Here is a 288,358-nt window from a genome sequence, read left to right on the forward strand (position 1 = left end):
ATTACTGCCATCATTTAGTAGCCCTTGTATAGTTAATGTAAACAACATATGAATTGTCTGATTCAACCTTACCTACGTACACGCCTACTTGAAGATGCCCCCTTTCCTGCAACAGCCTCAGATGTGAGGCTAGCAGTATCTTCAAGTAAATGAATAAATAAATAACTCAGGTAGGGTGTGGAGCAGACGATTTTGTGCGACGCTGTTCACACTCTGGAAGCCTGGATTCACGAGATGGTCTCGATGCTGCCTCAACAGAGCTGGCCAATCGCATCATGTGTTCTTTGGCTTCGATATGTTTACGCGCATGTGGAGGCTAGTGTAGGTGAAAACAAAATAAATATAAAAATCAACTACCCTTTTGCTACGGGTCCAACCAGTTTTGGTATTTCTGTAATTTACACGTAAAAATAAGAAGTGAATTGAATTGAAAAAAAAAGGTGAGGGGCTGGGTGGCTGTTTCGGTGGCTTGGATGTGTTGTCCACGTGACCCGTTCCGCAAGTATTCCATCTTTCGTGCATCAGAGAGGTCAAAGTGGCAATGCTCTATTATACTTAACTTGGCAAAAGCATACTGGTGCAATCTTTTGGATGTGGGCTTGGTTCTATTCATGATTTTTTTTCTTATGCTTTGATGAGGCAGACTTTTGAAGAAAATTGGTACTTCAGGGTCACACGCCCCTTGGTCTAACTGGTTTATTACTTACAGTTTAGCACGGTACATTTCAGCTTGCTACCCCGCAGGGGCGCCTGCGCAAGTAGGCGTTTGGTGTGTAGCGACACCACGGACCCGAGCTAACGGGGGAGTTTCTACTCCCTCCCACGCCTAGCCGTGCGTGGCTTTGCCATGTCCGGAGAAAAGGCGATCCTGGGGGTTGAGCCAAAGCTGGGTGATTGGACCTCGAAGGCCCCCCGGCAGAGGCAACACACCTCTTTGGCCCCGGCTTCACGTAGACGGCACCCCTGGGCTGACCCACCCAGGGGAAATCGGCAGTCGCCTTTTCCTATCTCTCTCTTCCTACATCTTAGTCTTTTCTCGTCTTTAAATCTGTCCTGTCTTCTTCTCTCTTCCATTTACTTCCGATTTTTCATGGCGGCAAGGGTTAACCTTGTGTAATTACTCAACCTTGAGTAGTTATATTTGGTTATAGTGGCAATGTACGGCTGGCGTCTGCAGCCTTATGCTATTAAGTGCTTCAGCGTCCCCTGGTTGGACTCCATGGTGGGTGGTCGCCATTGCTGCAGAACAAAAAGTACACTACTATGGGAACACCTGCATTTCCCCGTCTCCTAGATCGTCTCCCGCCTAAGAGGGGACGCACCGATGACATATCAATTTTCAGCCAACCCAGACAATGCTTTCCCAAATTCCATGTTGTGCACAGCGAAAACCCAACAAAACAAGCCAGAGCAATATCTCCATTTCTTGTTGCTAAATCCCTGACAGAGGTCTTGGGCCCAGGATACAAGGTTACAAAGATGGCTAGCGGAGACCTTGAGCTCCCTGAAAAACACCACTATGAAAAACTTGGCAGTCTCGTAGCATTTGGTAATATCCCAGTATCTATTTCACCTCATAGATCAACGAACACCTCACGCGGAGTTGTTTCAGAAGCAGACCTTCTTGAAATGTCTGAACAGGAACTGCTTGAAGGGTGGAAAGAGCAAAATGTCACAGATGTGAAACGAATCGTCATCAGACGAGACAACAAAGAAATACCTACCAAACATTTAATACTCACCTTCGCATCTAGCACACTGCCTTCATCTATAGACACAGGATACATCAAACTCTCTGTCCGTCCCTACATTCCCAATCCAAGACGGTGTTATAAATGTCAACGATTTGGTCATGGCTCGCAGAACTGCCGGGGTCAGGAAACTTGTGCAATATGTCGTAGCCACGGCCACCCATCTGATAACTGTGTTACTACGCCTCACTGCGTGAATTGTGACGGGGAACACGCCGCGTATTCGCGTTCATGTCCTAACTGGAAGAAAGAAAAAGAAATAATCACTCTTAAAGTCAAAGAAAACATCACATTTAAAGAAGCAAGACGAAGAGTGTCGCCATTTTACGGCGCAACATATGCTGATGTGGCGCGTCAGGGGGCAACGCCGCAGCAGCCCTCGCCACCCCTTCGGCCTGCGCAGAGCGAGCCGTCGGCTGTGGCACCTGCCCCCAAGGCGGCTGTAGCCCAGGCTACACCGCCTACTTCCAAACAGAGACCGGAGACTCCAGAGTCTTTGGGTCTCAAGGCCTCCCCTCACCAGGCGAGGCCCAAAATCCAAACTAACAGCCCGCACGTGCGGGCATCCAGTGCCTCCGAGGAGGCAATGGATACGTCGGCACCCTTGGTGCCGAAAGAGCGGCGTGGCTCCTTGGAGCGCGCCAAGAAAACAAAAAAGCAAATAACAGGGCCTGGTGACGGCCCTGTTAAGTGAACTCAAATTCCCCGTCTAAACAGACACTCGCTTTTTGTACACACAGCATTATTTTACATTCACCATGAACACTCAAATTATACAATGGAACGTCAGGGGCCTTCTCAGAAACCTTGACGACATCCAAGAACTCCTACACGAACACTCACCAAAAGTGCTGTGTGTAAAAGAAACACACCTTAATTCAAAACACACAAATTTTCTTCGCAAATACGTTATTTTTCGAAAGGACCGTGATGATGCCATGACATCATCCGGAGGTGTTGCCATCATAGTGAATCAAGGAATTGCATGCACACACTTACAACTCCAAACATCCTTTGAGGCAGTGGCTGTTTGAGCGGTTCTTTTTGATAAGCTAATCACAATCTGCACTATTTACATCCCTCCTAGCTATCAGCTGCAAAAACGTGATTTACACTCTTTAATTGATGAACTTCCGGAGCCTTATGTTCTCCTTGGAGACTTCAATGCGCATAGCAGGCTATGGGGAGACTCTCGTTGCGACGCGCGAGGTCGACTTATTGAACAATTCCTTCTCTCGTCGAACGCATGTCTCCTAAATAGAAAAGAACCAACCTATTATAATCTCGCACATAACACCTACTCCTCCATAGACCTAAGCATAGTGTCTCCATCTCTTGTGCCTCTACTCCAGTGGAAAGTCGTCAGTAATCTGTACGGAAGTGACCACTTTCCCGTAGTTTTGAGCACAACTACAGCAACTGAGTGTACACCCCGTGTTCCCAAATGGCTCATAAACAGAGCCGACTGGGAACGGTTTCTTACCCTCGCTCGTATAGATTGGAGTGACATATGTACTTTAAGCATTGATGTTGCTGTCGACTACTTCACAGCTTTTTTGATTGATGCTGCAACAAAATGCATCCCACAAACAAATGAGCACCAAGGAAAACGGCGTGTGCCATGGTGGAACTCTGAATGCCGAAACGCGCGCAAACAGCAAAACAGAGCTTGGAGGCTGCTTCGGAACTCACCGACAGCCGAAAATCTTGAAACCTTCAAGAAAATAAAGTCTCAAGGCAGAAGAACGCGTCGGCAGGCCAGAAGAGAAAGCTGGCAGAAGCTTTTGTCAGGGATCACTTCATACACACAGGAGGCTAAAGTCTGGAACATGGTCGGTAGGATGGAAGGAAAACAAGTACACACACTTCCACTCGTGGACACTCGGGGTGATACCTTGGAAGATCAGGCAAACTTCCTCGGTGCACACTTCGAACAGGTGTCCAGCTCATCCCACTATACTGACACTTTCCAAAAATACAGAACAAGAATAGAAAAGCAGAAACTTGAACACAAATGGACTAGATCCGAGGCATATAACCAAGCTTTCAGTCTAGCTGAGCTGCAAATGTCTCTAAACTCCTGCAGTACTTCTGCCCCAGGTTCTGACAGTGTTGTGTATGAAATGTTAAAAAACCTACCAATCGAAACACGAAAAGCCTTACTTTGTTTGTACAATGCTATCTGGTTTTCTGGCGCTATCCCTACCTCCTGGAAAGAGGCTATTATTATTCCCATTTTGAAAGAGGGCAAAGACCCTTCTTTACCCTCGAGTTATAGGCCTATAGCACTTACAAGCTGCTTGTGCAAAGTCTTCGAAAAAATGATAAACTGCCGACTTGTACATTTCCTTGAAACAAATAATTTGCTCGACCCATTTCAGTGCGGGTTTCGAGAAGGTAGATCCACCACAGACCACCTTGTTCGTATCTAGGCACAGATCAGAGACGCCTTCGTCCATAAACAATATTTTCTCTCTGTGTTCCTCGATATCGAAAAGGCTTATGATACAACATGGCGTTTCGGCATTCTAAGAGACCTTTCCCACCTTGGCGTGCGCGGAAGAATGTTTCACATAATAAAAAGTTACCTGTCAAACCGGACATTCCGTGTCCGAGTGGGCACGGTTCTTTCCCAAACATTTGTTCAGGAAACAGGCGTGCCACAAGGTGGTGTACTTAGCTGCACACTTTTTCTCATAAAAATGAATTCCTTGCGCTTGTCCATCCCTCGCAATATGTTTTATTGCACATATGTCGATGACGTCCAGCTTGGCTTTAGGTCTTGCAATCTGCCATTGTGTGAGCGGCAGGTTCAGTTAGGTTTAAACAAGCTCTCCAAATTGGCAGAGGAAAACGGATTCCGACTGAACCCTCAAAAAAGCACGTGTGTTTTGTTCTCTCGAAAGAGAGGCATGCACTCGGAACCTGACATTCGACTGAACGGGCAACGTCTGTCCGTCAAAGCCGAGCATAAATTCTTAGGCCTAATCTTGGACAACAAGTTGTCCTTCGTGCCGTACATCAAGTATCTAAAAACAAAATGTTTAAAAGCCATGAATGTTTTAAAAGTGTTGTCACGTACTACTTGGGGTAGTGATAGGCAATGCCTCATGAACCTCTATAGAAGCCTCATTCGCACCCGCTTAGATTATGGGGCCGTTGTCTATCAGTCTGCTACTCAAAGTGCCTTGAAGATGCTGGACCCCGTGCACCATTTGGGCATCCGCCTTTCTACGGGTGCTTTTCGCACCAGCCCCGTAGAAAGCCTTTACGTTGAGTCAAATGAGTGGTCGCTTCATCTGCAAAGAACCTACATGTCCTTTGTTTACTTCCTTAAGGTGAAAGCAGACAAGGAGCACCCCTCATACTCTACAATTAATGATTTGTCGAGCTCAACTCTGTTTCAAAACAGGCCTTCGATGAGGCAGCCCTTCTCAGTTCGCCTGAAGTGTGTAGCTCAAGAAACTGCAGTGTCACTTGAACACAGTTTAATGGCTCCTGTAGCATACCCGCCACCGTGGCAGTGGCAGAGTATAGACTGCGATGTGTCTTTCCTAGAAGTTACAAAACATGCACCTATTGCCCATATCCGAACATACTTTTTGGAACTTCAACACAAATACACATGTCCTGAGTTCTTCACAGATGCCTCCAAGACTAACTCCTCTGTGTCCTACGCTGCTGTCGGCCCATCCTTTTCGGATGCTGGCCCTCTACATCCACGCACAAGTATCTTCACAGCGGAAGCTTACGCGATACTTGTGGCAGCTAAACACATAAAACAATTACAAATACAAAAAGCAGTAATTTATACAGACTCCCTCAGTGTAGTAACGGCTCTGCACACTCTTAAAAAACACAAAAACCCAGTCCTTGTCTCACTTTACTCCATTTTATGCACACTCAAACAACATGTTGTAGTGTGCTGGGTGCCAGGGCACCATGAGATTCAAGGCAACGTGAGGGCGGATCAGCTCGCTGCATCCGTCCATGAGAGCACCGCCATTACATCCATATCAATCCCGGCCCTTGATCTTAAGCTGTCTCTCAAGCGAAACCTCCGGGACTACTGGCAGAGCAAGTGGGATACACACACACAAAACAAACTACACGTTATCAAGCCACACCTTGGCCATTGGCCACCAGTATCAAAATCACGTCTAACAGAGGTAACACTAACAAGACTCAGGATAGGACACATATACACGACACACACACATCTTTTGTCCGGTGGTGATCCACCATTGTGTGATAAATGTGGTGAGACATTAACGGTTCTTCACGTTTTAATTCAATGTAAACATTTAGACACTCTAAGAAGACAACACTTCCCACTATCCTACCGACAACATATACCTTTACACCCTTCAATGTTCGTCGGTAGGGAACCGCTTTTTAGTCACAAATCATTATTAGCGTTTTTAAAGGAAATTCATAATTTTCATATCATATACCCGGGCATACCGTAGCACGACCTCTCTAGAGAGGTTTTTGCTGCGGTGGCTACACAGCAAAGCACTTGCCTCACGGCGCTTGCACGCAAGGGTACTAACGTGTGAGGTACTTGTGCTAATGCCATACATATCCACCATCGTCTTATTATCACCAACTTTTGTCATCATTCACACCACACACATCTTTCACGGCATGGTCATCATTTTATTACTTGTATGTTTTTACCCGCCTTATCGCGAAGAATTTTATGGCCCTTATACAGCCGCTTATCACAATCATTGTCCATATTTTCAGTAAGATTAAATGGCGCTCTTTGGCCAACAAATGGCCCTTGCGCCAAAAACACCATACATCATCATCATCATTTCAGCTTGCTAGCGGTGATGAAACGCCTAGTGGCTCCATCCCACGAAGCAAGATGCTGCAATAATAGCTTTTGGCTTATAGCTGTTTTCATGTTCCAAAGGCCTCCGTTAAATCAGTGTTCCCTGGAAAGCATGCTGCACCAGCTCTTATATCTTCATCATTGAAGGCTGCCTTAGAAACACTCTTCTCTTTGCGCTTAGAGGTATGTTGTAGTAGCCAAGCTGTGACATGGTTGGCGGAGTTTGCACAGAGACGGCGTGATGACCACTCACTATCTCTGCAAGTAAGCCGTCCAAGCCTAGCCCACAAGGCAAAGGATGCTCTTCTTGTTAAAAATCAGCAGTCGTCTGCTTTACGGGGTTATGTTTCCTATTATCTGAGGAAGACATCAACCTGCCATTTAAGCAGTGTAAGCGAGATGTCATATGCAGGATGAAGGGTTTCTTGTCGGTCTTTTGCTGAATGAATTCATCAGTGTTTTTCTCACTACACGATAATACGCCGGCGTCAGTGTGCCCAAGCAGTCTCAAGGCTTTTGGCACATATTTCCATTAGCGATACTAAACTGTGGGGGTCCCGTAGACTTCATTCCAATAACAAGTGGATCGTCCAAAGCCCCATTTTGTAACTTCACAGAGGCATATGATATCTCGCCGGCTTACGATCGCTGTAGGGACACGATTTCGACTGAAGCATCTTCTGGGTCTTCATTGTACGTGTTCTCACTTCCCTCTGATTCTAATTTCATGATTTGCAAGTCCACATAATTCTCTGTATTCTTACGGTTTATCACTTCGGCTTTCACTACGATGACCTCGTTGCAGTGCATGGCGGTTGCGCAAGAGGTTGCTAGTTCATGTAGCGTCAAGCCTAAGAAAGTCTTCTCTGCTTTTAGTCCATTTTCTAAATCGTCGATGACATTAGTGACAGAAGACCAGTAATAGTCACTGCGGATTCAAACGTCAACAGCGTTTAGGCTCTCAGCTTAGTCTATGTCGGGGTAGTAAAGTCCTTGGTGTGCGAGCTTTTCGACGAAATCTCTTGTTGGTGTGGAATTGATTGGTGGCTGATATTCACCGTGACGGGAGCTTCTACCTGCTGTGACTTGCAACCACGCACTGAACTCAAGGTGAGTTACACGTGTGAAAAGAACTTCTCTTCATGTAGTTCTCCTAGATAGCCCACTCAAAGATTTTCATAACCGAGTAATCAACAAGCAATTTTTCAGCCAGTGGCTTCGTCCAAAAACTGCGCTGACTGCCTGCGCCGAATAAAACTTGAACGATCACTTTGCTTTCTTCGTCTGCTGCCCAAACTACAGCAGTTTGAAGGTACACGCTCGGTTTTGAGTTTTCCGTTTTAAATATTTTGCATTGGGCCGATTTTGATAACTTCTGGGTATCGGTAGGCGATTTCATCATCCGTATCCGCATGGCGCTGTATCCACATGGCATCGATAGCACTTTGCACATTTGACCTTTCCCCTACAATATTTTATCATATGGTTTTTCAAGGTGCAGCGGAAGCCGCCGTTGGCAGCTATTAGGCGCCTTTTTTTTCTTCTGCTGCTCAGTATACTGCGTAGCTGAATCATAGAAAAAGCCGGGGTTCTTTCGAGTAGCTGGTTTTACGGATGAGGTCAAACACTCCGTGCTGGATCGATGTCGTGACGATGACGTCGTGCTAGTGTGAAAATCTTTAGCTAGGTTTTTCGAAGTGTCCTCTCTCACAGAAAGGCGCAGGGCTGTTAGCCCTCGAGCTTCGATTTCTGTTTGAACAAAAATCAGTAAAGACTTAATACTCGCCCGTGGTTGGCATTGCAGGTCTGTGGGCTCTGTATGCTAACGCGTGATGGTCTTGTTGAAGTTCAGAACGATGTCGTGAGGAAGTGACTCGAGCAGGATGGAGTATAACATAGCAGAGTAACGGTCCTCGGATACCCCGAGAGTCTTGAGGACACACATCTGGGTTCGGACCGCGTCTTAAAGGCATAGAAGTGCTCAAACATCGGTGGAGGACTGCATGGGTTGCATGTCGATGAGTTGCTGCATGTGAGCCTGAATTATGAAGTTGGTCTTAGCGAAGCGTTGGTTTAAAATGTCCAGGGCTTCTGAATAGCACCTTGCCGTTGCTGGAAGTCCGGCGATTCTGCGTCACCGGACAAAGCGCAAGGTAGATAGGTGAGGCGGTCTACGTCGGTGAGCGCACCATTGTTGTAGATCTGTTGACTGAACTGTTCCCAAAAAGGCGTCCACGATGATGGTTGGCCATCGAACTTCTTAAGGTAAATATTTTCGGAAGTTGGATGGCGGGCTGGGGCGTGCGTGACACGGGTTAAGTAGGTGCTGCCGGTGGTAGAGCACGGTTCCGGAAATCTTGAAGTTGGCGTAGCCCACACTTCAGCTTAGCTGACTTAGTGCAGCCGTGGCCTCGTGGCAAAGTGTTCGCTTCGGCTGCGGGAGGTCGTGGGCTTGATTCCCGTGGCCTACGGATACCCACAGGTTTCTGCAAAATGGGCGCAAGCACTTCCCCGGCCTGGAACTTCGCTATTCAGTGGTTACGTCGCTTGGGAAAGGAGCCTGCGCCTTGAAAACTCGTCGAAACGCACGTGAGCACAAAACGTGAGACCTGCTCGAGTGGGGAAATCAAGTGGCTTTGAGTCGTATGTCTCTTGGCTTAGTCACAGGTTTCAGCCCCACTTGTAGAAAATCTAGGCCCCCTTTGAGAAGAAAGAAGGGGTTTATTTACAATAAACCGCAGCCCAACTCTGTGGGTTGCCGCTGTAGCGCATGATCCCAAGGCAAGCTTTCCTCGTTGTATTCTTCGTCAATCGTTTTCTAAAAAACCTGGCGATACCCGCGTCACTTTGCTGGCCTGCGACGCGTTGAGCCATGAACTGAGAATCTTCGGAAAAAAAGTGCAATATAGAGTTTCTGTAAAGTTATGCGTGGCAAGTTGCTTTCGTTCACAGAACAATCCCATGAAGACAGTAGATGTTCTATTTTCTCGTCACTATCACACGACTCGCATCTGGAGTTATCCTCCGTTTCTATGGGAAAAGATAACGCCTTCGTGAAAGCTACTTCTAACGGCAGGTGGCGCAGTAAAGTTGCATCCCGGCAATTGCGGATTGGGCAGTGTGGCTGCAGGGTGAGCGTGCTGCTGAAACAGCAGGGCAACACTCTGTAGTGTGACTGGGTCTACTGTCAAAGGCATACCAGTGGTCACGGCGCATGCATTCGTTCCTACAGAAGGATAGCGGGGTTGCTTTACCATGCTGCTGAATGTCGGCTTGTAGTCACTGAATGAGCTCATCTTTTAAACCTGCAGTGTTCAGCTTCTAGTTATCAAAACACCTCGCACATGATGGCAATTTCTTGGTGCCACTTTGGCACTGCGTGGAGATGCTCCCACACAGTTCCAGGCATGACGCTCTGGATAGCCAACTGTAGGTTGGCGTTCATGTACGGAACACTGTCTTGTCGAGCAAGTCCACGAGCAAGCACACCCAGTTGCGCACTCACCGGCAATTGACCCACTGGAAACGTTCCCATGAGAACGAAGAGAAAAACGACACACTGAATGCCTAAATGTGAAGGCTGGCTTGATTACCAAGTCCTGCTAAAACTGCTGAGTCATGACAGTAAACAAAAGAAGAAGAAAATTTATTAAGCCCAGAGGAATAACGAATGGCTCTACGTGCAAAATCACTGCGGAGTGAAATAACAAAAGATCCTCTTAGCAGAAATCATCGGAATGCAGCCAGAAACTTTCTCTGGTACTTCTTCATGAAGGAAAAAAACAAGGAAAAGGAAAGAGAAGTATAAATAAGCGTAAAATTAGAAAGCTACAGAGTCATTGCATTCCTCGTCGATGAAGGGACATGCAAAACAAGTGGCCAGAAAGGGCTTTAAAGAGGTCTTGTAGACAAAGTTTTGTAATATTTTTGTTCCTTTTCACATGTCCTATACAGGCAAAAAGAATGTAGTGATAAAAAGTGGCCCAAAAAAGCTAAAAAAATATTTACGGTGGCATGACGGTGAAGAAATTGTTTCTAAATAAAAAAGAGCGATTTGCGGAATAATTGGCGTGATAGGTACGAATGGTCATTGTGGCTTCGAAAAGAAAATAAACTACAGCTTCACTGAGAAATAGGCAGAAGAATCAAGCAGATGTGCTTGCTGTCTTGCTTATGACTGAAGCGCAAGACTGATAAGAGGAAAATTACCGGTGAAAGAAGCAAGACGATGATGCAGTATATATTTTTCTGTAGATGGCATAACCTGATTTTGTTGCCATTGTTCACTTTGAAACTATAGCTTTCGGAAGATATCTGTTCTCGCATGCAATACTGATATACCTGATGGTGCTAAGTGATGAAGCTTTCAAGCGCAATCCGGTCACACTTTTATAATTTTTCACAGCACACTGCTCACAAGAGTATTTTTTCCGATGGTCGAATGAAAAGCGTGATGGTTTTTCTAAAAAGTGTTTAATTTTTTTTCATTACTCACGAAAAACGTATTTCATTAAACACGAATAGTTTATTTGGTATATAGTAGCAGATCTCAATTATTAAACTGTCGCTTTATTCATGAAGCGGTGCGCCAATTTCATCCCAGGCTGAAATATTCAATTTTCTAGAACTTTTATGTGCCCTTCTCTTTTATTTCACTGCTTTGTTACAAAACATTCTATTGTTTTTCAGCAGGTGTCTTCAGCTAGTCTTCGCGAACGGCCCACCCTAGGTAGGAGGAAGTTACTTCGCAGGCTGCTCCGAATACCAACTTTCACATAGCGATCATGACAAATCATGACTTGTCACAACTCCAAATAACGTTGCAGGGATGAACTGAAGCTTCAATCCATGTACCTAGACATTTTATGAACAGGTACTTTTCTCTGTATTTCAATTGCAAGAAAACAAGTATTCATAGTAAGCATAAGCCGCCGAAAATCGATTATGAGCAATGTGTACGCCCTGCTTAGAGGATTCTTAGTATGAATAACAATGACCCGAGTCCCACGCCACTGGCTATTGTTTAGCGACACTATTTTTGGTCTTCATTCATAGCGAGCCTCGGACCCATTGCGACAGTCACGCGAAGTCTCGCTTTATCACACGGACGAAACAGAAAGCCATTACGGCGGGGTGCATTCAGCCGTGAACAGCATCCGCGAGACGACAATATCCATATGCATATGACTGGTTCCCAACTACTCTCCCAGTCGTCAGAGAGTTTCTTTTCTTTTTCTGTTGGTTTGTCCAGCGTGGTGAAGATTTTGGCTTACTATAAATAAAAAAAATCTGGATCAAAACAGTGTAACCTAACCTGCATGTAAGTTACTGGCTGCGTCTCAAACACTGATCTCGTGGTCTGTGGACGTAAAACACCAGATATTAGGTTATTGGCTTCCTTAACCTCATACCTGGGATTTAAATATGAGTAGCATGCATATTGAATTGAATTGAATTGAATTGAATTGGGTTTATTGGCCCCGCCGCGGTGGTCCAGTGGCTAAGGTACTCGGCTGCTGACCCGCAGATAGCGGGATCAAATCCCGGCTTCGGCGGCTGCATTTTCGATGGAGGCGAAAATGTTGTAGGCCCCTATGCTCAGATTTGGGGGCACTTTAAAGAACCCCAGGTGGTCGAAGTTTCCGGAGCCCTTCACTACGGCGTCTCTAATTATCATATGGTGGTTTTGGAACGTTAAACCCCACATATCATCAATTGGGTTTATTGCGCGACAACGTTGCGAGAAGACTAGGCGGAAAAGCTTGATTGAGCAGCTTACCTAGCCACCTCACACACTGACTTCTTACATTAATTGAAAGCATGTCATATACATAATGCATGAACAAAACAGCAAAAAGTGTAAACAAACATGGTAAAAAGAAATGAACAAGGGTATGGTGTGAACATTTAAAAAAACCAAGAGAAAAAAATGCCCGTAGTGATGAAAAAAGCACAAACAAAAAACAACAAATGAACCTGTTGGCGCAATTCATCACACGAATATGTTAGGTAGGCTTTTCAGCGACGGAGTGGATCATCGAGATCATTTTCTTTATGTAACCGATTCAAAATAGTCGGTAAACAAAACTGTAGCATTTTATTATCGTATACAGTTCTGGTTTTGTTGACAATCCAAGGACAATCCAATTCTAAATACGTAATTTAAAAAATACTTATCTTGCAGTGAGGATGCCATTGGTAATAAATAGTCGTCATTCTTAACTTTTCCCAGTCAATACATGCGACAAATTATATGTGTACAAAAATTTAATTTGTATGGTACTAAGCTATGTGAACAAAGCAGGAGTATGCCAAAGATACGGCACCCTGGAAATAAGGCGTATGGCTCTTTTTTTTGTAGTACCACGAGTCAGCAAATATTTCTCGGTGTAGTGGTCCCCCACTTAAGAATTTACCATCGAACCAGAAAAAAGATAAAGATACGTAACATATTCCTAATTGATGTAGGAAGATCAGTGCAATGGCGGCACATATTACCCATAGCTCTGAAAATTTTAAAAGTGATTCACTTAGTAAATTCATGACATAGTTTCAGAATACGCGCCATGTTATTTGAAAGGCGACAGTATTTGTACTTAATTATTGTTCAATTTATTTTGGTTTAGCTGAAATAGTTTATTGCGCGAACGAAACATTACTGCCTTTGTTTCTCCTACATTAATCCTAAGATTATTAGTAGTCACCCACATGTGTATGTTTGCAAGCGCCTTATTGGCTCGGTATGACATTTCAGAACCTAAGTCACCGTAAAAAAATATGGCTGTATTGTTTGCAGTAATTACGCATAACTGCAGTAAGCTAAGCATAGAAAGATACCATCGCTTATATTCCTGAAAAAAATTACGGCATATTCACGGGGTGAATGATGATGAATGGGCGAAGCTCCGGAGGGATTCATCGGTAAACTGTGAATCTTCCGTGTAATTCGCCCAGTCGATCATCATGTAAAGACGTGAGAAACGCTGTGTGTGTATATACACAAATCAACTTTTATTTGTTCTTAGACGACGGATGGCTTGCGATGTCCCTTCATTATGACGGCTTTATGGTCTGTGAAATGAAGGGAGAGCGGTTCCTGTATGGGTTGCAGTGGGAAATTTGCAAATACTAGGTCTATCCATGTTCCTCGGATCGTGGTAGGTTTCATATGGTCAAACGATATACGTCTGAGTGCATATCTAGAAGCCATATGTTGGATAAGCCAATTATTGTCTATGATAGCCACGTTAAAGTCTTCAAGTAGTACAAATGGTCCATTCTTGTATTTGTTCTCATAATTTCGTAACGCAGTGTCTATGAATGTCTTGATGTTCCCGGTCGACAGGTTGGGTGCGAGGTACATGGTCATGAGGACGATTCCAGAGTGAGAGAGTTTGATGGCTGTATATTCTCCGCACTAAATCGAACGATTGCCTTCAACCAATGACACGCGCCATATGTGACATCATTCCTATTTTATAAGATCTCGCGTCTTTCATCAACTACAAGTACCGCTTTCTAGTTTATAACATCTTGCATCTTTTCATCATCAGCTACAAGTACCACCATCTGGTAAACACTACAAGAACTAAACGAGAGGTGGCTACATACAGGAGACGGTACCGCCATCTAGTGAACACTGCAAGAACTAAACTAGAGGTGGCTACATACAGGGGACGGTACCGCCATCTAGTGAACACTGCAAGAACTAAACTAGAGGTGGCTACATACAGGCTACAGGGGACGCACAGCCCACGCCCTAAGGAGCTTCGCCCCTAAAAAGTAAAAATGAAAATATTTCTTACGAGAAACAAAGTATTGTAATCATCAAGACGATAAAGTCGTGCAATAATACATAAACATCCACAGTTTTGTAACAAACACGAAATAACTAATGTGGTAGCAAGACACTGGAATGTAATATTAATATGATCTGTGATTCAACGTCCCGACACTACTATATCATTATGAGAAATGCCATAGTGAAGGTATCCGGAAATTGTGACCACTTGGGGTTCTTCAACGTCCACCTGGATCTAATTCTCAAATCGTCGAACCTTTTCGCCTCAATCGAAAATGCAGGCGGCAAAGCTGGGATTCGAACTCGTAACCTTCGGGTTAGCAGTCGAGCGCCGTAATCGCTAGACCACCGTGGCGGGGCACACTGGATTGTAATACGATGAGAGACTAACGGGTCATTTTTTTAGCAAACACGTGAAACACGTGTGCTGCAGCGTAGAACGTGAACTTCCTGTGGTCAATGGTTTCAACGCAAGCATTTTGTTAAAAGAGTTACGCGTCGCAGCCAGCAACCACTTCGTTTGGGGCACGGATTTCAATTCACTTCAGCCAGAGGGCCACACTCACTCAGTCTGTCCGCCGCACGGGGTGTTTTAATGTAGAGCGTAAAAATGGTGTTTAAGGGGAGGGGGGTAGGTACAAATTTTGTGTAAACATCTTTTCTGTAGCTCATATACAGATCATATCTGCTGAAAAAAGATTTGTGCCACGATTCTAACAGCGTGTCGATTCCTATCTCCAAAACGACTTTCTCGATGCCCCTTCTGAATTGTAGTTTTGGTTTCACGGTTAACTTTCAGCACATAACCATGTGGGTTACATCAAGAAAACAATTCTTCAAACTAACAACGCCTGCAGTAGCTTACTAAAATACTTAAGCTACAGTAGAAAATTAGGGTAACTGGAACATTTTAATCGCGGTCAGTGCACAAAAATGACAAAAACACAAGAAAAAAGAGACACAAGAGACGCAGTACTTGTAACATGCACTTTATTGTGTTTTAGGGACGAAGCTTTCTTGAGGCGTGGGTTGTGCATCACCTGTTTGTACTAGTCATCTCTAGTTTGAGTCCTTGGAATGTCCGCTGGATGGCGGTATTTGTAATGATGAATATATGATGAAAATATGCCAGATGACGAGAACCTGAAGTGTGCACTGGATGCATGGACGCACGGGGTGAAAGACATACGGACATGCGTATAGACGGATCGACGGACGAATAGACGGGTGGGTGGGTGGGCGGGCGGGCAGACAGACAGACAGACAGACAGACAGACAGACAGACAGACAGACAGACAGACAGACAGACAGACAGACAGACAGACAGACAGACAGACAGATGGGCAGGCAGGCAGGCCGACAGACGGGCAGGCAGGCGGACAGATGAATGGACAGACGAATGAGCAGACAGATAAACAGACAAACATACATACATACAGACAGACAGATAGACAAACGGACTGACGGACGCAGCGAGCGGATGATATGCCGTGAATATGCTTTGATTTTTTTAATACCATACTATACCGTGATTCAGGTGTACTGATTTTCTAAATGTTCTCGTTTGCAATCTTCACCAGTCTGTTTCTTGAGATCTGTCTAGCTGTTTGTGTGGTGGCTTATATTGTTCTCGTTGTTGCTTATGATGTGCCTAGATTTTCGTGGAACATGACCAGTCAATTTATGTCACCTGGTATCATATATTCGTCAAAGTCGCCGCCTCCACCATCTCCATCGCCTCTGCCGGAGTTGTCCTCCCTTCCATGGTGGGTGCGAGGTGTCGGGCCGTCGCTGTCTGAGCCGTACTGGGTTAATTACTGTGCCTTTCAGTGGCCCTTTTCGCTGAAGTGGAAGGTACGCTCGTGTCGCGTATGTTGAGTTCATTTATATGCACCATCTTCAACAGATATTTCAGTATGATTTTGCCATTCCGAAAGTTCTCTACTGTGCGGTTCAAGACTTTGCCTGCTTCGGTAAAGACTCATTCCTACGTGAAATTCGTAACGGTCATCTTGGAGGAAGTGATAATTAATCTCAATAAAGCTGCAAACATTGTTGTGGGAGATTTGTTGTTGCTGCCGTTGTTACCACTCTTGCAGACGTCATACCAAATTCGATGAGGCCATCTGTCAGGACACTCCTATTAAAGGCAGCCATATACGAAGACAGTTTTCGAGCCTTGTCCTCGCACTGGGCTTTGTTACTAGCCAGAGAACGAATGTTGCTGATAACCGTGCCATAAATTTTATTTTTGCTCAGTCGAGCACAAGAATGGTTGCCCTAAATTGTATATGCTGGCAGAGCCTATATCTAGAATGCCACCACCTTCTAATGGTGTGAGCGAAGTTCCGTGCATTTCTTCGCCTTGCATATACAGCTGTACAAATGAAGGTTTGTGCAAACGATGAACACGGTTTATACCTATCATGATTATTAGCGATTTATTCTACCAAGCCATTCCTAAGATAGTCAGTCAAAAATTTTCGGGCTCACTGTTTCAGAGTTGAGTTGAGTTGGATAAACACTATTTGTCCAACGGTTGTTCCTGTGCCCGGGGCTAGGCTGCCAGGGACACATCGTTCGAGGAACATCTTGCGAGGTCCTCGGCGACGGCTCTGGCCCGCTGGATGGCCCACACCTGGTCTTCGAGCGCCTCGCTGAGAAGGGCGGCTTGTCATCGCTCAGCAAGGTGCCTCATTTTGGAGAGTCCCTCAGTTGACGTCATCCTTTCTCGTGACCCATCTTCATCTCTTGCGCATTGCCAAAGTATATGTGCAATATCGGCCCGTTCGTGCGCGCACCACGGGCAGCCAGGCGACGGTTGCAGTGTGGGCCATAGGCAGTGCAGATGGTAGGGGTTGGTGAACGTGCCCGCCTGCAGCCTGCGACCTGTGAAGGTGCACGTGGCGTTGCGGAAATTTCGCCCGGTCTTTCCTATAATGCTCAAGCACGTCGTGGTACGCAGCAGGAAATTCTTCTGCATAGCAGTCCGTGCACCTCTGCTGCCTTGCCTCTTCTGCACTAACTTCAGTTGCCGCAACAATGGAGGTAGTGGGGGTGGCAATTGCGGCAGTGCTGGTGCCTGTGGCCATCACCGTGCCTCGGTCGATGCTCCTCCCAATCATGGTGACGGCTGTCCCTTTGTGGCTGCGTCGCGGCCGGTAAGTTGTCTCGGGCAGAGGTGGGCGCGCTCATTTTATGGTTGGGCATGATGCCGGGAAGCCTTAGGCTGTTGTCTTTGCGGCTGCTAGTTTTACGGCTGCTAGTATTGATAGTTGAAATGTCCCCCATGTGTATTCTAGTGTAATGAAGAACCACTGTGAAGAAATACAGTAAAGTTTCAAACCTAGTTATCGCGAACGAAAGCAGGCGCGCTGTCACGCGTACGTTTCGGTTGTCACTCGGAGTAGTGGACCCTACTGTGGTTGTCACTCGAAGTAGTAGACCGACAAGCCGACGAGCGTAGCTCAGCGAAGAGAAGAGCCAAACTGACGAGGTTCGTGATTCGTTTATCGGATGCGTGTAACATCAATAACGTTCGCTCTAAACTCGCCTACAACTGCAATGCCACAACTTAATACTGACATCTGGGTGCTTCAAGGGCCATTTCATCCTACGTTTGGTTCAATGTCACCGCATAGGCGAGGTTAGACATCTCCGCGGCGGATCACGTGCGGTTAAGTTTTGCCTGCCACACTTGCGTGGCGGCACGTCACACTCCGGCGGCTCAAGGTAATTGAGACGGAATTGGTTACTTTGAGAGGCGTGGAGTAGTATGTCTCACCCTAAAAGCAGTTACCAGAACCATCATACTTAGTGTCCCCATCTTTCTTTCTACGCATGCAACAAACTTCGGAACGCCGGATGCAAAGTTCATTTTTTTTTCAGTTTTCTGACCTAATCAGCTTCGTTGCTACTTGACATAGCAAATTCAGGAAGTATTTCTGGAAGACCACGTAAACTGAGGCTCGGTATATACATAGCGTGCACGAAACGAACAATACGTACAAGCCCCGTCAGAATGCGTCTCCGTGGTCAACAGACAGATTCAGCTGTGCATCTGCAGCAGCCGTGCGGACGCAACCTGCCAATGGAAATGGCTAGCAGGCTGCGTCCGTACGGCTGCTGCGTTCACGTGGCTAATGGTGTCATCTATTGGCAAATTCGGAGCACTTCCGGTAATAGTTTATTCTGCTCCATGCAGAGCAAGTCTATTTCATTTGCAGATTGACAGTGCTCCCTGTATGTTCAATTGGCAGACCCGGACGAGCTCCCTCACCACGGTCACTTCTCGGAGCAACTTTTAAATCCGAAGCATTTCTTAGCAAACTTCGTGGAGACTGAGCGTATCTATCTATCTATCTATCTATCTATCTATCTATCTATCTATCTATCTATCTATCTAGCCGCCGACGACATTTAGCTCTCCTGGCCGTTTCGATAATGGTATCGACACCAAACTTAGTATGGCATAACATGACTGCAAGACTTGCATAAATGACTAGTCATAACATGAAAATCGTGCTGTGTATGCTAATATTTTCATAATTTACATTTCATGGTCTTGGTGCTCTTGTGGTTATTTCGTTCACGTGACATGTTGCAAAACTGGTATGGTTGACATGACCAAATGGCGAACACAAAGAACAAACTCAAACATGGAAATCATGACATACGGGTCATGTAACAACCTGACTATATGCTACGCTCATGATGCGCTCGTGGCAATTTCGCACACTTCATATATGCGAAATTTGGTATTAAGGGACGTGAATAGATGACGAAGGAATGTGACTGGTGCACACATAATAATCATAAGGTGTGTGTCATATGAAAACATGACTACATGCCACACTCAAGGCACGATACGCTTCGACGTGAACCGGTGCATGTGCGCGCCAGCGTTCGTTTTGTCGCGTCACACCGGCGCCTCTATGCCAGGCGCCGATTTGGTGCTGGGTCGCGTTCATGCATGCACGTTCGAGTGCACTCGGCGTCCCTCCGTCACGAAAAGATGCAGACGCAATGTTGTTTGGGTAACGTTATGTCACACCGGTTGCCGCTGGGCAGCGCCGACGAACGATGGTCGCGCCGGTCACGCCTGGCGTCAGACTATAGAGTGCTCGCGTTTTGCTAGGGTAGCGTCGCTGCGCCCAGCGTGCGCGCACGTCAACGTTACGTCAGAGTATATTGGGCCCTTCACGAGGCCCTCGTGGCCGTTTCGCTAGTTCCACATAAACCAAATTTGGTGTTACGTGACGTCAATGAATTACGACAGTATATGACTGGTGCAAACATGATAGTCCTGACATGCGTGTCATGTAAGAACACGACAACATACCATGCACGTGATGTGCTCACGGCCATCTCGCCAACTACACATATACTAAATTTGGTATCACGGGACTGAAAAAACGAAGACGATGAATGTCGAAACATGATAATCATAATTTCCTTCTCATGAAAAGCATGACTACATGCTACGCTGATAGCGTGCTCACTGTGGCTTTGCTAGCTCGACATACACTAAATTTGACATCACGTGATGTGAATAGATGGGGAAGGTAAACGACACGTTCAAGCGTGATAACCATGGAGTGGAAGGCATGTATGGCACGATTCACTTCCACCTTGTAACGTTGTGCTGATTTCAATGTGTAAATCAACCTTGCTGAATCGTGCTTCAACCTTGCTGAATCTGTCTAATGTTAATTGCAACACAGCAATATTTCAAGGTCTGGAGCTGCGCTCATGAGCACTAGATTATTCCTAAAGGAGGCTCATACAGATTGGCTCACTTGCACATACTAATACTATTATGTGGCCTAATCATTGAAATTATACCTCAGCATTGGTTCACACTAACTATTCGAATATTACCTGCATTTACAATTTAGAAAATATTGAGCTTTCTGCACTTCGGAGTGATCAGGGTGTTCCGAATCTTGATAAAACAGATAACTACCTAATAAAAGATATAGAATTCTAAAAAATGGTATGTTACCAATGCTTTGAGGTTTAAACCTTAAGTTGTATGCGATAAATATATGTATAACGAGTTAGTATTTAGTGTTTTTTATTGCATTTTCACTATGTCTTTTCCTTTTTTATCTAAATACTGACTTCTCTGCAAAATGTAAAACCTCTCACTTTTATTTCAACTTCTAAGCGAATGCACAGCTATGAGGGTACGCAATACTGGTTTGTATAGTCACCTCGCAGACATTGCGAGGTTATTAGTGTAAACTCAAACTGTATCGATGGACTCTATCAGTAAAGAACTATGTTTATTCTTTTCCGCACTTTCCTTTAGTGTGTAAACCTTACACGTTTTTAACTGGAATCCTCATTTGAAGATATTAGGGGCGAAGCTCCTTATAGCGTGGGTCTGTCGTCATCTATATGCATGCCTGTATGTAGAAACCACCTCACAGCATATCCACGGAGTGAATGTTGATGAGTGGGGTGAAGCGTCAGTCAGTCCATCAGTTGCTTTCGTCCGTCCATGCGTTCGTCCGTTCGCGCGCCCGTCTGTCCGTCTGTTCATGCGTCCACCTGTCTGTCCACTCATGCCTCCATTCATGCTTCCGTCTGTTCATCCGTCTTCGCGTCCATCTGTACGTCTATCCATGCGTCCATCCATGCGTCTGTTCGTGCTTCCATCCGTTCGTGTGTCGAATGAACGTACGGACGGACGGACGGACGGACAAACAAGCGGGCGGGCGGGCGGGCATACAGACAGACAGACAGTAAGACAGAGAGACAGATGATGGATGGACGCGGCCAGAGGAGGACTTATGGTTTGCCGATGAAACCCTCCGAAGCTCCATGTGTATGCTGTGAATTTTCGGTTCATTTTTGGCGTGCATCGGGATGAATTCCTAAGCTTGGCTAGCGCTTGTAAAGACGGTGCAAGGGACCCGCTTAGAGTATCCTGTTCAACTCTTGATCGCGAATTTGAAGAGTCTTTGAAGTTTTTTTGGCGAGAAAGTTGTGTGAGCTTACGCATTTGTTATATGTGATACTGGAAGGGTTCTTCAGTGATATTTCAGAGTGCTGTCTTGATGGCTTTTGTAACCGCGCATTCGCCTTAAAACTAAGCCATTCTCAATGTATTGTTGCGTATTGCAAATGCTTGTAATGATGGAAGTTGTAGAGGCAGAAATTAGCTGTACGTCGCTGTCTACTACTTTCAGCAGATATTGACATTCTGAGAGCCTCCCAATGCCTCTCAAAGTGTGCGTTAATAGTTTGTGTCGTATGATTGCGCACAGAATGCACAATAAGCGGTATCAAATTCATAATAAGCTTAAATAATCTTACCTACCGGGCCAAGTAAAAGAAGCTTAATAAATATTACAACATCTGAGGTTTCACGTCCTAAAACCACGATAAGATTATCGGAGGCACCGTAGTGGAGGGCTACATAAAGTTTGACCATCTGGTGTTCTTTATCCTGCACTGACACCGCGCAGTACACAGGCCCCTGCCATTTCGTCTCCATCAAGATGCGACTGCCGTGGCTGGGATCGAAAACGCGACCGACGGGCCAGCAGCCGATTACCATAACCACTGAATCATTACGATGGACAAGCAATGAAATCGATCTTGAACGGTTTTTGTTGTGCCCGCCTATAACTCCGCAATATCTTTCCAAGGAATCGCCGCAACAACCTTCCGCTACAACATTTGGGCAAGGGTGCGCTTTTTTTTTCACGTTCTTCGTGCATTTCCAAAATAAATCTTATAGTAGAATCCTTATAAGCGCGTATACCTACACACATGCACCATTCGCAACATGCGGCTCAGTCTTAGATTTCAAGCACAGTACACACACAATGTCAAAACTACGACCTCTAGACGGACGAGATAAAAGAGAATGCTTTGAAGTTCGCCGCAGCCACATGCAAACTTCACGAATGGTGAAATGATTGCGGTGGCCAAAAATTGGTACAGGAAGCATGGCTGGCAGTCACCTCTTTTATATACACCTTTGGGCAACTCTACAAAACGCTAGTGTTAGAGAACGCGGCGAAAAAAATGGCGCAGCGAAAGTGGTTTCTGGGAAAGGAATGCACAAGTTTGCTGCGTGCACTCCTTTGGTAGGCCGACGTGGGGCCCAAAGAATGCGGCAATTTCGTTTCTGCTTGCTTGGCTGCTTTGTCGAGTGACAATTCCGTTCTTCTTTCTTTTTAACACGCACATACGCAACCTCCAGAGATAGTTGTAGCTCGTACGTAGAAATGCCCTGAGATGGTTCTTGATATGAAAACAAAAAAAATGAATAAAGTGAGTGGAGCATGGAATCAGAATACCCGGACGACTATTCGTTCGAAGCAGCGGCAACGGTCGATGAGGAAGCGCTGAGCGAGTCACGGCGTCCATTGTTGCCTAGAGATCTAGTAGACACATTATCCAGGATACGCTGCGGGTGCATTAATTACTCTGAGCAGCGCCCGCACGTTCGTATATTGCCGAGCATTCAATTGAGGTGATGTGATGCGCTGATGCCGGGATTCTGCTTTCTGAAATGTGCAACAGCAAGATGTCAAAGATAGAGGAACAGTACAGCATTTATTTTGGTAGCAAATTAGTTTGTCATTGAACCACTGAATCTCTCAGCACCTGCAGTTTTTTTTCGCTTTATCCTGCGCAGGAGGTCCCTCTCTTCTGTGTGCATTTCTCACTGTTGAAGAGGCAGTAACTGCACCAACGGTTTCGACATGGTTCGGACACTATGGACACGTTGGTTTCGAAAGATGCTAAGTAGGAATTTCACTAAAGGTATGAAATTTGCGGATAACGTAGAAGTGGACGTGCGTGGCAAAATGGCCACTTACCTTCCTCTATAATTTAATGGCCGGTAGTTTTTCACTTCACTTTATTTTTCCTTAAAGACCCCGCACTGGAGGTATTACATAAGGGGTGGGGTTAACACACATTTTTTTACAAAATAGTGGCTACATACATTTATTGAAAAACAGCAGATTTTAGTTTTACCGAAAATGATGATGAGCAGGTGGTTTCGACGATATGGCGGGGCAGGCCGTTCCAGTCAACTGATGATCGACAAAAGAAAGATGCAGAAAATGTTGTAGTGCGGCTGCGTGGACGAGAAACTTGCAAGTGGTGCCCTGTGCGCAGCGATGTGCGCGGTGGCGGGGCCAAAATATAAGGGGCATGATGAAGTGAGCTGTAGAAAAACTTGTGAAAAAGGATTAATGAATCAATGCGGCGCCGGTATGATAGCGTGTTTAAACCAGACTGTGTTTTTAGTAATGATATGCTGATGTTATAGGAATATGACGATTGAATAAACCTTACTGCGCGATTCTGAATGGCTTCTAGGGTATTGATAAGACATGCTTGATGAGGTGACCATATGGGAGAAGCGTATTCTAGTTTCGGGAGTACGAGTGACTTATATGCTAGAAGTTTTACGTGGCGTGGTGCATGACGCAGGTGGCGTTTTAGAAATCCCAGGGTTTGGTTGGCCGAGGCGGTAATGCATGCTATATGAGGCGACCAGTTTAAGTCATGTGAGAGTGTGACACCAAGGTACTTGAATGTATCCACTGTTTCTAATGAAGTGTTAGCAATAGTGTAAGGTGTGTATAATGGCTGAAGACGGCGAGTGAAACATACTACCTTGCATTTGTTGGGGTTGAGGGTCATCAGCCATTCGTTGCACCAATCCTGAATATTGTTGAGATCTTCTTGCAGAATAGCGTGGTCAGCATTGTTAGTGATTGTACGGTAGATGACACAATCATCTGCGAACATTCGGATTTGAGAGGAAACATGTAGAGGGAGGTCATTTATATAAATAAGAAACAACAGAGGGCCTAAGACGCTGCCCTGTGGAACGCCAGATGTTACAGGGAGGGGGGCGGAAATGGAATTATTGATATGTACTGACTGTGATCGGCTAGCAAGAAATTCCTTAATCCAATGGAAAATATCGGGATGTAGATTCAACTGAGAGAGCTTAAGTAACAGCCGTTGGTGGGGTAACTTATCAAAAGCTTTTGCGTAATCAAGAAAAATGGCATCTACCTGTTTGTTAGTATCGAGGTTGATGTGCAAGTCGTGGATGAACATGGCAAGTTGCGTTTCGCATGAGAGGCCCTTCCGGAATCCATGTTGAGATGCGTGAAAAAAGTTGTGCCTGTCAAGAAACTGCATGATTTGCGTGTAGATGACGTGATCCATTATCTTGCAAGGTACACTAGTCAGGGAAATCGGTCGATAGTTGAGAGGAGAGCTTTTGTTGCCTGATTTGAAGATTGGAACGACCTGCCCTTCCTTCCAGGAGAGGGGGATGCTACCGGATGATAAGGACTGCTCGAAAATAATTCTGAAATAGGCTGCGCAGATGTTCTTGGTGTTTTTTAACAGTTTTGTATTGATATCATCTGCCCCTGAAGTTGATGAAAGTTTAAGATTTTCAATTATGGCTATTATTCCTTGTTCGCTGAATTGGATTGCTGGCATGACACCTTGGACAGGGGGTGGGGGCACTGGTAGAGGAGCATCAGGTTCAGTGGTAAATACAGATGAAAAAGCAAGGTTAAATACATCAGCACATTCTTGCTCAGGAATCGCAATGTCGTTATGGTCGGTAATGACAACAGCAGTAGGTGGCTTGGGGTTTAAAATTTGCCAGAATTTTTGGGGGTTGCTCTTGAGTACACAGGGTAAGATGTCATAAAAGAAGGAGTGCTTGTCATGACGTATAGCTGATAAGTAAACTTTCTCAGCTACGTAATATTTTTCCCAGGCCGTGGTACAATTTTGTTGCCTTGCGAATCGGTAAAGTCGTTTTTTCTTATTTTCTAGAGATTTTAATTTCCCATTGAACCAAGGTTTATTGCGGTTAGCTTGTACTGAAGTAACTGGAATGTGGTTGGTGGCGAGCTCAGTAAACTTTTGTTGGAAGATCGACCAGTTTGCATGAAGTGTGCGGCTGTGAAAATCGGTGCAAAAAGTCGAGTAAAAAGCGATAAGTTCGTTGTTTATGGCATCGTAGTTGCCTTTGCCGTATAAGCGTATTGTTTTTCTCCACGATTCTCGTTTCAGCAAGGTAAAGCTAAAGACTGCGTGGATTATTTTATGGTCGCTAATTTCGCGGAGGTAAGACATCGAAGATAGGCTATTTGGACTATTGGTTAGTATAAGATCTAAAACGCTGGCTGAGCCATGCGCAACGCGTGTTGGTTGTAACACAAGCTGACTTAAATTGAAGTTAAAACAGAGATCGAGGAAATCATTATCGGCTTTACTCAGTGATGAAGGCGGATTACTATTCCAATTTATGTGAGGGAAGTTAAAATCCCCAAAGAACAATATCTGAGCGTTAATGTATTTTGTCGTGAGTGTGTTCAAGACGCAGCTTAGCTTTTCAATGAAGTCCGTATCTGTTCGCGGCGGGCGGTAGCATACACCAAGTAAAATAGTATGAGGAGAGGAACGGAAAAGTAGCCATAGTATTTCAAGATCACTGGGTGTATGAACAATGGTGCAAGGCAAGGTATCACTGACGGCAATGAGCACACCACCACCTCTGGAGTTCTGACGATCTTTGCGGAAAACATGAAAGCCCGGTAGGTCATCCATAACCTCTGCGTCGGATACGTCGGCAGTAAGCCATGTTTCGGTAAGTATTAACAAATTACACCCAGACGATAGGGCAATATTACATACGACGTCGCGTTTAGGAAGAAAACTCCGTATGTTAGTAAAAATTGCTGAAATAGCAGTGCTTGGGCGTATTGTTATCGAGCGCTGTGATGGCTGTCGATGATGTGGCAATTGCTATCTGATTTCTTTAACACGCTTCGCTGCGTCATCGTACATATACTTCGCGGATCCTATGTACAGGGTTTTATAACGTAGAAAAAAGGCGACAGCTTTCGCCTTTGCAAAAGCAAGAAGGTGTTTCCGGGCGTTTTGTACTGCGCGGGAGTAGTCCTGACCAATTCTGCAGTTACTGCCTTTGAGCTTGGGTCCATTAGACAGGATTTTTTCTTTGGTTTTAAAGCGAGCAAATTTCGCAATTATGGGGCGGTTACGGCTAGTATTGTGGCGGCCGAGACGATGCGCACGCTCAATCTCGTCGGGATTCACAGTTAAGCCCAACTGATCTGAGCAAAGGCGAATGATTTTTTCTTCTATCTGAGAGGCAGATTCCGATGCGCCAGGGTCGGGAATACCGAAAAAGATTAGATTGTTGCGGCGGGCTCGATTTTCGGCGTCATCAATTCGTGCTTCTATGTCTGAGATTGCCTGGGTTGTCTCGGCAGTAGTAGACGTGATGGTTTTGACCTGTTGTTGCAGGGATTCGATGCGTTGACAGTGGCTCTCAACGATATTGATTCTTCTGCTAAGTTCACCTATTATGCTGCTATTTTCGGCGAGTTCGGTTTTTAAACCCTTCAGTTCGATTATTAGCTGTGATTGCCCTGCTGACAGTTTTTGCAATTCGGTTAGTATAGCGTTAGATTCCGGGCCGGGGTTAGTTTCAATGTCGCCTGACAGCAATAGCAAGGCACACAAGACATCAATACACTCTACAATAATGGATAACAAACACTGGGGGCTCGGCAGCAGTACCAGAAACAAGTCGCTCGATTTCTTAGCGTAAAGACTCAAAGGTCGACTAACCTGCATATTGAAAAGTAGCAGCTTAGGCAACTGTCCCGTGGCACAGCCGCCGAGCCCACAGTTGGGCGCGCGAGGGTGTCGCTCCTTTATAGCCGAAGAGGCGATTGATGTTGCTGACATAGGCGTATCCCAGGTGGCAATGGTGACGAAATCCGTGTCAGGGGCGGTTAGCTTATCATATGAGAAAGCAACCGATATACGGCCAATGCATGGTTCCACACAGGTTGAGGGTGCGTGCGGGATGGCCAGTATGGTAGCGGGCAGAGCTGCGCAGATCACTGCGATGGCGACGACCTGCATATTGAAAAGTAGCAGCTTAGGCAACTGTCCCGTGGCACAGCCGCCGAGCCCAGCAGTCAGCAGTCAGGACTTTTTCAAGACTTCGTCATTTTTATGTATAAGTCCGCATTGTTGTACGTTCGTTTTGCAGCACCATGCTAAAGAAACCGCAGTTCCTAACCATGGCGTGAGTGTTATTCTTAACGTTAAGGGCTTCCCAGAGAGGTAACTTTCGAGCGCGCTCTACAGACTGAGGACCGGTCTATAGGTGAAGGATACTCAACATTTGCTCAAGGGCGAAGGCGTAGCCGGCACCTTACTTGTGCACCGATATCTACTTGTATATCATGTCAGCAAAAAGTAATAATACGCGCATTATACAAAAAAGTTGGTATTGTAGAAAACTCATTCAAAACGAGACAAAATTGCATGAAAGCATCGCTTTTTTAATGTGGGACATGACAGCATGAAGTATTTTACGAAATTGTACATCCACGAATAACACTCAAGCGCAAATGCGTGATGTGACAGCTCCAAAAATTGCGCCCTAATAAATGGGGTGATGAACAAGCACACATACGGGACAAAGACACGCGAAAGTTTTATCCCAATAGGATATAAAAATAGGTGTACGAAACAGATTCAGTCATTCAACATTAGCAAAAATTATGATTTTTCCGGGTAGTCTCAACCGATACACGAAAACCACGCACAGCACGGTTACATCACTTCTAATCGACGTTATAAACACATCAGTTGGGATGATTGCGCGTCGGCAAGCATTAGTATTCATGAAATCCGTGAACACACACAAATAACGAGACGATTACACAGTGAGACAACTTCCTACAAAAAAATACTACCCTTGCTAGGCTCTGGTGAAGTAAGGCGATGCAAATACCGACTCCTGCAAGCTCATCCAGCAGTCAGGACTCCACTATGCAGCTAAGTGGAAGGAAGGCAACATAAACATTGTTGACACGATAAACACCTACCATGCGCCATTAACACCACGTTTTTGTTACGGCTACGTAAGGTGCTCGAAAGCCTCTTAAAGTTCTATATTCTCGGGCAGTCTGTGTACTTCCTACAAAGGGCACATACGCAAACTCTTGAGCCAATAAAATACCATGGGCAACAACTAGCACGCAATCGTACAAGGAATGTGATGACACTGCCTCCGGTGGCGACATACAGACATCATTAACTTTATTATAAACCTGAGAACCGACTGACCAATATTTGGTAGATTGACCTCTGGGGGGCTTTTCACTCCAACGTATCACAAGTATAAACTTGAGTAATGGTTTATTTTTTAATGTGGCGAAGCTAATGGTATACGCCTTGTGGCCAAACACACATATCCTTTTGCGATGCTTTGAGCGCCACGACGGTAAAAGAAATTCTGGACCATATCTACAAACTGAAACCTGATGGGATGCGAAGCAGCAGCGGTGCGCACGGCGCTGACCAGGTTGAAACGGGCGTTGACGCGGGCTCTGAAAGAACGGTTTGAAGCGAAACTCGGTGTAGCGTTTACTCGAGTGAACGCTCTTTTGAAACGCAAAGACACGGTAGATGGGTTTGGTATTGTGCAAGTTTTATTGCAGATAAACGAGCCGAGAGATTAGACAGACTAACCCCCGCGTTCAGAAACGCTGCTTGACTTCAACTTCACTTGCCACAGACTTCAATGCAGCACGAGCACGTTGCGAACGTGCTGTCCTTAGGCGGTGCCAAGGCAACACAAACGCGCTACATTAGGCGGTTTGAAGTCAACTTCAAGTCGAGGACCTTTTCTGATTGCGGGGGTTAGTCACGTGCCCACAGCACCCATACGGGCGCAGCCTGCTGGCCATTTACAATGGCCGGCCACGCCCGTACGGTAGCCGCAGACCCATAACTAAATAGGCCTAGAGTTTCAACTCGACGTGCGCTCGAGCATTGCGTGTGGTGGAAAAGGTGAAGTGAGGAGAAGTTTGTTGCAAGCCGGTGGAGGAGCTGAAAGCTACTGAAGGTGAGGAAGAGAGTAACGTCAACGCGCAGCTGCACCTTGACCAATTTGGCACCGCTCCAACACCTCTGGTGTGGGGGTTGTGCAGAAACACGGTCAGCGTTACGCAGGCTAGTCAAGGAGTGGCATCGCATCCAACAGCTATTGTCGCACTCTGCCACCACATGCTGCTGTTTACAAGCACACTTCTGAACTATTATGTGCTACTGTCAGTGCTTCTGATAGCGGCTAGACACCGTGGAGTATTACGAACAGTTTTTAGCGTTTGTGGCACCGCAGTCTTACGGAAAAAACCTAAGAAACTTGGTAAGATTAGGTCTAGCAACATCTTGGTGTGCTGTGCTGCTCCTGTGCCATGCAATTTTCATGGACCTGGAGATGTTAAAAACAACGAAAAAGAGTCAACTGCTAATTCGTAAAAACATCACAAATGATAAGAAAAATAATGCCAGGAAAACCCGTCACAGGGCAATAGTACAAGGGTAAAAAAAAGAACGCAGACACAAACAGACACAGACAAATAGAAGAAGACAGCAAGAACACGGCGTTTGTGTTGTCTTGACTCTTCTTTTGTGTGTCTACATGTGTACATTATTTATGACAAATCTGCATTAACTAGTTGAACTTCCTGCCGTTCTAAGCACGATGCTGCCACTCCTCTCGTTCTCTCCCAAGAAACAAATATTCCACTTTACATTCGCAGACATTGAGCAGCTCGAGACAACTGACTTCATTACGTCCTGTAAATCCGAACATACACAGGTTTTCCAGATACGTTGTAGGTCACGGAAACACGCTGAACGTTACGCGCACTGCGATGCGATGATTACGTCAGACATTTTTCGCGAGATCTCCTTGTATTGTTCCGGTGCTGCATTCCGACTTTACTTGATTCGTAAACATTTATAACACGACGCACACAACGACACAGTAACAGGAACCACATCTGAGCAAATCTGTCACACTTTGAGAGAGTTACATTGTGATAGATAACCCACAAAAAACTCTGACAATCAGAAATCTATAGGCACGTTGTTGCATAGACTTATGCCACTACTCGAAGAAGTGGTACTTTTCACTACAGCAAACCGCATAGATACTGACAAAGAGGGTGAAGACAAGTAGGTTGACACACATGCTACATTCAGTAATACATTCATTCAGTGTTGTCGTCTATTTTTTTTCATTTCTTCTCAATGGCGTAGAAAGAAAACTACATAAAAAGAGGATCGTAGTAGACATCCACTTTTTGTGTTGATATTAAAACTCCACGTGAACAATCTAAACGTTTTCGTGCATCAGAAATCTGGGCAAAAAATCCAGTGCATTACTATTTTTTTTCTTGAACCAAAAAACGAAATTCTCTGGAAGTATTTTTGAAGTCTTATATGTTAACAGGGGCAAATAGTTAACGTGCGAACATTGAACATTAACATTGTGAGACGAGTTCATAGTGTAGTATCACAATTATTCCATAAAAACTACTGTGCGACATCACGTACTTTCAACAGGCATATATAGGGCACAGGTTTTCGCCAATTGGAAAAAACAGAGTGTCCCGGTGTCTGAAAAATACCTATTCACAAGATATCAACCTTATTAATAAAAAACTAAAAGTTTCACAATTTCTTTTCGTTATCAGCACTGTGGAATAGGACGGGGTGTTTGAAGCATGAATGACGCAGTGCATACACCTATAACACGAACTGCTACTTAGGAGTCAAGATACGATCATTCTGCACTTCGAGCTAATTAAACGGAATGTGTGCCTGCTCACTGGTAAAGTTTAGGGAACACGTGAAGCCACTTGAAAAGGCATAGCGTGAATGTATATATGCCGATAGGTGGCGCGGTAATTGCACTCCGACGAAGCTCCAGCACTAAACGCAGTCGTAGAAGGGCAGTGGCCTAGTGATTCGTCGCCTCAACTTGGCCATGTTGTCTACGATGAGCTTGTTCTTTGGATCCAGAGAGAGGGCCACTTGGTAGTGTCGAAATGCAGCTGGGTAGTCACTCTGGAAAATAACATGTAGCATAAAATCTCTGATAGAATAACCTGCACAATGAGCTCTGCATTTATAAGCAGTCACTTAAGCCCAAGTGTGGCAACTAAGTATTACGTGTTTCGGTGAAGGCAATAAATATTAACGCATGATGAAACCAGTTATTGCAATGCGTTGCTATATCTCGCAACAACAAAGCTAACCTCCAAGTGCCTGATCACCGCAAGGTTCAGATGAGCGTGAGCAAGATCAGGATCCAGACGAATGGCAACTTCATAGCTCTGAAACAGAAAACGAAATGGCACATTAAATATTTTATGTATTTTATGCATGTTATTGACATAAAAAGCAGCAGATATTTGGTGCAGTAGAGTAGGCATTTCAAGCAGGGGTTTCTATAAGCATGCCTTATAAGTAGTGACTCAGCCACGGGAAAGACTTTATAAGCAATTTACAATCGTTTGCCAAATATTTCTGAATTTCTTTGAAAAATATCCTGAGAAAACTTTTTAATAGCATTTACATGCTTAACCACACAACATAAGTGCGTATAATAAACGGGGAGGGATATTGATCCTGCTGTTAAGGTGCGATACCAATAAATGTCTCCAATTAGGTAAGAAATTTATATTTACAAAAAGTAAGTACATAAATACTGATATATATATATATATATATATATATATATATATAGAAGAACTTGAAGGGAAGGCACGACAGGTCCGGGTATTTTCTATATTGAATTAACTTGCAGATAGCACATAAGAAAAGGATCGTGTTTACTAACGTTTCGGCCGTGGCACGGCCTTCGTCAGAGTAAGTAGGTATGATACAATGCAGCCGCTTTTATAGGCTCACGTGATGAACTCTCGGTATAACAGCTAGGACAATCAAAGTAAAAAATGGTAATCTGTCAGAACCTTGTGTTGACATGACTGACATGTGACGGGTGCATGAATATACAAGTCTCAAATTTCCTTGCGCATCGACACGCGGGGCACATTATGGTTGGCAGGACATGCAAAAGAGCTATGAAGTAGAGAAACCACGGTTGACTAATATACATTCTAATATACATTAAAATATTTTATTAATCTAAGAAGTCGTGTTGTTATAGTGCGAGGCAGGTGAGCTTTCCTACGTTTTCATTGATACCTGAACGAATGGTGTTAAATTTATGGATCAAGAAGGATGCCCTCACTTCCCTATCGTGATTTGTCTTGAAACCGGACTGAATAATAGTGGCCCTAATTTTGTCGAAACCATGGCCAGGCATACTGACGTGCTTCGACAGCGGTAGATTAGGGAGGCTTACGGTATGTGCACGGTGATTATTAAAACGAATTCTGAAACTTGTCTCTGTTTGACCTATGTACTGAGCTCCGCATGTTGAACACTCTAGAAGATAGATGACGTTTATACTATCACACGTGTAGTTCCCATTTATCTTTAAAGATGATTGATTGATTTGTGGGGTTTAACGTCCCAAAACCACCATATGATTATGAGAGACGCCGTAGTGGAGGCCTCCGGAAATTTTGACCACCTGGGGTTCTTTAACGTGCACCCAAATCTGAGCACACGGGCCTCGACATTTCCGCCTCCATCGGAAATGCAGCCGCCGCAGCCGGGATATGAACCCACGACCGGCGGGTCAGCAGCCGAGTACCTTAGCCACTAGACCACCGCGGCAGGGCTATCTTTAAAGAAAAACTCGACGATGTACTTAAAACTGTTTTAGATGTCGTCATGTGCGCGCACACTTTGCAACGTGGTTTGTTGCAGGGATGGCAGCCTTCATGATGTGAACACGTGGTTTTAGATGAGGTTAGTAAATCACGAAGGTTCCGCGACCGCCGGTAGACCACGCGTGGTTGTTCTGTAACGATTTCTTTGAGCCGCTCGCTCTGTATCAATATGTTAAAATGCTTCTTTAAGATATGGTTCACATTTGGAGCTGAGGCCGCATGTGTCAAAGTTAGATTAGTCCGCGAACAGTCTTTGGGTCTTTTGTTAGTACTCAGCAGTTCTGAACGGTCAAGCTCTTCGGCACGTTTGATGGCGTCTGTGATTATGCTGGCCGGATAGCTCTGTTTTTCGAGCGCACTCCGAAGTTGTTCGCAGTGGCGGGAAAATTCGCTGCTATCAGAGCATATTATTTTAAAACGGACTGCTTGGCTGTAGGGAATACTAGTTTTGTTGTGTTTCACGTGACTACTGCTAAAGTGAAGATATTGCTGCCTATCCGTGGGTTTTCTGTAAAGATTAGTTATCAGCTTCCCGTTACGTAGAGTGACCATGACATCAAGGAAGTTTATGTTCACAGGTGAATATGAGGGCGAAAAAGAAATCGCCGGATGGGCGTTGTTAAGATCTGCTATGAAAGAAAGAAGTTGCGATTCACTATGGTGCCAGATTAGGAAAATGTCGTCAATGAACCGCTTATAGTAAAATGGCTTATAAAATGGCGTGACTTACTGGATCTTGTGCCCCGCTCAGCATCCTGTCTTATTCTTCATGTTGGGACGGTCGATGTGGCTTCGAGTTCGGGACACGAGGCGTTTGCAAAATACCGCGATCTACTTGAAAGCATTGCAAAAGACCGCCCAGAAGTTCGGCGAATTTACGCCACGCTGATACTGCCTAGAAGTGGAAACCGTCGACAAAGGAACTGTAACCTGACATTCGTCCGGCGCTGCAACAGAGAAGCATCAGTGTTCAACAACATGCTTCGGAATTTTTGCCGCTATTCCCGGCTAGTTTGCTACCTCGATCATGAAATCGAATGGTTACCACCCACACGCGTCCTCGCAGCAGACGGCCTTCATATGAGCTTCGAGGGTGTGTTGTTGCTTGCAAGCCACATCCGCCACCTGTGCTTTAGGAGACCGGTGGATGCGACATCAGCTGCCTGGTGCGATTCATCAACGAATGACGACTCTCCGCATCGAGTGGATCGAGCTGGGCGACCTTCAGCACCCAGTCATCCTACAACACAGTCAAACTCAAGAAACAACACCGCGCCGACAGCAACCTTCACCCTGACGAACAAGCCTTCCGTAGCAGAGAACGTCACCTCGAAAGCATCGCGCGCCCACATGAACAAGTTGCAATCTACACAGCCTACGTCTTGCCTACCACCGCCTGCGGTCGTTGCATCACTTTCGCCGTCTCTACCACGCTACGGACTCCGGAACAGGGGCACAACCACGAGAGGAACGAACTGACCAACACAACGCCACCTGGGTGAGAGTACTTTATCTGTTGGCTCAATGAACTTTTTAAGGACCAGGAAGGTTATAGAAAAACGTACTCGTTGTGAATCGCACATTTCTATGCTTAGAATGTATGTCGCGGCAACAAGTGCTCCTAAAGGTTTACAACTAAAACTGCAGCCGGCCACATCAGAGATGTCAAAGAAAAACCTGTCAAGGTGGCACAACACCTTAAATCGGGCGTCTGTTGAACTAACCAGCATACTTATTAGCCATTATGAATCATCAGAAAAAGGTCTGCGGAATCAGGAAAAACAGCTTGTGCAATCCTCTCAGTTTACGACTGAAGAATTAAAAACTCTCGAATTATATCGGTCACAGAAGTTAGCCGAGCTGGATGCTAAAAGTCAAAAAAGGTCGCGCGTGATAACTTAGGAAAAAAGGAATGCTCCCGACGAGGAAACATTCCAACTACAGCTGAAATGCGCCAGCCCGAGCTGGAAAGTAAATCATCTGGACAGGATAACATTATAAATTTGTCATGTTACGATCTATCAATTGAGGAACGTAGTGTGTTATCTCGAGGACTTAATTTTTGCCCTGCAACAGGAGGCTATAGTGAATTTAAGTTGGTGAAGGATCTTCACAATTTCGAACGTAACATGCGCCTCCGTGAGTACTTTTATGATCGCTCCTCGGCTCACAATACCGATAGCCCATCATTGCCATCTTACAAGCATTGGACACCCCCCTCCCAAAGAGACAAATGTCTGGACCTTTATATCAGAGCTGTACAACGCGATGTCATGCAGGCATATAAAGAACGTACACCATTGCACCGCAACCTTACTGACAGAGAGCAACAAGCAATTGAATCCATCACTAGTCTTAATGACATAATTATAAAACCTGCAGATAAAGGAGGCGCCATTGTTGTAATGAACAGAAGCAAATATATCAGCGAAGGCCATAGGCAGCTCAGTGATGCATCATATTACAAGCGGCAAGATCATGACCCAACAAACGAGTTCAAAGATATTGTTCGTGATACTTTGACTACGCTCTTTAATAATAAAGAAATGAGCTATGGCACTCTGAAATCCCTAATACCGTTGAGCCCAGTAGCTGGCAGGTTTTACCTTCTTCCCAAAATTCATAAGAGAGATAATCCCGGTAGACCGATAATTTCTGGAATTTGAACAGTGACTGAGAACCTTTCCCGTTATGTAGACAGCCTCATCAACACCATTCCGTCCAGCTTTTCTTCTTACATTAAAGATACCAATCACTTTCTATCAGATATTGTTGACCTACAGGTTCCTCAAAATTCGTTTCTCGTTACGTTAGATGTCACGTCACTATATACTAATATCCCTCACTCAGATGGCATCGAGGCAGTTATCTGTGCGTACAACGATTGCGACGCCAACAAACCAGTTTCTGCATCTACGTTAGCTACGTTGCTTAAGCTCATTCTTGAACTTAACAATTTCGAATTTGATGGGACACATTATGTTCAAGTTAGTGGTACATCTATGGGCACAAGAATTGGACCAAACTACGCAAACATATTTATGGGACTCCTTGAAAACAAATTTCTTGCAAATTGTGAATATAAGCCATTTTACTATAAGCGGTTCATTGACGACATTTTTCTAATCTGGCACCATAGTGAATCGCAACTTCTTTCTTTCATAGCAGATCTTAACAACGCCCATCCGGCGATTTCTTTTTCGCACTCATATTCACCTGTGAACATAAACTTCCTTCATGTCATGGTCACTCTACGTAACGGGAAGCTGATAACTAATCTTTACAGAAAACCCACGGATAGGCAGCAATATCTTCACTTTAGCAGTAGTCACGTGAAACACAACAAAACTGGTATTCCCTACAGCCAAGCAGTCCGTTTTAAAAGAATATGCTCTGATAGCAGCGAATTTTCCCGCCACTGCGAACAACTTCGGAGCGCGCTCGAAAAACAGAGCTATCCGGCCAGCATAATCACAGACGCCATCAAACTTGCCGAAGAGCTTGACCGTTCAGAACTGCTGAGTACTAACAAAAGACCCAAAGACTGTTCGCGGACTAATCTAACTTTGACACATGCGGCCTCAGCTCCAAATGTGAACCATATCATAAAGAAGCATTTTAACATATTATTACAGAGCGAGCGGCTCAAAGGAATCTTTACAGAACAACCACGCATGGTCTACCGGCGGTCGCGGAACCTTCGTGATTTACTAACCTCATCTAAAACCACGTGTTCACATCATGAAGGCTGTCATCCCTGCAACAAACCACGTTGCAAAGTGTGCGCGCACATGACGACATCTAAAACAGTTTCAAGTACATCGTCCAGTTTTTCTTTAAAGATAAATGGGAACTACACGTGTGATAGTATAAACGTCATCTATCTTCTCGAGTGTTCAACATGCGGAGCTCAGTACATAGGTCAAACAGAGACAAGTTTCAGAATTCGTTTTAATAATCACCTTGCACATACCGTAAGCCTCCCTAATCTACCGCTGTCGAAGCACGTCAGTATGCCTGGCCATGGTTTCGACAAAATTAGGGCCACTATTATTCAGTCCGGTTTCAAGACAAATCACGATAGGGAAGTGAGGGAATCCTTCTTGATCCATAAATTTAACACCATTCGTTCAGGTATCAATGAAAACGTAGGAAAGCTCACCTGCCTCGCACTATAACAACACGACTTCTTAGATTAATAAAATATTTTAATGTATATTAGAATGTATATTAGTCAACCGTGGTTTCTCTACTTCATAGCTCTTTTGCATGTCCTGCCAACCATAATGTGCCCCGCGTGTCGATGCGCAAGGAAATTTGAGACTTGTATATTCATGCACCCGTCACATGTCAGTCATGTCAACACAAGGTTCTGACAGATTACCATTTTTTTACTTTGATTGTCCTAGCTGTTATACCGAGAGTTCATCACGTGAGCCTATAAAAGCGGCTGCATTGTATCATACCTACTTACTCTGACGAAGGCCGTGCCACGGCCGAAACGTTAGTAAATACGATCCTTTTCTTATGTGCTATCTGCAAGTTAATTCAATATATATATATATATATATATATATATATATATATATATATTTATATATAATTACTCTCAGATCGCGTGCTGTATAGAACAGCTATTTTTGTTTTTTACTTTAACTTATTCCGCATCATCATGCCAGAAAATTGATTAGCTCCGTGTAAAATTGAGGTAAAGTGTAAAATATCAAATTATTTTAATACATGCTCCTGGGACTATAACGTGCTTTTATATTACTTCAACTCAAAATGCTACTATCTAGGCACACCTAATCTACGGGAAATTATGTCCAAACAATTGCAATATTATGCGTGTTGGCATAATTTACAGACACAAAGTGAAGAACTAAAACAAAAGAGGGTGTTTATTTCGGCTTTCAGAACATCATTATTCTGCCCAAGCTATGTCATCGAGTTTTAAAAAATGGTTCATTACTCTGATAAAAGCGCGTGCCTTGTACGAACCTGTGCCGATGAGCTGAAGTCATTTAGGTCCTTCAGTATGTCACCGTGGTCGCTGTGTATTTTTGCACATAGGTGGTCGTCAACAGCGCACAACTTTAGAGCCTTTAATACGTATTCCAGTGCCTGAAAGATTAAGAAAGACTCACTAATCTATCGATCATATTTATAGTACAAGAACGCACAGCGGTTCATACAATCTTCAATTGTATTCAGGGCTACTGAGGGAACTCTCAGTGGGGACGCAGCAAGTGCCCCATAATTATGTAAATTCGTAACATCCCCTTGAGAGCTGAGGCAGTATAATGGCATGTAAAGCTTGTAGTCAGGAATATTAAAAAATAAATCACATTGATTCAAAGCAAAGTTCTGCAAGCGTGCTGTGAACAAGTAGCAGTAAAAATTACCAGATGAAGAAAATGCGCAGCATGTTCGCTAATTATAGAAATGAATTTCAGCACCATTCACAGTTAGCCTATTTTGTATGCATTTAAAATATGAACCCAGTTCTTGTAGTGAAACACGGTTAATACAGTAATATTCACAAGTTAAAGTAATTTGTAGTTCAGGCCCTTTATACGGTCTGTTCAACAGTACGGTAGCGGTAGAGCATCCCTACTGATTATATGATGTCATTCAATGTACCCAGTAGCCATCCACCCTTGTGTATTAGGCGGATCTGATAAACAATTATATCTTGAATATAAAGCTGGAAAAAATAAAAATTGGGAGCCATTCAGCTTCGCTTTCAACAGTTGAACGCAATAGCGATAATTTTTTATTAGTGCGCAATTCAAACCTTTAGTTTTGGAAATCTTTATAAGTTGTGTAGGAATCGAGACCGCCCTCCTACCTGGCGCCTCATTCCCCAGCTGCCGCACGCGCGCCACCAGCGTAGCCCGGGCGCGCATAAGCACCGGCATCCACTAAGATGGCTGCCAGGGCGCCTCTTGGTCTGGGCCAGTCAACCGTCGGCTTCTTCCCGCGCTGGCATGTCCGGGCACGCTACGCGGGCCTACGTCACAACGCAGTGCCATTTCCCATTGGGCGCGCGCGACATCCTCCTCTCCTGCGAGCTGTGTTGCGCCCAACGATTCGCTCGTCGCGGCAGATGCTCTCAGGCCTCCACGAGAGGTTTACGCGCTGCTTAGCAGGCGGCTTCTCGTTCGAGCGTTCGACTTCGGTCCTTGTGCGGGAGTCGTAGCGCCCTAGGCAAACGCACTTGCTCGGACTTGCGGAGTTTGCTATACGGCCTGCAAGCCAGTGAGTGTTGCACTGTGCTGCATCTTGGGTTAATAAACCCGTTGTTGTTGTTATCCTGCCTCGTACGAGGTTTCTGCGCCGTGCCGGAGAAAACGACGAACATCTTCGCACGCAGCGGCAGTGGAGGACGTCGCATCCCTACACGGTTGCGCATAGTAGGTAAGCCTTGTGCAAACCTATCTCCACAGTTGCTATGAACCCACAACATGGCCTTCAGAAAGCAGTAACATGAGTGCTTTTTGCAGTGGGTGACTGACTTCAAGCTATGAAGTCATTACGATAATATCATGTCCTGACGGCCAATGGTGCTTGTACCACGCAATATTCTTGCAATAATTCATGCTCTATTATGAAGCATGTATGTGTGTTTGGTGAAGCGTGAAACTTACTCTAACTGTATTTCCAAGAGGAGGAAGTTATTTCCACTGTATGCGCAAGCAGAAGCGTGGCTGTGTTTTTTTTTTTTAAAGAAGAAGCTTGGCTGTGTGGTAGAACACCCGCTTGCCACGTAAACAACCCAGTTTCGATCCCCACTCAGACCGAGAGTTTTTAGTTATTCATTTCTTTTGCGTCTTTCTCGATTCTTCGGTCACATAAAGATCACGATTTTTCACTCACAACCAACGACACTGACACCAATGCGGACGCCACAATTTCCACGAAATCAGCTCTTTTATCTCGTTGAAACATGGCTGCTCCATACTAAAAGCTACGATTTATAAGCCCTTATACTCCTTGCTTTCTGAAGCAGATGTGAAATTAAAAACAAATTGTTCTATGTGTGCGCAAAATACTCTTTTCAGACGTCTAAAGTACATTTGGGAACTGTTAAACTCTTGCGAGAAATTAAGTTACTTGAGTCATAAGCATTAAAGGTACGATTTACACAAGGACCGCAAGATTGCCCACACTATTATGTTATGCAATTCGTTAAACAGCTAAGGGGCAGTAATCAATCAGTCAAGCTAAAGGAGAAATAAATAACAGTAATTTTAAGTTGACGCAGCCAGCAAATAGAGCAACCAGCGACTCATTTTCTATGCAGAGTCAAATACATCGTTTGCACACAGAATAAGTGATTGATAGACTTGACGAAATGCAACAAGTACCTCGACTGTTTGGTTGATGTGGTGGTATAACAGGGCAGCCGTGTGCAAGGCACCTCTGTCAGTGCTGTTGTGGTCGATCACGTCGAGCAGAAGGTCCTCAGCAGCTCGAAAACTTCGAAGTTGAATTAGGAGCTGAGCCTGAAAATGGAGTTGAAACGAAACACTGTATGCTGCTTTCTACAATACCTTAAATCCAGAACAGTATTGATTGAATGCTTTCACCTAACAAAGCAGGAATACAACCCCGTTTACTTAGAGAAAAAAAGAAATTTTGCCTCTATAGATTCAGCAGTGCCTACACAGTATACAGCCACGCAACTTCTGCCCACATTTGACGTCTCTCAATATATCTTTAAAAATACGTTAGCGTCAACCCCAACACTCTGAAAATTGTGCCTCTTCTTTGACACTCTCTTGACTTTTCTTCTATATTAAAATGAATGTGCCATTCTTTTCTCGTAACATTATTCTTGCGAGTATGTCAGGTGATCGAAAAGCACGCAGGTGATTGAAAAGCAAGCAAGCACGTCTTGTACTCTTATAACTACTTAGCTGGTAATACGTAAGCAGCTTTCCGAGACGTACTTTTGCATAAATTTTGCGGTAATAACCTAATAATTTTATTTGTATGTATAATGCCGGAGTCATAAAAATTGAACGTTAAACCACTTCACACGAAAGACATTTATTATTGTAAAATACTATCCTTGTCTGGTTATATTAGGCTTTATTATACTATTTGTGTTTAGTTTGTCAACGAGGGGCGTACTCACGCGGTGGTACAGCAGGCCCGTGCCCCGTCTCCTACCAAAATTGTTTTTCGCCATGGCACAGAGAGCAAAAATGACCATTTCAAGGATGCGCCCACCCCAAAATCGAAGAAGTGCCCCACCCCCCCTCCGAAAAAAAATTTCTGCCTACGTGCCTGTTTTCAGCAAGTGCTTCATAGCTTCTTTTTAATGAGGGACAACCAAACTACAGTGCATATAAAAACCTCTGCTAAATTTTTTTATACCGTGCATTCTGCCTAATGGTAAATAGCATAAAATATGGACAAACAATTTTATCGAAGCCAAGAAGTAATAAAAAATATAGCGCGAATTGTCTCTCGTGATTAGTTCGAATTTTCTCTCACGTGAAAAGAAGCAGTCTACACTGTCCAAGAGTGCCAACAGACCAGCTATTACAAATTATTACTCCCTAACGAACATTTCTGTTCGTCATTTCCTACTCACATAGTGAACCTTGCTGTCACGGTGGTCCGGGAAACGCTTATCTATATCCTCGAACAGCTCTCTTGCTTCATCCAGTCGCCCAGCGCTGACGTAGAACACAGCGAGGTTGTCCATCACCAGTGGATCTGGCTCAGCAGCAAGGGCTCTGTCCGTCATAAACCAAACTTCATCATGGGCAGTGAATTTGAGAGAAATCAACTAGTATTTCTAATTCACGTGTTGCATAAACGGTGTTAGTTTAACAGCAACGTGTGTTTTTTCAGGCTGCTTCTGATGGATTCAGCTGCTTGTTGTTTGTTTTAAGAGCATCAGCCGCAAAATTGTCATGCACAGTCGTTCATTACACAGATTACAAACAACGCTAAGAAGGTGTGCCCCAAAATGATTTTGTAGGAAGTCTAGGCTAACAAGAAAAGTGTGTTAAAAAGGTTGGAAAATTCACTTTCTGATATCTGAGACGTCATATGATGTAGGATGTCTCTCCGCAAGATCTTACATTCAAATGCACACCTTGAACACACAATGGTGTTACTCCACTAAGTACAACTGAGGCGATCTTTCGAACGATAGCGCCACAGCTCTGCCTCACTAATGCGTCCACTGCTATCTGAAAGGCTTACACGAATTAGGGTGGCTGAAACGCATTTTAGGTTTATGCTCACTTCTTTTAAAGTCCTCCCTGTTGTGACTTCTCCTGTCGGATTGAACAGGTGAGAAAGTAATTATTTGAGGCATCGTACATGGTCTTGGCGGGTTTAGGATTACCTAATGTGGACATGCTGTAAAAGAAAGGGTGGGTAAATGGAATCAAATTGACATATTCTTTCTTTAGGTCGCCTCTTATGTCATCGCGGCGGAGCATTGTCACAACACCACGGAGGTTCGTTGGTTAACTTTGTTCTAAGAAGGGTGGTCGGCTGTAGGTATAACCTCGTAGCTAACCTCTTGTAGAGGCTTTCGGCCTGCATGTTTAGATTCATGCTCCGAAGGCTCTTAGCTGCGTTCAGAAGTGCCATGGTGTGGTTTTCTTGAATGTCGAGAGCATGATGATACTGTGCCATGGCCTCTTCAACGCGGCCTGTAAAGAAAAGAGCACATGCTTACCTGAATAAGATCATTGAAAAGCAGAAAATGCCAACAAGTAATCTAGGTTGAATTAGAGATGAAAATTGATGGAAGAGGGTTGTCATTGGAGTTGAACAACACCCATTGCCGTACTAGTGACATTCTTAGTTCAACCGTTTCACGCTTCGTCTTCTGCAGAATTTTCGCAGTATTCAAATTTTAAACTACCTGTTTTTTTGTGTAGACAATCATGCTAGGCAGCCACACCTCATAACGCTTAATTATTTACCCATCCTTGCAACATATCTTGTTTATATTGTTGATAACTTCAGAAGTCCTGCAAGATAACGATGTAATCTCTTAAAATTGTACAGCGAAACATATCCAGTCATTTCATTACGCTCGACATAATGTTTATACTTTGAGACCAGAGGTCGGGAAACTTAAAAGTTGCAGTAGCGATTTTTAGTGCTATAGCTGATTTGAATAACATATAGTTTATTAAACAGGTGACAAGTTACTTAGCTGCCGGAAAGTACATATCTTGTCACTACGTGGCACGACTTGAGCCTAATATAGAGGAGTAGAAGTTACTCTAAAGACGGCCTCACCCTGTGACTGAAGGAATGTGCCGTAGTTATTCCGGGCGTCGGCATTTCTGTCATCGCTCTTTAACGCCATCTCGTGCAGCCTCTCGGCTTCAGCTAGGTCACCTCTGTCAGCCGCGAGGACAGCAAGCGACGAGTAGGCCTCGCAGAAATCGGGGTCAAGCTCCACCGCACGCTTCAGCAGGGCTCTTGCGACATCTTTTTGGCCTTGCTTACTGTACGGGAAAAACAAAGGATATTTATTTTTGTTATTCATGGGCAAACTGTTTACTGCAGGATAGATTGATTTCTGGCAAACAATGAGCGAAAGATTACCCTGGAAGCATGTACAGAAGATGAGAGGTCGAGCATATGCTGAAGTGCGAGGCGTGGTCATGACAACAGACAAAATAACAAACGATAGGCACAGTTGGGTTGGTAAGGCTTTTATTACGACCCTACCAATGCATTACCAATATGCGTTGAAAGAGTCTGTTTTGTTTTTTCTCGGTTTTCTTTCTCGTTATTGTGGTTCACTGCAGCTTGGCTGTGCTAACTGTACTGCTTAACTGCCTCAAAAGTAGGGAAACCCTATGTACCTGTAGATATTGGCCAGGTTGAAATGAGCTCCTGGGTGGTTTGGGTTGACGTGCAAGGCGTATCGAAAGTGATGTTCAGATTCTTCCGCCGATGTAAGCACAGTGCCCAAGTTATTGTGAGCGCTGGCGTGATCTGGCCACAACCTGGGGTGCGAAAAGCAGAAGGAATAAATCAAATATCACCCTGTTTTACTACGCCCAATTTTCTGCTGCAATAAACACTTAACGCCATCACCAGCGCAAGCGATGGCCTCATCAATCATTATAAGAATAAATCTTTGCTTAAATTCTTTTCACCTCAACCTGCTTACGTAATGCGGTCCTGTCAAAGAATAGTGGCCAGACACCATTTTGTTAAAAGTAAAGTTTAAAAGACAAGGTTTAAGGGCTGTTTGGCCGGCGTATCACCTTAGAAATCCCGCGCTGTACCGTTTGAAAATCTCGATGCCTCGTTTAAGGACTCGAATGGTCTTATTTGAGTGCCCATGTAACGGTGGTAGCTTTTCGCTGAATGTCACTTTGTTCTGCTGACCAGCGTAGCTTAAAAATACTTCTAACTTGAATAACGAATAAATAATAAACAAAGCGTCAAGACAAGAATACCCCTAATTAGGAGCGTCGAATAAACATTGGCCCCGTATCTGCATGTTAATCTGCAAATGTTGTCGAAAGACGATAGTCTTGCGTCTGGAAAGATTGAACAAAACGTTTATTTGATGTTTTGCGCAAGAAAATCGGAGAATGGTATTCTGGAAGCGCTGCGCTAGAGTGCCTCGAGCAGGCAGCACAGGCGAACGAGCGCACGAAGACACGTCACACCTGAGACATAATCGCTATCTGGCAGTTATATTGGAAAACGAAATGCATGGCTCTTAGATGGGTGTGCACGCCCGTCTCAGAGGTGGTAAGGTGTAGAACGCAAGGTGACGGATAGGTGGCACTACCGTGTCGTCTTAGCAAGGCGTTATAAACACATCCCTTTTCATGCAAGCGTTGCATGGTCAGCGCCGCGTGATAAACGCTAGCGCTACAAGTATGAACGGTGAGCCTTGAGCAACATTGATGGGTGCTGCGGATGAGGTCGCGCATTTAGGGTATCCGCTGGTGCCGTGTCTGGTACCGTTAGGAATGGACGAACAGACAAATAGACAGACCAAAATTTTTGCATCGAAGGTCCCCAAGAAAGACTATCGTCTTTAAAACTACAACAACAAAGAACTCACTCGATTGCTAGCCTGTAGTGTTTGATGGCCAAGTCCGAGTTTCCTGTGTCCTTCTGCAAATTAGCGTAATTGTAATGCATCTTTGCGTTTCCCGGAAGGTCTCTTATACCAGATCTGGAATAAACAAAATGTCTTGTTCACATAATTTACACATATTGAACACAAACACAAAAAAGACAGTAAATAGACTCACATTCAGCATATGACTAACAGGGAATGTAGAAGTAACTTGAACTTCACGCGAAAACAGTATGAATTTCACCCACTCAAACAGGGCTTTCCTGGATGTCCAAACGCCGTTCCGGTTCCAGGTGCGTGCCACGAAGAGCACCACTAGAATGAAGCAGACGCTCGTGGGGCACCACCGGAGCACTCTAGAGCACCACGTGTGGAGGCGGGACATCCCTTCAGCCACCAGCAGAGTGACGCCTATGCTGCAATAGGAAGAAATCCACTGCAGCAAGGTTTGCAGCATCTTATATTTAGTTGGAAGATCAAACAAAAAACCTTGAATTTGCTACGGTGAAGAAATAAAGGCTGAAATTTTTGTCAGTGATGTGCATTTCACAAGATGAGAAACGCGTGTCTCTGAAAGGCTGTTGATTGATTGGCGGGCCAAGTGCGAAGTAAAAAGTTAAAGGATACACAGCGTTTTTCGCGAAGAAAGTAGTGTGGTTGAAGCCACGAACTAAAGGAATCGCTGCGATGCAAAGCAGTCAGTACAGATGCGCGTACATTACCTAGTTTGTATCTGAGGCAAATGAAGGTTATGAAGTCTGAACATTTATTTCGCTATATGTATCGCGTGCTTGACATACACGGATGTATGTACAATATAGTACATACTATACTCATGAAACTCGCATGGTATATTCAATACATGACCTGTCATTTACGTACATCATCCATTCCTGTCACGCTGTACCAATATTGGTATATATACAGCAAGTATAAAAGTAGAAAGCTCACCAAAGAAGAGTATTGTATATAATTTCATATATGACGCGCGTTTTATAACCTATATATGTTTGCCCTCGTCATTTATGTTCATCAGCCACGTCTATTGTTATCAATGTTTGTGCATATGAACCTAGTGAACCGGTCGTGAGAGCACCCTGAGCATGGCATTTTAATGATGCCGTACAAGACATGAATATCATTATTTTCTTGTGACCACCTGTCAGTTACGTTCGTTTCAACGTCACGTCTCGCAATACAAGTTTTGGTGTATCTCAGTGTAGCTTTTCGTTTGCCAGATAGTTTGCCACCCAAATCTACGCACACAGCCCCTCTGCACTTTCGCCTCCATCAAAAATGCAGCCGCCACATCCGGAATTACATCCTGCGACCTCACGTAACGGTGCTTAGTGACCTGACTACAATCAGAACATAAAGTAACCGATAGTAGCGTGACATGTCTGTCTGGCATGTTTAGGCATACTTAGTACTACCAGTGAAAATATAGGATCTCTGGCAAAATTTGGCATTACGAGCATAACTTAGCTAGTTCGAAAAGTAGCACCACTGATAGTTCTAGCCTTTCACCACTAGTTCAAGGTTGGAACGTTTTTTTTAGAAAGACGTAATTTGCACAGTTCAATCCATACTAAAAACTTGCTTTTCAGATATCATATTTGATCAAATCACTCCGTCTTAGGAACACCACTCGATTTCGGCTAACATAGGTACACATGCAACCACTGTAATTTGCACTGTTAATGGTATTACCTAGGAATGTAGAGGACTCTCTCAGCTACAACGAAGCCAACGGTCACGAATAAGTTGGATGCCGGAAGGAATGGCAGCACTGTCAGGAACAGGGGCACCAGTAGTCTTAATGAATGGCCGCGCAGCCGCTCATTATTGTTGTAGCAACACAGTTGTTCTCTTGATCCACCGGCAGGCTACATGCGTCACGTGGAATAACAATCACTTCAAACTCTCCACCTATCTTAGTATACAGCTATCAATAACAATTTCGTGCAGCGCATATGATTACAGAACGTTTCTCCCGAAGACACACATGCAAGCACACAAATACACTCATGCGCATGTGCACAAATGTTAAAGGTAATACATAAAGTGGCTGAAAGTCGAGCTTCTTTGTAAGGACTCATAATGAAGGAGGTAACGCATGCAGAATGGAACGCAACAGAAGGAACCCAGAGTGGGTTTGTGTTGTATTCATCCCTTTATTTGTGTTTGTGTTTGCACCCCCTGCCTTCATGATTACTTTCGCTTTTAAACTTTCCTTCTGTATCAGGTAGTAATTCTGTGGTGCTTGCGTCTATTTGATGATGTGTAAGCACGATATAAGTCTTCAATGATGAAGCTTTATTAGGTCATATCGAGAGTTGGGACTGTCACTACAAGAAAGCCCAATATATAATTTTTTGAACAAACGTATGAAGTTTGGCTAGTTGAATGTTGTTTATGGCAGAGGGAATAAAATAGTGGAGAACACAAGGACACGAATTTCGCACCAATATAAATGCGTGTCTATAGTCATTCGTGTTTATTAATTTATGTCTGTAAAGACAGAACAGTGAACCGCGTCTTAACGGGCTATTGAGACTACTCGTCCCGTTACAGAGGAACTCGTTCTCAGGTTTTGATAGATAATCCAGCTGATAGACATTATAACTCGCGTCCTTGTGAAAGGACAAGTATCGTATAGCCATCTGCAAATAAATATAGCAATGTCAAGCTTCCTTAGAATGCAACATACGAAAAAAGTTGCGCAAGTAGGTTTAGGCGTCATCGCCCTCAGATGTGAGGAGAATAAAAATACTGGTCCCCTCGACTTCTTACAAGTTGGCTACAAGACCAAACACAAGTTGACCTCGTGATGCTAATTAATTCTAAATTTCTCAGAAATTGACGCCATATAGTGCTTTCTAGACTCGAAATTTGATCGTCTTCGAAACCAACACAATATTTTTTGTGGCGGAAATATACCATTTTATGTCCATGCATGATCAACACAAACAATTGCATTTTAGTATCTCCCTCCCTCAAAAAAATGGCATAAATGAAATTAAAGTAAATGATCATTGTCCCAGTTTTAGGCAATGCGCGCAGGATGAGAATTACGAAACATTATGTGAACTCACGCTGCTTTTTATTTTTATTGTCGTCAAAGCCCGCCAGCCGAGAGTCAATAGCGAAGCGAGTAACGCCAGTGTAGCCAGATTCCTGCAGTCACTCGGTGACGTCACCAGAGGTATACTGCCCATCTGCCAATCGTATGACAGGGTGTGTGGACACAGCACTAGCCAGGCGTTGAAGGCACACAGGTAGCTGTAAGTCAGCAGCCTGTCATAAAGGAAAGATAGGAATCAGAATGGGCGACGTACAATGCGCATTTGTAAGGCTTATTTTAAAATCAACGTCGTCGTCCACAATTGTTTCCGCAGTGCTGCACACCTGCTCTGTCCTCGTTCTGAAGTGAAGAGAAGTTGTTAGCATGTGCTCAATTTTTTTTGTTTACGTGCCAATGATTGGGCAACAATTTGTGATGGAATATTGGTTCCCGCAGTTAGTAGTGACGAAACACTCTAGTATTTTTACAACTCAAAACACTATACACAGACATATACGTTAGATAAATAATAAAAGCTGCAGCATAATTAACATTGTTTTCTGAGGAGTTAGGATTTATTTGGAACTGTGTAGTTATTACATAAACATGCATAAATATTATGTACAGCATTTTCTTCGCGTTTTTCAATGTGTGGTTTCGTTTGTTCGCCCTTCTTGAGCAACTTTTTCTCACTGTTTTTTTATTGTGAAACTTCATGTTCGATATAGCGGAACGAACAATGAACCGGCAAAACATTATTCAACCTGTGCAGTAATTTAAAAGGCTGATCTCATTCTTATGTTGCTCTTCTCTGTAATTTCGAAATAGCCACTTATACCAAGTAGTTCAACACCTGCATTTCAATGTGACACGCCAGTTGTCAAGGTGTTCTCAGTGTTTGAGATAACTATACGGGACTTCAAAATGAATACGAAAGAAACATCTTAATAATTTAGTTTTCAACTATCTACAACATTGTAATCTTGTTCTATTCTAGGTTGTACAAGCAACCGCTTGCCCCTATAAAGACCACCTATCTCAATTATTCTGCTAAGCGAAGGGTCTTCGATACGCTGATTCAATGGACTTTTTAGGGGCGAAGCTCCTTATAGCGGCAACCGTTCGTCCCCCGTAGTATATAACAAGTATAACATATTGACCTCCAAGGTGGTGCCGGTGAGAGACTTCTTCTGTGCGTTGTTGCACAATGAAAAATAGTGCTCAATATACATGTCAATGGCTGCTAATGGGGAATGAGAGACAGGAGCATTCGGCTTTTAGTTACCACCCAGGCTTCGATCCCCATTAGCAGCCATTGGCATGTACATTGAGCACTATCTGACAAGAAAGGTTGCTACGTTATACTCGCTCGGTGTGACCTCCTTAGCTTTAGAAAGGTTTAGCGAGCGTTGAGCCACAGTGCCATGAATACAATGGACTTGTATATACCATGAATGAACTCGATGTGGTTAAAAATGGGAAGTAGATACGAAGCGCAAGCCGTAAGAATGTAAAAGCCAAATTCTCCGCCTCTCATTTCCCATTAGCAGCCATTGGCATGTACATTGAGCAATATCTGACTGAAAAAGTTTGCTACGTCATACTCGCTGGGCGTAACCTCCTTGGTTTTCGAAGGTTTAGCGAGCGTTCGGCCGCAGTGCCATGAATACAGTGAACTAGTATATACCATGACCTCGAAGTGGTTAAAGGTGGGAAGTGGACCCGAAGCGCAAGCCATAAGAAAGTGTGCGTGTGCCACCTCTCGTTTAGTCCTTGGAATGTCGGCTGGATGGCGGTGCTTCTATATGGGGAATATATGATGAAAAGATGCGAGACGGTGGTACTTGGAGTGTTGAATAGATGGACGAACGGACACATAGACAGATGCATGGATGGACGCATGGACGAACGCAGGGACGGACGCATGAACAGACGCGCGCACGGACGGGCTGATGGACGCATGGACGGTCACACAGACGGACGCATGGACGGACGGAAGCAAGAACGACGAATTCTTCGCCCCACTCTCCATCATTCACTCCGTGGATATGCTGCCATTTTTTTTTTCATAATTGTAAAGCAAGCCTTCCAGCTATGTAGCCAGTTAATGCTGATTAGGCAGTTACTACAAAGAGGTTGTTCTTGCGCAGTTTATTTGCACTATGACATGAGAAATGTAGGCTCTCCTCCCTTGACATAAACAGGCATAACAGACAAGCCGCAGTGCGTACAACTAGGAGCTTGTCTCGACTTGAAACTTAGCAGGTGCTGCCATTAGTTCAGGGAATGTAAATGCGGAGAAGCGCACTTACTGATTAATAAAGGGGGTATAATAGCTAGAAGCCATTACTGCATTTTCAATTAGCCTAATGATATAGAATAGTGTATAAATACCACTAGTGCTATTTGAAAGATATGGTCACCTGGTTGCACTCGCCGACGAGAAGGATGCAGGGTTGTCCATCTCTGAGAATTCGGGTAAACTTCCTTGCAAAATACATAGCCTGAAGCACAGAAGCAATATCGTCTGTACAGGGAAGCAAAACATAAGATATTAGCCCAATATAAGTTATATTAAAGTTTTTTTACTTTAGTTTCTGCCAGTGATTACATCGAGGACGTCAATAATTTTGCCGTTTCATGCAAGAAAACGATTGCCATCCACCGACTAAACAGTAGCACGAAGCAAAGGATTAAACAAATAGATGCTTCTCACATTGAAAGCTTAGGCAGTTGAAGATTACGGCATTTGAACGATTAATCGGAGGGGCGGCACGTTAGTGAGTTGAACACTATTCGCTCTGAAAACCTGAATTATAGGGCAGAAACTAAAGCTACGTTTATTTTGAGAAGCCTTCATGATTTCCTTTGAAATACAAAACAACACTCCTTTATTTTGTTTGCTGGCACTTCACTCGTATTTTTGTTGTGACAGCATTGCACTTTACGGCGCAGCACATGTATAGCAATCACTGTGATTGTCATTATTCTTGTCGCTTCGTTTATCTACATCTTTGTCAATTTTTCAGCATTAGCAAATTCTCATTTTTGTTTTTTGGAAACAATGTATTACACCGACACCGACACTGGAGTAAATGCGAAACGATTTCGTTCACACTGTGGCCTTATTAGAACGCGAGAAAGCACAGAAAAATATGGCGAGAGAAGATCGGAGGCGAGACCGTTGCTCCATGCTAGGATTGTGATATCGCCGTGCAATTCTTACTTTTCCGGAAGTGACTATGCCTCACTCGCACGTACTGGACATACAATAAAGCAAGATACAGAACAAGTAGTGTCATTCCACGCCAACTGTCCCCACCAGAGCACTCCATAAAAATTTATTTCTACGAAATAGTTTGACAAAATTACACACATATGGACAATAGTTTCAAAGTAATTTCTCGAGATATTTTGAGAGGCAAAAACTTTTCCCGCCCGTGACCACCCTTTACAATTCGCGAAATGATGGAAAACAGGTACGAAAGAAATTTACGTTATTTGATTGTTTCGCACAGTATTTCAATACTTGCTTTTTACGTTTCTACAGCAACATGCTGGTACTATTAAACAGTTCCTTATCATTGCTTAACAATTTGCACTCTTCAGAGTGTACCAAAAAATAAGCAAATTGTTGTGTTTCGAGAATTTTGCTGCGAAACACGACCCTTATTAGAATGCGTAAATTACTTTTTTTAGCTCCAGGTAAAATTTATTATATACATATACGTTTGTTTTGTCGGATTGTGACACGTAGACTCTATAATAAATCTCTAAACTTGGCGAAAACGCCACTTCAGTCTAATTTGTGACGTCTGTAGCACCCTAAGGTGGTAATCGTAGCTATTTTGTTCACAAAAGTATAATCTAAGCCATTTTTATTTAGTGAAAGAAACATTTTTGAAGTTTATTCAACCATCATTACCAGTGAGGTTATATTAAACAGAGGTAAGGATATAAAAATGCGAAGGAACTGCACGTCACTACGCTCCCAATGATGAATTGCGTTACTTACTCCATTAGCACAAATCACAGGCGGCGGCTGACGACTACGCCATATAAGAATCTGATATTATCTCATGATAGCTGTGAGTCAGTGCATGTTACCAGACTGACGATTCCTACTTTAATCAATATCTGTTGCCAGCAGCCACACGAACAAGCTGAGAAAAAGCAGCTTAGCATAATCTTTCGTGACATATGGACGCCATGCGGTAGGCGCGAATGCACAGGACGTCGTCACATCGTGCGCCGTTTGCGAAATACACAGGTGAATTTTGTGTGGATCAGCTTGTGCGATCGTGCGAAGGGGTCGTGAGCGCGGTTATTTACTACGATCATGCCCCTTCGCACGATCTATATGAACGTTGCGACATCTTTTTTTTTTACGTCAATGGAGTCTCATAGCCACATGCAATAAATGCAAAGCGTTTCATTATTTGGAGTGTAGTGACGTAAAATCATTTGCATTGTTATATCTTTACCACAATATGTGGTATACAAAATAGAGTACTAATAAGCTGAACATTAAAGCATGTTTTGCAAGTGCACTACCACTTAATTATGCGGCGAATTCAGTTGGTTTGTATTGCCCCCAAAACAATACAATGGAATAACAAGTATAAACTTCAAAAATGTATTTCTCTACTAATACAAAAAATGACTTCGAATAAACTTTTTGTGAACAAAGTTGCTATGATCATCAATCTTATTCATTTTTCACCAGACTTTTTTGTGGAGCACTTAAGAGTACTACAGACGTCTCAACTTAGACCAAACGGGCGTTTTTGCCAAGTTCAAAGTTTTATTTTTGGTGCTATGTGCCACACACTGGCAAAACAAAAATATTTCTACACAGTAAATATTACGCAGAGTTTTATGATAATGATTTATTCTTTCTATTGAAGGTTTTTATTGTAGCGAAGTTCTGCGAAAACACAGCAATTTGCTTAGTTTTGTGTGCGCTTTGAAGATTTTGAAGCTATGATGAGTAACTGTCTTATGTGATACGAGCACGTTGCTCAAAAAACGCCCAAAAGCAAGTATTGAAATAATGTGCGAAACAGTGAATTTATGGGAATTTTTTTTATTCCTAGTTTTCCGCCATTTCTTGAACTTCAAATGGCGGCCACGGACGCAAAAATGTTTTGACGCCGCAAATACCTTGGAAAAAGTTCTTAGGGTTAATGCATATATTTGTGTAATTTTCTCAAACTATTTGACATAAAGTTATTATTGGTGAGGGCACGGTTGGGATAGTTGGCATGGAATTACCCGATATAAGTAAGCGCGGAGGCGTACTCATTGAGAGAAGCCTGACGAAAACAGTATAAAGACTGTTAAGGTTTGTTCTATCACTCCTGCGCAGCGTGGCAACGCTATTGTTCTGGTCCAAGGCAGACTTATTGGCACCAAACTGCGCTGTTTATCAATCGCCGTTCTTTGCTTTATAAAAGCCTGTAGCCCGCCTACGCGATAAAAAATCCGCACGCACACTGTGACGGGCCCTATTTATTATGTACTTCACCGCTTAGTGGCATTTGTTGAGAAAATAGGCGACCAGTTAAGCGTCGACCTGTGTAGTACAGTGGCAACAGTTTTTCGCTCCTGAAACGAAAGGTCCGTGTCGGCCGAAGTGGTCACATTTCAATGCAGGTGAAATGCCAGGCGCCTGTGTAGGTAACTGTGTGATGTCAGTTACAAGGAAACGAACCCCACATGATAAAAACTTTAAGAGCTCAACGTGTCTCATATTCATGGCGCGGTTCCAGCTCGTAAACGTCCACATACTATACCCTTACTTGGCAGAGAGCTGTGAGAATGACAAGTCTAGATGTGCTAGAACAAATTGTCGGTTTTGTCATTATGTATGTGGATGTGGGAGAGTTTACAAGTTCTCAACACGCCGAAAAGATCTCCTGTTAAATACTAACCATAGCCCCAATGGTTGCTTCAAATAATTTTTTACTTTCATAATACCAACATTGCCAATGGAATAAGACGTGTAATGTAATAAGTTTTCTGCCTATACAGCACGACACTATCAGTGATTTTAAATGTGAAGCATTTCTTAGTGAACTTCGGTGACTTTGAGCGTATCTATCTATCTATCTATTTATCTATCTAACTAACTATCCGCCACAAATTTTGGTTCTCCTGGCTGTTCTGATAATGGTATCGATACCAAACTGGGTATGGCATAACATGGCTGCATGACGAGCATACTTGACTTGTCACAACATGAAAATCATGACTTACATTACGTGGTCCTTACTCTTGCAGTGATTTCGTTCCCATGACTTGTTGCAAAACTGTTATGGCATGACATGTTTGCATGGCAAACACAAGCGACAGACCCTAGCATGAAACTCATGGCATGCGTGTCATGTAACATCATGGCTACGTTCCACGCTCACGTTACGCTCACGGCTAATTCGCTAGCGTCACATATACCAAATTTCGTGTTACGGTATGTGTATAAATGACAAATGCATGTGACTGGTGCAAGCACGATAAACATGAGATGCGTGTGATGTAACAACATGACTACATAGCATGCTCATGATGCACTCGCGGCCGTTTCGCTAGCTTCACATCTACCAAACTCGGTATTACGCAACGCCAATCGATGACGAAAATATGTGACTGGTGCAAATATGATAACCTTGAGATGCGTGTCATGTGAGAACATTACTACACGTCATGTGAGAACATGACTACGCCACTACATTTTGACGTGACGCCGTGCGCGTGCTCGCCGGCGTTCATTTCGTCGCGTCACGCCAGCGTTGCGACGCCAGGCGCTGGTCCTGCCATACACTAGCAGGCGCCGCCGCGCTGCGTTGCTTTGACGCATGCTCATTTCAGTGCGTCTGGCGTCCCTCTGTCACAGAGAGAGGTAGACGCAGTGCAGTCTAGGTAAGCTTTGGCGCGAAATGCAGCACGCATTTCGCACTGGTTGCCGTTGGGCCGCGCCGACAGACGCTGGTCACGCCTGTCGCGCCTGGAGTCAGACTATAGACTGCTCGCGTTTTGCTAACGAAGCGTCGCTGTGCCCAGCGTGCGCATGCGCGTGCGTCAACGCTACATTGGAGTATATTGGGCCCTTCACGATGCGATGCGTTCGTGGCCATTTTGCTAGCTCCACATGTAGCAAATTTGGTTTTACGTGACGTCCACGTATGACGAAAATATACGACTGGTGCAAGCATGATAACCCTGAAACGAGTGTCGTCTAAGAACAAGACAACAAACCACGATTATAGCGTGCTCGCGTCCGTTTCTCTAGCTCCACATACACTAAATTTAGTATCACGTGATGTGAATAGATGACAAAAGTAAACAACACATCGAAACTTAATAATCAAGACACGGAAGTCATGTACGTCATATTTCCCTTCACCTTTTAACGTTGTGCTGATTTTAAAGTGACATATAACTGTATTTCATTCGTGCTTCACATATCATCGATTGCAACTGTGCGTGGGATCTGCTAAAATTTTTTCATTTCGAAACAATATGAAAGTTAGATAGGGCCAAATTTCCATAGGACTGAGTTGCCGCCAATAGACGTACCTCTTGGTGAGCTTCCTGTCGATTCAGCAATTGAACTGCACCTAAGTGCTTTCCTGCTTGAAGATTCGGCAAGGCCTTTTAATAAATTACAACCTTGGGGACCGCAATATGAACTTGTAAAGCAACATTGCCTCTTCATGCTCGTCATGCTTTTTCTCTTCTTCAAATATGCACTGTAGAGTGCGTGGTACAGTGATAGTCATTTTGCTTATGACCCATATTACGGCTCCAAGCACACCAGTCCTCGCACGAACTAGACATACGCCGAGGTATACGGGTATATATGCTTCTCTTGCCATATAAACCACAGCACTTCGTTGGATATGTCAGTGGCAAATATACATAAAACATTTCGAGTTTTCAAGTGTAAGAGAAGAAAGCACAATGCGCCTTGAGTAAACACTTCAATTTTTTAGCAAGTTTGAGCATTACTACATGAATACAGATGTCCAGATAACTATGTTTAGAAGTCTTATACAGCGCTTCCTTTACGCAGGCAAGTGTGAAGCAAGTGATCACTTACCAGTGCCGTGAGCTTCACAAGCTCACAATCCGTGATGCATCGGTAGGCAATGTCTCGTATACAGTATCTGCAGACTGGCCTGAAAGTTACAGACGCTAACTTTTTCATGTGTTTAAAGCTGTCATTGAAAATTTCGTGCGCAGATCTCTTGCACTTTTTCAAAGACATGCTCAATGACGCTCGTATATTGAAATTGAGCAACAATGTTTGAGATCACAAGATCTACTTTCGAGAGAGAACCATGGCTGGCATTGAAGCCGAGGGTATGACGGAAGCCCATCCGGTCAGCATGAAACATTAGGCTAATGTTTGTCAACCAGAAGTCCAGACGTAACCCACATGTTGTTGTGGCCCAGTAAAAGGGCTGCAACAACACAAGGGTTAACACTTGCTGCCCGAGAATATGGCTACCACGGCTCGAAAGCGGTGCTAAAAGCCTTCTTTAAACTTTCTGATAAATCAGAATCAAACGGCACATCTGTCAGGACCAGCTGGGATCGACCTCCTCACCTTGTTCCATCTTGTTCTGACGTTCAGAACGCTGTCTGATGCACTGTTTGATTTAATGCCGAACAGCAAGTTCACTGTGGCATGCCAATGCATTTATATGAAGGTTGATGCTAAACTCTTTTATTCCTGAACATTTGTTTGTTTGTTTTCTCGAAATGTAGAAGTGAGCTCACAAAGCTTTATTGAATGCACGAGTTTGTGAAGTAGCTGTGAACCATGCGTGGTGATTGTCGAGAAGGTTTGGAAACAATAATCAGGCACACATGTTTGTGCGTTCAAAATGTGCAAACAGGTTATCTCCATCTGGTACATCTCCACATGCTGAAAGGACGCAATAAAAGATATTTAAAGGGACCCTGAAACAGTTTTTACAATTTTTCGCAAACAAATTGGTCCGGTACACCAAGTTCCAAGGCTAACTTAGAGATCAATTTCAGCTCTTTGCGTAAACTGTGTAATTTATTACAACGCTTTAAAGCTGCGAATCGCTCCAGATCGCTGCGACTCCGCCAAACGGGTTTTCAACCACCCATACACCAAGCGACACGCTCTGCCTCAGTGACGTCATCATTTCCAGCTGGTCTGATTGGCTGTGGAACGTGCAGCACAGACTGCCGGTATCCAATCGGCTGCAAAATTTGCGCGTATGCGGTCTCATGCCACATCGTGACGTAGGCGCCGTCAAGGCGGAGCTTAGGCACGAGCGCTCGAAGAAAGAGTTGAGGGCAGTTGAGAGTGAAAGGCGGAGCGGAGGAGGAAGGTACTTTTTCAATACTCGTAGTTCCGTTAATATTGAGTGTTTTTTTTTTTTGAACTCTGGTGCCAATGATGCTTCAGTAGTGGTCTGATAAAAAAAGGAATGTTAAAAAACTGTTTTAGGGGACCCTTTATTTCAAGTGACGGTAAAAAGATATAGAGCTTACCACTTCCGGCACTGAGCTTTATGGCACCGAGTCTCTTGTTCCGCGTGCATATAATCACACACTAATGTGCACACTCTGAGAGCCATGCACAGCGGCAGTACTGTGATGCCTTGCTCTTTCGAGAGGAGCGCACACACGGAGAGCAGGCCACAAGCTGCGAGCCACTTTGACCTTTCATGGCCTCCTTGTACATCTCGAGAACGTTGGCAGCTGTTCCGAGAAAAAAGCGAATTAGAACGCGTATCTCAGGATTGTCTTAAACTCTGGACTCTCGTACCTGTTGAAAATAGGAGCGCGAGTATTTCAGAACGTTCTTTTTTAGAGTACGCAGTCTGCGTGCAAATTGTAACGAGATGCTCATGCGACAACAAAATTACTTCGCTTATGAGATATGCAATCTGTAATTCTCTCGCCATATTCGTACATTTGTGACAAAGCAGGAGCGCACTATTTGTGGAAAGGATGGCTGGGTAAGATGCAGTATCTGTAGTTTGACTGACCCAACATGCCGCACCGAAACGGTTTCAGTAATATTAAACCTAAAGTCACATAGCAAGGTTCATAAAAATAACCGAAAACTAAACCTCTCATATTTACATCAGATTGCAAAACCAACAGAGGCACTATATCCAAAAATAATTGTAAAAGATCACTCGTTTATGTAGTCTGTTGAAATACCTTGGTAAGGTTGGAAGGCAGAATTATGGTAGCTGTATTTACAATTTTTACGTGGCCTGGTAGTGTGCCAGTGAAGAACATTTTGTTGAACTTCTAGAGCCCATTTAGACGTAAGTTCTCTAAACTCAGTAATGATAAATTACGCAATAATAGATGTTTATTTGAAATATGTTGACAGCCAATGTTGAGTGCACTGAGTTACTCTTAATATCACACAGCCTCTCAATCTGCACTAATGTGCCGATCATGCTCATGGCCATCTTTGTTTCATGAGAACCCGAGACCCTTCACATTATTTCTATTTTGGGATATTCTGAGCGCTATCACATTTTCGGTGCAGAAGTATGTAGCAAAAATCTCCTCAGTGGCACAGAAGAGCGCGTTAATACTTATCCTACGCATTCCCGTGTCTTTATCACTACGCCTTCACGAAAAAAAAAGCGAATAACCAACTAACAACGTTCTTGCGAAACACTCATAACTCACAATTGACTGATTGGGCAGTCTTTTCATTCAAAATTGAAAGCACCTCTCCTAAATTAAGGCGGCGATCAGGATCCAATTATTACGCTATGTAAAGTTGCTAACAATCCCCGTGCTTTACCCACCGAACCTTCATATTGGTCATTTGTACTTGACATTAAAGGTCCGTGCTTAAGCGCGAAACTGCAGCGTCCGTTCCTAGAGTCAGGTATGCCTAACAAGACTGCTGAGACAAGGCATGCGTAGGCAGCTTGTATATGAGCGGGGGTGACCTTTTTCGGAAGAAAATTACGTGCGAATCGGCAACACTGCAGCAGGGCAATTGTGCCCCGAACATTCGGCGCACATCTGATGCAATGCCTGGTGAGAAGCACACTGCTATCGAAAACGCATAAATCAGGCAACAGCTGAAGGTGAACATTTCAAAGCGTTTTTACGTAAGACTTAATTGGAGCACTATCAGTATTCTTCTTTTTCGTACTTCTTTGTTGACTGAAAGCAGGAAAGAAACACAAATAAATGCAGTAACGCCAAGAGACTTTATTTGATTATCGCAGTTCATAGTTCATAGTTCTCCAACTGAACGCTATTAAACACACTTACTCTCCAATCTTAAATAGTTCGCAAATACAAGGACTGTAACCATGGTCATTGCTTCAGGTAAATCACGAGATTGTTTTTTGATACAAGGTCACAGCTTAATATTTCTTCTCTTTTATGAGATACAGGTGTTATTCATCTCATTACGCAAGGTAAGAAACTCTGTCGTCAACTTTCCGCACGGATCTTTGGCATTAGGATCTACATGGTAGAATTAGTAGAATAATATAAAGTATGCAAATAACATACTGTGGAAAAAAGAAAGAATATAGAAAAATATTAAAAAAACGAAATAAGTTAAAGTCTCCCACACGCACATATACGTCCCACGGGGACATTAGTGGCAAACCGCATATCTGCATCTTATCTCACCACGGTGCTCTAGTGGTTTCCAATTCCTGCCATGGCGGTCCATTTTCGATGGTGGTGAAAAACGTTTGATGCGCTGCGCTAAGATATAGGTGGATGTTAGATCACTCCAGGTGTTCGGTAATTCTAGAGCCCTGTACGGCCTTCCTGATATCTTGTAGTAACGTGGTGTACTGGTCGAGTGTGTAAACTCATGGTGACACGTAGCGCGAGGAAAACAAGACGCAGGGAAGAACACACGGCACAGGCGCTGTCTCGCGTGTTTTTCTCTTTGTCCTAATTTTCTCGTGCTAAGTCTGGCCATCAGTCCATCATTATTATATCGTGGTTCTGGAACGTTAGGCTATGATAATTTTTATTATTGCCAAACACTAAAATAGTCAAGCCGCCGCTGACAGTAATCGTGTCTGTGACGTGAGTTTTCAAATAAACCACATTGCGTCTATTTCAACACAGTTTGGTTCAGTTAGAAAACTTAAGCTTCCTACTCACAATGACACGTGAATTGACGACATTTGGCTGCAATAAAGTACCACGTTCTCATCAGGCGTCTGTGGTACACACATAAAATTGAACCTAGTGGTTGGACAACTTGACCGCGTGCTTTGTTTTCTCTTTATACTGCGAAGGAAGTCTGCTGCACCGCAACGCTATGCTTCAACAAAACTCATCGTGGCAAGTGAAGCGGAATGACTATCAACCAAAAATTATGTAAAGCAATGAGTATGAAAGCTTGTTCGGCAGGATATGAAAAAAAATTCTTTCGGAATCATACGCGCATCGATGAAGTAGCTGCATCTTTTACAGAAGTAATTGATTGTTTTTTTCCAAAGCGAGAATAGTTTATTCCGAATTTATCCTTATCTTCGTATATTCTAAAAAATGATTCATATGTGTATTTTGTGACGTAGCAAGATCAGACAGTGCGACAACTGCGGGGATCTGTAATGCCGAAATATTTATGCTGTTAATCAATCTATGCCACTCCTCGGTCTCTCATTTTTGGGCTTAAAGAATAATACCTAATGTCAAAAAATGTCCCACAATCACATAGAAAAAAAAACCTTTTATTGAAAGACCGGTTGTCTACTTGAAGAAGTTTGTGACGAAAGCCGATAGTAAAATTGACAACACAGAATTTTACTTTTGTCAATTTATTACTAAAAAGCCGCACATCAGTCTGTCACTGAGGCACGACCGGAAAGTAAAAGATCCCGCACTTTGCCGGACAAAATATCTCGAAAAATAAATGCGCGGTGATTTTTCTCCATGGCCGAGTAAGTAAATATATCCGTCATCTCTCCTTTCTTCTTAGTACAGCTGCAAGATAGACGCCCGCAAAGTTTGCCAAAGGTAAGTCAACCTTTCGCGGTCAGTAAAAGGGCCTCATACATAGAAATGTCATTTTTATTGCGGCAATACACCCGATAGGTATTTAGCAACTCATGTATTGCATGAGGCTATTAAAAGGCGATTTCAAAGTGATTTTGAAAATCTATGCCGAGAACTTGGAAGTGAAAGAGTTCAGATTCTTCGCTGGAGCAGAAGAAAGGCTAGAAACTCATATTTAAAAGCACTGTTTGAAGAACTCTGGGGAATCGCATCTCAACTATGTGTTTTAATTATGATAAAGTTACAACACAGCGTTTCATTTATGGCCATTGCAAGGCAAGTCTTTTAAGTGACGACCACGGTTAGAAAATATGTCTCATATCTCTGCAATCGAGAATATAAAGTCGAATAACTGAGACCACAAAACTTCACGATGATTACAAGGTTGATCACAGTATTTCATTCCAAGAAACATTTTACGAATTACTCTGTTGCGTAATTTGGGAGAAATACGGATGTTCCCCTAGACACAATCAACGAACCTACTTTCAAGATCGACTGTATTTTTTTTCGATTTTTATGTATTTTATTTTGGCTTATGCTAGTTGTACAAGAAGTTTTGAAGTGTTCTGTATCACCTTTGCGTTCAACTGTGGAGATTTTATATATAGATAACGTAATGTGACAATGAAATGAGCACGAATGTTTTAAAGCTTCTGAGTACAAGATTATCAATAGACTTCACAAATCTTACCGCGTGGGAAACTTAAGCGTGCAATCAGTGGAAATGCATTTGGTGCGAAAAATAATTATGTGTAACTAAATAAAATGAATTGTGCCCGAACAAAATCTTAGATATATAAATGGAGCTCTTTCTTTCTAAATCAAACCACTATCGATACCAGAAAAACAGACAGGTTTTGGAGACATCTCTGTGCTTGAGTGCAACACAATAATATCGTGGCATTTTCTGACGTCAGAGTAGCAGAATAATCACGTGCATTAATATTATTCGTGTAAGTGCACGACCAATGACCACTCATACGTATTCTTACCGGTGGTAGCAGAGGAGAGACAGCAAAAAGAAGAGGCAGCACAGCACCTCGGCGCGGCCCACTATACTCGATACCTGCGCCAGGGTGACAGATATGAATAAACAAGCACGTTCTATATAGCACACTACACGACGAAAATAATCATAAAGGGCTCAGTGTGGCATATTGCTGGAACTTATACAATGCAGAAATAGAAAACAAAACAAGGAAAGAAAAGAAATGAAAAATCGAGGGGCCGCAACAGTCTTAGAAGGTCTTGGCGAGACTGCACTCTTGCTTCTGCTGCACACCACAACGAGACACGTAGAAGATAAGAAAAAGAAAAAAAACTTGTCCAGAACACAACACCATTGGTTGAAGTATAGAAATAAGCAGTTGGAGTAATCGATATATAAAACCAATCAGAGCAGGCGCTCTAGTCTTGAGAAACAAGAGAGTACTCACGGCCTCGGTGTGCACTGGATGAGCAGCGAACAGCATAGCGGCCAGGCACGCATGGAGCGCAGCTATTCTCATCACACGGCGTCCGACGACAGCCACCAACACTGAGCATGCGCAGTGCAGGGTGACATTAACCACGTGGTAGCCACGCACCTGCCGCCCATTGACGTAGTAGTTGGCTCTGTGAGAGAATACAAGAAGACGTGCACATGAAGAGTTTCCAGCGTAACCCACCACTGTGAAAGTCTTTGACCAACCACCTGGCATAGACCAAATAAATCAATGTGATGCTGCAACTGCCTCTGCAATAAGCTCTCTATTCTGTCAAAGCGGAATTGCTGCGTAAAGTCTGATCAAGTGACGAGTGAATATCCTTTAGGTGGTTGTATGGCGTCGATGCAAATGCATGTCGTAGAGAATATAACGCAACTCCCTGAAAAATAACATTAGCTGTTCATTAGTGTTATAAGCGGCACGAGCAGAAAGTGACGCTCTCTTACCTTTTGTAAGCACTTCCGTCACAATACTCATTTTCGGTTTTCAGAATATTAAAAACAACCCTTTCTCAATATCTAGTATAGAATTACCAGTTCTGGTCAATATTAAAGGTTATTTCGAATTCATATATTATCAGACCATAGGTATACTTAAGTTAAAAATGCTTTGAATTTAAGGATAAATCATAGTTATAAACTGAAATAATTTTTTGAAAGGCAAGCTGTTTTCTTTAGAGCATTTGCGATCACTGCGGTAGCTGGCGGACAAGGTATTTTAACCAAGCGCTACTTTCTACGTCTTGAAAGAAAGACTTGCAAGAAAGACGAAGGCACCGCCACGGTGGTCTAGTGGCTAAGGTACTCGGCTGCTGACCCGAAGGTCGCGGGATCAAATCCCGGCTGTGGCGGCTGCATTTCCGATGGAGGCGGAAATGTTGTAGGCCCGTGTACTCAGATTTGGGTGCACGTTAAAGAACCTCAGGTAGTCGAAATTTCCGGAGCCCTCCACTACGGCGTCTCTCATAATCATACAGTGGTTTTGGGACGTTAAACCCCACAAATCGTCATCATCATCAAGAAAGACGAAGAGCAGGTCAGGCCAGAACGCGCGACGCTTCTCTGCCCTAACTTTTTAGCCAGTACAAAAAACTACAAAATTTTAATGCAGTATACCCTCTGCATAGCCTGTCACGTAAGAAAGGTCGTCTCATTAGTTTACGTAGTAATTTTTGAAGCGAACTGTAAGCCATTTCTGTCTCCTCCAGCGGTACAGTGGTTACAGTGTTCGGCTGCTGATCCAAGGTCCCGAGCCATGTCCCGAAAGCTTCAGTCACACTTCGATGGATGCTATGTCTCAGGTGGCTGTTTACTCGGCGGTACCAAGGCAGGTTAAATATCAACATATTGTAAAAATCCGTGGAACCCTCCGCACCGCTTGCCTCATAGATTACACAATGCTTTCAGCAGATAGAGCCTCAAATAATAAATTTTATTAAGACATGTAGCTCTGTATCTCTACACGTTGGATAGATACAGCAATACAAAACTGGAAATGAGAGTTCAGTGCACCGGCGATTAGTAAGTCAGCTGCTAAAAAAACACCACCCCAATAATCCTACATCAGATTTTTGTCGCCCCTTTTTCATTTTCATTCATACATATATATATATATATATATACATATATATATATATATATATATATATATATATATATATATATATATATCAGTAACACTTTTGTTTTCTAACGCACGTACTTAAAGAGCAAGCTTCATCAGGAGCAGCACCTTCTATGTTTTTTTTTAATATTATGATCCCTGCAGACGATGCATGTCGTATTCTTTGAGCGCGCTAGTTCTTTTTGAATAGCATGATTCATTCGCTATCAGCAGAGGACAGACTCCGCACATTACCGCTGCACTTCGCTGTTCTTTTTGTTGATTGCAAGTACACCCTCGAAAAGATTGAAGCAGCAGAGGATCTGCATGTGCTAAACCTTCTCTGCTCAAAAGGACGGACGTCGCAAGTAGAAGGGTTGACTCACCAAGAGCGTCATTAAGCAAAAAACTAAGATGGTTTTTGGTGATAAATTCGGTCGGTTTTACTGTTTCTTTCTTTTTTGGTTTTCTTTTCTTGTGTGTTGGCAGGAGCAGCACGGCCCGGTAAAAGAGACATGTGTAGATGCATATATAGAGACATAATTTAATACTCGATATGTTGAAAACTACACTCGCGACGTCTTTGAAGAGGAAGATCTATTTTTTCTTGTAACACCTACTTTTCTCAGTGATGCTGAATGAGTGAGCGTATTCTAGCTGCTTAGCATTAAAAAAAAAGAGGTGTGCAGACTTCGTTTCAAATACATATATCTCTCCTTGTTAAACAAGGTTTTAAGCCCTGCATGCCTATTTAGATTCCCAGCGCAGAGAATACAATACGGACAGCGGTGGACAAACACATCTTTCCACTCTCTCAAAAAAAAACACGAATCGTTCGGAGCTGCACGTATAAATATTATTTAGCCATTCTTAAACAGCGCCCCGGCACGAAATTACTCCTTTTTTTCATCTAAACGAACTTTGCAAATCCCTGCAGAACTCGTTGCAAGTGCTAGTGTGCCGGCATGAGCAGTTGTGTGTCAACTTTTTGTGCATTTTTTATTTAGGCCACATTACCTATCTGCCTGTCACATCAATGCGGAAAGATTATCTGTTATACGCACACGAGTTGTTTTCCGCGACACATCTCGGAATATTCATATCACGGGGGGCTACGACACTGTTATGAACAAAGTACATATCTTGAAACAAATGTTAGTTTATCTCGATGTCTTCTTTATTGAATAAACATTGTCTAATATTAGGAAAGAAACAGCTGTGTAAGGACACTTCTACCTGTTAGATGAAATGGCTGTTTCATTTTAAACCCTGACGTAAGCTTTCGTTTCTTCCTTGTGCAAAATGTTAGCGTCACTCAGGGAATATAGACACCTTGTTTTTTACACCAAAGCTACGTGCAAAAATTGAGCAGTTCCTGCCTATCTGATAACCTCATGACTTGGTCAGAAAACAGCGGCATGCTTAGCACGTTCGATGCTTCCCCCCCTCCTTTTTTTTTGCTTCAACGCAATTCATCATAGCAAAACAGCGCAAAAAAAAAACACGAGCACACAGGAAGAAGACAAAGCAAGTGTCTTCTTCCTGTGTCCACGTGCTTTTCGCGCTATTTTACAATGTAGTACCAACTAGCTCGACTTCCTGTATAATGTATCATTCTCACTGCTTTTTACATCTGCAATTATCTGAAATATCAAACCTGAAGCAGCATTTTCGTGTCATGCTGACATACATAACCTTTCGTGAGAGCCCGGACCCCTGACGCTTAAAAGCCCATATCGCCCTTCACCGAGCAGCGGGAGAGAAGTGCACCCTCCTGGGGTGGTGTAGATGTGAGCACCGCGGGTATCGATTAATCCCCGGCACTTGTTATAAAAGACGACGGGGTTCATATCGAAGGCTTAACCTCCAAGCGTTTCCTAGGGTGTCCTCTCTTCCCCCTGTCGACTTCTCCCTAGAGCTGCGGTACGAAATCAGATTCCCCTCATCACTCTCTTCGTTTACATTTTTTTCTTCCTTATCTCATACCGACACGCTAACGACCTGTTCGCTGCGATTTTGTTCATTACTTCCTATGTGATGGATAAACGAAGAAAAAAAGAAGCTCTTGTAGAAAACGGGGCCCGCAGGGGCACCCACAAAGCAAGCCGGTATGAAGAGGAGGAAACGGTCGATAATAATTCAGCTTATGGCTTTCTACTGACGAGTCAACAAAGTGCAAGGCGCTTGCTGCATAGCCGATTTCTCGTTTGTCTGTTACGGGAAATGCAGTTATGGTGTACGAAGGGCCCCATTAAAGACGTTGTTTTGCGTCAGTAATAACTGCTCTGCAAAGAATAAAGAGCATGGCTGCAATGAAAAAAAAAATCTTTCTCAGAAGGTACATGCAGCAAAATAGGACTTGAGAATCCATAATATTAAGTAGATATAAGATGTGTCAAGAGAAATACAACAGTCCTCAATAATCAGGCAAATGCGATATTTGTTCTATTCCTACACAATTACTACTTCGGCGGCTCCAGGCATCCTAATATTGCTGAAAATATCATTTCGAACTGTAGCTACGAGGTAAAGTTATTTTATAAAATAGTGGAGTCAAGCGATTATATCAAGTTGGAGAATTAAATTAATTCACTCGAAAAACCCTTTGCTGCTTTCAGATTTCAAAAAAAGCAGCTTGAAGAAATATTTACGAAGCAATTAAATTCGGTCGAGTTCATTGGGAAAACTCTAAGCAAAACGTGTTAGAACGCAAGTGACATATTCTGCTGCAAAGCTCAAAAAGAGTTATCTTCGTTATATCAAACATCCATCGACTTTTTTGCGTGAGTGTGCGAACTGCGCTAGCAATTATAGGATGCGTGACGCACATATGTTAACAAACGAGGAATAAATGCACATTTGTAATTGTTTTCGTCAACAGTGAAGTCATTCTAGTCGTATCCATGTTTTCGGGTATGCCAATTAGCATGAAAATCAATTTCGTTTGTGCCATTGAATTTTGTTGAATTTTAATGGGCACCATAAATACAACAGGAAGATTTGTCGACATAGACGAGAGCACGCCGATCTCGCAACCAGGCGCCTTTGGCGGTATACCCTCACTCGCATAGACGCCATAATTTGTTTGCAACTGCCAAGGCGCACCTCGCTAGCGTGGATTGCAGTGGCCCTGGGAGTTTAAAATGCGGAAAAGCGCCTGTTCACGCTGCCCCCGCTTATAACAATTCATCTGGATACCACTGCGCTGTCATCTGATGCGACAACAACCAGCGCAAGAGGAATAGATTGATAAGCACTGCCTTTGAAGTTCACAGCGCATCGCGGGAATCGTGCTGGTGCGGTGTTTTGCGATTGCACAAACTTCCATCCGCACCGAAAAACGCCGAGCTCCGCCACCGGTGGATATGATGTCAATCGGCAGGAAAAACTATGAGTCCAGTAAAGGTGTACGAGTAAATATAAATAATGCGTTTACTCAAGCGCAACGCCAGCTGTTCTGCTTCACAGCATTTTGCGTGCAGTATGACTGTATAGTATGCAGCACCGAATCATTATCGTACTCTTTCGCAGGCTGCATGCCAGTAATTGGATATATTACGACTCACGCGTGGATGCAAGCACCGCGCAGTTATACTTCTGTAACGGCGTACTATAGCAATGCAAAGCGACGTGAATGGCGTGAAAAGCATAGCTTTCAACTCAGTCGAACTGCGGCATGCCTTCACTCCCTAGGCGAATCTGTGCTTTCTGTCGGCGTCACCGTAGCATTTTAAAATCTTGTTCTGGTTGGCAGTTTTGCAACGCGTGTGTTCTGAGTGCCCGGAATGAGTGGCAAATGATCAACACAGTGAATGAGTGCAAGTTGGAGCGAGATTCTAGCACTACCCTACTGAAAAATGCCGTTTGAAATCTTACTGAAAACACTTGGACTCCATACAATTTTCTTATGAGCTATACGGAAAGTGTACGGATTTTTATGGAAACATACGGAAGTTGTATGGCGTATACGCAAATTTTTTTAAGGAAAATATGGAAGGATGTGGAAATTATATGGAACATACGGAAAATTTCTTAGGAAGATATGGAAAGATACAGAAGGCATGTGGTATATACGAAAAATTACTTAAGGAAAATGTGGAAAGGTGTGAAAATATGGAAAGCTTTATGGAGTATACGGAAACTTCCTTAAGGAAGTGCTACGGAGCATACGGAAATATGGAAGAATAAGGAGTGCGAGCAGACTAATAAGACCGGAGATAATCATGTCACTAGATTCAAATGGCAGTCTGAGATACGAATACCATTCGATCCATGGTGGCGCTACATCGCGTCCAGAAAAAGTAATGTCATTGCGATTGTACGTGATGTCAATGTCGACAATTCAGAAATAAATGGCCGCGAAAATTTAAGAAGGAAAATGTAGAGTGATAAAAAAGTGAATATATACAGAAATATTTAGTCCCGTGCCAAAATGACCAGCACATAAACGAAAAAAAAACTTCTACAGGACAAGGGCTCACTTGCAAAGTTTATTCCTTGAGTTATTCATCTTAAAAACATGCTAATTCGCTAAATAAATACGCATAGAAATTTTATATCGCAGAATAAATGGTGACCATGAGCCAAGACAACCCGCTGAACCAGTACACACACAGCCGATAAAATAACCACAAGCAACAAGGCGTGCGCGGCGTGACAAAAAAAAACTAAACGGTTGACGCCGACTTACAACACAAATTCTTCCTTGCCACAGCCAAGGCACGCTGCAGAGCAACTGAGTCGAAAGCAACGCTTTCCGCTAAGCGTGTTTTTTTTCAGTCGCAATAGTAAGCACTTGATGAAGTTGCTTACGAAGTCTGCCATGCACGTGCTGTAGACATTCCGGGCTGTCGAGGAAGGTCTCCTCGACGTTTTACACAAGTTCAGCAGAAAATTCCAGGAGAGCGAAACATTCTTGCAGGTGAAACGCGAAACATTCTTGCAGCCGAACTCGGGTTGTGCAGTTTCGCGTTTGGTTTGCGCAGCGTCTGCTCGCGTGGCAGTGCATGGGTGTTGCTTCACCACGCTTGAAACAGATGGCGCGACGTGCTTTTGAACATGTCAGCACTCTCGGAACTCGCTGTGTTCTGGTGTATATCTTTAGGCTGCAATTTGTTCTGCGCAAGCAAAACTTCAACCTCTCTATTTCAAATAAAGGTCCAACTCCCATATTCAAAAAGCTAATAAATTTAACATCTCGATGGCTTCCCCAAAAGATGCGTTTAATGGTCTTAATATGCCTAGTGCTAAAGAAAAGTGAGTTGTGATGACAGAAAGCAAATATCACATTTTCCTGATTGTTTCCTAATTTCTTGAATTACACAGTATACGTCCAAGTTAAGCCAACACTGTGCCTGCTTCAATCGATCAGCGGGAACAGACGTGTCAATTCAGCGCAAGAAGCTCAATTGGCCACTGTCCAAGGCCTGGCAATAAGCACCACTTCATTGCAAATAAATTTTAAAAAAAGACACACACCACTTGGTTCCACATTACGAAAGAAAAAGTTCTGCAAACAGCTAGGTGATGGTTATCAGCAAAAATATATACGGCGATGAAAAAATGTGATGCATGCGCATCAGAACAGTGAACGTTCATGAACGGTATCTTCGGAGACGCTGCTCGCTCTTTGACCTGGTTAGGTTGCGCTAGTAAAGCATGCTTGACCGAATACGTAAAGGCGTAGGTGACGCTGAACTGAGGAACGCCGCTACGCACGATCGCGTCCCGCAACGTCCAACGCAACCTCAATTTACCCCAATTACTCTCTTGCGGGTCACTCTCTCTGAATGCATTATGCGTTTGTATGCCCACGTATTATAGAAATAACCGGGGGCTTGTGCTTTCGGATTTGCCAAAAATACCATCACGTTCCCCTTGACGACCAATCTTGGTAGGAGCGCGGATTCGCTCAAGCCACAATTAAGGTAAGCATCAAATATCAGAATTGCTCAGCCAGAAATGCGGACGCATGAACTCTTACTATCTGCTTCAATAGCGTACTGCTGCGCATCATCTGAAAGAGTTTAGCCAAGTTTGGCCACACTCTGCGTACTCTGTTTGACATATGGGGCAGCTTTACATAAACCAGAAATAGAACAATAGAGCAAGCCTCAAATGCGAAACACTGGCAACGAAGCCTCCAGCACGCTGCACCTAACTACTTTATTATCCCCTGCAGTGCACTGCTCCTCAGTTTTGCGAGTGCCAGTTCACGCTTTCAGCGCTAGCTAGCTTGTTCATGCAACCGTAGGCGTCATAGACGTTCGTGACATGAAAGACAAGCGAACGGACGAAGCCCATTCTCTTCCTCTGTTGTGAAGATAGCCAGAAAACCGGACTCTCTTTTTTCCCTTTAGTTAAGTTGCTGCTCAAAGCAAAGACAGCAACAGTTGCGCACCGAAGGAGCACATGTGACATTTTAGGGGCGAAGCTTCTTAAAGGGGCACCCGTTCGTCCCTCGTCGTAGTACGTATCATGTCTTACGCTTTGAACTGCAAGGTGGTGCCGGTGGGAGATTTCTCCTGTGCGTTGTTGAACAATACAAAACACGCAACGTGCGTGTTAACTAAAAGCCGAATTCTCCTGTCTCTCATTCCCCATTAGTAGCCATTGGCGTGTACATAAAACACTATCTGACAAAAAACGGTTGCTACGTTATACTCGCCGGGCGTAATCTTCTTGGCTTTAGAAAGGTTTAGCGGGCGTTGGGCTGCAGTGTCATGAATCCAGTGAACAAGCATATACCATAAACTCAAAGTGGTTAAAGGTGGGAAGAAGGCACGAAGCGCAAGCAGTAAGAAAGTGTGCGTGTGCAAACTCTCCTTTAGTCCTTGGAATGTCCGCTGGATGGCGCTGCTTCGATATGTGGAATATATGATGAAAAGATGCGAGACGGTGGTACTTGGAGTGTTGAATATATGGACGAACGGATACCCAGACAGGTGCGTTGACGGACGCACGGGTGGCTGCACGGACGGATGGACGCATGGACGGACGTACAGATAGACGTGCGGATGCACGAACAGACGCACGCACGGACGGGCGGATGGACGCATAGGCGGCCACACAGACACAGGCATGGACGAACAGAAGCAAGAACTAATGGACGGACGGATGCTTCGCCCTACTCTCCATCATTCACTCCGTGGATATGCTGCTATTTTTTTTCTGTTGGCGAGGAGCAGTCGGTTCTATGGCTTCCAAACTTAAACAGGAAAAACTTGTTATCTTCCGCGGGTACTCGGGTATGTTCAGAGCACTTGCTGTCAGGCGAACGAACCGCGACGACTTCGACACCGATGCTCTACATCCGCTATGAACGGAAAGTACGCAGCCTATACAGCTATTCGAATGATGACAATATTTCCCCGGTAAACAACACAATTTAAGTTTTCTTTCTATCGTCGGTCAAAGTACCGTGGCACCGAGAGTTAAATATCACGATTTAAAAAAAGAATATAAAAAATTGGCAGATCCCACGTGAAATAGGAATCGATGATAAGTTAACAACGAATGAGAAATGTTGATGTCACTTTAAAATCAGCACAACGTTACGACGTGGAGGTGAATGTTTCCATACAAGATTTCCGTGTCATGATTATCACGTTTGAATGTGTCGTTTATCTTCGTCATTCACGTCGCGTGGTACCTGATTTAGTATATGTGGAGCCAGTGAAACGGCCGCAAGCATGCTATGAGCGTGTATGTTGTCATGTTCTTACATGACACGCGTGTCAGGATTGTCATGTTTGCACCAGGCATATATTTCGCCATCCATTGATGTCACGTAAAACCAAACTTGGTGTATGTAAAACTGGAAAACGGCCGCGAGCGCATTAAGAATGGCCCAATATACTCCAATAGCGTAGACGCGCGCGCACACTGCGCACAGCAATGCTACGTTGGCAAAACACGAGTACTCTATAGTCTGACGCCAGGCGCGACCATCGTCCCTCGGCGCGGCCAGACGGCAGCCAGCACGAAATGCGATATGCTGAATTTTGCGCCGATGCGTTACCCAGACAACACTGCGTCTCCCTCTTTTCGTGACGAAGGGACGCCGGGCGCAATGAAACGCGCATGCTTCAAGGCCACGCAGCGCGGCATGCGCCTGCGAGTATATGGCAGGACCGGCGCCTGGCGTGGCAACGTCGGCGCGACGAGCCGAAATGAACGCCGGCCACCTCGCCCACCGCGTCACGTCGAAATCTGTTGGAGCCTTGGCAGTGGCATGTAATCATACTCTCACATTGCATGCATCTCTTGATTATTATGTTTGCACCGGTCACACATATTTATCATCCATTGCCGTCACATAATACCGAATATGGAATATGTGAAGCTAGCGAAACGGCCGTGACCGCGTCAGAAGTGTGGCATGTAGTAATGTCGTTATACGACACGCATGTCGCGATTATCGTGTTTGGATGTGTCATTTACCTATTTCGTCCGTACGCGTCACATAATACCGAGTTTGGTAAATGTGAAGCTAGCGAAATGACCATCAGCCCAATTATGAGCGTAGCATGTAGTCATGTTGTTACATGACACGCCTCTCAAGTTTATCATGTTTGCATCAGTATCTTACCTTCGTCATCTATTCACGTCCCGTAATACCAAACTTAATATAAATGAAGCTAGCGTAATGGCCGCCAGCACATCATGAGCGTGGCATGTGGTCATGTTGTTAAAGAAAACGCATCTAATGATTATCATGTTTGCACCAGTCACATATCTTCGTCCTCCATTCAGGTACCGTAATATCAAATTTGGTATATGTGACGCTAGCGAAACGGCCACGAGCACGTCGTTAGCGTGGCATGTAGTCATGTTGTTACATGACACACATGTCATGATTTTCATGTTAGGGTTTGCCGCTTGTGTTCGCCATGCAATCTTGTCATACCATACCAGTTTTGCGACATGCCAAGTGAACGAACTCAACGCAAGAACAGCAAGATCATGAAATGTAAATCATGACATTGATGACAATCATGTCATGAGTTTTATGTTATGACTAGTCAAATACTATTTTCATCGAGTTTTGTTATGTCATGATAAGTTTGGTAACGATACCATTATCGAAACGACCAGGAGAGCTGAACGTCGTAAGCGAATAGATAGATAGATAGATAGATAGATAGATAGATAGATAGATAGATAGATAGATAGATAGATAGATAGATAGATAGATAGATAGATAGATAGATAGATAGATAGATAGATAGATAGATAGATAGATAGATAGATAGATACGCTCAAAGTCGCCAAATTTCGCTAAAAAATGCCTCGCATTTGAAAATGGGACGCGCAGCTACGTCACCTTCGTTCGATGTAAGAGTGGTATTGAAGTGGACACCTATAGAACCAATTGATTGATTGATTTGTGGGGTTTAACGTCCCAAAACCCCCATATGATTATGAGAGACGCCGTAGTGGAAGGCTCCGGAAATTTTGAGCACCTGGGGTTCTTTAACGTGCACCCAAATCTGAGCACACGGGCCTACAACATTTCCGCCTCCATCGGAAATGCAGCCGCCGCCGCCGGGATTTGATACCGCGACCTGCGGGTCAGCAGCCGAGTACCTTAGCCACTAGACCACTGCGGCAGGGCACCTGTAAAACCAAACCAGCGAGTAAGATATGTTGACTTCTCCCCAGTTGAGAAACAATCTGAACAACAGCTAGTGTGCAGTTGACAAGAACTGTCAGAGCAGCGAAATGAAGCCGAACCACTACACTTCAACACATGGCTTCATGCAAGAGCGGTAGCCGATGCCACGGCGTGGCGTAAAAAAATATTGTTGAAAAAGCAGACTACTACAGCTCAAGAAAGATAACCGTTGTGCTCGCGAAGTGCTGTTGCTCAAAATACTGCGCATTCTTCGAGCAGAAAGTTGGTGGACTGGACTCGTTCGCGGAACTGTATAATAAAACAATTGGCCCTTAACGACTTGAACCTTGTCAGAATGTCTCTAAGACTTCTTTTTTACAGAACCTGTGTCACTTCAGTTGAAATTCACCTGCTAAAAACTAGCGTGGAACGATAAAAATGCAGCCGATAATACTGCAGATGGGTTGCCAGACAAGAAAAAGGCCGCCCGTTAAAAAGATGGCGGAATATGTAACTGAAAATATGTAACTGAAGGAAAATATGTAACTGAAGAAATATGTTACTGAAGAAATAGTTTTGCGGTAAAGCACAAACAGTCACAACACGGATGTCCAAACTCCAGACACAGGAACTCATGCTGAAACCAAGAGTTCGCAGTTCTCACGGATCTACGGGCCTAGCGTCACTTCGGGCGTCTTTTCGCAGCCACCGTTGGCATGTCGTTAACTGTCTTTGTTCTTGATTTTGCCTCCTTTTTTTTTTCTTAACAGACCAGTGGGAAGCAACAAAACTCACCCAACATATATATCATACTGACAGCTTACGAGAATGACATTTCTCATACACCGCAAGATTTTCTATGACAAATACCTGTTTGTTGGGCTAAGTTTCGGCGTATTTATTTTTTCGGGACCAGCAGTTAGCATGCAAAGCGATTTACCCATGTTATTTGGCACATAAGTGATAGGTGGCGCAGTGCAGGCCACAAAGGGTAGGCCCCACAAATCACTGCTGCCTTAAGGTGGTAGTCCCACTCTGGACGCAACCACTCCACATGTTACGCAATGTTTGCGGATGCACTGGGCGTGCTGCGCTTCACAAAGAAAACTGAATTGGGCTTCTGCAGAAAGCTTATTATCCTCTTTTTTGAAAGACATCTGATTTTAATGCCTGGTTGAAAGCGATACCCTGTAGCAATGAAAATAGTGTGAGCCGCAAAAGCATTTTTGCTGTACAAGCCTCCATTGTACTGAGTACGGCAAAACGTCTTTCTTATTCACTACAAACTTAACAAAGCGAAATTTACTATGCGTTTAGACTGAGTGCTATTCAAGGTTTCTATGAAAAGATATTGGACGTAAAGTAATTAGTAATTTATTTACGTTCCAATGAATATGGGCAAAACAATGAAGGTTTGTGTAAGAATATCTTTTTTTCTTTACATAGCACAACCATTATATTGAGTGACTATGTAAACTACATTAGAATTATTTTTTATGTAAAATCGCTTAGTGCTCCGATGAAAACTTGATTAATTATAATTGTGCCAATGGGGCAGTATATGGCTGTACTTGGTCATGCATTACCAACTAAGCGACAAAACTTTACTAGCTGATCCTCTAAAATTCTATATAACGAAGCAGAAAGATCGCTGCTGTGATTTTATGAAGAAAAAAAATTCTTTATTTTTATGCCAGAACCTAAGAAACAGCATTGATTATAGCTAATTTTTCTGCTGGCCAGTTCCGTAGAGACTCGCTTTTTTCATTTTACACGCTAACTACCAACGAGTATTGCACATTTGCAGATGCATATTGCGTCTAGTATATATTTTTTTGCACTAACCTGACCACTCAGTGCTTCAAACAATGTATTTTCAATGAATCATAAATCTCACAGGCGTTTTTTGGTGGTAGCTCTATCTATCAAATGAAAAATCAAGTTGCATTATGTCACTTCAAATGTTTGCCAAAGGTGGTGCAATTAAACATAACGAAACAGGTGAAACAGGTATGGATTATATGTCCAAGCTTCATCGTTTGCCTCACAAGGTGAGTATAATCACCACTCGTAAGCAATACAACCCGTAAAAGGAGGAGGGCTGAGTAATGAATCATTTCCAGTGCCACCACGTCCGCAGGGTGGCGGCGTCGTCAAGTGGCAAATGGTTTCAGTACGCAGTATAATTGCGCGTTGGTCACGCGTTCGCCGAACCAGCGTTCCCCGCCGCGTCTTTAGTAATGTGCGTCTCTTCCTGGTACAGCTGCTCGTGTTTCGCACGTTCTTTTGAGCTTTTTATGCCTGTGAGCTTCGAATTATTGAAAGGATAGACGATGACATGCCGTGCGAATGATATGTATGTAGTGCCACTTCAAATGAGACAAGATGTTTTTTTTTCTTTTTTGCCTTGCATATGAAAACTGTGCAGATTTCACATACTCGACAAAATACAAAAGTACCACAAAATACGATGAAGAACCATTCGGTCTGAACAGACTATTGGTCAATACTTTGGCATTCGTACCAATGCATGATTCGATGTTCACAGTCCACTCTGCTACATCCTCTTCTACCTTCACTACTTCAAGAAACTGGCGCACTTATTCGCAGAAATACTGTCACACAGATCGCCCTTCTACATCCGCATTTTCTGTGGACCTTCTCAAATTTTGTAACTGCCGAGAGTTTCAGTGTAAGCATGTATGGTCATCGAAGAACAACCTGACTTCGACGCCCATGAGAATGGCCACATGAAAAAAAAATAGTGCTGTTACATGTACTGTAGCACCAACAGACATTTTTATTGCGAAGCATTTCTTTGCGTAGTGCAAGCACTTTTGGCGTGTATCAACGTATCTATCTATCTATCTATCTATCTATCTATCTCTCTATCTATCTATCTATCTATCTATCTATCTATCTATCTATCTATCTATCTATTTATCTGTCTATCTATCTATCTATCTCTTTGTCTATCTAGCCGCTTACGTCTAGGTGCTTGCGCGATCGCATGAACCAAAATTAGTGTAGGAAAATAAGAAAATTTTATGAATATGACGCGATAGTCAAGACATGAATACTTTCATAATCCCATCGCGAAGAGCTGGGCCCAGACGTGCAGTTTAATGACCCACTACTCACCTTCCATGAAATTACCTCCCACTACCGACACAACAGAAGCCGATACCCTTTACCCCATTCAAAACTCGAACGCGCGCAAGAAGTAGCCTTTAGAATGTTACAAACGAGATCGTACCCATCACGGGGCCGACTCAGCCATTATAATTCAGACATAAATTCACAGTGCCCAGATTGCACAGAAGTGTACTGTTCACTCGCGCACATGCTCTGGCAATGTCCCGCGTTACCTCAGGGACCTCTCACCAGTGAGTCCGACTGGGAGGAGGCACTCAGGAGCCCCAATCTCCGAAACCAACTTAAGGCAGTCCAGAGGGCCCAAGAACTGGCGGAACGCCACCACGTTCCCGCCCCGACTCGGGCGTCGCCTACGGTAGCGGCTGCTAGGATGTCCCACGTGGGCACCCTGGTGGCTTAAACTCCTCAGGACCATATATTAAAGTTCTTGACTGACTGAATGGTGTCAAACACCTCCCACTTCAGTGTGGCACGAACCTGCGGGCGGGTATGTGCCACAGCTGATCGACACTTGGAATCATGCAGCAACGACGAGAACACATAGGAACAGTTTTAACACGTGAGCATTAGGAAAAACTTGATATAGGCAAAGCTGATCCGATAAACACAAAGAATAAATGTCAATGTCGCAGCAGGAATTAAACCCAAGATTTGTACTTGGCAATCAAACAATCTACCACTAAGCCGCGCCAGGTTTAAGAACAACTTTTCATATAGACCGTAATGTTCGTGTAACGTTAATTGTGGTTATCGTGCTGGCTATCCAATTATATCACGATTACATAGGTGCACCTGCGATACAGTCGTCACGACGGGTTAACGTCAATTGCAGTTAGATGCCATGCACTGAAGTTAATTTATGTAAGAGCGTTCAGGGGTACCATCCTCGCGAGCACCAGTGCTTCATATCAGCTTATCGCTTTTGGTGTTACTAATACTCATGTTTCCGTTGAAATCATCGCGCAAGTGCGAAAAACTGATTATACAAACATCTGCAACCTGTTTCTGTGCGTGCAAAGATTTGTACATATATTTAGCGTCATTTCATGATGTGTCGCGATATAAAGATTGCGACATGGTAACTTTCCCTACACATGCTTAGCATAACGTCAATTAACAAGGTACGTAGAATATGCCGGTTTATTTTTTGAAAAACTGTTGCAGCAACCTAAATGGCAATCTTGTCGATGGTGCCTGTAAGTCAATATAAAGAAAAGCCACAACTTTCCAGAACAAACAGGTGTAAGATTTGTACATGGCAATCAAACATTCTACCACTAAGCCGCGCCAGGTTTCAGAACTACTTTTCATATAGACCGTAATTTTCGTGTAACGTTAATTGTGGTTATCGCCACTGAAGGAAGAAGAATGACAGAAACGTTGCAACACGTGATTTTAGGGGCGAAGCTTTATATAGCGGCACCCGTTCGTCCCTCATAGCCGTTTTACTATGTAACAAGTATAACATTTTGACCTCCATGTTGGTGCCTGTGAGAAATTTCTTCTCTGCATTGTTGAACAATAAAAAACCGTGCTCAATGTACATGCCAATGGCTGCGATGGAGCTTGCGTCTACAGGAATTTGATGTGACCATCGTATATAAGACTGGACGGAAGCATGAAGTCGCTGGTACGCTGTCGCGTGCACCTATAAATTTATTCAATCAAGAAGAAGAAGACGAGGATGGTTTCCTGGGCGCCCTTAGCTCATCTGACTTGAGCAGACGCCAGCGAGAGGATGAAGAGATTCGACCGCTCATCGACTATCTGGAGGGTCATAGCGCGGTTATACCTCGCCATCTATCTCACGTCGTGACGTCTTTCTGCCACCGAGATAATGTCCTGTACAAAAAAAGACGCCCGTTCTACGAGCCGCGCTTACCTCCTCGTCATTCCGAAGGACATGCGGGACGAAGTCCTCTCCGCGTGTCATGACGAGCCCACATCTGGTCATCTAGGTTACTCGAGAACGCTCGCCAGAGTAAGTGAGGCGTACTACTGGCCCGGACTTTCGGCAAGCGTGAAGCAGTACGTTAAAAGCTGTCATGTATTCCAGCGTCGAAAGTCGCCACCAAGCAAGCCGGCAGGATTACTTCAGCCAATCGATCCACCCCACAAGCCGTTTGACCAAGTCGGCTTGGACATTCTCGGCCCATTTCCTTCATCGTCCGACGGCAAAAAATGGGTCATTGTTGCAACTGACTATTTGACCCGCTATACTGAGACACAGGCGATACCACGAGCCACGTCTTCTGAGGTAGCACAGTTCTTCATGTGCCACATTGTTCTGCGCCACGGTGCTCCATCTACAGTGATAACCGACAGAGGAACAGCGTTCACTGCACAGCTTATTGATAAAGTTTTTCGACTAAGTAATACTAGGCATCGAACGACAACTGCTTACCATCCGCAGAGCAACGGCTTAACCGAGCGACTAAATAAGACAGTCACAAACATGATCTCCATGTACATCGACGTTCAAAACAATACATAGGATCGCATTTTGCCTTATGTGACGTTCGCTTATAACACCGGCATTCAAGAAACTACCCAATTTACACCGTTTCGCCTTCTATACGGCCGCGAAGTTCAAACCATGCTGGATGAGATGCTTCCCTGTGAAGACGCCATCAATTAACAACTGACGCAGAAGAATTCGCAGAGCGTGCCGAGGAAACTCGTCAGCTCACCCGGCTACACATTGGTCAGCAGCAACAGGTCGATGCACGACGTTACAATATGCGTCACAATGACGTATCTTACTGTCCTGGAGACCAAGTTTGGGTTCGGACCCCTGTTTGTCGCCGTGGCCTCTCCGAAAAGTTGCTCAGCAGATACTTCGGTTCGTATAAAGTATTACGCCGCGTGAGTGACGTAAACTACGAAGTGATTCTGGACGCTACGTCATCACGATGGGTACAACGAAGACAACCGACCTCTGACATAGTTCACGTGGTGCGCATGAAGCCGCATTTTGCGCGTTCCTAAAAGACCACTTTTCCTGTTGTTTTGTGCTCCGACGATTGCCTCATCATTGGTGAACTTATTGCGTCTAACATTTGATTATTGGTGCTCTTTTTCATTGTTTAAGCTACTTTGTTTTGCTTTTTTGCAGTAACTTTACAGCATCGGGACGATGCTTTTTCTTTATTTTTGTTGAGGAGGAATATTGCCACCTACTTCTAGTAGTGGGTCGTATGCCAAGGTGAAGGCTCCACCACATAGAAGAAAGAAGTGCGCGTGGGCCCCCACTCTGGCAAACAAGCCTAACTGACGCGCTTGGTTAGAGCCCTGTTGCTCAGACGTCAATAAACCTTGTCGACACCCCCTGGAGCGACGTGACCATTGGTGGAGGTGCTGAGTAGCCCCTCACGGATGTTTCAGACCCTCCCTGGAAGCGGCACCACAAGTCCAGTGCGAGTCAACACTCCCATTCATCGGACAAGCCGCAGGATCAGGGGATTACTACCCGAAGCTGACCCTACAGTTCACACCAGTATGACGAGCAAGTCCGTTCAAACTACTTTAACAGGTACAGATACCCCCCCCCCCCCCGGTGACACGGTACACTTTCAAAAGTCTACAGGTTCCGACACCATTTCAAGGCACCGAGCTCGAAGACGTCGAGGACTGGTTGGTCGACTTCGAGCGCGTGGCTGCTTTGAACGACTGGAACGACGCGGCCAAACTACGGCGTGTGTACTTCTATTTGGAGGATGGAGCACGTACCTGGTACATGAATTATGAGGAACAGATGACATCGTGGCCCGAATTCCGCCGCCGGCTGTTGAATACTTACAGAAGTGCTGATCGCCACGAACGAGCGGAGCGAGCGATCTAGGCCCGCATCCAGATGTCCGATGAAACTGTTATGACCAATGTGGAAGATATTGATACAAAAATGCGGCTAAACACGGCTGCAAGAAAGAAGAGGACGAAGTGGGTTTTTCCGTTGGATGCTGGTCTGACGCCATCTTGCTCGTCGGGTTCTCTGCGCTGTAAATAACTCATTAAACAAGTTACTCGTAACATTATTGGTGGAGGTGGACGACCCCCGTACCTCGATGGAGACGCGCAGCGGTCGCACCATTTGCGACCTTTCGACTGCTTCGACTGCTGGTACTTCCTCTACGCCGCCCTCATCAGTCCAAGCCACCACCTACGTCACAATACCGCACCTCCGGGATCCCGGCACTTTCTCCGGTGATGGTACGATCGATGTCGACACTTGGCTGAAGCGGTACGAGTGCGTCAGTGCTACTCACCGATGGGATCCTACGCTCATGCTCGCCAACGTGCTTTTCTACCTGGACGGCACTCCCCGAACATGGTTTGAAAGCCACGAAGCAGACATAACGAGCTGGGATCTCTTCAAAGAAAAGATACGTGACCTGTTTGGCGATTCATCTGGTCGTCAGCTCGCTGCGAAGAAGACTCTTGCCACACGGGCCCAGTCTTCTACCGAATCGTACGTATCTTACATTCTTGACGTCTTGGCCCTTTGTTCCAAGGCCGACCAGTCCATGTCGGAAGACGAAAAGGTTAACCACGTCTTGAAAGGCATTGCTGACGATGCTTTCAACCTGCTGGTTTTTAACAACATCTCGAGCATCGACACAATCCTTAAAGAATGCCGACGTCTCGAAAAAGGTAAAGCCCGCCACGTAGCCCAAAGCATCGTGCGCCTTCCGAACACAGCGGCCATTTCTTCGTGTGACGACGCCTTCCACCAGGCCCCTCGATGTGACAACCTTACACGCATCATCCGTCGAGAGGTCGAGGCAGCACAACCGGTAGCCACGACATTACCGACGCCTGCGCCTTCCCCGACCACGATCTCTTTAATACAAGCGGTCGTTCGTCAGGAGCTATCGAATGTCGGCCTACATCCTGTTCCTACCGTATACTCTGCTGAGCCTTCTTATCGTACCCCTTCTGCACCTCACATACAACGCAATCCGTCCGAATGGCGGACTCTTGATGACAGGCCAATATGTTTTAACTGTCGACGCGTTGGCCATATCGCTCGTCACTGCCGCAGCCGCTGGGCTCCACCGTCCCATTATGCACCTCAGTATCACACCACTTCTGCTCGCCAGGCGTCCCCACCGCTTTCTCCATCAACGCCGACCACATTTTCCGCTCCTACAGCACCTCTGAGCAGACCTCGTTACGACCGGTCATCATCCCCTGCTCGTCGTCAGTCCCGGTCGCCCCCACAACGCCGCGCTGCCTCCCCGACCTATTCGCAGCATCTCCGACCGGAAAACTAGGCCGTGCAGCTTCTGGAGGTGGAGCTGCGTTGACGACCTTCGTAAGAAATCTTCGATTAACATTAACAACGAACCGGAACCTTTTGGACGTTACTGTCGACAATGTTCGTGTCAGTGCATTGATAGATACTGGCGCGCATGTGTCCATTATGAGTGCTAACCTTCGCCGCCGACTTAGAAAAGTTGTCACGCCCGCCCTCAACCGAGCTGTACGAGTCGCCGATGGGGGAACTGCTGCAATTCTTGGCATGTGCTCTGCGCGAGTGTCTATTGGGGAGAGAAGCACTGTCGTTCTTTTCACCGTCATCGAACATTGCCCTCATGAACTCGTACTCGGTATGAATTTTCTAGCCACGCACTCTGCCCTCATAGACTGTTCAGCTGGTTCTCTCCATCTCGATTTACCCCTCTTTTCCGACCCGACCAGTCCTCCGCAAACCAGCCTCTGCTGCATTGATTTCACGCGCCTCCCTCCTAACTCTGTCAATCATGTCGACTTATCCTCCACGCCGCCAGTACCTGATGGTGATTACATGGTGGCCCCGATTCCTGCAGTGATGCTTACGCATGGGGTTGCTGTGCCGCATATGATTCTGACGATTAAGAGAAACCGCACCTTCCTTCCACTGGTGAACTTTTCACTCACCACCCAAGTTCTGCCACAGGGTATCTCCGTGGCAAAAATTACTGCTCTCCAAGATGACCATGTCGAACCCTTCAGAGTTGACAATTGCTGCAGCTCAGTCAGTGGTCTCACTCCATCACGTTCTTGGGGAGCCGAAATCGAGCGAATGGTGTCATCGGACCTTACGTCTGAGCAATCTGCGGCGCTTTGCCAAGTTCTTGAGGGCTATCGTAGCATTTTCGACTTTGCCAGCAACTCTTTGGGCCAAACGACCATTGTCACCCATCGCATAAATACTGGCCATGCAACCCCCATTCGCCGACGCCCCTACCGTGTGTCGGCGTCGGAGCGTGCAATATTACAACACGAAGTCGACAAAATGCTTGCGAAAAACTTTATCGAGTCTTCATGCAGCCCCTGGGCTTCTCCAGTCGTCCTTGTTAAAAAGAAAGATGGAACATGGCGCTTTTGTGTCGATTACCGTCACCTTAACAAAATTACAAAAAAGACGTTTATCCTTTACCTCGCATCGACGACGCCCTCGACTGCCTGTACGGTGCCATTTAATTTTCAACTATTGACCTTCGATCAGGGTACTGACAGATAGCCGTCGACGAGATGGACCGCGAGAAGACCGCATTCATCACTCCTGATGGTCTTTATCAGTTTAAGGTGATGCCCTTTGGACTCTGCAATGCACCAGCCACATTTGAAAGAATTATGGACTCATTGCTCCAAGGGCTGAAATGGTCCACCTGCTTGTGTTACCTTGACGATGTTATCATCTTTTCGCCCACATTCGACTCGCATCTTGATCGTTTGTCAGCTATTCTGGACGTTTTTCGTCGAGCCGGACTCAAGCTTAACGCCTCCAAGTGCCGCTTCGCTCGTCGTCAAATTTCCGTGCTCGGTCACCTTGTCGATGCCCAAGGCGTGCGTCCAGACCCAGAGAAAATTCACGCAGTCATGAACTTTCCCGTTCCGAAGACCACAAAGGATGTCCGCAGTTTTGTGGGGTTGTGCTCATATTTCAGACGCTGTGTTAAGAACTTTGCGACCATTGCACGCCAACTCACAGAGCTCTTGAAGAAAGACGTCTCGTTTACATGGGGCCATGACCAAGCGTCATCGTTTTCACAACTTACGACATTGCTTACAACGCCACCAATCTTGGCTCACTTTGATCCATTAGCTCCGACCGAGGTTCACACGGACGCCAGTGGACATGGCATAGGAGCTGTGCTATTGCAGGAACAACGCGGACACGACCGTGTTATAGCCTACGCAAGTCGACTGCTATCTCCAGCCGAGCGCAACTATTCTATCACGGAGCGTGAGTGCCTCGCCCTTGTATGGGCAGTCGCCAAGTTTCGCCCATACCTGTACGGGCGCTCATTCCGTGTTGTCACGGATCATCACGCGCTCTGCTGGCTAGCCTCCCTGAAGGACCCCACGGGACGTCTCACTCGTTGGGCTCTACGCCTTCAAGAGTACACGTTCTCTGTAATGTACAAACAGGGCGATTACATCAGGATGCGGATTGTTTATCCCGCTACCCTGTTGACGAAGCAACCGATACTGACGCTATCACGGACGTTTTTTTCGTGTCGCAGCTGTTAAACATTGGCGAAGAGCAACGTCGGGATGCTTCTTTACGGGCCATCATTGACAAACTGGAGTCAGCGCCACGTGACCCGTCCCTACGAATGTTTTTGGTGAAAGACGGGATCCTATATCGCCGCAACCTTGATTCCTTCGGATCAGACTTACTTTCTGTCATCCCAGCGCACCTGCGTTCCACTGTCCTGCATCAACTTCATGACGCTCCCATGACGGGCCATTTGGGCGTTTCTCGCACATACGATCGGGTACGACGTCGGTTTTTTTGGCCTGGACTTGCCCACTCGGTTCGACGCTATGTCGCCGCTTGTGAGCCCTGTCAGCGTCGCAAAACGCCGTCTGCCCTCCCAGCCGGCTACCTTCAGCCGATCGACGTTCCCAACGAGCCTTTTTTTCGAGTTGGTCTCGACCTGTTGGGCCCTTTCCCACTCTCCACAGCCGGAAATAAATGGATTGCTGTTGCCACGGACTACGCGACGCAGTACGCAATCACACGAGCACTCCTGACCAGCTGCGCTACCGACGTTGCGGACTTTCTGCTGTACGACATATTATTAGCGCATGGTGCTCCCCGACAACTTCTCACCGACCGTGGCCGCACGTTCTTATCAGCTGTCGTTCATGATATCCTGAGGTCTTGCCATACCAAGCACAAATTTACTACTTCGTACCATCCACAGTCAAATGGTCTCATGGAGCGCCTTAACAGGACCCTAACCGATATGCTTGCCAAATACGTTGCGCCAGACCACCATGATTGGGACATTCATTTGCCGTATGTGACGTTCGCCCACAACTCATCTCGTCACAACACTGCCGGATATTCACCCTTCTATCTACTATATGGCCGGGACCCAACTCTACCTTTAGACACATTACTACCTGCGGCCACTGAATATGCTGGTGAAGCCCGCGCTGACCACGCGCGCCAAGTCGCCCGTAACCGTCTACAGGCTTCACAGGCGCGCCAACAACAGCTCTACAATTCTCACCATAGGGACGTGCACTTTTCTCCGGGATCTCTCGTGCTCCTCTGGTCACCTACTTGGCGTGTGGGACTGTCGGAAAAACTGTTGTCGTCCTACACTGGACCATTCCGTATCGTTTGCCAAGTGACAGACGTCACGTACGAGATTGTTCCAACTGATCCAACAAGGTCATCGTCAGCTCCGAGCGACACCGTTCACGTGGCTCGGCTAAAGCCCTATTACCCCCCTTCGACATCATCTGCGTAAATTTAGCACCGGGACGGTGCTTCTACCGCCGGGGGTTATGATACAAAAATGCGGCTAAACACGGCTGCAAGAAAGAAGAGGACGAAGTGGGTTTTTTTCTTGGATGCTGGTCTGACGCCATCTTGCTCGTCGGGTTCTCTGCGCTGTAAATAGCTCATTAAACAAGTTACTCGTAACAATATGACGCGCCTGTTCCGACGGGCTGATCCGAGTATGACAGAGGAAAAGAAGTTGCGTCACCTGATGCGTGGAGTTAAGGGGCAACTTTTCGCTGGCCTTGTACGGAGCCCTCCGAACACGATGGCCGAGTTTTTGTCCGAAGCCGTCACGATGGAAAAGATGCTTCAGCACCGATCCACCCTGTATGAGCGGCAAGTGAACACGTCCACTGCTCAAGTTCTCATGGCTATTGGGGGCAACACTGAGTGTCTGCGCGACCTTATCCGCTCTATAGTACGCGAGGAGCTCCAAAAGGCTGCCAAACCACAACCACCTACAGTGTGTTCCATTGCAAGCATCGTCAAGGACGAGCTGCATCATGTCATTCGTGACCCTGTGAGTCTGGATAACGCCACACCCGCCCCGGCTGATTACCACCGTGCGACCTATGCGGAAGCCTTGAAGCGCCCAGCTTCCCCTTCCCCGCTGTTTGTTCAGGCACCTTCTACGGTTTCCCTTCAGTCGGCGCAGCCTCTACGGTATTACGAGAACACACGCATGCCCCCAGCCCTCGTTTACGCCAGTCCTGTGCATCTTGTGGAACGACCAGCACACTACCTTGACGACAGACGCGTTTCACCTCGGAAATCTGATGCTTGGCGCACTCCTGATCGCCGACCTGCATGCTTCCACTGCGGTGAAGCGGACCATTTGTACCGCCAGTGTCCATACCGGCGCCTCGGGCTGCGCGGCTTTTCAGTATATTCAGCACCTCCTTGGTATGGCCAGCCACCCCGGGACATTGAGGACTACCTGACTCAACAGCGCATTTCACCGCCTTCTGGACGGCAGTCGCGCTCACCGTCACCGAGGCGCTTTGCATCTTCGCCCCAGCGCCATGCTGGCGCACGGCCCCCCAGTCCACGCCGGGAAAACTAACGCAAGCGACCCTTGGAGGCAAGGTCGCTGGCAGTCGACGTGCTTAAGACCTCCGATCAATGCTAACAGTAAAGAGTGTAGATTCGACTGAGCGATATGTGCAGCTTTCTCTGGATATACCGGTGCTGATGGACGGCTACGCAGTAGGTGCTTTAGTTGATACCGGGGCTGACTATTCGATACTAGGCGGGAAAATGACCGGACTACTAAAGAAGGTAATCACGCCCTGGCATGGCTCCGTGATTTGAACGGCCGGTGGCCACACCGTCTCTCCGCTTGGAACCTGCACGATTAGAGTTCGGCTCTGCGGTTATAATTTTGTAGCAAGTTTCCTTGTGCTTCATGAATGTTCATGCGACGTTATTCTTGGTGTTGACTTCCTGCAGGAGCATGGAGCTGTCATTGATCTTCAAGAAAATCCCATCACCTTTTCAGCCGACCGAGCAATCGACAAGCAGGACGACCAACAACGTACCAACGTTCTTCGTGTTTCTGCTGAAAGTATAACGCTTCCTCCAAGAGCCAGTGTTATAGTCGACGTCACATGCTGTGGATTGCGAGATGGTGGAGCGATTGTAGAAAGTAATTTTGAACACCTGCTGACTCAAGGTGTTTGTGTGGCTAGGAGTATCATACAGCTACGTGATAGCCGATCCCAACTGCTCGTTACAAATTTCAGCAACGAACACCGACACCTTTTCCGTGGCACTTCGTTAGCGTTTGCAGATGAATTAGGAATCGTTCCCATCTGCTTCTCGTCGGACGCAGTGGAGGCCGCCGTTACGTCTCTAAACAATATCTTTATTATTTCTAACCTCAAACCAGAAAACCAGACAGCACTGCGAAAACTCTTGCTTGAATTCAAGTCATGCTTCGCTACTTCCTCTAAGGTGCGCCAGACTTCGATCACTAGGCACAGAATCATCACTTACGACGATGCCCGCCGAGTACACCAACAGCCTTATCGCGTGTCAGCGAAGAAACGAGAAGTCATTTGTACGCAAGTTCGAGAAATGCTTGACGACGGCATCTTCGAGCCTTCCAACAGTGCGTGATCCTCTCCGGTCGTCCTAGTCAAGAAGAAAGACGGAACGCTACATTTTTGCGTCGATTACCGGAAGTTGAACAGCGTGACTAAAAAGGACGTGTACCCGCTGCCACGCGTCGACGACTCGTTAGACAGATTACGCCGCGCCCACTATTTTTCCTCTTTGGATTTAAAAAGCGGGTACTCGCAGGTTGAGGTTGACGAGCGAGACCGCGAGAAAATGGCCTTTGTGACCCCTGATGGCCTGTATGAATTTCGAGTCCTTTTTTTTGGTTTGTGCTCAGCGCCCGCAACCTTCCAGCGAATGATGGACACTGTGCATACTAGTCTGAAGTGGCAAACTTGTCCCGTATACCTTGATGATGTTGCCGTTTTTTCTGAAACCTTCCAGCAACATCTTCACTGCCTCAGGAGTGTGCTACAGGCTATTCAATCAGCAGATCTTACACTCAAACCGCAGAAGTGTCACTTTGGTTATGAAGAGCTCAAATTCCTTCGCCATGTAGTCAACGTGAAAAAAGTCCGATCCGACCCCGACAAACGTGCCGCTGTAGCCGCGTTTCCGCATCCTACAGACAAGAAGACTATTCGGCGCTTTCTGGGCCTGTGCGCCTACTATCGACAATTTATTAGAGGGTTTTCGAAGATAGCTGAACCCTTGACTCGCCTGACACGCGACGACACACCGTTTGTATGGGCTACCAAGCAACAGGCTGTTTTTGCCTAGCTACGACAGCGGATGCAGTCAGCCCCTGTTCTTGCACATTTAGACGATGATGCTAACACAGAGGTGCACAGTGACGCCAGTAACATCGGCCTCGGCACAGTGCTCGTCCAGCATCAACACGGCAAAGAACGAGTCATAGCCTATGCCAGCCGCTCACTGTCCCGTACCGAGGTGAATTACGCGACCACAGAGAAAGAGTATCTCGCAGTAGTGTGGGCGATCACCAAGTTGCGCCTGTACCTCTACGGTCGTCTATTTAAAGTGGTGACGGACCACCATGCCCTCTGGTGGTTGGTAAACATACGTGATCCCTCTGGACGACTGGCCCGATGGAGCTTGCGTCTACAGGAATTTGATGTGACCATCGTATATAAGTCTGGACGGAAGCATGAAGTCGCTGATACGCTGTCGCGTGCACCCATACATTTAGTCAATCAAGAAGAAGAAGACAATGACGGTTTCCTGGGCGCCCTTAGCTCATCTGACTTGAGCAGACGCCAGCGAGAGGATGAAGAGATTCAACCGCTCATCGACTATCTGGAAGGTCATAGCGCGGTTATACCTCGCCATCTATCTCACGTCGTGACGTCTTTCTGCCTCCGAGATAATGTCCTGTACAAAAAAAGACGCCCGTTCTACGAGCCGCGCTTACCTCCCCGTCATTCCGAAGGACATGCGGGACGAAGTCCTCTCCGCGTGTCATGACGAGCCCACATCTGGTCATCTAGGTTACTCGAGAACGCTCGCCAGAGTAAGTGAGGCGTACTACTGGCCCGGACTTTCGGCAACCGTGAAGCAGTACGTTAAAAGCTGTCGTGAATTCCAGCGTCGAAAGTCGCCACCAAGCAAGCCGGCAGGATTACTTCAGCCAATCGATCCACCCCACAAGCCGTTTGACCAAGTCGGCTTGGACATTCTCGGCCCATTTCCTTTATCGTCCGACGGCAAAAAATGGGTCATTGTTGCAACTGACTATTTGACCCGCTATACTGAGACACAGGCGATATCACGAGCCACGTCTTCTGAGGTAGCACAGTTCTTCATGTGCCACATTGTTCTGCGCCACGGTGCTCCATCTACAGTGATAACCGACAGAGGAACAGCGTTCACTGCACAGCTTATTGATAAAGTTTTTCGACTAAGTAATACTAGGCATCGAACGACAACTGCTTACCATCCGCAGAGCAACGGCTTAACCGAGCGACTAAATAAGACAGTCACAAACATGATCTCCATGTACATCGACGTCCAAAACAATACATAGGATCGCATTTTGCCTTATGTGACGTTCGCTTATAACACCGGCGTTCAAGAAACTACCCGATTTACACCGTTTCGCCTTCTATACGGCCGAGAAGTTCAGACCATGCTGGATGCGATGCTTCCTTGTGAAGACGCCATCAATTAACAACTGACGCAGAAGAATTCGCAGAGCGTGCCGAGGAAACTCGTCAGCTCACCCGGCTACACATTGGTCAGCAGCAACAGGTCGATGCACGACGTTACAATATGCGTCACAATGACGTATCTTACTGTCCGGGAGACCAAGTTTGGGTTTGGACCCCTGTTTGTCGCCGTGGCCTCTCCGAAAAGTTGCTCAGCAGATACTTCGGTTCGTATAAAGTATTACGCCGCGTGAGTGACGTAAACTACGAAGTGGTTCGGGACGCTACGTCATCACGATGGGTACAACGAAGACAACCGACCTCTGACATAGTTCACGTGGTGCGCATGAAGCCGCATTTCGCGCGTTCCTAAAAGACCACTTTTCCTGTTTTTTTTTGTGCTCCGACGATTGCCTCATCATTGGTGAACTTATTGCGTCTAACATTTGATTATCGGTGCCCTTTTTCATTGTTTAAGCTACTTTGTTTTGCTTTTTTGCAGTAACTTTACAGCATCGGGACGATGCTTTTTCTTTATTTTTGTTGAGGAGGAATATTGCCACATACTTCTAGTAGTGGGTCGTATGCCAAGGTGAAGGCTCCACCACAAACAAGAAAGAAGTGCGCGTGGGCCCCCGCTCTGGCAAACAAGCCCAACCGACGCGCTTGGTTAGAGCCCTGTTGCTCAGACGTCAATAAGCCTTGTCGACACCCCCTGGAGCGACGTGACAGTATGGTACTGGTGCAAACATGATAAACATGTGATGCGTGTCATGTAACAGCATGACTACATGCTACGCGCATGTTGCGCTCATGGCCGTTTCACTAGCTTCACATGTACCAAACTCGGTATTACTGGACACCAATTGACCACATAGGCAAATGACACATCGAAACATGATAATCACGACATGCGTGTCATGTAACAACATGAATACATGCCACAGTGATGATGCGCTCGCCGCCGTTTCGCTAGCTGCACATATGCCAAATTTGGTATGACGTGACGCCAGTGGATGACGATTATATGACTGGTGCAAACATGATAATCCTAACACGCGTGTCATGTAGAAACATGACACCATACCACACTCATAGAGTGCTCGCTGCCGTTTCGCTAGCTCCACATATATACTAAATTTGGTATCACGGGTTGTGATTAGATGAAGAAGGTAAACGACACACCCGAACATGATAATTGTGACATGGAAGTCATGTACAACATCATTTACTTCCACCTCGTAACGTTGTGCTGATTTTGAAAAGACATATCAACATTTCCCATTCGTGCTTCACATATCATTGATTCCACTGTACACGGGATCTGCCAATTTTTTTATCTCCAACGCACAAAGCAGAAAGAAGAAAACAAGTCATGTCTAAGATGCGAAAAAAAATTCTACTATTTCTTAGTGCCAACACAATCATTGCAAGAATTCTCACTAGCCTTCACAGCGTTGCACTTGATGAGGGAAACGGAGTATAGGAAAAAGACATTCGTAGAACACATGAACATGGGGTCAGAGGTGTGGCTCCTATGTGGGTGTCGCCATAATGCCTTATGATTTTCGAATATGCATAACCCCCTTTCCTCCCGCCCTCCCACTAAGTGTGACGCTGAGCTCGATTGTGCTGCCATTTTATATTCTGTGTGTGTGCAATTACGTCGCATTTGGAAATATACTTTTGATGAAAATGAAGAATTTTTTCAAGCAAACACTTCATGAGAGCTTATTTACCATAATTTAGTTAGTAGCATAAAAATGGCGAAAGCAAGACGGGAAACAGCGTGAACGAACCTATGGATTATCCCACGTCATCCCATGCACTAGGTGGTCCACGTAATACTCATAAAAAGTTTTAGAAAAAACCACGGGCTCTAGAAGCTTCCACCTCCTCTATATAAGTGTAAATAAGCTGTTTATCTAATCATCAACCAGATGCACTTCATTCAGGTAAACATTTTATAATCTAGTTGGAAAGGGTGAAACTCAGCAAATAACCTCAGAATCCTCAGTTTATCTTGTGCTGAAATGTGTTTGGCTGTTTTTGTAGCGTAAGCTAATTGGCTGGGGTTGAGCAGTTTCAGTGGCAAGAAATAAACAAGAAAATATTTGACCCAATTCTGCATGTTGCATTGCAAATGTCGTCGAGAGACGATAGTCTTGCGTCTGGAGAGAGTGAACAAAACGTTTATTTGATGTTGTGCGGAAGAAAATTGGTGAATGGAATTGTGTAGGCGCTGCGTTAGAGTGCCTCGAGCGTGTAGTGGAGGCGAACGAGTGCTTGAAGGCACGTTAGACTCGAGTGCCATCTCGCAGTTATCTTCAAAAACAAAGGCGTGCACGCTTGCGGAGAAAGATGTCCGCCTGTCTCAGAGGTGATAAGATGTAGAACGCAAAGCGATGGGCAGGTGCCACCACTATGTTGTCGTAGCAAAGCATTGGCAACACTTGCCTCTTTGAGCATCGCGTTGCACTGTCAGTACAGCGTGATAAACGCTACGGTCCTTAGAGTTACTTGTGTCTGCCTTCTCAAGTATGAAGGAACACATACATAGACATGTTGTTATGGTGCCTCAGATATGCGTAATGATTGCTTTTTAGTTGACAATCGCACAAGTATGAACGCTGAATCATGAGCAATATTGGTAGGCACTGCGGATGGGGTCGGCCGATTGGTGGCGTTTCAGGTATCGTTAGGGTGGACAAACAGACAAATGTACATACATACAACAGAGAGACAGACAGACAGACAGACAGACAGACAGACAGACAGACAGACAGACAGACAGACAGACAGACAGACAGACAGAGACAGACAGACAGGCAGGCAGACTAAATTTTTTCTGTCGAAGGTCCCAAAGGAAAACAATCGTCTTTAAAAATGATGCACTCGTGCGCCGCTAAATCCAGCCAATGGCAAGGTCGCTACATCAAAAAGAAGGTTAGCGGTGATGCCAGTGCGCTCAAACACTTCGAAGTATTTGTTGACGTCCTGATCAATCGTTATTCCATAAACGTGAGTGAGTTGGAAAGACAAAGAGAGTGTGTGTTTGTGTACGTGGGTGCGTACGCACGTGTGTTTACACTTTAGTGAAACAACGCTGGTTTCAGTCTGCCAGCTGTCACTGGGGAACCTTTTGCCGTGTCGTTGAAACGACGGCCACAGTTGACGGATTGTAGGTTTTTGTTCAGTGGTTTTCTTCGGCCAATATCTGCCACCTCGCGTGACCGGCGATGCTGAATGTACTTGCAGGAGTAATTTTCTTGCTTTTTACAAGCGTGGGTAAGTGGCGTCGTCTGGTGCATCCTTTTAAACTATTGGGAGAAGGAGGGCATGTAACCGCCACCTTAAGCAGTTGTCGGTCAAGCTGACCTACGCCTGAAACTACTGCAGGCACCAGGTGTAATAAGAGACATAAAGAAAGAAAAGCAGGCGCGTCCTCGCTTCGTTCTCAACTGGATGCTTATTTATCCCAACAACAGCAAAATAAAGTAAATTCGCCAGCTGCGTATTTTCTTCCTTTCATCCTCTTCACGTACTTTACGCAAGCAACAATGTGGAGGCTGCATTACGGCCCACATTATAGTTGTACAAAAGGCATGGCTTTCAAGGCTGGCCGCCAAAACGAGGACGCATATTTTGCACACCTCGACATGTACGTTTCTTTTTTTTCTCGCCTATTTCAAGGTCTTTCAGCGAAAACAAGGGCTGGTGTAAGAAAGAGAAAATAAGAAAATCTCTTGGAAGATAAATAGCCGCCGAGGTAGTCGAGGGACGAGCAAGAGCTCGCCTGGGGTGCTGAGCTACGCATTCATTTTCTGCCGGTACAAAGTTTCTGAGCAGCCGTGGCGAGGGGTCTTTGTCGGCAACTTTGTCATGCAGCTTGTAATCATTTTTACTCTCCACGTGGGTGGCATTTCCGACTGTCTGTAGTTGTTTCGTTCCCTCTGTTTCGTCCTCTATTTATTCCGATAGTCTTTCTTAGGTTACTTGGACGCAAAACGTTTCGTGTGTCTGTCGGTCTATTTGTCTGTCCATTTTTCTGTTTGTCCATCGAAACCCCTACCCGAAACGGCCAAAATCTAACTCCATCCACAGCGCCCACCAATATTGCTCAAGTTCAAGCGTTCATCCTTGTGCGATTGTCAATTAAAAAGCAATTATTGCACATATCTGAGGCACAATGAAAACACGTCAATATTCTCTGGTGTTTTTCTACACTAGAGAAGGCATACAGAAGTAATTCTAAGGATCGTAGCGTTTATTACGCTGCGCTGATAATGCAACGCTATGCCAAAACGGCAACTGTTTCCAACTATTTGTTAGGACGACAAGGTGGTGGCACCTACCCGTCACTTTGCGTTCTACGCCTTATCGCCTCCGAGACAGGCGCACACGCAATCCTTCGTTTTCGAAGATAACTACCAGATAGCACTCATGTCTCCCGTACCTCGATGAGCTCGTTCGCCTGTGCTGCACGCATCGAGGTACACTAACGCTGCGCCTACAGAATACCAATCACCAATTTTCACGCGCAAAACATCAGATAAACGTATTCTTCACTCTCTTCAGACTCAAGACTATAGTCTTTCGACGACATTTGGAGTGAAACATACAGATACGGGGCCAATTGTTTTCTGAAGCTCGTATTAGGTGCTCCGCAGTGAATTTGGTCAAGATCAAAACTTGAAAGAAAGTGACTCTGTCTCGCACATTAATATTGCCTCTCTGCCACCGACTTCGCCGAAAACTACGCCACGTCGAAGCTTGCAATTCTCAGAAACGCCCGGCGAGTCAGTCGTACAACAACCGACAACTACTGAGTTCGTATGAATCAGTCAATGAAGCAATGTGGGTGCCCAATAGCCATAAGCATGTATACATTATCTTATTAAGATGAAAATAGAACTAAAGATCCGGCACATATGCTTCGGCAACGCTAACGTTTCAGCTCCTATGCATGTCGTGTATGAGAAAAGTCAACATTCCACTTCATTCTTCTTCCTAGTTTAGTCCTCTAACAAAGTTACGGCTGGGAGATCGCGTAAAAACTTCCCGAGTCTGCAGATCTTGAAATAAGCGTGAGCTCGATAATTGTACCAAACTATTTAATGCATCTCTTCTTTTATATGTCTGCCATCATTGGGATCCCCGCACTTCGTGGGGTGTCAGTCGACTTCCATTACCGCCTTCTTTCAATAGAAACAACATAAACAAATCATGTCCCTTTCCATTCAATTTTTCGCACTTACTTTCAATGCATATTGGTGGTAGTGTAAAGAGGTTCAGTGAGCAGCAGTGAGCTGTGCGCGCAGGTGAAGCCTCTCCACATAGCGCGAATTGTAAATCAAGTTCACTGCACACTACATGCTATAGTTGACAAAGAGGGACGCCGCATTCGGTCAGCCAATACTAGACGCACAAACACTGGTACAGAAATGTGTGCGCCGTGTCTTTTTATAGCACGCCCACCTCTACATCCATGGCTGAGGAGAATGGGCTGCGCATGACAAATGCAAACGAGCTGTTTGTTGGGGCATCGTGTTGTGCAAGGTCCCATATTATGGTGTATACTCGTGAACTGAAACGCACGTCGAAACTTACAGAGTAAGGGCACAGTGGGAAAGCAAGATGGAGGGCTCTCGTTTACTTAAATTTTAGTAAGCACGTTGTAAGAAAGGGGCCATGTTTGTGGAGGATGTCCGGTCGAAGTCTCTTTCCACAGAACTTTGTTACGGTATTGCTGTTCTGTCGAGTTTCATTGACTACTAATGCTGCAAGCTTATAGACTGGCGCATGTTGGTGGACGACAGACATGAAGTGCGGAAGAAAAGAACGCGTATTTGTTGAAATAACGAAGCTAATATCATTTCTGCATTCAGCACGTGGTTAGGTTTCTGTCGCCTAAAAAACAAGTTCCATCTAGCTTGCCGCATCAGGCAATTTTCTCAAAAGGCGAATGCATGCACTTGAGCTTTTTTTTCTTTTTGATGTCCCGCCTTCTATCGCCCTTTTTATTTTTACTCATGTGCCGTCACAGAAAGAAACAAAAACTTTTTGTCACTCTTTACGCAACGCCTTCTTTCAAGTCAGATATCTCTCACAGGCGCCGATCCTAGATACAGGTCTCTTGGCAGTCTGAGTGGCTTTGAAAAAGAAGAGAAAAGAAGAATACCACGTTGTAACTGTATTTCACATAGGAGGTCATTATAACTCGCAGTCTTCCCAACAGAATGCCCATGCCAGTGAGTTTTCTCAACATGTCGAGAAGAGACGAGGAATTAAATAAACAAACCCAACACGAAAGGTACACACAGGTAAAGTATGATCGTCTCTTCTGCAGTTCTATTTCTAATATTATTTTTGCTTCGACAAAAACTTTCGCGGCGCAAGCGCTTGTAGTGCCATCATCACCATCGTCATTTTTTCTATCACCGCGCCGCGTCTCTCGCGCAGCTGGCGCGAGCTCGAGCTGCGCGAGGATTGGAACGAGCTGACACGCCTGGCGTGGCGGACGCTGGTAGCCGACGTGGCTCCGCTTCAGGCCTGCAATAAAGTGGCGAGATCGGCACGGCCCCATCGGCCGCCTTCGACGTCATCTCACGTCTCTCCTTCTCTCGCCGCTACATTGGTGACCCGGAGAACACGCCCTTCGCCGAGCGGCCCGCGGCCATGTTCCCGCAACTCTGCCCACCAGTGCCACCGTACCAATCGACTTACCCCAAGGTATGGTTTATGCAGCTCGACGCTGTTCTTGCGCTGAATGGCATCACGGACCAGCTGCTGATGCACGCCATTCTTCTCGACACCCTACCGGTAGAGTTGCGCCATCTCGCTGCCACTTCAGGCACCAGCCCACAGGCTTACGATGCCCTCTGCACTGCGGTGCTCGCCCGCAGCGGCAACACATACCGTCCGCTTCCGTTTACCCGCACCAGGCAGGTTTCCCCGGCGTCGCAGAGCAAGGTACGCACGCAAGCGCACGCAGAGCAAGCGACGGCACGTGACACCGTGGCCCTCGCCGTTTCCGCGACCACCAGCTCAGACGTCTCGGCCTCCTCCTCCTCCTCCTCCTCGCCGCAGCTGCTGGTCAGCTCCTCGACGGTGCCCCCTGCCGCTCCGCCACCTGCCACTGGTGCCAGCAATGGCCTGCCGGGTGCCTCGCCACATTCCACTCGCACCTCCCCGGCCAGCAGCCGACCACCCTCGGCGTCCCCGCTCCCCGCCCCTGTCCCTGTCTCTGTTTCGTGGTCTACGACGGGCCCCAGCGCCGTGCCTTCGCGGAGCCAGAGCCTGCCCTCATCGTCGGCGTCGACACCGGCAACCACCAAAGCAACTGCCACCGTCGCCCTTCTGCCCGTGGCGCCGCAGCAGGCACCTGCGTCGAGACCCGGCGTCGCACAGGTGGTTTCGGCCAGCCCCAGTCCTCGCCCCTCTGGTGCCCCCCGGCTCATCCAGCCGAAACAGCCACAGATCCTGCCCAAGCTGTCGAGCGGCAGCGTGAACATGACGACGCATTCGGCAGCGGCGACCACCCGGTCCCAGTCTCCCCGGGCGGCCCAGCACAAGGCCACACCACGGCCCGCGCCTGTACCGGTGCCGCAGCCTGCGACCACGGTGCAGCGCGGAGCCACGATGAGGCTCAACACGGGGAGTCCGCTGCTCATCGGGATCCCCGCGGCAGCGCAGCCGGGCATGTTTCCGGCTGGACCTGCGCACGGCACTTTCCTGCTGAGCCAGTATATTCCGGGCCTGGGCCACAGCCCGATTCTGATAAAAGGCGCACTGGGGCAGACCCAGAGCTCTCTGGGACAGATACAGGGGGTCCAGCTGGCCCTGCGGCCACACCATGCCACGGGCCTGACCCTGGGACCTCAGACGGGGCCCAGGCCCCATGGGGAACATCCAGGACCGCCTGGCACCCCAACGCTTGTCATTCCACAGAACCTGGGGCCAAGGCCCAACATCTTTCTGGCACCGCCACGCATGATGTCGCCCCCCTGGTTTGCCATAGTCCCGGGACAGCCACTGACGCTCCAACAGCTGCAGGCCATGCTGCCCACGCAGACCACGCTGGCCCAGCCCACACTGGGTGCGTTCCAGACAGACCAGCACCAATCCCTGGTGCTGTGGGATCACGTCCAATGTAGCGGCGAGAGAAGGAGAGACGTGAGATGACGTCGAAGGCGGCCGATGGGGCCGTGCCGATCTCGCCACTTTATTGCAGGCCTGAAGCGAAGCCACGTCGGCTACCAGCGTCCGCCACGCCAGGCGTGTCAGCTCGTTCTAATTCTCGCGCAGCTCGAGCTCGCGCCAGCTGCGCGAGAGACGCGGCGCGGTGATGGAAAAAATGACGATGGTGATGATGGCACTACAGGCTTAATGGGAAATCGACAGACGAGAAAATGAGGATACGGTGAGCAGTGAGAACTTTTCATAATTTTTTCTTGGTGCCTTTTGTTGTATTGACACAAACTGATTTTCTAGTTTACTGTGCTAATTCCGTCCAATTCTTCGCTCTACAGTGTCTCGCAGGTTTGGTGACATTACGTTGATGGAACGAGTTTCCTAACGCGAAACAGCGGCGCATCATACGAAACTACAGCCACAGGTTTGTGTACTTTTTTTTTATTTTTCGCCTATTTAATGAATTATTTCATTTTCAGGCTGCAGTTCCTTCAGAGTTCGACTGACTGAGAACGTTGACGTTTTAACAACGCTCTTAGCGCTCCCGATTGGGACTTTCGGCACTACTCGGGTCTTTGTGAAACATGAGCTGTAGGTTTATATGGGCGTTCGGCAACCAGCGGTACAGAAAGACGCTTCTTCAAGTGTGAAAACCCGGCATTAGGACAGGCGTTACTAATCGCGAAGCAGTTTTTGGTCAAGCCTTTATTGCGCGTGATCCGTCATAAAGCTCGTGGGTGTTAGGAACGGGTACGCGCCAGAGCCAATGGGTGTATCCCAACCATATAACTACTCGTCCACTACAAATTGAGGCAAGCGTTCACCAAAAACCGGGTATGTGCCAGAGAAATATGTGCGGCCTATCACAAAACCATCATTGTTATGAACGAGTGTGTGGTACAGAAATCAAGCAAATCCCACAGCAGGCAACTTCTACTAAAAAGGAAGAAGACAGCAGTTTGCCCCAAAAAATGGCGTGTGCGTTATTATACTCACGCACGACTGTCACGTTATACTTTGCAGCCATATATGCGGTGGCTATATAACCCCATCTACACGTAACAAGGAGGGCTTAACAAAGAGCAGTGATATAACATACCAGAGTTTTTCAAGTGAGTGCTTATTCGTAAACTTGTGTATGAAAGTGGTTAGGTAAAGTTTCATAAAACCGCCTGAAAGCTTAACAAACAACGTTTAAATAAAGAGCAGTGACGTAATATCTGAAAAAAACTTGCTAAACATAAAAATGCATCAGCCTGATATAAGAAACGTCAGCAGCCTTACTGTTTTGTAGGAGTGTTGGAAGCGAATTTGTCTCATTTTTTTCATCTTCATACAATCGAAGATAACACTAATGGGACACGGTTGCGAAGCTCGTCGTCACTTCCTATCTTCAGACACTCAAACATCTGTATATTGAAATACAACCATAGAAAACTATCACTTCTGGCATACGTTTGAAAGCGCATTCGCACATATACAATTGGTCAATATAGAGTGAACAAGCAGCGGTGAGCATAACAGCGTGTTTGCTACTAGTCAGAACAACTGCGTGGTATCACTCTTGGTTAATAAAGATTCTTTCATTGTCAAGCAAGTGCACCGAAGGTTGGCTTACACACGTGGCCTCATGCTTCCCGAAATGAAATGCTTTCACTAGCTCTCAGGTTTATTGATTCACATAAGGAAACGAAATTGACCGCGGTTGCGCGTGCTTCGCTGCGAATTTCGTCGAAGAACGATACTGGTGTATGGGAGTTCTTCTTTCGCTTACTTATTGGCTAAATTGTGTGACAGACAGGCTGACAGAGAGACAGGTCAAAATTTCTGCGTTACCGTGTACCAAGAAAGACTACCTTTGTTTAAAAGGCCAACCTTGTTTTCTAATACAGGTTTGCTCCCACATTGTTTGGAGTGCTGTACCGCCTTTACTAGATGTGTGCGTGGACATTTCAACGCATGCAAATAATTCCTGCAACAATGCGTTTAGAAAATCGAATCGGTGAGAATCAGTGATTAGTCGGATAACACTGCCATAAGGGAAAATATTTCCAATTCTCGCTGCTGGTGATATGAAAGTAGACGTCTTGTTCAATTTTTTTAAACATAAATTCCGTTTTCTATTCGCTGAATTTATGTCCCCCTCCCCCAGAACCGCGTCAAAAAGAAGCACGATGAATATCAGCCACTGCATTGTTTATTTTCGGAGAGGGACTCACAACGCAAGGAAGAAATTCTTCGCAAGTTTTAAAGGCTGTTTGCACAATATCATAAAAGAGTTTTGAGACTCATGCTGTGGAGATAAAAAACAAACAAAAATAAAAAGTTTACAACATCTGAAACTGCAAGCGTTAAAGCAAGCAGTCATTTGGCAAAATAGCAGGGAAGCAAACTGTCTTCAGTTGAACGACGACAAGATTTTGATCAAGTCCGCTCTCTTTCAACACATCACGTAGACCACTTCATTAGTTCAGTGCGTACAGCGCTATCGAGGGAAATGAAAAGAAAGACAGAAGCACAGAAACACAACCGAAGTCGAAAAAATTTTCACTCCACCCTGTACTTGACACGAACTTTAAGTGGAGAAAAAGAGAACGCTTTCCTTGTCTTGGGTAACGATCCCTGCGACTTTCAGTTTTTCTTTCACGGTGTGGGCATGTATGTCATTAAAACGACCATATCGAGGATGGTCTCCGTTCTTACCGTGCTGTGCGTCATGGGGATCACTCACGATTGCCTCTGAATTGTGGGCGGCTGTGGTTGCAACCCAAAAAACCCTGGGTTTCCCTTCTTTCTCTTTTTCGCCATGGCGTCTCTTAATTAACGCTCCTCTACCATGAGGGTGACGTCTTCCCAATATGCGTCAAAGGCAACAACAAAAGCGTTCTTGCGATCGCAATTTTTTTCACAATATGTAACGCGATGCTGTTTTGTTTCTTCATTGCCGAATTTTCAGAAATTGATTGAGTTTGAAGAGAACGACCCCGAAATCTCCTGTAATCTTTGGGAGATTTTTTGTATATCGAGAAATATCGATTATTTTTTTCGTGCATAGACAGGCCTATTGTAGCTGACGCAGCTTCTATAGGTTCACCAAAGAAGAGACGTTTAACCGGAGACACGGAAACGCACCTGATTTACCATTAGAGATACGTTTTTAAGTTGCGTCAACAACTTGTAGTAGCTTATCTTTATGAGCAGCAGTTGGTAAGTTACAATATGCAATGCAGAAAGGCAACGATGTCGACGGGCGAACGTTGAGCCTCGGTGGAGCGAGACAAAGGCCAGTGGGGCGTGGTACGCCTTCGCGCATTGTCAGCGGAAGCTGCTAGCCTCTACCTCCCGTGTGGCAGAAGCGTAGTGTGCACGAATGGGCACAGGCGCAAATTAATCCATAACTCGAGAACGCACACTGGGTCATTTGTCTCCTTAATTCACGACTCTTTAAGCAAGGGTATATTGAGTACCACTGTTTATTTGTGTTTGTGGAAGCCATTTTACCTCATGATTCTCAATACGCTGTGCCCAGGTATATGTTTACTACTTCAGCTATAACAAATATTAAATTTGGTACTTTGCTTAAAGGGGTCAGCGTTATTCTTAGCCCATATTTTCGGCAGGCTTCCACATCAATATTTAAAAAAATCACCGCATATCTACGAAGTGAATGATGATGAGATGGGCGAAGCGGCCTCCAGCCTGTCCGTCCGTTCGTTCCTGCTTCCGTCCATCCGCGCGACCATCCGTGCGTCTGTCCGTCCGTCCGCGCGTCCGTCCGTCCATCTGTCTGTCTGTCTGGTAGTCTGTCTGTCCGTTTGTCCATGCGTCCACCTGTGCGTACATCTAGTGAACGCTCCACGTACCGCCATCTGGCATCTCGCATTGCTGTGGCCCATACGTCAATTCACCTGTCCGTCCGTTCGTGCGTCCGTCTGTCCGCCCATCTGCTAGTCCGTATGTCCGTCCGTTCATCTGTGCGTCCATCTAGTGAATACTCTTAGTACCGCTATCTCACATCATGTATCCCCTGTGTCGTGTCACGCTGACGGACAGGGGACATTGCTCGACTCTAAGAAGCTTCGCCCCTTAAAATTTTGCACTGCAAGACTTCGATGCGAACAGTGAATCTCAGAGTTTCATTGGCTTCGACGAAAGTAACCAGTGTTGAGGGGGAGGGGGGGGATCAACAACTTCTAAATATATATTCAGTTTTGCATGTGTATATAGGCACATCCATGGTTACGTTCGTGGTCCTGTTAGAAGCGTTTATTTTGCGTATTTTATTGCCTGGCATATTTTTCCTGTATACACGCAATCACACTTACAAACGCACGCACGAACTACATAGGCTTAAATGCCAGTTGACCCCCCATCCCCCGTAAGAAATATCTGCTGACGTCATGCCACGTAAATTTTCTGCAAGGATAACTTCCACGATTTCACGCTAGGAATCGTGCGGTGTATTCTACAAACATTTACTCCGCTCTCACATTGTTCATTGACCACACAGAAAGCTGATGCGAAAAAAAGAGAAAAAAAAGACTTACGTTTCACATTTTTCCGGAGCTTTTCCTGCAACCTTTACCAGCAAGTAACATAATCCGTTCCGCTACACCACGCGGCTGGCGTGACTGGCCGGCTGCCGCAGGTCAGTACGCGCGCAAAGGACGTTTCAGCCCTCCTCTTCCTTAGCGTGTCTTTTCTGTTAGCACTTGCTTTCAGTCTCTGCTAAAAACATAAATTGGCCTATAGAAGAAATGAGAAAGATTACGCACGCCATCGAACACCATCGAACGTGTGTGTGGTTCCACAAACAGGGCCCCTATTCGCAATTAATTTATGCTGACGAAGCACCGAAGTCTTCGGCAGATTCCCGAAAGACAGCCTTAGAACGGCGATGTTTAACTTCAGGGTGGGTCAGCGACTATAAAGAGGGAGACTATTCAAAGAAAATCTTGAAAAGGAATAGCTCCGAAGTTAAGAAAAGTGTGAATATCACTGTCGACAAGCTCAAGATAAAGTATTTCAACTGAAATACGTGAGTTGTATTGTTAAGCTGTACCTTCTTAACCCGGCTCATTAGAGCGATGCCAGAGTGGGAAATATACGCAGCTAATCACACATTTTTAATTTTAGTGGGGATCTCGGCTAGCTGTTTATTTTGACTTTGTCCGCGTATAGTAATAATAATATTAACATTAATAATAACATGAAAACTTTGCCACCAACGCAGATTGTTCGATACAAACTATTGCATAATCTTTCTCAATGATAAGCAAACAAGAAATAGAGTTCTGTCGATAGCAACACACTCTAAATTTATATAATGGCACACCAGAAGATTTAGGTTGTAACGCAAAGTGCAGCAGTTTTCCTTAGTTACAAACGGTCAAATATTTCCTTTGTGTGTAAGAGGCCGTTTATCGCAACCGTAGAATAATCATGTTTAAACGAAAATGTTAAGAGACGTCTCCTAATAGCAATTTTTGTTATTCGAGAAACAACTCGTGTTTCAAGACAGGGCTATATATATTTAAATACTCCATTTTCAATATCCACGATGTTCAATGCACCACCTGCAGGGAAAATTTCCGGTTCACTTCGACGAACAAATTGTATGTCTCGCCGTATTCAGTATCGTCTAGCTGCAGTAGCTGAATATCTTATATACCTCAAATAATAAAACCTGGGGTTTTACGTTCAGAAACCATAAAAAGTTTATAAGGCACGCGGAATCAGTCGGCTACGGAAATAGCAACCCTGTGCGGTTCTTTCACGTGCACTGATATCATCCAGTGTATGAGAATCTAGCATTTCAACATCCAAGTGCGACCCCCGCAGCTGGGATCACACACTTCATATTAGCAGCCGAGTACCATTCACTCTGTCCACCGCAGCAGACGACTTGGTTTGCAATCATTTAGGGTGGTGTCACGAGATTCGATCTTGGGGGCATGTTAGGAGGGGGGACAGCGATGATGTCTCTATACAACAATTTTAGAAGCAGCGTGCACATCTAATGTGCAAAGCAAAGTAGTCAGTTTCTCCTGCTTGTGAGCGCGCCTATTCTTACCTGAAAGTGAGCACTGTGAGCGGCCGGTACGACTTGTGGCTTCGAGGATCCGCCATCGGTCGCCCCCAGAAATCGTTCATCCAAAGCGACGACAACGACGAAGATGCTGCGTGTCGTCTATTTTCGCCGGTGACGTCGGGGTTACCGACCACGGCCACAACGTCATCGTGCACGAAATCACCATCCAGCGAGTTCATGTAACACAGCACGGCCACGACACCGGCGCACAACGCGGGCATCCACGCGGTCCTACGTTCCACGCCATTGTCGACATACACCGGTTCTTTGGTGGCATCGGCTCCACCGTCGCTTCGCTTTTGTGGTTGTTGTTTCGTGGGGTGTTGACATCGTTGCCGATCAGATGATGGTCGCCGCTGCTTGTGCTGATCCTCAACTGGTGTCGCCTTCACACTGACTGCTCGTAATATCGTAGAATGTTTCAAGTAAGAGTGCGTCCTAGTTACTACAGAAACACACTTGGCACTGAATGACCGAGTCAACGCACGCACTGTGCCCGCAGTGCACGTTGCTTTACTTCGACAAAGTCTGTGCCATGTGTCCGGATGGCAGTATTTCCCATTGCCGCCTGTGTGATCCGAAAGTGCTGTCTCGGTAGACGCACCTCCAGATGTCTCCAGGTAGGCATGAAGCAGCGACGATTGCGCACCTCCGCTAAACCAGCCTCCTACAGCCATCGTTGAGATTCACACAACCAGCGTAGCACAATACAACCAAAACACGCACGCTTTCGTCGCTCTACCGTTCCAAGCAATACGCTTTAATCACGCTAACGAAGTCGATGAACTGCACGAACACACACACGCACACAAGCAAACTGAAAGCGTCACAGGACACTTGGGCGCTTTCCGAAGCACGTGGTAGCTCACAGGACAGCTTATTCCTTGCCGCCGGTGTGAATCGAAGCGTATCTCCACTCAAGGCCTTCGTCTTGTGCGACACTCCCGGTGAAGTATCGTGGTAATCCTTGGTAAATCCGTTCCACAGACGTCACTTTCGGTTGGTACAGCAAATGAATGAAAGCAGACAAGAGTGTCCTGTTTCTGTTTGGGGATGAGAACGCCTCCCGCATGAGAAAGAAGGGCGCGCAGGGCATCGTGAGTACTAGTTCAGAAGAAACTAAAGAAAAACTAAACAGAACGTAAACCTATTTGAATACTACTGCTGCATCCTTCATAACGCATCTTCTTGTAGACACCCAAACGTTAGCGGAGCCACCCAGAAAGATATACAACTACTTTCCGGGGCTCGCACCTGGAAAAGAGTTCATCTGAAGCTACATGTTCACTTTCCAAAGACGTGTGTGCATCTCCAAACACCTTCCCTTAACCTGCCGACAGTACTTTGGAAGGCGAAACTTTGATAAGACGATTCAGGCGCCACGCTGTATTAAAATAAAAGATAAGCTAAGAGCACGAATTGAGATTCACGCGCGTACCGGGCGGAAACATGGGCGACCATTCTCGCTGAGAGCGCCCGGCAGTTGGAGCGCACAGCGCATAGGACGCACATGAACTGAACGGCACTGCAAAGTGAGAGAACCCCGGTGGGCTTCCGCGCACGCCCAGTAGAGGGCTTGCGCTGGCATGTTCGATGCGTTCCGTGGGCAGTGCTGCCATCTAACGGCTGGCGCAGATGTTGTGGGATAGAGGTGCCGTAAAATCTCGCTTTTTGGACGCACGGATTTGAGGTGCGGGTACAGACTTCTCAGTCGAAGTAGGGGTGCGCGAATATTCGAAACTTCATACGTTGAATACTTGTATTGTCTTCGATTCGGAAATCACATTCACTACTAGAAATATTTTAATGCTGCAAGACTTCGTGTGAAATAATCAAATCAGCACAATATACTGCATACGTGTGAGAAAAATTTGCCATCCTTGGCACCGATAAATGCAAATTAGTTTCAGTTGCCAGGTTGTCCCCCTTTATCTCTCGATTCGACGCAATCGCGCCTTTGCAGTGGTAACGTTTCTAAGTGGCGTAGCCACAGAATAGCATTTCGTGTGAAACCTAGCATGTTGCACAAGATTCTTTAAATTATACTGAACGAAACCACCGAACTAAGGCTTCAGTCATTGCGAAATCGAATAGAAATACCTGCAACTAAAGAAATTTACATCTTCTTTTGATTATTACTGTGATGAAGCAGCCACGATAAACAACGTAACAATGTCTTTACTTGTCTCATTCGACAAAGCATGCATATAAGGTTAAAGTATGGATGTAGCCCATTCAGCAGTAGTGTGTTACAGTGAGTGGATATAGGGACGGTGGCATGCACATGTGGTAGCAGTTAGGTCATACAATTCCTAAATTGACAGATGAATACAACTGAATGCACTGCCTAGCAAGGTTTAAATTGACCCGGGCTTAGGTTTCCTTTTGGGAAACGTAAATGCTTTGCCTCAACACCACCTCACGAGCTTCCTGGAGTGCAAGCATTTGAATGCTGAGGTCTGAGCTGCTCCAAATGGCTGCTCACATCGACGGAAGGGTCCTGTAAATAATTTGCTAGACTAAAACTTGCCTATTGATGTCTGACTGATGAAACAAAATTTTCAAAATTCATTTGTGCTGTTCGTGACTAGATAGGAATTACACAGACTAGATTTGACTAGTTACATTAACCAACTATTGTGATGTATTTTTTCAAATGAGGCATTCGAAGAAAATTACTCATTACTTTCTAACTTCTGACTACAAAGCACTCTTCTTAAAGCATAAAACAATTGTTCAAAAAAAACAAAATAACAAAAAACACGTTATTTTGAGGGCATAACAAGTTTGGAAAGCTAAACAAAAATCTTTTCGTATTTTCATGTGTACGTGTTCTTAGTAAAGACTACATAAGTCGTCCATAAATTATGAACTTTGCTCACTGTAACCTACAAGTATTGTCATAGCCTTTGATAAGTAATAGCTATGTAACACCTTTTCTTTGGTCCAAACAAAACTTTAACGCAATTTCCTTACTATTCAGGATTAATTTTCCTATCTCTACTGTACATTAGGAGAACGCGGAAAACTTGGGAAAGCGAAAGGTACTGCGCTAAACCTGGTTCATTATAGGCAGGCTCTGTAGTGGTGTTTACAATCGAGAAATACCTGCGAATGCTCCAGCAAATACCAGTCTACTGTGGCAAGGGTGGTGGTGGTAGTGATTAGAATGAAGAGGAAAAAGGCACCTAATTTCTGTCTGCCTTCAGGCGACACGGCGCAGTGCCTTATAGGGGTGGGGGGAAGGAGGGATAAAAAGAATAGAAGGAAAGTAGAAGCAGAAGAAGACAGCCAACGAGAGGAAAAAAAAGAAGGAGATAGGAAAGTGGGGATCCGGTCGAAGCAGTCCAAGGGCGGGGTGCCACAATGCGCGAGCTACACGGCGTCAGGAGACCGCGGAGGGCGAACCAGTCGGCGGGAGCTACGCTGAAGTCGGAGATCGCGAGGGCACAACCGTCCAGCTTGAAATCCTGCGAGCGAATCGTGGCAAGGGTAACGGTGGCGCTGTGGATATCGCTCGCTCTCCGCAGGCTCTGAGGCGCTTGGTGTTCATATTGTCACGGGGTCGTGACGTGGCCGAAGACAGGAGACTTCGTGTTGGGATTTAACTGTTTATTTGGGCTAACCTGTGCCCGGTAAACGGAAAGTCTAATTACAGCAGCAGTCTTGCACAGATAGCAGTCTCGGACTAATAGCGGCGAACGGAGCGTCGGCCTTCGATCAACAACTGACAAGCGGCGAAGCGCGTCGGCATTTATACTCTTGCTGTCGAATGTTCTAGCGTTATCGCTGGCGGTGGCGTAGGTTCCAGAAGAATCTGTACCGTTCGCACAGTGGGCATGATCTTATCGAAATGATCTACTACAGTCCGGAACCTCCTCGAAAACTGCAGGCGCGGTTTGCGCTGAGAATCGTGTGGTGTTTTGGGATGATAACAAAAACTTGGGAAAGGGAACGTGGCAATATCAAATGTGACCTTTCTTTTGTAATGAAAACAAGTCTATATGAAGCCAAAGTTAAAACAAAATGAAGCAAATAGAAACAAGAGCGAGGCAAATAGACATTATGGGACATACACTGCTTTTCTGATTTACATACTTTAATATCATTACCATCTCATATTAATCAGTATCTCTAAAGTTGTCTTTATTTGCGAATGGCTGCCTGGGTTTATAATTTTCTTTCCAAAAATGTTGTCATCATACAACTTCTGGTTACACTAAACATTTTCCCCTTCTTCAATTTGAACACAACTGATCCTGCAACATCGCTTCTATTAATAATGAACCTATTTACTGTGAGTAATATTTGGCAGATGGTTCACCAAAATATTAGTGTGGCAGTACTTCTTTTGTAGGTTTACTCTAAATAGTAGGTTGTAGTAACACATCCAATGAGCTTTGTTTATTTCAATGGCGCGAGCTTCCGAGAATCAATAATAAAAGCAACGGGAGAAATCTAAATGCAAATAATGTTACATTAGCCGAAATTCTGGAAGAAACTGTCGAAGAAGAGGGACATTCATTGAACAAACTGCACGTGGAAGTGTTTCTCCCGTGCACATTCTGCAGGCCTCCGTACACTCTAAATGAGTTGCACCCCTAAAGGGGCTTTACCGTGTCTGAAACTAACACCTAACAATGAGAGTGCTTTGGAAAACTAAATCACCGATGTCAAGGGTATTTCGGTGATTCAAAACACCCTTGTAGTAGGGTGTTATATGTTCGCCAAGCGCCCTTGAGGGTGCCAACTGGTGCACAGTGTAGCAGCACGACATAAGTTGGGTGATAGGCAGCAACCCCGAGAGGCTCGAAACTGTATGAGCTGTTTCGGAAGAAAAATGGCGGAAACGTACAAATTAAAGGAGTCAGTGCACGCTAAGGAAGTAAATACGGTTGGAGAAAGCCAGCAAACATTATAAATTGTAAAACAAAAGTAAAAATAATTCAAGCAGGAAATAAAAAAACTTGAATAACACGAGAGAAGCAAAAAGTTACAGTAACAAATGTGAATATATCTGCTACGTGCAAAGTCAGCTGAACAAGAAAATGAAAACGAAAAAAAAACAGTGAGTACAAGTAACTAGTTCTTGAAGAAAACAATAAAGAGGCTAATTTTTGTCTACCTTGTAGGCGACATTGCAAATGTTCTTGTGGTGGATGGCGTAAGAAATAAAAAAATGAGGGGACCCTAAAGCTTCGCCTTTAGGAGGTGAACGTGATAGCGACATCCTGTTCGTAGTGCGTACTTCAAACACTTAGTGCATGAAAACTTTTTCGAATTTACTATTCACCCACTACGTGGCCTTAAGGAGTATAGGCGCAGTATTGTGTGCGCCTTTTGTAGAGGGGCACCGGCTTTCAACCACGGAGCCATCACGATAATCACATATTCTGACTCACGTTGGCATTGGACACTTGACCACGCATCTTTGATGCAATATTTAATGTTGCATTGTAAAGCATATCAACAGAACGTGTGTGGTTGTGAAGCATGACAGCTACTTTAACTGCATTTCCAAGAGAAGGAAGTTTTGTTCACTGTCTTTAACGCGTTAGCGTTAAAAAGCTTTTTTCGCAGAAATTCCGGCGTGAGCGTCGTAGGTTGTGAGCGAAAAATTCCCTTATACGTGACCGAGAAATATAGAACGATGCAAATAAAATAAATAAATGATAAAAAAAATTCTGTAGCAGAGTGGGGACCAAAGCCTAGTTGTTTGCGGGTTCAAGCGGGAATCGAACAGGGTCGTTTGCGTGGCAAGCGGATGTTCCACTACACGGCTATGCCTCTACTTGTGAGAACTGTGATAAGAACTTCCTCTGCTTGCAAATTCAGTTAAAGTAGCTTCATGCTTCGCAAACGCACACGTTCTTTATATATGTTTCTCGATGCAAAATTAAATATTGTAGTAATATTGCGTGTTACAAGGTTTGATTGCCAGTGAGCGCCAGACTATGTGATTATCATAATGACTTTGTCATTGAAAGCCGGTACCACACTACAAAAGGCACGCACGCTACTGCGCCTATTCCCTTAGGAGCACGTAGTAAGTGCACAGTAAAGTCGGAAAGGTTTCGTGCACTGAATGTTTAAAGTACGCACTATGAACAGGATGTCGCTATCGCGTTCAACTCCTAAAGGCCAAGCTTTAGGGTTCCTTAACTTCTAAACATCCGCTTGTCCCGCGAACAACATGGGTTTGATCTCCCACTCGGACCCCAAAAACCCTGGCTCGGTTCCCACTCAGCACCAGTGTTTCTCATTATTTATTTATTCAGTTTGCATCGTTCTAGTCGTTTGGGTCACGCATAAGATGATGAATTTTCGCTCACAACCAACGGCACCGACGCCGACACGGGAATTTCGGTGACACTAGCTCGTCAACGCGCTCGCGTTAAAATATTAGCAGAAAGAGAAAGATATAGAAGGCAGACCACTCACCACACACGAGTGTTGAAACACAAGAAAAAGATAGAAAAGATGGCGAGGCTTAATCGAAGGAGTCCAAGGACGGGGCATTGATCAGCGAGAGCTACACGGTGCCAGGAGATCGGGGACGGCGGGCCGATTGGTGAGAGCTACGCTGGAGTCAGAGATCGCGGATGACACAACCGTTTAGCACAGAATCCGCCAAGCAACTTCTTCAGTAGGTATGCGTGAGGTACACGTATGAGAAGTTGACACTGATTTACGTGGTTCCTTTCCATTTTTCAGTGAAACAGAGATAAATTGTTCAATTAGGCTGCTTAATCCCGGTCATTTAGGCAGGCGCATATAGCGCGGAGGTAAACAAAGGAAGGAACGCGGGTTAATAAAATATTCACACAACTTCAGGAACTTCATGAGCTTTACAAATTATTGCTAGAAAACTTTCGATGAGGATGTATAAAAACCAAGATCGTAAGTTTGATGGGTGAATTTATTGATATGTGAAGTTTAAGATCCCAAAATCACCTTACGAATATGATAGACGACGTAGTGGAGAGTTCAGGGAATTTCGATCACCTAGTGTAGGTTGCACCGAAATCTGAACACACGGGCCTATAGCGTTTTCGCCTCCATCTGAAATGCAGCCACCGCAGCCGGCATTCGATCACGCAACCTGCGGGTCAGCAGCCGAGTACCTTAGGCAGTTAACCACTGCGGTGGGGCCAGTGATAAGTGGAGAAATAACTGAACTAACAATATGAATTTCCATAAAATATTGCGCCCTACATGTAAATTGTACACAGTGACCATAACTCGGAGAACGGACTATATGCTGTAACAAATTACAAAATGTAGAACACGCTGCCAACATATTGATAAAAGTGTAATTTTTCAAGTGGAAAACAACTGTGAAATCGTATGCAAATTATGGGAGACTTCGAATGAAATCTTGGTATCTGTTTTTTTAACTATCCAGAAGTAAAACAAAACTAAGTCTGCGCCAAATATTCCTGTCATAATCCAAATCTGGCGTCTTCTAGTTATAAACGCAGTCTAAGGAGAAGAGGCAAACATTGCTCGCACAGCAATATCTCAAATGCACAATCGCGTAAAAATAAAATTTAAGATAACTATCAAAATTATTAAAATTAGCTGTTTCAAGTATTTGGCAAGCAGCAATTCTGACAGCTGCGAATGATTCTTCATGTACATTTTTACATGCCTAGGCAGCTGCACAGAAAATGTGTCCAAAACTACCTATGGTTAAATACATTGATTACCTTTAGCTGAATGGTAAAGAAGCACAGAGAATGAGCATTCTTAAAGAAATACTCAAACTGAAGTTTCTAATTTACACATTACATTGTAGGAACACAAAAACCTGTTGAACATCAGTGTGGGATGTAGCTGGGGGTAAATAAAGCTATGAAATATTATAGGCAGTGACTCAGACAGTGAGAACTCAACAAAAAGGATTTTGTTAAGCAGAACAAGGTATGTTGAGCGACTATATCACAAACAGTGCTAAATTTATTTTGTGCTGTTGTATTGGTGCCGTGGAAAAGATTTGGCTATTTGTCTTAACTTTGTCAATGCGATAACGAGAAGGTGACAAATAGTTGCTTGTGCTGTTCGAACAATAATTATTGTATTTCTTTCTTCTTAGACCGTGCGTAATTTTCAACGCACACGTACATTCGAAAGTGAGTATAACACCTGTTCCATAGTGATCGCGCCACAGCAGGCGCCCACTAATTGGAAGAACGCATGACACAAACGAACCCGTGTTCCGTTTTGTTTGTTTAAATTACGTCGCAATAGATGTAGCAATCCACTTTTCTTTCGCCAAGATACACTCGGACGTCTGTGCATTCTAATGAAATTTTTGTAACGAATATGCTAGGAGAACAAACCCGACCAAAGCGTGTGTTATAACAGCGCGTGTGCTTGTAACACATGTTGCAAATTATTCGCCTCTGCACGCTTTCTCCTCGAAGTCTCATTTACTTTGAAATAGAAACAGGGGCGCCGGGCGTGAATTGATTGAAATTCAAAAAACGAGAACCAATTACGGGAACTGCAAAGTAACAGAAAGCAAAATGGTAATCAGACCCATATCTACATTCCTGCTCCGTGCCAAGAGGCCTGAAACGGAAGCAATTTTCCTCGGGCTCGGAGTGAGCAAATACGTCCGCTTTCTCATTTCTCTCGATCCGAAGCACGGAAAAAAAATTTTCATAGGAGGCATCTTACGTTTGCTGTAACCTTGTACTAGTACTTAGTTTTTTTTTTTGGAAAGGTTGTATATTTTTTTAGATGAAATAGAAAAGCGTGAATTGTTGTAGTGTTAGGTATATCGCTTTTATTTTTTGTCAGCCCTCGTGAACACTTTAATGAACAAAGTTCAGCGCGAGAAATGAGCGAAATAGCTTGGCAAATTTATCAAGACGCGCTCAATTCTTCTATTTTTTCTGTATGCACCCCGCCTCCTTTTGATTAAAGCACAGTAGCCATGCTATTAATTTTGGACCGGAAAACTCTTTGCAGCTCGCTCCTTACACTTTCGTGAACAATCGCCACTGAGATATCAAAACAAGAGTATTGACCTAAGGCTTACAAAAAAAAATGGCCCTGTATTTGGATGTTACACTGCAAATGTCGTCGAAAGACGATAGTCTTGCTTTCTGGAGAGAGTGAAAAAAACGTTGATTTGATGTTCTGCGCAAGGAAATCGGTGAATGGTATTCTGGAGCGCGGTGTTGGAGTGCCTCGAGCGTGCAGAAGAAGGCAAACGAGTGCATCAAGTCAGATTACAATTGAGACATGACCGCTATCCGGTAGTTATCTTGAAAAACGAAGCGCGTGGTGTGTTCGCCCGTCTCGGAGGTGATAAGGTCTAGAACGCAAGGTGACGGGTAAGTGCCACCACCGTGTCGTCTTAGCAAAGCATTGGGAACACTCGCTATTTTGTGCAAGCGTTGCGTGGCCAGTGTAGCGGAATGAACGCTATGGTCCTTAAAATTACCTTTGTAGGCATTTTCTAGCAAAAGATACACATACAGAACAATTATGTGTTGTTGTGGTGTCTCAGATATGCGCAATAATTGCGTTCAATACACACCCGCACAAGTATGAACGATGAGCCTTGAGCAATAATTGTGGGTGCTGCAGATGGGGTCAGCTGTTTGGGGCATCGTCTGGTGCATTTTAGGGTACCGTTAAGGGCGGGCGGGCGGGCGGACGGACGGACGGACGGACGGGCGGGCGGGCAGGCAGGGCAGGCAGGGCAGGCAGGGCAGGCAGGGCAGGCAGGGCAGGCAGGGCAGGCAGGGCAGGCAGGGCAGGCAGGGCAGGCAGGGCAGGCAGGCAGGCAGGCAGGCAGGCAGGCAGGCAGGCAGGCAGGCAGGCAGGCAGGCAGGCAGGCAGGCAGGCAGGCAGGCAGGCAGGCAGGCAGGCAGGCAGGCAGGCAGGCAGGCAGGCAGGCAGGCAGGCAGGCAGGCAGGCAGGCAGGCAGGCAGGCAGGCAGGCAGGCAGGCAGGCAGGCAGGCAGGCAGGCAGGCAGGCAGGCAGGCAGGCAGGCAGGCAGGCAGGCAGGCAGGCAGGCAGGCAGGCAGGCAGGCAGGCAGGCAGGCAGGCAGGCAGGCAGGCAGGCAGGCAGGCAGGCAGGCAGGCAGGCAGGCAGGCAGGCAGGCAGGCAGGCAGGCAGGCAGGCAGGCAGGCAGGCAGGCAGGCAGGCAGGCAGGCAGGCAGGCAGGCAGGCAGGCAGGCAGGCAGGCAGGCAGGCAGGCAGGCAGGCAGGCAGGCAGGCAGGCAGGCAGGCAGGCAGGCAGGCAGGCAGGCAGGCAGGCAGGCAGGCAGGCAGGCAGGCAGGCAGGCAGGCAGGCAGGCAGGCAGGCAGGCAGGCAGGCAGGCAGGCAGGCAGGCAGGCAGGCAGGCAGGCAGGCAGGCAGGCAGGCAGGCAGGCAGGCAGGCAGGCAGGCAGGCAGGCAGGCAGGCAGGCAGGCAGGCAGGCAGGCAGGCAGGCAGGCAGGCAGGCAGGCAGGCAGGCAGGCAGGCAGGCAGGCAGGCAGGCAGGCAGGCAGGCAGGCAGGCAGGCAGGCAGGCAGGCAGGCAGGCAGGCAGGCAGGCAGGCAGGCAGGCAGGCAGGCAGGCAGGCAGGCAGGCAGGCAGGCAGGCAGGCAGGCAGGCAGGCAGGCAGGCAGGCAGGCAGGCAGGCAGGCAGGCAGGCAGGCAGGCAGGCAGGCAGGCAGGCAGGCAGGCAGGCAGGCAGGCAGGCAGGCAGGCAGGCAGGCAGGCAGGCAGGCAGGCAGGCAGGCATCATACCGAAATTTTTGCGTCGAAGGTCCCCTCGTTCATAAAAAGACTTGAAGGACACCTCAGCTTTGACTTCAAGATTAGAACGCGAAAGCGCAATCAGGTCCAGTGTGTACAGATGTGTTAACTGCTCGCCTGGCTTCTATTCTCGGTGAGAGCCTATACCATGCCGCAAGCAGACGAACCCATGTGTGCTTGGCATTCATTGACCGTTTCAAACTACCGTAAATGGTCTCCTCCAAGTAGCAAACTTGAGCCTCTGCCATAATTCTTTCGATTACGATAGAGCGAAGTGCGCATCGTTGTAAGGCAACACGTGAATCTTGGTAGCTGCTGACTTCATGGGTGCTTTTGCTGAGGAGGATGATTAAATATGTCATAGGTGCTTGGTAATGAGTGGGCCTTTAAAACATCCGTTCCTCACGTAATTTACATGTTCTGATGCGTGTAGCAACTCTACGTTTCTGCCATGTAATATTATACACCTGTTGTGGAAACTTATTGCACTGCATGACATTCATCAAGTGTTCTTTTTTCTTTTGAAGCTACTTCAAACAATGCAGGGTTCTGGAGTAGCATACCTGTTTTTTCCGCAGAAGGCCTGGTTTAAATTGTCACTTAACGTAAAGTTTCTATTATTTATTTTATGTGCACAAATATCTGTTTTCTTCGAAAGGTAGCACTTATTATATCGCTCACAACCAACGCAGCCGACATCAACAACGACGCCGACACTGACGCCAACGCTAACGCTGCGATATCTACAGAACGAGCTCTTTTACGCCACCGTGTTGTAAGGTATTTTTCCCTTCATTTGTTGAGATATTGTTCGTTAGCATTCATTTGCAGACAACCCCACATGAAAAAATTGTGGAGCTAGGGAACGATCGCCTATCTTTTTTGTGAGTACGCCAGTATCAGTGCACCCAGAAATCATCATTCAGTCGCGTTAGATAGACATGACAACCAGCTTTTGTACGCTGAAACTATCCTAGGACAATGATCGCAAACCTTCTCAGCACTGAAACCCAGGAAAACGTGGATACGCTACTTGCGCAAAACAAATTTTGAAGCGGTACTGAAACAAAAGCTTTGGCTTTGCATTTTTCTGCTGCAATGTGTTGTTGGGGGGGGGGGGGTGTTAGTCATGACACGACACATCGTTTGCTGTAGCACGCGACAGATAACTCATTAAAAGCCCCTCATTGTGGACTTGGAGGCTATGTTGTGGATAAGTTTCAGTTTTGGTTTGAGAGAGCTCCAAAAAATGTGTGCCGCTATCGCCACCTAGCGTGTGCAGCTTTTGACCACGTCAGAACACAGAATTGGGACACACTTCCGCACGGTCCGCATCAAGTATTACTTTCGCATAGGAAACGGGTCTGCAATGTCACAAAACACAGAAATATTGAAGCCTGTCTTTTCTTGACGGCAGCGTGGTGACGTGGGGGAAGTAGGGGGTCCCTTTGGGGCAGTGTTGCCAGATTTGGCTATATATAGCCAAATCGGGCTACCGGAAAAAGATTTTTGTAGTCGTCTTGGGCACGTTTGCTATGTGGCTATATTTGGGCTACTAAAAATCGAAGACTTGTCTCTTTTTGGGCTGTATGTCACGCAGCCGTCATGAACGCTCAAGAGGTGACTCTCGTTGAGCGAACGCAAGTATTTAAAGATGCATTTATATTTGGCCTTGAAGAGGCTGAAAACGTTCAAATTAACCTTAAGCCCACACGCTTCGTCACCCAAGACAGCAGAAAACTGTGTCATGAGCAGTGGCAGTCTATGTCCATTTTTGTCCGAGCGAGCGAAGAATGCCTTTCAGCGTCTCCGGAAGCCATTCTTTGGCTCTACTGGCATGTGAATCCCATAATTTTAGGCTGCAGTTCAGTACTAGAAGCCAAGCAGTGAGATGTGTATTAAATGCGAAACATTTCTTAGCGTATTTCGACGACATTGAGCGTATCTATCTATCTATCTATCTATCTATCTATCTATCTATCTATCTATCTATTTATCTATCTATCTATCTATCTATACATATATCTATCTATCTATCTATCTATCTATATATCTGTCTATCTAACCACCTAGGACTTTTAGCTCTCCTGGCCGTTTCAATAATGGTATCGATATCAAACTTGGTATGGCATAGCGTGACTGTATGAAAAACATATTTGACTAGACAAACATGAAAATCATGACGTGTATGTCATGAATCTCATGATTCCATATCATGGTCCTGCAGCTCTTGAGGTGGTGTCGTTCACATAGCATGTTTCAAGACTGGTATGGTATGGCATGATTGCACGGCGAACACAAGCGACCGACCCTAACATTAAAATTGTGATATGTGTGTCATGAAACAACATGACTACATGCTGCGTGTCTTTGGCGCAAGCGCGTTTCAGCGCGTCCGGCGACCCTTCGTCACGAAAAGAGTGAGACGCAGTATGGTCTGGGTAACGCATCGGCGCGAAATGCAGCATGTCACATTTCGTACCAGTTGCCGTCGGGCTGCGCCGATGAACGCTGGTCGTGCCGGTCACGCCTGGCGTCAAACTATACAGTGCTCGCGTTTCGTTAACGTAGCGCCGCTGTGCCAAGCGCGCGCGCACGTCAACACTTCATTGGAGTATATTGGGCACTTCATGATGCGCTCGCGGCCGTTTTGCTAGCTTCATATACACCAAGTTTGATTTTACGTGAATACAATAGATGACAAAACATATCACTGGTGCAGACATGATAATCCTGACACACGTGTCATGTAAGAACATGACAACATACCACGCTCATAGCGTGCTCACGGTCGTTTAGCTAGCTCCACATATACTAAATTTGGTATCAGGTGACATTAATAGATGACGAAGGTAAACGACACATCCAAACATGATAATCTTGACCCGAAAGCCATGTATACGGCATCATTTACTTCCACCTCGTAATGTTGTGCTGACTTTAAAGGGACATATCAACCTTTCTCATTCGTGCTTCGCATATCATCGATCGCCACAGTACGAGGGATCTGCCAATTTATTAATATAGATGAATGTTATGAGCGAAGCTTGGGCTGCCGCAGCTCTGTGTTATATACCTCATTGACAAAATTACATTACTCCTATTAGAAACTAGCCGCCTGTGATGATCGTATAGCTACTGCGTGTTGTCGCCACTAATCGCGGAGGCCACGCGTTACCTTTACTGCTTCTAGGCGGCGGCAACGTTATACTAAAGAAAATTACTGTGGAAAAAAACTGTTAGAAATAAAGGGGCAGTTCGTGTAACTTTCTTCATGCGTTCTATTCTAGCACAGTGGGTTTGAGGACGGAGAGGTCGTCGATTTCACTCTCGTCAACAGAAGTTCTAGTTTTTATTTCATTAAAATCTTCTCCCGTGGATATTGGCGACGTGTTTTTAAGACGGAAACACATAGGCTGAGAATCGTATTAAGCCTTTCATAATGACAAGCTGCCATTACGAATGGCTACCTTCGTTCTGTTTAGGGGCGAAGCTCCTTATAGCGGCACCCGTTCATCCCTCGTAGCCGTTGTAGTATGTAACGAGTATAACATTTTGACCTCCAAGTTGGTGCCAATGAGAGATTTCTTCTGTGCACTGTTGAACAATAAAAAATAGCGCTCAATGTACATGTTAATGGCTGTCAATGGGGAATGAGAAACAGGAGCATTCGGCTTTTAGCTAACGCGCACGCTGTGATCCCTATTAGCAGCCACTGGCATATAGATTGAGCACTATCTGACAGGAAAAGGTTGCTACGTTATACTCGCTGGGCGTAACCTCCTTGTTTTTAGAAAGCTTTAGCGAGCGTTGGGCCACAGTGCCATGTATACAGTGAACTAGTATATACCATGAACTCGAGATGGTTAAAGGTGGGAAGTAGACCCGAAGCGCAAGGACGTAAGAAAGTGTGCGTGTGCCACCTCTCCTTTAGTCCTTGGAATGTCCGCTGAATTGCGGTGCTTCGATATGGGGAATATATGATGAAAAGATGCGAGATGGGGGAACTTGGAGTGTTGAATAGATGGATGAACGGACACCCAGACATATGCACGGATGGACGCATGAACGGACGTAGGGACGGACGCACGAACAGATGCACGCACGGACGGGCGGATGGATGCATGTACGGTCACACAGACTGATGCATGGACGGACGGAAGCAAGAACGAATGGGCGGACGAATGCTTCGCCCTAACTCATCATCATTCACTCCGTGGATATGCTGCCAATTTTTTTGAATGCGGCATAGCGTAAAAGAGCTCATTTCACAGAAGTTTCATCGTCGGCACCGGCATCGGTGTCGGCGTCGTTGTGTTGAGCGAAAAATCCAAGTATGCATCGAACCCGGGTCGTTTGCGTGGCATGCGGCGTTCTACCACACGTCCGCGCCTCTGCTGGTGGAATCAGTGAAAAGAACTTCCCCTGCTTGGAAATGCAGAGAAGGCATGGATTGATTGATATGTGGGGTTTAATGTCCCAAAACCACCATATGATTATGAGAGACGCCGTATTGGAGGGCTCTGGAAATTTCGACCACCTGGGGTCCTTTAACGTGCACCCAAATGTGAGCACACGGGCACAGCCTACAACATTTCTGTTCCATCAGAAATGCAGCCGCCACAGCCGGGATTCGAACCCATGACCTGCGGGTCAGTAGCCGAGTACCTTAGACACTAGACCACCGTGGCGGGGCTTGCAGCGAAGGCAGCTGTCATGCTTGAAAACACACGTGTCCTGTATACAAGCTTGACACTGCAACATGAAGTATTGCAGCAATATCGTAAGTATTCCAGGTACAAGCGTCCATAGCCAACGAGCGGCAAGGGGGGGGGGGGTAAATAAACAACAAGAGGGAAGGCAGGGAGGTTTACCAGGCACATGCCCGGTTTGCTACCCTACGCTGGGGGAATAGGAAGGGGGCACAAAGATGAGAGAGAGAGAGAGAGAGAGAGAGGAAAGAGAAGACAAAAAGAGAGATAGAAAAAAAAGAGGATTGTCAGTCAATCGGCTGGCGCGTATGCAGCGGTGGCACTAAACAAAAGTTAAAGGTGGTCACATAGGCCTGTAGTCCTCAAAAAGCACAAGACAGCTTTGACTGCTTTTTGAGCCGACGAAAGGCGATGACGGTGTTCCAGTAGCATCTGCACAGAGAGTGGCCAATCGTCCAAGTGTCGCAATGTGTCCGAAAGCTTCTTTCTTTCAGAGGCAAATCGAGGGCAATGACATATCAGATGGTCGATGTCTTCTTTGGTGCAGCAGACGTCGCATTCCACATTGTCGGTCAATCCGATGAGGGTTCTATATGCTTTTGTGAAGGCAACCCCCAAACATAGGCGGCAAAAAAGTGAAGCTTCACGTCGACGAAGTCCGGATGGAGGTCGAAGTTCCAGTCGAGGGTTTATTTGGTATAGTCTCGTATGTCTCATGCTTGGGGTGTTCCACTCCTGCAGACTCAGACTACGTGCCAGGTGACGAAGTTGATTTGCAGCGTCAGTCCATGACAAAGGAATCGGAAGGGTGTGTTCTTCTTGGTGCGATGTACGAGCCGCGTTGTCTGCGGAATCATTGCCACTGATCCCACATTGGCCAGGAAGCCACTGAAACTTGACCTCGTGGCCTGTTTCTGTGACGTGGTGAACGAGCTTGGCAACTTCGTAAGTTAATTGTTCATGGCAACCTCGTCGAAGGACTGACTGCATGCTCTGTAGGGCTGGTTTTGAGTCGGAAAACACAGCCCATTTACTAGGTCTTTGGGATTTGATGTACTCTATGGCGCCACGCAAAGCCGCAAGTTCTGCCGCTGTGGACGTAGTGGCATGTGACAGTTTGATTCGCAGAGTGCTTCCTCTAGCTGGAATCCCCACCGCACCACCAGAACCAGACGCTGTGGTTGAACCATCGGTGTATATGTGCACGTGGTTGTTGTACATTTTGTGCAGATGGCTCAAGCTCAATTGCTTTAGGGCTGATCAAGGCAAATTTGATTTTTTTTGTATTCCTGGAATTGAAACACGTACTTGTGGAAGTGTCAGGCACCACGGAGGATACACCAGTTTTTTTTGTTGCACAATATACACAACCTTTATTTCACACGCATAAACAAGTATATATTATATTTATATTTATAATACCTCAAGGGCCCCAGTCAAGGGGTGTTACATGAGTTTCTCAGCAGGCGTAAAACCTAACGTAAACGACGCACGATGAGCGCAATTGCACTAAATTTCATGCGGGGCCTTTCAGTAGCGAGGGTTGTTAAGTGGTCGGAAGGATTCCGAGCATGTTGCCTGAGGTACGTACGCATCGTTTCGATGGTGATGTGTGTCATGATCGAGTAGTCCTGTGCAATGGCAATTGTTTCAGCTGTCGATGTGCAGCGGGGTAAAGCAAGGCATATCCTAAGTGTTTGGGCTTGAATATTTTGGATTGTGCGCAGCTTCGTTTTGCATGTGTTAGATATAACAGGTAGGCTATACCGCAGGAAACCAGTAAATATTACATTGTACAGCTGTAACATAGACTCGAAAGACATTCCCCAACTTTTCCAAGCAAGAAACCTGAATAATTGACAAATGGTAGTCAGCCGCTTTTTCACGTAGTTTACGTGGGGTGTCCAAGACAGGTTTCGGTCGATGACGACTCCCAAGAACCTGTGACTCCGGCTGCATGACACCAACTGCCCGTTAATTGATATGCCGTAAGCGGACATTGGTTTTCTGGTGAAGGCCACGACTGCACACTTCTCACTTGCGATTTCAAGCCCTTGTTTGCGTAAGTGGTACGATGTCACTGATGCTGCCTTCTGAAGTCGAGCGCGAAGTTGAAGTCGAGTTACACCTGATGTCCACACGCAGATGTCATCAGCAAAAATGGAAAGTCGCACACTGATTGGTTGCTTGCCAACTAGTTCAATGAGTGTTAGGTTGAACAGCGTCGGGCTTAGCACACCGCCTTGCGGAACTCCTCGGCTGCAGTAATACTCGGGTGTCGGGCCATTCTCTGTCTGCACGTGAAATGATCTATTCTGTAGGTAGCTCTGAACCCACGTATATATCCTGCCGCCGAGTCCCACTCCTTCTAGTGCGCTGAGAATGGCTTCGTGGGTGACATTGTCGTAGGCCCATTTAACGTCAAGAAATGGAGCAGCAGATAACCGCTTGCAGGCCTTCTGGTGTTCTACGTATGTCACCACGTCAACTACATTGTCAATTGACGAGCGGCCTCGTCTGAGCCCGGACATGGCACCTGGATATATTTCGTAGAATTCTGAACACCATTCCAGACGCGTTAAAATCATCCTTTCCATAACTTCTCCCACACAACTCGCGAGGGCAATCGGGCGGTAAGAGGAAATGTCCAAGGGTGACTTGCTGGCTTTGAGAAGTGGAATGAGGCGACTTGACTTCCATTCCTGTGGAACCATGCCAGTTTGCCAGGAGTCATTGTACAGCTGCAAGAGTGCCTGCCGAGCTTGATCTCCTAGGTGACACAGAGCGCGGTAAGTGATGCCGTCAGGTCCTGGCGCTGAAGAACGTCTACACAAAGCAAGCGCAGCCTTAATTTCGTCCATTGAAAACGAAATCTCCATTCGGGGATCACGTGAGAATACAGAAAAGTCGGGCGTCTTTGTCCCAGTTGAATTTGAGCCGCAGGAAATCCTTCGACAGAAGGAATCTGCGACATCAATCTCTTCGCAGCGTAAGTGAAGTGCCAGAGATTTTAATGGGTAGCGCTGAGTAATGGTTGTACGAAGACCCCGGACAGTTCTCCAGATTAGTGACAGAGGCTTTCTGGGATCCAAAGACTCGCAAAAAGATACCCATCGTTGCTTGGCCAACTTGTCCGTATGACGCTGTAATTTCTTTTGTGTGTGTCTTTCTTTTGTGTGTGACATATTGTCGGAACTCGGACATACGCGCCCTAAGTCCTCTGGCATTCCCCTGAAGGACAGATGCGTTCTTGACCTCCTCACGAAAGGATAACATGTTGCGGGCCATCGTTTTACCTTAGAGCTGCAAGCACCGGACTCAAAGTGTCCAGCACTTGGAGTGCGCTCTGCGCTGATGGAGTGTTCATGTTGCTTAGGAGCATGCGCATTGCGCTCATAAGGGTCTGCAACATGTTGATGATCTGGCGATCCTCAGTTGTCTTTTCATCAGTGGTTCATGATGGCATCGAGGTTGGCGGGGATCGATGCACCTCTGAAACAGGCTGTGTTCGTGGAAGTGATGGCCACTCTTCACGATGAGGGAGTCTTGACCCTAATTCTGTTTTCGGTGTATCCGTCTTCGCAGAGCTTGACATGGGGAGCCAGTTCTTCTTGCTTGAGATGACGGGTCTCTAACGGCAGATGCCACGTTACGTGATGATCTCCTGTGGTGACGCCGACGTCGCCTGACAGTAGCAGCGGCTTCCCTGTGCGTTGAATTGTCACGCACCATGCGTTTCAGCACCGCACGTTCATTTCTCACTCGTGGGAAATCTTTAGACGACGCTTTATGAGCGCCGTGGAAATTGGAGCATTTGAACGCAGTTGCGTGGCAGGTGTCTTCTGAATGAGGTTCGGCACACCGCGGGCACACGACATTGCTGGTACATACTCCTTTGACATGTCCCATCTTGAAGCATCTGAAGCATTGTAGGGGCTTCGGTATGTATGGACGGACCTGATGGCGAACGTGGCCAACTTTGACGTGGGGGGGGGGAAGACTGTCTCCCTCAAAAACAATCTTCAGGCATCGTGACTGACCAAGCCTTGTGATGTGCTTGATGAAGATGTCGTCTGTAGTTGACTTTATCAAGATTGGGAAATCGTCAGCGGAAATAGAAATGTCCACGTCATAAATGACGCCAACACTGCCCTTACAGTCAGTGGGGATCACTGATTTAACTGTCACTCTGTCGATTTCCGAAATGTTCTGCAGGCTTTGCAGCGCACAACGGTGTAGAACATCAACTTCCAGAATATTCTTCCGTGAGTTGATCCTGACGTCTTTAATTTCATTTGGAGTGAGTCCTTCGAGGTATACAGAGAGGACTTGCCTGTTAAGCCGCCGTAGGTTGGCTGAAGGGTCCACAGCCATGAAGAGTATAGTGTGTGGCCAACGCTGCGCGGTAGCCTGCACGGTGGATATACTCGTCGTCGACGATGTTCGTAGCAGTCTTCTTTTTGCATTGCGGCTCATGACGACTGTATGGTCGTCATCCGATGACTCGAAACCGTTGGAATAGAGCTCCGTTGCCTCGCTGTCTGTGCCACTTGAGGTGGTCCCACGTTTCCTAGCCGCTGCCAGACGTAGCGGTTGTCCACCTCGAAAATCCTGAGAGGCTTCTTCATCCATTCTCGCAAGGAGGGAGCAGCAGCTCCCAGAATTTGCGGTAAAACAAATAGAAAATTTGAGACAAGGGTGCAAGCGTTCTATGAAATAGACACTTCGTCCAACGCGCGGCAAAATACGCGATCATCGTAATGTCCTCGTGGTTGAAAGCCAGCACCCCACTACAAAAGGTACACACGCTACTGCGCTTATATTCTTAAGGCCACGTAGTGGGTGAATAGTAAATTCGAAAAAGTTTTCATGCACTAAGTGTTTGAAGTACGAACTATGAAAAGGATTAAGCTATCGTGTTCAATTCCTAAAGGCGAAGCATTAGAGTCCCCTAATTTTTTACTTCTGTTTTCATACAAGAATGCACTGTACACTGCAGGGGCGGTCGGCAGAACGGTGGCTCGTGGGGTACATTCAGGAAGTGCGGCCGTAATTTACTCACGCATAATCTGCGACCACGTCATTGTGTCTGCCTGAAGAGATCATAGATCACTAGTGCGTGCAAACCAACAAGAGCGTGGACTGCTGTCATAAAGATAGAATCAGAAACACCTGGAAAGCCTACGCATTGCGCTCTCGTACGTACAAAGATGCGCTTTCGTTTTCGATGCACCCTATAAAGCCATTGTCTGGCTCCCAAAGCGTTTAACCCTTTCGGCCCTGGTGTCCTATAAAGAAAGCATGAAGAAATTTAGCTGCCAAATGTGACATAATGAAGCCACAAATTTAAGAAAGGTGTCCAAACTATCCATAATGCATTTACACAAACAAGAGTAGTGATTTCTTCGTTGTCATTTTCTTTGGAACTCTGCAAAATGTAAAACAATATAGCAGACTGCGATAACGGTGACCTTCTACACATCCAAAAAATAAATGACACCTTACTGGTTAACTATTCAGTCAGTAGTTCTCGTAGTTTTTCAAGTTGTATCTTAGATGTCTCACTTGCTTTCTACAAAGTGGGTCTTCTCCAATGAGGTTATACTACAACTTCTGGAGTGGTGGTCCCGCCTACCCGCCCGCGTATCGAAGTGAAGCCACGGAGTCCATATTGCTCAGGGCAGAAGGAGGCGGGAGTGCTCTTAATCGCCGTAATGCTCTGGGCTCTTGCGGCATTGCGTTTCGTTGTACCTACTAAAGCACCTGTTTATTATTCTTAGGAAGCGAGGGAACGTTAGAGAGATTTTAATGCACATCGGTTTTAATTTTTTTGACACTTAGTGTTTTGAGTATAATAAAAAAATGCTACGTCTCCACGGAACGTGCAGCGCAGTCACAGCGAAAGCTCAAAGAGCGGCCTTTTAGAGCCATTTACAGACACTCTTTGGGATTCTACAAGCACACTGCTGCGTATTCACAGTGCCATAAATAATCATAATTTTTGTGTAGTAGGCCAGCATTCAATATGCTAAAGCTTTGTATCTGCTACACAATTGTTAGAAATTTTGTTCAATACTTGATGCAATCACTGACGACGATGAAGAATTATGCGTGGAGTGGGTATGAGCCACAGTTAATAGGCGATTAAGAACAAGTTTTCCAATGAATTGAGCATTGTACGACCCATTCGTTAGCAACTCACATCATGTGACGCCCGGATGTTTCTTTGATGTTCTACAACGCTTCAATATATACTTATATTATTATAACGCGATTATTTTACCGACACCAAGCCTTCCTAAGGCCATTTTTGAAATGAGTCCGAAGCATTTCATATTTCTGTTTTGCAGGTAAAGACCCTGCAAAACAGAAATATGTGTCAGGCTATAGGCCGATACCATTGACGAATGTTGACTACAAAATACTAATGAAAGTTCTGGTGATGCGGTTCCAAACAGTCATATGTACACTGGTTGGCGCACATCAAACCTGTGGAATAAGAGGAAAATCAATTTTTACGAACATACACGTAACACGAAGCATATAGGAGTCATATAGGACTTCAGAAGCATATAGAACTTCAAATGTTGCAAATCGATCTAGCGAAGGCTTTTGATCTAGTTTGTCATAGCATTTTGTTTAAATTGTTAGAACATGTTAGCGTTGCCTCTCTGATACTGAAGGGTGGTGAGATGACTTACGACAATTATTCAACAAAGTTGATTGTGAACCGCGAGTTAACTAAAATAATTAATGTATGTTCATCTATAAGGCAAGGATTCCCACTTCACCTTTATTATTTGCTTTGTACCTAGAACCTCTGTGTGTGGCCATTACTAAAATATCAAATATGCAGGGTTTTCTCTTAGGAGCGTGTGAGGTGAAGATATTGGCATATTTTGATGATGTTGCATTATTTTGTACCAGTCAGGAAAGCATACCCACTTCTATGAGCAATGTACGACGGTTTTGTGATGCTACCAGTAGTATTGTAAACATAGACAAGTGTGTTGGGCTGTGGCATGGAAATTGGGAAGCGTTCCCAGTGGTGTATGAACGGATAAAACGGTCAAGCAAACCTAACAGATACGTTGGTGTTCCATTTGACCAGTAAACAAACAACGATGATTTTTGGGCTGAGAAAACCAAAGGGTTATCTGTTCTGACACAGAAATGGGGAGGCCGTGATCTGTCCGTCTTCGCTTGTGCAACAATATGCAACATCCTCTTAGTATCGCGGCTGGTTTACTTGCTGCGAGTACTGTCGTGTTCCACGATCTATATTCAGAGGATTCATAGGCTTCTTGCTGTTTTTGTGTGGCAATCCCAGTATGAACGGACAAGCCGCAACAACCTCTTCTTAAGACTAAAAAGAGGTGGCTTAGTTTCTCCACACTTATTTTTGAGGCAGGTTGTATCAAGGTTTCTCTTTCTACGAGATCAGCAAGATCCGTATCTACGTACATTCCTTGAAACCAGGCTAGCATCAGCATTGCCGAAATTTATTGTTACCTCGAATGATGAATTCCGCTATGGTGTCAGCAGCTTTCTCCGAGAAGTTGTTGCGGCTTTTCGATTTCTTCGTGCTAGATTTAGCTTGGAGTACTTATTTAATGTCACTTGGAAGCGTTTGTATAGAGATTTCATTGAAACTTAATTTCCTGTTCCTTTGTTTCGTTCTATGTATAGTGGAAGCCAAGGAGAAAACGTTTTGAAAAGAGTTAAAAAGATGATCGTACCAGCTGTAGTTAAAACGTTCTTTTATAAGATGTACACGAATACAATGCTGGTTAAAATGTGGCTAGAACAAAGAAGCAATTTTTTACCGTGGGGATCCGACTGCTTATTGTGCCGAAAGCATGAGTCGCTAGAGCATGTTTTTATTGATTGCTAGGACGCATTTTTGTTTTGGGATGTTCTACAGAGAACACTTAAGAAAGATTTATCTCTCACTTAACACGGAATTCGATTTCTAGCAATAAAACCTGGCCTACTGAAATTTATGTTCTTTCTCCTTGGCTTACACAGCATATGGCTAAGCCGGGTGCCAGTCAGACATTGTGATTAAGACGCGGGGCAAGTATGCATTTATTTTAATAAACAAATGTGCAAGTTGCGAGAATTTTTTGCAAAACTCTGCTGCAATGATGAACTGCTAGATGTTATGGATGAATTATGCCATTTGAAACCCTTTTAGGTTGGTGTGGAAAATGGCTCATCTCCCTTGAAGCCATGACATTGAGCTTGAAGCTCAGTCCAAGCGTGTATGCTGTTGTTTCAATGTTACGTGCTGCCATAAAGAAAAAAAAAACTGGCGTGGCTCAGTGGTAGAATACTGGACTAGCACGCAGCGGACCCGGGCTCGAATCCGATTGTGTTATTGGTGTTTTTTACAGCAAAATCATTTATGAGATCACAACTTGGGTCACGCGCCGCCATAGTTGTCCGCCGCCGCCGGTGTCCATAACCACATCGCACAAACTCAGAGAAAGGTATGCGGTACGAATGACACAGATGGCTTGAACCCGGGTCCGCTGGGTGCGAGCCCAGTATTCTACCGCCTAGCCACGCAAGGGCTTTGGACTTGTTGGCAAACTTGCCTTAGGCAGGCTTGATGTCGGGAAAGCAATCGCACTAATACGACTTATAAAGCGTTTTCAAACAGCGAAACAGCAACCAGTCATCGCACAATGCGAATAGCGTAACGAGTGGGTCGTTCAACGCTCGAACCCATTACAAAAGCTTGTTCTTGTTTCCTTATTAACTGTGATGGATCTCCACTTGAGGCATAATTCTTCATCGTCGTCAGCCACTTCATGAACAACTGGTACAAAATTCCTTGCAAGTGTTAGCGGATATCAAGCTTCTCGGAAGAAGGACGAAAAATAGCATAGCAAATGTCGGTCTACTACCCAAAAATCAAGCAGGTGTGCTTGCAGCAGTTACCCAATGAGTGTTCAGAAAAGGCTTTGAGAGGTCGCTCTTCTAGATTTCACGGTGACTGTGCTGCTCCTTCCGCGTAGGCCTCGCTTTTTTTTTACTGAGTTCATATTTTACTGAGGCACTGTTTTTCCTTCAGCCTCAATGCCGGTGTTTCTAATGTATGTCATGTAACATTTCCAAGTTCAAGTGTTGCTGTTTAAATTGCTGTATGATCTGAATGTATTGATGTTTGTCAATCTTAGTATGTCCCACCCCTGTAACAGCCGAAAGGCTAACAGTATTGGGAAAATAAATAAATAAATAAGTATAGCACAAGCATGGCTGAGTGATATACTAAAAAGGCACGCAGCGAACCCGAGTTGGAATACCATTGTGTCATAGTTTTTTTTTATTCACCAAGTTTTTTTGCTGTGTCTAAAAAGCGCGACTTTTCCCCAAACGAAGGCTGTGCAGCGAGTGCAGTGACCTTTAAGCACCAGGTAAATACAACAGAGTGTTTCTGTGAAAGCCCAAGTTGTACGATTCTCCTCAGCGTGAGGTAAGCGCGAGCACACGTGAGTATCCACACCCTCCCCTCTCCGCTGTACAAAGTATGCGTAGGAGATGAGAGTGCGCGCCACCGCGTCTTGACAATCTGTCCAAACAATCAGCTGGAACCTAATAGCCATATACAAAAAAAATAAGCCATTAGCGCGACGAATGCCAAATGAAATAAAGTGCGTCAAAAACTCTTTTCATGCATTTGACACACAAAAAAGACCATTATCTTGTATTTAGAGCACAATAGGTGCAGTCCTAACTGAATTAAAGAATGTTAAGTACCTTCATATTGATCTTGCATTCAGCTTGCACAAAGCTGGCGTATATTTCTTGCTATGTTCCAAATCCTCATTGCACGAATTACACATTTTCAGTTTTTTATATATATCTCTGCTGTTGCTATATTGTTATTGGTGCTGTTTTTTTTGAGATCGGGTTTTGTTTGTTTTCTTGCTTGTTATTTTAGTTTGTTCTGATGAATATTGGTTCTTGCTGTCATATTAAAAGGTGGCTGTGGGATCTTGCCAAGCGGCCTCTTTTGGAGAGCAGCTTTTACCTGCAGCTGTCCTTCATCAAATGTATTGATAAAAAAAACACTAATACTAATAATATATATTCAACTGGTCGATGCATGTGGACAATGTTTGCAATAAAGCCATCTGAAAACTTTGGTTGTTACGATGAAAACTACACGACGTCACCCTAGAGGCTGAAGCGATGGTATAAAAATCACTATTCTTTCAGTACTCACCCACGCAAGTCATCTATAGGAACCATACACCGAAAGAAATGCATTAAAATGGTAGTGTACACAAAACAAAGCCTTACGATTAATTTGAAACACCTATTCCGGAACTCAGTCTATCAGTGAGCTTGGTCAAAAAGCCAGACTACTGACGGCAAAATGAAAAATGCAACCTAAAGGCCCCTATCAGCAAAAGGTTTGTTTACAACTTTTATGCAATAATTTGTTGCATTGCATATAGTAATACCAAAATAGAATCGTAAATACTGCAGTGTATTGTATAAGTATTGTTAATATTGTTGATTGTGAACAATTTTACGTTGCTTCAAAGTGCCCACCTACATACTATAGAACATTGGCCCCGAATCTGTATGTTACACTGCATAAGTCGTCGAAAGACGATAGTCTTGCGTCTGGAGAGAATCAACGTTTATTTGATGTTGTGCACAAGAAAAATAGTGAATGGTATTCTGGATTCACCGCTTGAGAGCTCTTTCTTGATTCGGTGGATGGTGTTGCATGGGCATTCTTAGTTGGTGGAGCGATTTGTCTGGTTAATTCCGAGAACCAATGAGACTTTAGCCTAATAAATAGATGTGGGGCTCCCAGCTCATTACAACCTTCTTAGAGTGACAAGCGGCTTCTAGCCACACGAAACAGAGCAATAACAGGTCTGTGTTGCCCTTAGGTGTCCGGGGCCGCACGTGCGCTACACTGAAGGAAGCAGCGTGTCTTTATCCCTGTCTGAAAAGACTGGGTAACCCGTGGAACTTCTTTCGTGATTGGGATAGGGGCTTGCAATTGTTCCCCTTGAACGAGGAATTCCCAGTAAGCGCGAATCATAAGCTCGCGTTGATTACGTTCCTGCCCTTTGTGCACACCACGCGTCACTACTACCGATTGAATGATTCAGTGAGGTCTTCGGACCGATGTCTGGCGCGGCCTTTCGTGTGCGCCGGTCTGTTGGAAAGATGACCATACTTGATCATTTAGAGGAAGTAAAAGTCGTAACAAGTAACATGGTGCCAGTCGTGGTACTTTGTGCGCCCCACAAATGTTCTGTGATGCCGACAATACTTGCTTGGCCTCTGCAACGACACGAGGAAGCCACCGTCTACGTCAGACCACAGAAAATGACGATTGAACCTGTATACTCAGATGAGCGCACACCTTTACTTAAAACCAAATTAAAATATTCTATAGGCAACGCTCGTCACTAATAATTAGTCAGAACGTAGAAGTGGCCCTGCATGCAGGACTGTCACTAACATAAGCACCTTTTGTTTTCGTATTTGGTGTCAGGGGTCTTTTAATCGAGCTATATATGTTTTTGACAAACTGTATGGAGAGTACATGTTTAACCTAGGGGAGCACATCTTACTGCAGAAATTTACCACATCCAGAACAAAACAATACAGCCATATTAAAACACTTAGCCACAGAACAGAACTGCGGAAGCAACCACCGTCTGGTGGTTGCTTCCGCAGAGTTGGCATGTGGGTGTACACTGGTGGTCATTCGAGGGGCTTGGTGCCCCGCATTCTCGACATATACGATCTTGGGGATTTGGACACACATCCGCGCGGTGTCCCAGTCTGCCGCAGCGATAACATGCATCGACTTGTTTCCGGTATAGGGTGCGCAGTAGAGCTCTACCGTAGTGAACGTACGTCGGCACCGTAAATCCCTCGAACAGCACGATCACTGCCGCTGTGTTACTCAGCCTTTTAGCGGCGAATGCCGTGGGATTTCTGAGTGTGACAACGCTGACGGTGATGTCGCTGGCGCTATTTACCAGGGGGATGCCGCATATTACGCCTTTGGAAGTATAGTCCGGCGCCGCCTCGTGGGCACTCGTCTGATATATGTTCTTGCCGACCGTGATGCGGGTTATATGTTGATAATTATCAGCATGTGTCTCAAAGGGAGTCCTCACGACGATAATAGTTTGTTGTAGATTAGGGCAGACCATGTCCTCATCTAGAGCTTCTTTCGGTGTTGCAGCTGCTTGGTAGACAATGGTCGCTAAGTGGACAGCTCCGTGGGCAGCGAGGAGACACTTTTGTGCCGTCTGTGCATTGGTGTGGCATTTACAAATGCTTATTTGTTTCGAATCTGAATGGCCAGCAGCCCGACATGCGACACATGTGACTGCGCAGAGACTTTCTCCCATCTTCTCTGCGAGAGTCCTCGCTTCAGCGTGCCAAAAAAAGAACTGTCGAAAGCTTTAGATAGACTAGACAATCGCCAATTGCCGGAAGAAATGGTATTAAGACACTAGCCGAGACCGTCCTCTGCACGCAAGGCATTGAGAGCGTTGTTGCGCTTTTTGCGGGCAAGTGGTCTTAGAGACAGACTGTAAGCAGCGTCGTGGATCGTCTGATGACCTTCTCTCTCCTTTTTTTTCAACGTCTCTTTTCCCTCATCTTTTATCCCCCTTACCCCTTTCCCCAGTGCAGGGTAGTCAGCTGGTCTGAGAACTGGCTAACCTCTCTGTCCTTCCTCTTTTAATCCTCCTCCTCCTCCTCCTCCTCCGTGAGCAGCGATGCGGAGGCCCCCTCTTGGATGTATAATTATCTTGTAGTCGCCTCGAGGTAAATGTGGCATGCGACTTGGTTTGATGAGTTGTCGTAGACGCTGCTCGCCTTGTTTCTTGTGGTAGTTGTCATCTGCAGTCTCCACGCGGGGAGCCAACGCTTGCCTGCGATTTGACTTCTGTGAGCCTACTGTCCGCCAACCTGCGTTTTCTTTGAGATCATCCACGGTGACTTCCATCTTGCTAGAAAAATTCAGCGTTTCAGGCACGTCGACCGGTGCTTCCTCGATACCACCTATCTGCTCAGCAGAGTTCGTGGCAGCGGCAGTGGCGGCAGCCGTTTAAGGGCACGTCCCAGCTCTCGATCCGCAAGCTCCGATGTTTAAATGGCCGTGCAGTAGAGAAAATTTTACTTCCCACCTTGATTGCGGTGTCAGATGAGTTCTGGTGACGAGCTGAATCTTGTGGTACCAAATACTTGTGGGTATTTGGTGATTTTTGCAGCAAACGTATGCCTTGAAATCAGAGCTGACTCGAACATGCGTTCGCTCGCTTCGGCAATCGCAGCGCCCTCCAAGAAGAGAGAGAAGGTCAATTTATTTTTGACACGCCCTACGAAGGGAAATACTATGGCTTTCATTATATCAAAGAGAGAGTCGACTCATGTGAACTTGTTAAAAATGAACCGGACTGCTTTTCTCGGCATTCCTTCCAGGCAATTGATGGTAATTTGAGTGTATGGCTCCCATAGTTCTCTCCTGTATTCTAACTTATGTCCTAATAAAAAATATTAGGACGTTATTTTAACTTTGACTGGGGCATCACAAAGCTTATTTTTTAGAAATGAGAGCTTTCTGAATGCAGTAGACAAAATAATATTGATATTGCCACAAGGTAGTAGTGGGATTGGTGCATAAAGCGGTAGAGGGTCCCTCCTGAAAGAAAAGACTTCGAAGTGGATAGAGGCTGGTACCAGCCCGCCAGTGTGCCAGGCATTGCTATCGCGCATAATCATTGTAAATATCGGCAAATATACGTTTCCTTGTAAGATTATTGGTGGAAGTGCTGGGTACGCCTACCTGGCTTTCCCGGCAAACCAACACAGAACTTCGGAGTGGTCGCCACCTTCATTTTCCTGCAATGGCTCAACAGGCCCACCAACAAGAGCAACAGCAGCCGCAACAGCAGCAGCAGCAGCTGCTTCCTCTGATTCTCCTGCCTCCACGAGACCCCGGAACCTTCTCGGGCACAGGCAAGGACAAGGTGAATGTTGAAGATTGGGTCGCATTGTACGAGCGCGTGAGCGAATACTATAGGTGGGACCCTACGTTGATGCTGGCCAACGTTGTATTTTACTTGCGGGATACAGCACTCACCTGGTATGAGACGCATGAGTTGGAGTTGACCAGCTGGGACGTTTGCAAACTGAAGCTGGTCGAGTTATTCAGCAGGCCATTTGGGCGACAGCAGGCCGCGAGGAAAGACCTGGAATGTCGCGTGCAGACATCGGCAGAATCATATGTATCTTACATACAGGACGTATTGGGCCTCTGTCGAAAGGTGGACGAGAACATGAGCGAAACTGACAAAATCGCTCACATATTAAAGGGAATTGCCGATGACGCCTTCAATCTGTTGATTGTTAAAGATTGCGCCACCGTCGACGCGGTTGTGAAGGAATGTCAGCGCTTTGAGCGCGCCAAAAACCGTCGCATAACCCGCCAGTTTGCGCGTCTGCCTAATACTGCAGCCACTTCGACCTGCGAAGACAGCCCTAATTTCACGCAAGCTACATCGTCCGAAAACGTCACCCGAATCGTTCGCCGCGAACTTGAAGCAATGGCTCCTGCAGCCATTGCCTCCGACGGTCCTCAAGACAACGCATCCACCGTCTCCCTCATCCAAGCCGTCGTTCACCAAGAAATAGCAAATCTCGGCATCACACCTGTTTGCGCTGTTCGCACTACCAAGAGCTCGGCTTCTGTTAACCAGATTCCGGTGTACCCTTCACGCTACCCTTCCCGCTACCGGAACCCTGCTTAATGGAGAACGTCGAATGATCTGCTTTCACAGCTCTCGCGCCGGCCACATTGCACGCTACTGTCGCAATCGTTGGACATCCAATTCATCTTGGAACACTAGCAGATGGCGTCGCTTTGAAGGCAATTGTCGCCGCTTTTCTACTCCGTACGATCCACAGCCTGTTCCTACTAACGTCAGAGCCGAAGGTTCAGCCGGTCACCATCACCCCAAGGCCGCCGATCTCTCTCGCCGATGATTTCTCGATCCAGGTCCCCTGCACGACCTGGGCCCTCAACCTCGGGAAACTAGACCATGCAGCTCCCGGAGGTGACGCTGCATTAACGACCCGTTCTGCAAATCTTGTGTTGACGATTCCTACACGCCGCAATATTTTGGACCTTTTGATGGATGACGTTACCGTTACAGCCCTCGTAGACACTGGCGCACAAGTTTCAGTCATGAGTGCTGCTCTCTGTAGTAAACTGCGAAAAGTGATCACGCCTCCTATTAAGTGTGCAGTAATGCTTGCCGATGGGAGCACATCTACCGTTCTCGGCATGTGCACCTCTCGCGTGTGTATTGCTGGGCGCCAGACCGTCGTATTGTTCACCGTGCTTTAGCAGTGCCCACATGACGTGATTCTTGGTCTCGACTTTCTCTCTGCGCACTCCGCTCTTATCCACTGCTCGACGGGTCTTCTTCAGTTGGAACTGCCTTTTGACGCCGCTGTTACACGTGATGCTCAAAGTCGCCTTTGTGCCACCGAGTTCCTGCATCTTCCACCGCAAGCCGCGACTTACGTGCAGCTCGTGTGTGATCCGCCTGTGCGCGATGGTGAATATGTCGTTTCGCCTATTACCGACGTGCTAAAGCACTCTATTGCTTTCCCGCACACCGTGGTGAGAGTACACCACAACCAGACCCATTTGTCTCTTTTGAACTTTGGTTTCTCCACGCACGTGCTGCCTGCTGGTATTAAACTAGGCGTCATGTCGTCGTTGCAAGAGTGTGATACTTCTGAACTGTCGGCTCAGCAACCTACTCCGCACGTCTACTTGCTCACTGCGCCCAACCTTTCAAGCATTGACGTTGCCAAAATGATAGCGCCAGATCTTTCGCCCTCCGAAGCACAAGACCTCCACCGTCTGTTGACATCCTATGCGAACATATTCGATCTTGACATCCGCCCTTTAGGCCAGACATCAGTTGTGACCCATCACATCAACACCGGCGATGCCAACCCAATTCATCGCCGCCCTTACCGCGTCTTCTCTGCCGAACGCTCTGTCATCCAGAAAGAGGTCGAGAAAATGCTCGCTAAAGGCGTCGTCGAACACTCATCTAGTCCGTGGGCATGCCCGGTCGTGCTTGTCAAGAAGAAGGACAACACATGGTGGTTTTGCGTCGACAATAGACATCTCAACAAGGTCGCTAAGAAGGACGTTTACCCCTTACCAAGAATATATGACGCCCTTGACTGCCTTCAGCAAAGTTTTTCTCGTTCATTGACCTTCCATCTGGTTATTGGCAGATCGCTGTTGACTCACGGGACCGAGAAAAAACAGCATTTGTAACCCCCGATGGGTTATACCAATTTAAAGTAATGCCGTTTGGGCTTTGTAATGCGCCGGCCACCTTTGAGCGCATGATGGATTCCCTTCTGCGCGGCTTCAAATGGTCCACTTGCTTATGCTACTTATATGATATAATTGTTTTTTCACCGACGTTCGCAAGCCATCTTGAGCGACTGTCCAGGATTCTCCATGTATTCCGCAATGCTGGTCTGCAGCTGAACTCCTCCAAATGCCGTTTTGGCCGTCGCGAAATAACTGTACTTGGTCACCTCGTTAACGCACCTGGGGTACAGCCCGATCCGGACAAAATTCGTGCAGTGACACAATTTCCCGTGCCCTCTTCTCCTAAGGATGTCCGGAGCTTCCTTGGTTTGTGCTCCTATTTTCGCCGCTTCATCCGGAATTTCGCCGATATTACGTGGCCTCTCACCGAGCTTCTTAAAAAGATGTCCCATTTACTTGGTCTTCGCCTCAAAGTGCTGCATTTTCGGCGCTCATTGCAGCCCTCACGACTACGCCCATATTAGCCCACTTCGATCAGACTGCCCCGACAGAAGTTTGTACGGACGCGAGTGGCCACGGAATTGATGCTGTTTTAGCTCAGCGTCAGCATGGACGTGACTGGGTCATCACCTACGCCAGCCGCCTTTTATCCCCTGCCGAGAGGAACTATTCCATCACTGAAAGAGAGTGTCTTGCTCTTGTTTTGGCTTTCGCTAAATTTCGCCCGTACCTCTTCGGCCGCAGTTTTACTGTTGTAACGGATCATCATGCTCTCTCCTGGCTTTCCTCGCTCAAGGATCGCACGGGACGTCTTGGTTGTTGGTCTCTCCGCCTCCAAGAATACACCTTCTCGGTCGTGTATAAATCTGGTCACCTCCATCAAGACGCCGACTGCCTGTCGCGGTATCCAGTGGATCCACCAGACGCCACTGAGAGAGCTACGGAGGCTTGCGTCTTATCAATAACAGACTTCCTTGATATCGCTTCTAAGCAACGCCGCGGCCCGGATTCACTTCCCATCATAGAAAGCCTGAGTTCCGCTACTCCACCCACTTCTCTGAACTTGTATTTCCTTCAGGAAGGTGTTCTCTACCGCCACAACATGCGCCCCAATGGTCCTGACCGCCTTTTCGTCGTGCCTTCCCATTTGCATGTAGATGTTCTCCGACAGCTTCACGATGAACCTGCTGCTGGTCACCTGGGAGTCCCCCGCAGTTATGATCGCGACCGCCGCCGTTTTTTCTGGCCACGCTTATATCGCTCTGTGCAAAAGTATGTCGCCAGCTGCGACCTTTGTCAACGTCGAAAACGACCAACATCGCTTCCAGCTGGCCTTCTTAACCCTATCGAGATCCCTGCTGAACCAATCTACCGCGTAGGGCTCGACCTTCTCGGGCCATTTCCCACTTCTGCATCCGGGAACAAATGGGTTGCCGTGGCGACCGACTACGCGACACGTTACGCGATCACCCGCGCTCTTCCAACCAGCTGCGCTACCGATGTTGCCGACTATCTACTGCATGACATCATATTGCATCACGGCGCTCCTCGACAGCTCGTTACTGACCAAGGCCGATACTTTTTATCTCGCGTCGTCCAGGATATCGTACGTTCCTGTTCCACGAACCACAAGTTCACAACCGCATACCATCCACAAACTAACGGACTTACAGAGCGCCTGAATCGCACTATCACGGATATGTTGTCGATGTATGTTTCTCCAGACCACCGTGACTGGGACGCAACATTACCCTACGTCACCTTCGCTTACAACTCCTCCAGACATGACACCGCAGGCTATTCCTCGTTCTACCTTCTTTATGGACGGGAACCCTCTCTGCCTCTTGATACACTCCTTCCCGCTGGTTCAAGCTCCCCTGTCACATACGTCCGCGATGCCATAGAGCGAGCCGAGGCAGCACGACAGATTGCCCGAGAACGACTCGTACTTTCTCAAGCCTCTCAGAAAGATCGATACGATCATCACCACCGCGAAGTTTCCTATGCACCAGGTTCTCTCGTACTCTTGTGGACCCCATGTCTTCACATCGGCCTCTCAGAAAAACTTTTATTTCACTATGACGGACCATACAAAGTCCTGCGCAAGATCACAAACCTCACCTACGAGATACAGCGAGTCGTCGACGAAGCGCACTCAATGCCACCACCATCCACTGTTGTGCACGTCGTAAGACTGAAGCCTCATGTGTCACCCAACACTCCCCTTTCGTGACAAGCGCCGGGTCGGCACTTTAACGCCGCGGGGTAGTGCCACAAGGCAGTAGTGGGATTGGGGCATAAAGCGGTAGAGGGTCCCTGCCTGAAAGAAAAGACTTCGAAGTGGATAGAGACTGGTCCCAGCCCGCCAGTGTGCCAGGCATTGCTATCGCGCGTAATCATCGTAAATATCGGCAAATATAAGTTTCCTTGTAAGAATATGTTTATTGCACAATAAGGTAGTATTTATAGCTATCGACTTGCCTTAGTGGTGGAGAACCAAGCCGGTAAGTAAAAGGCAGGGGTGCTTTTTTTTACACGTTATAGGGAGGAGTACGGTTTTATCAGCATTCAGAACCATTCCCAGTTTTTCGCGTCATTACAATACGTTATTTAAATTGCTATAATCTCAAAGTGATGATCAGGGTGAAAAATTTCTTTGAACAATTTCTTTCACTTTGGGACCTCCTTTTGTATACTTCACACATGTCACATTCTTGTATTCGCACCATCAAAAAAATGTCAAATCTGAAATCTGAAATTGAACAATATGCAGTCGTCTGCAGATAATCGGATTTGAACACCAGGCCATGCTACGCTAACAATATCATTAATATAAACGAAGAAAAGTAGAGCCCAGGGCACTGCCTTGGGGCTCCCCTGAAGCGACTGCCAAACTTTCAGAAAGTTCACCTCCAATGTCACTTTATTGCTTCCTGTTAGTCACGTATGCAGAAAGCCATCTGATGAAGTGTTGAGGGACGCCAAGAATTCTTAGCTATATGATTAGTTTATCATGTGAAACCTTGTCAAAAGATTCGCTAAAATCAAGAAATACTATGCCTACTTGGCCATTAGAATCAAGAAACAAAGCAAATGAATGAACTATCGTTATGAGTTGGGTTATCGTCGAATACCCTTTTCGAAAGCCGTGTTGATGTTCTGTTATCGCAGCATTATTTTCCAGCAATTCACGGACACAATCAGCTATAATATGCTCCACTAGTTTGCAGCTTTGGGATGTCAGTGAAATTAGACGACAATTTTGTATAAACGTCCTGTCACCTTTCCAGACTGCAGAACCAATCCAGGCTGTCTTCCAGTCATTGGGCAGTTGTGCGGTAATGACTGAGACGCGAAACAAATTTACAAGAAAGTTGGCAAGAAGCTCTGCACGTCGTTTGAGAAATATGTTAGGGATTTCATCGGGACCACAAGAACCCTTAGTTTTCAAGTTAAGTAGCATAACAAATACCCCAGCATACGATACAAAACTCGCATCTGATAGTTCGGGCAATGTGTTGTCACAAGCGCATACAGTTGCACTAGAGATAGCACTTTTAAAGTAGTTAAGTAGTTATTGAAGAGCTGAGCATTGTCTCACCAATCTGTCACCAGCTTCCTATCAACTGATATTTGAGTGACTGGTTTTTCGCTATCATTTATGTGCTGCTAAAACTTATCAGGCTCATTTTAATGAGGTTAGAAAGCGGTATGTTGAAGTAATAATCGTTTGCTGCGCGAAGTGCACCTGCGAGGTAATCTTCAGTCTGTCTTATTTTGTCATTCTGCGCATCTTTCTTTTTATATCTCTTTGTCCTGAGTTTCAGGTAAATGATTTTTAGATTCACCAAGTAGTTTGCTTTTCGACTTTCTTTAGTTTATTGGGGACAAAATTATCGACGCAATAGTGACACATTTATTTAAACTAGTTCTAAAGCAATTAAGCATCGTTGCCCTCGAAGTCAATCAGTTTTGCATGTAATCAAGAATGCTTGGGTCATTGGCGTGTTCAAAGTCTTTAAGGGAACGTGCAGAGACGTGCTTTACACTTTTGTAGTGGCTGAAGCGGCAACAATATGCTGACGAGATTTTGATGAGAGAGCCCTGGCTGGACTTCTACAGTGTCTCAGTTAAATCACGACTGATTATTGTCACGTCTTACACAGAGCTAGATGTATTCTGTACGCGAGTTGGTTCATGGACTCCCTGCAATAAATTATACCTTAAAACACTATTGAAGATAATGCTAGCGTATGTATTATGTGAGCTACTAGCAGCAATACCTTGTCAATCTACTCCCGGCAAGTTAAAATCACCGAGAACATTTCTTTTTATTTTCGTGTATTGAAATTTCACTATGCAGCATATCTAATACATCCGTTGTGGCATCCCGAGGTCTATAAAGTGCGTACATTTTAAAATTCTCGCCCCTGTTGGAAATTTCGACACGCAGGCTTTCTATACCTACTACGTCATCTAATAAAACCACCTGAACACTATCTTTATTGTATGACAGCCCCACCACCACCCCTAGCCGGCCGATCTTTACGAAATACTGTGTAATTGATTGATGTGTGAGGTTTAACGTCCCATAACGACCATATGATTATGAGAGACGCCGTAGTGAAGGGCTCCGGAAATTTTGACCACCTGGGGTTTTTCAACGTGCACCCAAGTCTGAGCACACGGGCCTACAGCGCTTTCGCCTCCATCAAAAATGGAGCCGCCATAGCCGGTATTTGATCCCGCGACCTGCGGGTCAGCAGCTGAGTACCTTAGCCACTAGACCACCACGGCGGGGCAATTTTGTGTAAGAAGAGGGAAGTATGTCATTGTCACACATTTCTTCATTCAGCCAGGTTTCTGTTAAAACAGTCACATGAGGATCATACTGTTGCCACAAAGTTTCTAAGAATTCAGTTCTGTTTCTTCGCACTGCGGGCGTTTACAATCAATATTCTGACTTGTTTAGGGCTATTACAATGCAGGCATCGTGCCAGTCGCAAGATAATGTCGACGTATCATCGCACTGACCTTTCACGTGCGTTGACTGTGTGTTTTTTGTTGCTTTAACCCGTTTGTTCAGCGTTTGATCCAAATAAAAGTATTCCTCATCTATTGTTAGTCTGTCGTGAATAAGAGCTAGAGAGCTTCTTTCCGGGTTTCTTTTCACCCTTATGGCTTTCCAAGAGTAGTTTTGATTTTCTTAATGTTGATGCAAAGTAGTCATTTTTTACGAATATTGAGCTGCATTTTAGCTTTTTTACATTAGCGAATATTGCCTCTGCTTTGTTGAAATCTTGGAGGTATATGATCTTTGGGCACTTGCCTTTGTGATGTCCAAGTCGATTAATGTGACGAATGGATTTACATTTCACGTCAACTTTATCTTCGAACACGTTAGGCATTCAAATGAAAAATATCTGAAGCACTGAAATCCAGCGTTCACATCTATTTGTTTGATTTGGAAATACTTCTGACTGAAGTACCCGCTTGTTTAAACGCAGTTTCAGCCATAGATGTTGGAAGGTATTTAGGTGTGTTTCCCCTTTTGAAAGCTGGGAAAATGAAGTTTTTCAAGCTGAATTTTTTTCTAGCCTATATATTCATTTGATAGTGAAGAGGTTAGAAAAAATTCCTTCTTTTTTATGTTCCACACTTATTGATTGATTCGATAGTTATCAAATGTGCTTCTGAATGTATTACACTTCTCTCCATTATTTAACACACGTTTCACTGCAGTCTAAACAACAAAGGATATCATTCTGTATAACATTTTCTATGCGTAACCTACCACATTATTACGCTCAATAAAGCGAGCTAGATGGAACATACGCCCCTTCAATCACTCACTTTTGAAGCTCAACTACAACATTACCAGAAATGCAATCATGGACCGCTGAGTTTCGTTCTCCGTATGAACTGCTGAAACGTTTCAGTGAGAGTGATGATCCCAAGAGACTGAATTCACAGCCTAGACGCAATTTCTACTGGAACAGAACACGCATCTCGTTGTACGTTGAGGGATTAAGCGGCAGGACAGCGCTATATTCTAGGGGGATGCAACCTAAAGCGGTTGTTTTTAACGCTTAGCCGATAATGGGACGCTATTCACGACAAATCGCTCTGCCGACGATATGGTGTAGCCACCTTGCAGTGGCCTTGGGGTCTGCACAAGCTCATATTTCCCAACGGCACAGCCCGATGGCGTTTTTAATTTACACAGCGCCTCTTGTATATTATCAATGTCATCCAGATGCAGCCGATTTAACCTGAATGGGGTGCTGTTTGAGACAAGGCAAAACATGAATGTTCGCTTGGCCGGCAGAAGGCTACGGCACTTCGACCAAATTCACAGCGAGGCAAGCAGATATGCAGCCATATTTTTTTATCGAGCCAAATGTCCAGTAACTTTTTGCTGCTGGTTACAGACATGCACAATATAGATAGAGTTCAAGTCTAACAAACGAAACGAACGAGAAATTGTAAACGCCTGTAATATAAATTTGCCTCTCCTTTTGCTTCATCTTATTGTTATCCCGTTCTGTAAGAATAAAGTGAGTGATACTTGATAACTGGTGCGTTTCTCTGTGATTCTGCAACTTTTGCTACAGTGTTGTCTCTCAGAATACCTCAGACACAGCACACTAGTTATTAATTATCACTTACTGTATTCTTACTTAATAGGATATCAATTAGATGCTATAAATGCAGACGCAAACTTATAAAACTTGTGTTTACATTTTCATATTTATTTCTTGTTAGTTTATTTCATTAGACTTGAACTGCATCTATATTGTCCATACGCGCAGCCAACAGAAAAAGGTTACTGGTGGTTAGCTCCATAAAAATGGCAGCATATCCATGGAGTGAACTAAGATGAGTGAAGAAGCGTGCGTCCGTTCTTTCGTCTGTCTGTCTGTCTGTCTGTCTGTCTGTCTGTCTGTCTGTCTGTCTGTCTGTCTGTCTGTCTGTCTGTCTGTCTGTCTGTCCTCCGTCTTTCTGTCTGCCTGTTCGTCTGTGTGTCCGTGCATTCATCCGTCCATGCGCCCATCCATGCATTCATCCGTGCTTCTGTCCATACTTCCATCCGTTCGTCCATTCGTGCATCTGTCCGTCTGTTTGTCTGTTCGTTGGCATATCTGTCTGTCTGTCTGTCTGTCTGTCTGTCTGTCTGTCTGTATGTATGTATGTATGTATGTATGTATGTATGTATGTATGTATGTATGTATGTATGTATGTATGTATGTATGTATGACTGTCTGTGTTTTCGCCAGTCTGTCTATCTGCCCTCCGTCCTTCTGTCTGTCCGTCCGTGTGTCCATGTGTTCATCCGTCCATGCGCCCGTCCATGCATCCATCCCTGCTTCTGTCCATAATTCCGTCCGTCTGTCTGTTCATCTGTCTGTTCGTTGGCATATCTGCCTCCCTGTCTGTCTGTCTGTCTGTCTGTCTGTCTGTCTGTCTGTCTGTCTGTCCATCTGTGTTTCCGTCAGTCTGTCTGTCTGTTCTCCGTCCTTCTGTCTGTCCGTCTGTGTGTCCGTGCGTTCATCCGTCCAAGCGCCCATCCATTCATCCATCCGTGCTTCCGTCCATACTTTCATCCATTCGTCCATTCGTGCATCTGTCCGTCTGTCTGTCTGTCTGTCTGTCTGTCTGTCTGTCTGTCTCTGTTTTCGTCAGTCTGTCTGTCTGTCCTCCGTCCTTCTGTCTGTCCGTCTGTGTGTCCGTGCGTTCATCGGTGAATCCACCCGTCCATGCATCCATCCGTGCTTCTGTCTATATTCCCGTCCGTCTGCCCATTCGTCTGTCTGTTCGTTGACATATTTGTCTGTCTGTCTGTCTGTCTGTCTGTCTGTCTGTCTGTCTGTCTGTCTGTCTGTCTGTCCGTGCATTCATCTGTCCATGCGCCTTTGCATGCATCCATCCGTTCTTCTGATCATACTTCAATCCGTCTGTCCATTCGTGCATCTGTTCGTCCGTCCGTCTGTCTGTCTGCCTGTCTGTCTGTCTGTCTGTCTGTCTGTCTGTCTGTCTGTCTGTCTGTCTGTCTGTCTGTCTGTCTGTCTGTCTGTCTGCTGGTCTGATTCTGGCGGTTACGCCTTACGCAGGACAAGGTTAGACTAAGAGGAGCTTTGGCCCTAAATTTGGCCGTGCATCTGCGTCCTTCTCTGCAAATATCATAAGGAGATAGTCGTCTGCCTGCCAAGCAATGGTTTGTGTTTTGCCTTGCCTCAGGCAGTGCATCTCCTCTGTTGAATCGGCTCACTGGCTGGCTTGGATGAACTAGAGTAGGCGCTGCATAAAATAGAGAAGAATTCTGGCAGTTCCCTCAGGAGGGGTGGCTTTGCTCGTTACGACAAAAAAAAGAATTGCCACGTCATCCCTGAGTTCAGTAAGATAAAAGATGATTATGAAGTACTTACAGTGCAGTTTAAAGATGAGCTGACCTCGGTAAGTTACCGGCCGAAGCGTGGCAATTGTCATGCAGCTTTATGGTAACTTTTTGGAGTATGCTTGTTGTAATAACTGCCTCCTTATTTCTGCTGAAGATTTTAATATTAACGTAATGGAGGAAAACTCTGTCACCCGCGAGCTAAATAACCTTTTACTCTCTGGTGGAATGAAAAATCTAATCATTACGCCTACACAAACATTGTGCTCCACTGCATCAGCACTAGATCTTGTCATTACCAATATTGGCACAGTAATTTATAGCGCAGGTACATTACCATCTGATATAAGTGACCATTGTCCCGTGTTTATGAACTATTTATGCAAACCTCTTGATAAAGGGACGCTGCAAGTGCTGCATATTATACATGGCATTGCATCTCGAAGTCTTGAATCTTTCACTCTCGATACATCTAATCAATCCTGATCATCTGTATTGAAAAAAATAACGATAGCGATAATGATGCGTTCATCCACATTTTTAAATTCATTTACGCAAAACATATTCCTTTCAAAATATGAAAATCTTCAAGAAAGGCAAGAACATCCTGGGTCACGCGCGAACATTTGACGATGTTAAAGTGTAAGCACATCTGTTATCACATCTGTTTAGGTACGCACTCTGCTGAAGCTATGAAAATATCTACAAAGCTTCGAAATAGAATAAACGCTGAACTTAAGCGTGCGACGAAAACCTACTATCAGCGTATTTTTCAACACATCCAACGGCATTGGTCAAGTGCAACGTGGAAGCTTATAATACAACACTCGGTCGTGATAATAAAAAAGTTTTGCCTGAGTCTATACTCTTTTGGGGTAAATATTTAAATGGCGCGACACTCGCAAATCATTTTAATGAATACTTCATAAATGCAGTTGCATTGTGCAATGATAACGCGGAATTTGTCGCCAGTTGTAGTCACGTAAGCCGAAGTGCCTTTCTCGACGCAACAAATGAAAGGGAAGTATGCGAACTCTTCAAGAATCTAATTAACTATAAATCTTTTGATGCAGATGATTTGCTTTTCACACCAATAAAATACGTTTTACATTTACTTAGTGATGTAACCTAAATATGTAACTTAGCTCTAGAACACGGCTTTTTTTCCAGAAGCCACGAAAAAAGGTCGAGTACCAGTAATTTTTAAAGGTGGTGACCGCAGCACAGCAAGTAACTACATGCCTATATTGGTCCTTCCCGTTTTCTCTAAGTGCTTAGAAAAAATTGTTCATGTCCGCAATACGAAATTCTTTAATAAACATGATGGGTTAACAGATACGCAGTTGGGCTTTAGGTGCTGTAAGGCCACTGAAACTGCGTTGGTGACATTAACGGAGGTTATACTTCACGACTTTGAACAAAATAAATTAGCACTTGACATCTTTCTGCATTTCGGTAATGCATTTGACTCGCTTCGTCATAATATATTTTTAGAGAAATTAAAATCATAAGACATTCGTGGTGTTGGCAAATATTTAACTCAATCATATCTTAACAATAGGTGCCAAAGTGTTAACAAGAATGGAAATAGCTCGCCATTTTTGCCCTTCGCTTGTGGTGTACCGCAAGGCAGTATACTTTGTCCGCTGATGTTCAATATTTATATTAATGATACGGTTCAACTCAACACCAAAGTCAAACACGTGATATATGCGGACGATTCAACAATAATCCTTGATGGCGTTAATTTAGATGATAGGTAAAACAAATAATATACTATCAAGGATTTCATTGTGGGCCAGAATAAACCGGCCTAATATAATCAAAATAAAACCAAAGCCATTGTTTTTCAAGCCAAAAATAAAGTACTCGCTTCTCATCAACTTTTAGTCCTTTAATCAGCGCCGGAAGATATTGTTGATACCCACAAGATACTTGGAGTTAATTTTTCTTCCAACAGTGGCGGGGATAAACACGTAAATTGTGTTTGTAAGAAGCTTTCTTAGGTAGCAGGAGTGATGTCTTTTTGTCATAACATTTTGCCTCTCATGCTCGAACTTCAGATATATTATGCGCCGTTTAATTCACATCTAATGTATTGTACTCTTGTATGAGCCATGACAAGCATAGCAAACATAAATAAAATCATTACTCCGCAAAAAAAGATTGTCCGGTAAATTGTAAATATTGACCCGTTCGGAACAACGCGTGAAGCTTTCCAAGAATTCAGTATAGTACGAGCTGACAACCTTTATACATTTCGCTTATTGCACACACTTTATATCTCAAATAGGGAGCTCTCCAACTTCATTAAATTGCTTTCATGTCTCGAGCGTCGTGTCATTTCAGTTCCCACAATAAATACAGATATTTGGTTTGTGCAGCATTTCCGCGCCACGTATAAATGCCAAGCCTTGGCCTACAACGTTCCCAAAGCACTTAACATGCTCGAAAATACGATTCCCTGCAACAAGAAACAATTACACTCTCATTTCTGCTCTCTGGCGTCATAGGAACATGCGCAACAACCTTTCCTCGTTATCTCGTATGTTTTATAGTTTAGTCTTGTGTTAAATACATTGCATCATGCTACATCTTGTTATTTTGCATATGTATGTATTTAGTGTTTCACAAAATGTATATAAGTGTGCTTTAATGTGCATAAGTGTCAATGTATGTGATGGTCTATGCATGATGTACCTTGATTCTTGGAGACTCCTTTTTTATTGCACACTTATAACATGTGATTTAAAATATACAATCGTGAAATCATTTTTGAGTGAGTGTGTATTTTTCATGGTTTATATTAGTACTTGCAAGTTATGTACCTCTAATCATTTCCACGCTACTGCCATGTGTATGTACAGGTCACCAGGGCCTTCGTCAAGCCGTTCTCACAGCTTTTAGCATTGCCGACCTTCCAGTTTAGCTCTGGTAAATAAAGTTTGAAAGAAAGTTTTAGGTTTGAAATGTGAGCCTGTGCAGAACCGAGCGCCACTACCATGTGGCCACATCATACCTTTGGCAGAACGCATTTTCGTACATAGCTTCTCATTATCACAGCTTGTGGATAAATATTATCTGCAAGCTCTGATATCCGCATTATGAACTTGTGGATAATTTTGACAACGCAGAGATGTATTGACACGAAACAGAGGAGCTGTAGCTCAGATGAACTATCAGTTCAGTTAAGTAATCATCTTGAAGCGATTTGTCGTGATATGGAGCAAGTGGGCAATCTTTAAGAGTGCGTCAGTATTAAAGTTGACAACAAAGAGACAATCAAGCATGTACAGTGTGGCTTGTACAGTCATCAATAAAAAGGCTAACCACAACCACGCAGTTATGGCATGAACCCACAATAAAATTCTTCCAGCTTTCTCAGGGAGACAGTTTTTTATTTGCCAAAAAAGTTGTCCTAGTCCGAAATCTAAGCAGAAACTGCAGTCTTTCTGGAGTTGTTTTAATACCACATCAGCTAACCAGGAATATAGCGATGAACGTGACTCCCTCTACCACTGAAATCACATGGGAGCATTACATAGCACATGCATGAACGGAATTCTGCAATATGGCGGAAAATAGTGAAATATCGCAAGCTCCTTGGCTGTAGTGATATATGTTTAACAACAGCACGGTTCGTTTAATGCTGTAATGCCAGTGTTCTGCAAGTATTCAAGAAAAAGATAAAAACTATTGGCCCAGTGCAAATTTCTGGAGGTGTACTGAAGGTACGATGAATGAAAGTGAAATAATTTTCTCAATAGAGTATTGACGTAACTGGGAATGCTTTGGTAAGTTGTTACACTAGGACTCACTTCATGAAAAAATGTTCATGTGTTAAAGTAGAATGCCATGAATCAGCGTGATTGTGAAAGTCACAAGACAAAAGTCCACCTTCGCGTTGCATGTTCCTGATAATAACAAACTATTGGGGCGTGGAATTGTGGAATGGAAGCACAACGTAAACGTTTATCACAGCTATCCACTTCTCGTCTAGTTATATCATTTTTTCTGGTTCCGCAGAGTAGTATGACATAGGAATGAGGAACTAGGTGGGCCGACAGTGGTGTCTTCATGTGACAGATGTGGCGTATAATCAAGGAGTCGTGAAGCTTTTCTTAATACCCCGAGCCATTAGTCTCCTTTCCGGCTTTCAAAAGAGACACAAAAAGTAGTGACAACAGTGTACTGGCTTTCAATTGCACATCTCATCTCTATTGTGCTATCACGGCTCTTCGCCACGCTTACAAGCTTTCCTCTTTGTGCGTGTAGAATAGAGGGGGGCGTTACATGACTGTAAAACTCCCGACCCCGGACATAAAGTAAATGTCAAATAGGAGAGCAAAGGAGAAAACTGCCTAGTGCCGGGCAGGTCACCGATGTTAGACTGGTACGGTCGCTAGTGTGCCGTATATTCCATCTCCCAAGTGGTGTGTGTGTTACCAGCTTTCCTTGCGGAACTCTATGGTTTGTGAGGTTGGCCTTCTCTTTAAGAGTAGTTCTGGCTTATTAAGAAGTTGTGCAATTTTGTATTCGAGTTACACAGCGTCCTTTCTTCAAATATACCTTAGACCTCTTTATCATTTCAGATTTCTCTATTTCCGCAGTAAAGATTCATGCCACGTATTTATTTAGCTCATATTGTCGCTGCTTTTTTCTTAATACAAGTCTTCCTTTCAAACGCACTCAGCCGCATGCTGCATGAAAGATACACGACAAATAAAATAACAAATCAATTGAGCTATTACCTATGTGTTCCCTCCTGATAATCTGGGCAACAAAATATTTGATAAACATTAGGAACTGTCTTATCTATAACACATTACTTTTCTTGCATTGTCACATTTTTGAGAAGTTATTTTCTGGGTCATTCATTCTAGGAAAGTTTATCTACGACCAATATGAAGACTTGGGACAATACTGCATCACTGTGGCAGTATCATTATGGCATTCCCCACGTTGAGTCAGAGTATGAAATGCGGAAGATGTGTTGTTACTATGCACTTTATAAGACAGGATTGGATATGGTGCTTACACATTTTTTCTCTGCCTCTTGCTTAGTAAGTCATAATATTTATTAGAACTTAAGACCATGCGAGAGGCCTCCACCAGATGGCTGAAGTGCGGCGGCCACTCACCTTTTCTCCGAGAAGGCTGAGTCACAAGCATTCCGGCTCCTGACGTCAGTGGAAAGTGAATGCTCATTGGTGCAGACTTGTTAGCATCCGCCTTCGACGAGGAAACGGCTTGGGCTTTAAAACTTGTTTTGGGATATTGTTAGTTCAGATTAGCGATGGCTGCAGAGCCTCGTTCAAAATTATAAGAAATAACATTATTTAAGGCTTTAACTTCCTAAAGCCACGAAGTTTGCAGCCCGGACGAAGTTTGCAGCCCGGACGCTGCAAACTAGAGCTCCATAAGCTTCGACCATCTGGTGTTCTTTTATGTGTACAGACATAGACATCAGCCTCTAGCATCTGGCGACCATCAAAGTGCGACCAACTCGGTTGGGATGAAAATCACCACCTTAGGGTCAGAAGCTGGGTACCGTAACCACTACATTGCTGCGGCAGACTCAAAGAATTGCCTTACGAGAACATTATTTTGTGTAATACTTCTGTAGTAAAATTCGCCAAATATATTACAAAGAAAGGTAACTTGCTCCACCACTGCGATTATTGCATCGCAGGCGCATTGCAGGTGCATCACAGGCGCATGGCAGTGCTAGCTGTGCAGCGAGTCACGGGCTCTGCATGCTCTACCACGCGCTCTGCATGCACTGCATAATAACGACAAGCCATTTAAATACACCACTTGTCAACGGCGCTAAGCAGATCTCCGAGAAGCTATAGCTTGTTCTGCGTCACTCTTGACTTTTACATTTTCTATCAAGTCAAAAACTTTTTATTATGTGCACGAAAGAGTGGTCTTTTTCTGTACCTATTGGCTATATGCTGCGAAAAAAAAGAAAGGGAGAATGGCAGACGCATCACAAGTTACTCTACATCACTCTCAATGAAGCATACACAGTAACTCTAAGCCCCCCTCAAGCTAGATGTTATCGCGTGGCTCTAGTGGCAGAGGGGTCACTCGAAGTACCACAGTTGAATGGAAAAGGCAATGCCTAAAAGCGTGACGTTCTTGATAGTTGACACTTGCCGCATGCTGCTCAAAAACAATGATGTAGTAAATGTGACAATCGTTAGTTCGCGCCTTTTCCAGTGAGTTCTTTTCAATGAAGCTTTGGGCATGGGGAGTCTTCAGTGTGGCACTCCATTTTTTTGCTATCACGTTCCTTGCTAGGGCCTTGCTGCAAAACTGACTTTTTTCAGAGGTGAAGCTCCTATTGCCATGGGTCTGTATATGCTTGTGTTTCTTGCAACCGGTTTGTAGCCACCTAGTTGTATGACTCACTCAGCCGGTGGCGCTAATACGGCCAGCCGGATGAACGGACGGATGGACAGACAGACAGACAGACAGACAGACAGACAGACAGACAGACAAAAGGATGGATGGATGGATGGATGGATGGATGGATGGATGGATGGATGGATGGATGGATGGATGGATGGATGGATGGATGGATTGATGAATGTATGGATGGATGGACGGATGGACGGACGGACGGACGGACGGACGGACGGGCGGGCGGGCGGGCGGGCAGGCGGGCGGGCGGACGCAAAGACTGACAGTCAGATGGACAGAGACAGACGGACGGACGGATGGATGGACAGAAGACAAACATACAGACGAACAGGTGGACAGACAGACACACAGATAGACAGACAGGCATACAGACAGACATACAAAGAGATTCATGAATTACCGATGACCCTCCGAAGTTTTGCCCTACTCACCATCAATCACTCCTTGTATATGCTGTAATTTTTTTACCTAAACGCACAACTATGTCGAGGTATCTCACGTAGAGGCAAGCTATCTGACAAACTTCGAAAGCCATTCCATCACGCTCTGGTACTTCAGTGTGCCCCGTTATCGAACAATATTAAAGCAAATATAAGCAGAGCAGCGTTGCCACATAAACAGCGTACGTACACAAACACTAAAGTGTGCTTATGTGGATCAGCCCTGTCAACATTCTTAATATATGGTTATGGGCTTGCTAGGGATGGTACACGGTGAATGCTCGCCTGCCCTTAGAAGGACAAGTACACAGAACATGCAGAAAGGAAGAGCGAATCGTCAAGGCTTGACTTTCTTCAAGAGCATCCTTATTAGTGCTATATAACTTTGGCCCCATGAACAGCTTCTCTGTGACTATCCGGCCTGGATGTCAGCACCATTGTATAAAGGCGAAGCATTTATTCGCGTACTGCCGGCTGTTTGAGCATCTATCTATCTATCTATCTATCTATCTATCTATCTATCTATCTATCTATCTATCTATCTATCTATCTATCTATCTATTTATCTATCTATCTATCTATCTATCTATCTCTCTATCTCTCTATCTATCTATCTATCTAGCCAGCCGCTTTCACCTAGGTGCCCTCATGATCAACCCCTTAACATGGCATTAATCACCCCTTTAACTCTAAGCGCCAGACAGTTGCAGATACCCGCCCGCGGGTATGTGCCACTGGTATGTGGGTATGTGCCAGGGCTTACTGACACTTCATATCTACCCAGGAACGAAAGAACACACATGGGTAATTTTAACACGTGAGCGTTAAGGAAAAGCTGACGTCGGGTTCTCAGCAGGATTCAGGTCCCCAGCAGGAAGCGAACTCCAGCATTCTGCGAGGCCTCCAAGTACTTTACTACAGAGCCACGCCAGGTCTCAGAACTACCTTTCAAACGGAATGCAATGTTCGGAGAACATAAATCGCCGTTGCATTGCTGGCTGTTCAATTTTATGGACAATACATATGTACTACTATGACAGAAGGGTCAGGTCGGGTTAACGTCGATTGTAGTTAGGCGCCATTCATTGAAGTTAATTTATGTAGCAGTGCCCTGGACCACCATCCTTGCAAGCACCCGCTCTTAATATCTGCTTACCACTTTCAAGGTTGCTAATATTGCCACAGAAAATCGCCAATGCACCGCACCACGTGGACGTCATGAACATGAACAAAGAGAAGCGCTGATGGCACAACTACGAGCGATGGAGCCAGCCGCAATGCAGCAGCCGGCCCTGCATGCGCACGGACTCCACCGAACTGCCGACCCGCGTGAAGAAGAAGAGAACGATGACTACCGACCTTCGGTTCTTCTTAAAGGGCCACTCACCACGTTTGACAATTTTGAGCAGAAAGCGCAATGCGTAGACGAGGCGTTCATGGTCACGTCTGCCAAAATAAGTCAAATTTCAAATGAACGCTCCTCCCCCTCCCCTCTGCCGGCGCACGCGTAGAGAATGAGGGCATGACGTAGGCATAGGAATGGCCCTACGTACACGGCAATGCAGTGACGTTGATCCTCTACGTAGATGACTCTGCTCTGACGTTGCAAACAGTGGCATGGGTCATGGCGTGAATTATTTAACAAGACAAGCGTAGTTATGTAAAATGTTGTTTGAAGAGAATAACAAAGCTCTAGATAAATAATGATACGCAATAGGGGAACGCAAGCGTCTTATTTCCATTTTTTCTTCTGTGAATTGCAACGAGATGCGGGGCTAATGTGTCGGCGTTTCGCATGCGTTCGTGTACCCGCGGTCAGCGCATCGAGCAGACGACCACCCTGGAACGCTCCTACGCGTTCGCGCACTCGTTGTGTTCACCTATTCTGCCGCGTCTAAGCCAGCGTTTCCAAACCATCGCACAGAAACAGGCAGAAGACCCCAAAATGACGCTGGTCAACAAAGCAACGTCGCTCGCGTGTTCAGGGGCTGGACTTGTTTGGGCACGCCATGCGCACGTGAACACTTGGTCAGATGCCTGAGAGGGTGGGGGAGAGATTTGGCTTGCGAAGGCTACGTGGACGAGCGACAAGAGTTTCGAGCTCGCCTCCTCTCATCCTAGTTTCGCGCCGCTTCAAAAAACCTGTTTTCTCCGCTCGTGATGAACAAACTCAAAAAATTTTTGGGGCAAAATGTTCCTCATCGGGCACCCAACAACTTCCACTCTATAACTAAAATTCGGTGTGGGGCCTGGTGAGTGGCCCTTAAATTGTTGTGCGTCGTTCACTTTAAGCACAAGTTCGCCTCTTAATAAACAGTGTAAATTGAACATCCTTGTTGTGAGTCTGCTACATTTGTTACAATATCCTTGTTGCTGTTTCCATCGTTACGCAGCTTTAACAACTGGTTATTTGAAACTTATGCGGATGTTTAGGGTGTGCCTGTGCGTGAATTTGTACATATAATAATAGCCACTTTGTAACGTTTCGCTAAATAAATAAATAGAACACAATGGTCTTACATCAAAAAGTAACATTGCAGTGGTCATGTTGTTTAGTATTCCTTCGTGATTCATCTCTCTGCGCTGTTCCTATGTGAACATCTTCCATCCGCATGCTTCGCATGAAGTTGATTCTCAAGGTACGTGGAATCTGCCGAATTGTTTTTTCACAGTACACATTAACAAACTGTCCAGAATATTGTGTTTTCTCCAATTGCTGCACTTTTTCAATATGTTTAGCTTGCCTAAATACAAGGAAAAATCGGAAAAACGAATAACACGAGCGTTATTCCTGCTTCGAACCTGTTCTCAACGAGGCGCATTCTCCCCACGATGAAGTCATTTCGCGCGCAACCTAGTTGCAGTCTCGTGTGACACTCGGCCTTTGTGCATCTCAGCCTAAATTAGGGAGAGAGACATTTCAGTTATATGGTGGTCGGCTACCCAGCTACACCTCCCCCCCTACCCACTTAGGGGTAAAATATAACTCATTAACGTGAACTACATTTTGTAACGTTCGGGTGTGTTTATTGAATGTTTAAACGGTTACTTTGAATGCTGATCACTTTATGGGCTTGGAATGTCGTTTTCTCTCGTCCCTTGACGTGATGCTGGCAAAATTACGCATAAAGGGAAGAAAGCAAGCGAGAAATTGAGAGAGAAATAAAGAGACGGATAGGAAGAAGGAAGGTAGGAAATCAAAATTATTTGAGGGAAAAACGACAGCAAAAACTCGAATAGGGACAAAGATAGAAAGCTGGGAGCAAGGAAAGAAAAAAAATTGCGCCATCTCCCCCTAAAAGAAACCATGAGTAGCATGCAAAGCAACGCATGGGTCGACTTCAAGTTCCGTCTTTCATGAGCAATTTTCCCGATGTTAACAAGTCCTTGCAAGTGGGGCTCATCATAAATTCACTGTAGTTTTTAATCATATATACGCAAAACACAATAAAGAATATATTGGTTATAATAAATTTCCTGGTAACATAGGTAAACTAGCAATGGGTTCTTTGACAGATAGTATAGTATTATACAATGAGGCATATATAAATATCGAAATACACCTTGGGCAAGTATCACCACAGGAATCACCACTAAGTCCTCTTTTTTTTGGAACGATGTAAATCAAGATTTATCAAAAATGCACTTTCTCAAAAACATTAAAACTCAAGCCTTCCCAGATGACTGTTATAATCCAATAAACAACCCACAATTCTATAAAAGAAACATCAAAACAGGCTTTAGGCTTATTTTATCAATAATCAAAAAATAAATTACATCTACCTTATCAAAAAGTAATTTTTAAGTAAAAGAAGATACTACCACAACTGGCCTCCGATCATCAATCTAGGTGGAAGGAAAATAGTACGCGCCAACTCTTTAAAATATTAAGTCTTACTCACGACAGCAAAACTTCATTCGGCCCTCACTAAGAACAGGTCAAACTCAAAGCAAAGAACTTACTAACCAATTTAGATAGATTTTCGGGAAACACATGGGACATGACAAGCAAACAAATAGGAACATGCCATAGCGACAGACAGGATGACAACGTATGCGACACCCGCTTGGTACAGGCCACACACATATAATCCGCAAACTACAATCAATTCAATGCATACCTCTCTTTAAAATAACAAAAGCCTTTCGTACAACACCAAACATAGCCTTGTCAGTCATCCGGAAAATCCTTGCTGCCCACTTTACTATAAAAATAGAAGCCCAAATATATATAAATCTATGGGATTCTTCAGATTAAGAACACATTTACTTGGGAGTAAAGTTTTTGAAAGCTATCGAAGAACTAGTAAATTTGATATTAGAAGAACTCACCCAGGGAACCTAATAGGTATGCCGACGAAACAAATAAGCTATACATCAAACTCATTTTTAAATCCTATATATACCTACGGTTCCAAAACTGACACAACTACTGGTAAATTTTTCGTATACATGGACAACAATAATACAATTATAAACACATGCCAATATTCCTTAGCCATATACAGCTAAAATTTTGAAGCGGAGGGTGCACCTATATTTAGGTCACTACAATATATAGAAAATTTACAAAAGAATGAAAGTTTTTGAATTAACACATAGAGCTTGTCGTGTCTGAGGGGAAGAAACAATCGCATTAACACTACGCATTTATTAATGAAAAAAGACACTTATTAACTCTACAGAGCCAACAAACAAGGTCATATTTTTTTTAGTAAAGGCCATGCAAGAGACTTCGGCAATGACTTAGCATTGGAGCTTGCCAATAGAGCTTTTAGGGCCGGGAGAGCTAATACGATACCTGTAACGCTTCATCAACGTCCAGCTAATGAAAGAATCACAACATAAACGGAACGCAATGTTGTAAAGAGTGATTAAAAAACTGCACTTCATGATTGGATCAAAAATCACATCCCACAACATTTTCTAGCAGACTTTTATAAAAAGAAAACATATAAAAAGAAAAGCAAAGGAGATGCAGGTAGGTGAACCCGGCTACACCGGTGTGCTACTCTGCACAGGGAAAGTGGAAAACGGGAGGAGAAAATAAATTAGGAGATTAGGAAAGAGAGCACAAGTTGTACAACGCTACGCACAGCAGTGCGCGTACCGCGCATGCCCAGACACTCGTGTGAGCAGTCACAGGTCGAATCGACTTCGGATGTCTTAGCTAAAGGGCACTGCATACTATGATGTTAACCCATATGTGCCCAGTGTGCTACATGTAGGACGCTTTTTTAATGTGCGCTAACATCTCTATTTTTTAAATGAACAGTAGCGCCACCCTACAATGCTTCCAACAAGCATCCGCCTTGATGTGTGCAAGCCTACACTGTGCTTGCCCTTCGTTTTGCCGCGTGGTAGACTCCACTCTCCGTCCGAGCACACACGCTGTACGGAAGACGCCATGAAGCCGAGGAAAAAGTAAGTACTGACAATTTATTCACTGTCGAAAAACTTCAATGATGTGTCGACCGCCTCATAAGAGTATGTATATTAACTAGGCTCAGTAGTGTTGTTCAAAATGCAGGAAGTGATAAGTTACAATGCGCTAAACCTAGCCGTCCTATATTTAGGACACTGGGCAAATTAGGCGTCATGGAGCGGTGTAAGTGCCCAGAAGCAACCGCTACGTAGTTTCACGATGTGGGTAAGCACAATAGTGACGATAGTGCTTCTTTCACGCAAGGCTTGTTGACATGTTACGCCATCTGGTGTATTATGGACGAGTTGTTCTCGGCGGGTATTTTGAAAAGGATGTGATAATACCCTTGTGTTCGCGGTTTTTTGTTCGCCACACTGCATGGATCCCGCCTCTTTCTCTATAATAATACAAAAAATGCACTGGCTAACATTTACGCTGAGTAGATAATATAAATTCGACCTGATCACGTTTTATGATTTTTTTTTCAGGGAGGGAACACCGTGTCCGGTGTTTTATGCGGAAACAGCGCCACCAAGAATTCTGAACGATGTGTTAGACCTTGTTGATGCTGGTGGCAGCGGGCCCTCCACACTGGCAATATTACCGCCGGACAATTTCGCAGTCACAGGGACTGACGAAGAAAGCGGGGATGAAAAAGACACTGACATGGCTCGCTTGCCTGGAAGCGTCGTTCGAGCGGAAATTGTTGGCCTGGACAATGCATCAAGTGACGACTACGAGGGTGAGCCAGCCAAAAAGGTCGCAAAATCCAGCGCAAACTGGGACAAGAGAGACTTGAAGACAAAGCTACCTCAAATTGAGTAGTTGGCAGAGGAACAGGATGAAAGTTTCCTCACTCCCGCAGATGCATTCGAGAAATTCTTTGATGACGACGTCATCGCGCTTCTCGTGAAGGAAACTAACCGATATGCCGACCAAAAAAATCGGAGCCTAGAAGTGACAGAAGAAGAAATGAAGTGTGTCATAGGCGTGCTTCTTCTTAGCGGGTACGTGCCTGTACCTCGCCGGAGAATGTTGTGGGAAATTTCTGAAGACTGCCACAACGAACTTGTTGCGAACTCTATGAGGCGTAACCGTTTCGAAGCAATATTTTCGAATCTGCATGTTGCCGACAACAACAACCTGCCTCAGGATGACAGATTTGCCAAGATGCGGCCATTATTGAAGCTTCTGAATCAGAAGTTTCTTTTGTACGCACCACTTTCAGAATGCTACAGCACCGACGAAAGCATGTGTGAATATTTCGGAAAGCACGGGTGTAAACAGTTCTTGAAAGGAAAACCAATCTGATTCGGATACAAGCTGTGGTGCCTGTGCACACCTCTCGGCTACTTGTTGTCAACTGAGCCCTACCAAAGAAAATATGGCGTGGCCCCTGAAAGCAAAAATGACCTTGGTCTCGGAGGTTCCGTTGTGGTGGACATGGTTGGCAGGCTCAAGTCTAAAACTGACCTTTGTTTTCACGTGTTTTTTGACAATTTTTTCACGAGCTTGAAGCTTGTTAGAAAACTCACCACGTTGGGCGTGAAGTGCACTGGAACTGTCCATGAAAACAGTATTGAAAAATGTCCACTTCCAGCACAAAAGAGTATCAAAGGTAAAGAACGAGGCACATTTGATTACAGAGTGGACAGTGAGAGTGAAGTAATTTTGTGCCGTTGGGTGGACAGTAGTGTTGTTACTGTTGTTTCAAATGCACATGGAGCGGAGCCAACGCAGCAGGTGAAACGATATTCTAGCGAAAAAAAGGCAAAAGTTGCGGTAAACCAGCCGTCATTGATTGCTAAATACAATGCCAACATGGGAGGTGTAGACAGAATGGACCAAAACATCTGCAAATATCGGACGGCCATCATAGGAAAAAAGGTGGTACTCATCTCTGTTTACCTACCTTCTCGATGCATCCGTGAACAATGCTTTGCAGCTGTATAAGCTGAAAAATGGGAACATGGAGCATCTTTGTTTTCGGAGGTCTATTGCTATGGCCTACCTGAAGAAATATGGATGCAAGCCCTCCCGTGGAAAAGCCCGCCAGTCCGCCATTCAAGCAGTCAGTCGTTTTGACCGCACTGATCATATTGTTATTGCTCAAGCCAAGCAGACAAGGTGCGCTCATTGCCACGAGAAGACAGCAACTCGTTGCGAGAAGTGCGACGTGGGTGTGCACGTGAAGTGCTTCAAGGTCTACCACACCCGCACATAGCACCCCTAAAGCCCAGTGTCTTACATGTAGGACGGCTTTGAAAATAGTGTTGCCTTGAAGTGAGTGTAAATAAAATAACCTTTACCTTTTCCTAAGAGTGCCAGTGTCCTCTTTGTAACAAAAATTATTTGTTTTTTCATGTTTTCTTAGTTTGGGCATATATGGGTTAAAAAAGGTTTGCACGGACTGCCTCCAAGGTATCCAGTGCTTGCAGTGCGCTTCGCGCTGATGGGGTTGTCGATCCGGTAAGGAGTGGGCGTATTGTGCGAATCAATGACCTCAACAGATCGATGACACGCAGATCTTCGTCGCAGAGATCATTCGCAGAATCTTAAGTCATCTATCTCTAGGCGTGCATTGGCGGCAACGACGGTCATGCGACATCCGCTGCCATTTTCGTCTCTTCTGCGTCTTTTTGGCGCTTCGACTGATGGTGGTGGAAGCGAAGGCATTGGTGGTGGTTTTCGGGAGAGATAAGTCTGATGGTCCACTGGAATATGACGCCGCTGTGGTCAAGTAAGAAACTTCACCAAGAGACTGTCCAGTAGTGAATAAAAACGGAGCGTATTGAAGCAGATAGTAACAGATGGCTCAACACACAAAAAAGCAGCTGACGTTGTCAAAAAGAAAAAAAACGTCCTTTGTGAACGACGAAGATCTAGGAATACAGCTGCTCAATCTGAACAAACTTTTATGCGAGGCAATTATTACCGGTAATAATTTTACCTGCTAAAAAATTTTTACCCACAAAAATTTTCAAAAGTTGAACGTTGATGTACGTGTTTGCGGAGAAAATGTTATGAAAACTGGCCTTTACATCTGTACATCGAAAAACACACTCAAATTTCAACATCAAATAAGTAAAACCACGCGAACTATTTACAACTATAAACCCGAATTAATAGAAGACATACATCATTTTTTAACATTCAAACGTTTTGGCGATCTAAAAGTGTGAGGAACCAAACGAGGCGGCATTGTCCCCCACTCTCTGCCAGCTTAGAAAGGACATCTGATTTGTTTATAAAACGAAAATCAACAAAAACGTATGCCATCTTAGGGATCGTCCCAAGCAAACACATTGATATAGATTCAGCAACTTCCCCAAAGAACTCCAACAAATTGAGCAGTGAACAGCCACCGAAGGAAATTCAAGGCTCAGGAGTCAGAACACCAACACCCGCAACCAAAAGACCCTTCTGTCTTCCTTTTTTTAAATATTTTTGGTATTCAACTACTTTAAATTAGTTTTCTCATTTTTTTGTCCTTCTTTCTTGTCAGCAAATTCTTCTGGCCTTTCTCTATTTATTTATTTTACATGATTCACGCCTGGTATACATGTGGCAAGGAATGGGATAATTTCACCTATTTTTTTTTCTTTGTGCTCCACAACAAATGTACGCGTGTAGTTCCAGTTGCTATTGCTCGCGTCGAACTATTCTTGTAGTGCGCCGCGTGGGAGCACGTGAGCTCATCGCACGCCTGCAGAATCTCGTTCCCCTAACCCGTCAAATAACTTTTCAGAGAGAAGCTGGGCCTTGCGACAATTGAACAGCACCCCATTCGGAAGATGCATGTCAGTCCACATTTCTTAAATGCGGTAACTGTAACGGCTCACCCACTGCCTCATCGAAAGACTGCCCTCGAATTAAGAAGGAGTGCGCGGTGCTTAAGCAAATGGTCACAGACAATTCGACCCACAGGGATGCTGCCGAAACAGTCCGGCAGTGGCGTTGGTGCCGTCGTTCGACCTCAAAGACTGCACAAGCTCGAAACGACAGCGCCACCTCTACTGCTGCACCATTAAGCCAAGCCGCAACAGGGCCGACAAATTCAAAGAAGACTTTGGAGAGGACTATCTTTACAGAGAAATGGCCTATTCTTCCAAGTCAACCGCTAACCATCGAACGTCAGCAGGCCACGCCCACTCAGGGGTCTTCACCAACCGGTGATGACACACATAAGAAAGATGGCAAAGTCATAACTATGCTTCGTTCTCTCATGGATGCCATCCGGGAAATCTTGTATGACATGAGGAAAATGTCTGCTCGAAGCGCTCTCAAAGTACTGAACACCTAAAGCCCAGTACTTGAATCACTCAAGTAGAAATATGGCTAACGATCACCATCATTTCTAAGAAGTCAAGGAAGCATCCATCATTCAGTGCAACTCCAGAAAACTAAAACCGCGTCTTTTCGGACTTCCACCAATTAGTAGGCGTCATTAGGTTACAAGTCATCAGCATTTGTGAACCGAACGCGTGTGCGAGCTCTCCTTTATCTCATTTTTTTCCATCTTTCAAACTCCCTCATCTCTATCCCCAGTGTAGGGTAGCATACCAGTCGCTCCAGACTGCTTAACCTCGCTGTCTTACTCTCCTCCTCCTCCTCCTCCTTTTTCTTCTTCTTCTTCTTCTTCAAATATTTCTTATGAATGAATGTTATAAAATATACGTTGTTCATTATCCAGCGTGGCACGAAGGGGAACCTCGGTGCTTGGTACTAGTAATTGTGGGTGAAAAAAAAACAGTATACTTCCGTGCTAGTTGTTGTGTAAGTATGTTATTATTAGATGTGAATCATCTCTTTCACTCACGTGTGTAACGCCGTATGAACGTCCGTAAGAACCCGCCGCAACACGTTCCTGTCACTGTAGGTATTGGAGTGGTGCCAAGTAGGTCAAGTGGCAGCTGCGTGGTGCCTTCACGCTCCCCTCGTACGCTTTTCTCGCAGGAACGTGCTCACGTCACGCTCTCCCTGACCCGCAGCACGCTTTCCGCAGCGCCCACAGCTGCCAGTTCCTCTGCCCACTCGTAACACCGATCCTGTCTCTTGCTTCACCCTCTCCCCTACCTGCAACACTTCACTGCACATTGCATGAAAACACTTTTTCGGATTGTTTATCTGCGGTGAAACTTGCACGAAGCCCAACCAGCCTCCTGTGTCTGCGTTTCAAACAAACGTTTACTCGAGTAAATGCTACACAGACTTTCACTTCAAACCGTTCCACGGGCCCCCGCATCGACGCCCGTTTCAGCCGGGTCAACGGTGTGCACACTGCTGCTGCCTCGCATATCATCAGGATTCCCTTGTAAGACGTGGTTCATAATGTGTAGGAAAGTATGGCTGCGGCCCTTCCACGAATGTTGTTGTTGGCGTTGTTCGTGCTGTCTTTCCCATTATTTTTTTTCAACATGAAAGTGTTTTATGCCAGGGTCCACCACAGCTGCGCTGACGAACTTCTGTCGTGGAAGTGACGTTGCATAAGTATAATGAGAGACTGCAAAAAAAGAAAAACAGCCACAAGAATCAGTCGCGCGAATTAGGGCCAGCGACCTTCACCTCAAAGCGTAAAGAACAGTGGATCACTTCTGTACTATTTGCGCACTTAAGATATTCTGGAAAGTTAAAGCGCTTTGACTTTCGGGCAGATGTACAAAAACTATTCATTGAATAACTTGATAATTCTGGCTCTTCATTCTTTCGTTCTTAATCTCACTACAATCAGCAATTAATGCAGTAAAACGTTAGACCACCTAAAAAAACAAATCTCTCCACCGAAAGTCACAAGGTTCTTACTGATTGCTTTCATTTAAGCGTAACACTGTCCATCAAATTTGTTTGGTCACTTGTTGAAGAAAAAGGGGGAAAACTCCAATATTTTGGAGATCGGAGAAGCCATTGATGCTTAAACTGCCTCTTCAATTTCACTATATGCTGCTCCCTTACCTTCGTAACTCTTTTTCTAAATCAAATCTGCACTGAGTGTCGGAGCTGTGATTGCTCCGACACTCCTTACATTGCTCTCCATATTGCTCTCCTTATATTGCTCTCCTTATATTGCTCTCCTTATATTGCTCTCCTTATATAAGGAGAAAGCACCTCCTTATATTGCTCTTTTTTTTCAGCTGCACGTTGCAGCTTATATTAGGTGCAGTTGCGGTCGCAAATTAAAAAAAAATATTACATCGATAATAACACCAGTTACTCATTGACTGTCACCGTACTTTGTCAACGTTGGTCGGGGACTACACGCTGTTGTTTTTCTAACACACGCAGCTTCACCGAGCCATACCAAACAACGATATTTTCGCATTGCGTAGTTTACTTCACATGCACTTACCAGGTTAGCTGGCCTATACGCTCTCACAAATTTCTCGATTGAAACTTTCCTGTCCGTACAGCAGATCACTGCTCGGTGCAAAATGCCCAAGAGTATGGCACCATGACTGTGGGATAATCGCGCAGGTTATGTATGCGAAAATAATTGCTGTTGTGGGTGTGCGTAGCAAAAGGAGGGGATTCAGAGTTAATATGTTCACACTTATAAATTCAGTGCACTGTATTTAGTACAAGCGGGATCAATGCGGCACATAAACACGTCCCACTGTGACTGCAAGTGAATAATTGTTCGCCGAGTCGTCAAGCGTAGGTGAAGGTACGGTGCATTGCCAAGAACCTCTGATTTTGTAGCTTGCCAAATGAGCATGTCCAGACACCGCACGAGGCTCTCCCGATTAGTAAATATGAGCGGCAACACAAAACACTGACAGGAAGGTCTAGACGAACACCATACCCCAACTACACAAAAATTTCACCGACGATTATATTGTTGCCTTATGCGTATTCTGAATGCAGCTTCGTGTTACGTCAAGGCCAGCTGTGTTCAAGCACTTCTATTGACTAGCTATCGACTACAACGTCATGATTTTTGTGAACCAGAGCACAGAATCCACTGGACATTATTTCTTTCGGTGAATAATTGAGGTACGCGCTACACATCTGTGAAATAGTATGCACACTCCATTGATGCTGCAAGTGGCTTGATGACAATGAAGAATTATGGCTGAGCGCTTTGCAGTGGTTCAGAGGCATTACACCTACATGGCAAGCACAGTTAGCATTTTGTGAAGACGGATTGTTAATAAATGCTAAGCAATTCTGAGTTTTACGATGTCGCACTTCGGCATTGGTGGCAGCGCTCTCCACACCCCCCCTGCCCTTGCTCGCGTCTCATGTCACATTCTCGCCTGTCGTGCCAACAGTCGCTCCCTTCCCACTCTCTCACCTGGCAACGCCGACGCAGACAGCATCTGCTAGCAAAAAAAACGACTGCTTGTGCTGGAGAACCGTTCACTGGCCACCCCGTATATGTGGTAACTGGATTGCACGTTCGAAACTCAGTCAAGGGCATCTTGGCTTTCGCATGACTCGACTCTAGTTGATGTGATAGAAGCAACGGTACCTACAACCAGTAGTGTAGCACAACCCAACATCAACGTCCCATCACTAAACGGACATACGGACAGGCGGACGAACGGACAGACGGATGGACGCACAGATAGATGAACGGGAGGATGGATGGACGGACGGATGGATGGATGGATGGATGAATAGATGGATGGATGGATGAATGGATGGTCGGACGGACAGACAGACAGACAGACAGACAGACGACCGGCGGATGGAGAGTTTCCTAAATAAGAGATTCCTAAAAATAACGAGAGGAAACACTTGTGCGGTGATCGCCAAGCACCCATGGGAATTGTGGGTATGACATAGAATTGCCTAATCTTCGTGCTTGTGGGTGGTCAATACACTTGTGCCTTTCTTCAGCGTTTTGGTTTTGGTTCGAAGGAGAGAACAAACCATTTTCCACTTCATGACCCAAAATTAAGTGGCAAGCATAAAAGATTAAGGTGGTGAAGGGTAACTGCCAGACCATTGACAGCTGGTTTTTCGTGACAAAGCAGCCTCAAGCCACACGAAGCTTAAACGAACATAAAGTACGAAGACTAGGCAAATCCATGTTATACCCATAATTCCCTTGCTCGCTGAAGCTGAATGCGTTGCAGCTCCCATAGATACTAGCACCAGAGTTCCTTCTAGTGTATATTTGGGAAATTCTATGGGGTGGACGGACGGATGGACATGGCCAACTGATGATTTACGGCTCACCGATAAAACCCTTCGAAGCTTAGCCTCACTCATCATCATTCACTCTGTGGATATGCAGTGATTTTTTTTTACCCTTTTCTGACACATTGGCTTAACATGCCGTGAAGAACTAGGGGTGACGGTGGTTGGCTGCTGGCTCACAGATCATGGGAGGAGATTTCAGCAGTGGCTACTGTTTTTTCGATAAAAATGAAAATGGTCGAGGCAAGTTTACTTATATTTAGGTGGACGTTAAAGAAAGCCAGGTGCTTGAAAGTTCCAGATCTCCCAAATATGGCGTCTCTCATAATAATATCATGTTTTGTGACGTTGAACAGCAACAGTTATTCGTAATGCGCAGGTTAGAGCTATCGTTTGCCCAGCATGACACCTTTACAAAGTCCTTTTTCAGACCAGTTTAAAGCACTATCGTGGCTTTATGGTAGGCTACTCTTCTCCAGTGCAGGGCCAGGGTTGAAATGCCCTTCTTTCATTGTTATGTTTCTCATTTTATCTTACCGCGCCAATTGGTTACTTTTTCACTTTTGCAGTGCCCTTACGCAAGGGACAGATTACAAAGAACACATAACATAGTGTTATTAAAATGAGCACAGTATTTTGCTATGGTTTTACTCAAGCGTACTAAATGTAAATAAAAATACACAATGGCACCTGGAAAACAAAGTGCACATTTATATTGACTACACAAGAATATAAATAAACCAGCTAAACTTCACGCTCTTTCTGCTAGCACTGTGTCCTCTGTATTGCACAACGGTACCAGAACACGGGCAAACTTCAAACGTTTTCATATCAATAGCAATTATATGAACACTCTCAGCTGAATTTCGCTGCCGATGTCGACGTCATTCACCGTAAATGTATACGTATATATATGAAAACGCAAGACAGAAAAATATTCCACTAAAAGACCCTGGTGAGCGAACTCGAACGCATAACCTCTGAATTGTGAGTTGAAGGCGTTAGCCACTGAGCCACGAAGGAACACCTCCTTCAACGTTTAAACGGCAAGCTATTTATATCTACCACCTACCACTGGCGATGGGCATCTCGGGGAGAACTATCGTGTTTTCAATATTACTAGCGAGATGGCGCAATGAGCGCACGTCGTTGCACGTTGCAAGATTGTCACGCTTACTTTGCCCTGCGGAGTGGAGACACTCACGCGTGCGCTTGCTTATGTCGTGGTTGGACAATTGGACGCCTTGGGCTTTCTCCGGTACGATTCTGTTCTAGTTACCGGGTGCACAAAGGTCACTGCACTTGTTGCACAGTCTACGTTTGCAAAAATAATGCGCTTTTCACACACAGTGAAGTAACAACTGAGACGCTTCTTCGCGTTCATCTGTACCTGCCAAAACGTTTTGGGCGTCATTTGTGCGTGATAAACGATTAGCTCGTTTCCATGTACTTGCCATTCTTCGTGTGACCTTCCTATTTGTTGCCAATATGTTCATTGCATCGACTTTGTTGGCAAAGCTGTGGCTTTTTTCATTTATGCATAGTAAGAATAAATAAAAATACATCAAATTTCATTGAAGAGAATGTGCACATTTACATTGAGTACATATGAAGAAAAAAAAGTTGGCGTTTGCTCTTGCCCTGCTAAGACTGCGTCGTGTGTTGCTTCTAATCTGTCTCTACAGTAAGCCTATCACAAAATACAACACGAACGAAGTAGCCCCTCTCAATCCCTTACAGTTATTTTTTTTTGTCTGTCAGCTACTATACCATTGTTCAACACCGGTATGGGTGCCTAAAAATTTCGCTCTAAAATGTGGGAGTGACCCTGAGACTTGGCTTAAAAGTTTGTTAGTGGCTTGAGAACGTGAATGTACATGTGCCGTCGTATATTTTTAAGGTTAACTATGCTTCGTCACTCTGCCGAAGTGGTAGCAAAACTGCTAGCCAGCCTATTACATGTAACTGCTTCTCATGGCAGTACCTTGCGCACAGTTGTTAGGTTGTGCTTGCCCGTGCGTCTCCTTTCTTCGTCCTCAATATCCTCAGTACTTTCATGGTGCCGAAGTGGATTTCGGAAGCCCTGTAGACATCAGCGAATGGTCGGGATCTGCTCCGCTAAATACCGCAAAAATACCAGTTACTCAGCTAATTCTGTGAAACTGTTTATTTATTTTTCTGATGATTATGGCAGTTCATAGGTGTTTTTTTACAGGGCACTTAGGCTCGAATATTGCGTTTAGCTATAGGCATACGCACAAAGAATTAGGGGGGGGGGACCCCTCCTTAGTCACTCAAGCAGAGTATGCGCAAAGTCACCCCCACACCAGTGACATGACAGGAAGAAGGTGCTGCGACTCCGAGGAGAAAGGAAGGCACGAAGTCGGCCTCATACATTGGCACAGATGAAGAGCTAGGTGCTGCGATAAACCTTTGCCCGCCCCCCCGTCTAGAAAACTTTGCACACTTTGCTAGAAAACTTTGCACACTCCTATGCATGTATCTAGTAAAACTATGCCAGAACCAAGGATTATGCCCCGACTTTTGTTTCATTTTTATAATGCGTTCTCTTAAAGTTCAGAAAATAATGCAGAAACACCTTGGCCAGAGGGGCTTAGGAAAAGAAGAAGGTCGTCGCTCACTGCTCGTGCCAAGAAAAGCACTCACTCGCAAATGAAACTTAATTCTTAATTAAACTAGTGTTCGGCAAGAGTGCTCCATGATAATGATTGTAAGCTTCGAGCTCCTCTGTGTCGGAGAATTGGGTACTTAATTATTGCGAAGAAGTGAAAATTGAGCTCACTAAATTGATATCTAATACATGAAAAATGATGCATAGTTTAGACTTCTTCAATTTGATGTATCGTGTTCAGTTCTTTTTTTTTTGCTATCCCTACCTAGACACTACACCAGGTGCACAAATGCTCTTTTGGCTGAAACACGTCCTCTCACCTCCTGCACGTCCTCTGCGTTGTTGTACTATTTTAAATAATGTTGCCCATTCATACATTCATTCTTTTTTTTTCTGTTTCCGCAGGGCTGTTCGTGAATACCCAAGTCAAAGTTCATTTCACCAGAGAAATTTTGGATAGCCTTCAGGGCTAAAAGCTGCTCTAGGCAGCTTTGAAGTCGTCTTTGAACACCCTCTACAATTGGCAGAATACAACGCTAACAGTACAAAAGGGCTTGTGAGATCATGCTTGAACATACATGAGTAATACTGTAAAAGAAAATTGCAGTTTGGACTAGATAAAGCAATAGGAGTAGTGTACGGAGATTCATTCAGAGGTTTTGCATTAAACGTCTAGTACACCATAAGCAATTTCGCATTACAAAAGGTACAACAAGTACAGAAATGTTAAGGAAGATCAAAATTTGCGTAACGTATATAGACAGAAATATTGAAATAGAAAATGCGATATGGCAAGATAAGCTGAAGTTTGCATAATCAAGACATATCACCCCGAGGGATACAACACAGACGCAAAAAATTCACGCAATAGCTGGTGTGTAGCAGTAGTAAGTTTGGTGCACTTATTTTAGATGGGTGGCAAATTGCGCTGTTGGCACGTAATGTGATTATTCCACGTGAAAATCCTGCTAACGATGCAGACAGACGAAGACCAGACCCTAGCAGTTTTTAGCCGCATCACACAGAGCCACGAACCTTGAGACTAACGAAGACGTCGGCGCATGACTCAAGCATGACAAGTGGGTAAGCCACTGCAAATGGGGTGCTGCCTCTTAGCTATCCCTCGTAAACTTTTACCTTACCGATTTGTTACTCTTCTAGTACGAGAACGAACATGGGAACGCCTTGGTCAAGGAATAACGTAGTGTTTGAGTAACAGAGCTGCAAAGAAAAAGCTTGCTGAGCAGACTCTTGAGCAAAGGTCCCTGTTACCCGGCGAGACCTGTATAATGTATAAAGAAGGGGTTTCGAGGCTCTGCAGGCAAACAGACGCTAACATGGGGGAGGAAGACAAGGTGAGGTATATATTGCAAGGTATTGCAGAGGATGTCTATAACTTGCTAATAAGCAAAAAAAAAGCCTATGACTTCAGTGACAGATGTAATTCACCACTGTTGGGCGCGTCAGATATTGAAGTCACCTGTGCAATGCCACCATGGCGATCGCTGTAGAAACTACAGCAACAGCTGCCCCTGCTACAACCATCCGTCAGATCTCTCGGAAAAACTAACGCCAACATGAAAGCATGACAATAAATATGGTTGCCACCCCTCTATGCTTCTTCCTGCAAGCTGTGGCTACCCCACCGCTTGAAGATTTCGACATGTTGTTCGTCAACGCAGCGAAGGTTGCGAAATTCCGGCTTGTTCAACGCTCAAGCTCGACTGATTACCAGAAAATACGGTATCCTCAGCGTTTCTCTTCCGAACATTTATACCATCCTGAGTAGTCCTGTGCGACCTGCAGGGGCTTACCTTCCAAACCTTCTGTCAATAAACCCCAAACCCCGACTAAGAGCATAATATCTAACCCAAACTTGGTACTAAAGCAGAAAATGATGCTCTCAGAATATTTTTTTTCTCACGAAAAAGACTAGAATGGTATTCTGCGAAACTGAACAGGCTTCGACGTGACCGAAAAAATTCTTTCTTTCTGAACTACTTTAGCAATTCGCTATTTTCAATGCAACAAATAAGCATCATTTTTTTTTCGAGTAAATTTAAAGTTGTCGCCGAAATTGCTGAGCTAATACAGTTGGCGTTGACTGAACCAATGGGTAATCCTAGCAAAGTAGGACTACAGTGGCTTATTGTTTCCTTCATTACGAGCACAGCATAATGGCACTTTCTCGCTCATTCCAAAGCTTCTTGGTGAACAAGTGTATGGCTTCAGATTCGGCGATAATCCAGCATCCGGGCAAATAATGACTGAAACGAACTGATTACTGACAGGAAAATGCGGTATGTGGGTGACCGCGACCCATCGACGACTGTGCAGCCGCTATTTTTCTCCCGCCACCCCGTGGTTTGTCACCTCAACCGACGCGTAGGGCCCGACAATAGGGGAGCCATGTAACATGACTAAAGAGGTGGCAATAGTACAATAGGAGACGACGCGTAGGCTACGCCATTCTGAATTTTCATCGGCATTTGTTTTTATTCATTTACGTTTTGCTCTAGATGGCCGGAAAGCAGAAAATGAGACATCGCATTAGGCTTGACGTTCGCGTCTTGAATTCGGGCCGTATGCCCTCTGACTAGGGGAGGGTCCTAACACTTTCCGCTTTCCATGTTTTTTTTTATATGCGCACATACTCTGCGTGAGGCCATCATTAAGAACGAATTCAACGAAGGCAGCTTTCCGCTACGCAATAATCAATATGTCTGATAGTTTCAATGCAGGCGAAGATGTAATAATAATGTTGGCTGTAAGGCAGCTGGTGAGCATGGTGCTGTTGACGCTGTCAAGCTTCTTGTTCTTAATGTTACTTCGAAATCAAGCCTGTTTAGGAATGCATCACGTAAGGATCGCATTTACAATATTAGTTCCTGGACAACAGCGCTTTTTCAGTCATCACGTGTTTCGCATATGTTGCCGACCCCTCACTCCTATGTCACGACTATGTTGCATATGTGATCTCCGCAATTTGGTCACGATTCTACGGACGATTTTTCTAGCAGATGTGCGAAACGCTCCACTATGCAACTTACAAATGACACAACGTTGTGTTGCACAGTTTCCCAAGTCATTGCGACATCTCCGGCAACGATCTCGTCAACGAAATTGTCAGAAAAAAACACTCGAATGAACAAACCACAATCTTATGAAATGACGTAATTATGTTTTCCAAAACGGACGCAGCTTGTTACTTATGTAAGCTGGCGACTAACATGACAATGAAAAAGTGGCAAAATCACAGTTCACGCATCGTGCATTGTGTTTCCTCGACCTATATATGCGACTACGGCTGCTGCCTGGTGTTTTTTTTTTTTTTTGCAAGGAAGACAGTCTCATGCCGTCTGACTCTGAGTGCGACATTCACCAACGCCTAATGACCTAATATTGAAATAACGGATGCCGAACTCAAGGACACCGTTCTCAAGGATGCCGGACAGATTCACCGTTTGTGATATGAAACATCGAACTACTAAATCGGCTGGAGCTATTACCATTATCTCACTAACCAAGAGTTCGACGGATGGTCGTCCGGAAAGAGATGTTATTTTCCTATTTCTGGACATGTTACAGTGCAATTTTCTCAGTCAATTATGTGATTATGTTGATGTCCATGCTGAGTAATGGCGCTTATCGTGTGACTGTTATTAGCCACATGATGTCGGTGCCCGTGAAGGCGTCTGGAGAACTTTTCTCTTTCTTCTATTTGCACTTGGTGGCAATCAGCACACATTATATATTACATGGCATCTGGGCACAATTCACTTGACCACCTGCCATTTACATCGACGTGCTGATTTTAGAACGGCGAGCTGAAATTATGCGTGAAAAAGCCTCGTTGACTCGTTCTGCGTCCTTATGCGCAAAGTAGGCCACATAAGCTCGGATTGTCAACTCGGTTTAGATGTGTGCTGGACTGTAATATCCACTTCTCAATTTTAGAGATGAAACAGTCAGGATAGCCACTGCGGCGTAGCTTCCAATGGATCGCCCGAAGCTCCCTCTTTAATGCATCACTTTCTGGGCACACCCGTACTGTGCATGTTGCCACGGATGACACTACGGACGACTTTTGGCCGATGGGATGACGCGAACTAAAACTTAGATAACAACTAGTGTGCGTAGGCTTCCTACATAGTGACAATCTGATGGTGCTCCCAACCCGGTGAACCTGAACATCAAAAAAATGTTAGCGCGTAGTCCTTGTGTTTAAAGACAAACTGCATGTTCGCACTCTGCGTGTTCAGGCCTTCCAAAAAGCAATAAATCTGCTGCTTCTTCACTCGTCGACGTACCGGTAGAGCAACTTGGGTGCCAGGGTAAACGGTGCTAGGACCTCTTTTTCGATATCTTTCGTTAATATATTAGCCATAGTAAGTGCAATAATTGCTCCAATTGCCATACCATGTATTTGTTGATAAATTAGGCCATCGTATAAAAATATGATTTGTTATGAAAAACCGAAGCAACTTGGTAAGTCCAGAAAGGGGAGAAAAAAGGAGGGGAGGGAAATATGCGCACGTCGTTACTTCCAAGTTCACTGGAACACATTTCAAAGAAGTGACATAGAACAAAGCCCAACCTTCATTGCCACTCAGGGGGACGTCGTCCTTTACTTTTGAATTGAGTGCCTTTCTACTATTATAATTTTCTCTTTCTCTCTCTGCGACCACACACACACACACACACACACACACATCATTATTTTTTTTTCTTTCAGTAAAGTCCTTAAAACAAGAACAGTTTTTTTTCGCATTGGAGCACGTTCAGTAACGCTGGGAACTTCAACTGGAGCGCTTGCGATCGTTCCAGCAGACAAAACTGAAAAAGCGACCGGTATCTTATGCGCAGTACGAAACGTTCATGCTTGGTCAGATTATGACCATAGCAGCTAGTCTATCACCGCTCGTTTTCATGCTGGCACGTCTGTGAATTATATTGAATAGCAAGCAGTCATTTCCCTCTGAAAAGCACCATTTCCAAATGGACACCTCGAATTATTGAAGGAAGGGAAACGGGAGAGAGTGAGCATGTGGTAGTTCTCGTTGTTGGTGTTGGTCAGCGACGGCTGTTCGCGCTAATTTGCATATCGTGTGATTTACTGGTCTTCTGGGAAGCACTGATTGTTTCTGTCTAAAAAGCTCTGCCGTTGAAAAATGCCTTCTGTGGTCCTGTTTCTCGTTCTGATTTTTGCACAGAACACTCAACGCTTTAATGAGAGCTTCAGGCATGCGAGGGGAAATGTACACTCTCAATAGAACGAAGTTGTGTATGAGTCACAATATAGAGACCAAAGTGAGATTCCCAAATGAAAATTGCTCAGCTAGCAACGGCCAGCAGGAGGATGAATGGACGGTAATTTATTATGGGGGCTGAGCGGAGTAATAATCTATGGCATAATTATTTCTTGCCAAAATTTTGCAATTATTTCTTGCAAACATTCTAAAGGTGTAAATCAACCTGCTAGCCACACTTCGTTGTCCCTCATTCGACTCCATTATATAATTGAAATTTATTTTCTTACTGTGCCTTTTGTTTCGTAACTGCAGCCTATGAGATAACATATCCATAGCAGCAGACAGGTTGCGTTTAGCCGAATGAGAAATATAGTTGCCGAAGACATTTTTTGTGCCTGGCGCGTGTGGGAAGTCCGCAAAAAAAGGAGAATTATTTTTGTTCCTTTAGTCACATAATTACTCACATCTTAGCTCTCACACCTGATCGCGTGTCACGTAAGTATATGGCACGAATATGAGTGATTTATCAAACAGGAACACACCTGTAATTTGGAAGCGCTAATGGCTGCCTCATTGTAGCTCTCGAACGAAGCGACTGCATTGCTGAGTAGAACCACTGAGAGCACGTTGCGCAGCAGCTCGCAAATGGTACGAGACAATGGTCAGGAACAGGACAATGTACGCGCTTTTCGAAGGTTAACTTGAAATTGGGAAAGCAATTATATCGAAAGTGGTGGCACATGTTTTCCATGGCCGTCATGTTCCTTATGTTCGAATTGATGCATCATTATCCTGCACCATCGTGTGTGTGAACGAAAGCTTGCAGGCGCTGCAAACAGGGGCGGCATAAAAAGATAAAACATGGGGGCAAGTGCCATTGGGCAAAAAAGCATGAAGTATCATTATGAGGGGGAGGGGGGCGGGAATGGAGGAGGGACAGAATATCTAGTCCGGGTAGCGACTGCGAACTTTGATAATAAGGCTGAGGGTTGGGCTATTGGTGACTCAATATTATACTGTACCGTAAGGTGAGCGTTTTTCATGCAGACAGAGACAAAAAGGCGCGACGATTGCTACTCCGACAACGCAATTCATTTTAACCCTTTCGGCCCTGGCAGTGTCAATTGACACCACCGCACAAATTTTGCCCTAGTATCTCGGAAAAGTAACCAATACTGCTCATTATTGGGGGCATAGTTCTTCAATGATCCCCACTGCAATTGACATCAATATTGCGGCATGTTTGTGGAGGTAGCAGCCACAAAGAAGAAGCGTGACCGAGGTCTTCCGTGAAGCCGAGGCGCGTAAATTGAGGCGGGTAAGCGCCATTTTCGGGACGACGTACCGAAGCTGTTTCAGTGAGTATTAGGCTGAAAAGCAAGACGTTGGTTTCCACTTTGTGTACACCATTGATTGGCAGAAAAAAATGAGACACTTTTTTCATTTTCCCATCACAGGGCCCTAATTACTTAATTTGATGCCACGTTAATTAATCCAAAAATGCTTGTACCAGTGGCTAATTTTTTGTTTTTGGTCTTCTGAGGTCCTAACTACTAGAAAAACGCGCACAAAAAGTGTATCTGACCAAAATAAAAAATCCAGGGCTGGAAGGGTTAAAGTACAGACGTAAAAAAAACACAGCATATCCACGGAGCGAATGATGATTGGTGGGGCAAAGCGTTCGTCAGTCCATCCGTGCTTTCGTCCACCCATTCGTTCGTGCTTCTGTCCGTCCATGCATCCATCCGTGCGTCAGTTCTTGTGTCCGTCCATTCGTGTGACCGTCGGTGCATCCGTCCATCCGTGCATCACTCCATGCGTCCGCTCATACGTCCGTTCTTCCGTCTGTTCGTGCAGCCGCCCCTCAGTCTGTCCAGCCATCCGTCCATCTGTGCATCCGCCCCCTTGCCTATGCGTCCGTCAATCCGTCCGCCTATCTCGTGAACACTCCAAGTTCAGCGATCTCACATCTATTTGACATGTATTCCTCATATACAAGTGCCGCCATCGAGTGCACATTCTAACGACTACTCTTTCGGGTATGTGCCATGGGTAGCTACATACACCATCAGAGGCTGGACAAACCTACACCCTAAAGAACTTCGCCCCTAAAAAGCGCGTCATTTTATTCTCCCCCGCACTCTCCGGCGACGTAGAAATGAATGACAGACGAAAGAAAATGAATCGAACGACAAATTTTTCGTACACTGCAATGATATGTAGATTGAGGCATTTCCGAAAATTGAACAAGCAATTGATGTATTTTTATCCGAGAAATGAACTTTTCCGCACAATAAAGCGATTAAAAATGTGAATCCCACGCATCGTGCCATAACCTTTCATCTGTGTATGTTTTTTTCATCTTATACCTCGTGTATGCTTTGCCACTGGGGAGTTATTACTTTGGCAAAACTCTCTAGGATAAATTTCCACATTGCTTCTACATTCACCTTCTACTGATATACCAGAAGGAAGTACTGTTATATCGTATTTCAATGAAACACCCCGATTCCAGAAAAAATAAACAACTAATGCGAGGGCTTTGGCCTCACGCATCAAGAACTTTTTGTTTTAATTTTTAGAGCAGAATAATCCGGGGAGACCTTCAGGCGGACAGACCTAATTAAAGAGTATTGCTTTTAAACCTATGGTCTTGAGTGGCCTGACGTGACGTCCCGTTTGATTCTGCAGGTTTTGAGGAAATCGACATACCATGCACGTCGGTAGCCAGCAGAGACACGTCCTTCTCATCTCTGATTGAGTGCCTGTCCGCGGTGTATCCTATATTGACTTACAGAGCAGCTTCACCTTATTCAGCAAACGCTCTGCGTGGCGGTAAGCTTAGATGAATTATATCGATACCTGGCATCGTTTACAAGTGTAGTGGTTTAAAAGAAAAACAGGTATCGGTCATTCATACCTCTCAATGCTTATTTTTCTGATAATAATGCAATGCACAGGTAATGCATATTTTGTTGCTTATCTGGCTTATCAGTACTTCCATATGAACAGCGAGAAGCAAGGTATGTTTGCGTTATTCTTCAAACTGGCCTCCCTGAATATAGGGAGCAGGCCATACTTTTTGTTCCCAAATTCAATATGGAACGGAGCACTTTGTTTCAAAAAGTGACGCTTGAAACTATTCTGTTGCACAGCATTGGCTGTGTTAATAAAGCCACTTTTTCATGATCAACACATGCTATGTGGCGTGCTTCTCACTGCATCTTATGTGCTATGAAGTAAAAATACATTCCCTGCATTTATTTATCCGTAAATTACGATCTGCGATGTTTTACAGCGATAGCTGTTATGAAATCACAACTCGGGTCTCGCGCAGCGTCGTAGTTGTTGACCGCCGCTGCCGCCGGTATCTGTAACTACATCACGCAAAATTGAAAAAAAAAGTCTAGTACCAATGCCGCAGTGGGGCTTCAACCCGAGTGCGCTGGGTGCCAGCCCAATAATAACGCCAGTGCTTGGGACTTGTTGGCAAGCTTGCCTTAGGTAGGCTTGATTTCGGGAGAGCAATCGCGTCATTATGACCTATAAATGGTTTTGAAACAGCAAAAGAACAAGCCGTCATCGCAGAATGCGAATGGCGTAACGAGTGGGTCGTCCAATGTTGCTCTAACCCATCACAAAATTTTGTTTTTGTTCAGTTAATAACTGTGGCGCATACCCATTCAGTCAATATTCCTCACCGTCGTGAGCCACTGCATAAACAATTGGCACAAAATTTCTCGCAATAGTATAGCGGATACCACACTTCTCAAAAGATTGACGAAAAATAGCATAGAGAATGCTGGCTTACTACCCTAAGATATAAATAATAATGCCGTAGTGGGCATCAAGCAACAGTTCTTGCAGCACTTACCCAATAAGTGTTCAGAAAAGGCTCTGACAGGCCACTCTTCTATAGCTTTCGCTGTGACTGTGCTGCGCCTTCCGAAAAGGCTGGCGTTTCTTTTTTTAGCTCTCTGTACTTTATACGTGTCGATATGCATATCGGTTTATCTCAGAGTGCTACTCCCTGGAAATATGCATTAGCACTAAAACACATTTAACAAGCTGCTAGCGACACACAGAAGCAAGTATTAATGAAGAAGTAACGGGCTAAGCAAGCTGCACTCAGATATCATGGAAGTTTACATTCAGCATTATGAGCAGGAAAATCTCGGCAATCACTTCAATCGATCTTTAGCGCACATTTTGTTTTAGTGTCGGCGTAATTCTTGTTTTCGCATACCCAAATTTTCATGGCATTGAGGGCACCACCACGGGTTCTTGTACGACAAACTGCTGCTCATTTGGATATATATGCATGTTTAAGAAAGAAATCAAATAACCTACTCAAAGAAGATGCACAACACTAAGTCGTTTCAAGCAGTAAAAGAAGTTGAAAATGTTCTTTCAGAACTGGTAACTTTTGTGGCTCCTCGAATTGATTTATATGAGGGGTTTAACTTCCTAAAACTACCATATGATTATGAATGACGCCGTAGTGGAGGGCGCCAAAAATTTCGACCACTTGGGGTTCTTTTACGTGCACCCAAATCTGAGCACACGGGTCTACAACATTTCCGCTTCCATCAAAAATGCAGCCGCCGCAGCCGGGATCTGAACCCGTGACCTGTGGGTCAGCAACCGAGTACCTTAGCCACTAGACAACCGTGGTGGGGCGCGGCTCCTCGAGCGATCCGCGGTACATGTTAGTATGTAGTTACATCACCCATCTTCAAGAACAGCTTGCACAGTGCAAGGTATGTGACCGATATGTCGTATGGAGTCTTTGGATTCACCAAATCTTTGTGACTAATGCATTTGTTGCGCCAGAACTAGTCACAAATGATAAAAACATGCTACCATAAACGTTTGCATTGCATCTGATTGTCAAGTCTCAACACGAAATGAACTCTGCGCTCGTTTGTCCGTTCAACTCGGCTGACGGAAAATGAGAGTATCAATTTTTGTGGCGTACGGCTCGATACCCGTACTGGACGCCAGCATGTGAGCATAGATCGCGATTCCCCGTCTTTATTGGCGGTCTTATATACAACACACGGTTGCCATACAACAATTGAAGAAAGAACGTAAAGTTTTGCTGCGTTCTCGTTTCTTTGTTAGACAACCAAATGAATGCACGAGGCACTTAGGTAAGAAAAAACATAAGGCACATTTATTGTTGTATTTATGTGCATTGTAGTAATTATAACTCAATTAGAACTGAATTAATTGCGTAGAAACAGCTACCGTTCCATCAATCACGCGCGATAAATGCGCTTGCAATCACAGATAGCTGAAGGTAGTGTTTGCAGATGACTGAGTTAGCAAAGCTCCAACAAGGCGCCGCCCTCGACAATTTCGCAGTACGTCGATTACACAGCGTGCAGACTCACATATGCATAACGACGCAAACCCTGTTACAAAACCTGAACGTTGTTATTATCGGCAATAAGGAAGGAACAATGACATCATAAATAGTTGCAGGAAGACCACTCGCTCAACAAGCGCGATGGTGAAAGCCTGACATATTGATGAATGCCCGTAAAAATATTTTGCTGTTTTTCGTGCCTGTGCTGCGTTTTTAACACCTCCGCCGTTTCCTTCATATCACCGTTCAATTACTTCTTTTGAAGCGTTGTGAACGATTGAAGAACACTTGAACGAAATTTGCCACGATGTTATACCTATTTTTCTTTAGAGGGCTACTCACGAGGTTTGACAATTTTGAGCTGACAAGCGCAATGCGTAGATGAGGCGATCATGATCACGTCTGCCAAACTTTGCAACGCTACGCGCCACGCAAATGGGCCAAAATTTAAGATGTACGCTGCTCCCCCTTCCTTTTGTGGGTGCACGCCCAGAGATTGAGGGCATGACGTGCTCGTATGAATGGCCCTACGTATACGGAAACGCTGTGACGTTGGTCATCTACGTAGACAAGTGTGCTCTGAGGTTGTCAACAGTATACCACGTGACATGGCTTAAATTATTTAACACGGCATGCGTAGTTAAGTAATTTGTTGCTTGAATAGATGAATAAAACGTGAGATGAATAACGAGACGCAATAAGGAAACGTGCACGTCTTTTTTTTCTCATCTTTTCCCGTGAATCGCAAATGGGCGCGAAGCTAATGTGCCCGGCGTTTCGCAGGCGTTCGTGTCCCCGCGGTCAGCGCATCCAGCACACGACAGCCGTGGAACACTCCTACGCGTTCATGCACTCATTGTGCTCATCAATTCTACAGCGTCTAAGCCAGCGTTTCCAAGCGATCCCGCAGAAATAGGCCGTGAACGTCAAAATAAGGCTGATAAAAAAATAATAAAACCACTCACGTGCACACCCAACAACTTCAATGGTTTAACTAAAATTTGGTGTGGGGCCTGCTGAGTGGCCCTTTAAACACACGACGGAACAATGCCGTCATGGTAGTAAAATATTGCAATAGCTGCACCGTCACTCGCCCTCCCTTTAAAAAAACACTACGTACCAGGAAATGAACTATTTTGACAAACACTCCATGGGTCACAACAAACAGCGACATCCTCACATCATTTCACCCTTTCTTTTGATGCAGGAAGACATGGGAACGTGTATTTGGGAAACTGGAGCGTAAAGAAAATTTCCTGTTTAAAACAATCGTAGTTGCCCGTCGGGCATTTGTAGCAAATGAACTCTCGGTGCGCTTCGCTGCCGACGCCGGCAGACCAATGCACCCACAGGCTGAACACTAATGGGCCACAACGCGTGGCGTTAATGGGAGCAGGCAGTGGGCACGCTCAGTCCAGATGCGGCTCGCCACGGTAACAGGTTCAAATGCAATGCGACTTGCTCTCTGTTTGTTTGCCGCTATGCTCAGTTTATCGACAGGAAAGGCAACGACCCGTTTGTGTCCGGATATCCATTGTCCGACGAGTGCAGTGAGTGCCGCTTACATTCTCTCCGGCAAACATTGTTGCTTGATGAACCAGGCTCCCAAATGAATAAAGCCAAAGGAGTAACTATTGTGTACGTTAGCCACATTTTACTGTTACAATATGATGATGCAGTGGCAGTTACTAAATATTCTACCATCTCCCCTAAAGGCTACCATGTGTAGATAGATGTTAAGCAGCGGAAGCTAAACCTTGGCAATATAAAAAGAGAACTTATTCATCGGAAACTATAAGAGAGAGAGAAGTAAACGTTTATTTTGAAACAGTGTTCCGAGCAATGCCCGATGTCATCCTGAGGTGGGAGGGCTCCTTAGTCCAGGAACTCTCTGGCTTCTACTGCCCTCTTGGCCCTGGCGACGAGTTGTTGTTGCTCTTCCAGGTCCTCGAGGGCGAGCTTCGCCTCCCACGTTTCGGTTAGATCTTCGTTCGTTGGTCCTGCTTCGTTATCAGTCGTGTGTTGTTGCAGATTACGTCTGGCAATACACTGGCATGCAAGAAGCAAGTGCGCCAGGGTGTCCGGTACGTTGCAAAGCGGACAAATAGAGCTATATCTCGTTGGGTAGAGACGGTGCATTAGGGCCCCATGTGTGTATGTGCTGCTTTGCAGGCGTCTCAGTATTACGCTTTCCTCTTTTGTAAGTTTTGGGCGTGGTGGAGGGTATACTCGTCGCTCCAGCCTGTAATGCTGGAGTAACGACGAGTAGGTGTTTTGAACAACTTCCGTCTCTTCAACGACGGGTCGAATGTCCTGTGGGCAGGGGGCAGCCCGGCTGACGTGCTCGCGGGCAGCGGCGTGGGCCGCTTCATTTCCCTGCAGACCCTCGTGTCCTGGCACCCATAATACACAAGTGTATGGGAGTGGAGTGCTTCGCCGTTTCAAAATATTGATGTCATTGGCTGAGATACGGCCCTTAGCAAAATTCCTGCAGGCGGCTTGTGAGTCGGTGAAAATCACCGCGGCGTCTGTACATGTTGTCGTTGCTAGAGCGATTGCCGATTCTTCTGCGGCGTCTGAATGGAGTGCGTTGACTGTGGCTGACGCTAATTCTCGGTCTTGAGAATCGACGACGCTGACAGCGTACGCGTTTATATGCGGATACTTGGCTGCGTCAGTGTAGCGGGCGTCCCGGTCTTGCTTGAACTTTCGTCGAATAGCGTTAGCTCTAGCCTTGCGTCTACTTTTGTGGAAAGTAGGATGCATGTTGCGTGGAATAGGTGCGATGGACAGCGACTCTCTAATGTACAGCGGGATGCGCTTTTTCCGGTCTGCATCGGCGATGAACGTGTCGCTGTAGTTGAGGTACCGGAGCACTGACCTCCCCGTGGGCGTCAGCTTGAGCCTCTCCAGCTGACTATTCCTATGCGCTTCAATGAGCTCTTGCCACGTGTTGTGGACGCCCATCTTTAGGAGACGTGTGGTAGAGGCCATTGGCGGAATTCCGAGGGCTACTTTAGTGGCCTTTCTTATCATTATATTAAGTTTTTCAATTTCAGTGGTTTTCAAATTTAGGTATGGCGTGCCGTACGTAATGCGGCTGGTGAACAGAGCTTGCATTATACGTAGCGTGTCGTGCTCTTTGAGTCCGTTTCGTCGATTCGCGATCCTCTTGACGAGGTGCGTGAGTTGTGATAGTGTCCATTGGAGTCTCGGTATGGTGGCAGCTCCCGATCCATCCTTGTAGATGTGAACTCCAAGCACTCGCAGGGTCTCGACTTTTGGAATTAAGGTCCCTTTCAGCGTTACACTAGGGTCGGGCTCATCGTATAGAGGGGGTCTGCCTCTTGTTCTCGCTTTGAGGACGAGGTGCTCGGATTTCTCGGGGGCACAGCAGAGACCGCAGTCTGTGAGATACCGTTCGATGGCATCTACGGCGGTTTGTAAGCAGGTCTCTCGTCTCCCAGTGTTTGAAGCCCTGGTCCAGAGCGTGATGTCATCAGCGTAGATCGCGTGCTTTAAATCAGGTATTTTGTCGAGATTTTTTGGCAGATTGATCATAGCCACATTGAAAAGTAACGGCGAGATGACCGAACCCTGCGGCGTTCCTTTTTTCGGTAGTTGGAAGCTTTTGCTGTGGATGTTGCATATGCCCACAGTTGCTGTACGGTCTGTCAGGAAGTTTCTGACATACTTGTAGGTTCTAATGCCGCAGCTAACGCCTTCGAGGTTGTTGAGGATCGCGTCGTGGCATACGTTATCGAAGGCCGCCTTGACGTCAACTCCGAGTATGGAGTACTTACTTCGATGGGTGAGGTGATCAAGGAGGTCTTCTTTGAGTAGTAAGAGCACGTCGTGCGTCGAAAGATGCTGCTTGAAGCCAAACATGGTGTCCGGTAGGTGTCCACTATCTTCCAGGAACTGGGTGAAGCGGTCGTGCACCATGTGTTCGAACAGCTTTCTCCCGCACGAGGTGAGAGAAATTGGGCGTACGTTCTCGATGCCAACTGGTTTGTTAGGCTTAGGGATCATGGTGATTTCCGAGTGCTTCCATACCGCAGGTAGCTCTCCTTTATCCCAGCAGTCGTTGTAATGGCGGAGAATAGCTGTAGTGGCCTGGTGCGGTAGGTTGCGTAAGTGCTTGTTGACAATCCTGTCTATTCCGGGGCTGGTATTTCTTGTAAACTTCGTTAGGGCTGTGTGCAGCTCAGCCAGGCTGAAGGGTCTGTCGAGTTCAGTATTTGGTGCGCCAGCGTATTCTTTGGTGTGAATTGAAGCCCTAGTGGGTGCATCGCCACAGAGCTTCTTTTGTAATTCTTCTAGGAGGTGTTCTGTACCGGCGTAGTTTCGAATAAGCCTCTGAAGGTGCTGCTTCTGTGCTGCTTTGGAGGGTTGCGTGGCTAGAAGTGTGCGTAGCAGATGCCAGGTTTTCTTGGTGCTCAGAGTTCCCTGCAGCTTGTCACAGAAAGCATGCCAGTTCTGCCTGGCCAATCGGTTGGCATAATCTTGAGCTTGCTCGGTGAGGAGAGAAATGCGTTTCCGAAACTTTCTGTTTAGTTTTTGCCGCTTCCACCATTTTAGAAGTCCTCTTCTAGCCTCCGAAAGGTGGAGGAGATGCGCGTCGACGGCGGGTGTATCGACGTCAAGCTGTATGTCCTTAGTGTAGCGTTCGGCTATTTTGAGCACATTCTTAAACCAGTCTTCAATGTCGATTATGGTGGTTTCAACGTCGAGGTCATTCCTAAAGGATTGCCATTCCGTTAACCGCGCTATTCCAGTCTTGGTCTGTTTACGAGTGTGCGCTACGGAGAGTTGGATGATGTGATGATCACTACCTAAAGTTTCCGGTAGCACACTCCACTCTGCCCTAGTAACGTTCGCCGTAAATGTAAGATCTGGGTTTGTATCCCTGAAAACGCTGTTCCCGATTCTCGTCTTCTGAAGAAGGTCGTTCCACAGGGTTAGTCTGTGATATTGAGCAGTATCGTGCACTCTAGAACCCTTCCTCGTGGTGATATGATAGCCCCATGCCGTGTGAGAGGCGTTAAAGTCTCCCATTATTATGATCTGGTGGCCATTTGTGCGCTTCCTGATTTCTCGTATGAAGTGATCGAAGTCTGGTAGTTGGTCTCGTGAGGGGCTGTATATATTGGTTATGAAAAGACTTTGCTGCGTCTTTCGTTCCGGCAGAATCTTCATCAGGGTATGCTCTATTTGAGTGTCCTCGATTTCGTGTTTTTGCGTTGAAAGTGCTTTCTTGACAAGTATGGCAGTTCGATGGGTTTGTGTGCAGGTCGTGTAGCCTTGCAGTCGTACGTTCTACGTGTTGGTTTCCTGAAGTGCAATGATGTCTGGTTGGTTAAGCTTGATGAATTCTTGTAGGCTTGCGTGTCGAGGGTGGTATGACCGACAGTTCCATTGCCATATGCGTAAAGTTGAATGTTGGTTCTTATACTTATGGTTAGGGACTGCCATCGTCAATCGATTCGATGTCACGCCTGCCATCGCGACTCGGCGAGACTGAGCGAGAGGCATTGTGATTGTTCGCTCGTGCCTTCTTCCGAGTCATTCGGCGTGGGTTGTTCAAGCTGTCGAACTGTGCCATGGTTACGTAAGTTTTCTTCACGTGCGCGATGAAATTGTTGACTTGCGCAGCAATCCCATCAATTTTGGCATTAAGCGCAGTGATCTTGTGTTCAAACATTGAGGCTGTTTTTTCTATTGCAGACTGGACAATTTTTTCCATCGTGGCGTGCATGTTATTCATGAAAGATTCTTCGAATATTGTGCACCTTGCGTTCACTAGGACTTGGACGCCTACCTTGGTCAGCGTCGTTGCCGGCTCTGTGCTTGAGTTTGCTTGTTCTTGATATTGTTGTTCCGCATTGTCCGAATGTCCTTGCTGATGCGTGCACTTTTCAAGTAGTTTGTCAATGAGCTCTTGTTGTCGTTTTTGACTCTGAAGCAGTTTATTTATGAGACTTTGTTGGCTTTGCAGTTGGCTGTGCTGATTCTGAGCTTTTCTTGCTGGTTTTTCAGTCTATCTTCGAGACCCTGTATGGATGAGGTGTCGGACTTCGAGGAGGTTAAGCTGCTGCGGTCATTAGATCCACTTGCCATGGCAACGTAGCTCGCACGTTTAACGGAACGCGAGCGTGTGCGAGAGCGGGAGCGCGAACTGGAACGCAGTATTGATTTGGATCTACTGCGCGCAGAGACGGAACGCCTGCGAGAGTGGGAGCGTGAACTCGAACGCAATATTGACTTGGAACTGCTGCGCGTGGATACGCGGCCCTCATTGTTACTGTTAGAGGTAGTGGCCGATATGCTAATCTCAGGGAACTCTTCTCCGCTGGCGTTCAAGTTGTTGTCTATTTCTTGAAGCCTGTTGAGCCGCTGTTGTCTTAAGTTGAAGGGTGGTGGACCTGGCTTCAGTGTCCTTTCGCATTATTTACTTGCTGTTTCGTGTCCTTTCCCGCAGATCTTGCAGATGGGTGCGCATTCGTGTCCCTGCGTTTGTCCGGCCTTGCCACATTTATAGCAGAAATCCGGGATAAGTTTCGGACAGACGTCCTGGCGGTGCCCGTATTGCCACAAGCTCGGCAATACTGCACTGATTTACGATATGGTCTGCAGCGGAAATCTACGCTCTGGAAAATTATGTAGTAGGGAACGTGCGGTCCTTCAAAGAAGACGACTGCCGCGGTCGATTGACCTAGCATTCGGGCATGAAGAACTATGTATCTTGCCGGTGCGCGAATTCCAGCCATGAGCTCTGTGGTGCTCGTACCGGGTATCAAGCTACTGATGACGCCTCTGGAGACATCGTCCGGTGTTCTGATTTGCCGTTCACAGTGTAAAAATTTCCTCCAAGATGTATTTTCTGGATGCTTACCAGCTTCTTGGCGTCTTCTTTGGCGGCGGTGCTTGCTATGATTAGGTTTTCTATTCTCTGGACTTGTACGCGTGCCTTGTGGTTAAAGTCTTGCTGTGATAGTCCACTCATTCTGCCGATGGCATGCGTGACAGCGACGGTGTTCCATTTAGCGAGGTCAAGACCTGCTTGCGGGCGGTAGACGATCTTGAAGTCATCGAGCGGCAGAGGTGGCATCTTGGGCCTGCGTTGTTGCTGCGCTGGTGATGACTTTAGCGTCTGCTCATTGATAGGTGGCTGCTCTGTGGGTTGGTTGGCCGGTGACCTTGGATTGGCGACAGCCTTCTTGTCTTTCTTATTTCTCGTGATCCAAGCGCTTTCCGTTGCAATTGTTCTGCCACTGCCAGCGTCATAGGTCCACGAATTTTCTGTTGTTTAGTTTGCCTCCACTGGGTCAGTTTGCATTGTATTTCCTTCGTCTTGCTGATTTCTTTGCATTTCGCTTGCTGCGGCTGCGTCTCTGCTCATTCTAAGCTTTTCGCCACGGTGAGCGCGAGCGCTCGCGCCGTGCCGTCAAGAACGCCTGAGCGCGTTGTGCACGCGCCGCGCTGCTTTGCTCAGGAACGAACTTGGCGTTAGGCTTAATAAACTGGACGCGCGCTTGTCGGGAATTAAGTCTTATATCTTGAGACAGGATGCACTCACCCAAAAGAAGCTGGTGTCCGCCGATTCCTCGTGTCTTGGCGGCTGAGGCTGTAAAACTCTTAGGTTCGTCACTGGCCTTGTTTCGGGTTAAAAAGCACGAAAAGCAGGAGCCCATGCGAGACGCGTCTGGTCTATACGTCCCCCTAGCGGTCAGCAACTATAAGAAAAAACAAAAAAAAATGGATTGAGGAAAGAAACAGACTGTCTCTTCTTATATTGCTATGTACTAACTAAACGCAACACAAGTTTTGCCGACGCTTAGACCATATAGTGACACTTGAGAAGTGAAGCGAAAACGAAAACATCCGACTCCGGGCCGGAAAACTACATCCGCGCTCGTTGAAAGTGTTCACATTCATTTTGCCCCTGGTGAAATGCACAGCCACTACCGCCACCTTCGCTACTTTGAGAATCCACTCAATTTTGTCTGTTTTCTTGATACTAAATTTCATACTGAATTCTACTTGTTCTTGCAAAATACTGAAAAGAAACAGCTCAAATCATTTCAAACGTTGTTTCGGAAGATACGCCAGCAAAAACGACCTGAGTGAATGAACCGGCGGCGGCGGCGGCTGATTCAGCCGGCTGTGCAAACGCGAGACACTCTACTCTGTATAGGCATGCCGACTGGTGGCTCACCGTTTACATCCAGTGTTCTCGGTGACCGTAATTCAAATAAGGCTCTAGATAAACGCGTCCTCGTTGAGGCCGTGAAACTTCGTCGTGCTGCACGAGTGGTTAAGAATTTGACCCGATGCGATCCACCAAGGACGGCTTTGCCGTCATGTTGAATCTGCGAACGGCTGTTTAGATCAGGTGGTTCTAGATTGTGCAGCCAAAGCTGTGAAGCGTAAACGCGATCGGCTTTTGCGTGGCGGAACAGTTTGCTCGCACCAATGGACCATTCCAAAAATGGCAGCGCCGCGCCTTCCTCTAGTGAATCGGCGCTGGGGCATTATAGGAGAGCGTAGCGCCGGCGGTCAGAGCAGACGACACTTTCCCGCTTTCACCTGCTTCCATCGCGCGCCGTGAGTGGTTTGGCTGGTGTAAGGAGCTACTATTCTGAAGAAACACTTCTTCTGATCACTCTGACTTTCATTCACGCATACTAGACGGTGTTGTTCCTGACAAATAACCGTAATATTCACTGACCACGCCGGATAAGGAAAGCGGCGGACACGCTTGCTATGTTCGGGAATGTGATAACACGTGAAAGTCACTGGACTTTTCATTCATTGCTTACCCGGCCCGGTGGTCTAGTGTCGGGTTGAATTCTAGTCGCGCCGGCCACATTTTCGATGGCGGCAAAACTGCTTTAGGTTCGTGTGCTTAAATTTCTGGAGCCCTTCACTACGGCGTCTCTCATAATCGCATCGTGATTTTCGGACCTGAAGTCCCAACACTCATGTTATCCGTTCATTGCTCGGTGCTACTTCATGGCTACGATGTTTCTGGTGCTGCAGCTAAGCTGGAGCTTTGTTAACTATGTCCTCACTAGCTGTTTTACGGGGCTATGAGTTTAAACTTGCAGCTTTACCTGTCAATAACTACGCTATTTTTTAAAGGTGAGAGGCTTACATACCTCTTTAAAAACTCACAGGTTTTCTTATCCATCCACCTAAGGCGATTCAATGGCGAAAGCCATATTTTTTTTCTTTTCGGTCGCTGTACTTATCCTTCCCCGCCAGTCTACGACTGTCAGCATGATTTTTCCGTGGTTGCAAACCCAACTTGCATCGCGGCTGCAGGAGAGCACTAGGGTAGCTTGGGCGTGGGCAGGTGTCGGTGTGGTTTGAAGGGGGCCAGTGCCCTTTTTGCACCTCCCCGGCCGACGCCCCAGCCCGCTACCATTCACACTATCCTTTGAAAACTTGCTGTACTTAGCATGCTTTCCACTGCCTCCTAAATTGGAGGCACTGCAAAACTTAGTTTGCATTGCCTCTAAATCAGATTACATTGAACCAAGGTCGGGTGTCATGCGATGACGTGATCACATGAGTCACGTGATGTTTTGATGATGTCACAATTATTGGCGATGCCTGGCGTCATATATGCTCTCATCACGTGATGTTTCTGTTTTTTTCGGACACTCGACGTCGTCGACACGGGACGCAAACGATCGAGTTTCAAGTTTGTTTTTAGGCGAAAACCTTATAGATGACTCATCAAAAATTGACCGTTGGTGGCTTTGGCGCCCCGCGGCGTCGGCGTCAAGATGAGTGATGTTAAAATCATCGCTTGATGGCGTCCCCGCACGATATCATCTGGACATCAAGGATCACCGGAATGTGTAAGGTCATCATGACGGTACCATGATCACGCCAAGAGACGACATCGTCGCTTTGTACTGCTTTGCCCCGCCGTGGTGGTCTAGTGGCTAGAAACTCGGCTGCTGACCCGCTGGTCGCGGGTTCGAATCCCGGCTGCGGCGGCTGCATTTCCGATAGAGGCGGAAATGTTGCAGGCCCGTGTACTCAGATTTGGGTGCACGTTAAAGAACCCCAGGTGGTCGAAATTTCCGGAGCCCTCCACTACGGCGTCTCTCATAATCATGTGAATGCGTGAGAAATCCAGCGAGTTTTTTTGTTGTTTTTGTTTGCGCCGTTACGTAGTGTTAATTCTGTTGTTTTCTGCATGGCTATGTTTGATCGCATCGGCTTTTTATTGACCATAAACTTAGAGACCTCACCTATTTTTGCTACGAGCATATTCCTTTTTTTTTTTTGTTCATGGTAAGGCAAAGAGCGCTAGATGTAGTTTCATGATTATCGATACAAAACCTACACTCGCCGTCAGTTTCTTGCCCATTGTCAGCTTATGTAGGCGACTGCTGTGCCCGTTTATACCTTTCCCACACTGAATGAGGCTTTTACCATTGCTTTTGAACTCATTCTCACCATTAACAGCCTTCCACAGCAACGTTTTCTGGCTCAAATCATCCGTGCCCAGGTAGTGAGTGCTTATTAGCACCGTAAGAATGTTCATACTGCACAATTTGTTTTTTCTTAATACGCCTGGTGTGAGCTCTTCAGATGTTTTGTCCTTGGCCCTTTTGAAGAAGGTGACGGGAATAGTTGTATGTTTTGGGCAGCTTAGAGAGACAAATCTACACAAACGACAAATCATTAAACTAGCATACCCATAAACTGTAAAGAAACAAGAGATCACGGGAGCTGAAATAGCAGACAAAAATAATGTGTAAATTATGCACACTGACACCCATTCGGTTGTACACTTGCTCCAATTGTTAACTGGTCATTACTGTTTGCGCAGTCAGGTCCAAAATTCTCAAGTCAATTTCCAGCTCGCAGTCGTGGTAGCAGGAACTACGCAGAGACAGCAGGTCTTACGCTGTTTGAAAGCAATTACTGCATGCTAAGTATCCGCTCTACGGACGTACTGGTAGCTGGGTTTTACTACTTTCAGCGTCCCAAGTGCAACATTTCGCATACGCACCATTCGAAACAGGCAATTAGTATTGAAACAGTGGGATTTGAATTCATTCATAAGGGTGTAATTTTGATATCATTCGCGAAGTGCATGGTCTTGCACTGCGTATCGTGCAGAAGCATATCGCGATATACAGTCCCCGGCATAAAGTACTGATAATGAGCTGTACGGTCATACTGGCAATAAAACAAAAGAGAAAACCTTTCGCTACGCTGAAGTACGATCAACGAAGCACAGGGGACTCGCCACAAAAGCCGAGAAAAATTTTCAATTCAATGGGCCTTTTCGCGGGTACGTGAATAATTTGCCAAATCATTAATAGGTTAATCATTAATTATGTTGCATTGGGTGGTGCCTCTTCCATGAGTGCAGAATGATTGATAAGCGGGGTTTAACGTCCCAAAACCACCATATGATTGTGAGAGAGGCCGTAGTGGAGGGTTCCGAAAATTTCGACCCCCTGGGGTTCTTTAACGTGCACCCGAATTTGAGCACACAGGCCTACGGCATTTCTACCTCCATCGGAAATGCCACCGCCACGGCCGGGACTCGTTCCCGTGACCAGCGCGTCAGCAGCCGAGTACCTTAGCCACTAGACCACCACGGTGGCGGGGCTGTGCAGATGAAAGCAGGGTTATGACGCACGACATTCCCGCAACGATGCGTTCGTACGCCCGCGCGCTGTGGGAAACGGGGTGAGCCAACGCTTCCGCGAGCAGATGACACTCCGCCGGTGCTCCAATTTCCCATAATTCTTTGCAGCTACCGTAGGAGGGTGCGCGTCAATTTCTGGAAAAGTCCATTGTTCGCGCCTGCCTCACGGCACGGTTTTCCAGCCTCTTAATGTTTCACAAGCCGCGATCGCAGCGAAAAAAGATCGTTCCGTTCACTCCAATCATTCTGTTCGCAACCGTCGCTAATGGCGGTCTTGTTTCACATGGACCACGAACGGTCCGCGATTTTCGCTTTGCGACTGGAGCGGCCACTTCTTGCCACCACTCTTTGTGACAGACACGAATGTATTGTAATGTGCATTATGATATCATGAACTTTCCGTGAATGGTAACGAAGGCCCACTTGCTTTGTCATTTAAGAACACTTTCCCGTCTAAACTCAATTTAAATTGCACAACATTGGCCATTTCCAAAACAAACACGTCGACTCTATTTCAACGGCTTGGCCGGACCAGCCCTATTTCGACGGTTCCCGATCGTAACTCGCTCCCGCTGCTGCGATCAGAGCGAAAATTTCCAACAAGTTAGATGCTTACCGCGGACCGCTGCTGTGGGAGCGAACTGCCCTTTTTTTCGCTGCGAGTGAATTCACAACCTAAAAATCGCTACATGTATGTCATGTGAAGCGGTCTTTAGGCGGTAAAGCAGGTAAATTGCCGGCAAATTTTATCGCTTTCAATCCGCTCGATGCCAAGTGCGGACGCGCTTTTGGACTGGCGGTGGCATTGACGCTGGCGCTAATCAAAGCGTTGCGTAGGAGAGAAACCTGGGAGGCGGAAAGCAGAAAATGGTGGACTGGTTTTTCCTACTATAAGATGATAATTGCTGCTAATGGGCAATGAGAGACAGAACACTTCGATTGGACACAGAGACCCTCAGCCTGCTTTTTGTTAATGCGCGCGCTACTAATTTTCAATATGCAACGACGCCAAGGAGAAATCTCCTACCATCACCACTTTGGTAGTCAAGATCCACTGCCCATATATACGGAGGGACCAGTGAATGGCTGTGGAGCGCGAGCAGTCGGTTTCTTCCACCAATGGTGTCATCTATTGGCAGATTTGGAGTCGTTGGTAAACTCTGTGCCGGAGCACTCCACTTTGGCGGCGGAGGGCACCAGGCGAGAATCTACCAATGGAACGCACGTGCTCGCTTTGCCAATGGCAGGGTCACAGTGAAACGCGATGCGTGCGTCTCTCTTCGAGTGGGCATGCTGCACACAGCGACGCTACGCGAGCAAAACGCGAGCTCCTACGCTGGCCGCCACCGACGCGAGCAGCGTCCAATGGCGCGCCCAAAGTTGGCACTGTTTCATGTCATGCGCAGCTTGTGACTTCCGGTCGAATTCGCCAATTTTTACGGAGCAGAAAAAGTTTCTCCGTCGATTAGATCTCGCGACAGAGCTGCTCCAGATCTGCCAATGGACCACATAGGGAGCACTCTCAATCTGCCAAGGGAATAGACTTGCTACGTATTGTTACGCACAAAGAGGACCAGGACGTATATAGCGGAAAAGGCCGCTTATTTTGGTCGCGAAGACAAGCGCCGGAGCAACCAACAGGTTGATCATCGCAGCATCGTCGTCTTCCTTCTTGCCCAGCTTGGGGCGTCGAGCACGTTTCCCCATCTTTTTTTTCTTTGCAGGCATGCGCAAAATTCCTCCCTTCGCAGACGAAGCCCGTTGGGCGGGGTAGTTGATTCACCTTGGTGTGCAAAACTTCAGTCAAGCGACATATACTGCTTTCGTTTTAGCGGCTCTTCTACCGATTTTCGTGAGGTGAGCTATTGTGTACACGACTTCCGTGATTTTGTTGAGAACAACAAACGGTCCGTCGTATGTGGCCAAGAACACTTGGCATAACCTGGGTCTTCGTACCGGAGTCCAGAGCCACACTAAGTCGCCTGGATGGTAAGTTAAAGGCCGGTGGCGGACGTCGTTGCGTGCCTTCGATTTTTTCTGTCATGCCAAAGTGCGTAGACGAGCAATACGACGCGCCTCTTATGCGAGGCAGAAGATTTTAGCGACCGAGGGATTGTCGTGCGTCTAGAATGACAAAACTATGTCGAGTGTGTGCCGTGGTGGTCGTGCGTACATTAAGAAAAAGGGGCTATTACCTGTTGTCTCGTGCTTCGCCGTGTTGAACGAGTACGTTATAAATGGTAGCACGTCATCCCCGTTCATGAGGTTGGATGCCACGTACATAGAGAGCATGGTTACAATTATTTGGTTGGTGCGCTCTGTGAGCCCATTTGTTTGCGGGTGGTATGGCGACGAGTGACGAAGGTGGGACTCACTCAGTCGAAGCAGCTCTTCTATTATATCTACCGTGAATTATCGTCCAAGATCACTGATGATCACGGGAGGTGGGCCATGTCGGAGAATAACGTGCTTCGGTAAGAACACAGAGACGTCGCTGGCAGTTGCGGTTGGTATGGCCGCCGTCTCGCAGTAACGCGTGAGGTAATTGACGCCTACAATTATTCAGCGATTCCCCTTAGCCGACATTGAAAAAGGGCCCACGAGGTTAATGCCCACTTGTCGGAAAGGTGTGCTTGGAGGTGGCAATGGCTGTAAAAGACCAGCCGAAACAGTAGATGGGTGTTTGTGTCATTGACACTGCGTGCAGCTGGCCACATACGCCTCGACGGACTGTCGCATTCCCGGCCAATGAAAGCATTCCTTAGCACGGTAGAGCGCCGCGCAGAACCTAAATGTCCGGACGTAGTATCATCGTGCATAGCACTTAAAATCGCTTTCCGAAGGCTTTTTGGCAGCACCAGGAGGAAATGTGCGCCAGTGCTGGAAAAGTTCTTCTTGTACAGGAGTCCGTTGCGTACACGGAAATGCCATGCTGTAAGAACTGTACAGAGCAATGATAGTCTGGTGTCCTTTCGCCGTTCGTCTTTGAAAGTACTGAGGTCGGGAAACTTTGGTGACACAGAAGCTGCGAGGTGGTCGAGGTCATTGCCGTCACACTCTGAAGTGCTCAGTAGCATGCGCGAAAGGCAATCTGCGTCGGCGTGTCGTCGACCGCTTTTGTACGAGACTATGAAGTTATACTCTTGGTGCCGAAGTGTCCAGCGTGCTATATGGCCGCAAAGGTCCCGAAGGTTGATGAGCCAACACAATGAGAGGTGGTCAGTGACGACTGTAAAAGGGCGTCCATATAGGTAAGATCAAAACCGCTGAATCGCAAATACTACCGCGAGGCATTCTTGTTCTGTGACAGTATAATTCTGTTCCGGCTTACTCAAGGAGCAACTTGCGTAGGCGATTACGTGCTCGCGGTTACCATAGCTTTGAACTAGGTCGGCACCAATTCCAAAGCCACTGGCATCTGTGTACAGTTCTGCTGGAGCTGATGGGTAGAAGTGTTGAAGAACAGGCCGCGACGTAAGGGGAAACTTCAGTTGACGAAAAGAATAGTCGCACTCCGGAGTCCACTCTAAGGGAATAATCTTCCGTAGAAAACATGTCAGCGGATACGCGACATCAGGCTTTGTCTGCGAAGGAAGGAATGTTGCGCATGCCTGGAAAGAAAACGAAGAAGGGTGAACGTGCTGGCAGCCCCAAGCTCGGCGAGAAGGAAGACGGCGGTGCTGCGGTGAAAGAGAACGGGAACCCGAAATTGGTGGAGGCGTCAAGCTCCTGTCAGATGTAGGGGAGTGATTCCGGAAGCTGTGTGTCCAGTAGTCGTCGCGAGGCAGCAGGTGTGTTGCCCTCGGGTCGTCGTGCGGTCGATCAGACGATCGTGAAGAGTGTAGTGGTGGGCAATAGTACGTTGCTCGCGGGTCGTCGCGAAGTCGTTCGGAAGGCCGTTCGAAGTGTGGTGGGTGGCCATACTGCGGTATGGTTGCAACGTCGACAGTTGCAAAATCGCGAAATATGTCCTGGGACACCACAGGAGTAGCAATCTGTGAGAGCTCGAAACACTGTTTCTTCGTCGATGAATCGAACATTATCTTCCCTGGCGCAGTGGGTTGGTTTGTCCCGTATATCATAGGGATAGACCGAGCAACGTGAAGCAGGCGGACGCTGAGGGGGCCGGTCATGGCGAGGAGCTGGCAAGCGTTTTGTTCTCTTTTGCTGTGGGGGTGCGCTGTACTCGACAGCTGCTGTACTAACAATCGATTGTCAAGGGGTCGTAGAAGGCGGCGGCACAGTCACAGCCTCACGTGGCACATATACCGAATATTGGTCGCATACAAAATGAAGATCGACTGCTGATTGTGTCTGTTCTCCATAGCAAAAAAGTTCTTCGCGAAAATTTGTCGAATTGTCGAGAACAGGTCTGGGCAGGAGCTCATGTCGGTGCTGGCAACTGTTGTAACATTTGTGAGCCGGCGGAACTTTGTAGCAATCCTGCGCATTTTGAGCTGTTCGAAAGCTCGGCAACCCCGAATGACGTTGAACACCGAGCTCAGGCACTCTTTTTCGATGAGAAAATTATAGACATCCTTGGCTATGCCTTTCAGCAAATGTGCTACTTTGTCTTTTTCTGACATCTGAGCATTGACCACCTTGGAGAGCGTCAGCACAACCTCTATATACATGATACATGTCTCACCTGAAAGCTGCGCGTGTTAAGACAATGTCTGCTCAGCCCGCTTCCTTTTGACGCTCGAGTAGTCGAAACACGCTTTCAGCTCCGCAATAAAAACATCCCACATGTTCAATGTGTCCTCATGGTTTTTGTACCACATAAGCACAGTACCGTAAGGCAAAAGACCACATTGATGAGCTGAGCGGCGGCATCCCAGCCATTGGACCTGCTGACTCGCTTGTACTGGACGAGCCACGCGTCGACATCTTCTCCCGATTTGCCTCTGAAGGTTGGTGGGACTTGGTAGTATGGCACGAAACCCAATGGAGTTGGCCTTGAAGCGTTGGATGGCTAATCTTGCACCATTACGATCGGCTCAGGTGCAAGTCCGGCAAGGTGGCGGCTGCGGCGAAGTCCTGGTGGTGAAGCTCTCGTCGTTCACTTTGTTTTACACCGCACCTCCACCAATCTGTTACGCACAAAGAGGACCAGGACGTATACGGCTGAAGGGGCCGTTTATTTTGGTCGCGCAGAGAAGTGCCGGAGTGGCCAACAGGTTGATGATCGCAGCGTCCTCGTCTTCCTTCTTGCCCACCTTGGGGCAGTCAGCACGCTCAGCCATCTTCGTTTTTTTCAGGCATGCGCAACGGTATCGAGCAGAAAAATCATTACCAGAAGTGCTCCGAATCCTCCAAGGCATTACACCACAAAAACTCGCTAGCTGACGCTGCCTGTATCGGCATTGCAAGGCGAGAGGAGTACAAAATAAGAGTGACACGAGTGGGGAGGACACGTGCATATGTGCAATGGGGCTGCAAACGGCGTGGGAATAGTTGCCTAGAGCAGAAAGACTGAGGAGCGAGCGCAGGCTAGCAGGTGCTGGTATCACCGGTGTTCTGAACTGAGAGAGAGAGAGAGCGTGTAGTAGAGTACTAGAGAATGCGCTACATTTAAATATATAATGGTGCGGACGCGTTGTCGAAACAGGGGGGCAAAATGAGGTACGTACAAACACAATCGCAAAAAAATAGAACGAAACAATAAGACAAATAATATTACAGAAATAGGTATATTGTGTTCGGCAAAGGCTACAAATCAACAATAATGAAGTACATGATGTCGATTTCATAGTCCTAAGGAAAAAAACGAATCAATAAATTGTTCTTTCTCGCGACGTAAGGTCGTGATGCATCGTGCACATGGTGACGTAATGTTCGTTTTAATAGAAGTGAATAATATAACGATAAGTCAGATATTCAATTGTTCGTGTAAAGCAGTTTCCGAAATTCAGGTATTTATTTCTGTCCAATCTCGAGCTCTTCCATGCGGTTAGCTTTCACATGTTTTGTGAGACAATGCACTTTTGAGAAATTGTTAAATATAAATATTACTACTCTTCACTGCACTCTCTTGAAGTTCGTGATAATAGTTTCAGTATACAAGTTTCAAACAATACGTGCATATTGCAGTCCAGGTCAATAATGAATATATTTTACACTGATAGTGTAAAGGGGGGAAGAAGAAGAAGCTGAAGTAGGAAGGTTGTGAAAACTGCGACTCTCAATTTTCGGAATGATTTCTTCCAGTTTTCTTAATTGTTTTGAGTGTAGATTGTTACCAACGAGCACATAAGACGAGTACTATGCCGGCCCTAGCTTTTGTAGCCGGTGGGTGGAATTTTTTACCTTCGATCACGTTCGGCCGACCCATCTGACAGGAATCTATGCCTAACCAAGCCGGAGCAAACCCCGGCGTGATGCCATTTTTTGCAGCAATTTATAGCTACAGGAAGAAATTTCAGAATTATCTACTCATCATTGAAGTGACCGTGAAAGGGAACGATTTATTCCCCGGGTTGTTTTTGGAAGATTTTGGCTGGCAGGATGCCGAGGAGAGACGCTCGTCTAATAAGGCTACACTCACCAGGAGTCGCGAAACCAAGACAGTAGGATCTACGCCCAATGCCGGAGCGTCGGCCGGAGAGCAGCACCCTGGAAAAAAGAGAAACATGGCCAAGGCAGCACAGATGCCCTCGCTCACTAAGGAAGACGCAAAGATCACACTTCGACCGAATGGTGGGCTTGACGTTTCCAAGGTTGGAGGAACTACCGCAGGTAGAGTGACAATGAAAGTGTCGGGGATTGACGAAGCCAAGGCTAGCAGTGACGTCCTCTGCCAGAGCTTGCAGCGGAATATTGTGGTGGTCAAGACACCAGACAGGGAGAACGCGTTAAGGTATACCAAGATTAAGACGATTGAGGTGCGAGCAAAATCCATGAAGTCAACGCTTATGAGGCTGCCCCGCATTCGACGTGCAAAGAGTCATTTCGCTGAGCGACACCCCCACAAACATAGAAAGAAACATCGTGACTTCAAGGAACGCCTTGGTGTTAGGGGCGAAGAGAATCAAGAATACTAGCACCATTATTGTTGTTTTACTGGCGCCGTACATTGTGTGTTATGGCCCAGTGTTTGCGTGGTGCTTTCTGTATCGCAAAAATCTAGACAACTGCTACACGTGTGGAAGGCTGGGCCATCAAGCCGACGTTCTACCAAGTCCTAACGAAATGGTGTGCAGAGGTTATCGGGCGTCGAACTCAGGCGATCGCTGTCAATGCACCCCAAAATGCAAGTTGTGTGGAGTTTTGCACATAATAGCAGACAAGATCAGCAGTAAACGGTACCAGACTCATTACGTCGTGAGGAGACAAAGATGAGAGAAGGCGGCAGAAACCCTTGGAAGCAATAACGGTGGCGACATGACCTGGCACCCATCTTGACAAGAATGCAGAGGGCGCTGCCTATGCAGGCGCTCCTGTTCCAAGGGACGCCCCCACTTCAGGGGATGCTCCCGCACCAGACGCGGATCCAAATCCTCGTCCACTGGGCAATCCCGTTCCAGAGGAAGCTCCCGCAACACAACCGCTTCCAGGTTTCGATCTAAGGAACGCTTCAGCTCTCATTATCCAAGAGGGCAGGTGTTGTTCCAGAGGAGGAGGTTTTGGTCCCGGTATGAGCAACACTGGGGCCAGCTATCATGAGCCCACCACCGTGTTCGTCACGGTGCTTCGGAAAGGGTAACGCAGGGTGCGCCACCAGAGTATCAAAAAGGGTAACGAGAGGCTAGCATAGCATAACTCGAACGCTAAGATAAGGAAACGAGGGACATGATAACTAGGTTTATGGCCGAGATATCTAAGATTAGAAGTGGTGGAGACCAACAGCCCATGGAAGCCATCACGCTGCCCAGTCACTCAACAGAAATCACCCTAGTTGAATCATGCGAGGCGGAGAGGAATGTCAAAAAAAAGGCCGAGGTAAACCGGACAAGGCCTCGGGTAGATCTAGATCGTAGATCCACGAAATGCTGTATTCACTCAGCGAGATCATAAAATAGCTAGATGCGATGGCCTCGCAAATGCAGGGCAACATGCTAGCCACGGAGGAGAGGCACAATCAGTAGTTTTCAAAATAGAGTAGTTTCTGAAAACCACCGTTGCACCTGTCGCAGATTCCAAAGATATTCCACTTGCTGCAATGACTAGTCAAATGACCCAGTCATCATAGCAGCAAGACGGATGCACAAACTAGTGTATTCATTATGTGGCAGTGAAACTGCAGGGTGTTTCTTCAAAAGACTCCTTGCCGAAATTTATTCGCTCATATTCGCAGAAACCACATGTCATAATATTACAAAAAACACAAACCAATAACGTCATGCTACCCTGTTACCGATCCGTCACAAAGAAAGCAGGAACAGGCGTTGGCGCTCCGATAAGCAATAAGCCCGTCACCAACACTCTTGAAATGTGTCCGTGCAACATCGAGCACATCATGATCGAAATCAATCCTGGATCTACTTATAAAAAGAGCATTTTCATTCGCAATGTATGCAGCAGCCCAAAATACTTAGGGCAGCGCTTCAAGATTTTTCTATCTAAGGCTGTACAGTTGTCCAGAGAGGGTCCCTCTTGATTATAGCACGGGACTTTAATGCACTCTATCACACTTAGTGCTATCCGTATGACACTCGTAAGGGGAAGGACCTGTGTAGGGAGCCGTTGTACCAGGACATAGCACTAGTAACACACCGTGCCTTCTCTACCAGATGTGGTACATCGTCCACTAGCGACAAGACACCGGACTCATTTCTCCTCACCCCGCCTCCTTGCAGGAGGATCAGTGAGCCGAAATTCGCAGTGCACGAGTCAGCGACGCAAAGAAAGAGAACTGTATTTAATGCACGACTCAAAATAATCGCAAACAGCCTTCCGGAACGAGTCAACACGGCACTAATGCACACAGGTGGACCGAAAATCTGGAGCAAACAATCCCCGCAGACTGGCAGTCTCTGAAACATACGCTGCGAAACACACGCCAGGAAAGCCAATGTGAAACATAACAGCACGAAATCAAACTCACACGAACTCACCGTAAAATATAAGTCATCGACTCGCGTTAGCCGATTCCCCCAAAATGGCGTGGTCTTCCGTCTGTACCACGCATGGCGTAAAACCTCATCGTGCCTAGCGTGACTGATACCGCGTCTCGTTGCTGGCCTGCCACTACCTGTGGCTTTTTGGATGCTGACGCTCGTCTCACGCATGTGCAATGCGAATGTGCTCTCCTCGCCCTGTCCCACCGTGCGTGCGGAACATCGGCCCGACAATCCGGAACGTGGTGGAGCTAAGTGGTCCAACCTTAACATGCATTTCGGCAGTGACCACTACCTCCTCAACACTATCCGGCAAGTTGGACAGACAAGACCACGTAAGTTCAGAGTGACCGACTTGGACTTGCGCCGCAAACTAAGAGAGTAGAAGACCGAGGAAGTGGACAAGCTTGATCTGGTACAGTGGACGGCGAAGATATGAGAGGACATTCAGGCTACCACTAATCAAGTCACCCAGACTTGTCTAGAAAAAAATGAACAGCAGACTGGCTCATCTTGTCGAAGCCAAACAGTCCCTCCTGGCCAGGTAGAAAGGGCAGCGCCTCAATCGCAGGCTTCGCAAGAAGATTGCCGAGGTCAACAGAAGCACGGAGGAACAATGTAAGGTCCTCTCAAACAACAATGTGACAATATTTGCAATTACATAGACGGGAAGATACGTAGGGGAGGCCCTTGAAACCTTTTGAAGCACCTGTTGAATGACACAAACACCCAATCGAACTAGAGGCGCACGCTGACTCGCACACTTCATGCTGCTAGGCAAGAAACCTTGGACATTCAGGTACGGGCAGAACTAGTTGGAAAGTACCCGCCCAATCGCTTCAGGGCCGCCACATCCGGCTTCCATCTACCGAGAGGGTGCTAGCCCAGAACTGAATGCGCAATTTGGAAGCGAGGAGATAAGGCGGGGATTGCATGACTTAAACGGCAGGTCAGCCCTGGGTCATCACCAACAATGCTTTGAGAAGCCTAGATGACAGACTGGTGGAGTATTTGACAGAAATCGTCAACCAGGTGAGGAAGAGTGGTAGTGTCTCGGGGATGTCAAAGACGGCCAACACCAGCCTCATTTCGAAACCGGGCAAACATCCCAGCCTCAACAACCTCAGGCCCATCACCCTGACATCACGCGTAGGTAAATTGGCCGAACATGCTATTCTGAACAGGGTTACCCGATACTTTGAGGAACGAAACATTTATCCCCATAACAACATAGGATTCAGGGCGGGACTCTCGACGCAAGACGCCATGAAGCTAATCAAATATAGAGTTATTGATACGAACACAAGGGACATAATAGCCATATTGAGACAAGACTTGGAGAAGGCATTTGACAATGTTCTCCACCGCTTCGTGCCAAATCAGATCTCGGGCTTTGGGCTTGGAAAGGGCTTCCACGACTACACAAACTCATTCCTGATATGATTCATATGTGGGGTTTAACGTCCCAAAACCTCCGTATGATTATGAGAGACAGCATAGTGGAGGACTCCGGAAATTCCGACCACCTGCGGTTTCTTAATGTGTACCCAAACCTGAGCGCAAGGACCTACAAAGTTTTCGCCTCTATCGGAAATGCAGCCGCCGCAGCCGGGGGGATTCGATCCCGCAACCTGCGGGTCAGCAGCCGAATACCTTAGCCACTAGACCACCGTGGCGGGGCACAAAATCATTCCTGACTGAGAAAGAGGCTGTACTCCCTATGGGCGATCTTGCTTCGGATCCGGTAATGTTTGGCTTCAAAGAGACGCCACAAGGCTCCGTACATTCAGCGACCATCTTTAACCTCGTCATGATCGGTCCGTCCCAAAGACTCTCTGAAGCGATGGCAATAATCATACCATCTATGCTGACGACATCACCATGTGGTGTATCCGTGGCAGCACCATGTGGTGTATACGTCCGTATAAGCTATGGGGGAAGAAACCCCTTTCGCCATACATGTCTTCTCACAGCAAACTGGTAAAGCGTGGAATTGTAAAAGCATGAGCACATAACACTTTAATGAAATTTTGCTTCCACTCTGTGCAACGAAGCTTCGACAGGCCGATTCTCCATCTAGAGGCAGCGGGCTATCCCGTTTCGTTGCTAGTTTTTGTTTGTGTGAATCTGCACAGACAGTTAAGAGAATGTGACGATGGGGACACTTTACAAGAAGCAACTTCCAAGAGGGGGGTGGTGATACCATATCTGCATGGTATCTCGCATGAACTCATAAGAATAGGCCAAAGAGCGGGTGTGGCAGTGGTTTTTTCCACACCAAATAAATTGTCTCAGTTATCTGTCCGAACAAGTCCCGTAGGAAGCACTGTGAGCAGCTGCAAGATTAAGCACCGAAAAAAGTTTGTTGAGTGTGCACGTGATTGTTCATGGTGTACCCCTGTCTTGTGGACTTGAGTACGTAGGTCAGTCAGGCAGGTGCCTTATTGAAAGGCTTCAGGAACATTGCCAGAAAGTAATAAGTGCAGGACGACACGGTTTATTGGCCGCTCATTGTTGCGAATGTGGGTGCCAGCCATTGTTCGAAATGACAAGGGTTCTTGCGTCCCACCCTAACGAAGGCACGAGCCTTCAATGCAGCTGCATCAGCAAAACATCAATAGCGTTATCTGAAGTAGAATTGGCTTTCTTAAGTCGACAGGAGATGGTCCGGAATGAGTACGTGGTTTCTTGCAGTCACTTTTGACTTTTGGTTTTGTGTTTTTGTTTTATTTTTGTGTTTTTTTCTTCTTAAGGAATTGTGTGTGTGTCGTAGTAGTAATAAATGTAGTTGAAAGTCTGCGCTCGTCTTCTTCTCTTGTGTTTGTTGTCGGAAGTTCTTTCGCTCAGAAGAGTAACAACGCATTACCAACTAGCCCGAACCCACACTTTGCTTCCGTGCTCGCCTCAGAAAACGCAACTGCTTCTGTACAGGCCCAAGTGCAGGGGCCCCAAACCGAGAGAGTGGAAGCCATTAGAGAATATCGACATTGAGAGGGGCGAAGGCCACTTGATCCACAGGATAGACTCCCTTCGGGTTCTAGGTATGACCATCCAGTCAAACGGCTCCAATAATCTGATAGTTACGAGCTGTGCCAGAAAAACTGATAATGCCATCAGACTAATAAGAGTTATTGCCAACAGACAACATGGACTTGGAGAAGATAACCTCGTTAGCTTGGTGCACACCTTTGTGATGTGCCGTTTCAGCACGTTGCATCAATGCACAACTGGCAGAGGTTGAAGCGTCTTAAGGTTAAAACGTTAATCAGAAATTCCATCGAGAGAGCTTTTAGGCTTCCCGTGTACACAAGCTCGGACAGACTGTTCCGTCTCGGCATGCACCACACGATGGAAACAATGGCAGAGGCACCGGAGAGGGCGAAATTTGCCAGGCTGTCCTCCACGCGTTCTGGTAGAAACATGTTGAGGGAGCTGCAGCGTTCACCAATGGAAATGAAGTCTCGCTTCTGCAGTATTACTCCTCAACAGCAAGAACAAATCACCGTTGGCCTCATCTCGCGAAACGTCCTCCCCGAGAACAACGAGGGTAGAAGACGGGCCGGGGCAAAGGTTATAATACAAAGGGCCCAGGAACATGCCGGGGACCACTCCTTTGCCGATGCAGCCCAATATCCCAAAAGGAAGGCGTACGTGGCAGTGAGCATCAACCACGAGGGCAGTATCACCAACTTTACAACAGTCCGGACGATGGTAGCTGAAATTGCAGATTAAGTGGCGATGCTTGGCCTTGCTGGATAACAGGAGGTCCACAATTTACAGTGCCTCGAGTTTGGTGGTCCGAGCATTTTCCAAGGTAACAAAACCGCACCCAGCTTGGCGAATTGTTCGGGGCAAAGACATCGAGTCACACACTCATTTGGTCCCCAACTCATATGGGACGAATTAAGGGAGCTTCGCTCAATCTCCACGAGTCAACCCACGTAGCTACGCGAGGACTAGTAAACCGCGTAGCTATCTGGGGGTGCGGCGCTGGCGTTTTGGAGAACCGTGACCCTCTCATCTCGTATAACGAACTGACAAAATATTTTTACCTGGTGCGGAGACCACAACCTCCACCACACAGAAAACTAAGCAGACCTGAGGTTTTGACACTGAGGCATCTTAAAGTCTGGGTGCGCACAAATCCCGCGCTATTGAACAAAATTTATGCCGAAATGCTGCCAACTGATACATGGTTCTTATGCAACGATATAGCTAACTCCAAACATATGCTCTGGTGGTGCCCCACGTTATTCTGTGGGGAAGTCATCACGCCGCCCAAATGGTAGGCTGCTATTACAAGCTCCGGATTCGAGCAACAGCTCTAGGCACTCCAACGGCTCCGTGTGGCAGCAGAGATACTTGGTCTTTCTGTTCTGACGGGTGAGCGGCCCGCAACGTGCTGAAGAGCGTTTCGAAGAACCGAATAATGTTCATACATCCATTTATATCAAAGGATCTTTACCTTAAAAGAGCTATCCTCAGTTTGAGCCCCAAGAGGTATTTTCTGAAAGCTAAGATGCAGGTGTTAGTTATGAGATTATTCTAAGATAACGTTTTGTTAAAACAACGCCCTGATAGTTATATTTTGTTACGTCATGTAGAGTGGTGGAAATTAATATAATGCATGAATGAACGCTGTTTTTGTGTTATTTGCATTAGTACGCTTTTGTCTCAGTTTACGAGCATTCTCCAACACCTGCAATATTGAAAAATAGCTTTTCATCTACTGTGCAAACTGGTCTCATCTTCGCCGAAATTTTATTTTACAAAAGCAGGTAAATATTGACAAATTGTTGTAACTGCATACCACCTTTGACCACGTTTGACAGCGTGGTTAATGTAAAAATTTAGAAAAGAATATCATCACAAATGGTGCCCATAGCAACCATATTTTCTAGACATGGTGTTTCAAGTAATTTTCTGATGCAGTACCAACATGCACAGCCCACTGCATTCCAACATATCTACCGTAAAATCCAAACATGCAGAGCTCAACCTATTGCTTGGGCCCTGAAAAATGTTCCAGAAGCCCTGGTTAGTAAAAATAACGCAATGCCGTCAAATTTACTGTGGTATTTTATGTACATATAAGTGCTTCCTTCTACACAGAGAAATTCGTGACTGTGTTTTTATTAGACGTATTATATTGAAGAATATGAGTGCTATTCAGAAAGGCAGAGGGTATCACTCAGACTGTGACGAAGACGACGTTTGTTTGGCTCGGTGCACAGGCTGGTTCCGCCACTTCCACTTTACTTGTCGGGACTGCACTTATGTTATACAAATGAGTGTCGCTCCTGAACACCTCATTTTAGTATTAATATTTAGTCGACGTAGTAAGCATTAGGTACATTCTACCTTTACCTTCAAAAATACATAATTAAAGGAGCACTGACATCTATTTCCAAATCAAAATGTGGTCTACATTCGTCTCTCAGTGTATAGAGGTCCTCCTGGCTAAATTTGAATCACGTCAGTTGGGTAAAAGTTATTTTATTTCGACGGCAAACAGCGCACGAGAGCTAAATAGAAATTGGATTGCTGCTGCAACATTGACATGTGCTAAGTGTAGGGTAAGGTACATTCCTCACATGCCATCCTGAGTCATGATGTGCTGGTAGCGATGACGTGTACAATCCGAGTGTTCTTATCGTTTCGCCGACTGGCACCGAAGCATGGAAACGTATACTCACTTGTCGTGTCTGATCTTCGTTGCACCACTTCATATGATTTTGCGAAACCACCAAGATGGAAATCATTTATAACAGATCGGTGAAAGATAAAAGCATGGTTCAACATGTGCTCGTTAGTAAGCATGTTGGCGAGCCGTTGTGAGTTGCAGTCACATGATTAGAAGAGCGGAACAAGCGCGATGAGGGCGCAATGCGTGCAAAGTTTATGAAGCGGGAACTACCATCAGTTGGTGCCCCAAATCAATCAAATGAGTCATCGCACCACTAACCAAGGCTATCATTTAGTCTTTGAATCACTACTTGGTGACTGTGAGATCAGTGGTAACCACCTCGCCGACAACGCTGCCCGATGTGCCCCCGACGGAGCGCCCACACTGCTGATATCCCTGACAAGGATTGACGCTGCAATATAACTTCGCCACGTCGCATATAATGCCACACTTACGCACTGGAATTTTCTATTGAACTCCACTTGATGCCTGCGTAGCCTGAGATCACTACTCCATCTAAAACTGTCATCAAAGACTTCGAGACGGGACGCTACAATGCTGTGTTGGTTGTGGGTTGGCGTAGCCATTACCAAGTCATTCAGTTATCGCATCGGTATGGCTCACTCTCCCAACTGTGATAACTGCAATTGCGTACAAACTCTGGACCATGCCCCGTGCACTGTTTTAATATTAAACAGGATCACCGGACTCTCCAGTGTGTCTTGAGGTGACTTGATGTTTGTCCCTTTGCTCAGGAGGAGATCTTGTGTGCGTGGTCTTGAACTGAATCAGCCCTGAAAGACGCACAAGTCCTTCTACAGTTCATGAGGGCAACATCTCTCAATGACTACCTGCAAAACCTTTCAAAGCATGTGCGGTGTGTACAATGTTCCTCTCTTCCTCTCTCGCTTCCTGTTTAGAAAAAGTTTATTCTTTCATAGGACGAAACAAACCTAAGAGACAAGCGTCTGTATAACAGGTACAATAACAAACAAAAGACAAAGCACAACATACACTACACATTTAAACTAAAGTGTCCAAGTCCGTAGCATGTCCATAGTCCGTTGTACTAATAACTGTACATATAATACGTAAATGCACTAATCACAATATGGACAATGTACATGATGATATATGTACAGAATTTACAAGACTTGGTGAAGATGTTAGAAAATATGTACAACAGGTATCAATATTCATAAAGGTTACGTAACTTACAGCATTCGAATGAAATGCATATATAGGAGAGCTAACACCCATATTGAACACACACAAACACATAAAAATAGTAAGCACATAGTGATTACATGCACCAATCAGACATTGACAGGTGACCTGGCTATAGAAACCAGGCCAGGTGGAAAACTAATTGAACGCGTCTGTCAACTACGGACAGAAAGCGGCACGACCATTGTCGCAGAAATTCTTTCTCCCCAAGGAAGAACAATTCCTCCGACAGAAACGATATGAGTTCAGAGTAGAGGCGTTCCAGTATTGGAAAAAGAGCACGACGACGATGATCTGCCGCAACAGCTTCGCACCTATTACGCCATAAACAAAAAGCTCCCGCAGCTATTAGAAGGCGTGCAAAGCGACTGCGCGGGCAGCGACCAGATGTTACAAAGCGATTAACACCTAGGCCGCGAAAACTAGTGTTAACTGACTTCCAAAACACCTTTGCAATGACACATTGCTGCAGCATATGCTGGTTAGACTCCTGTAACGGGCAGTTAGGACAAGTGGAAGATGGGACCATGCCCCACCTCTCCAGTCTGTCCCGTGTTGGGAGTACTCTCCATCCAAGGCACCACATAAAGTCACTTCCACATAAAGTCCCTCTCGCTTCCTCTCTCTTTTTCCTTTTACTTCCTTATTTCCATCTCCCCCCGGGTAAGGTAGCAAACTGTACTTAATCTGGTTACCCTCTCTACCTTTGTTATACTGTTTCTCTCTCTTGTTTCATGTTGCAACGATCCAAGGGGGACAGTAGTGAGAAATGATTTCAAGGGATAGTGGGACAGGGAGAATTCAACTGTCTTTTATCTATCTTATTTGTTAGGTTCTACTTGTGTGTATAGACACCCACATGTAGACTTCGAAAATTTCAGGCGCAGAGTATGTTTGAATAGTACCCAGTCACCATTTCTTGCCTCGCCAAAGGAGATACGTTTGACATGAACGGAACTTTCTCATTGTGAAAACAAGTTTATTAAATGACTCTTTAGTTTACTTCGCGGGTAGTTTTGTTTTCAAAGTGTCACTGAATAACAACGAGGAGCTGGCAATACATCAAAAGAATAGCTGCGTGGAAGTGCAAGCATTTGGCATCATTTTACCGTGTACTCCTGAAAATACATTTCTGTCGTAATGCTACTTTGTAGTTATGTCACTACACGTTCAAGTCACCTTAATATGACGTGTTATGACAAGACATACTCCTACATAAATGCAAACTCGGGGTGTTTTGTTGAAGGTGGAGGCTTAAAAAGATTAGAAATCTTTCAAAAGGGATTCTCGCTGAATCCTACGTTTCGACAAGTAGGCATTTCTTCGTGAAGGCCATAACTGCCTTCCTTGTGGGCATGCAATACTCGCTATCTGGCAACAACCAAAGTAGAAGAGAAAAAGCCGCCCAGTGAGTGAGATGGGGGGAAGTAGAAAAAACGACAGAGGATGCTGGTGTGTCAAATCGGGCGAATAATGCAGGAGACCATAAGTATTACGAAATAAAAAAAGTAATGCTCGACGGCTAAAAAGTAACTGATTCATTTTTATGCGTTTTTTTGCGTAAGTAGGGTGTAAAGGTGGAACACTGTAGAAGAAACGGCTTTGTATATGCTTATGGCACCTAAAGTGAAAGTCTTATAATAAATAAGGGAAAACATAGTTCATTTCATAACCGAATTAGAGATATTTCGACGTAAAATTGTTTTGAAGCGTTCCATATAAAACTGTTTAGAAGTTGATATGATGATATTTGCGCGTCTTTATCACGTGGTTAAAGCACAGTACAGAAGAAAAATTGTGCATACAGAGAAAGTGTTCGAAAACTGAGTACTTTAAACTCTACTGTGGGAAGAAACAAGCCGTCCCAGTTACGCGAAATTCTTCCACTCGATACAGCATTGCATGAAATGAATCCTCTCGCGATATTTCGTGCCAGCTGTGAACGCTGTTTCGGGAACATTTTCATATTTTCCACCGTGTAGCATATTGCGCTTTTCTCAGATGCTTTTACCATTGAGAAATGACAGTAAAATTTAAATTTCTAAACGCTATATTTGATATCAAAGTAAAGCTTTACCTCTTCCAAGTATTACCTTTGCTGTTCGCACATTTCTCGACAGCAGTCAGAGCACGCATTTACGCGATGGATTAACTATCGGAGAAGTAGAGGCTGGTGCAATGCGACAGAACCTATATTTGTTCAAATGGTTGTTCAAATGGTTGGTCAAAGGCCGGTCAAAGTCCGCGCAACCAGTCTTCGTACTGGTCTCCTGTTCGTTGGGGTGTATTGAAGAGACAGCGAAAACCACCACGTGTCTGAAGGAAAAGGTTTGATGACGTACGCGACATGATTTTCCCTTTATAATCATGTAACAACTAGGCAGTATTGTTCCTGAAATTTTCTTGCCCTCCCACACAAAATTTGGTATGGTAAAACAAAAAAGCGATGACGAGAGCATCAAACGCAGGTTATTGGACAGATGAATATAGATGTATAAAAACACTCGATGCTCCTGCAGTTTGCTAAGAAATGCTTCTCATTGCATATTTGAATTGTAGTCATGATCCTATTGAAGGGTGGGAGAGGTGCACAAAAGTCACGGTTAAGATTAACATCAACTAAGTACATTCTTCTAGCTTATAAAACGTATGAAGAAAAGAATAAACAAAAGAGAAAAAGCAGGGATGGTAACCAGCCTAGAAGCACCGGTATGCCACTTTGCTGAGGTGAAAAGAATGGGGAAGCGTAAAAATTGGAGCTAGAGGAGAGAGTATGCCCACACCTCACAGTCATCGTACGATGTTAGCCTATAATTTTCCGGTCAATTCTGATACCTTCTCGAAGTTGAGCACCACCTTCTTCGATGAGTAGAATTTTCTTAGAACTCACATAGCTCACAAGAAAAAATCGATACAATTATTCACTTCTCAGTGCACAAGTATAGTCTTTACCTAACATCGAAAGTAAACCTACTTCTCTACATTTGACATCGAAAGAAAATTTTATATCAGCTTTTCAAAAGACACGTAAACATTGTGAGAGTTAGAAAATTGTGGGCTAGTGATGTTGCGAGCTCAATCATCTCTGCCGCTATTCGTTGAAGTTAGAGCCAAACTTGCGTTTGCAGTTCAAGTAAAAGCAGTCCGGGCGTGGTAATACGAAGTTACGATGACAGATGTTGGAGAGAGCGCGTCCCACGCAAGTTGGATAGAGGTATTTCTACATAACAAGACTTTCTTCAAAAAAAAGACGTACCTGGCTATTAGGTTGGGTGCCAGCTGTTCTGCAAGTCTGTGGGGTGATTGCACAGTACTCATGTCCTGATTAACGGGCTTCTCACTTCAGAGCTGCCGGCGCTGATTTAGTAATGGTTTGCTGCCGTCTCCATCTCACCGGCTGATGATCACTTTTAATTGCAAGAAGCAGGTGCTCTGGTTCTCTCACATTGCTGTTCTATGTACACTAACAAACTTACTGATTGCCGAAAAAGTGTAGCAAAAAGAGACCCTTTCAGCTGTGGTCACTTGGCACAGACGTGCCGTTGCATTAACCAGAGATTATTGAAACATGAGAGGTGCGTAACGGGAAGCTCACCTTTATATCTTTCTTTACATGGTCAAGAATGTAAGTGAATGCTAGAATTCGATCAATGGGCAGTTTTGTACTGGAATAAGGACTAAGAATTGAGCTTGAATTTCCCGCGGCGTAAATGACGTTGACGTGCCTAATTAGGAAAAGCCCATCAATTACCTTTTTCCTCTATAGCGTGAGTACAGCTGTTTATATTGGTAAACTGTAGTCCTTGATAATTAGCAGCATTGCCCTTTTTCAGATATCACCAAAATGTTGTGTAGTCCGAGATACCCACCTTTCAATTTCAAGGGCGAATTTGAAACTGTTCGCGCCATTCGCGCATAAACCATGGTGAAATACTTGAACGACACCTTACTTGGAGATGGCTAAGTTTGAATCAACGTGCGCCAAAGCAACATGTGGTCTGAAGAAAAAAAAAGCATTTCAATATACACGAGTAGGCAGTTTAATGTTTGCGTGTGACGGTTGGTGCTTATCTATCGAGATATATGTAAACAAGTGCCGTAAGTTTCAAGTATCAGTAGTTGGCGGCTCGTCGAAACCGTCACCATTTACATGCGAAGAAAACAACTAACAGAAAACAAAAAAAAACAAATAAATCATGACGTCGCAACCAGACGCTGTATAAGCGTCGTGCATTTGCCCAACGTGAAGTAATATTCAACTATTTCGTAATTGATGATGAAGCAAGCGTAAAAATACACTAAGAGAGGACACAGACAAGCGCTTACTAGCAACTGAAAATTTTATTTCGAAGCGAACACTAATAAATACATCACACACATGTACGTCATTCCGACTTCCATTCTTACGTGTTGTAAAAGGTCATTCATGAACATTTACCAACACGCCCAACTGGCAGCGATCCTAAATATTTCGTAATTGCTGACATTTTACGTGCCGTCATATATACGAGATTATATTGCGTTTTATCATGTGCTAATAGCGTGCGCGAAAGAAAAGGAAAGCCAACATGAAAGATAAGGGAATGAAGGTTGTCTTATTATCCAAATAGTTCACTTGCAATATACACCAAAAACTTTGCAGATGTAATTGTGACACAGCTCTACACAAGCACAAAAGCATAACAGTTCTAAAACTCCCGTTTCCCGATCATAGAAAACCACTGCAGTGAGATGGCAGCCTTGATAATATCGCTTTGGCAATCACAGGGAGCGTCCGTTGCTTAGCGTGTCGTATTCACCATCACCGAAGGCGAAGACCCACCAGCCGTGCCCCAGTGAAGGCAGTCGGCAGTCACAGGAGCGGCTATCAACACATTCTGTGAGCTTTGTTTAAGCTCTGAATTGTTACGCCAGTGAAGAGCACACAAGCAAGTAAACTATGGAAGGTACACGAAACTACCACGCAAAAGTTAGTGATATGCCTCGTTGAACCAGCTATGCGCCAAATTAAATACAAGCCCTAATTGCAAAATGCCTGGATACTTGAACAATTTATGGCACTCGACCGAAAATTGAGTAAATCAGCCCAGTTATTCAAAAGTCAGATAAATCGTTAGGTAAATTGATACTTCACTTTGATATATAGAAAGTTAAGACTATCTGAAAAAAAAATATGTAGATTTTTTCTTAGCATTTCTTAGAGAACTTCGGCGACTTTGAGCGTATATATCTTTTTACCTATCTATGTATCTATCTATCTATCTATCTATCTATCTATCTATCTATCTATCTAGCCTACGACTTTAGCTCTCCTGGACGTTTCGGTATTGGTATCAATACTAAAATTGGTATGCCGTATTATGACGGTATGACGAGCAAGAATGACTATTCATAACTGGAAAATCATGACATGTATGTTATGAATGTCATGATTTACTTTTATGGTCTTGCTGCTCTTGCGGTGGTTTCGTTCACATGACAAGTTGCAAAACTGGTATGGTATGACATTACTGCATGGTGAACACAAGAGACAGATATTAACGTGTGAATCATGACATGTATGTCATAAATGTCATGAGTCATGACTACACATCACGCTCATCATGCGCTTGCGGGCGTCTCATTAGCTTCACATATACCAAATTTGGTATTACGCGTCGGGAATGAATAACAAACGTATATGACTGGTGCAAACATCATAATCATGAAATGGGTGTCATGTAACAACATGACTACATGCCACGCACATGTTGAGCTTGCGGCCGTCTTCCTAGCTTCACATATACAAAATTTGGCATTACGAGACGTGAATAAATGACGAAGATAACTGATTGGTGCAAACATGATAATCATCAGATGCGTGTCATGTAATGACATTACTACATGCCAAGCTCATGATGCGCTGGCAGCCGTTTCGCTCACTTCACATATACCAAATTCGATATCACGTGACACGATGGAAAGACGAAGATAAGTGACATGTCCTGAAAGATAACAGATAACCATGACATGCGTGTTGTGTAACAATATGACTACTTGCCAAACTTATGATGCGCTCGCAGTCGTTTCGCTAGCTTCACATATACCAAATTTCGTATTACGTCACGTAAACAGGTGACGAAGGCATGAGAGTAGTGCAAATATGATAATTATGACACGCGCGTCATGTAAGATAATGACATGGCCGCGGGCTCATGATGCGCCCGCGGCCATGTCGCTAGCCTCACAAATACGAAATTTGTTATTACGTGACGTGAATAGACGACAAACCTAAATGACACGTCCAGACTTGATAATCATGAAGTGGAAGTCAAGTATATACGGCTTAGTTTACGTCCGCACTGTAACGGTTCGCTAATTTTAAAGTGACATAACAACATTTCTCATTCGTGCTTCGCATATTATTGATTCCCACTGTACGTGGCACCTGCCAATTTTTTGGTTAATTCTCCTCCTCAACTAGTAGCGCCTCAATTGTCGGCGAGCCTTGATTCCGGTGGCAATAAATTTTTGACCCATTTTGTTCCAAGTTTCACGACCAATATTATTTGATCATGTACCTGTTTGTTTCTTAAACTACAAAGAGGCGCAGCAAAAACTGTTCCATTTGTCTGTAAGAATAGCCACTGAAGTGGCTCCCCATGAGTTTCATGCTTGCTAGACAAATACAAAAAATTTGGTTATGGCCTTCTTGTGCACCATTCAAAAGAAACGAAAACGTCCACTGTTCGGAAGTAAGGTAATGTTCGGGCACAAGTGAGATTACTTACAGCTTTTCACGATTGATTGATATGTGGGGTTTAACGTCCCAAAACCACGATTGATTATGAGAGACGCCGTAGTGGAGGGCTCCAGAAATTTCGACCACCTGGGGTTCTTTAACGTGCACCCAAATCTGAGCACACGGGCCTGCAACATTTCCGCCTCTATTGAAAATGCAGCCGCTGCAGCCGCGATTCAATACCGCTATACAGCTTTTAAAGAAAATGTACATCCACAGTGCTGTTTGTTTAAAATTTAGTGACTCCCTATTCTCTGTTTCACCATTTTGGTCTAGCACTACCAAAGCTACGGTGTGTAAGAAAGTCACACGCTTGCTCAGAGAAACGTAGTCTCACATACAAGTGCCCTACAATTGACAGGGTTGGTTATAATCGGTGTTTCTTCATCGTGTTTAACGCCACATTCATACGGGATATGTTAATTCTTCGTCGCATTTATTGTTTATGTTGGTTGCCACCATTAACTCTGTTTGCAAATCAACGTGGCAGCACCCATGCAGAAGTGACTACCCGGTTCGATCCGGACTTGCTCTCGCTACATGACCACTGCGCTGACAGTTGTGAAGCAAATGAAAATCAGCTATCGATCTGTTTTATCTCAATCTGGGTATAAAGCATCAGGTACGTTTTGTCTATATTAGTGAGATATTGCCACGTTCCATTTTCCAAGTTTTCGTTATCGTCCCAAAACACCACACGATTCTCAGCGCAAACCGCGCCTGCAGTTTTCGAGAAGATTCCGGACTGTAGTAGATCATTTCGATAAGATCAGGCCCACTGTGCGAACGGTACAGATTGTTCTGGAACCTACGCCACCGCCAGCGATAACGCTAGAACATTCGATGGCAAGAGTATAAATGCCGACGCGCTTCGCCGCTTGTCAGTTGTTGATCGAAGGCCGACGCTCCGTTCGCCGCTATCAGTCCGAGACTGCTATCTGTGCAAGACTGCTGCTGTAATTGGACTTTCCGTTTACTGGGCACAGGTTCGCCACAATAAACAGCTAAATCCCAACAAGAAGTCTCCTGTCTTCGGCCACGTCACGACCCCGTGACATCTGGTGGAGGTGCTGCTTCGTTCATATACCGGACGCCCCCGTCAAGCCGTGAACCCAGCCCACGTCGCGGAGAAGACACCGACGCCAACCAGGAGCAGCGAACAAGCCGCCGAACGCAAGGGATACCACCGGAGTACGGGCTTCTACAAGACAAGGCGCGGAAGACCAAGGCCATGACCGCGACTGCAGCGACAATGACAACCGCAGCGTCCCAGCCCACGATGGTCATTCATCAACCCAGGGAACCACCAATTTTCCATGGGTCATCGTTCGAAGACCCGGAGTCCTGGCTAGAAACTTTCGACCGTGTGGCTGCCCTCAACCATTGGGACCATGACGAAAAGCTGCGTCGTGTGTTCTTCTATTTGGAAGACACCGCAAGGACCTGGCTCGAAAATCGGGTGTCCTTGCTCCGAACGTGGGATGTTTTCTGTGGCGCATTCCTGCAAACGTTCGCGAGCGTCGCTCGCAAAGAGAGGGCCGCTGCTTTATTAGAGACCCGGGTTCAGCTACCAAATGAAAAGGTTGGAATTTTTACACAGGAGATGACCCGCCTATTTCGTCACGCTGACCCAGACATGCCTGAGAAGAAGAAAGTTCGTTTCCTCATGCGAGGGGTCAAACAAGCGATCTTCGCGGGACTAATGAGGAATCCACCGAACACCGTCCAAGAATTTGTATCCGAGGCGACCACCATCGAAAAAACTCTGGACATGCGCACCAGACTGTATAATCGTCGCCTGACTCCAGAATGCGCTGCTGCTCAAGCCAGTGACTCCGACAACCTGCGTGAAACGATCCGAGCGATCGTGCGGGAAGAGCTGCGCAAACTGTTGCCTTCAGCGCAACCTCAAGTGGATTCGATCACCGACATTGTGCGAGAAGAAATTCGGCAATCGCTTCGAATTCCCCGAACACCGCTGCCCGAGCCAGAAACTGTGAGCTACGCCGCTGCAGTGCGCCACAACGCTCCTCCCCGTCCACGCCGAAACGCCGCCCCGTCGCACTTCCGTCGCCAGACACCACCGCCGCCACCACCCCCACCGACGACCTACCGTTCGCCAGCGGGCCAGCGCAGTGCGCCGAGGAAAACCGACGTTTGGCGCACCCCTGACCACCGCCCACTGTGCTACCACTGCGGTGAGGCCGGGCACACTTACCGCCGTTGCCAGTACCGACAGATGGGATTGCGTGGCTTCGCCATCGATGCACCACGTCCGCAGCCAGGGGAACGGCCACGTGACATTGCCGACTACCTGACAGGAACCCAATGGACACCCCGAAGTCCTTCCCGTTCGCCGTCACCCAGCCGCCGCATGTCACCGCACCCCCGGCAGTACTCCGGCCCAACGCGGGTTGATCTCCTAGCCCGTACCCGGGAAACTGAGGGCAGCAACGGGTGGAGGTGCGGTTGCTGTGCGACGAACTACCGAACATCCTCCGACGACGACGCCGCCGTGACGGAGCTTTCCGAACACAACGCCAACCAGGCAAAGCCCTGACGGCGAAAGCTCACTTACCGAAGGTGGCCTGACGACGCAACATGGAAGCAGCGGAACAAGCCGACGCAGCCGTGACCCAACGCCACGCCCTAACTGTAATGCGAGACGGTGAACTAGCGACCTCGACGTTTTTATCGACGGCCACAGTGTGACCGCTCTCGTCGATACTGGAGCCGACTATTCTGTCATCAGTGGGTCGTTCGCCGCGAAGTTAAAGAAAGTTAGGACAGCTTGGAAAGGCTCTGAAATCCGCACAGCCGGAGGTCATCTCGTAACGCCTGCAGGAATCTGCACAGCGAGAGTCACCATTAACGGCTGTATTTATCCTACAGACTTCGTAGTCCTACAGCGTTGCTCAAGAGATGTCATCCTTGGCATGGACTTCTTATTCCTCCATGGTGCCGTCATCAACCTAAAAACAAAGTCGATAACGTTATCCACAGAAGCAGCCCTATCGCCGCGCACGCCGTCAGGACACCATGCCTTGAATGTGCTGGAAGAACAAGTCACCATCCCGCCTCGCTCAAGCGTCATTATTTCAGTCGGCGCTCCTAAATCACCTGACTTCGAAGGCGTCGTTGAAGGCAGTCAGCATCTGTTGGTCACCCGCAATATTTGCGTCGCAAGAAGAATTGCAGAGCTGCGGGAAGGCAAAGCAACGGTTATGCTCACGAATTTCAGCAATGAGTACAAACATGTGAACAAAGGAACAACGGTCGCATACATCGAAGAAATTGTCGAAGCCACCAGTGCTTTCGCCCTCGCCGATTCTGCGGAACCTGCTCAGGGGAACCAAGCCCCTCCCATAGCTTTCGACGTCAATCCCAGACTTCCGAACGATAAGTAAGAACAGTTCAAGGCCCTGCTCCTGCAATACGAAGATTGCTTTTCGTCCTCATCGAAAATTAGGCAGACCCCAATCACGAAACATCGCATCATAACCGAAGAACATGCCAGACCACTCCGTCAGAGTCCGTACAGGGTTTCGACGCGAGAACGTGAGGCCATGAAGAGACAAGTTGATGAAATGCTGCGGGATGACATTATCCAGCCATCCAAGAGCCCATGGGCATCCCCGTGGTGTTAGTGAAGAAAAAGGATGGGACCCTACGTTTCTGCGTCGATTATCACCGCCAGAACAAAATCACAAGAAAGGGCGTGTATCCTCTCCCACGAATAGACGACGCACTTGATCGGCTCCATAACGCCAAGTACTTTTCGTCAGTGGACCTCAAGACTGGCTATTGGCAAATCGAAGTCAACGAAAGAGACCGAGAGAAGACGGCGTTTATAACATCGGACGACCTGTTCGAGTTTAAGGTGATGCCCTTCGGCCTTTGCTCAGCGCCTGCAACTTTTCAACGCGTTATGGATACAGTACTGGCAGGATTGAAGTGGCAGACTTGCCTTGTGTGCTTAGACGACGTCTTCGTCTTTTCCTCGAGTTTCGACGAGCATCTTCGGCGCCTTGAAGCTGTACTTCAAGCCATCAAGACGTCCGGACTCACACTGAAGCCAGAAAAGTGCAGATTTGCGTATGAAGAGCTCTTGTTTTTGGGGCACGTTATCAGCAAGTCTGGAGTTCATCCCGATCCACGGAAAAGAGCCGCCATCGCCGATTTCCCGCCGCCCACTGACAAGAAGGCCGTGCGCCGATTTCTGGGCCTGTGTGCCTATTATAGGCGATTCGTGAAAAACTTCGCCCGCATCGCCGATCCTCTCACTAACCTTACCAAGGCCGACGTGGAATTCAAGTGGGAAACGCCACAGAAACACGCTTTCCAGGAGCTTAAACATCGCCTCCAGACGCCTCCGTTACTTGCCCATTTCGACGAATTCGCCGAGACAGAAATACATACTGACGCAAGCAGCGTAGGTCTTGGCGCCGCTCTTGTGCAGAGGGCTGACGGACTTGAAAGGGTTATTAGTTACGCCAGCCGGTCGCTATCCAAAGCAGAAGCAAATTATTACACATCAGAAAAGGAGTGCCTCGCCATCATCTGGGCTACGTCGAAATTTCGCCCCTACCTCTACGGCTGGCCCTTCAAAGTTTTGAGCGACCACCACGCCTTGTGTTGGCTAGCCACCTTGAAGGACCCTTCAGGTCGCCTGGCACGATGGAGCCTGAGACTTCAAGAGTATGACATTACTGTCATTTACAAATCCGGCAAAAAACACTCCGACGCCGACTGTCTCTCTCGTGCGCCTGTCGACCAACCGCTACCCGACGACCCGGATGACGACTACTTCTTGGGAACGATAACTACAGACGACTTCGCTGAACGACAGCGGGCCGACCCGGAACTTAAGGCCCTAATTGAATACCTCGAAGGCAGGACCGCCGAAGTCCTAAAGGTATTCAAGTGCGCACTTGCGTCGTTCTTCCTACGAAACGGTCTTCTACAAAAGAAAAACTTTTAACCGCTTCGAGCTAAGTACCTCCTTGTGGTGCCTTCAGCTCTGCGACCAGAACTCCTGCAGGCCCTGCACGACGATCCGATGGCAGGGCACCTCAGTGTTTCTCGCACGCTCGCGAGGATACAAGAAAGGTACTACTGGCCACGTCTTACCACCGACGTCACTCGTTATGTGAGGACACGCCGGGACTGTCAGCGACGCAAGACACCGCCGACAAGGCCAGCGGGACTTCTGCAGCCAATTCATTCACCTTGCCGACCTTTCCAGCAGATTGGTATGGACCTTCTAGGGCCGTTCCCGACGTCGGCTTTCGGAAACAAGTGGATCGTGGTAGCTACCGACTACCTCACTCGCTACGCCGAGACAAAAGCCCTGCCAAAAGGCAGTGCATCCGAGGTAGCTAAGTTCTTCGTCGAAAATATCGTTCTACGTCACGGCGCCCCGGAGGTCCTTATCACCGACAGAGGAACGGCATTCACTGCCGACTTAACTCAAGCGATCTTGGCATACAGCCAAACAAACTACCGCCGGACGACAGCGTACCACCCACAGACCAACGGCCTCACCGAGCGGCTTAACAAGACGATCGCCGACATGCTGTCAATGTACGTCGATGTCGAACACAAGACGTGGGACGCCATTCTTCCGTATGTGACCTTCGCATACAACATGGCGGTGCAGGAGACGACACAGATATCTCCATACAAATTGGTCTACGGAAGGAGCCCGGCAACGACGCTCGATGCCATGTTATCCAACGTCACCGACGAAGAAAGCCTCGATGTGAGCGAGTACCTTCAACGTGCCGAAGAAGCCCGACAACTTGCGCGTCTCCGTATCAAGAATCAACAGACGACAGACAGCCACTGTTACAACCTTCGACGACGCTTCGTGGAATACCAGCCCAGTGAACGTGTTTGGGTGTGGACGCCGATACGCCGACGTGGACTAAGTGAAAAGCTTCTGCGACGCTACTTCGGACCGTACAGGGTGGTTCGACGTCTCGGCCCACTTGATTACGAGGTTGTCCCCGACGGCATCACGAACTCTCAACGACGCTGATCGCGACCTGAAGTCGTGCATGTCGCGCGCCTCAAGCCGTTTCATACGCGTTAACAAACTGAAACAGTGTTTTTTGTATTATTGTTTCATCGTAATTTATTCATTGTACTTTCTTGCATTTTTATTGTACCTTCATCTTTAGTTGAAGCATCGGGACGATGCCTTTTTTGAGAGGGGGACAATGCCACGTCCCATTTCCCAAGTTTTCGTTATCGTTTCAAAACACCACACGATTCTCAGCGCAAACCGCGCCTGCAGTTTTCGAGAAGATTCCGGACTGTAGTAGATCATTTCGATAAGATCACGCCCACTGTGCGAACGGTACAGATTGTTCTGGAACCTACACCACCGCCAGCGATAACGCTAGAACATTCGATGGCAAGAGTATAAATGCCGCAACTCTTCGCCGCTTGTCAGTTGTTGTTGATCGAAGGCCGACGCTCCGTTCGCCGCTATCAGTCCGAGACTGCTATCTGTGCAAGACTGCTGCTGTAATTGGATTTTCCGTTTACCGGGCACAGGTTCGCCACAATAAACAGCTAAATCCCAACAAGAAGTCTCCTGTCTTCGGCCACGTCACGACCCCGTGACAATATGCTGCTTGCTTAGCCACACCTGCTTAGCCTACCGCCCCGAGGCAGTGTTAGGACTGCGTCACCACACCAAGAACACTGCATCTCCAAATGGTGGACATGCAACCTCACAGAGCATTCCATGCACGTCGGATCCTGATTTGATGGAAAGAAAAAATAGATAAAATGCGTGTTGCAGCGGGAGATGCGAAGGAACTCGTCGAAGAAGCAGTCATACGAGAACCACGAACAGCGTCGGAGAGAAATAGCCTCAAAGTGAGGTTATTCACCGGCATGAGATTCTACCAACCTTCAGCAGAGCAAAAAACTCGCGATTCTTCAAAGCTGCGCTTTAGTTGCTTGTTTATTAGCTTTACTGCAATTTTAGGTTCATTACCTAGCCATAATAACTACAATTCAGTGAGCAGACGACACGGCGGAGATGAATACATGTGAAGGGGCTAAGCGCCCTTCCTATTGGCTTACACTCTAAAAAAAAGGGAGCGAGAAAGGAGAAACGGCCTTCGTTCCTCCTCGAGGCTGGCGAGTTTCTACTTCTCGCAAACTTCACGCGTCGCGCCCTCTTGCGGCAAATAGAGATGGAGTAACTTTCCTACCCCAGACGTCACTGTTTCTCCAGTTTCTCGTTCGCGTGCGTAAGCTGGGTTATGCATCGTGCATCGTGCAAGCTGCGCATAGTGATTTATTGATTTTATAAGCTGTGTGCAACTCCCTATCGTCTGCGGTTTCAAAAGGCGATCCTCTGCTGAGACACTGCTGTTGAGTGCCGTCATTTTTACGATTCAGCGAGCAACGCCTCTTCACAATCTGTGTGCGATGTTGACGCCGATCAAGACAGGTGATCGCAAAACAGGCAAGTTCATTTTCTGGTTGATAATCGGTACGCCCTTGCCTACTCCTGTCAGCAATATTCTGTTTTTTTTTTTTAAGAGTGCATGTGGACAGCATTATATAATTTAACGATCTAAGCTGCAAGCTACATTTGCCGGTTATGTTGTTTCTATACGTGGCTGCACGGTCAGATTTGATCGCATTCACGTCTGATAATACACCGCTGTCTTTGCGTACGTTATTCAAAATACCGGTGTTGCACGGTCACTATGCACGATCGAATTTAACCGTAGCAATTGGCTTTCATACGCTAGCTGCGGAAGTGAGCCTATCACTGCTGAGAAATTGGATCCTGATCGGACTCATTAAGCAAAGTGACCGATAGTTTCGTTCAATCAATCTTGCCGAGTCACACAAACGTGTCTTACTGTGACAACTGTAGCAGGGGCGTTTTTTTTTTTTTTTCGGATGCAACAGGGGGGGGGGGGGGGGTGCTCTAAGCGTACTTTACGCACGTGCGTGAGTTTTTATTGTTGTTCTTATCATCACAGTGGCAACTTGGTTCATAAAGCGGAAGACTGCGAAGGCTACAGTGGTCTTTTTACAAGATGTCTTGCACACAATTAAGTTTTCGTGTGCATTGCATAACTTTCATTTTAATGCAGTTTTAAGTATGCAAACTGTGCCATGCAAAAATATGCCACTTTGTAGTATTGTTTTGTTGCAACAAGCACGTGTATAAAGAAGGTTCTACAGCTGCTTATAGTCCAAAGTTTCTCATGTTAAAATTAACAACCGAGAACTGACCTCCACATTTTAGTTTTTAATTCTAACATTAGAAACTTTGCACTAAATGTGGTTGGAGAACTTATTTTGCTTCTATCAATTTTATTCATCCAGACAGATCTCTGTCCAATATGCTCACCTTCAAAGACACCATGCTGCACCATCCTTCGTTTGAAAATAGATATCATTTTGTCTATTTTCATTTTGTTGGATTCTTTTGCAATTGAATATGGCCTTTTGTAATGCTTTTCTTTTGTTTCTTCCAGGAAATGTCTTGGTTACAAGAGCACACCCACGTTTTGGAATGTGTACCATGAATGTTAAAGAAATACAGCAAATCAAATAGCACTTGCAGTGTTGTTTTTTGTTGTTGTTGTTATGCATCACACGTTAAAAGGATACATCACAGCCATCCATAAATGTCTTCTCAAAATTGATCCAAAGTGAAGCTGTCAATATGGCCACTCTCTGATGTGATGCATCTTTGCTCCAATAACTCACTAAATATATTTGTATAAATGAAGCAATATAATTCTTAGGGCTCGTTTCTCTTTATTTGACAAAATCTTAATGAAAACCAGCTGATAATAGAACCTAGAAAGCTATACGAGTTATTATTTGTACTGCTTTTGGGTGTGTTTTAATAAATTAGGTATAGAAAGGAAAATAAAAAAAAGTGGTTGAAAAGACAATTCGCTGCTGAGAGGACAAGTTGTCTTTTCATACACTATATCTTCTAAAGGTTTTCATTAAGGTTGTGTCAGATATTCATAACATGCACATGTCAAAAGAACAGCCATAATCATGCGCAGGGGTCTCAATAAGGGTGAGCTATGTTTCACTGCAGTGAAATCAAGGTTGCCAATCGTCCCGGGTTTTTCTGGACTGTCTTCACTTTTTATGTATTGTCCAGAGCTCTCGTCCACCGGGCGCGTCATCCAACAGAGCACCACCCCTCGCAACCTGACGCGGCTGAGCGAGAGACGGTCTCCTTGTTTCGCGACAATGCGAGGGATAGAATGGTTACCTTTGGAGAAATCCTAATGCATGTATTACCACAAGGCCAGACTTAAATACCCACCACCAGACAAGTGCCTTAGTAAGCAGCAGTCCACTACCTGGCGTCTATTACAGACATGCACTTTCCCCTGTCCGTCACTGTACAGCCATATTTACCCCGCTGTTCACACGGCACAATGCAAAGCGTGTGGTGTGCCTAACGCTGAGCTCGACCATATTATATGGGCCTGCCCCACTGCTACTCACTCAGTTAAACACAGCACGAACTCTACATTCACAATCACCACGGCCGAGCAGTGGGAGGCTTTGCTGTTCAGCACGTGCCCGGAGGACCAGCTATAGAGCTGGGCTGTCCGGCTGGCTAAAGACGCTGCCAGGATCCAAGGTCTGGCCGCTGCTGAGAAAGGGAGTTATAGAGCGGTCGTCTCCCGGCCCCCCGTCACCTTTAACCCCAGCAGGTAGACTTCAATAAAGTTTCTTCTCTCTCTCTCTCTCTGCCTAATTTGAACAAGGTTATAGTTTGAATTAATGAGATTTTACTGCACTGCTGAATTAATCCATTAGAGACACTGTTGTAAGACTGACTGCCATAAGGAACACCAGCGTGCCCAAATCAAAATAAGTGTTAATAGGAAAATGCATGCTTTGTACACTGCTCATTAGAGACACCTAATATAAGAGAATTACTACCCAACGCATGTATCGTATAAAGGGGTTCGACTGTAAATTTTTTTTGTTTAGGGTAAAAGGCATGATCCATTGAACAGAAAACATTCAAATTGAAAAGATGTAAGTGTTCATTCAATCTACCATTTTGTTTTTAGAATGATCCCTGCAATTGTAAGTTGGGAAATTTCTTTGAATAACAAACGCTTTCCCATTGTTTGTTTTTAATGTTTCATTTATTCTTTGTGAAAAACGTATTATGCATCTGTTGAGAGTACGAAGAAGATACCCCAAGGAACAAAGCAATAAAAGTAGGCATACAAAGGTTCTATTTATGATATTCACTCGCAAAAAGATGTACACAATATGGCACATAACAGGAAAGCTGAGCTAGTTAGTAAGTAATTACTCTAAAAGACAGAAAATGCGAACATGGACACAAGAAGAAAGTGTAGACATTTGTGCGGTGTCTACACATCTTTCGTGTGTCCTTGACTGGACCTTTTAGAATGAATATGGCAATTTTATCATGATGCATACGTCGCGTCTGAAGAGATTCCGATTATTTTCTAACAGAGTGCTGTATTTGATTTTGTTGTTAATACTCGCGGGGGATGTTGAACTGAACCCAGGTCCTGCTAAGACACCGGAGATGGAAGTGCTGAAATGTTTGCAGAGTGGGCAGGAAACTTTAATTTCAAAATTAAACGTCATTGAATCCAGGTTCGAAAAAAAATGAGAACATACTGATGGAAGTAAAAGATAATCTTAGCCAAACTCAGAACCAGATAAGGGACATCAGCAAGATTGTAACGGGACAGGCAGCTATAGTACGGCAACTCATGCAACAGGTGAAAGATCTGCAAAAGAAAACAAATGACCTCGAAAACAGAAGTCGCCGGAAAAATCTTGTTTTCTATGGCGTTGATGATAAAACCTCAGAATCCTGGGATGAATCCGAAGCTATAACAAAGAATATTTGCAAAACGAGCCTTGGAATGGAACTCGAATCTGTGGAAAGGGCACATCGCTTAGGACGCTATAATAAGAATAAGAAGAGGCCAATTATTGGTAAATTCTCATTGTACAAAGAGCGTCAGGCAGTGCTTCTCAGTGCCAAAAGATTCAAGAATTCCCAGTACAACGTTAGCGAAGATTACTCACATGAGACAAGAAGTATCAGGAATAAGCTGTGGGAATATGCTAAGACAAAAAGAGAGGATAAGAACAATAAAGTGAAGCTGAATTTTGACAAACTGATTATTAACGGCAGGGCCTTCAGGTGGGATGACGAAAAAGAAGAGGTCGTCCCAGTACGCAGGCAATGACAAACTAGAAAAAAGGAGAAATACCGATGTCAAGAACTTGTTGCCGTCATCGCGAACTGCCGAAGCGGAGTTAACAAAGTTGCTGAGCTCTTGGGCTTAATTGAGAGTGTTAACGCAGATATAGTCCTTGGTACAGAATCTTGGCTAAAGCCCTCGATTGCTGATAGTGAGGTGTTTCCGCAAAATTACGTCGTCTATCGCAACGATAGGCTCACAGCAGCTGGTGGTATTTTTTTACTTGTTTGTTCTTGCTTACAGTCATTTGAAGTTGATTATAAGTGCGACACACTGGAGTCTGTATGGTGCAAGATAATACTGCCTGATAACTTCGCGTTTGTGGTCGGAGTGGTTTATCGCTCGCCGAGCTCAGATAGTAGCATAATGAAAACATTAGATGAAATTCTTTCTGAAGCGTCAGCCCAGACAATACTCCTAGGGGGGGATTTTAATCTGCCTGGCTTATCCTGGGGTAATGGTTCCTGTATAAGTATAAGCGGGCGCATGAACCTTGCGATGAAAAATATCGTCAACACGTTTGGTTTGACGCAGTACGTTACCACCCCTACTCGCAATGACGCTGTGTTAGACTTGTTGTTTTGTAACTCGCCAAATTTCGTAAATGACGTGACTGTGATTCCAGGAATTAGTGATCATCTTGCTGTTGTTGCTTGTATCCGAAAGAAAAAAGTGTGTGCGAAGTTACCTACGAGTAGAAGGATCTACTTTTATGACAAGGGTGACTACGATGCAATTTCTGAAAAACTTCGTAATTCGTTCCCTGTTTTCGAATGTCTTTTTGAGGAGGGCAATGTGCATGATATGTGGGACAAATTTAAGAATATACTTTCCGAGTTAACAAATATACATATCCCCAGTGTTCATTCATCACGGCTAAAAAAGCACAAACAACCATGGGTAACAGCACATATATTAAAACTTATCAACAAAAGGAAGAGGGCATTAGGCGCATTCAAGAAAAGCAAATCAGTTGCTCACTTTGAAAAACTGAAGTCGATTACCCACGAATATAAGCTAAAGATAGAAAAAGCTAAAGATGATTACTTCACTGAGCTGAGCAACAAAATGAAATCAAATCCTAAAATGTTTTGGAAGTACTTGAAACAGTGTGGCTCAGATTCCTTTGAAATACAGGAGTTAAATTATAATGGCACGGTAATTACGAATTACGAGGATAAGGCTGCATGCCTAAACAACTTTTTCCACTCGGTATTCTTAACCAAACACAGCTGTAATTATCACCAAACTATTATGAGCATTTCGCCTATGCTTCCTGTCGAGCTTAGTGTTAATGAAATTGAAAAACTATTGAAGGACGTTGATGAGAGTAAATCTAGTGGTCCAGATGGAATTTCTCCACGTGTACTCAAGCGTTGTGCGGGGCCAATTTCTATGTATCTTTATGCAATTTTTGAAAGATCTTTAGCGACAGGTACCTTACCACATGACTGGAAAATTGCGCATGTGGTACTGATACATAAAGGTGGGTCCAAAAAAGACGTTGGTAATTATAGACCAATATCGCTTATGTCTATCCCGTGTAAAATCCTCGAACATATTTTATACAAAGAAATAATAACTCATTTAAACAAGCATAAGGTACTAATCAACGAGCAGCATGGATTTCGCAGAGGGCTGTCTTGCACAACACAATTAGTCCAATTTTATCATGATGTAGTATCAGGCGTAGATACTGTAGGACAGGTTGACGGTGTGTTCTTGGATTTTCGGAAAGCGTTTGACACGGTGTCACATTCACTCTTACTGTTTAAGCTTACCACCCTGAACATTGATGAGACTGTTTTTAAATGGATCGAATGTTACCTTTCCCAAAGAACACAAACCGTAGTACTGAATGGAAAATGCTCCGAATACGCCGATGTTACCTCAGGGGTCCCACAGGGCTCCGTCCTGGGTCCGCTATTGTTTTTAATTTATGTTAATGATATCTCTGCAGGAATTTCATCTTCTATACGGTTGTTTGCGGATGACTGTGTTGTGTACAGAAAAATTTTTGATCACAATGATGTACTAGAACTTCAGAAAGACTTATCGCTCATTTATAGCTGGTGTACCAAATGGAAAATGAATTTGAATATAACAAAGTGTGTACATATTTCACTTACCAAAAAGATGAAACCATTTCAGTCACAGTACCATCTGAACAATGTACAGTTGAAACAAGAGAGTGCATATAAGTACCTAGGTCTAATACTATCTATCATCTGAATGTTCATAAAGGCCTCAGGTTGACACTCTCATAGCCAAAGCTGGTAAGGCCTTAAATTTCATTCAAAGAAACCTGCGATGTTCGCATGTGAATTTAAAACGTATGGCATACACTACTTGTATCAGACCTATCTTAGAATACCGCTGTGTCGTGTGGGACCCCGTCACGGTAACCTTCATTGCTGCTCTGGAACAATTACAAAATCGTGCTGCCAGGTTCGTCTTGGGACGGTACGGAAGTGGGGAGAGCTGCACTGCAATGAAGGCTGAGCTAGGACGGGAGTGTCTTTCTGACCGCCGCCAGAAGCAGAGATTAAAATTTCTTTACTGCATTTACTACAATAAAACTGGAATTAATAGAGAAATATACCTACACAACCCTCATTACACTTCAAAACGTTTTGATCATAGTTGGAAAATTTGGGAATACTCAGCTAAAACGAACATGTATACCAATTCATTTTTTCCTAGAACGATTAAACAGTGGAACAGGCTAACTGAAATGTAAGTACATAGTGGGAACGAAGATATATTTTATTCACTGCTGTAAACCAGTGTTGTAACCTGAACGAAGATGTATTGATGTGTGAACGAAATTCTACTATATGTGTGAACGAAAATGTATTTCAGTTATTTATGTGTGAACAAAGTTGTATTGTGTGTGAACGGAGATGTACGTCATTTATTGATGTAACCCCCCTGCTATAACCCCTTCGGGTGCTGCGGGGTATCTGATGAGTAAAGAATAAAGAAAAAATGTCAGCAGGACTGGTGAAGTCAGCCTTGTTAAAGCTATTCTAAAAATACTGCAATGTGTCACAACCTCACAAACTTCACAACTCGAGTAAACATCAAGTGGGTAGAAATCCTGTATGTCACCCAGAATAATTAGTCCAAAGTCATCAAGTACTTTGACATTTTAAGAGGATCTTTGTTCACTGCATTCCAGGGTTTTCAGGGGCTTTCATATGAGCACTAATAAATAAATGACAAGGACTCTTTCAATTTGCATGAACCAGCTGTGATGTGTTTGAGCACGCTGTGTACAAAACTGTCAACTCTGGGGTAATTTCTTCAGTCACTTTCTGAAGAGCTGACTGCTGCTCCTCTGGAAGATCTCCTACATTGAACTGCTGAACTCCAGTTGTCGTAAGATCTGAGTTCAACATGGAGCTCTACATTGGCTTTGCAGTACACGATGGTTTATATGTGGCTGTACAATGCATGCAGTGCTTTTATAGATTATGAACAAGCTTAAGTTACCACATAAAAAAAGCTTGTCATTTTGTACTAGCTAATAAAGTGGTGAATTACTGTACAAAAACAAAATCTATAGCCAATATACTATCACCTCACAAAAGCGCACTTAAGATCATGGAAGCTGGCAGGATTTTGTGGGGTGCAAACTTCTGCTGCATTGCAGCAGAGGGAGGGAAAAATTGGTGGTGTATTTTGGGTGAGGGGTAAGTGTGTGGCTTGAAGGGGGCAAGTGCGCCTTTCGCAGCCCCCTGACAGTGCCCATGCTTATCAATGAACATGAAAGAAAACAGTGAACCTAAAAGCAGTTAGTAGAGACTGACAACCAAGCATGTACAATAATAACAAATTTCTGCATATAGAATCTTCATATTAGAGTTGCAGAAACACAGCTTAACGAACCTGTTGAAAGAATGCCTCACACCTAATGATAATCTACACTGAAGTTTGGGAAGACATTGAAGTACTGTACTCCTAACTGTGCATTGTAGCTTCTGTTGCATGACACTTTTTAGTTGTTACTCTGTCAGAAGGTTGGCACTTGGTTACAGCGTAACAAAGATGTGTGAGTGAACAAGAAGAAAAAATAGGCACAATATAATATATAATAGAAAAAATAGGCAGAAAAATAGTAAGTTAACTCGTAAGCCAAAAATATGCAGGCAACCTTGGCCCCTATCCGTGAAGCTTGTAAAATAAGTTTGCCAAAGCTAGTCTAGAGAACAGCATAGTGCGTCACAACTTCACAAAATCCATGGCTCGAATAAAGGTCAAGCGGGTAGAAACCCTGTTTGTGATCGGGAATTATTACAACTAAGGCAGCAGATGGCTTGACAATGTAAGAGGATCTGTGTTCACTACATTGCAGAGTTTCAAGGGGCTTGCATAGGAGCACTAATGAACCGCTAACAACAAGGACTCTTTCAATTTGCATGAACTGCGGCTCACCATCCTGCACACTGTGGACAAACGTGTCACCTGTGCGATAACAGTAACCACTGACGCTAGCGGTTGTAGCTGTGGAGATGAACTCCTCTTCAGACACTTCACGAAGAGCCAACTGCTGTTGTTCTGGAAGATCTCCTAGATTAAGCTGCTTTGCTCCAGTTGTTTCAAGATCCGAGTTCAACATGTTGCCCGACAGCTCATATGCCTGAAGAAGCTGGTGACGTGTTGCAAGTGTAAGACAGATGTTCTTGAAGTTCTTGGTCTTGGATGCAATGCTCTTAAAATAAGAATGTTTAGCCTCAAATCGCATGCCCCAGTAGCGGCGCGGTGGGCCATACTTGAGAATATACTTTGGATAGTGTAGCAAGAAGTGCAGTTTTGGTGTCACTGCTGCATTTGGGTACTGCACTGTATACAGCTCGAGAAACTCCTCCACCTTCACCTGTAGATATGGCACACAGCTCCTTGGGATTTTCTCGGCCAAAATAATGTCAGCAATGTGTCTGTATGCCAAGTACACCTCCCAGTGAGAATTGCCTTCAGGAACAACTTCAGCATATATCTGGGGAAGCAGCCGAAACAAGCACCATTTCTGGCTAGCTGATTGCACAGCTTCTGTCTTGCACAGCATTTTTTGCACAGCTTCTGTTTCTAATTGTAGCTTAGGCCTGTAAACTAGCTGTACTAAAAGCATATTGGAATACTTTGGGATTTTTCACAAAAAGTCAGCAAAATAAACCTAGCTTTAGGAAATGGTTGTTACACTGATGTTTATTTTCTGGAATTTGGAAATTAACAAATTTGCCCATATCTTGATATACTGTTTTTCAAAATACAGGATTCATGGCACCATGGCTTGAAATTCAAGTGCAAATTCGAAAGGAAGAAGTTTTTGAATGATGGGGAGGTGGCAGAAATGCGCCAAAAATATGGAAAGCTTGGTCATCCATCAACGTCATCATCATCTACATCGGCAAAACGCCTCTGCAGTGAAGTCAGTACATTCTAGATTTTAAGCACGTAGCACTATTAGAGTGCCATACTGTCATAGGCTGTGATCGTACGCTGTCATCGTCGCTTGGCGTAACATGGGGCAAAACGAATTTAGCATAGCCATCTGAGCATGTGCTCGTGTCAAAGAGAAAACTTCCTCTTGTTTTTCGAGTGCCTTCATGATATTATTAATGCAGGAAAAACGGTATATGCAAGCTGAGGAGCAAATGCACTTGTTACATAAGAGTAAAGTAGTTCATTTACTTGCTTGCAGCCTGCTTTCACTGGATGGATCTTGAAATTTTAAACGTTCATGTAGTTCTGCACTACATGATCACGTCAGGAGGCAGCTGCGAAGTTACTAGTAAAAGTGTGTTTTGAAGACACGTTTGCAACTCAAGAGTTATAGAATGCTTCGCTTTGTTACAGGAACATCTGAAAAGTATTCAGTCCACTGAAGATGAGCAGAGTGTGGAAATGCACATAAAATCAATGCAGCAAGAAATGAAGGGTGCAACAATATCTCTGGAAAAACTCACAGACTCAATGACCCGCACATTTCATGCTCGGCGGCATTGGGTGAAAGATTCAAGACCATCAATGTATGAATTGCTGCAACAGTATCCGGCACTTGAAAGACCTGAGCTGGCAAGTTTCAGATGCTTTGTGGATCTCGCAGTATCAATACTCTTCTGCATCTCTTATTTCAGATCTTTCACGACTTCAAATTGCTTGGTGGGAAGCCACCAATAGAAACTATTGTGCATGCAGCACAGAAGCATGTTGACACAGTAGTAAACATGATGAGGGAAAAGATGGAGCCGATAACCTCACAGCTACTGGGAATGGCCGAAGGAACCAGTGAGGATGACAAAAAATGTACGAACACAGGGGCCTTTCCTGCACTAAAAAAGTATTTAAAGTGTATGTAACACATATTTATATTGCAGTGCTGACAACTCTTGCATTCCTCACGGCTCTTCCCCGCACTGTGAAGGAAAAGTCGTCATCATTCCTCAAACAAACGGTAAGTCATTGTCAAAGCTCTATATTACTTTCCACAGTTCTCTAGTTTGTAATACCCTGCCGTAATGGGGTCCCATTAATATTGTTTGAGGTGGACTTTGCTCTCAGAAGCGTTCCAGTTTCCACATAGGGAGTATGGACTGTACAGGTTCCAAAGCTTTTATCCCCTTTCATGAATATTTTAACGGTGAAACGGCACCTTCGCACTTTCTGCAATCATAATAAAGCTGAAGTGTTGTATAATTGCACAATACTGCTTTATATACCTTAATCATTGCATAGTTCTATAAATATTACTTACTTTTTCTTGAATTGTGCTTGTAATTTGAACCTGCTGCCCAACTTTAGAGTAGGAAGCTTTACCATATATGGAAAACAATTTAAAAAGCATGACAGCAAGTTCTCACAGCCATGTGCGTTTCATGAAAGTGGGCATCCAGCTTGAGCTCCTTCTGCGTAGCTACATTCCTTCTTTCTGCTCTCTTGAGGTGCAATTCACTTATTGACATTTGCATATACCGGTACTAGTCAAGGTATTTTTGCTGCTAATCAGAGAACTGCAGCTATATACTGAGCTTGAATTGTAAAAGTTTGTGCGTTGATACTCATCATACTCATAATGTTCAAGCAAAGTCATTGCACTCAATGCATAGCCCACTGTGTACTACTATAGTAAGACGGTAAGTTGGGCCAATTGGTTAGGATCCATCGTGAACTTACAGCGCAACACCAGAAAAAATACAGGACAGGGAATGAGCAAAAGAGAAAGAAAAGACGGCGCCGTCTTTTCTTTCTCTTTTGCTCTTTCCCTGTCCTGTATTTTTTCTGGTGTTGCGCTGTAAGTAACTTCACGATGGTGTACTACTATGTTGTCCAGCTGGCAAAAATGAGATAGCCTACATGAAAAGGGACAAGTGAAAAGACAGTTGTCTAATCCTGTTCCTTTATCCTTAGTCACTAAATGGCGCGGTTGCATGGTCAGGCTAGCAGATTACCTTTGAAGCGTGAAATATGGGTGATAATTCTTCTGTTTAACCTCTCTTTTTTCCTCTTCTTTTTATCTCTCTCTCTCTTCCTATCCGTCCAGTTTTGTTGGAGTACTGCTACTGGACTAACACTTAAGGTACCTTAGAACAAGAAAACATGAGACATTTTGAAGCCTGACATGATAGGTCTGCGTGCAAGGTATTAACTAGCAGAATTTAACTACTTGCGACACAGTTCTAGTGTCAACTTATGATGTTATACGGCACACAGCAAATAAGTGATTTATATAGATTGATGAATCGTAATACCCATAAAAGGCAATGCATACTGAGCCAAACGATGTAACATAACAAATATTGTCATAGCCACTTTCCCTGAAATAATTGCACCATACTGATTTTTCGCTTGGTCTAGTACAGGTCTTGGATAGGCCTTACTATCTTAATTTCATGTGTACACGTGTTTTGCATAATCTGGGAGCAGTCATTAAAGGGCTGCACAACTAAGCACTTGAGGCTTGCAGAAAATGTTTTAATTCAGAAGGAAGAAGTATACTAATTGCAAACGTAAAAGGGAAATTGGTATGTTGCAAATTATTCATGCATCACTTCTGCTGTCATAAAATTTTACTGACCACACTTATCATAAAAAGGGTCTGGATGATTTCTCAAAGTGGGGTTACAGAACCATGGGATTCTGCAGACTCGAAGGAAGTTAGCTGAAGGTCCGAAGAAAAATTGGTGCCTGCCCCCTCCCTCCTTTGCACCCTGAGAGCAAGCATATTCAAAGCACACCGCTTAAGCTTCATGCCTACCTGCCCCTCTGAATCAACCCACTTGTCATGAATGCCGTCTCCCCCCCCCCCCACATTATAAAAAGAACTCCTAGCCTTTGGTACGGTTCCTGCACAAGCGCTTCCTTTGTGTTTCGTGAGCAGCTAATCAATTTTTCCTCGTTCTACACTCATCAAGCCACCCACTACAGGTTCGCCTAGTCACTTGGCAAACCTGAGTGGTGATTCATCTACGCAACCTTCATTAATCACGCCCTACTCTCAATAGCACACCTCAGTACATAACATGAATGTGCGAGAAATTTAGTCTCCACCTGGGAGATCAATTTCTTGTGGAATGTGGAAAGGAAAGAATGTGCAGTTCATGTCAGTGAATAATTTTTTGTGGGCTCTTGCTTTTTTTGAATTTCGGGCTTACGAAAGTGAAAGAAGAATGATTGCTTGAAGGTGGAGGAGAAGGTAGGTTCTAAGGGGGATTTAATTGAGTTGGACGGAATTTCTGAGAATATGCTTTAGAACCCCTTGGTCTACTGTATAGGTAGTATTTCCTAGATCTAATACACAATTTTAGGCTAGACAATATGATGAAACGGCAATTAAGGTGTAAATGTTAGGGTATTTAAAGAAGTTCATGCTGCTGTTTGTGTGTGTAATGAAGAATTTATGACTAAAAAAAGAATAGTCATGTACCGTGTGATAAGAATATGAAAAACAAAAGTGTGAGTATTCATGATGTGTTATGCGAATTGATGAACCAATGATCAACATTTCATCATCTTTCCTTTCACTAAATAGTTTATTGGAAAGATATTTTTGTATTCAGATATGTTTGTACTGTGTTACATATCAATATTAAACTTTTTCAGGCACCGTGGTTCAGCGCACATCCCTGTGTCATTTTGGATAATGATGAATACTTGGGGCCATGCATGGTGCTTACAGAAAACCAGCTTTTGAAGGCAGATAACCCCATTCAAGCAATCCTTATGTGCTTCTGCCTTCACTGGGTACTAGATATTTGCTACGACTCTGCCTTTAAGGGGTTTTACTCTATTCTAGAGAACGTGCTTGGACTGCACAGTGTGAAGCTGTCAGCGACAGCGATTCATGTGCTTTCTGCTTTAGAATGACTTGTGAGAACAAATATTCATAATCAAATTTTTGTTAACTGGTGATGGTAGAGTACTTTCTTTTTTTTTTGCAAACTTACATTTGAGTATAAAAAGTGTATTTAATGGGTCATGATAATAGGGTGCATTTCTGAATGAAACGTGTATTGTAATCTGTGTTTTGCTTGCATTTAGTGTTGCTGTGCATTATTAAAGTTTATGCAATGATTGAATGCCACAGTGTCTCCTGGTTGCATCTTTTCGTGCTGCTGCAGCTCATTAAATCATCCAGGCTTCTTCGATTTCTGTCGTTTGAACAGTCACACCCATTTATTCGGAGCTCACTGAATTTGAGCAGTCTTGCAGTTTTCTTCGAGGTTGAATGAACGTGTTTTACTGCACTTCTCCCAATGTTCTTTGGGCACTTGTATATTGTGTGCATTCAATCAAACAATTTAAAATTTCCACTTTGGAATGGCTTTTCTTAAAATAACTTGGAATGATAGGGATTAGACACATTCAAGTTTGAAAAAAATAATGAAGCTATAATGTTAATTCACACGCTTTGTCGAGAACCTCAGGCACGACAATGTTATGTTCTATTTCCATGCCTACTTACCTAAAAATTAGTCAAATGTGTGTGGCTTTGGTATAAGACCAGACTCTTAATGCAGAATTGACCAAATGAAAATTGACTGGTAATGTTAATAGACTAAGGTGAAACTTCAAACTAATTTATGAACATGTAGCTTCACATGCATATGCCAGACAAAACAGTAGTATGGTGAGCCAAGAAGCTCAGTTGAGGAAGGCCGTGGCCCATCATGTGCAGTGTCTTAAGGAAATGAATGCAGAAATATGATGATACAAATTTTCCTATTTTGGTTGCATCACCTGAGCTCAACAATCACGACTAAATCATTTTTAATAAAATTGGAGAGCTACAGTTTTGCCACCTTACACAAGGTACCACTGCCAAAAAAGTAAACTACAGCACTTATCGAATGGGTGCTGTTCTGCTGCAGTTGACGAGCTCTAGGGGGGACTGAGCCTCTTCTTTAACAGTGGGAAGGGGAATACACCTCCCCCCCCACCAAGGCTGCCCTTGACTTTAGGCCCTGCATGTGAAGGCCTGTGCCACCCACCCTCACTGACTTTTCACACCAGGTATGGGTTGATGGCAAGTGCAATGCTGTGGTTACTTTTGGGCATCACTGCGTTACAGTTATAAATATACAAGGACCAAAAAATTTCTCTCTGGATTTTACAAATTTCCTGACTTAACAAATAATATTGAGAACTAATATTGTGTCTAATTGTGTCTAATAAAAAATATGAGCCCTTAAATTTCTGCTTTCCTAGTTAATTCAATAATTCAAGCACGGTCAGCACTTCCACGTCTAGTTTTAGGTGTAAGTTAACATAATCAATGGAATAATATTAATTTTTAATTACTTCATGTAGAGCATTGTTATTCATACAAACATGAAAATAAGCCAGTATTAATTTTTCAAAGTGGTAACTCTTCAGCATGCAATCACCTGCCCCACCACTTCTCCCAATATATAAAAAAATGGTTTCGGTACAGGATTGTTTTTTCAGACCTTAAGACCAAGGAGAATCGCATTACTAGCTGCCTTCCTTTGCCTTAATTGTGCAAAATCATCAATGTGCTCCCAGTCTTGTACAGTAATCTTACAGCCCATTGGTTTCTCTCACTGAAATCTCATTGGCTTAGCAAAATCTGTGCAATACTCTGGTAAGGTATTATTGCCCGATCAGATATAGTTTTAGCTGTACGCGTGGGCATGCGCCCAGGGGGAGGGGGCGGTTCAGAAGGGGGGGGGGGTGCCCACTAGGGGGGATGCAAAAGTCAACACCATATGTTTATGTAGTAGGGTAGTAGGGACGGGGGCGCTGCGACTCAGTGGGGGGTGCAAAGCCAGCCTCATACATTGACATAGTAGGGGGAGGGACGCTGCGACGAACCTTCGCCGCCGTTCTCCATGAATGAAAACCTTACGCACGCCTTTAGCTGTGCGTCTATTTGTTCTTACAGGTGTGCCCTTCATTTCTAGGTAACACAATTTTGCGATTACTTTCGCAACTCTCTCAATTAATGATTACATGATTACAAATAAGCAGCGCACGACGTTTTACAAAAGAGAGACGATAGGGACACCGCTGCACTCTCAACTAGTTTATTTCGTAAACGACCTTGGTTATTATACAACAAGACGGTGTACCACTTTTGTAAAACGTCGTGCGCTGCTTATTTGTAATCATGAACTGTCACCAACTCGCCCAACTTTCGGTGTTACTGATCTCTCAATTAACAATGACGAAGCACAGTCGAAGTAGCACAGTACCGCTTTTCAAGCACCTTCTGCGCGCCGCAAGTCGTTCGATAAATGATCGGCATTGCTGGCGGATGATATTACATCGCTTTTTATGCCTAGCCAGCGCTCTGAATCGATCTGCAACACTCGACGTAGCGAGTTGCGGGCGACTATTTGCAGCTTGGATTCACGCGAGGTACGTGGGAGTGAGTCATTTTCACTCACGATAACGACCTGACGGATTGCGGCCAAATAAAACCATGAATGTACGCATGCTTTTAGGGTAACGCTTTTATGTGTGCTCATGTCGTTAGTTCTGTGCTTATTTCAAAGTACGCACATTAACTCGATCCACTTGATAGTTTATCCTCAAATAAAGCGCTCACCCATCGGTTGCGTGAACATGATGTAACAGCTCCGCAATTACACCGTGTAGTTAAAATCACTTTTTAATTAAAAAGTATGTGCCACTTGCAGAATAATGGCAGAAGTGATATCAACTTGCCCTTAACATATTCATTAAACAAGAATAATAGACACAAAACATGCGCCCCACCGGCACCTTTATGGCAGTCGTAATTCCTGCCTATATAAACCGGAACGCTTCGAGTACTTATATAGCGCTTTGGTGAATGTGCTTGGCTGTTCGATGTACTTATGTTGTATACGCGTGCTGTGTTGTAATATCATGTTTAAATAATATGTATTAACGTGTATGCAACTTCGATTAAGTGTTGAATTTTGTGTATTCACATGTATGAAACTATCACTAAGTGTGGTTGATTGTGTGTGGTACATATATACAACAGGTTGAGTAAACTGCTGTCTACATTGTAAGACGCAAAATAACACCCAACTCTATTGCATGTAATCTTTGATAAATAATCATTCTCTGTAACCTTATTCCTTTTTTTTTGCATCGTGAATTTTTTTTAGTATCAATATTTTCCTCTAGGTGGCGCGAGTTACCATTTTACTTCATGGCTGTGGTGGTGATGTTATACTGTGAAACATCCATCTAGTGAATTACTCCTTTCAGTAATGTAACTTTTCTCCAGGTGGCGCTAGCTACTTTCTACTTCAAGGGTATAGTGCTATCAGAGATCCACATCGTATACATAACGACGTACATTTATCTATGTAGTCACCCATGCGTGTGCTGGTGCATTTCTGCTGCGCAATAAGTTGTTCACATGGAGCGTACACGTTTAGAGAAAATTGTGTCTGCGAAAGCAGCGATGATGCCCTGTGCGACTGTGTGTATGTGAAGTGCAAATTTGCGAAGGATTATGAGCCGCATGAATGAAGGTGAGCTGAAACACGAAAGTGGGACCGTTCTTCTCGACAGCTCGTTGTCGACAAAAGTCATCGCCAATTGCCCTCGTAAACACGCGCACAACGCCGCTACACTGGCTGATGCTTTGAGAAATAAAGACAGCCTTACGTTTACTTGTTGTGTGACAATCATTTTGCAGTATTTCCGATATTCTTGTGACTGCATGCCGTGTAAATGCATGGGCGAGTGAAATGCGCGATCAGCGTTGTTGTTACGCGTGGTTCTTGTCACCACGGGTCTGGCCGCTTCGTCTTATTTTCGATATAATTTCATATAATGCTGAACGGTATCGTTTTTACGTTGCCCAGTCGCGCATGCTGTTTATTTGTCGAGATTCGATGTCGTTGATAGGCCTAAATCTAGCGCTCGCTTCACTGGCTTGGCGTCCGCCATGTTGATTTTGACGATGGAGAAACACGTTTCTCCGTGGCGGATAGAGCAATTTTGCTCCATCTGAAGACGAACATTGGGGACATCGCCGTTTCTCCCTAAATGGAGAGTACGTCACTCCATTTTTTTTAAGAGTGTAGGGTCCTGTAGCTTCCACAGTGCCTGAACTAACGTCCTAGAGGTACAAACAGCAGGGTTCAGCAGTGCCATTACGCGCAGAAGAAATTCATGTGACGCTACTGCATCCTTCTCTAGGGACGTCAATGCTCTCTTCGCTGCTGCTGCATGTACTCGTGCGCGTTTCATCGTGTCTGTAGAAAACAGTTTTAGCGGAGCGTCCGCTATGCAGACGCAGCCTGCCATTAGGATGGATTGCCACGGCTTTGGGAGCTTCGCTCCTAAAAATTTGTGAGTTAGTATTCCGGAGATCCCTTCCGGCTACACAGTGCCATGGTGACAGACACTACTAAAGTTAGATGCAAGGAGGCGCGTTTTTTTTTTTTTTTTATTTCGGATTGGGACGTGCATCTTCGGCAGCGTCCCTGCGGCGTCTGTAGTGAAATAAAATTTTTTTAATTTTTTTTCTTTAGATCAGTATAACGGCGTCTAATTCGGCGTGGCTGCCGCAATTCAAGACGTGAGGGAGACGCCGACTCCTCGGAAAAGACTCTTACTCACGCCGTCCCACCATTCCAGAAATGAACATCCCCCCCCCTCTTTTCTGCAGAAAAAAAAAACAAGAAAAAAAGCGGATCTCTGTGGAAAGGTGCAAGGGCGATCCTTGCAGCGAGGAGACGTACTCAGCCTCAGCCGCTGCATTGGAAACCTGCTCCGTTTGCCCCACTAGGATGTTGGTTCTAGTTTACTATAGCTAAAGGGAACTTCTGAACAGAGTATAGGTACGAGCCGTTCTCCTGTGACTTAACAGAACAGGCACTCTTAATGCGTGTGTTGCACGGCCACTTGTGATTTCGCCCTTGAAATTCGATGACGAGTATTTTGAACTACGTGCAACTCTTCTGATTTTCGAAATATGCGCATGTAATAAATAGGCACGCACTATGACCTTGTAACTTCTTCATATATCCTCAGTCAATGAAGTAAAACTGCTTTATGAAGGAGTTTCTGCTAATTCATCACAACATTGTAATTTTAACTACGGCACAGTACTTGCGCGTCGACATCGAGTTAGGATGTAGAAACGACAGGTGCCTTATTGTGATGGCCTTTTCATTTTAAAAACTGCGCTTGAAGAAAAAGACCTGCACATAAGAGTAGTCCAACTCTCGGATATTGCCTGTGATGGAGTTTTCGTCTTCGTCTTTCTACGAAGAATACCGGTAACCTTCTTTCTCATAAACAGTGAATTGTAACAGGGAGGAATGAGTTCAGGGAACACTGTGGAAGAGCAGAAGTGCCCTGCCTTTCAAGAAAATGCCCGCTAAGCCTCGCACAGGAGGCACCTAGCTATACTTGTCTTCACCAGTACCTACTATACAAAAGTAACTAAAAACTCTTTCACTATTTTGGCTTCTTTAAAAATGCTCTTTGCTCGCTATTTTAAAAACGTGGCGAGAGAACTAGTGCATGAAAACCCAATCCACCGTAACGTGCTTGATGAGCTATTTTGCTTCGGAATGCGTTAGATATAACTTGGCCACGAGAACGTTACATGCACTGCCAGAGGTGCTTGTTTCTGGGTAGAGGAGGTTGTAGACAAAAACATTGTTTTTGAGTTCACAATTTTTTTCCTTCATAGTTTTAATGTGAAAGGTAAGATTAGAACGCAGGGTAGATGTTTGCTCCGCAAACAATTGTTTGGAGACTCGTGCGAAATGAATGCTAGCTACTTTAGAATTTCAAGTAGAACTGTTGTCGTTGTAGGGGTTTCGAGGCTCCTCGGCCCAGAACTCCGTATAGAAGACGCAGAGCCAGACCAGGAACCTTGTTTATTCCTCTAAGCCTTGGCCGCAGCTGCCCTCTGCCGGCGGCTGCCGTGTTCCGCGAGCGCTCCCGCCATCGTCGTCCTCCTTTCTTTAATCGGCCGGCTCGAGGCCGCCCCTCCCATATAAGGTGATTGAATTTTGAAGAAAAAAGTGACGTGCGCTGGTCCGAGTCTCGGCTGAGAAGTGGCCTGTGTTAAGAACAAATGTTCGGCCATTCATAATACGGTGCACTCGACTATGAGAGAGTGGTAAACTTTCCCAGGTTGCTGTGCTTAGCAAAAATGCTTAATGATTTCGAACACTTCGTACTGAACTATCGAAAGCAGTGAGCCGTCCCTCAAATTAACTTTGTTCAGAAAAAGCTTTACCATTAAGAGTACTTGGCACTCTATGATGGGAGAGCAGAAAGCCGTGCTAATGCAAAGACATTTTGCAGAAATAATTGTGTGTTTAGAAAAACTTGTTAACAATTTAGAGTACTAGGTACTCTACTATGGGAGTGCATAAAGACGTCCCAAAGATATTGTGTTCAGAAAAACTGGGTAACAATTTAGAGTGGTACTCTAATATAGGGGAACATAAAATCATTCCGCGGGTCTCGCACTTGATGAGGCCCTGTTGACTGCGTTTATCAAAATAGTTGCGATTTAGAGTACTAGGTACTTTACTATGCGAGAGCATAAAGCTGTGCCGTGTACTCCCACAAAATTGAGAAAGGGCAGTTTATTGCACGCTTGATTTGTACATACAGAAACTAAACTTCAAAAACAAGTAAAGACAGTGTATACCTCCCAAAATGAGCACGAAAGTTTAATTGACCACTAGATATTCAAATTTTACATGTCAATGAAAAATTAAAATGAATGAGGTTAATAACACTTTACAGAATACAACGTATGCATGCGTACTAGAGTGGGCGCATGGCTAGTACAGAGCAACTGGACCCTTCAGCTGTCCCTGTCTTACTCTGAAGAAACGTGTGAGCATCTTCGAAGGAAAGCCTCTTCGCCATGAGTTCGCAGCTGCTGAATTAGTTTTTTCCACACAATGAACCTTATTTTCAGGAGTGTAGGATAGGCGGCTCTCACGAACTAAGCAGACCAAACTGTTTGACAAAAGTTTGACGGATCTATAGAGTCAATGCTGATGATTGAACGAAGCATTCTATTTTGTTCTGGCTAACCACCTTTTATTTTGTTCTTTTTCCGCTTCAACTTTTTCTCCTAATTCCATTGATGGATGAATGAAAGTCGGTACTTTTAAGGTGATGTTACCTTTTGTTTTGTTGAACAATATGTCATGTAGGCATCATTAGGCACAGATGTTTCGCACCTGTGCTACGACTATGGGCTATGGTGGCGTGAGCGTCGACAGCACCGACATTTCTTTGTGTCAGCAGTAAGCCTTTATGTGGATTCAACTACACTATTGATGCTCAAAAGCACGTTTATTTACATGGCAGCGGTAACTAAAAGAAAGTAAAAAAATCAATAATTTACACTTCCTCGCGTTTCTTCTGTCGCTACTCTTTTTTGGCATCGTTCGAAGCTTGTTCAAGGGGTCCCGCGGTGCGTTCTAATCCGTATCCGCTAAACAAAATGCGGCTTTTTTATTGCTATGCATCTCAAGTGCTAACAATGCTTTGGTTTGGTTTTGCAAAACGTTGCTATCCCTTTGGGTTGTCTTCTCCCAGGAGTTCCCCATTCGAATTAGTTGTGGTTATCGACACGTTCGAATTATCAGAAGCTTCGTGACGCAGGGTGACCAGATCATTAGTTTGAATTAGGGTGAGTATTATTTATTTGTGTTGAAAATAATAAGATTCCACTGTATTGTATTTTAGAATAGCAGCCTCTCTACCCACTATACTGATGCAGGTCATGACTAGGATTTGTAGACATCAGCACGTAGCGCCATCTCTCGTTCATCACAGCAGCGGCCTGTCATAACTAAATGGGAAAGAGTCGAAAAAAGTCATAGCTTTCAATCATGGGTAATTATTAAAAATGACTCCCGGTTCCATACAGCATATACTTATATCGGAAGTCTGGCAAAGTTAGTGTCTCGCACTACAAACCACGTGGCTTCTCAGAGTCACAACAGGGTCACATGTGTTTCTATTAGTGATTGTTGTGTATAGGGGGCGCTGTCAATGACATGATTGGTATATAAGGGATCGCCATCAAAATAAAGGACTAGTTTTTCGGCAATATGTATTGTCTTGCTTTATCATTCAGCACTCATTTTCTTCCCAATTATGCTGAGGTGGCGGAGCCGTTGCGACGGCTTCCTCGTAAAAGACAGTAGTTCGCCTGGGACCAGAGCACCAAGGAGAGTTTTTGCAGGATCAAGAAAATGAATGTCGTCATGTGGAGTGGTGCCCATGTTCAACGAGCCTTTGCCTGTACAAGTGACTGCTGATGCCTTGGCGTGAGGACTGGAAGCTGGGCTACAGCAGGTGTTCGACAGAGAAGTACACACAGTGGCATTCTCTTCGAGCACACAAACACCACCAGAATGCAAGTACTCTGCCGGTGAACGAGAGTAGCTGGCATGTTTGGGGGCCTCCTTACATTGGCATATGTTTATTGGAGGGTTCGCAAGTTTGTCTTACGAACTGACCATCAAGCATTAGCGACGCTACTATACACAAATGGGGTTGGACGACGCCCACTTCGTATTGAATGCTGGTGTGCTAGACTTTTGAGATACAACTTCAACGTGCAGTAGACAAATTGGAACACTAATGTTGTTGCGGATGCACTTTTCAGGTCACCTTTCATCCCTGCAGAGGACGTCCCCGTGGAAGAAGTAGCGGCTGTGGTTTCCAGCATGATCAAAAAGGGTGAGTTGAAAGCAGCAACAGCTGAGGGTTCAGTGTTAAGGGAAGAGGAGCAGCATGTTAGGTTCAGATAGCCGGAAAAGGGCTGTTTGGCTGGAAAGCTAAGGTTGCCTTTTCGTGTGCAAGAAGAACATCAGTTGTAGACGCGTACTGCTGTTTTGCGCTAAACGGGTCGTTCTGCCTGCAGCACTCACTTCCAGGCTAAATATGATGGCACATGAATTGCATACAGACATTGTAAGAACCAAACAACGGGTAAAAAAACAGTACTGGTGGCCCGGAATGGACAGTGATGTCGAGTGTCTGGTTAAGAATTGTGCAATCTGCAAAGCATGAGATGAATCTTCAAAAACTCCAAGGCTCTCGTTGGGGCCTGTAAAGTGGCCCTATCGTTGGCCCGACAGATCGAGCCCCTCTAGAGTACAGGTACACAATCACTATAATTGTTTACCACAGCAAGTGGCCCAAGGTGGCATTTGTGTCCACGATAACTGCACAGGTAGTAGTGAAATCACCCTTGGATATTTATTCTAGAGAAGGGTATTCGAAAAGCATTGTGGCTGGCAATGAGCGTCAGTTCATGTCGACATGTTCGGAGCAGTTTTTCCGGAATCAGGGAATTCACCACTGTGGTACAACATTGTACTACCCACTATGCATTGAGCAGATTGAGCATTTCAACCGCGTTCACAAGGAGCATATGCAGGTTGCAGCATTGGAGCAAATGTCATTGAAGGAGGCAATGTGCGACTACATCGGTGCGTAAAGGCCCGCCCCTCCTCCCCCCACATGCAACTACAGGAATGTCACCAGCTTACCTGATGCATGAAAAAATACCCAGAACAAGACTGGATGTTGATGACCTGCCAGAGAAGAAAGTTTTCGAGGAGCCACGTGTCACCATGGAAAGGTTGAAACAGTGGATCAAGGTCAAGGAGCAGCAAGATTGAACAAAGAAGTACGTCGTTGAAAACGAAGTGCAAAAGCATCTACCATTGAGCCAGAAGATTGGGTCAAAATAAGACAAGGCAGATCAAAGACGAAACACAAGTTTTCTTGCCAATCCAGGTGGAGCGACGAGTGGGCACGAATTCATTTTTTGCTGGCAAATGCGACGGAATGGAAAGCATCAATGTTAACAGTAATTGGCAAAGTAGGGACAGCTAGGGCAGGCTCAAGCGCTAGCTAACGTGGTCACGGCGCGACGCAGTGCAGCCTCGGGGTTTTCCTGCAACATGGATCTTCACATAGGGAAGTTGGCTGAGCAGAAAAAAAAACACTAGCGTGATGATTGAATCTGAAGTGTGGCCATCAGAAGACACCCAGGGAAGTGCTACTCTTTCTGAAAGGCCACAGTTATGGAATTCCTGATCATCGAGACATCTCTAGGTCCCGATTGGCCACAACCGCAGCACCATCATGCACCAGGCCGGAAGGAACATGGCGAATACCAAGGCGATATCAAGACTATGAGCTTGCCGGACTAAAATAACGGCATTTGTGTCATGTGCTGTGAAGTGAGTGCATGAAAAGCCGACTGACTTTGTTGTAATCTTTAGTATGAGGGGGAAATGTGTTTGTGTATAGCGAGTGCTGTCAATGACATCATTGGTATATCAGAGACTGCCACCAAAATAAAAGGCAGTGGTTTTCCTGCAATGTAGCGTCTTGCTTTATCATTCAGCGCTTCGCAATACCACAGTGGCGTTCAATTGTTCTGGGAAGTCACACGCCTTGTAGCACGATACTGAAGTTTTACCGAAATTTACCAGTGGGTCTCTGCTACATATATCTCGGAGTTGTTTTTATGAAAAGCTTTTTCGAGAGATATAATTTTTCTCATTTATTTTTTATTCAGCTATAGCAGCTTGCTATTCCTGTCACCAAGAGATGGCACCGCGCCCAGATGTCCCCAATTCCTGGGAATGACTGCTGTGGCCTCGTTTGTGTAGACCAGACAAGCAGCCGGTTTTGGCTCAGCCAACGCCTCCTTTATTTCAATGCCAGTGCAAATGCGTGCTTTTTAACGGTAACCGTCGGTCGGCCTCAAATAGGTGACCAGCTTAATAGACAATCGCAGGGAACTGTGGGATACGACGGCTTCCGGTTCGACGCACCACGCGGGGTATAGCAGCGGCACGCATGCCCTTTTGTACCGCTCCGTTGAAAAAAGCACCTCTCCGCGCAATGTCAGTGCTTTAGAAATTGTTTTTTTTTCTGCTAATCGCCCTGTGACAATGACCAGCTAAGAAAGCCATGAACAGTAAGGAAACTTTTCATGGCACCAAAATGCTCTGCAATTCTTTCATGCTGCTCGGAGGTACTGTCAGTTTGGCTAGCAAATCAGTCGATACAAAAGACAGTTTTCCTTGTATGATTCTTTACTACAGATAACAAATCACCACTTTAATGTTCTCAGGGGATGGGGATGACTGTAGCAGTGTGCTACGAGTTCATTCATGGATCGCTGCTTTAGCGGATCCATGAATGACGATCGGCATGAAGCGCAGCATTTATCAAGCGCGTTGAGATATCTTTCTTTTTTTATAGCCTCCAGCTTGCTATAAGATGCATTTATTAGTCGAATCCAGATGCTTATTTGAACGCTGATCTTGGTCAAGCTGCGCGGCATGGCGGTAAATAAACAATACAGTCAGACATAAACGGTGACGGTAATCGAACCCCTGATCTTGTTTAGCGCACTTATTCCTTTGTGTGCGGTCCTGGCGCACAGTTTGACCCCAAAAAAAAACGCAAATGGACTCGTCCAGTGCTTCGAGTAAACCCATTCTTTAGTGAAGCTTTTGCGTGTTTTTTGTGTGTTTTGTCATACATATGGGTGCAACTGCTAGCGCTCATCTCGTATGGCAGGTATAGATTTCACCCATGCGTTCCCATAATATCTCTGCTAGGCGCTCCTGCACGACAATTTCTTTCTCGATATACCATTCGCATCGATTCATGCGTAAGCTTTTTATTAGTGTGGAATACACACATACCTGTGATAAAATGGTCTCAGCACACACTGGAGTGGACGTCCGGTATCCAAAGGCTAGCTGTCGTTGTGGCTCTCTTCACAGCTGCGGCCCACCTTATTTTTCTTTCTTTCGTTCCATGTGAACCGATACATGCGTTAGCCTTTCACGCTCGAGTTGGGGCAGCCAATGGCTGAAGAACCGACCATGGTTTAGCTGGACGAAGCGGCGACCCTGCGCGCTAATCCCGAATAATCTAAGGCGCCTCGTCTATTCCCCTCGAACCGGAAACCTGTGGCATACGGGGCAGCCCACAATTCCTCGCTCTTTTACTGGTCACCTATTCAGGAAGTGGCCGTGACGCGGCGCTATATGAGGGGTCGTGCTGCTCGCGTCACACGTGCGTCCGAGCGCTTTTTCGCGAAGATGCGATAGAAGTGTTTCCCTCACCACGTCTGTAAGATTCTCTCCTTCATGCTGCTTCTATCTGGCCCGAGACAATACCGCTGCCGCGTCACAGAGCAGCGCATGCAGAAACGTTGCAGGGACGCTTCCCCATTGGTTGCCTGCATAGCGTCACCAACGACGACACGCTATCTCGAAACACCGTATGTTTCACAGAGCCAGCGTGACTTCCAATATTGTGAACACACGGAGTGCAAGACGCCGCCCCACGGATCTGTACGCAACTGAACAAAAAATTACTTTTATGATTTCCACATGAGGCACTGCATGAGGGGCTACTCTCCGCCATGACCGCAAAGCATACACGAAGGCAAGGCGATGGGAGAGAGCGAAAAAGGGCCAGAGAAGAGAGTGGTGAACAGCTTGATCGGGCGCATCTGGCTGGCATTGATAAAATAGAGGAGGCGCTCAGCGGGGCGATATTTTGAGGCAGTATCAAGCTCTGACGTGGTAAGCCTGACAACTAGGCCGCGAATGCTGTAGACACACAACGTCAGAGCGTGAAACTGTCTCAAAAGGCTCATTGAGTTAGCGCACTCCGAACTGTGAAGAAGCACACCCGAGTGCGCTCGGGTGCAACACCTGCAGCGGAGTGCTTCAGGGCTTAAACCGCAATTTCAGCCGACTGCCTTTGGGGGCCTGATAGCGCGGCGGCGGCAGTAGGAACTAGTGGGGAAAAAAGCCGGAAGCACGTTATTGTGGTTTTTCCGGTAGTCACACAAGGCGCACGCTCTTGTGCACTGTCTCAAATTTGGACCGCATAGAGCGCACTCCATTATTACGCACCGGAAGTCGCTTTTAAACCTTTGAGTTTATAGGAGCGCACTCCGCTGGCTAGAGCACGCTCGAGCTGCTAAACTTAACGTGCCCTAAGTGTCGCCCCGCAGAGCGACAACCGACTGCTCACACGCTCTACACGGACGACACCCGCACTGCACGTGTTGCAGCACTATCTATGCAAGTGCAAGCAACAGCGCTTTGTTGCAGTGCCAACTCGCCCGACTTTGTACGTTAATGAATTTCGTGAACGCCAAGGTCACATCGTGAATCCATTGCTTCTGCGTATACACAATATCTATAAGAATGAAAGTTAAAATCAAGTGCTTCTTAAAATAAATTGTTGGTGGGGGGGGGGGGGGGCATCAATACCCCGAATAAGTGAGCAAAAGGGCTCGGGAAGGGCGAAGCCTGTAGGGAAGGGTATTTCAGCAACACTACCATAAAACTAAGCACGCATCTAAAGCGACCTCTTTCATGAGGCACTATAGTCGTTTGAAATCTAGCAATAAATGTAATCTCACCCTCTAACTCACCCACTTCGAGAAATTTGCATATATTGTGTTTAGAATAAATGTTTAACGATTTCGAGTACTTCGTACTCACCTATGGGAGCGCAGTACGCCGTCCCTACTTATGAACAAGACTCACGAGTGCCACGTTCCACCACAAAAACTCACCACAGACTCTACTGACGATGTAAGCCGTGAGGAATCACGTTTTTAAATATTACTGTGATGCCAGGTACATGATAGGTATTTTACATGCGTGATTTTTCTCTACAGACACATATTGGTGCCGCTGGTTTTCGGTGAAAAACTTTGACTTCCCACACTATTGCCACTAATTTATCGACATGACTCTCTATAAAACATATTGTTTCAAGAAGGAAGACAAACTTTTTATCAATATTTCACATAGTGTTTCTGTTAGAAACAAAAAAGTACCCACAGTTGCAACGGAATCCACTTGCCACGGCTGTAACACAGATGAATGGCACGTAAGCTGCTGGTCGGGGGGACAGCACTAATACATGGTTTAACTGTCACAACTGTTGTACCTCAATAAACTTTCGGTCACCTCAATTACCTGCTTCTGACGTTGAAACTGAAAACACATTTTCAAGTTCCTTTTGAATGTAAGAAATGTCTTCCTTTAGTTTTTCGAATAAAAGGAACGTGCACAAAGTTTAACAGAATCGCTCATAATTTTTATGTAGCTGAAGAGAACATTATTTCATTATATTTTGCCACATAAGGAACTAAATGTGTCGAAAATGAACGGGCCATGTTCTAAAGCTCTTCTTGCCCACCGTTGTTATAGACGGTTTCACGGTCACGAACGTTGTACCTCAGAAAACTTACGGTCACCTCATTTATAACAGTTCCTAATGTCAAAACCGGAAGCACGTTTTCAAGTTTATTTTATTTGTAATAAATGTATTCCTTTTGTTTTTCCAATAAAAGGAACGTGCGGAAAGTTCAAGGGAATCTCTTATAATTGGTATGTAACTCAAAAGAACATTTATTTCAATACATTTTGCCAAATAAGAGAACAACAGTGTAGAAAATCAACGGGATATTTTCTAAGGCTCTTCTTGCCCACCGATGTCATTTTGGTGCATCGTTGGCGAAACCGGATTTTGCCAAGGGGCTGTGTTTTTTTACAGTGAAAGGGTGTATTAAGGCACATTGGTGGAAGAAACCGGATGTCACCAATGGTCTATACCGCTTGCACTAAGTATACACAACTTTCTTTGCTTCGGTAAGAAAAGCAAATCTTTATGCTATTGTTGACAAGCTGAGCTACAATTTAACCTTTTCTTTTTCCTCAATGTTATGCTCTGCAACCTTGATGCGAAGCGAAACTGATCTTGTAGTGCTCAGTTCGCTGCTCATGGAAATACACTATGAAAAAGCGCTCAAAAATGAACAACCACCCTGCAAAGAGCGGATAACGTGGTGCCTAATTAGAGGTACTGGCTCCAAAAAGAATAGAATTAAAAAGACTTGCTAACGCATCATCTGGTATTTCTATCTGCAAAACGTATTTTTTGTGGCAATGTACTTGTCGTATCCATTAAGACTCACACATGTGAAATACACTGCAGCGATTTATACTTCAGCGTAACAATCCATACACAAGCTGTTCTGCCATGCCCTTGTATACACTATTGCACTCCATTCGCACAATTTGACGCAACTTACGCGCAGGTATATCGCCTTCGCTACATTTTGGGAATGCTTGCAGGGCACAAGTTTTCTCTCACATGGGCTTAATTTTTTTTTTCTTGACGAGAGTCCTGCGATAGGCCTCGGTACAGTTTTCCGTACTCTATCGCCCAAGCTTTTGTAAACTTTTTTTCTCTAATGAACTTTTTTTCTCTAATTTTATTGCGGCACAGTCACTTTTTTTTAGAGGCCAAGATTTCTTTCATCATTGCAAACTCTTCTATAACAGAAAAAAATGAGCTAATGAAGGAAGTTTGCTTGTAATAACTTTTATTCCCTTCTGGGGTGCATGTAGCCCCTTCCCGCAAAATGCCATCGGACATGAGGAATAAAATTTTTTTATTACTCACTCACGCGCTTTTAAAAAAAATACAACTTTACAGGCACAAACATTGGAGGGGAAGCACAGTCTAATTGCAACAAGTTTTCCAAATGAGCCCATGATTTTCTTAACCTCTTTTTACGCGTATTCATTTGATGATGGCACATAAATAAATGGTGGTTGAAATTTCTGACTTAACACAAAAGCTAAAATGTTAGAGTGTCACTGTTCGTGTTTTATGTCATTGTTATTTATTCATGGTGATTTTGCAGGATCTGATAATGAACCAGGTAGCTTTTCTACTCCGCTGTTCCGTATAATGAAGCTTCGTTTCGGCGTTTCCCCCCATTTACGCTCTAATAAAATTTTCCTCAACGACCTATTTTCGATGTTCATTAAGGTGTTATAATCATTTGAAAAGGCGTCAACTAAAGAGACAGAATTCTATTGCAATTTAACTTTTAGAAGCGTCCTCATCAAACTTGCTATGGTCGCGTCTTGTCCGTTATCGGCCGCGTGTAAACACTATTTCACACTGCTCCCGCTAAAGGCAGGAGGGACAAGCACGAGATAAGGTCCCTAGATAAAGTCCTCAAGGTACCGACACTCATGGTTCTCGCTAGAGCTGCGCGCCGCTGCACCGCGACGACGCCACCGCTCAGTTTTGCTCACGCTGTTCGCACCCCGCCAGGACATTATGGCACGCCACCACCGCCTCCACGCAATAATTGCGGCGTGCTGCTGTTTGTCTTGTTTTAAGCCGAGAGGGAAAGCTGCGCATTAAATAGATCACTTGACCTTCTTTTCTGCAGCTTTAAGATTATTCAGAGCGGCGTTTACGGCGTCTTGACTGATCTCTTGTATCAGTGTTTTCATGCCCTGGGTATATAGGGGCCTTAAAACAGCTGTGAAGACGCACCATTAGCGCGTTACTCTCTCTTGGCATCTCTTATTTTTAGGGCTCTTCGTGACGCTAGAACGGTGATTCACGTGACATGATTGGGGCACATACTCTCCAAAGATCCATATACGAAATATATCAGTCGTAGACTCTTTTCTACCCTGCTCTGCCATGCATCCCCCCCCCCGCCTCCACCCCCGTTGTTCTTGTTGTTTCGCATGACTATCATGCGCGATGAACTTGTGATTTCACTGCATTTTCCGAGTTTCTGATTGCGGAAGTAGAATAAGCACACTGTAACCCGCAAGCTCGAAATTTCGATAGGCTCAACGAGTCGCCTTAACATTGCTCATGTGCTTTATGAAGACATATCATTGGAAGAGATATACTTGATAAGAATTGATGTGAAGGGACTGCAGTGAAGTGCGATATAAAACAAAAACAAAGAAAGATGCTACGGAATATTTCATTAAATTCTCGCGGATAGAAGCTCGTGGGCGTGACAGAAAAACCCTGCTGAAGCATAGATGCAACAAGCTGCCCGTCTCCAACGGTCGGAAGGTGCGTGCGATAACACCACTTCGCGAGCAATGCCTGACATCGATCACTTTTCAATCGAAGAAGAAGCCCTGTCTCTGTTTTGCTGGACGAAGGAGTATGAAAAGTTATCCAGCTGCAAGACTCGATCCCAAACTGTGAAGTTTGATTATTAGGGCGCGGTCAGGACTGCCAGCACGCCTGCTATTTTAGAAAACAGGCATCAGCGAACGGCTCTTGTACCCTTTTACGCGCTGTTATATCGCTACACACAGCACTGCTCTTTTCCAGAGAGCGGATATATTTCCATACACGAGCGTTTCGCACTTTCGCGAGATCGAATGAAAAAGTGTAAGCTGCTGCCTTATTTTGTTATGGGGCTGCGTGCTCGTACCACACGTTGTAAAATGTGAAGTCTTCGAAACTTCTTCTGACCCATACAAATGTTAAAGTCGGCTCATATTTCACGTGTTTTCTTCAAACAGCTGCGCCCAAAGTTGTTTCGATGTTTCTTAAAGTTTATAACAATTTCGGGCTGGACACTTTGGCTTGGTTTCTTAAGAAACTATAATGTTGTCGCTAATTTCAAAATGTACTTATGCGCTTCATCTGAAGTTTTATGACAATGTGCGTAAATGCCTATTGAGGTTTATGTGCCTTAAAATATATAAAAGGAACCCAAGACGCCCATGGTACCATAAAAATATCATTCATCTCAGTTGTCACATAAAGTGCTTACCTAAATATTGTCATTCCAAGTGTAATGGTTCAACATCACCATCAAAATGCCTGACTAGACCCATTGCAGGGCAAAGGCCTGTCTCATGATGCGCCAATGATCCCGGCCTTTAGCTTCCTGCTGTCAACGTTATACGTAACTTAAAAGTCTCACCGGCAAACCTAACTTTCTGTCTTCCCTGCTTGCGTTAATAATAATATTTATTATTATTATTTGATTTGCATACACAGAAGAAAGGACACAGAAGAAAGAGGGAGAGAGCAAGCGGGCAGCTGCCACCTGAAGGGGCACAATGCCCACTCACTCTTTCGAGAGGAGGGAAGAAACAGAAGAAACAAATTTTAAAGGGGAGAAAGAGGAAAGAAGATGAAGGGGAAAAATGACAACGACTTCGACGAGTATGAGTAAAACAATACATAAATGAAATTATAAAAAAGAAAAAGAAGAACCGTCTATAAACGGTTGGCCAGCTCATTTTGGTTCATAAGTGTAAGGAGAGCTTGGTGGGCCTGGTCGCGTCGGGAAGCACTACCACTCGGAAAGAGGCAGTCCTCTAGAGTCACGCACTTAAGTCTTGTAGGAATTTATATTCTTTGATCAGGAAAGACCACTGCGTAGCAAATGTGGGACAGTGCACTACGAGATGCTCAAGTGCTTCACAGGAGCCACAAGCTGCGCACAATGGGCTGTCAATGTGCCCTTGACGGTGTAATCGTTCACACACCAGCACAGAGCCCACTCTTAGTTTGTACAGGAGCATTCGGGAACTACGAGGCAAGCCACGGCCACGAACACGGGGAGGGAACAATCTATTCGTCACATGCTGGTCTGGGTGCTGCTTTCGAAGGTGTCGGCGTACAAGCAGACAAGCGTTGTCCATCGTACATAGAATTCCCGGACAGTCACAGTCGTCATGGTTGCATGAAGAAGCAAGGATATCCGCTTCTTTATTGCCCGCCATACCCACGTGCGAAGGTACCCACTGTGCAGCAAGGCATACCCCACGTGGCAGAATATTGTTAACGGATTTCATGATGCTGCTCAGAATAGGGCTGTCGGTCTCCTTGCTGGTGAGTCTGCTAAGGGCACCACGAGAGTCTGTGAGGATGACAACCTGCGATGCTGGTAACCCTTCTTGTACGTACTTAAGGGTGACGTCTATCGCTGCTAGCTAGGCCGTCACCAACGATGAGGGGTGCGGTACTTTAAACAAACGCCTGATATCGGTTAAAAGGCAGAAGAAAGCTGCACAAACACTCAGGCTATCGCTTCGTAATGAATCGTCCGTAAATACTTTTGCATAGTCTTCAAAGTTTTCAAATAAGGGTATATGGGCTATTTGGTGTAGTTACGAATCAGGTTGGTCACACTTTTTGCGTATTCCTGGATTTGACAAGTAGGTAGGGAAGGCTCATTGCCTGTGCTCTATCGATGTTGGACACTCAAAAGTTTCGCCGGAATTGCCAGTAATGGCACTGAACAAAGCCGGCATTTTACCCTTCCTAGAAAGTGCGTACTGTAACAGCCCGTTAAGGAGTGTCTTGCCATGTGAAGCTCGGTTCAAGCGCTCACTATGATGTAGCGCTCTCTGGTCAGCTTGCAGCCTTAGCGGCAACTTGTGTGCTTCAGTCAGTAGTGGGATGGATTGTGCTTCACGAGGCAAGCCAAACAGTACTCGCAGGGGAACACAATGATCCCGCTCCATCTGAGACATTAAATCAGGCGGTAACTGAAGACTGGCAAGGCATACATCACGCAAGAGAGTACATCTGATTAGTAAACCTGTAGTGCCATCTTCTGGTCAATACCGTCACCCCTAGCAATCAAGGCGGCTACATACTTGAACAGAGACAGCAATTTTCACCTCAGAGTTTTAACAGCAGGGCACCAAGAAAGGGGATCATCGATGATTACACCCAGGTTGCAACGTAGGTGTACCCTCTGTATCGGTGTATTTCCAAGGTAAACCCTGCTAAGGCTTCGACGAGCGCGTTACCTTGGATGATACGCGATCGCAGCTGACTTCGCAGGTGAGACCTGCAGGCCATCTTCCACCAAGAATTTTGAAGTTGCATTCAGTGCTCGCCCAATATATCACGAAGACGTAGACCATGGTGTGACGGACCACTGACCCAGAGTGCGATGTCATCAGCATAAATCGCTATGCCTATAGGAACGTCACATTCTTGTAGTAATCAGCTTGGAAGTCCCACAAGTACGCTGTTAAAGAGAAGCGGTGACAAGACGCTGCCTTGCGGGACGCCACAATTAACAGTGCGAGGTTTACTCTGTACTTGTCCAATGCGCACTTTCATTCTACGCTTAGATAAAAAATCACGGAGAAAGTGTAACAGATGACCTGAAATCATTCCAATAATTAGTGCTCAAATAATCGCCTTATGTGGCACCGAGTCAAACGCTTGATGTATGCCAAGAAATAGAACATACGCTGAATGTCTGTTTGTTCGAGCAGATTCAAGCGATGATACAAGATCTGCTATGCCGTCGAGTGCTGAATGGTGGCGACGAAATCCGCTCATGACATCAGGGAAGAAAGTGAACTCCTGTAATCTGGCGTCCAGACAAATCAGCACCATACGTTCGAAAATTAGAAGTTAGTGATATTGGCTGGTATGACTTCGGAAGTAGTGCAGGGCGACCAGCCTTGAAAATTGGCTTCACCACAGACGATTTCCATTCAGCAGGAATGAGACTCGTTTGCCACACTTTGTTGTATTCGTCCAGGATACTTTGATGAAAGACCTCATCAGTGTTTCGCAAGGCTTGGTATGAAACACCATCTTCTCCTGGGGCAATGCGACGGTAACAGAGGCTAAGCGCATGACGCAGCTCAGCCAGGGTAAATTCTGCCTCATCCATCTCACATGCAGGTCCATGTAAAATTGGTACGGAACGATGACTGGCGTTGTCTTTTGACATAGGACAGGTGAAAATATTGGCGAAATCTTCCGCCAGAATTTTCGGAGATCGTCCAGCCGTGATGAACATTGCTGTAGTTGGGTTCTTGCAGACCTCAGGTATTCGGAGAGCCTTCAATATGCTCCATACACTCCCAAAACAGCTCGCCATATGCATCGAGCTACAGAATGCGGCCCAGTTTCTTCGACAAAGTTGTTTTGTGAGCCGCCTAATGGGTGCATCTAAGTGGTTATAAAGTGTCCAATCAGACCTTCTTTCGAATGCTGGGCCCTCTTGTAAGCACGTCGTCGACAAGCACGTAGTCTCAAGAGCTTTAAGTCAAGGTTTGGCTTTCTATGCTTTGCAGTCGTCGTACTGTAGTTTGCTGCAGTTTGAACAGGAACCAGTTTAAACAAGTTATCGTGTAATGGCACCCCCACAATCAGCTCACAGAATTTGTCCCCATTTGTCATTGTGTAGGCAGCACTCTGGCTGCAAGGAGAATTATCTGAAACCAGCCAAATGGGCAGATAATCTGAACCCCATGGGTCAGCTTCGCTTGACCAAGTAAGACGCCATCTCTCATTGATATTGCCACGTTCCTCTTTGTTATCGTTCCGAAACACCACACGATTCTCGGCGCAAACCGCGCCTGCAGGTTTCGAGAAGGTTCCGGACTGTAGTAGATCGATTCGATAAGGTCACGCCCACTGTGCGAACGGTACGGATTGTTCTGGAACCTACGCCACCGCCAGCGATAACGCTAGAACATTCGACGGCAAGGGTATAAATGCTGACGCGCTTCGCCGCTTGTCAGTTGTTGATCGAAGGCCGACGCTGCGTTCACCGCTATCAGTCCGAGACTGCTATCTGTGCAAGGCTGCTGCTGTAATTAGACTTTCCCTTTACCGGGCACAGGTTCGCCCAAATAAACAGTTGAATCCCAACACGAAGTTTTCTGTCTTTGGCCACGTCACGACCCCGTGACATCTGGTGGAGGTGCTGCTTCGTTCATGTACCGGACGCCCCCATCAAGCCGTGAACCCAGCCCCCTTCGCGGAGAAGACACCGACGCCAACCAAGAGCAGCGAACGAGCCGCCGACAGCAAGGTCTCCCACCGGAGTACGGCCTGCTACAAGACAAGGCGCGGAAGACCAAGACCATGACCTCGACTGCAGCGACAATGACAACCGGAGCATCCCAGCCCGCGATCGTCATTCATCAACCCAGGGAACCACCAACGTTCCATGGCTCATCGTTTGAAGACCCGGAAACCTGGCTAGAAACATACGACCGTGTGGCCGCCCTCAACCACTGGGACAACGAAGAAAAGCTCCGTCGTGTGTACTTCTACCTGGAAGACACCGCAAGGACCTGGCTAGAGAATCGGGAGTCCACGCTCCGAACGTGGGATGTCTTCTGCGGCGCATTTCTTCAAACGTTCGCAAGCGTCGCTCGCAAAGAGAGGGCCGCTGCTCTACTCGAGACCCGGGTTCAGCTACCAAATGAAAAGGTTGGAATTTTCACAGAGGAGATGACCCGCCTATTCCGTCACGCTGACCCAGGCATGCCTGAGGAAAAGAAAGTTCGTTTCCTCATGCGAGGGGTCAAACAGGAGCTCTTCGCGGGACTAATGAGGAATCCACCGAACACCGTCCAAGAATTTGTATCCGAGGCGACCACCATCGAAAAGACGCTGGACATGCGCACCAGACAGGAGACGCGGCGCGGCGTCTGTGTTGTTCATACGACCTTCGAGTGGCTCCAGCTTCCTACAATGATATTCAAGTGAATTTTTCGTGTGTGCATTCAGCTTTGTTTGTGTCGCATCAGTGAAAGTGCCAGGACTATTTTGATGCCAAAACCTGCTGCGTGAGTGGACTATTTTCACGTTTTGGAACGTTTTTTCTCCGGAGCCGGCCACCGCCTGGGCTAAGCCTAACGAGGTAAGCCCACGCCGGCACGACGCCAGCCGCGTCGCCGTTCCCGGGTGCGCTTTTCGCTCTTCTCAGGGCTTATTTTCAGAAAAAATGAAATATCAGGGGGTGGGGGAGGACATAACCCCCGAAGAGGTGACAGAAGACCGAGGTTGGCAGTCTGCAGGCGCCAGAAGAGCTGGCGCGCGCTCGGCAGGCGCTAATCCTAATGGTGCTACAATCAACGAGACGAAGTCGACAACGGCCGAGGCCCCGCGAGGCCGCAACAGTGGCAATAACATCAAGGCTAGAATCATCCGCGCTGGCCGGATGCCCCAGCTCCCCAGGGAGGATACGAAGATCGTGATTCGGCCCCGCGGAAGCCTCAATATTGTCAAGACCGGCTGCACCGTGGTGGCTGATGCAATCCTGGCAGCCACAAGCATCTGCGCCGAAGATTTGCGGGGCGACACGCTATGCCCCAACGTGCAGCAGAATATTATGGTTGCCAGCACACCTAGAAGGGAAAATGCCAACCACTACGTCAAAGTTCGGCAGATCGTCGTCATGGGCCGAACATACGAGGTCAGTGCCTACGAGGCCGCTCCTCATTCCACGTGCAAGGGCGTGATCTGAGGTATTCCACTCGTAGACGGCCCGAATGATATTGACAACAAGATCGTAAATGAAAGAAATCCGCTCGCCCTGGCAGCCAAGCGCATAGGCAGCACCGGTACGGTAATCGTCGCCTTCGACGGTCATAGAGTCCCAAACTTTGTACGCTACGGCCCCACCCTTGTGCAATGTTCGCTTTATCGCAAGAAAATAGACATTTGCTACGCTTGTGGTCGGCTCGGTCACCGTGCTGATGTGTGTCCCAGCCCAGGCGACGTCGTATGTCGGGGCTGTGGGGCTTCAAATCCTGACGCACAACACAAGTGTACCCCCAAGTGCAGGCTGTGTGGTGGGCAACACCTCACGGCTGACAAGGACTGTAGGCAAAGATTCCAGATCCCGTAAGTCGTGCGACGAAGGCGCTGGGAAAAGTCTCGCGCCACCGATCAAGGCCAAGCCACGGCACCACCATCACCCCCCATGGATGGGCCGGACTTCCAGCAGTCACGTGGTTCCGGGAACCGTTCCAGGCGACGTTCTCGGTCCCATTCCAGGGGCCGTTCCCGGTCCAGGAGCCGCTCCCGGTCCCGAGGAGGAGCCCGGCGCTACAAATCTGGGAGCCGCTCCAGGTCTCGATCCAGGTCTACCGGGCGTCAACAGCAGCCTAGCGGGGTGTCAGCGAGAAGCAAGAAGTCGGGCTCTATACCTGGGCCGACACGGTCCGAGGAGGGCCAGCTGAGGTACTGTCGGGGTCACTCCCAGAGCATGCGGAGAGCGCGCGCGAGATTTCCCAGCTGAAACGCGAGAACGCAGAGATGAAGGAAACCATAAACAGGCTTTTGTCCGAAATTGCTGTGATTAAGAACGCGAGAAACCCACCACCGCAACCCGCCGTCGCATGCGTCGCCGATACAATGCCCTTACCCATGGAGGTGCACAGCACTAAAGCCGGCGACAGCAGCAGTGAGGGTCAAAGTGCTCCCAAAAAGAGGGCCGTCGCCTACGAACAGGAAGGTGTAGCGATTCGAGTCAGGTCTGAGCTTCGAGACACGCTATCCGCGCTCAGTGAAAGCATCAATAAGCTCGGGGAGAATTTCGCCCAACTGCAAATCACCCTGGCCGCGCAAAACGACCGAGTATCCAAGGTAGAGTCGTTTCTCGAAAGCGTAGTGAAACCAGCTCTGACCTCAACCGCCGTCGTACAACCCCAGCCCGGCGCTACGGGCCCCATCGTCCACGCTATTCTTAGCCAATCTGAGGGCAGCACCAGCCCACAAAAGCACCAAGATGGCCAAGCCAAGTGAGACGTTTCTTATTTGGCAATGGAACTGCAGGGGCTTCCCTAGTAAAAAGGCGTCCTTGCAGCAGTACATTCGATGCTCTAGCGAAAAACCCCTCGTCATTCTGCTTCAGGAAACATTAACTCCAAACGTCACACTGACTGGTTACAAGCCCGTCTCGCGTTATTCCGATGGCCGGGGCGTCTGCACCTTGGTCAGTAACAAGCTCACACACATCCCTCACGACCTCAAAATGGCCACCAGCAGCGCCGAATATGTCATGACCGAGATTCTGCCGCGCAGCTCGGACCGAAGCAGCATCTTTTTTCTCAACGTGTACAGTAGCCCTAAGGACCGACGGCAGCGCTTCAGGGCCCTCATAAAGAAGGCCGTCAACTTGGCAGGTCCCAACCCCCTGGTTGTGGCGGGCGATTTTAATGCTCCGCACCACACTTGGGCCTACCCGTACAATACCAGCAAGGGCGCGGAACTGTGGCAGAACGCGATGGACATGGACCTGACTCTAATCACCGACAAGGCCTTTCCAACTCGGTTGGGCACGTCATCCTGCAGAGACTCCACTCCCGACTTGACCTTCGTCAAGAATCTCCCCGATGTACAGTGGGCCAACTCAAACATTGACTTAGGTAGCGACCATTACGTCCTGGTGACGCAGTTCTTAATGGTCCGAAAGAGGGCACGGGAGTTTTCTTGGACAAACTGGGACCAGTTTCGCAAAGTCCGCAACGACCGACCCCTACCTGCAACCAGGCCAAGCCTACAGGAGTGGATTAGCCAGCTCAGAGAGGACGTCATAAGTACCACCAAGAATATTAGTACTGACCTTCCGGTTGAAAAAATGGATAGCCGCCTTGCCCACCTGCTCGAGGCCAAGCAGTCACTTCTCGCCCGCTGGAAAGGCCAGCGCCTCAATCGCAGGTTGCGCAAGAAAATCTCCGACCTAAACAAGACCATCGAGGAGCACTGTCGCGTGCTCTCCAAGCAGCAGTGGGACGAGGTGTGCAACTCGGTAGATGGCCAGATGCGTAATGGCAAGACATGGAACCTACTCAAGCACCTGCTCAGCGAGACTAACACCAAAGCTAACCAGCGGAACGTACTAGCGCGAGCCATGCACGAAGCCAAGCAGTCCTCTTCAGAAGAGGAGGTTTTGAAGCAGCTGGTGCAAAAGTACCTCCCTGTCGGCTCGAACCCCGCAACAACGTACCCCGAGTACTCAGGACCGGCCAACACTGAACTGGACGCCGAGATATGCCACGAAGAGGTTCGGCAGGCGCTTTACGGTCTCAATGGGAGGTCTGCCGCGGGCCCCGACGGCATAACTAATAAGACCCTGCGCAACCTGGACGACCGATCAATCGACTACCTCACCGAGATCGTCAACGAGGCATGGAAGAGCGGCGAGGTCCCCGACCCGTGGAAGGTCGCGCGCACCGTGCTCATTCCTAAGCCGGGGAGGTCACCCAACTTGGACAACATGCGCCCCATTTCGCTCACATCCTGCGTGGGAAAGGTAGCCGAGCATGTGGTCCTCAATAGGTTGACTCGGTACCTGGAAGACAATGGGCTCTACCCGTACACCATGATTGGTTTTCGGGCCAAGCTTTCGACGCAAGACGCTATGAAGCTGCTCAAGCACCAACTCATCGACTGCAACACTCGAGACATGCGGGCCATTCTCGGCCTCGACTTAGAGAAAGCCTTCGACAATGTTGCTCACTCTTTCGTGTTGCGGTCGATTGCTGAGCTCGGCCTTGGAGTCAGATTCTACAAATATGTCAAATCATTCTTGACCCGTAGGAGAGCCACCCTCAGTGTGGGAGACCTTGTCTCCGAGGAGATCGAGCTGGGATCGCGCGGCACGCCACAAGGGTCAGTGATATCGCCCACCCTGTTCAATCTTGTCATGGTCGGGTTGTCCAAGAGGCTCTCATGTATCGAAGGCATTAACCACACAATTTACGTTGACGATATTACCATTTGGTGCACAGGTGGCAGCGACGGGCAAGTCGAGCGCTCTCTGCAGGAGGCCATAGACACCACGGAAGATTACCTCCGTCCCACAGGCCTGAGGTGTTCCCCAAGCAAGTCCGAGCTTCTCCTTTACCAACCCACTAGGCGAGGGCGCAAGCTCAAAAACTGGCAGCCGATCTCGAAGAGTGATATCAAGCTCTACACCGGAGATGGCAGTGCAATACCCAGAGTTGACTCAATTCGGGTCCTCGGCATGACCATCGAGTCCAATGGTTCCAACGGCAAGACTATACTCAAGCTCGCCGCCAAGACGGATAACGCGGTTCGGCTGGTTCGGCAGGTGGCCAACCGCTACCAAGGCCTCAAGGAAGACAACCTAATCCGCCTGGTCAATGCCTTTGTGCTCTGCCACTTTTCATATGTCGCGGCCATGCACAATTGGCAGCGTGCCGAGCGTGACAAGATCAACGTCTTACTCAGAAAGATTACCAAGCGGGCCCTTGGTATCCCGATCAGGACGCGCACCGAGCGCCTGCTCCAGCTCGGAGTACACAATACGTTGGAGGAGATTGCCGAAGCGCAGGAGCGGGCCCAGCTCGCGCGCCTTTCGAGCTCCCAGACCGGCAAACTTATACTCCGAGAGCTCGGTCACTCTCCGGCTGAAGTGGACGAGAATATGAGACAGGTGCCCCGTGACATTCGTGACCTCATCACCGTGGCACCGATACCGAGAAATGTCCATCCCGAGCACAATCGTGGTAGGCGACGGGCTAGAGCTGCCACTCTTCTCAAGCAGATTCACAGTGAGGAGCACGGCGTCAGCTTTGTCGACGCGGCCGCGTACCGTGGGAGCCGCGCCTTCTCCGCAGTCGTCGTCGACTCCAAACAACAAATCACCAACTGCGCATCGGTTCACACTGACGATCCGACGGTTGCTGAGCAAGTGGCCATCGCCCTGGCCATCCTAGAAGGTGAGAGGGAGGTCATCTATAGTGACTCTAGGTTAGCTATTCGCGCTTTCGAGTGCGGTGTAATCTCCAAGAAAGCCCTGCGCGTGCTCCAAAGTGGTGGCCGCGACGGCATCAAGCACCACGTACTGATTTGGTTTCCTGCACATGTTGGACAGGTCCAAGGCGCTCCCCCCAACCTCAACGAGTGTGCCCACGAGGCCGCGCGCGCACTTACCGACCGCGCGGGTTCCGGGCAACGATTCGGGGCCAACGGGGTTGCGGAAAACAGGGACGCACCTGCCACGTACAACGAAATAACAAAATATTTTTACCTCGCGCGGAGACTATATCCACTCCCTCATCCAAATCTTAATAGGCCACAGGCCGTTACGCTCAGACTACTGCAGACCGACACGTACCCTAACCTGAGATCCCTTCACGCTATTTATCCTGACGTGTTCCCCAATGACGCTTGCCCCGAATGTGGGGATGTATCCACGCTGGCGCACATGCTCTGGGAGTGCAAGGCAATGTACACTAACCCCAACACTACATCGGTCAGGTGGGAGGCGGTCCTTCGCAGCTCCCTCCTGGCCGACCAACTTTGGGCCGTCCAGCAGGCCCGCGGAGCGGCCAATAGGCTTGGCCTAACGGTCCCGACGTGGAAGTCGCCCGCTGCGCGCTGACGCGCGTCTTGCAGGACCTCAATAAAGTTTCGCAACCAACCATGCGCACCAGACAGTATAATCGTCGCCTGACTCCAGAATGCGCTGCTGCTCAAGCCAGTGACTCCGACGACCTGCGTGAAACGATCCGAGCGATCGTGCGGGAAGAGCTGCGCAAACTGTTGCCTTCGGCGCAGCCTCAAGTGGATTCGATCGCCGACATTGTGCGAGAAGAAGTCCGGCAATCGCTTCGAATTCCCGAAACACCGCCGCCCGAGCCAGAAACTATGAGCTACGCCGCTGCAGTGCGCCACAGCGCTCCTCCCCGTCCACGCCAAAACGCCGCCCCGTCACACTTCCGTCGCCAGACGCCACCGCCGCCACCACCCCAACCGACGTCCAACCGTTCCCCAGTGGGCCAGCGCACTGCACCGAGGAAAACGGACGTTTGGCGTGCACCTCACAACCGCCCCCTCTGCTACCACTGCGGCGAGGCCGGGCACACATACCGCCGTTGCCAGTGCCGACAGATGGGACTGCGTGGCTTCGCCGTCAATGCACCGCGTCCGCAGCCAGGAGATCGGCCACGTGACATCGCCGACTACCTGGCAGGAACTCAATGGACACCACGAAGTCCTTCCCATTCGCCGTCGCCCAGCCGCCGCATGTCACCGCACCCCCGGCAGTACTCTGGCCCAACGCGGGGCCGGTCTCCTAGCCCGTATCCGGGAAACTAAGGGCAGCAACCGATGGAGGTGCGGTTGCTGTGCGACGAACTACCGAAGATCCTCCGACGACGACGCCGACGCGACGGAGCTTTTTGAACACAACGCCAACCAGGCAAAGCCCTGAAGGCAAAAGCTCACTTACCGAAGGTGGCCGGACGACGCAACATGGAAGCAGCGGAACAAGCCGACGCAGCCGTGACCCGACGCCACGCCCTAACTGTAATGCGAGACGGCGAACTAGCGACCTCGACGTTCTTATCGACGGCCACAGTGTGACTGCTCTCGTCGATACTGGAGCCGACTATTCTGTCATCAGTGGGTCGTTCGCCACAAAGTTAAAGAAAGTTAGGACAGCTTGGAAAGGCCCTGAAATCCGCACAGCCGGAGGCCATCTCGTAACGCCTGCAGGATTCTGCACAGCGAGAGTCACCATTAACGGCCGTATTTATCCTACAGACTTGGTAGTCCTACAGCGTTGCTCGAGAGATGTCATCCTTGGCATGGACTTCTTATGCCTCCATGGGGCTGTCATCAACCTAAAAACAAGGTCGATAACGTTATCCACAGAAGAAGCACTACCGCCGCGCACGCCGTCAGAACACCATGCCTTGAATGTGCTGGAAGAACAAGTCACCATTCCGCCTCGCTCAAGCGTCATTATTTCTGTCGGCGCTCCTAAATCACCTGACTTGGAAGGCGTCGTTGAAGGCAGTCAGCATCTGTTGGTCACCCGAAATATTTGCGTCGCAAGAGAAATTGCAGAGCTGTGGGGAGGCAAAGCAACGGTTATGCTCACGAATTTCAGCAATGAGTACAAACATGTGAACAAAGGAACAACGGTCGCATACATCGAAGAAATTATCGAAGCCACCAGTGCTTTCGCCCTCGCCGATTCTGCGGAACCTGCTCAGAGGAACCAAGCCCCTCCCATAGCTTTTGACGTCAATCCCAGACTTCGGAACGATAAGCAAGAACAGCTCAAGGCCCTGCTCCTGCAATACGAAGATTGCTTTTCGTCGTCATCGAAAATTCGGCAGACCCCAATCACGAAACATCGAATCATAACCGAAGAAAATGCCAGACCACTCCGTCAGAGTCCGTACAAAGTTTCGACGCGAGAACGTGAGGCAATGAAAAGACAAGTTGATGAAATGCTGCGAGATGACATTATCCAGCCGTCCAAGAGCCCGTGGGCATCCCCAGTGGTGTTAGTGAAGAAAAAGGATGGGACCCTACGTTTCTGCGTCGATTATCGCCGCCTGAACAAAATTACAAGAAAGGACGTGTATCCTCTCCCACGAATAGATGACGCCCTTGATCGGCTCCATAACGCCAAGTACTTCTCGTCAATGCACCTCAAGACTGGCTATTGGCAAATCGAAGTCGACGAAAGAGACCGAGAGAAAACGGCGTTTATAACACCGGACGGCCTCTTCGAGTTTAAGGTGATGCGCTTCGGCCTTTGCTCAGCGCCTGCAACTTTTCAACGCGTCATGGATACAGTACTGGCAGGATTAAAGTGGCAGACTTGCCTTGTGTACTTGGACGACGTCTTCGTGTTTTCCTCGAGTTTCGACGAGCATCTTCGGCGCCTTGAAGCTGTACTTCAAGCCATCAAGACGTCCGGACTCACACTGAAGCCCGAAAAGTGCAGATTTGAGTATGAGGAGCTCTTGTTTCAGGGGCACGTCATCAGCAAGTCTAGAGTTCGTCCCGATCCACGGAAAACAGCCGCTATCGCCGACTTCCCGCCGCCCACTGACAAGAAAGCCGTGCGCCGATTTCTGGGCCTGTGTGCCTATTATAGGCGGTTCGTGAAAAACTTCGCCCGCATCGCCGATCCTCTCACTAACCTTACCAAGGCTTACGTGGAGTTTGAGTGGGAAACGCCGCAGGAACACGCTTTCCAGGAGCTTAAACATCGCCTCCAGACGCCTCCGTTACTTGCCCATTTCGACGAATTCACCGAGACAGAAATACATACTGACGCAAGCAGCGTAGGTCTTGGCGCCGTTCTTGTGCAGAGGGCTGACGGACTTGAAAGGGTTATTAGTTACGCCAGCCGATCGCTATCCAAAGCAGAAGCAAATTATTCCACAACAGAAAAGGAGTGCCTCGCCATCATCTGGGCTAACGTCGAAATTTCGCCCCTACCTCTACGGCAGGCCCTTCAAAGTTGTGAGCGACCACCACGCCTTGTGTTGGCTAGCCACCTTGAAGGACCCTTCAGGTCGCCTCGCACGATGGAGCCTGATACTTCAAGAATATGACATTACTGTCATTTACAAGTCCGGCAAAAAACACTCCGACGCTGACTGTCTCTCTCTTTCGCCTGTCGACCAACCGCTACCCGACGACTCGGATGACGACTACTTCTTGGGAACAATAACTACCGACGCCTTCGCTGAACGACAGTGGGCCGACCCGGAACTGAAAGCCCTAATAGAATACCTCGAAGGCAGGACCGCCGAAGTCCCGAAGGTATTCAAGCGCGCACTTGCGTCGTTCTTTCTACGAAACGGTCTTCTACAAAAGAAAAACTTTTCACCGCTTCGAGCTAAGTACCTCCTTGTGGTGCCTTCAGCTCTGCGACCAGAACTCCTGCAGGCCCTGCACGACGATCCGACGGCAGGGCACCTCGGTGTTTCCCGCACGCTCGCGAAGATACAAGAAAGGTACTACTGGCCACGTCTTACCACCGACGTCACACGTTATGTGAGGACATGCCGGGACTATCAGCGACGCAAGACACCGCCGACAAGGCCAGCGGGACTTCTGCAGCCAATTGATCCACCTTGCCGACCTTTCCAGCAGATTGGTATGGACCTACTGGGGCCGATCCAGACGTCGGCTTTCGGAAACAAGTGGATCGTGGTAGCTACCGACTACCTCACCCGCTACGCCGAGACAAAAGCCCTGCCAAAAGGCAGTGCATCCGAGGTAGCTAAGTTCTTCGTCGAATATATCGTCCTACGTCACGGCGCCCCGGAGATCCTTATCACCGACAGAGGAACGGCATTCACTGCCGACTTAACTCAAGCGATCTTGGCATACCGTCAAACAAACCACCACCGGACGACAGCGTACCACCCACAGACCAACGGCCTCACCGAGCGGCTTAACAAGACGATCGCCGACATGCTGTCAATGTACGTCGATGTCGAACACAAGACGTGGGACACCATTCTTCTGTATGTGACCTTCGCATACAACACGGCGGTGCAGGAGACGACGCAAATATCTCCATACAAACTGGTCTACGGAAGGAGCCCGGCAACGACGCTCGATGTCATGTTACCCAACGTCACCGACGAAGAAAACCTCGATGTGAGCTAGTACCTTCAACGCGCCGAGGAAGCCCGACAACTTGCGCGTCTTCGTATCATGAATCAACAGACGACCGACAGCCACCGTTACAACCTTCGACGACGCTTCGTGGAATACCAGCCCGGTGAACGTGTTTGGGTGTGGACGCCGATACGCCGACGTGGAATAAGTGAAAAGCTTCTGCGACGGTACTTCGGGCCGTACAAGGTGGTTCGACGTCTCGGCCCACTTGATTACGAGGTTGTCCCCGACGGCATCACGAACTCTCAACGACGCCGATCGCGACCTGAAGTCGTCCATGTCGCGCGCCTCAAGCCGTTTCATGCACGTTAACAAACTGAAACAGTGTTTTTTTGTATTATTGTTGTATTGTAATTTATTCATTGTACTTTCTTGCGTTATTATTGTACCTTCATCTTTAGTTAAAGCATCGGGACGATGCCTTTTTTCAGAGGGGGGCAATGCTACGTTCCTTTTTGTTATCGTTCCGAAACACCACACGATTCTCGGCGCAAACCGCGCCTGCAGGTTTCGAGAAGGTTCCGGACTGTAGTAGATCGATTTGATAAGGTCACGCCCACTGTGCGAGCGGTACGGATTGTTCTGGAACCTACGCCACCGCCAGCGATAACGCTAGAACATTCGACGGCAAGGGTATAAATGCCGACGCGCTTCGCCGCTTGTCAGTTGTTGATCGAAGGCCGACGCTGCGTTTGCCGCTATCAGTCCGAGACTGCTATCTGTGCAAGACTGCTGCTGTAATTAGACTTTCCCTTTACCGGGCACAGGTTCGCCCAAATAAACAGTTAAATCCCAACACGAAGTTTTCTTTCTTTGGCCACGTCACGACCCCGTGACAATATAGTAAGATAAATGGTGGATTATTCTTTTCCTTTGTCGACAAATGTGGATGAGCCGTCTATAAGGGTCTGCAGATCATGTTTAATAATGAGCTCATTGATTTCCACTCCACGATTGTCTTGTGGGCGACAACACCAACGAAGATGATGGGCATTGAAATCTCCCCACAGCAGAAATGACAAGCCACACCGAGATAGCAGGCACTCCAGCAATGTGATGTCCGAAGATCGCGTTGGCTGAAAATATATGCTTGCCACAGTCGTAGTTGTGTTGCCGAGATTAATAGCAACTGCTACACATTCGAAGTCGGCATCGCTGCGGGCACTTGCGTCGATCACTGCGAAATGAACATCAGATTTCATGTGCGATGACGCTTTCCAAGCACTTCATGGATGCGTGGTGTCTGCACACTGGAAAGATGCACACGTCATTATCATGCATCGGGCAATTCTGTGAATGCCCACGTAACCCGAAAGTCTGAGCACATCATTTCACACATTGATTTCTTGGAGAGCTATAACATCCGGCGGATTCTTCTTTGCAAGAAGCCTAAGAAAGAGATACGAATGGCGCGGTCATAGGGACCTGACGTTCCATTGCAGCACATGGAGACGGGGCTTGCGACAGGTGTTCATGTTATTTTTAGTGAATACTGTCAATAACTGCAACGAGAGTCTCCAAGAGCTGTTGTGTGGCGAATGCTGCGGGTGTTTCACAACGCGCGATGAGAGGTCTGACGAAGCTAACAATCATCTTAAACATGGTTACAAGTTGGGCATCATCGTTGGCTGGAGCTGTTTATGGCGCCCTGCTTACAGTATTTTCTACTACAGACATGGCCTTGGCGGGTGCTGGTTCCGAAACATTATGAAGCGTGACCTTTAAAGAGGTTGTGTCCGACGGCTTTGATTGTGACGCCAGCCACGATGTAGCCGAAATGGTGAAATTGCACCTCCCTTCGTCGGTTCTATTCTCTCTGACTGTACTAGTCTTCGGAAGTACAGGTGCATCTTCAATTGTGCCATTGCCAGCTACTTGACGGGAGCTATGGCTAGGCGTCTTTTCTCGTGATGCCATCTTTTTAGCTTTCTCTTTCACGACATTTCATTTTTTTCTTTAGCTTGGGACATTCTTCGTCCGTGGCCAAGTGTTCGCCAATACAGTTAGTGCAGTGAGGTGTCGCACTGTTGCAACGTTTCACGTTGTTATTAGCGCCAAATTTAGCACAGACCCCAACACTTGTGCAGAAATCCTGTACATGTCCAAGCTTTAGACATTTGCGGAATTTATAGGCTTTGGTATGAAAGGTCGGACGGGGTACCGCACTAGTCCGGCCTTCATGTGACTAGGTAGCTTTTCGCACACTAAAAGAATCTTCACACACTTCGAAGAGCCAAGCCTTCAAGCGCTGATGACTCTGCATGGTGGCGTGCAAACTATCATACTTTTCAAAACGTCCTCTGAAAGTTCCAGGTCTACATCCGATATAACCCTTGCCGTTACATAAGTACCTTGTGGAACAAAAGCCCGCACGTTGACGTTGCATAGCTGAGATAGACCTAGCAGGGTTTACACTATCTTTTCATCTGTTGTGTCTACGGCAATGATATTTTTCCTGGGATTCACTCAAACCTCTTGAATCAGACCAGTGACAAGGTTTAAGAAAAAGTCATGAAGCTTCTGTTTAGAGATAGCGTTCAGGCTTACCTTGACGTCAACGGGCACATAAGCAACTGTCGTAGTCACGACTGTTGTACATTAAAGCCTCTTCACTTGAGGACGATGGCGCTGACTTCCTTCTTGACCGTCGATGCTTAGTAGGTAGAAATGCATCCGAGTCATCCGACGTAGCATCAGACTCGGAATCGGCAGCTTCTGATGTCACTGAAGAGTTGAGCCGCTTCCTTGCAATGTCAGGTCTACCAATGCCACTAGGCAGATCCACCACCATCTCCTCTATAGCAAAACGTGTAGGGAGGGTCCCCCCCCCCCCCAGCAGAGCAGAGGTCTTGAGGACCAGTACTAGGCGGGCTGGGTGCCAAAGATGCACGGCGACACAAAGAAAATGGACAAAACTTCACCAGCCAAGAAAACTGACAACCGAACGATAAAACTTCGTCATCGTCCCTCCCTTGTAGTTGCGTTCTTTGGGAATCCAGTCATTTCTCCTAATGACCAGCGATTATCCTGCCTACGTGCCCGGCCCATGCCATCGCCCCTCCCTTGTGTTTCCGTTTTTTTTTTTGGGGGGGGGGGGATCCAGTCATTTACCCCGATGACCAGCGATTATCCTGCCTACCTGCCCGGCCCATGTCCATTTCTTTTTCTTGATATCAACTATGATATTCTCAACACCAGTTTGTTTCCTCCCCCACTGTGGTCTCTTCTTTTTTCTTAAGGTTACACCTATCGTTTCTCTTTCTATTGTTCCGTGTGTCGCCCTCAGATTACAATTCATGATTTGAGAATGCTTGCCGAATGTGATCCACTTTATCGTTATTCTTCTAGTTATTACGTTCTCATGGTTCGGTTCTGCGATTACTATCTGTCCTAAGTAGACTTATTGCTTTACAACTTTTATCGTCTCTCCACCTATCGCGAAGGGCTAGTTATAGCTATGTTTCTCCACTTATTGCATCGAAAAGTAAAATAGAAGCCAAAATGGAATAGGCTAAGAGCTACTACTTTAGTAATGCCTTCCCGACATTTACGAGAAAAATCCATCCAGGTTCTAAAGGGGTCGATTAGAACTGCATCGTCTATGCCCTCATCGCTTATTCTTGATGGTCGCTCCTCTTCAAGGCTTGAAGCTGTAGTGAATTCTATTATTAATACTTCACATCTCTTTTTTTTACAGCAACGGCAACACTCTTTTCCATTTCGCGAGTAGCAAACTACCTGCTCTTACTAACCTTGAATTAAGCTCCTCTGATGTACATAACTTTTCAATAAGTTTTGAGGTTTTAAAACAGTGTGGATGAAACAGTATTCTAAATATGTTTCTAAGTGCAATTCAAGGGCGACCACGTCGTGGCCATGTATTAGGGGGAAAAAATTATGAAAGTGAACACAATTTCTTTGCACATAGCTTTACTTAACCAAAACGAAGTGCTGTTTATACTGATTGGTATTGTGTGGTACTGCGCCAACAATATGTTGTTAACGGTGTTTCGCTCTGGCTGTTCCTTGGTTGTGTACAGCCCATGTCCATTATCATCCTATGTGACTTCGTGAATTACCTCTTTCAAGTCAATATATGCGACGCTAAAAGCGATGTTACATTCAACGGTTTGCAGCGTGTTTGATCAGTGTCACATAAGCCTCCCTATTTGTTCGTGAATAATTTACAATCATTTTTTCTGGTTCTCGACGTACAAAAACCATGATGCGATTATGAGACTCTCCTTAACAGAGCCACAAATACTTCGCCCTCTCACAAAAATCGAAGGATCCAGGAGAGCTTCTAGCACACTTGATGCCTCGAAGTGGTGTGTGAGGAAATATTGGCCAGCTGCCATCTCGTGACACGATTACGTACTGCGCGCCATCGAGCTTGAATAGCTGTGGACCACACAAGTTATTCAACCTACATGGACGGTTTTCGTTTTGTTTTCAAACATAACACACGATGACCCACAAACGTAAAACACCAGCGAAAGAACACGATGGCTTGGGGAATTTCTTAAGGATCGTTCTCAGGCGAATAAATTGAATGATAACATATCCAGTTCAACAATTGTTACGTCTGGTGTCGCTCAAGGTAGAGTAAGAGGTCCGTTTATTTCATACATAATAATGGCATAGCTCTAAATATTAGTTCAACAGTTCACTTTTTCGCAGACTATTGCGTAACATATAGAGAAATGGCTGGTCCTAATGATGTCAAAGCCCTACAATCTGGCCTTCATAAACTAACACAATAGTTTATATGCGGCATATGCAAATTATTCTAGAAAAGACCAAGCACTAAACGTTGAATTCTGTCTTTAACTCGCAATCTAATACTTATACACTAAATGGAGAAATAGTAGACTCAGCTACAACGGTTACATACCTCGGCGTCCTTATCAATTGGAATCTAACATGGACTGATCAGGTAAAATATATTACTTGTAAAGTGCAGAAGAAACTTGGCTTTCTCAAGTGATGCTTACATCTGGCCGACAGGGACACCAGGCTCCAAGCATGCAATTTTTGTGTGCCCTTCATTACAATATGCATCAATCATTTGGCATCCTCCCCAAGCCAGCCTCACTAGCCTACTAGAAGCCGTTCACAATAAAGCAGCACGATTCGTCATATTGTGATACTCACGATTTGAAAGCCTTTTATCTTCGAAAGCAAAGCTGAAAAGGCCGCCACTTGCTGTGCGCAGGCTAATTTCCAGATTATGTTTTTTCTCCACCCCGTAACATTCCAACATGTCATTTTCCCGGACACATATTTCACCGCAATCTCATATTTCTAGTCGCAGCGATCACGCTTTTGAAGTCAACGCCATCTTCGCCCGTACAAAAAAAAATACAAAAACTTGCCATTAACATTACCAATAAAAGAATGGAACGCATTACCTTTCAGGATTGCTAATACAACTGAACCTTCTTTGTTCACTTCAGAATTGCTCACGTATTTAGAACGATGTGACTTTTAATAACACTTATGCTTTATTTGTTGTTGTATTTCTTGTTTTATTGCTTGTATTTCTCTACTGTAGAATTGTAATAACCTACAAATAATTACTCTCCAAAATTTGTATGTACGTTCCCCCCTCTATGTACTGCTCCTAGTGGGCCCTTAGAGAATTTTAATAAATAAATAAAATAAAAACAGATGTATCAATTGTCACTGCTACTTATTGGCATGGGCTATTTTTTTCATCTTGGTAGGAATTGCAGCAACTTATACACGGAACAAACGACAGAAGCGCTCAACTTCGACTAAACATTTATTGCAAATGTCATAGTACATCAAGGTGGTGAAAGAGAAAAAAAATATAAAAGGCAGAACAAAAAAAGCACATGCGCTGTGCCATACATTACTCATGCGTTACTATCAATCACACCACCCAAAAAACAAAGTTCTTCCCGCGTGAGCGAGATAGAAGGTGCACTATACGCGGGGACAACTTTCTGTGGCAATGAAGGGAAGGCTACGGAGCCAAAATGGGCATGTGCCACCACTGTAGAATATAGTTCCACAAATGCGTCCGTTTTTTCCGCGTGAAAATAGTAAAAAAGAACATTATTTTTTCTGGATGCTTTTTATAAATAAACGCTGCACAGACCGAGGAGATATCATTATTTTTGTTGCTTTCTGAAGATTCATTTCGCGTTTTTTCTTAGTTATTGCCCGTCTGAAACCGTTGCACGTTCTACGTGCACCTCGCAGTCAAAATGGCGTCTTAGTCTTTAAATGTGCGCTCGTCGCCCCCCAGCCAATGCGACGACTCGCCGAAGAAGCTTGTGTCAAATTTCACTCACAAATGGCTGTGTAAGCAGACGTATTAAATTGTGTGCATTGGAATTACTTGAACACGGCCTTCATTGAATACAGGAGCCGAACCGGACTACTTCTCGGAGGAGTACAAGATCAGTAGCTCCGCCCACGTAGCTTTCCCTTCATTGCCACACAACGTTGTCCCCGATTGTAACACACTCATAATCATCACGTGTCATTCCTCCTGCTTCTACGATCAAACGGGTTAATAAATCTCTGTCCCTATGTAAAATGCAAGTGTTATGGAAATGCAACACACAACCGCACTCCTTACAGTGGATCGCCATGTGACCATCGGTAGCCATTTGCACTTTATTATGGTGCTATTTAACCTCTCATTTATGTATCTTTCAGTAGTTGCCACCAAAGCAAGACCAAATGACGAGGGCTCTCTGTAAGCAACCGACAGAGCACACTCAGCATATTTATTGCGACGCTTAATTTGGCAACCTTTCTTTTTTTTTCTAAACAGGACAAGTTTTGCGACATATTTTTGACAATTTCTCCGGAGAACATGACCACTTGGACACCAACCCTATTTCCAATCATTTTAAGATTGATTGATTGATTGATATGTGGGGTTTAACGTCCCAAAACCACTATATGATTATGAGAGACGCCGTAGTGGATGGCTCCGGAAATTTAGACCACCTGGGGTTCTTTAACCTGCACCCAAATCTGAGCACACGGGCCTACAACATTTCCGCCTCCATCGGAAATGCAGCCGCCGCAGCCGGGATTCGAACCCGCGCCCTGCGGGTCAGCAGCCGAGTACCTTAGCCACTAGACCACCACGGCGGGGCAATCATTTTAAGATTGTGTCCCACCACATGGATATAGGAGACAACAGTCTTTTGTTGTTGTTGTTGTTGTTGTTGTTGTCGTTGTTGTTGTTGTTGTTGTTGTTGTTGTTGTTGTTGTTGTTGTTGTTGTTGTTGTTGTTGTTGTTTTTGTTGTTCAGCCTACATTTTTTTCTCTTCACCTTCCCTCCTCTTTTATATACTCTGATGTTTGCAGTAAACGTTTAGTTTAAGATGAGCGCTTGTGTCGTGTGTTCCGTGTAATACATGGTGCGCTTCCTACCAAGATGAGTTCATACCGAATGTCCCAATATAATTGTTTATCGTGTTACATTTCTAGTTCGGCGGACTCTTCAACATGCCCCGCCGCAGTGGTCTAGTGGCTAAGGTACTCGGCTGCTGACCAGCAGGTTGCGGGTTCAAATCCCGGCTGCAGCGGCTACGTTTCCGATGAAGGCGGAAATGTCGTAGGCTCCAGTGCCCAGTTTTGGATGCACGGTAAAGAACCACAGGTGGTCGAAATTTCCGGAGCCCTCCACTACGGCGTCTCTCATAATCATATAGTGGTTTTGGGACGTTAAATCCCACAAATCAATCAAGCTGTTCAGCATTAACGTTTCTTTACTCAACCCTTCGAGTCACCCTCACAGCCCTCGTCATATGTCGTGCCAGGTCATTCTCGTTTTGCCTAAGGATGAAGCTAACACACCCGGAAATTCTGGCTTTTTTTTTTGGGGGGGGGGGGGGGGGGCTTTCAACCATTTGTAAGCCATGGAAACCAGATTGCCAGGATCCTGCACTCTGATTGACACAGGCTGACACGCCTCTGCTGGGATATGCTGCGCAATCAGTTCTATATGGAACACGGCTCAATATACAAGAAGAAAAAAAGTGGCGTGAATCTTGTGGCTTAGCGGATTGCAAAAGTGAATGCCTTTGGTCAACAATCTTGTCGTAGATCAGCTCTAAGCGGGAACCGAAGAAACCTGCTGAAGGCAAACTTATTCACACCACGTATGACGTCGTTCTTCACGAATATGTAAAAGAGGCGCTAAGACGATGTTCCAAGTATGCCGTTGAACCAAGAGTTGAAGCGCCTGAGCTCCTGTCTCTTGTGAGACAAATTTCCGGTTGCGCTCCGGAAACTGAAAGGTAACCGTGTATTTCCGAGGGTGTTGATGTGCTCGAAAGCTCAAGCGCAAGCGTCGAGTGGTGCTCAAAAGGAAGGCGGTCAAATACACAAAAGAATAAGGACTTCGTGTCATTCCTTGTGACAATGAAGGTGGGTTTTGTGTTTCCCCGAACGATTTTTTTTTTCAAAAAGCGCAAGTAGCGATAGAGACGATATTTGATATGGAGCCAAACGTTTCACTCAAACCAGTTCAAACGGCCGCAAAAGATTTGTGCAACAGGCTTCTCTTGCATGACTTGGCTAACTAGAAAAAGAAAACAGATAAACTGGCCTTAGTTATGTTTTCTTTAGTTGGAAGGCGAACAAGGTTGGCATGCCGTTCCGGGTGATCATTTCGAAACAGAGTTCTTTGCAAAAAAGTGTGGTGCTTATTCTACAGGAAAAGCTGAATTTCCTTCAAAATAATGACCCGTTTGACACCAAGAATTCTGAGCAGAATGTGAGGTTTTTTTTTTTTTGTGTAACAAATGCCAATGTAGTGGCTAAGGCGTTGTCCATTGATGTGAAAGATTTGTACTATGCTTTACCTCATGATAGGCTCTAGAATTTGTCGAAAAGTGTATACTTGAACATGGTGAACTTGAACCTCTGGATAACAATTCATTAAAAATAATTGTCAAAAATTTTGAGGACCATTCAGCATATCTCTTTAAAAAGGCATTTGGTAAGTCATCTGAGCCACAAGATTTTCTTACATTCAAATTCAGTAATAATTCAAATACGCCAGCTTCTATGACTTCCAGATTTTCAATGGGAGGCAGGTCTTTAAACTTGCTAAAGGTGGGGGTGGTTTTGTCATCACAAGTAAAAACAGATGCGAAGTGTTCGTTAAATGCATTAGCTATTTCTGTTTCATCTGATGTGCAAACATTATTTATAACAAACGTGTCTCTATTGGATGACTTTGGCCTTATAAAATGCCAAAAATGAGACGGCGATTCCTTCATCATGTGAGTTAACTTTACATTGTAAAAACTGCGTTGCTCGATCTTCATCTTATCTTTTAGTTGTCGAGACAGATCGCGGATCAGAGAACGTGTTGTGATACTCGTGTGCTTTTTTAGTGATTTCTGAAGACGATTAATTTTTCTCTTAATGTAAATTATATCTCGTGTAACCCAGGGTTTCGACATATGTACCTTCTTTTTCTTGAAAAGAACAAAAAGCTGTATACACGCATGCGCAGTGTTCTTATACTTTAACCACAGAGCGTTAACATCACTCAAACCCAGATTAACACTTTCGCAAAGTTCGTCGTAGGCTATCTCCAGTCTTTCTATGATGAACGCATCGTCGGAAGAATGAAATACTGGCACACGTTTGTATTTAACATCATTTTTGTACTTCAGCGAGTGAAGCTCAACCAAGACTGCCATGTGATCTGAAATACCTGTAACCACTTCGCAGTCAATTTTTCCGGAAATATTATCATTCACAAAGACAAGATCAAGAATAGATTTACTGTTATCTTGCACACGAGTGCAATCACTAACTAGTTGCGTTAAATCAAAACGGAAGGCAATGTCAATAAGTGCTTCATCGTTAATGGGATCAGAACTTCCTGCGTTAAACGAAGACCAGTTGATGCCTGGAAGGTTGAAGTCTCCACATAAAATAAGCTTGGTAGTTTGATTTGTTTTAGACGAAATATACAGCTGTAATTGTTCTAAAACCTCAGGGATTGAGGCAGGGGGCCTATAACTCCAATAACAAGGCTTTCTTTTCTATCAATAAGCTTACAAAATAAAGCCTCAACGCCAGGGGCATCAGGCATGCGTGCTATCCTGTAAGTATTTTTAACCAGCAACGCAACTCCGCCCCCTCTGGAACCACGATCCCTTTTGTACACGTTGAACCCCGAAGGCGCAATTTCGCTGTCATAGACACCGTCATGAAGCCATGTTTCTGTGAGTGCGACTACGTCGGGGTCATGAAGTGCTATCAGGTGTTCAACATCGAGCTCTTTGTTCAGAATGCTACGGCAATTCACATTTAACAGTTTCAATGAACGCGGGCTTTCCTGTCACTTCGGCACGTACCTGGGAAGGGCAACCATATCATTCTTGGTCTCGTCCCAAACGAACAGCTTTCCATTCACAGACACCTTATCGAAGAGTAGTTTAACACGTTCATTTCGTTCCCTGCTTACAACTGTGCTGTCCCATAGATTCTTCCTGGCCTGACGCACCTTTTGTGAAAAGTCCTCAGTTACATATAAGCCCGAGTCTTTAAGTTTCACACAGTTTCTCAAAATTTCCAGTTTCTCGCGATAATCTATTAATTTGACGATTACAGGTCTTGTTTTATTAGGCCGCTTTGAGCCAAGCTGATGGCACCTTTCGATTCCGGTTACTGTTAAGTCTAACTTGCCCTTAATGAAGTCATCAGTTATGCGTGAAGTAAGCGATGGCATTGTTTCATCTTGAGGTTCAGAGACACCATGAATGATAATGTTGTTCCTCCAACTTCGATTTTCAAGGTCATCTACTTTTTCTGCTATGGAAGTAATGGCGCTTTTCATTGTGCTTACGTGCAACTCAACAGCAGCAACCTTGGTTTGGCATACTGATAATTTTCTAAACCGCATTCCAATGATTCTAGTCGACCTTTAAATTAAGCTAATGTGTTTGTTATGTCTTTCTGTGAACTGTCAAATTTGTCCATTCGCTTCATCAACTCTTTGTGGCCCGCGAGTACCTCGAGAAGTAGGCTGCAATCACTTAAGTTTTTTGATGATGATTCTTTGCCACGCACAGACTCACTAGATTCCTTGGGTCCAGGATTCGACTCGACGTCACCACAGAGGGATAATAAATCCATTAAGCGCAGGCAAACCACAACAATACGCTCTAGACATTGTGGGCAAGGTAGCAGCACGAGAAAAACATTATTACTTTTAAATGATTTATCTCCAGGTAAATAACTAACCTGTATAAGAAACATAAAAGGCTTGTAGCGCATAGTTGCAGACGCGCTGCCACCTTGCCCACTGGAGCTGCAGGACCAAGCCAGCGAATTCATAAGGTTCTCCGTCGATGACGCTCCCCGGAAGTTGACGTGGAAGTCAGCAGGTAGGATGTGCGGTACCAGTGAAGGTGGCTCCGTAAAACAGCAGGAATTTTCGTTCATCTTTACGGCGCTGACTATGCGATGATTACCATGGCTGAGGTCAAAAGATGAGCAGATATGGCCCTCCGTTGACGCATGCGTGATCCAACCAAGGGTCAGGATCTGTATAAGAAACAGAAAAGGCTTGTAGCGCATAGTTGCAGACGCGCTGCCACCTTGCCCACCTGACATAAACCGCGCTGACACAAAGAAGTCCTGTTTTCACCTAATAAAGAAGAGCTTTGAGCAATAGTTTTTTTTTCCACTGCTGGCAGCAGGTTACCCGCAACGACTGGTTATAGCTGTCATGAAATCACTATATAGGGACCTATAGAGAAACAAAATAGGCAACGTATTGACACTACCCTGCAGCAGCGTAAGACGACTCTTGTCCCCTATATCCATGGCGTCGCACACAATTTTAAAAAGATTGGAAATAAGGTGGGTGTCCGAGTGGTCATGTCTGCTGCAAAAAAAATTGTAAAAAAGTATGTCGCAGAACTTGTCCTGTTTTGAAAGAAATGAAAGGTTGCCAAATTAGGCGTCGCAAGAAATATGCTGTGTGTGCCCTGTCGGTTGTTTACAGAGGCCCTTGTCAAGTGGTCCTACTGATGTGGGAACTTCTGAAACCGGCAATACAGAAGCAGTCTCATGACAACTAACTAAAATGTGTTGTTATGCTAGTTGGTTCATAATGCCAGATACTCGTAAGTACATATTTAGCACCGGGGAAAGGACACTGAAGACAGGGCGAGCACTTGCACAAATCATTGGTAAATGCGAAGCACTTCTTTGGAATGAGAGCTCACTACTTGGACGCGGACAGAAACACCGGAACAAGCGCTTACTACCAACTGAAAATTTATTAGAAAAACTATGAAATATACACTGACAGATAAAACAGTGTCATGGCACATACGATAAGACCAAATCACGGACCAAAATAACAAAACCGCTAAAAGATCTGTGTACGTCAGCCCCACCCTACCAACGCCTACTGTGCTTTCGAGTGATTTCTTAACTCCTATGGCATCTGCTAGTGTCTAAAAATGCTAGCTCCTTATCGCACACAGCTACCGATGGTTTGCTTACGAGAGTCATGTGTTCATGCGCTATGTATGTTGCCTCAATTATAAACCTTGTGCGCTCCTCTTTGTGTTTGTTAAGTACGACTCGTATCGTCATATCGTCGGCACATCGTCGTTTCCCACTGTACGTGGGATCTGCCACTTTTTCTCTTACACAGAGTCCTGCGAATAAACGCCTTTGCATAGCCGTTGGTGCTGAAGTCCCGGATTATATATCTCCTTCCCTACGCCACTGCGGTTATGATTGACACATGAACAATCAGTTATTTTGGTTCTACTTTTAATTATTCTCAAATTTTCTCTTTTCATTCCTAAAAGAGGTGATTTTGAGCATTTTTGTTCTTGGGAACGTCCATGGATATGAACGTACGTGGTTGCATTTAGAGGAAGCTTGCACTAACTGATTGGAAAGTTGGTGGGGTTCGCTTAAATACATTCCGCAGAGCTGCGGAGCCCCCCTCCAAAAAAAAAAAAGCTTAGCCTATAGAGGCAAGAGAAGGTCCGGAGATAGCACAGCTAGATGAAAGCAGAGAATCCTTCGCGTGATGGAGCGCTAGTAATGTCGTTGCGGCAACCCTTTTCCTGACCACTATACCCGCTTCCAGTCGTACATTGCACCCTCACCCCCTCCCCACCCCCAATACATTGCGCAAATGGATCTTTCTTGCAAGCTCGTAGCTCTGTGGAAAGGGCGGTGGGACCGAGTAAAGGAGCACTGACGCAACAAAAAATGTTGCATCTTTTTTTTTCTGTGTTGCAACAGGTAGCTGATGACTCTTACTTTTTTCTCGAACAATCATGCAGCGCAGCAAACAACACAGTGACTACCACAAAAAAAGACGCAAACACACGCGCTTTTGTGCAGATGGTTACTTATTGTCCAAAGACCCGGCTAATGTAGAATAACAGGCACGTGCGCACTGACACCAGTGATCTTAAGTGAAGAACAGTATCTCTTGCGAAAAACTACAAGACACCTTAGCCTATCATCTATCAACGGCCCTTACCTGATTTGAAACTAGGGACACGCAATTTACTTTTTTAAAGAAGGCGACCCCGTGATGACGTGGTTCACAGCTTTTTTTTGATGAAATAAAAGATGTGCAATACAGCATTTCACATAACGACGGAATGACAAGTATGGGTAAATGGATTAATGAGCCCGGTGCCAGCGAATTTCAAAATAGCACCAATATTCTTAGCAGCGAATTCATTGTAATCAATGCTGTCAGTGTGCATGTGCCTGTTGTGAAAATTAGGCGTAATAATAAATTATTTTTCACTATAGATATTGCGATGCACGAGAAATGACATGGTTTTGTTTGTTGAAAGCTATCACATATATTTTTTTAAGGTTTCATGGCACTTTTAGTTCTTTAACATGTGTTATTTTAGATAAGCATTTTGGTATGGCGGCTCCGACATTTATTGTATAAGCCGGGTCAAATCGAATATTCCTTATCTTTATTCCGATTACGTGTGTTTGAGAAAACGATTGGCGAGTAGGAGTTTGGATGTGTTATACTTAGCTACATTTTTATGAGTCTAAGTGAGCCTGGCTGATCATTAGCTGGTCAGTGTGAGTCTGTACGAGTTCGACTTATTTTTTTTTTTTACCGATTCCGAGACCGAGCCCCGCCGCGGTGGTATAGTGGCTAAGGTACTCGGCTGCTGACCCGCAGGGCGCGGGTTCAAATCCCGGCTGCGGCGGCTGCATTTCCGGTGGAGGCGGAAATGTTGTTGGCCCGTGTGCTCAGATTTGGGTGCACGTTAAAGAACCCCAGGTGGTCTAAATTTCCGGAGCCCTCCACTACGGCGTCTCTCATAATCATATAGTGGTTTTGGGACGTTGAACCCCACATATCAATCAATTCCGAGACCGAGTCAGTCCGCTTGAGCAACAGTTTTGTTGAGTCTGAGTCCGAGTGATTCCGTTTGAGGAAAACTTCAATGAGTACAAGCCCGATTGAGCCAGGCTGACGAAAACATCAGTGAGTTTCAGTCCGAAGGAGTTCGGTAGGAGAAAAATTTTGTGAGTCTGAGTCCACGGGATTCTGCCGCTTCAGGACAATTATGGTGGGTCTGAATCCGCGTGAGCCTATGCGAAAGACAAGTTTTTTTAGTGAATCTAAGTGAGTTCCATTTGTTTTGCTTACCTATGGTTGGTAGCGCCTGCTAATTTCATTGAAGGCAAGGAGTGGATTTGTGTGCCGCATCTCCGGTCCATCCCGGATTCGCGCAAATCTGGCTAATGTGGCACAGTTCGCATACTCCGGCATAGGCCAACTCGTTGGTGTTCGGGATGACCACGTGTAGACCCTCACCAATGGGAGCAGGAATTCCATGATATCGGCTCTCTTTTCCATTCAAATAGAATGAATGAGAAGAACTCTGGGAGCTTATGTATTAGAAAAGTCGGTAAAGCTCTATTTATCACTACTCGTTTACCTGAATGAGGGAAACACAAGGGCGGCAGACTCCAGTCAAGATATATGTGCAGGCATTATTTCATTATTAAAAATAATGCAAGGAACCTTCAAAACTAAGGCAGTGGTAAACACTGGGTTGAAGTTTTCATCTTCGCTTGTTAACCATCTAGACTAAGTGCTTGTACGGTTCTTGTAGTATTCTCCCTTCTGGAATATTTTAAAACTTACACTCATGGTACGATACACTTCACATGGTGACAAATTTACATCATTACACCTGAATTTCCGCCAGTGCCTTAGCTAGGGGCACTTCGGCGGTACAACACAGCAGCGTACTTTCGGGCGGCGTCTTCATGGAACCACCGAAACTCAGCCGCGCGTGTTCTTTCGCATGATCAGCCGCACAAGTTTTGTCCTGGTGTAAAACAGCCCCTGCTTGTCTTTTTTTCTCCCATTTGCCCGTGCTCTGAGTTTACGGCACGATGATATTTTTCTCTGCCCTATCTTCTTTACCAAGAGCCATGTGGCTCAGTGACAAGAGTCGCGTTGAGTAATCGCTTCCCGTTGCTGCTTCGCTCAGCTGGGAACGACAGCGGCTAAAATTGCTCACCCACACGGAAGCGAAAGGCTTGTACACGTAATAACAGACGTATTGAGAACGGGAACATTCGTTGCCCTTAGTTCCCGTCGAAAAGATGTTTTTTCCCGAGTCTTGCTGAATTTACTTGCAGTAATATTTCGGGAAAAAATTATTTGACCGGTAGGGACTAATGAGGGAGAAGGGGGGAAGTTATTTCAAATAAAAAGAAGAGAAAAGTGAGCCCCGTAACTGTCTCTCAGGGGGAGGACACCTCAACAGTAGCTCACGAGGGATGGGGTAGAGAAGGAATTAAATGGATAGGATTGAAAGGTAAAGAGATAGGGAGAGAGGAAGGAAAGAGCGAGGCGCAAGGACAGCGAACGACGAATGTAAGAAGAAGACAGGAAAGATGGACACGGTTGCAGGAGTCCGAGGACGGGGCACCACTGGCGAGAGCTCTTGTCGGCGTCAGGAGGTGGCGTAGGACCAGCCCAGTCGGACAGAGCTGCACTGTCGTCGGAGATCGCGAGGGCACAACCGGTCAGCACGGATTCCAGTGAGCGAGTCGACTAACGACGCCTGGTTCCATTGAAGTTCATCCTTGGGTGTTTCTCACTTGTTTTTTTTTTATCGTTTCGGTTTGTGGAACCCTGTGTAATCAGCAAGAAATAGACCGATGGCACAAGTTTGCCCTATCGATGGAATACGTGGGCTAAGTGCGTTAGCCATGAAATTCGAGATATTTTTGCCTCCTCACAGTGGTATAAAATTCATTATAAAGGAGAAATAGATTTGCCATGAAGAAGTATCGTTGATTCTGTTCGAGAGATCAGCACCAATTATAAGAGAGTAACAATTTAGGCACCAGGCTGCCATAAGTATTGAGCAAAACAACAAACTTATCTTCTCGCCAGTTTCTTTCTTTACAGTTGGCCAGGTGCAAGTACTCCAAGTGATCAAAATTATTACAAAATTTACCGGACTAATTCCTACCTTCAAGTTATATTGTAATTTTGGTGGGTGGAAATCAAGAATTAGCAAAAAACAAAACTGTATAGGCCAAGAGCTTGTTTTCCTTGTTAGAGACTACCTAACTATGCCACAAAGCAGTGAAGTCAATGAAGGTATAGCAGTCATTTTTTGTGTATTTTATATATATTATATTAAGGTTCATATAATTACGAATAAAAACAACTTGACAAAAAGGAAGCTTGCCATTTGTTTGAACCAAGCCTACAACTTTCAAATTAACGCGCCCGATTGTCTACCAATATACGCGGCTCTCGTCCTTCCGTCCCCTTTATTACGTATTTCAGTGCATGTAAAGCTGGGACTATGAAATAGGACCCCTTGTAGCACTGATGGCTATGAGAAACACCCATCAATAGAAAACTTTACTGGCCTAGTCGAGAGTGCTTTCCCGTATATCTCCGCTCGGTCTTGAAGCGATGAACGCATACCACGTGAGTAGGCACGCCCGCTGCCGCCGCTGCTCCCGCATAGGGTTTCGTAAAGTTAACTGCAGGATACTCTGGCCCTGCGACTCTCATTTACCATGTGACTGATGGGTAGTAAATGAATTTGTCTAGTCTTCATGGTTGCGTGCCTTCAACCTACTTGTGGTTTTGTTTACGGCAGTGTTTTGGTTTTGTTTGGAGTAAAAAAACAAACCCTTTTGAACTTCGTGACACGTGTTGTATTGGTGAGCCTAAAACGTCATGGTGTTGAAGCTCAAGTGCTAGACTTCTTCTGATGGTCATCTCGTGACAAAGTCGCTCTGAAGCACACGAAGCCAAACGAAGTCGACAGAGCGAAAATTCCAGAATTTCGTGTCCCGTGCTCGCTAAAGCACCGAGCATGGCAGCTCCCATAGACGCGAGTGCCAGAGTTTTCTCTTATGCATTTATAGAAAACTATATGGCTGTTCCGACAGCTGTTAGGACATGGAAGCTAGGATGACAAACATTGCCCCGGCAGCTGCATCATGTGATTAACCAGGGGACTCACCGCTCTCTGTGCCAGGTCTGGTCAATGGGTGAGTTGTTCCGTGGTGCCAACCAGTGTGCCCTGGTCTCGCTATAGAAGGAGGAAACGAGGGCACTACTTTATGTGCAAATGTTGTTTCCGTGCACCCAGCGGCTACAGCTGCAAGCTGCCTGGAACCATCCTGCGTATGTCGCTCGGTTAGTCAATGAGTGAAATGATAACATAACACCAGCCCGAAGAGTGGCAGGCTAAAACGAGTTATGAACTAGAAGTTCGGCGAGGTAAACGTCGAACGAACGATTGAAAATATGACAGTGATGGGCATTGGTGCCTGTGATGAACTCCTCGCGTTCGACTTCGGCGATGGCTTCGGAAAGTGGTAAAAATGCCAGGCCTGCGTGGAAGGCGCAGCACAGTCACAGCGGAAGCTAGAAGTGCGGCCTTTCAGAGCCTTTTCTAAACGCTCATTTGGTAACTACGGCAAGTACACTTGCTTGACACCCACTATAGGGCATTAATAACGAAATTTTTCGGGTAGGAGGCCGGCATTCGCTATGATATTTTCCGTCATTTTTCTGGGAAACGTAGTATCCGCTAAACGCTTGCGATGAATTTTGAGCCAATAGCTCGTGCAGCGGCTGACTACGATGAAGAATTATGGCTGAAGTGGGTATTCGCCACTGTTATTAGGAAAACAAGAGCAAGGTTTTGTAATGGGTTGGAGCATTCGACGGCCAACTCGTTACGCTGTTCGCGTTGTGCGACAAGTGGTTGTTCTTTCACTGTTTTAAAGGGTCCCTAAACCCTCCGATATTTTCCCAGACATTTCAAATAAACAAGCGCATCGCGTGCAGAATGCTGTCGCGATCAACGATGCCACATGCCGCAGCGCTTCAGGTAGTGGGCGCGCCACAATTTCGAAAAAACAATAGCTTCTCCTTTACGGTCAACACCATTCCCGCCACTGACATGTGTGACATCACCAGTGAAACTCGATGATGTTACCCCTTTGGATGATTGCGATTGGTCGAACGACAACCGACGACTTCCAGTCACTCTGCAAACATCTGTTAGCGTGCACTTTGCTGTTGTTGGTCGTGTTGCCGCATGCGAATCGACATCAGTGGCCCGTAAAGCAACACAGGGTCCATACCGGCGCGATTATTAGGGGAACGGGCTGGCACGACAGCAACAGCAGTTAGTCAACGATTAGTGCACCCAGATGACACACAGAACACAGTTGACGGCGAGCTGGGTCGCCGGCACGGAGGAAGGAAAGATAGGAGAGGACATGCCTAGCCGGTGTGCTACGTGAAACGTGGGGGGTAAATGACATCATGGCGGCCATAATCACTGGGCACAATGGCGGCGTATCTATGGTTACGTGTTGCGCAGTGGAGCTTGTCTAGCAGTGAGCAGCCGTGGCTGGCGGCAGCATGTGTGCCTCTCCAGGTCTTGTGCTGAGCCGTGGTGGACAATATCCGTGCTCTGCGCCGCGTTATTGGTTACGCAGTGTTCTCCTGGCAGTTACTGTACTCTTAGTAACATTTACAAATCCTTTTGTTCACCACGGGGTTTCAACAGTGCGTAGAACGAGTGCATATCCAAGTGTCGTGCGGCGGATGACATGGATGAAGCAAGTAGCGTTCAGCGAAATTGCGTTCGGCACCATGACGAAGCGGAATGACGGCGAACGCCTTGCAGGTCAGTGACGGTTGAGCAGTGCTCCATTTAGTGTCAACGGACGACGCTGTTGAGCCCAGCAAGATGCAATGAGGACCGTGTGCACATACGTAGTTTCGTGTTGTGTGTGTCCACGATACCCCACCAGAATAGGCAATTCGGTCAGCAGGGATACTACACCAGATTTGACCATGGTTAGGAATGCAGAGGAACCCATATGGACTAACTTACACGAGAATCTTAGTAGTGATCACTACATTACCAGCCTCGCGATAAGAATCTCGTCACCACCGCTCAGAAAATTTCACGTCACAGATTGGGACCTTTTTAGAGCTATCAGAAAGCAAGACGAGAATAAATACAACTCGTTAAACAAATTAATCACTCGCCTCAAAGAAGACGTTGCAGCTTCCACAAGGGAAGTGAAGACAGAAAGAGAGATAGAGCGCATGGACAGTCGATTAGCCCACCTTCTGGAGGCTATAAACGCGCTGCAGGCTCAATGAAAAACGCAGGAACTAAACCGACGCCTGGGCGAAAAAAATTGCTGAACTTCATAGGCAGATAGATGAGCATAGTGAAACGCAAGCTCGGCAGCAATGGGACGAAGTATACAATGCCGTCGATGGGCAAATGAGGAGTGGTGCGAAGTGGAACCTCCTCAAACATCTACTGGGAGATAAACAATCCAAAACCAATCAGCAGCTTACAATAGACAGACTTATTCACAACCTAAAGAACTCTGATCTGACAGAGACACAAATTATCGATGAGCTCGCCTCGAGATATCTTTGCACAGAACCCGCCTCACACAATGACTACCCTCCTGCTTTGCCTGAGAACGGAACAGACCCTCTTGGTTCCCCCTTCACGTGCGCAGAGGTACGAGAGGTTCTATATGAGCTCAACGGCAGATCAGCTCCGGGTCCCAATGGGATCAGTAACAAACTCTTAAAGAATTTACCTGACGAGGATATCGAGCTTCTAACGAATAAAATCAACGAGGTCTGGGAGACCGGCGAGGTTCCAGTAAAGTGGCGCGACGCGACCGTCATGCTCATTCCGAAGCCGGGGAAACCCCTGGAGCTTGGCTCGCTCCAGCCGATATCTCTCACTCCATGTGTAGGGAAGGTCGCCGAGCACGTTATCCTCAATCGGGCCACTAAATTTGCTGAGGAAAGGAATCTCTTTCCGTTTAATCTAATTGGATTCAGGGCATCCATGTCAACGCAGGATGTAATGTAACAAGGTCAAACACTCTCACATACTTCCTTCCATTAAAGAAGCGGGTCTAGGAGAACATTTTTACAACTACATCAGCTCATTTCTTAAGAATAGAAAAGCTACCATTCGCCAAGGATCTCTCGGCTCGAAGACGTTTGATCTTGGACCCAGAGGCACTCCACAAGGGGCAGTGCTATCCCCATTTCTATTTAACTTATCGCTGAGAGCACTTTCCCACAGTCTGGCCGAGATTGAAAGTGTCGGTCACGCCTTCTACACTGATGACATCACCGTCTGGTGCGAGGGAGGTAGTGATGGGCAAATTGAAGAGCGATAACGAACAGCGATCAGGGTTGTCGAAGATTTTCTTCACAAGGCAGGACTCTGCTTGTCGGCTAATAAATCGGAACTGCTTCTTCATCGGCCAACAATCGGTGCAAAGAAAGGAAGTTTCCCCGATATCTCCATCACCACAACGAACGGCTCTATTATTCCGATCGTAAAGAAAGTTAAAATCCTCGGTATGTTCCTGGAGGAGGATGGCAGTGACACCTACGCGTTAGAACGCATCGCAGCCAAAGCCAATTCCATGACAAAATTAATCTCGAAGGTGGCCAACAAACGAGGGGGGTTATCCGAGGAGAACCTTCGTAGACTCTTTCACGCCTTCCTAATGAGCCACATCAACTACATCGTCCTGGCCCACAAGTGGAGCAGGAGGGATGAAGCCCGATTAGAATCGATAATTCGCAAGAACATAAAAAAGGTACTGGGTCTCCCACAGAGCACCAGTACAGGACATCTATTGGCGCTAGGTGTCCACAACACCTTCAGCGAAATAGTAGAGGCCCAACAGGTCGCCCAAGTTGCAAGACTGGCTTCCACGGAGGCTGGCAGACAGTTACTAGCGCATATTAGTATACGGTCTCCTATTGCCAGACAGAGGGAGTGCGCGCTCCCTATCAAAGTCAGGGAAATGTATACAGTATCTCAGATACCTAGAAACATGCACCCCCAATACAACTGCGGCAGACGCAAAGCAAGGGCCAGAGCCCTTCTTCAAACAGCGGCTACGATTGAGGACAATGTCGCCTTCGTTGACGCTGCGCAATACGCAGCTTCCAATCACTTTGTTTCAGCAGCTACGTCGTTACGGGGAGAGCTGCTACATCACTTACGCTCAAAAATTCGGATGCCGACAAAGCCGAACAGGTGGCAGTGCCCATCGCCATGACCACAACGAACCGTTCTACTATTTACACGGACTCGCGAGCCGCCACTAGAGCATTTATGAAAGGCTCGGTGTGCACAGAAGCCGTGCGCGTTCTCTCTGCTGCATCTTGGACAGGGAAAAAGCATATAATTTGGTTCCCTTGTCATGTGGGCAGTAATGCTCACGAAACCATCCTAAACGCCAACGAACTTGCACACTTCCAGGCGCGAGGTCTCACACACCGCGCCGGAAGTCGGCACTCGGAGGCTGAGGGAGGGCAGTGGCAAAGGGACCCTCTTCTCACTTTCAACGAGGTCTGTCAGCACTATCAGCTAGGGCGTAGGAAGTTTCCGCTTCCACACCCACATCTAAACAGACCACAGTCAATCACCCTGTGAATGTTACAAACAAACACGTATCCATGTCCATTTATTTGGTCAAAATTCGTAGACGGAATAGACCCACGCTGTCAGCGCTGTGGTCATCCGAGGTACACCCTCCAGCACATGCTGTGGCAGTGTCACGACTTGCACGGGGGCTCAGGGTCTCCCTCCATTGAGGAAGACTGGCTCCAGCTTATCACCAGCTCCGCAAAGGACAAGCAGCTAAGGGCTGTCCAGAGAGCCCACGAAGTCGCTGAGAGCTTTAACCTCCCGGTGCCATCGTGGGCGGGGCCCCCAGACGGTACCCCCTGACGGGGGCATTCTCGTTTTCTCAGGACCAAATAAAGTTCTTTGGCTGACTGACTGACTGACTGACTGACTGACTGACTGACTGACTGACTGACTGACTGACTGACTGACTGACTGACTGACTGACTGACTGACTGACTGACTGACTGACTGTTGTGTGTGTACCGCAACAACTTGCATGTGCGTATTAAAACACCTTTTTTGTTCCGCTTCGTATACTCTCCCCCAGCATTGCATGCAATCTAAACGTTCAAGTGTCGCTAGCACCATGCTCAAAGTCACCACGGTCACAGAATGCTGACGCCGGTGAGTTTCGCGCGGAACACAGACACAGTGGCCGGATGCTGCGTCGGCCG

The 288,358-nt window shown here is 45.7% G+C and overlaps 3 protein-coding genes and 2 long non-coding RNA genes across 6 annotated transcripts; 3 read left to right on the forward strand and 2 right to left on the reverse strand.

Annotated features, from left to right (window-relative positions):
- Positions 1–27,759: 27,759 nt before the first annotated feature.
- On the reverse strand, positions 27,760–105,899 carry LOC119181527 (protein O-mannosyl-transferase TMTC1). The gene is made up of 18 exons (XM_075883661.1): positions 104,455–105,899; positions 62,753–62,930; positions 62,309–62,382; positions 57,792–58,001; positions 56,359–56,437; positions 50,684–50,787; positions 48,292–48,493; positions 46,907–47,082; positions 45,445–45,612; positions 45,179–45,292; positions 43,956–44,099; positions 43,381–43,592; positions 42,647–42,782; positions 41,705–41,849; positions 40,470–40,607; positions 38,101–38,223; positions 31,555–31,632; positions 27,760–31,363 (listed from the first exon to the last, which is right to left on the reverse strand). Exons 1-18 carry the CDS (start codon positions 105,147–105,149, stop codon positions 31,229–31,231), a joined length of 3,111 nt encoding a protein of 1,036 aa, XP_075739776.1. The 5' UTR covers positions 105,150–105,899; the 3' UTR covers positions 27,760–31,228.
- LOC119186381 (uncharacterized) lies at positions 45,508–233,692 on the forward strand. 2 transcript variants are annotated; one of them, XM_075883662.1, is made up of 7 exons: positions 45,508–45,642; positions 228,591–228,779; positions 229,385–229,540; positions 229,969–230,187; positions 230,250–230,418; positions 230,490–230,566; positions 233,212–233,692. In XM_075883662.1, the coding sequence occupies exons 3-7, from the start codon at positions 229,463–229,465 to the stop codon at positions 233,473–233,475; spliced, it is 807 nt and encodes a 268-aa protein (XP_075739777.1). In that variant the 5' UTR covers positions 45,508–45,642; positions 228,591–228,779; positions 229,385–229,462; the 3' UTR covers positions 233,476–233,692. The 2 variants fall into 2 exon arrangements, with proteins under 2 accessions (XP_075739777.1, XP_075739778.1); XM_075883663.1 differs by lacking the exon at positions 229,385–229,540.
- LOC142785213 (uncharacterized) lies at positions 156,607–159,311 on the forward strand. Its single transcript, XM_075883664.1, has 2 exons — positions 156,607–156,996; positions 157,486–159,311. Exons 1-2 carry the CDS (start codon positions 156,863–156,865, stop codon positions 157,820–157,822), a joined length of 471 nt encoding a protein of 156 aa, XP_075739779.1. The 5' UTR covers positions 156,607–156,862; the 3' UTR covers positions 157,823–159,311.
- Positions 162,167–176,671, reverse strand: LOC142785214 (uncharacterized). Its single transcript, XR_012888870.1, has 2 exons — positions 175,736–176,671; positions 162,167–162,500 (listed from the first exon to the last, which is right to left on the reverse strand). It is a non-coding gene; the product is annotated as an uncharacterized LOC142785214 (long non-coding RNA).
- Positions 220,052–221,428, forward strand: LOC142785212 (uncharacterized). Its single transcript, XR_012888869.1, has 2 exons — positions 220,052–220,316; positions 221,347–221,428. It is a non-coding gene; the product is annotated as an uncharacterized LOC142785212 (long non-coding RNA).
- Positions 233,693–288,358: the final 54,666 nt, after the last annotated feature.

This window comes from Rhipicephalus microplus, unplaced genomic scaffold (assembly GCF_043290135.1).
Source record: "Rhipicephalus microplus isolate Deutch F79 unplaced genomic scaffold, USDA_Rmic scaffold_19, whole genome shotgun sequence".
Taxonomy (NCBI): domain Eukaryota; kingdom Metazoa; phylum Arthropoda; class Arachnida; order Ixodida; family Ixodidae; genus Rhipicephalus; species Rhipicephalus microplus.

Bases quoted from the DNA above. Each gene is read 5' to 3' on its own strand.
- LOC119181527 (XM_075883661.1), bottom strand. From the start codon at position 105,149: ATGGCTGTAGGAGGCTGGTTTAGCGGAGGTGCGCAATCGTCGCTGCTT. The intron at 50,788-56,358 runs GTAAGTGATCAC...TTCCCTGTACAG, and splicing joins TTGTGAAGCTCACGGCACTG to ACGATATTGCTTCTGTGCTT. The intron at 47,083-48,291 runs GTGAGTTCACAT...TGACGCATGTAG, and splicing joins CAATAAAAATAAAAAGCAGC to CCTGCCGGTGGATCAAGAGA.
- LOC142785213 (XM_075883664.1), top strand. From the start codon at position 156,863: ATGCTTCCAACAAGCATCCGCCTTGATGTGTGCAAGCCTACACTGTGC. The intron at 156,997-157,485 runs GTAAGTACTGAC...TTTTTTTTTCAG, and splicing joins GCCATGAAGCCGAGGAAAAA to GGAGGGAACACCGTGTCCGG.
- LOC119186381 (XM_075883662.1), top strand. From the start codon at position 229,463: ATGCGCCAAAAATATGGAAAGCTTGGTCATCCATCAACGTCATCATCA. The intron at 229,541-229,968 runs GTCAGTACATTC...GCTTTGTTACAG, and splicing joins CAAAACGCCTCTGCAGTGAA to GAACATCTGAAAAGTATTCA. The intron at 230,419-230,489 runs GTACGAACACAG...TTTATATTGCAG, and splicing joins CAGTGAGGATGACAAAAAAT to TGCTGACAACTCTTGCATTC.